Below are 288,358 nucleotides of genomic sequence, written 5' to 3'. Positions count from 1 at the left end.
ACCATACAAACTGCTTTCAAAAAACATATGGCCTGCTCCACAGACATCAGAACATTGGATTCCAGGGCCTAACCAGCAGCCTTCGAGTCAGCCTTAATGGATGACGGCTAACAAATGTAATCCAAATGGAATATGCTTCATGTACAGGCATATTTTATTCCATACTTTTACTATCTGGAAAAGGGGATGGGAAGGGAGGAAGCAGGATATGGCGGTGTGTTCCCAAGCTTATTTTTGACCCTATCTGTCCTAAATCCATTTGAGGGCCAGCAGGCAGGGTCAGAAAGCCTAGGCTGATGGGTACATCTCAGAATGAAAAACTGCAATTAAAAGAAAACCATAGCTTTATGGAAGAGACTCATGTGAAACATTAACTATTCCCTTCCAGATGCTGTGTATTTCCAGTATTTTGTGTATTTAATTGAATCCCAGCATTCACAATTCTTTGTCGTGTGGGGAACTTCCATTACGTTAACTGATCAAATAATCTCTCATCATATTTGAATGTCATTAACTGATGTCTGATAATTATATTTCAGATCTTAAAAGAACAAATACGAAATGAACTTTCAATTTTTCATTCTAACATTCAAAGCAAGGGGTTCAAAAACCAAGCACAAATTATAACATCATTTAGAATAGTTTGATGACTTTTAAAGCAGCCCCCTAGAGATACCAATTATTCAATAATGATAATGATATGTCATTTCTCTATGGGCCGGCAGTTCCCACAGGCATCATTAAAGACTGCAATTATTAATACCTCATAAGCTGGTGAGTTCACCTACCTGTTGTTGGCCCTTTAAGGCATTTCCATTTTCTGCATATGATCTCCTTTAAAAATAAAAAAATTTCCTTTTCAGAAAGTCAGTAGTTGAAAACCCATTGATAAGACTGAAATCCTAATAACATAGTTGAAACCCAATGCAAGGCTGAAAACCCAATGATAAATCGCAGCACTTCTTCCTTTTTGAAGTGGTTTCAGATAAGAACAAGACTGTGATGTTAGTGAAGTAAAAATCTTGGGAACCAACTTATCAAAAAAGTGTTACTGAAAGAAAAAAAGGCGTAGCCACCTGCAGGTTACTTGTGCTTGAAGCAGAAAGAGGAAAAGGCAAATTGGTGCAACCATATTTGTTGTCAGATAATATTTACCTGAAGGGATTATTCTTGGTTTTTATGCTAATGATAAGCTACAGGTTTCCAACGTATTCATTTGTTTCTGTAAGCTGTATATGAAGATTGAGCTTTTAAGGGAATCTTTTCAGTAATATTTGCTATCATCTAATCAGCAAAATAAACAAGATATGGAGGAAATAGGGGAGGCTCTGATCATCATTTTCCAATCCTCTCTGGCTACAGGCATGGTACTGGAGGGCCTGAGGGCTTTTAACATAGCACCACAGTTTAAAAAGGGAGGAACGGATAGACCGAGAGGCCAGTTAGTCTTGCCTCAGTGGCGGATAAATTATTGGAAAAATTCAAATGGACATTATTGTCATTCAAAAAGGTGCAGATTAATCATGAACAGTCAGCATAGATTTGTTACGGGAAGGTCTTGTCTAAATAACTTGACTGAATTTTTTGAGGAGGTAGCAAGAAGAACCAATGTGGGCAGTGTGTTTGATGCAGTCCACACGAATCTTAGCAAGGCTTTTGGCAAGGTCCCACATGGTAGTCTGGCCAGAAAAGTAAAAACCCATGAGATCCAATGGAAAGTGGCAAGTTGAATCCAAAATCAGCTTAGTGGCAAGAAGCAAAGTGTAATGGTCAATGGGTGTTTTTATGATCGGAACTCCATTTTCAGTGGGAATTCCACAGGGCTTATTACTAGGTCCCCTGCCTTTCACGGTATGCATCAATGATTTAAATGCATGGAGTATGATTAAGAAGTTTGCAGATTTAGCTGTGCGCTTGATAATAATATATATACCTAGTCAGGTGGGTAGAAAGAAAAAAATCCATTTGCCACTTGCTGCCCATCCGGAGAAATGAAGGAATGCATCTGGGGAGAGCAAACGAGGTAAGGAAATACACAGAGGCACCTTGGAGTGCGTGTCCACAGGTAGCAAGACAGATGAAAAAGATGGTTAAGAAAGTATGTGGGATATTTTCTTTATTAGGCGAGGCATAGATTATAAGACCATGGAGGTATGCTAGAACTGCACAAAACACTAGTTAGGCCACAGCTAAAGTACTATGTACAGTTCTGGTCATATCATTGGAAAGATGTGATCGCAATAGGGTTTGATGAGGGAAAGTTTATGCTGATGTTGCCAGCACAGGAGAATTTCCTGTTTTTGTCCTGAACTAGAAAATTTCATCAATTTAACATCCAACTTTCACCCTTCTTTCACAAATGAATAGGCCACAAGACAGCCCAATCCCCTATTTTATAAAATTCATAAGTAGCAGGTAAATGATTGTGAATTTAATTAACTCAACTCACAACATATGATCTATGGACTGTAATACAAAATGCAGAGTGCAAAACACCTTTAATTTTTATTCTGTAAATTAAGCAGACCTGCATTTTACAACATATTGTAATCATTTGTATATTGAAATGTTCATAATTGTGCAATTCTTTTATTTTATACTTTATTTTTATTTTAATGATTGTCGATAATGCAATGAATTATGCTTATTTGTTTTATTTGTATTGTTATCACAATTCGGCACCTGCGCCGTGATGATTTTTCAATAAACCAATTATCTATCTTTCTTCACATGGTCTGTCTCCACCTCTTCCTTTCCCTTTCTATGTTTCTCTGTCTCCATTTCGGATGGCAGATGTTCATGATTCTGCCATTCATACCTTCTCTAAACACATATTTTGTTCCTTTACTTGCCCCATTATCACTCCCTTTGCAATTTAGTCTCTCACCTTCCACCCTATCACAGAACTCCCCTTTTCTTATTCTCAACCTCTCCCCTTTCACTTGCTTAAAACCTATTATATCTCTTAACTTTTTCCAGTTCTGATGAAAAATCATCAGCCTGTAACATTGTTTCTCTCTCACAGACCTGCCGCACATTTCCAGCATATTCTGTTTTTATTCAAATAGGCTGGAGTTGTTTTATTGGAATAGAAGAGGCTGAGGGGGTTGAGGTATATAAAATGAGGAACCAAGAAAGAGCCGAAAGGAAGGACTCATTTCCCTAAGCAGAAGCGTCAATAACTGGGGAATTATATTTTTAAAGTATTGCTGAAGAAAAGAAACATGCTGTTGAAGCTTTCCGTCTTGCACTCATTCAGGACAGATCCAGAATCTCAAATTTCAAAGGGAACAACATACAAAATTACGAATTAGGAGCAGGAGTAGGTCACTCAGCTCCTCGAGTCTGCTCTGCCATTCATTAAGATCGTGACTGATCTGATAGTAACCTCAACTCTACATTCCCGCCTAGTCCCAAGAACCTTTCACCCCCTTGCTTATCAAGAATCTATCTGGCTCTGCCTTAAAAACATTCAAAGACTCGGTTTCTACTATCTTTTGAGGAAGAATTCCAAAGACTCACGACCCTCAGAGAAAAACTTTCTCTTCATCGCTGACTTAAATGAGCGACCCCATATTTTTAAACAGTGACCCTTAATTCTAGATTCTCCCACAAGAGGAAACATCCTCTCTACATCCACCCTGTCAAGACTCCTCAGGATCTAAAAGGTTTCAATCAAGTCACCTCTTACTTTTCTAAACTCCAGTGGATACAAGCCTAGCCTGTCCAACCTTTCCTCATTATTCAATCCACCCATTCCATATATTAATCTAGTAAACCTTCTCTGAATTGCTCTTAGCGCATTTACATGCTTCCTTAAATAAGGAGACCAACACTGTATACAGTACTCCAGATGTAGTCTCACCAATACTCTGTAAAACAGACACATAACCTCCCTACTTTTATATTCAATACCTCTCGCAACAAATAATAAGTCTATTAGCTTTCCTAATTACTTGCTGTACCTGCAAAATAGCCCTCTGTGATCCATGCACTAGAACACCCAGATCCCTCCGCATCTCAGAGCTCTGCAACCTTTCGCTATTTAGATGTTTGTTTTTTATTCTTTCTGCCAAAATGGACAATTTCATATATGCCCACATTATACTCCATTTGCCAGATCTTTGCCCACTCACTTCACCTATGTCTTTTTATAGCCTCCTTACGTCCAACTTACTTTCCTACCTTTCTTTGCGTCACCAGCAAATTTAGCAGCTATACCTTTGGTCCCTTCATTCAAGTCATTTTTATAAATTGTAAAAAGTTGAGGTCCCAGCACTGATCCCTGTGGCACACCACTCCTTACATCCTGCCAACCACAAAAAGGCCCATTTATGCCAACTCTGCTTCCTGTTAGCTAGCCAATCTTCTATCCATGCCAATGTTGCCCCCTACACCATGAGCTTTGATTTTCTAAAATAACCTTTGATGTGGCACTTTATCAAATGTCTTCTGAAAATCTAAGTACAGGACCTCCATCAGTTTCTTTTTATCCATAGCACGTGCTACTCCTTCAAAAAACCCCAATAAATTGGTGATACATGATTTTCCTTTCACAAAACCATGTTGACTTTGCATGATTTCCTTGAATTTTTCTAAGTGTCCTATTACATCATTAACAATAGCTTCTAACATTTTCCCTATGACAGATATTAATCTAACTGGTCTGCAGTTTCCTGCCTGCAGTTTCCTGCATTTATACTGCATGAAAGAAAGGGTGATGATTGGTTTGCAAGTCAGCTTTCATTGGTTGAGGTATTGCCATGGAGAATGCACCAGGGAGCTGTTGTCCCTATGCTTTTAATTCAAAAAAGGCACAATGCCTGGACAATTTTCTTTTGCCTGCAGAGGACAGGTTCCTGCATGTCAATTATTGTCTAGGCATTGTGCTTTTTTTGAATTAAACAAAAGCATGGGGGACAATAGCTCCCTGGTGCATTCTCCATGGCAACACCTCAGCCAATCAGAGCCAACCAATCAGCACCCTTTTCTCATGCAGTATGAATTGCTGCTCTCTTTGAAATTTATCATTCTTGCATCTGTCCTATTGAATACAAGATGAAAAGCTTTGACTACATGTCTTTTTCAGCAATACTCAAGTTCAGTAATACCAAGCAACTATTTTTCAAGTAATTGCTAAGGATTTGAGGGGAGCTGAAGAGGATAGTGAGGGTCTGGAACTCACTGCCTGAAAGGATTGTGGACAGGAGTCATCACATTAAAAAAAATACTTGGCTAGGCCCTTGAAAACTACAGGGCCACGGAAGGCCAGAAAGGGCGATTAGGCTGGACAGCTCTTTTGCAGTTGGCACTGATACAATGGGCCAAATGACCGCCTTCTGTGCCATAATTTTTTATAATTCTATAGTGATTTACTAGTGATGGTGAAACTGAAATGTACTAGTTTGGACAAAGTGTTGGACTCTGCACGGTTGGTTGGTAGAATCTAAACAGCTATCATACTCTAATTCAAGTATATAATCCTGTAACAAGTCAGCTGGATCAGATTTCTTTAAAATTGTTAACTAAGCTAGTTGTGCTTTCCAGCACATTAGATTCATATCAGTACTAGTGGCTCCACTGAAATAGACTTTCTTAGCCAATAACCTAAAGAAATCCCAAGAGTCATATGTTTGTTTGCAGAGTGAATTGGGACCTAGCTGTCCATGTACACAAATCACAAAGCTAGTGCTCAGATTAAAAAAGGCTAATGTAATGTTGGTCTTTATCTCAAAGGGGGTTGGAATGCAAAAATGAGCAAGTGATACTTTGGTTGTATATCTAGAGCAATGTTGAGTTTTCAGGTATTTGGCCTTGGGGGAGTTGATGCATGTTACTTTAAAGGGTTAAATTGAAGACACGGTGCATAAACTTAGCCTGTATTCCCTTGCATTTAAAAAGCTGAGGGTGATCCAATCAAGGTGCTTAAAATGATGGGATTTTATAGTGCATAGAAAAACTACTTCCTCGGATGGGAGTATCCAGACTGGGAGGTATGAAACTTAAAAATTAGAGAATTAGGCCATTAATAAGTCAAATCAAGAAGCAAGTTGACACAAAATGTAGTGGAATCCTTCCCCCAAAGCCAGAGTCAAATTATATTTCCAAGACTAAGATTAATAGATTTTTCTTCAGCAAGTGTTTCTCTGTCCACAGGTGCTGCCAGCCATGCTGAGTATTTCCAGCATTTTCTATTTTCATTTCAGGTTTCCCACAGTATTTTTCTATTGTTATAATCTAAATAGTGCTAGTGCTAGTGGGGGTGCAGGGCAGAGAAGCTGGGAATGCATATGCACAAATCTTTGAGGATGGCAAGGTAAATTTATAAGTCAGGGGAAGCATATGGGATACTTGGCTTTGTAAATAGGGGCATTAAAATAAACAAGGATACATGTTAACTTTGGTTAGATCTCAGTTGTAGTTCTGCGCACAATCCTAGACACCACATTTCCGGAAGGATGTCAAGGCCTGAGAGACGGTGGGTACAGAGCAACATTACCAAGATGACGCCAGGGATGAGGGACTAGTTATGTTCAGAGATTGCAGAAAATAAGATTGATCTCCTTAAATAGAGAAGTTTAAGGAGAGATCTAATAAATGTATTCAAAGCTATGACAAGGTTTGACAGGGCAAATAGGGAGTAATTGTTTCCTCTGGCAAATGGGTTGGCAACCAGAGGTTGAAGATTTAAAATGATTGTCAAAAGAATTGAGAGGAAATGGAGAATAATTATTTTGCACAGCTTGTAAAATCTGGAACACTTTACCTGAAAGTATAGTGGAAGAGGATTCCATAGCAACATTTAAAAGGTAATTGCAGATATGTACTTCAAGAGGACTCATTTGCAGGATTATGTTGAAGGTTGGATATGGGGCTCAACTGGACATCTCTTTCAGATACATACCAGGCCAAATGACCTCCTTCTGTGCTCAGAGATTCTGTTAGGATTAATGAATTGAAAATTTTCCATTTCCGATACCCAGTTAGAATTAAACACTCCCAGGTCAAGTACTGGACTTCTTAAGTAGAGTAAAGCTCTCACTAGGTTGCCCCAACAACATGCCTCAGCCAGAGAAGAGCATTCCTTACTGTCACATACAAAGCTAAACAGGCAACAGACAAGAGAAGGATGGATTAGATTCGAACCCAGGACACAAAGATGAAAGATCAGCAGCTAGCTTACTGTGTCACCTTGTTCAAGTATTTTAAAAAGGAACCTTAGCAAGAGCAGATGCATTCTATTAAATTATTTTGCATTGATAGAGGGTTAAAAATTAGCATTATCATGCCTTATGATGTCTAGCAGAACATTTCAAAGTGCTCCACATACAATGATTTGTAGAGTGAATTTTGTTGGTAAAATTGTTTTTTGTTAATACTGAAAAGACACAACACGAAAACAAGTAACAACCTTTTTTATTTCTGAACATTAGTGAGATGTTTTACAAAAAAGGTAAAACAAACATAGGAAAGAGACTTTCAAAGATTTCAAAATCCAACACAAAGACAGCACTTCGTGAAAATTAGGACTACAGATCGAGCCACTACACCCAGTGCATTTGAGAGGATCTTTACTTGAATCTTCATTAGTGAAAGGTGAGGTTTAATGCGTCAGAATTCAGTTCTCATAAAAATAGGCATTTGGTCCAGGATGAATGAATGCATTAAGTTGAAGCTGAATTCTTGTCTATGAGCGGGTGTACTTGCCCCAGATGTGCAGCATAAATACTGAAGCGATGAACAGTAGACTCATGACAAGCACTGGAACAGGCCCACTGAGGAGAGAAGGTTAAAAAAAAAAATCAATGGAAGCACATTTAACAGTACATTCACCACTGCTTGCTTTTATAGTTTCAATATCAATGCAATGATAGTAATACAAGGAACAAAAGGGACACCTAGTGGTACAGCAAGTGTACCCACACAATTATATTTATTATGCTTTTCCTCCAACAGTGCTGGTAAAACTAGCAGAGTTATTCCTACTTCATCTTAGCCACAATACTGTATCCACAGTTAGATAATATGCATAATTCTGCCCATTGTTCACTTTAAATATCTCTTGTTCTTAATAGATTTAGAAAAGTTAGATAATACAACATATGTAGAGATTTCAAACCCAAGGAAAGAATGTCAGAAAAAAATCTTGCACCCACAATTATAACTTTAGAGTGGAAACCTAAATCTCCTCACACCGTTTTCAATTCTCCCTCCACCAGTGAAGGTAAAGCTAAATGCACCAATCTACCTACATTGAACAATAGTCCTCAAAAGACATCAAAGCCCATATCAGTTCTTCAACTTAATTGTCAAGCTTTGACACAAGCTTTAGGCTAATCACATCAAAAAATTGCAGATCACAATGTAATAATCCAAGTCAGGACAGTTACCATAACATTGCATATTCTGAATTTTAGACACAAACAGAAAATCTTGTTCACATTCTAATCAAAGCAAATCTGTTCACAGTTGATTTGCATTGGTTTACGGGGGTATTGAATTTAAACAGAGATTGTGTCAATTGTGAAAATCCAGAACCTCCCTCTTTCACTGATTTCTAGTAGCACAACAGCTCAGAACCAGCACAGGTCTTAATATCTAGAAGAGTTCTCCATGGAGCGAAATTATTTCCTTTAAAAAACTGAAACAATCCCAACAGCAAACTTGAGGGTGTCAAGTACAATTTTAAGTCATGCTAGCTTCTGTTTTAGAACTTAAAAACTAAAATGCAATATCACGCACAGCATAGCCATATTTCCTTTTTATTATTCACTTACTTTGACCTTACCTCCTAGTGAGGGGCTCAACTCAGGCAGAAGACTTTTGTGCTAAGCCTTGAAACACAAAAAGGCCACTTTCTGTCCTAAAGTATCAAATACCTGAATCTAGAATCATAGAATTCTACAGCACAGGAGACCATTCAGCTCATTATCCTGCGAAAGAGCCAGCAAATTAGTCCCAATCCCCTACTCTTTCCCATAGCCCTGCCATTTTCTCCTTTTCTAGTAAATCTAATTCCCAATTTACCCAATCTAATTGGCTATTAATGCTGCACACAGCATAAATTGGACTGGGACAGAGGGCAGTGAAACAGATCACACCATCATCAACACAATATTACCTCTATTGATCGGGGCAAAAAATATTTGCAGGAGACGTTCTGAAGTTCTTGTCTTTCAGATAGTCAACTCAATTATTAAAAAAGAAATTAGCAAATGTATATAAAAAACACCTCATGTATCTTAAAACAAATAGCCTGTGTATTTAAATTCTGGATAAACAGCCAAAGAAAAATAGTTTAAAAAGTGGAATTCTTTGGTTTGCTTTTTACTTTCAAACAATTTACTCAAATTGAAGTTTCTTTTTTAAATAGAGTTAGAGACTAAAAATATTCTGGATCTTAAAATAAAGGCAGTCGCACACCAGCTTGACCATTAAATGATTTTTTAAAATCCTTAAAATCCTGAACTCATCTGTCTCATTGCAGTTATTGGATGAAGAATGGACTTTGACATGAAGCTCCTGTTTCATTTCCCATGTGTAAAACGAACACAAACTATTGAAAGCCTCAGATCAATGTGTGCACATACGTTGAAACACAGTCAAAGCTGATAAGCTCATCTACCACTGACATACATATCCAAGGTTCCATTTGACCTTCAAAGAATTATGAGCGAAAATACCTGAGAAACACCCACTATTCTAATTGTCAACTCATGCCATCTAACCAATTATTTAAAAGACAAAGTGCAGAAAGGAACAAGACTTGAGGATTAACACAAAAATTGTTACTCTTTAAAAGAGGAAAATTAATTTGGCAGTTAAGCACATGCTTAAAAACAGATGAAACTCCTACCTTCATTCATTTTAGTCAAAAAGATATAACTAAAAAGCGATGGACAACATATAATTTCCCCCCTATAACTGATGAATTTTGCCCCATCAGTTTCACAAAGATTTACTGCTGAAGATCATATATTTAAATAAGATTTTTAGAAGGTCTTCAATTTTCCTTACACAGAAATGGGGCACCACCCCAATTCCTGATGCAGTATTATGATAGGAAGTCTAATGAAGCAGGTACAAAGTCGCAGGGTATCATTCCTGTAATCTGCACAGCAGCCCTTGATAAAGGATATGAACAAACACACACATTTCTCAATATGGTACACAATGAAGCTTAGGTTTCATACAATAGGGTTAAGAAACCCCTAAACAAAAATACCTCGAAAAACTCAGCAGGTCTGACAGCATCTGCAGAGAGGAACACAGTTAACATTTCGAGTCCGTATGACTCTTCAACAGTACTAAGAAAAAATAGAAAGGAGGTGAAATATAAGCTGGTTTAAGCGGGGGTGGGACAGGTAAAGCTGGAAAGAGGGCCAGTGATCGGTGGAGATAACCAAAAGATGTCAGAGACAAAAGGACAAAGAGGTGTTGAAGATGGTGATATTATCTAAGGAATGTGATAATAGGTGACATTAAGGGTAGAAAGCTGTGGAGGTCAGGTCATTGAGTGTATTTAAGACCGAGATAGATAGGTTCTTGATTGGTAAGGGGATCAAAGTTACAGGATGAAGGCGGGAGAATGAGGTTGAGAAACTTATCAGCCATGATTGAATGGCGGAGCAGACTCGATGGGGCCGAATGGCCGAATTTCTGTTCCTATGTCTTATGATCTCCCTGGCCATTTGAGCATCTCTGATTTTAGGTGCTCCACCACAGGTGGCCGTGCTTCAGTTGCCTGGGCCCTAAACCCTGGAATTCGCTTCCCAAATCGATCCCTCTCTCTACCTTGCTTTCCTCATTTAGATGCTCCCTAAAATCACCTCTTTAACCAAGTTTTTGGCCAAATGCCCTGATCTCTCCTAACGTGGCTTGATATCAAATTTTGCTTTATAATGGTCCAGTGAAGTGCCTTTATTATGTTAAAGGTGCTATATACACTTCAAGTACAACAAATTGTATGAAATTTAATCAATTAAAATCTGATAGTAAGGTTGTATGCCATTCCCCCCACCCTTTCTAAACTATAAAATCAGAAAAGCCATATTTACCAAAGAGCTTCTTTCCTCCAACCTAACTCCTCAGTACCAACCTGTGATAACATGTGAAACTGAGTCAAGTTAAATAGAGCCAATAAATAAATACATTAACAATACACCCACTACCAGTCATTACTGTCAGAGAAATTTTGTGTAAAGTACAGTCATATCTTATGGTACAAATCAACAGTAGTGGCCTTGGTTTGATTCTGCAGAAGTTAAATTGAATTTTATCCAGTTAAAAGAGCTGATGGGTCACATGCCATTTAGTTTTCTTGATTGTCTTGAATTCTCACCTATGTAGCCCAACTCCTTAAAGAAATGGCGTGGGATGTGACTTATTCAGCTTATCGTAGTGCATCTTATCTCACTGTAGAGAATCTGAGGCAGGCATCACGTAGGAGATAATTTTTTAAAAGAAAGATAAAAAGACCAAATTTAAAAGGTCACTAAATGTGGGAGTTAGAGACAGTTGTCATTTTTTTCTGTTCATCAAAAAGACTGTGTTCTAAATTTCAGCTTGCAAAGCATCCTACTTTTCATCCTTTGAAACACTGGAGACTGCATTTAGCAGGTTACTGCCCCAATCATAACCTGCTGCATGGTTACAAAGTTCAAAATGCAAAGTAATAACTCAATTTATTTGTAATTATGTTGCAATTTAGTTGTCAAGCTAAAAAATGTAGGATGCTTATGCAACTCTACTTTGCATACATTTAAATCCTGCAATGCTGATCACTTAATTATAAGTTAATTCAACCAGTATAATATATCAATTTAGTATCCAGATTGGTAAACTTGCAACAATGCACTATGTTAATCAATGGGGCCAAGAGACTGTTAAAAGCAGGATCTTGACTGATTGGACTTCTAACCAGCTAACTGTTAAATATGCCCAGCCACATTAAACCATCTCAAAGAACTAGACATTCAACAAAAATCAATAGAATATTCAGTGCTCAAAGTAACTGCTTGGCACTGCTTTACACAGAGTAAAGGAGGAATTGCTCATCTAGTTTAAAACTATTTCTGCACAAGAGATGCAAGGAAATAATTAAAGTGGACAAGTCGTCCCGTGCTGACCACAATAACGTCTCACTCAAAAATAACAAAAACCTGAAACTACAATCTGTTCTTTTAAGCTGGTAATGACATGTGACGTGGAAGTATTCAATGTAGGAAAAAGATTGAATTGTATAGAAATACTTATGAAACTATTCAGCTAAAGCAGTGAAATGGGGACACTTATACTATTCTATATAAAAACCTAAAACAAGCTACTCAGAGAGCATGTATCAGAGAAAAATAATACAAAAGGAAAAACAAAACCAGAAATTCAAGTAAAGACAAACTGAGAGGTTGATCAACATTTGTAAAAAGAAAAACACAAACCTGCCTTTGCACCTTACAGATAACCTGCTGTGTTTTTCCAACATTTCCTGTTTTTATTTACGCCAGCAACCGTTAAGTCAAGAGCAGTTAAAGATCACAAAAATAGGACCAGAGTAGTTTAATATTTCCTTTTCAGCAATTCAGAGCATCACAAGATAAATGTTTCAAAGCAAAGTCTCATTCTAGGATTTCTTGCTTTACAGAAAATAAAGGCAAAAACTAAATACAGCTGTTTTTCTTCCTCTCTTTTTAAATAAGATTGTTTAAACAGTCAATCCTGAAGATATCAGGGTACTTAGCTTAAAATTGTACTCTTTCTGACTCTGCTAGGGAACTAAAGCAACTTATTAAAACAGCTCCAGAATTCTACCCAGGGGAATAATGCTACACCACTTCACATCACATTAAGTCGCTAACTTTCCTGTATACTGAACTATACTATAGGTTAGGGTTTAATTTCAAATAATGGGTGTGCAAATACAGCAGGCTTACTGTGAAGCTTTATTGTTCCCAGAACATCATAACACAAGGAATAGGAGCAGGAGTGGACCAAGCGGCCCCTCAATATGATCATAGCTGATCTTTTGCTTCAACTCCACTTTCCCACTCATTTCCCATATCCCTCAATTTCCAGGAGACCAAAAATCTGTCTACTTCAGCTTTAAATATCAACAATGGACTATCCACAACCGAAGATTCACAATATTCCAAGTGAAGAAATTTCTCCTCATCTCAGTCCTAAATGATCAGCCCCTTATCCCGAGACTGTGCCCCCATGTTCCAAATTCCTCAGCCGGGGGAAACAACCTTTTAATGTCTATACTGTTAAGCCCTTTCAATGCAGAGTAACTTAAAGGGGGTCAAAGATTCAAAATAAATTTGGGACAGATGCCAGAAAGTTGTTACTCATTTTTTAAAAAAGTGATCAATACATGGAATAGATTTCCAGGGTGGATAATGTAGGTAGAATCCTCGCTATCACTAGAACCACTGGATTCTGTGATTGGATAAGGATGACTGAAGGTTTTCTGATGTGGATGAGCTAAGAAGGCTGAATGTTCTCCTCATCCATAATTATTTTGTGATAAGTAGTATTAGTAGCTTGAGAGAACAGCCTTTGCAGCTTCAGATGCAACACCCTACAAGGTTACTTGCACAGCAAGATCATAAGATACTGTAGACAGCCAAAGAGTGGGTAGATTGAAAATGTTTTTCTGATTTTATAACATTTTTGTTTCTATTCCAATTACAAGCTCATAGTATAATTAGGTATTGTGGATTCTTGGTTGAAGGTTTAATGCTATAATTAGTTTATATGCGTATACAATGTACTGGCATTTAATACTCCTGCAGATTTTTGCTTGGTCTGACCTTTGCTACATTTTAATTATGGCACTCTTGCTTTGCAGCCTCCCATTGGGGGCTACTCTAGAGCAGTTATGAGTACATATCTAAAAGTCAAGGGTCCCCCTTGTCCTCACTTATCACCTCACCAGCCTCCGCATTCAAAGGATCATCCTCCGCCATTTCCACCAACTCCAGAATGATGCCACCAACAAATATATCTTCCCTTCACCCCCCCGCCCCCGTCAGCATTCCGTAGAGACCGTTCCCTCCAGGACACCCTGGTCCACTCCTCCATCATCCTCTACACCTCAACCCCCCTCCCACGACATCTTCCCATGCAACCGCAGAAGGTGCAACACCTGCCCGTTTACTTCACCCCTCCTCACTGTCCAAGGCCCAAACACTCCTTTCAAGTGAAGCAGCACTACACTTGCACTTCCCTCAATTTAGTCTGCTGCATTCGTGCTCCCAGTGTGGTCTCCTTTACATTGGAGAGACCAAATTCAGACTGGGTGACCGCTTTGCGGAACATCTTCGGTCTGTCCACAAGCATGACCCAGACCTCCATGTCCTGAGGACTCGAAACGTCAACTCTTTTCTTCTCCGCCGATGCTGCCAGACCTGCTGAGTTTTTCCAGGTAATTCTGTTTTTGTTTTGGAGGAATAGCACCTCATCTTCCAATTAGGCACTTTACACTTTCTGGACTGAATATTGAGTTCAACAACTTCAGATCATGAACTCTCTCCTCCATCCCCACCCCCTTTCCGATCCCCCTTTTTTCTAATAACTTATATATTTTTTAAATATATTTTTCTTTTCCCACCTATTTCTATTATTATTTTTAAATTTATTTCCATCCATTGTCTTATCTCCACCTCTTAGCCTATTTCGATCCCTTCCCCCTACCCCACCCCTACCAAGGCCATCTGTCACTCACTCGTCCTGCTTTCTACCCTTAATATCACCATTAGCGCATCCTTTAGCTTATATCACCACCGTCAACACCCCTTTGTCCTTTTGTCTTGGCATCTTTGGCAATCTCTTCTTTGCCTCCACCTATCACTGGCCCTCTATTCAGCTCTACATGTCCCACCCCCCTCAAACAACTTATATTTCACCTTATTTCTATTTTTCTTTAGTTCAGATGAAGATTCATATGGACTCAAAACGTTAACTGTCTTCCTCTCTGCAGATGCTGTCAGACCTGTTAAGTTTTTCCAGCTATTTTTGTTTTTGTTTCAGATTTCCAGCATCCGCAGTATTTTGCTTTTATCTAAAAGTCAGTCCTTTCACTAAGGACCATATTGCATCGTCATCTCATCAATATTTCCAATGGGACTCAAAAACTTCAATTCCCTCCCTCCGCCTTGTGCGCTGTAAAGTGCTATTGCATGTAAGAAAGCAAATATAATCAGCCATACTTTCCAAATGATGCATTTTACTAAGTGAATAAACTTCATACATCAATAACAGCAATCTTGAGCAATTCTTCCTCACAAAAAAGGAAACAAAAGAATCTGCACACAGGGTAGATCTGTTGGGAAGAGAGTTATCATAAAGAGCTAGTGATCATTATTAATAGTACATGCTACACTCTTTACTATCTTCTCACAATTATTTAAAAGAAAACAAAAGTAGTTTTATGCAACCATTACCAATGAAACCACATCTTGGCTACTTCCTACTATAAAGGCCTTTGACTTCACTTGGAACAAAAAGATCAAGCCCTGTTTTGATTCTGATCAGTAGAAAAACTACCACTTGGTTCTGGTGTTTTCACTAAAACATTGCAAATTGCCAAATATTTTGGACTTACTAGAAAAGTAGCTCATTTCCAGAATGATTTTTTTTTTAAAGGTAAAGTGAGGGAACTTCTTTTTCTCACAAAGGTAAAACTTCCCCAATAAATTGAAGAATTATTGTAAAATACATCATTAGCTCAAATCCAACAGAGTGAGGGATCTGAATCAACACCAGAAATTCACTCATTAACATGGATATCTTTAGCATCAACAGAGTATATTAATGTAGCTCTATCATATCATCAGGCTGAATAATTATTCGAAGGCAGTATACTCAATGATATCATCAGCTATCTTGACTTAGCAAACTAACAAAAATGAATTGGATAGTGAAACATGAAGAGTGCGTTACAGGGTTTAGGACATCAATAATAGACATTAGCTGATTTTACAACAATCCAATCTTGGGTAGCTACAAGAATGAAGGCTGTAATTCAAAGTTCATAGAAATACTTACACTTTAAGCCCAGGAGAATCCTCTGTGTAGAATCGCCACATACCCCCAGTGCCTGTTGAAGTGGTTCGCCCAGCACGGCTCACTGCACTGCTAGTAGCTTTCCTGTCAGAGAGGGGTAAAAGGAAAACAGACATTAGCTACACATTATACTATAAACCCCTAAACAGGCACTGCGATCAGGGACAGTCTTTGGTTAGCAGAAATCTACTTCCAGCCAAGATTTTGACAAGTTCAATTAAAATTATTTCTGACAGTAAACAATGGATTTTTTTTTTAAACTGGGTCTTCCAGAATCCTCATCTTCACAAACACTTTTTTTTTTGTTTGCTTCTTTCTTTAACCCAAAATGTACCATTGAAAATATTAAACACTATTCTAACAGAGATTTGTTATGAAAGTTCAAGTCTCTTAGTTTAAAGTTAAACATTTGCAAGGACAAAAAACAGATCGCAATGCTGAGCAGCAATGTTCTCACATTCAGGGTACAGGGAGGAAAGGAGAGAAGAGACACATATCTGGGGAGTTTTCATTCCCTCTCACCAAATAGGGGACATTGGGGAGCTGCAGTCCATCAGGCCAGCACTCAACTGCAGGTATTAGGTGAGGTTAACTAAGAAATGGAGATTAAAAATACACAAAAGGAACTGAGTGGGAATGCTACCCAAATACACTCATTAAAACACAGTTGCACATTGAAAAATAAAATTTATGGGAAGATTGATTGACAAGTTTGCTATTTTACAACAGTATTTAAACTACATGAAGATATTAGGGACCGAGATTTATTGATCTTTTACAGACAAAAATGAGGTAGCATATCAACAATATTACACAATTTAAGACCTAGGAAATTGACCACTGAGTATTGGGCATATATACAAGGCAATATTTTAATTGAAGGCTTCAGTGCTCTCATGGTTTATAACAATATTCTTATTGCAGAGGTTACCGCCTTGAAAACACTCTTCAGTTGTCCTAATTAGAAAATATTCTTAATACAGGAGAATCTATGCTTTGATTTGGATATTTTTTAAACCGTTTTTAAACTTGAATTCTCAACTAGGCAGATTCACACATTTTATAAAACTATATTTTCACAAACACATGGTGTGGCAGCCATTGTACATTTTGATTGTATAATGCTTTCAGAAGAACGACATTGACAGATCCAGATTTCTGTGACTGTTTATTCTGGGAGTAAAGGGGGTCACGGGCAGCCAGTTTTGGCTAGTCTCCAGAAGTTCATTAGGGCTGGGGACCAAGTGGAGGGGAAGGCCCTACCTAGGTCTGGTGGTCCTCCTGGTTGAAATCATTGCCCTACTTTTGGGTCACACAGATCAAAATCAATGTGATCTTGTCCCTAGCCTCCAAGTAATACTTATGGCTGGGAATGGGGATCAGGAGCTCCCCATAAACTACACTGTACAACAAACCATTCACATTCGACCAAAACAAACTTAAAACACCCCATTTCCACTGCAGCCCCCTCAATCTAGGGGTAGGTTTGTGCCTTCATGTAGGGCCCACTGAGTCTAACATCCATATGCTTAAGGAAGGTTTAGTGTGTTATTCACAGCCTGGCATCCGTAATGAATTAACAGATTGGGCAGAGCCTCTAGGAAGGGCTTTCCACCTCCCAGCTAACAAATACCAGCTGTCCCAGCATGACCGATGTCACCAATGACAAATGAAGCACCATCTCTAAAACCCTGCAGTACTTTGTAAGAATCAACCTCCTGGGACTCATCTCAGTTCTCTAACAATCACTTACATCGGGATTTGTTTCTGTTCAGTAATTTACACCAGGAATGACTGCAAGTGCATTGACTTAAACACAAGTAGAATACAACATATTTGAACTCTGTCTAAAGCAGCATGCAATTATCCAGCATGTAAAATTTCTATGAATAGCATGCCAAAATACACCTGCATTAATTGATTTGGCTATGTGTGTTTTAGCCAACATTGGAAGAAGAATGCAAAAAAGAACTCAGCAGACACAATGTGACACTCCCGGTAAAGTGACAGGCATTCCAAGAGTCCTTTGAATCTAAACTAATCTTACAGCAATATACTTCCTCCACACCATCTACTGGGATTCAATGACAAAATCCTTATTCAAGGTTCACCAGATAAAGAATAATATGCAGTCTGATTGTATTAATGTCATCTGGAGTTCAGTGTTTATTTAACATTCTAACGTGAGGGCTTTAGATCAACAAGTTATAAAAAAATGAAGCCCAATTTCTATCTATTTGTATATTGGAATAGTTACGTGGTGCAAAATTTATGATCAATTATCACACTGAAGACAGTTACAGAAAGCGCAATGCTCTTCTTTGCAGCACAACACAATGGAGTGCACAGATTTGATCAGTCTACTGAACTCCCACACACTGGCCAAGCATCTCAGTTTTTGGAAGGAGAGAGGGGGAAAAGTATAAAAAATAAGGAAAATAGGAGGCCAAGTCATCACCAAGACACTCAAGCACCTTCTAGTGGTGAAGAGCAGTATTGAAGGTGTTGCTGCTATATCAAGTGTTGCATCACCTCCCACCTCAGTCAGCAGTCAAGGCAGACTGTGGAGGAGGGGAAAGGGCCTAGAGTGGAATGAGGTTTGAGAGACTAAGTTTCTAAGTGGATGAATAAAAGAGCAAAAAAATGAAAGCCAGCTTCACATTTCCAGAGTTCAATACAAACTGTAGAACAGTGTTCACATTCTGCACCAAATTGAAAAAGGATAAGCTGTAGTCAAAGTTTTCAGAAGCTCTTTGGCCTTTTTATTAGATCATATGAATTAGCAGTAGTAGGCAGCCATTTGACCCCTAGAGCCTGTTCCGCCATTTGATAAGATCGTGGCTGATCTGATTGTGGTCTTAACTCCACATTCCTGCTATCCTATTTTCTGCAAACAACATTTCTCTAAGAACCCTACAGTTTCTGCCTAGCCTACTGTGAAACAGCCCCATCTCTACCACCAGCCCACAAGTCCTCCATCAATGGTACAGCCTTCATGATTATACTCTCCAGAATTATCTTCCGAAACTCTTGAATTTGTTCGATCCCTCCCACCATTAGTTCTACACTCCTCTCAAATCTCCCATGTTCCAAATGCCTTTTAGGCTGTTCCTCCCAAACAAATCCAGTGAAACTTCCTCATGGAGTGTTGTATAAAGTTCACTAGGTCCACCACTATTCTGTTAGCAAATGAGCAGTAAGGACTGAGACAGGGTGACAGTGATTTTCGCAGGCATATTCCTTCCTGCAGTATATTCTCCATCCCATCTCTAATGTCACTTGCCTAATCTTGCTATTTTTCTCACTAAAATATTACTTGCTATTACATTGCCAATATTTCACTGGCACATGTAGATTTTTCGCAACAGATTTGTGCATGTTGTGTAATAATATTTTACAGCATTAATGATATCCTACTTTTGAGTCATGTTTACATATTTGGAGACCGTCCACTGATAACAAGAATGTTCTTGCTTTACTGCATGAGATTTCCATTGATTATAGGGTCTTATCATTAAATCATGTTTTGCTTTGTCAATGTTTAGCCGTTTTAACCACAAATAGTTCATTCTATGGATGGATTAACAAGTTTAAATATTTACAATGTTAAGTGACTAGTGAGCTGCTTGAGAAGTGTTAAAGGACCATTAGTATTGTACTTTGTGATTGGCTGCTGCTTTTTTCATTGCTGTTAACATTGCATTGTCAAAAATTTATATTTCAAGGCTGCAGTTCATTAATTTTGTAGCAAAACAGACATTTTTCCGTAAGGTGAGGAATGTTGATCTTGGCTTGTAGATAACTCAATGTCAAAATAAGGCAACAAAAATAATTAACAGAAAAAAACACATTTTGGTCTGGTTAGACCTTGTTCCACACATTTTTAAATCAAAATACCTATTCAAAGTTGAATGAAACATATACTGATTTCTGGTTACAAGTCAAAACATTAGATTACATAAATTGGCCCATAGTATGTAATAAAGCCCTCCAACCTTGGGGTATTATAACTCTCGGTCATTTCTGACACAGTTGTATCTGTTGTGTGATCCTCCAATATAAACAGTGTAAACTCAGTGCATAGTAATGGAAAGTCATCTCAGGCTCACTTTATACATGGACACAGTTTCCATTCCTATTTGAAGTCACCAGGACCTGATAGTCTGCATCCTAGAGTCTTAAAAGAAGCAGCTGCAGAGATAGAGGATACATTGGTTGTAATCTTCCAAAATTCCCTAGAGTCTGGAAAGATCCTAGCAGATTGGAAAACCGCAAATGTAACACTTCTAATCAAGAAAGGTGGGAGAAAGAAAGCAGGAAACGATAGGGCAATTAGTCTAACATCTATAATAGGGAAAATGCTAGAATCCATTATTAAGAAGGTAGTAGCAGGACTTTTTTAGAAAATCATAATACAATCAAGCAGAGTCAACATGATCTTGTGATAGGGAAATTGTGTTTGACAAATTTATTAGAGGTCTTTGAGGATGTAATAAGCAGGGCGCATATAGGGAACCAATAGATGTTATATATTTGGATTTCATAAAGGCATTCGATAAGATGCCACATAAAAGATTACCGCGCAAGGTGTTGGGTGTGATATATTAGCATGGTTAGAGGATTGGCTAACCAACAGGAAACAGAAAGTTGGGATAAATGGGTCATTTTCAGGAATGTCACAGGAATCAGTGTTGGGGCCTCAACTATTTACAAAACGTATTAATGACCTGGATGAAGGGACAGACTGTATTGTAGCCAAATTAGCTGATGATACAAAGTAAGAAAGCAAGTTGTGAGGAGGATACGAAGAATCTGCAAAGAGATATAGACAGGTTACGTGAGTGGGCAAAAATTGGCAGAAGAAATATAATGTGGGAAAATGTGAAGTTATCCAGTTTGGTAGGAAGAATAGAAAAGTAGAATATATTTTAAATGGAGAGAGACTGCAGAATGCTGTGGTACAGAGGAATCTAGGCATCAATCACAAAACGTTAGCAGGTACAGCAAGTAATTAAGAATGTTGGGCCTTTATTGCAAGGGGATGGAGTATAAAAGTAGGGAAATCTTGTTACAACTGTACAGGGCATTGGTGAGATCACACCTAGAGTAGGCTGGAAATATAAACTTATATTTCACCTCTCTCCTATTTTTACTTAGTTCTGTTGAAGGGTCACGAGGACTCAAAATGTCAACTTTGTTCTTCTCAGCCGATGCTGCCAGACCTGCTGAGTTTTTCCAGGTTTTTGTTTTGGATTTCCAGCATCCGCAGTTTTTTGTTTTTATCTTTAGGTTCAGGGATAGGTCAGTAGAGATGCAGCTGCACAAATTTAAGGAGATATTTCATAACACTCAGCAAAGATATATCCCAATAAGAAAGAAAGACTCTAGGGGAAGGACACACCTGTGTGGCTAACTAAGAAAGTTAAAGGCAGCATCAAATTGAAAGAAAAGGAATACAATTCCACAAAGGTTAATAGGTCAGCAGATTGGACAGAATATAAAAAACAGCAAAAAATGACTAAAAGAATAATGAGGGAGAAATCAGAGTACAAGAGAAAGCTGGCTAGAAATATAAATACAGAGAGCAAGAGTTTCTACAGGTATTTAAAAAGGAAAAGAGTAACCAAGGTGAGCGTTGGTCCCTTAGGGAGAGAGTCTGGGAATTAATAATGGGAAATAAGGAAATGGCGGGTAAACTGAATAGAAAATTTGCACCTGTCTTCTCTATAGCGGGTACAAATAAACATCCCAGAAATAATGATGAATCAAGAGGTGAAAGGCAGGGAGGAACTTAAAACAATTACAATCGTCAGAGAAAGGGTACTGAGAAAATTATCATAACTAAAAGTGACAAGTCTCCAGGAACTGGAGTTCATCCTAGGGTCTTAAAAGAAGCGGCTGCTGAGAAAGTAGATACATTGGTTTTAATTTTCCAAAATTCCCTAGATTCTGGAAAGGTCCCATTAGATTGGAAAATAGTGAATGTACTCCACCATTCAAGAAAAAAGAGGAGACAGAAAGCAGGAAACTACAGGCCAGGTAGTTTAACATCTGTAACAGGGAAAATGCTGGAATATTTTATTAAGGAGGTTAGAAACTCTCAATGCAATCAGGTAGAGTCAGCATGGTTTTATGAACAGGAAATCGTGTTCAACTAATTTATTAGAATTCTTTGAGGAAGTAACATGCATCGTGGATAAAGAGGAACCAGTAGATGTGGTGTATTAGATTTCCAGGAGACATCTGACAATGTGCCACATCAAATGTTTTTCAAAATAAGAGCTCATGGTGTAGGGAGTAACATATTAGCATGGATAGAGGATTGGTGAGCTAACTGGAAACAGAGTAGGCATAAATGGGTCATTTTCAGGCTGGCAGAATGTAATGAGGTGGGGTGCCAACGGGATCAGTGCTAGGGTCTCAACTATTTACAATCTATATTAATGATTTGGATAAAGACCAAATGTATAGCTGCTAAATTTGCTGATGACACAAAGATAGTTAAGAAAGTAACTTGGTAAGAGGATGAAAGGAGTCTGCAAAGAGATATAGATAGTTTAAGTGAATAGACAAATATTTGACAAATGGAGTATAATATGGGTAAATGTGAACTTGTCCACTTTGGCAGGAAGAATAGAAAAGCAGCATTATCTAAATTAAGACAGATTGCAGAACTCTGAGGCACAGAGGGATCTGGGTTCCCTGGTACACAAAAAGTTAGTATGAAAGTGCAGCAAGTGATTAGGAAGGCAAATGGAATCTTATTGCAAGAGGAATGGAATATAAAACTAGGGATGGTTGGCTAGTTGTACAGGGCATTGGTGAGATCACATCAAGAGTACTATGTACAATTTTGGTCTGTTTATTTAAGAAAGGACATAACTGCATTAGAAGCAGTTCAAAGGAGGTTCACTCAACTGATTCCTGGGGTGAGAGGGTCATCTTATGAGGAAAGGTTGGTCAGGTTGGGCCTGTATCCACTGGAGTTTATAAGAATGAGAGGTCATCCCATTCAAACATATAAAGATCTTGAGGGGACTTGAGAGTGGATGCTGACAGGATGTTTTCCCTTGTGGGAGAACTAGAGGACACAGTTTAAAAATAAGGGGACTTCCATTTAAGAGGAGATGAGGAGAATTTTTTTCTCTCAGAGGGTCGAGAGCCTGTGGAGCTCTCTTCCTCAGAAAGCAGTGGAGGCAGGGTCATTGAATATCTTTAAGGCAGCGGCAGATGGATTTTTGAACAACAAGAGAATCAACAGGAATTGTGGTATAGATAGGAAAGTGGCATTGAGGCCACAATTAGATCAGCCATGGCCTTATTGAATTATGGAGCAGGGTGGAGGGGCTGCATGGCCTACCCCTGTTCCACTTTGTATGTTCATATGTACTGACATGGAAGCATTGAAGTTTAAAACACCCATGATACAGACAGGTTCATCTTCAATTTAATTGGAAAAGGTCAGACAACTATACATAGGGGCATCAAAAGCTAACAGATACCCAGCATTTTACTTTTACCCAACCAGTTAGACAGTATCATGAGGAAGTGCACGCTACCAGTTGTATCTTTGCAATAGAACAGGAGCAATCAAATAATATTTATATCAACAGAACTTCTGTGTCAACACAGACCCAATGACAACAAGCACCAGCTCAGAAATTCCTAAACCCACAAAAAATGAGCTATCTAGCATTGATGGACTTGTTATAGAGTTTATAACAAAAACAAAAATATCTGGAAAAACTTAGCAGGTCTGGCAGCATCTGCGGAGAGGAGTACAGTTAACGTTTCGAGTCCGAAGGACCCTTCAGTTTTTTTTACTTAGTTCTGTTGAAGGGTCATTCGGACTCGAAACGTTAACTGTGCTTCTCTCCGCAGCTGCTGCCATACCTGCTGAGTTTTTCCAGGTATTTTTGTTCTTGTTTTGATTTCCAGCATCCGCAGTTTTTTGCTTTTATCTATAGAGTTTATAGTTGGCCTGCTGTGTCCCCTTTTTTTTATTCACTCATGGGATGTGGGCATTGCTGGCTAGGCCAGCATTTATTGCTCATCCCTAATTGATCTTGCTCAGAGGGCTTTTAAGAGTCAACCACATTGCTGTGGGCCTGGAGTCACATGTAGGCCAGACCAGGTAAGGACAGCAAATTTCCTTCCCTAAAGGGCACTAGTGAACCAGATGGGTTTTTAATGACAATCGGCAATGGTTTCATGGTCATCATGGCCATCTAAGTGGATCACCAACTAGCTATACAGCCTTCCATTAGAAGCACTCCTCTAATTAGTACATTTAGGAGTGGCACACATCCACTAACAATACAGCATTGCTAGGGTTAACATGGCAGCAAGAAGCATTAATATTTAAATCACTAGCAATACACAACTGACTAAAATGAATTTGTTTGGTAAGAGTTGAAAATAAAGCATCTGCTATCAAAAAACTATATCTATAGAAATCTTTATGTCATATACTATATATGTGTGTGCTTCTAAGTATCTATACGAAAAAATGAACAGTCACCATGCTCCATTTATTTCCCTCACTGTTGACAATCCCTGTTTTCCCCCTCATTAAGTTAATTAATTGCAAGGTTGAGTTGAAGTAAAGTAACCACTTTCAATTTTACAGTACTTCAGAATGCTACAATAGTTTGATATTAATGACTTGTAACATGCAAAGTTTAGATATTTTCTCACTAGCCTCTTTTGCTCCAATCTGTGCTTAGAAACATGAATCACCAATTAACATTTTTCCCCATACATTACACCACAGTTTACTTACGTGGAATCTTTCACCAGAATTAGCAAAGCAAATTCAGGTCCACATTTTTAATTTTTGTGAGGGGCAGGAAACAATGAAAAGATGTGCAAAATATTTAATGGGTTCTAAAACTTGATTTTGCAATGTGTATTTTAACTAACTAATTGTAATAATAATAACTGCATAAAACGTTAGTTGGGCCACAGCTGGAGCACTGTGTGCACTTCTGGTTGCCACACTGTAGGAAGGATGTGATTGCACTAGAGAAGGTACAGAGGAGATTCACCAGGATGTTGCCTGGGCTAGAGTGTTTCAGCTATGAAGAGAGACTGGATAGGTTTGGGTTGTTTTCCTTAGAGCAGAGAAGGCTGAGAGGGGACCTGATTGAGGTGTACAAAAGCATGAGGGGCGAAGATAGGAAGATACTTTTCCCCTTAGTGTAGGGATCAATAACCAGGGAGCATAGACTTATGGTAAGGGGCAGGAAGTTTAGAGGGGATTGAGGAAATTTTTTTTCACCCAGAGGGTGGGGGGTATATGGAACTCACTGCCTGAAAGGGTGGCAGAGGTGGGAACCCTCACAACATTTAAGAATCATTTGGATGAACATTTGAAATGCCATAGCATAAAAGGCTACAGGCCAAGTGCTTGATAATGGGATTAGAGTAGATAGGGACTTGGTGACCGTTGCGGACACAATAGGCTGAAGGGCCTCTTTCCGTGCTGTAAATTCTATGACACTATTTATTAAATATCCCAACTACACAACTTTAGCATTCCAATAAAATGCAGTACTTTTAAATAAACAATACCAGCATTTCTTGATGTGTCAACATTTTCTCCATTTCACAGTATCACACTCTACAAGTGAATATGTTATATAAATTGATTTTCCTCAAAACCAAATACTTTAACACAACATATTAATGTTCACACTCATCTATTAAAGAACTGAGTTAGCTGTTCAGATTACTAATTGTCAAACAGTAATGTATTTAGTTACAATTGAATAACATTTCAGTAAACAAAGCCCTACACATTTGCCACAATTCACCAATTCTTCCAGAATCTGGTAACCAGTCTACCGAACAATTTGCCAGTCATATAACTGAAATAAGATCAGGGCACATTGCTGTGTCCAACCACCAGCCCTAAAGACCTGAAATATGCTTTGTACAAACTACAAATTTCAACATAGCAACTGCTTCCTAAATGACAAGAATGCAAAAATGTAACTTCTTTTGTTTCTCCTAAAGTTAACGGTTGTTTATACAGTTCAACAGGTACCAATAAACCTTCATCAAGTAGCACAAGTATCCATTCTTCATGAATGAGGCATGGTTATACTGTGTCAGCAGATTATGGAAGACATCATAACCAAAAGCAACCTTTTCCTCATCAAACATCTACATGCACAATTTCCATTATAGTCACAAGCATGAACCGAGCCCCTGGTTTTTAACCCCCTTCTCTAGTACACCAAACTGGACTGCTCCAACTGCTGAACTCCTTAACTCAGCACAGCCCAAGACTCAAACCACTGATCTTCTGCTCTGTGTGGCTTGTCACCATGTCAAACAATCAACTTATTCCTTATGTAATCAAGGACCTCAATACTTTCATATATAAAAGCATTTGGCCTACACATTTCACTCAACTAATAAAACATATTCCTCACTGGCACCAAATATATTCTTAATTTTCATAACTCCTACATTTCAGTGCCATGAGAGGAAATAGCAATTGCTCATTACAATAACGCTTATTCAAAGCAAATAATAAAACTACATGGGTCTGATGAGGAGTTATACCCAAAACATTAACTCTGCTCCTTTTGCCACAGATCCTATTTGTATTAGTTCCCACACTTTTCTGTTGTTACATAGTTAATACTTCATCACTAATTTTGTCTTGTAAAACCCTAAATAAAATCCCAACTTAGAAAATGAAATCAATATCATTAAAACAATTAAGTTACTAGCATGGAATTGAACCACTTTACAATACTCACACTTACAAATTCTTTAATTGCTCACATTTGCATGAAAATATATTAGTGGGAGAAATATAACTTATTCCAAGTGCAGGAGACTATGGAGATTATTTTCTACATGCTTATCTCAAACATAACTCTTGACCTTGAAAGGGTTTTTTAAAGTCTTCTTTTGTTGGCATTGGCTTGCTTAGAGAAGTGAGTAGTTCTTAGTTACTAAGAACAATCCAAGCAATATTACCAATAGTAATCAAATTATCATATATGAAGATCTAACTGTATCAAACTTGCAATCCACTGCCATGCTGGATATTACTGAGAACAAATGCCAGTCCAAATATACTGCATTATTTTGATGTTGTACCTGTCCCAAATTATTTACCTCTGCCTCACTGTGGATCCACCACCAGCAGCCCGGGGTGCTACAGCCTTGCTGGGCGATCGGCTAGAGGCACCGACATTTGTTGCACTTGCAGCAGGTCCAGGCTGAAAGGAGCAAAACAAAATGTCAGCACTGAGAAAATAAAATGCTTTTTCCACACAACATTTACAGAGATCCAAAGTATAAAGCACAACTTAGCAATAGAGTAGATAGAAGTGCTCAACCAAAGTACTAATTGGTATTTATCATTTTGTTTCCAAGTAGTACAGTGAATTTGTGCCATAGTTTACAAACATGATATCTGTACAGCAGTGGTGAATAAAATAGTTTCTTGATCTTGGGTTTCAAAGGAAAACAGCCCAGTAAATTGAAAGGAGGTAACTATCATCACCATAAAGTATATCGATCTATTCTTCGTTGCTACTCTGAATCCCCACAGTTTCCACGGTCAAAATTCCCAAACCCACTGAATTAGTTAAAGGGATTACTGTGGAGATGGTGTCACATTTAAGTGAGTGTGTTGGTTAGTGTCAAGATGTATGCATGGAACATGTCCACTAGCTGCCATTAATAACAATAGAAAATGCTGAAAATATTCAGCAAGTCTGGCAGCATCAATGGGGAGAGAAATAGGGCTAAATGTTTCTGGTCAATGACCTTTCATCAGAACCATCATCATTCTCTTTCCCAGGCAAACAAATAGTCATGTTTTACCTCCAGAAACTTTAAACAAGCATATGGGGCTTCAATATTTCAGAGAGGGCATGTCCAATAATGTAACACTTCTTCAGTACTGCCCTGAAAGTATCAGTCAAGATTTTGTGACTACAGTGGGTTTGCAATCCTCAATGTTATAAAACAGGTACATATAACACACGGATATGTCTCTCCCCTGTATGCTTTCATAAAATCTTCTAACTCATTAACAAACTTGGGATTCTATCGCACATGCAAGTTATGAAGCACAAAATAAGATTCAGAATGTTCCCCCCTCACCAATCTTTGCTCTATCAAACAAAATTGCATTTGCTGAATTCGAAAATCTGAGAATGAGAACCAAACCACTCACACGTTTATACCAGTTTACACTATATTTCATACGCTGTAAGCCCTTTTCATTTAGTGACTATTTCAATAAAAAATTCCCACTGCAGAATACACTACTGCAGACAGATGACTTATTTAAAGGAATCTGGGCTTTGATTACTGCTGACGTGGCGTCGTGAGTCATAAACCTTTTGATGGGTTCAAGTAAACAAATTGAAAAGCTACTGTTAGAGCATACACAATAAATGAAATTGGGGACAAAAGTCACTTCCTCCTAGTAGGGAGGCAATGCAGTTGAAAGATTGAGTTTGTGGCGGTCAAAGGACCTTGGTGAGGCTGCCAGGGTCCGCTGCTCTGTATCTGTCTCTTATCTGTCTCTAAGCTGTATCCCCCACCCCAACTTCGCGTTACCCTCTCTTGGAACTCTGACCCAGAGATGGAACATCTCCCTAGAGATGCTCGCGCGATGAAACACCGGACACAGTGGGTCATTACCATGTTGACGCCGCTCGTTCCGCTTCACTCAAGCCCCCAAGGTCCGCTCCGCTCGAGCCGCTGCTCTCAATGTGGCCACGACACACAACTCAGGACCCCTTCCACTGAGTTGGAGCCCTTACACCGCCTGACAATAAAACCCAATAAGATACGGTCAAATGAATATCAGCATATATTAAAAAAAACCGCGCCGCTTACATTACATTACTTTCTGGCCCTTAAGCTGATAATCAACCTTTCACTCGATAAGGGGGCTTTTTTTTCTGTATTCAGGCTTCGCTGAGGACAGCTAGACCTCGTGATGACGCGGCGGTGGGCCGGGTATCCGGTGACTGATACCGGGAGACGGTTGACCCGGGGAACGGCCTGAGCCTTGGTGGTGTGGGAGAGAGAGAGAGAGAGACTATGGTGAACGTGGTGTTCCTGCACCCGGACTTGGGGATCGGCGGTGCCGAGCGGCTGGTGGTGGACGCGGCGCTGGCACTGCGCAGGCGCGGTTGCCGGGTGCAGATCTGGACGGCTCACTTTGATCCTGCGCACTGCTTCTCGGAGTGCCGGCGACCGGCGCTCGGTGTTCACTGTGTGGGGGACTGGCTGCCCCGCACTTTGCTGGGTCGCTGCTCGGCCCTGTGCGCCTATCTGCGGATGCTGTACGTGGCCTTTTACCTGGTCTTTCTCAGCGGCGCCGAGTTCGATGTGGTTTTTTGCGACCAGGTGTCGGCCTGCATCCCCGTGCTCAGGTTGTGCCGGCGAGTCAAGCGGGTTCTCTTCTACTGCCACTTCCCCGACCAGTTACTGACCGGGAGACCCACACTATGTAAACGGCTCTACCGCTTCCCTATCGACCAGCTGGAGGAATACACCACAGGCCTGGCCGACCTGGTGCTGGTCAACAGCAAGTTCACGGCCGGAGTCTTCAAGCAGACTTTCCGCTCCCTGTCCCGGCTGGAGCCCGAGGTCCTCTACCCATCCCTCAACTTCTCCGCCTTGGACACGGAGCCGGCGGCCGATGACCAGGAGGAGGAGCCGCCGCTGCCCCCCGGCCGGGACCTGGTCTTCCTCTCCATCAACCGCTTCGAGAGGAAGAAGAACCTGGGCCTGGCCCTGGAGGCCCTGCACTCCCTCCGGGCCAGGTTAACCCAGGCGGACTGGCAGCGGGTTCACCTGGTCCTGGCCGGGGGCTACGACCAGCGGCTGCCGGAAAATGTCGAGCATTACCGGGAGCTGCAGGAGATGGCGAGCAGCCTGCAGCTGGCCGACAGGGTGACCTTCATCCGCTCCTTCTCAGACCAGCAGAAAGTCTCCCTCCTCCGCCGGAGTAGCTGCGTCTTGTACACTCCCAGCAACGAGCATTTCGGCATCGTCCCCCTGGAGGCTATGTACAGCCGGCGGCCGGTCATCGCCGTCAACTCAGGCGGACCCCTAGAGTCGGTGGTCGACCAAGTCACCGGCTTTCTTCGGCAGCCGTCACCCAGTTCTTTCGCTGAAGCCATGGAAAATCTTGTCAAGGCTCCCGATTTACGGACAAAAATGGGAGAAGCTGGAAGAAGTCGAGTGCTTCAAACCTTCTCTACAGATGCCTTTACAGAGCAGTTGTATCAACATATCTGCAAATTAACACTAGAAAAATGACTAATGTAGAATAACAGCGGGAATATTAAAAGTGAAGGGTTTTTTTTGTACTACGCAAGGTGAAATCTGACACTGGCTGCGATGTGGGGGGGTGGGAAACTTAGTTCTTATCTATTTGCGAATTTTGGTGCACAGTTTACTGTTTTGCATGATTGAAGAGTGGTGTGGGATGGGGTGAATGAATAGATGCAGCATTTCCAGCAGTTGCATGGGAAGGTGTCAGGAAAAAGGGTAGCTAAAGTTGGGAACAAAAACAGAAACAGAAATACCTAGATAACAGAACTGTTGAAGGGTCATGAAGACTCGAAACGTCAACTGTGCTCTTCTCCGCTCATGCTGCCAGACCTGCTGAGTTTTTCCAGGTATTTCTGTTTCTGTTTTGGATTTCCAGCATCCGCAGTTCTTTGCTATTGTAGCTAAAGTTGGGACTGGGAAGAATGAACCAGGGAATGTTCGCTCTGTGGAGAGGGGAGAGGAAGAGAGCTTGCTGGTTAGATCATGTTGTAAGTGACAAATGGAAAATAATCTGGCAACATGAAAAATTCTTCATGCAAATATTTGAGATTTCAGTACATGTAGCAAATAAATTTTACCTGAGGTGTTTTGTGAGCTAAAAAATACACTGATATGCTGGAATGTGTTATTTTTGTCGGTATTTGCCTTGAAATGAGTCAGCTGTATTATATAAACCCTGTCATTACAAAACAGGAGCAATCTCAAGTGATTCATTCCTTTCTTCAGCTTCAATTTTTATCTTACAATCCTGAGCTCAGTGACTTAAAAAATGGTTTCAGCCAGATGCCTGTTTGCTCTGGTTGATTTGCCTGTTAAAGAAATCTTTAACTGTAATGAATAACTGTAATGAATAGGAATAAGTTTTTAGAGGGGATACAGGAAAAGATTTACAAGAATTGTTCCAGGTTAAATTAAATGGGGTGGGAGCAAGCTCAGCTATACTGTACGTTTTATGTGATCAGTTTGTACTTAATACTATTACTTATAAAAACCCAAATGCTGTTGGTGTTAATTACTTTTATCTAACCTGTGACACATTAAATATTTGAACCCCAATTCATCCTTGTTAATCCATATTCTTCAGTGTCTTTCCATTAAATATAAACCCCAATTCCTTGATTTTTCTCCCACAATGTATTGCATCTCACTTATTCACCTTGTCTCATCTACCATGTGTGCGGATTCTGCTAAGCTGGCTAACATGGCTTTCTCGAAATCTTTTATAGTCATTATTTGCAATGACCACCGCTTTTATATCATCAGTAAATTTTAATGGTTTGATTTGTAGTCCAAATCATATACATATATTGGTAGTAAAGGGTGTGCTCTCGCATTAACAACCCTAACCCCAATCATTTACTTTTTAACTCTTCAATTTAAGCAATAGTCATTTACCTTGACTCTTCCAGTCCATCAATCAACTTTTATACCAGTGTTTCTCCAACTGGAGTCCATGGAGACTTTCCACAGGAAAGTCTGCAGAATAGTTGAGCAATGTGAGAATGGGAGGTATGGACCAGAAGTGAAAAGCAGTCACTGCGTGCCACGCTGAGTAAGCTGGCTATCTGACCCTGGAGGGGAAGTTGCATGGAAAATGGCAAGATAAATGCTAGTAGACCAGCTTACCAAAGCTGGTGTTTGGTGCCAGGTGAATTGAGACTTCTTCAAGGGAGGGAAGATTTTTAAATATTTAATAGTTAAGCTCAAAGAGCACCAAAGTGCAAGTTGGCCAGGTATTGAGTATTGTATAGTATTTTAATTTAGGTGAGGAGTGTCCATGATTACTAATCCATTTGAAAGGGACCCTTCAAACAAAAGCTTGAGAACACGTTTATGCATAATGTTACATTTCCTGTTTTACAATTTGTCTGAAATATGTGATCTAATTATGTCTGCAATGTTACTAACAACAGGACACATTGGGTAAATATATATGTTAATGTGATCATTATTACACCAAATAACATTAAGTAGGTCAAGTGTATTACATTGTCCTGATGTGAAGCTGTCTTAATTTTGCATTTTGGGGTGTGAAATCACTTGAAGCACTTATACAAGAAATGTGAGACCATCTCCAAGAGGTAGTCTCACATACTACAGCTTTGCAATAGCTACAGCAGAAATCCAGTTGTAAAGCAGAATTTAACAAGATCCAAGATAGCGATTTTTAAAACTTTGCTTTGAATCTTTTTTCCAATGCTGGCAAAGAGCAAATAATTAATTTTGCCTCTACCATATTAAAGTTTCACTGACTTTTCTGGGACAGTTGAGGATTGTGCAGGATTGGGAAGTATAACTCCCATCTGTAGGTTCAATTGCTCTAAGCAGGTAACGGTCTGACACCAATACCTAAAGTGAAATTGTTAAACAGGACTACACAAACAAGTCAATGCAGGAAATACTGTTGTACGCTTTTGTATTGATACTTTACAGAAAATAAATCAGATATTTGAAAATTTTGAATATTTTACATTTTTGATTTATACAAACAATAAAGACAGTCATAATAGAATAAGTCAGTATTTATTGGACTTCCATTTTCATTTTCTGATGAATTGTTTCCTTGTGTGTGTCTCAATATTTCCATGGGTCAATGTGTAGCTACATGCTTATGAGGAGTGAACTGATCAATATAATCTGAATCATAAGGTTCCAGGTTCAAGTTCCAATCCAGGGCTTGACCGCGTAAAAATAAGCGCTGACACTCCGGCACAGAATTGAGGACATGGTGCACTGTCAGAGGTGCCTCCTTTCAGGTGAGATGTTGAATCAAGGCCCTATCTGCCTCCTAAGGAGGATGTAAAAAATCACATGGTACTATTGCAAAGAATTGCAGCCAATAAAATACTTTTTGTAGTGTAGTCGCTGTTATGGAAAACATGGCAGTTAATTTGTGCTCAACAAACACTGACAAATGGCAGTGATAATGACCGGGTAATTTGTTCTTTGTGTTGAAGGATAAATACTGGCCAGAACACCAGGGATAAGTCCCCAGCTTTTTAAAATAGTGCCAAGGGATCTTTTATATCCACCTGAGTAGACAGATGGGGTCTCAGTTTAAACCTCATCTGAAAGAGGTATCTCCAACAGTGTAGTGCTTTATCAGTACTGCATTGAATTGTCGGCTTTGATTTTTGTGCTCAAGCTCTTGGATGGGAAGTGAACTCAAAACCTTGTGACTCAGAGGTGAGTGTGCTACCAACTTAAGCCATGGCTGAAACATCAAGTTTAAATCCTTTTTAAGGCTCTGCACTTGTTGCAATTATATTGCAGCTGATGAAATGCTGAATTGACATCCTTCCCTCGCTCATGTTTTGCAGTTGGGGCAGCAGGAAGAGGGCAGAAAATGCAAAAGTAGAACATTGGTGTCTTTACTTCTTCCCCATCCAGATCAGCTAACAAAAACATTTTGTTTAAAGTCTGCATTGTAAAATAAGTTAATAGATTAGAAGGTTGAAATTACACAATCTGAATCATAGAATTTAGATGATTCCAACGGGGGAGATGGAGTCAAAATTGGGCAGACCTTGGATCTATTGGGTTTTCACACCTTTTCAATAACAGTTTGAATTTATGTAGCATAGTGAAACATCTGTTATCAAATGAAATCCGACACCAAACCCCCACACACATTTAAACCAGTGGCCAAAAGCTTGATTAAAGAGAGAGATTTTAAGGAATCTCTTAAAAAGGGAGAGAAAGCAGCAAAGTGCAGGATTTTCCGGCCTCTCCCGCCGGTGGGATCTTCTAGTCCCGCTGAAGTCAATGGACTTTTGGCTGGCTTGCTGCATCCGCTTCAGCGGGAGCCGCAAAATCCCAGTCAAGGAGATTTTGGGGTGGGGTGCAGATAGGGATTTCCAAAGATTAGGACTCAGGTAGTTGAAAGCACAGCTGATCATGATCAAGTGATTAAAATCAAGATGCTCAAGAAGCCAGAGTTGGAGAAAAACCAAAATCTCAAAAGTTGTAGGGCTGGCGGAGATCACAGAGATAGGGAGGGGCCAAGCCATGGACGGTTTAAAAACAAGGATGAAAATTTAAATTCAAGGTGTTGCTAGGATGGAAGTCAATGTAGGTCAGCAAGCAAAGGGGTGGAGTGAATGGGACTTGCTGTGATTTAAGATACAGGTTTCAGAGTTATTTTAAATGAGCTTCAGATTATGGAGGGTGGAAGATGAGACGCCAGTATGGACAGCATTGGAGCACTTGAGTCTAGAGGTTAAAAAGGCATGAATGAGAGTTTCAGCAGCAGATGCACTGAAGCAGGACAAGAAAAGACAATATAATGGCAGTGGAGGTAGGCAGTTTTGTTGATGAAGTAGCTATGTGGTGGGAAACTCATATCAGGATCAAATAGGATGCTAAATTTGGGAACAGTCTAATATAAAAGCAAAATAATGCAGATGCCAGAAATACTCAGCAGGTCTGGCAGTATCGGTACAGAAAAAGACACAACCTTTCAAGTCAAATATGACTTCAAAACTCCAGTTGTCTCTGTTGAGGAGGTACGTCTGTTGTGAAGATAGGCACCACCAGAATACTCTGTCAGGTTCAGAACTTTATCATTAATTGCATAGATTATAGAAATGCTACTGTGAACTTCAAATTTGCTGGGTGTTGAGTTGACATCAGCTATCAATTAGCAACTCCATGTGGATTTTTCTTTAACCACAGATGTAAACTGGGGGCATCTAGTTCTGTGTCCCCTGCCCACACCCCCCAAATGTTATCTGGATTTGAGGAGATTGAAAACAGGGCCAGAGGAAAAGCAGTCAGGAGTGTGAAAACAGAATGAGAGGGGAGACAGTCGGGAGATTGAAAACAGTGTAAGGGGAGATTCAGCCAGGAATCTGAAAACATGGTGAGTGGAGAGGCAGTCAAGCGACTCAAAGCAGCGTGAGACGAGAGGTAGTCGGGAGATTGAAAACAGTGTGAGTGGAGAGGCAGTCGGGAGTGTGAAAACAGCGTGAGAGGAGATGCAGTCGGGATATTAAAAACAGCACAAGAGGAGAGGCAGTGGGGATTTAGAAAACAGCGCGAGTCCTAAACCACACTTGTATATTTAAGAAATGGATAACTTTTAGTTGCATTTGTGGGTGATAACTGCATCTAATAAGCACAGTAAATAGTATACATAGGAGTTATTCTAAATTAATTTAGAAAATATTTAAAATAAATTAGTAAATAAATACTATGGTAAATGCTTTTTATAAAGTTCAAGGTATATCAGTGCAGTCTGCCATATGGAATGTGCATCCTGTGGAATGTGGGAAGTCGTGCAGGCACAAATTGCCCTTAATGACTACACTTGCAGGAAGTATCACCAGCTGCAGAAATTTGAGCTCTGTCTTGCAGAGCTGGAGCAGCAGCTGGAGTCACTAGTGCATCCATAAGGCTGAGGATTATGTGGATAGCACATTTAGAGAAGTGGCCACATCATGGCTAAGAAGTACATAGGCAGAGAGGGAATAGGTGACCGCCAGAGTATCTAAAAGAAAGTGTGTAGAAATCCCTTGAGGCTATTTCGCTCTCTAACCACTTTTCCACTTTGGATACTGGTGAGTGAGATGGTTCCTCAGAGGACTGTAGCAAGAGCCAAGTTTGTAGCACCACAGGTGGTTCAGCTGCAGAGAAGAGGAGGAGGAAGATTGGAAGTGCTATAGTAGCCAGGGATTCCGTAGTTAGGAGAGCAGACAGGTGTTTCTATGCCCTTAGATGTGACTCCAGGATGGTATGTTGCCTCTCTGGTGCCAGGGTCAAGGATGTCACAGAGCGGCTGCAGGACATTCTTTTGGAGGAGGGTGAGCAGCCACATTGGGACCAAAGACAGAGGTAGGAAAAAGGATGAGGCCCTGAAAGCAAATTTTAGGGAGTTAGGAAGGGAATTACAAAGCAGATCCTCAAGAGCAGGATTACTCCCAGTGCTATGTGTTAGTGAGCATAGGAATAGAAAGAATGAACAGTTCAACACATGGCTGGGGAAATGGAGTAGGAGGGAGGGCTTTAGATTTCTGAGGCATTGGGACTGGTTCTGGGGCAGGTGGGACCTGTACAAGAAGGACGGGTTACACCTTAACAGGATCTGGACTAATGTCCTTATGGGGAGGTTTGCTGGTGCTGTTGGGAAGAATTTAAACTAGATTGGAAGGGGGATGGGAACCCGAGAGGAAATTCAGACTGAAGAGGAAAAAAACTGGCAGTGGGAAGTAGGGAATTATCAACTGATAAGGAGGCTATATCAGAGAGTAGTATCAAGGTAGCTAGAAAACAGAGAGCTTGATAGAATTAGAGTAGGCAATAGTAATTCATTAGATGGAGTCAGAATAAAGGGTAAAGTAAAAAAGCTTAAATCAGAGCTAATGTGCATGTATGTGAATGCATGGAGTGTGGTTAATAAGATTGGTGAACTACAGGCACAGGTTGACAAATGGAATGATATTATTGCCATAACAGACCTGGCTCAAAGAAGGGCAGGACTGGGCATTAAATATTCCTGGGTATAAGGTGTTTAGGAGAGACAGGAAAGGAAGAAAAAGTGGGTGGGGGTTGGGGTTGCGGGGGGGTGGAGGGAGTGGCAATATTGATTAAAGATGGCATTGCAGTACTGGGGAGACAGGGTGTTCCAGAGGGGTCAAGGATGAAATCTCTCTGGCTAGAGGTAAGGAATGAAAAAGATGCAATAACATTGATTGGTGTAGTATATATTCCACCAATGAGTGGATGGGATGTGGAGAAACATATTTGCCAAGAAGTTACAGAGAGTTGCAAGAATTATGGAGTAATCATAATGGGAAACTTCAATTATCCAAATATAGGCTGGGATAGAAATAGTACAAAAGGACATAAGGGATGAGAGTTCCTGGAATGTGTTCAAGTTAATTTTCTACAGCAGTATGTTTCCAGGCCGATGAGAGGACAAGCACTTTTGGACCTGGTTCTGAGGAATGAGTTGGCCCAAGTGGACCAAATATCAATGGGAGAGCCTCTAGGGGACAGTGATCATTGGATCATATGGTTTAGGTTGGTCATGGAAAAGGACAGGGCACAATCCAGAAAAGGAATAATTAATTGGCGGAAGGATAACTTCGATGGGATGAGAATGCATCTGAGTCAAGTGAGTTGGAATCAAATGTTGACAGAAAGAACGGTGGCTGAACAATGAGCCAACTTCAAAGAAAAGATATTGCGGGCAATGTCAAGGTTTTTTCTCTTGAAGGGGAAAGGTAGGATAAATAAATCCAGAGCAACCTGGATGACGAGAGAGATAGAGGTGAAGGTGAAAGGGAAGAAGTGTCCGTATGACAGATGTCAGGTAGAAAATGCAATGGAGAATCAGGCTGAGTATAGAAGGATTAGAATGGAAATTAAGAAACTAAAAAGAAAAGCAAGGAGGGAGCATGAGAAGAGGCTGGCAGTTAACATAAAAGGGAATCCCAAGGCCTTCTATAAGCATGTAAATAATAAAAAGGTGGTAAAAGAAAGATTAGGGCCAATTAGGGGCAAAAAAGGGGACTTGCAGGTGGAGGCTGGGAAAATAACGGAGGTATTGAATGAATACTTTGCATCTGTCTTTACAAAGGAAGAAGATGCTACCCAGGCTGAGGTGAGAGAGGAGGCAACTGGCACACTAGAAGAATTTATAATTGAGAAGAAGGAGGTGTTAGAAAGGCTATCTTTACTTAAAATAGATAAGGTAGCAGGACCCAATGAGATGAATCCCAGGGTACTGAGAGAACTGAGGGTGGAAATTGCAGAGGCACTAGTGATAATCTCTGTCTGAAAAGAACAAACGTGCAAGGTTACGGGGATAAGCCAAGGGAGTGGGACTAGGTGGAATGCAGGCTCGATGGACCGAATGACCTCTTTCTGCACTGTAAAGCTTTTGTGATTCTGTGATTTGCCCTTGAACTGTCCACTAATGGGAGAAAATGAATTAAACATGGCTGCAAAGTGATTTCTTGCCTGAAATGCCATTTCTCATACAGTATTATGTTAATATTACAAAAATGTGGCTGTACGGCTTGAAATGTTCATTCTTGGTTGGTTTAATTTTGAAATGGTCTTCGTATGCATAAACTTACAGAGTTTACAGCATAGAAATAAGCCATTCGGCCCAACTGGTTTGTGCTTGTTTTAAAGCTCCCCACAAACTTCCTTCCATTCTAGTTCATTGAAACCTATCTGCATATCCTTCTGTTCTTTTCCCCTTATTTACTTAAAAAACTTCCCCTTAAGCCAATCAATGCTATTCAGTTCAACTACTCCTTGTGGTAGCAAATTCTGTGTTCTCACCACTCACACATTAAATAAGTTTCTGCTGAATGGGTTGAAATTGGATTTATTAGTGACTATTGCTGCCAAAGAGAACTGGTGGTGCACTTACCACTGAAGTAGTTCCTCCCCCCCGGCACACCCCCTCCCCCTCAATAATGAGAAAGAAAGGCGGCTATTCTCCTCCTGGATTGTCATGAATGTCACTTCAGCTGTGCAAGAGTATTCCAAGTTGAATTGTTCTCTGACTTTCTCTTCCTCTACGCCTGGAAATGCTTGGCCTTCACTCACAACAATTGTCCAACAGCTAGATTCAGATCAGAATTGATTTTTTTTTTATTTCTAGGATGTGGGCATCATTGGTAAGGTCAGCATTTATTGCCCATCCCTAATTGCACTTGAGAACTGAAGAACCGCTGCAGATCATGTGGGTTAAAGGTTTTCATAGTGGTTTGGAGCAAAATGAGTGTCTTGCTGAGCCATTTCAGGGTCACAGTTATAAGAGCCAACCACATTGCTGTGGATCTGGAGTCACATATAGGCCAGGCCAGGGGCAGCATATTAAGTTGAGGAGGGGGTTAGGATGCAGGTGGGTGGGGGGCTCAGAAACAAACTCAGCATGGAGCCTACTTGCTGCACTCCAGCCCACCCCACAGCCATAACATGCTGCAGGCAGGCTAAATAGACAGTCAGTGGGAATTCCACCCCTCAGAAGCTGTCAAACAATCAGATTGGCCAGCACTCCAGGGGTCCTAGCAGTGCCAAGAGTGTATTTGTGGGTGCTGCAGGCCCAAGAAGAAGGGCTGTGGATCCCAGAGAAAGGTAAGTCTGGGGTATTGAGCAGTATGATGAAACCTAAAGAAAATAAAATCTTACCCTAAGTTGAGTCAGTAGTCGGAGGCTGGAAACTCCAGCCCCCAGCAGAGCTCAGGGTTTCTGCACATATGCTAGCCATGGAATGGCCACACATGCCCAGCTCATGTTTTTTTTATGTTTTTGGGTCTTCTGCACATGAGCCGGCCGCACATGCGCAGTTGTGGATTTCACTACCTTCAGGTTGGTAAGTAGCCCTGTGTACATGCGCAGTTCATTTTTTAAAAAAATCTTCAGCTGGGAAATGGTTCCTTGTGTCTGTGCAGAAGAAAAGGAGAAGGAAAAGTGAAACAGTGTGAAACTGGAGGTCAGATGACCGAAAGAGGAATACCATTGCAGAGAAGGTGTCCCACGGAGCAGGGCACAGGGAGGTAGTCCCAAACAAAGAAGATCCCAAATCAGGGATTAGGACAGAAAGAGATCTCAGAAAAAAGTCCAAGTTCAAGGACAAGGATAAGAATCTGAAACAGGTCCTGTTGTGTAAAGTTAAAAGTAAGGAGCAGAGCAATTGGCTCCAAGTTAAAGAGAAAAATCTGCAGGGCAGATTTGAAGCAAAGTGGGCTTGAGAGAAGTCAGAAGACTTGAGGACGCAGCCAAAGGTTGGTGACTCCTTACTGCGAACCTTTAGAACAGTGGTGCACTGCTTAGTATGGCCGAATATCTGAAAGTGTGCTTGGATGGAGATCCAAGGAAAAGGAACATCAGAAGAAGAGTTTGAAATCCTGGAGAGGGATCCTTGTTGAAGACGGAAGACATCTGAGTGAAAGTGATGTTTGGGACAGAATTCCAAAGCAAGTTCTTTGAGTGTGGAGATTGGAAGTCCTTGAGAGAAGGAAAGTGTCAGTGAGACCGGGTGTCTCATGGTATAACAAATGTCGGAGATGGGGATGTTGTTGATGAGAAATACATGGAATCTGCCTTGGTGGCATCTATCAATCTTTTTGGGGTGTGGTGTGTTCGACCACAGTTCGCCTATCAGTTTCCACATACTGCATACTTACCCTGAATAGTAGAGTATATGATAGATATTGTAAATTGTGTTATCTTTATGAAATTGTATGCATCTGTAAAGGTATAGTTGGGGTGATGGAATAGAGTAATTTGACTCATTTACGGGTACTTGTATTGAAACCATTCCAACCTTTTTCTCTAGTGCAATATTATTCATTTTTCTTATTTAATTAATGTTTTATTCTTTTGTTAAAAGTTCATCAGCAGATTCCTGTGAATCCATTCAGTTACTGCCCTCCTAAAAAATAAAAGTTAGGATTTATCAAGCCAGGTTTTGCTCTAGGATATGACTTGTCCAGTATTAACATCAGCTGGGATTGTAACAGCAGAGAGGGTTTGATCAGTTTAGGGAGGCAGAGTGGGGGTGGTGGGATTTACAGAGCAGGCAGGTGGGAAGAAAGGAAGGGACTATCTTTGGAGGGCTGACCCTGATACACAAAGGGCACGCCCTGAAGATAGTGCACCCCCTTCCTTCCCACCCTTAAAAGTTTTTTTAAAAAAATCATCTGCCCACTCCTACCCTACTGCCTATGCTAAGAGTATTATGATGTGGACAACGTATTATCAGGGTCAATTGGCTTGTTAATAAGCCCCTAATTATTTATCTACATATGAGGGTGAACTGCTGATCTTGGCACCTGCCCACCTCACTGTATCATGGGGGTGAGCTTGGGACTGGATGGGAAGGATGACACCCACCCTGTTTTTTGTGCCATCCTGCCAAAAACATACCTGATGGGGGCATGTAAAATGCAGTCCCAGGTATGAACACCAGGGGTCAGCAGCAAGCGGGATTGGCCAGAGAACGGGCCAGCGAACGCAATTGGCCCTAAACCACGATTTCATGCGAGCTGGCCGATTAGCGCTGAAATGCGCGCTGAGAAGCTCAGCACTGCCAGGGTGGGGGCAGGAGGAAGCCGCGCACTGACGTCAGTGCGGGCGTGGGCGAGCACTGACAGAAAACTCCCTGAAGGCAGAGAGCTGCCTCAGGGAGCTGAAGATCTGAAAAGCATTAAATAAAGTTTTGAAAATCAGGAAAAAATATGCAAGCATCACAATCAGTCACCTGAACATATACATGATAAAAATGCTGTCCATGGATTTTTATTTTTCTTTAATTTAATAAGGGAAACTTCATCCCACACTGGGATGAAGTTTCATGAAAAATGCAAAGTCTGCCTGGTTGATTCGCCCGTCCGCCAACTGTAAGGTTAGACAGACCATGAAAAATTGGAAACATCTGGGGATGACTATGTGGGAGGTAGGATTAGTAAGTTTGCGGATGACACAAAGATTGGCCAGGTGGTTAACAGTGAGGTTGAGTGTCTTAGACTACAGGAAGATATAGACGGGATGGTCAAATGGGCAGATAAGTGGCAGATGGAATTTAACCCAGAAAAGTGTGCGATGATACACTTTGGAAGGAGTAATTAGACAAGGAAGTATTCAATGAACAGCATGACACTAGGAAGTTCTGAGGAACAAAGGGACCTTGGCTTGTGTGTCCATAGATCTGTTAGTGGGGTGTTGAAAAAGGCATATGGGACACTTGCCTTTATCAATCGAGGCATAGATTACAAAAGTAGGGAGGTCATGTTGGAGCTGCATAGAACCTTGGTGAGGCCACAGCTGGGGTACGGTGTGCAGTTCTGGTCACCACATTATAGGAAGGATGTGATTGCACTGGAGGGGGTGCAGAGGAGATTCACCAGGATGTTGCCTGGGATGAAACATTTAAGTTATGAAGAGAGGTTGGATAGACTTGGGTTGTTTTTGTTGGAGCAGAGAAGACTGAGAGGCAACCTGATTGAGGTGTGCAAGATTATGAGGGGCATAGACAGGGTGGATAGGGAGCAGCTGTTCCCCTTAGTTGAAAGGTCAGTCACGAGGGGACATAAGTTCAAGGTGAGGGGCTGGAGGTTTAGGGGGGATGTGAGGAGAAACTTTTTTACCCAGAGGGTGGTGACGGTCTGGAAGGCGCTGCCTGGGAGGGTGGTGGAGGCGGGTTGCCTCACGTACTTTAAAAAGCACCTGAATGAGCACTTGGCACGTCATAACATTCAAGGCTATGGGCCAAGTGCTGGTAAATGTGGTTAGGTAGGGAGGTCAGGTGTTTCTCACGTGTCGGTGCAGAGTTGATGGGCTGAAGGGCCTCTTCTGCACTGTGATTCTGTGAATTGCACCTTTAATTACCTTAATTGGCCTCTTAGTTGCCAGCAGGCGCGCTTCCGACTGTTGCGTGTACCTGCCGACCGAAATATTGCGTAAGCGTGGGATGGCATTGGAATGCTCGCCTGACATCATTTCGCACGATTTCATGTCCTATCGGGTGGAGCACGTGCCCACCTGCCGACCTAAAAATTCTTCCCCAGGTTTCCTTCCTTAAATGAAATTGGTGAACCAGATGGTTTTTAATAAAAATTCAGTAATTTCATTGTCATCATATTGATAACAGTTTTTATTTAATTAACTGAAGGTTAGTATCTTCAGGGGGTACCCTCTGTGTATCGGGGCAGCCCTCCAAGAGAGGTCTGAATTCATTCCTCTGGATTAATAGTAGTCTAGGATTCTGGATTAGCGCAGTAATTTGACCACTATGTTACCCCTTCCTGTTGTGTAAAGAATTGTAGAATAGATTCCATCAGTCTCTACGCAGGTATTATGTCACCAGTTCATCCTGAAAAATTAGCACATTTAGGTCTTGCAAAGCCTAACTGTATTTTTAAACCCTTCTCCCCCGTGTTACGGACAAGAAGGGGTTTAATTTAGAACAGACTTGATTTCGCCACTCACTACCCATCCATAAACAGAAAGGTGTTCTCGATTTTTGATTTCCCCCTTTTATAATTGGTGGCATATGTTCCCCAACTCTTAAGTTTGGAGTGATCCACTCCTCTATTAATAACCGCACAGTAGACTCGAGATGAGGTAAAATAAGAGGGTTGGTTTATTTTACACACACACATAAAACACAGGAAAGGGGTTTCACACGTCGCTCATTTTTGCATTCATACAATAAAAGAAAGATAAGGGAAAGAAAAGGATTCAGGGCAGAGAACATGATAAAAATAAGAATTATGGTTTTATGTGAGTCTAGTTCAAATCAAAGTCCAATGAGGAATTCTTTCACAGAGTTCGGCTGGCTGAGAGCCGGTGGTGTAAGATTCAGTTTTCTGGGGGATTGATGTCCTGAGTTGAATTAGGCATGCAGTGATTGATTCAGTTCTGTAGGCAAAGTACAAAATCTTCCTAGCAGAGTCAGATTAGATGGGGGCTAATTGTGCAACCTGACCTGAGCTTGCTTCTGTGTGGCCTGCCAGTCAGATGTTAAGCAGCAGATTGTAGATGGAATCCAAAGCTGTATAATTGAAGCAATTCAAACAGCTCAATTCTCGGCCATGTGTCAGGGTGGTTGCGGGTCAAGCTATTCAGTTAATGAGACTCCTTGTTAAAACCCATTTTGTTTTGAGCAAGTAACTATAGAACCATCAGCACAACATTAGAGATGAGGAGTTGCAAATAACTCTGCCTTTGTCCGCTAGCTGGCTGATGCAGGGTGTCATCTACTATCCTTTGTGTTGGCTTGGCTGGAATGTTTATACAATGCAAGGAATATTACATTCCACAGGTTTGATTTGTTAGCCTTTGTCCACTTCGAAACTGCTCAGAAACTTTCAGAGCTACCATCATGTGGTCAGTGGTGGCCATTTTATCAGTCCGGTCATTTGTTCATTTTAAAAGAAAAATCATTATTTTATAAAGTAGCCAGGGTGACATATCTATTTTCCTTCATGTCTTCTGATCATGGCACTTGTCTCCTCCATCCTCAGCTGAAACATCAAGTTCAAGGAGCTCATGGGTTTCTTTGGCACCAAGATTGATACCATCCGATCAGATGCCTTTGCCGCTTCCCTCCTTTCTTCTAGCCCACTGGGCCAAACTTCATCTAAGGCTTTCTTCAGCCCTAGCCCTGAGCTTAGGGATCTTTTTCCATTTTCTCTCCTTTCTCACTCATGCTCCCTTTGAGCTCATCTTGCCCATGAAACCTACCTCCTGTTCCCCTAACCCTATTCTCATTAAACTACTGATCATCCAAATTCCCTTCCTGGCTCCCATGTTAGCTGATATTGTTGACAGTTCATTCTCCTCATGCTCCGTCCCTCTCTCACCTTCAAATCTGCTATCATCACTTCACTTTCAAAGGACCAGCCCTTGAGTCCTCTGTCTTTGCAAACTACCACCCTATCTCCAATTTCCCTCTCCTCTCCAAGGTCCTTGAACATGTTGTCACCTCCCAAATTTGTGCTCATCTTTTCCAGAACTCCATGTTTGAATCCCTTCAATCAGGTTTTCACTCCTGTTACGGTACCAAAATGGCTCTTATCAAAGTCACAAATGACATCCTCTGTCACTGTGACAAAAGTAAACCATCCCTTCTTGTCCTTCTCAACTTGTCTGCAATTTTGACACAGTTGCCCAAGCCATCCTCCTCCAACATCTCTCCACTGCCATTCAGCTGAACGGGACTGCACTTTCCTGGTTCCCTTCTTACCAATCTAATTGTAGCCAGAGAATCACTATCAGTGTTTTTTCTTCCCGCTCCTGTGATGTTAGTTCTGATGTCCCCCAAGGATCAATTCTTGTTCCCCATCTATTTCTCAACTCATGCTGCCCCCCCCATGACATCATCCAAAAACACTGACTCGAACTCAAGTTCTGTCGAAGGGTCATGAGGACTCGAAACGTCAACTCTTTTCTTCTCCGCCGATGCTGCCAGACCTGCTGAGTTTTTCCAGGTAATTCTGTTTTTGTTTTACATTCCATATGTATGCTGACAGCACCCAACTCTACCTCTCAATCACCTCTCCAGAAACCTCCACTGTCTCTAGATTATCAGACTGCTTATCCAACATCCAGTACCAGATGAGCAGAAATTTCCTCCAATTAAACATTGGGAAGTCTAAAGTCATTTTCTTTGGCTCCTGCCACAAACTCTGCTCCCGAGCTATCAGCTCCACTGCTCTCCCTGGAAACTCTCTGAGGCTGAACCAGAACGTAACTTATATGCCACATTGGACCCCTAGATGAGCTTTCAAACACTTATCCATTCAATCCCTAAGAATGTCTAAATCCACTTCTCTGCCCCTGCCTCAGCTCAGCATTCATGCCTTTATAACCTCCACACTTGACTATTCATATGCATTCCTGATTGGCCTCCCATATTCTACCCCCTGTAAACTTGTCATCCAAAACTTTGCTGTCCATGTCCTAACTCACAACAAATCCCATTCACCTACCACCACTGTGCTCAATGACTTACATTTGCTCCCAGTTAACCAATGCATTATGCATGTTTTGCAATCTTGCTATGGTCTTGTTTCTCCCTCTCTGTAGTCTCTTCTGGTCCCACAGCCCTCTGAGACACCATTGCTCCTGTAACTCTGGCCTCATGCGCATTCCCAATTTGAATCATCCCATCATTGGTGGCCATGTCTTCAACTGCCTGGGTCCTAAGCCCTGGAATTCATTCCCTAAACTTTTTCACCTTCCTACCTCACTTTCCTCCTTTAACACACTTAGTAAAACCTACCTCCTTGGCCAAGTTTTGGTCACCTGCCCTACTATTTCCTTTTGTGGCTTAGTGTCATTTTGTTTTGTAATGCCTCTGTGAAGTGCATCAGCACATGTTATAATGTTGAAGGCACTATATAAATAAAAGTTGTGAGAATTGGTTTTAAATAACTTGTACTTACAATAAAATGTTAAATTAATAATTTTCCTAATATGTAAGGCATATCCCTTCCAAATCTGTACAAACAGTGCATTTCATGTAGTGAATTACATTAGGATTAGAAATTGTATAACAAATACCAGAACAAGAATTGCTTTTGCTTTATTTAATTCATGCAAATGAGCCTCTTCTTATTCTATGGGTGATATGCTTACTGAATACAACCAGAGTCTTTTGTTTCTAATTCATGTAGATAAGGCGAAATGTATTCAACAGACAGTGTTTAGTTTTTTGTTGGAAATGAAATATTAGATCAAATTCTTCATTCATTTACAGCTCGTCTGCTGACTAGAAAAAAATGTGTCCTGTAGCCTCTGGAGATGTTGGTGTTCTATTAAAGATTTTTATATAAAAAGTAGATTTTGTCTGAGTGTTTTGGTATTTTTTTATTTAGTGCACCATGTGACAGGAGCAATGTTGCAACATGTAACTGAAATAATACCTATCATATGTACATTTTTATTAATTATCTTGGATACCTGGATATATGAATATTTGTCTGCTATTTGAAAAAAGGTTTTAATCTACTTAAAACATTGGACAGAGAAATGTTATCTGAACATGCTGAGCACTTGTATCAAAATATTACATAGCATATTTTCAAGGCAATAGGATCAATCTAATAAGATCTTGTTGCTGATCTGGAGTCCCAATTGGCATGAGTGTCATTCGGGAGGTCCAATTAGATGTGGCGATCAGCACACTGGATCCAGCTGTGACCTATTTCTGGAGACTCACAAAATGTTAGCAAAGTGGGGAGGCTAGGGCTGTGGTAGGCATGTCACAACTGAATGAGGAGGCAACCACCTCCTTTACTACAGAGCTGGTGAAGGTCCCTCCTTGCAGCCAGGCCAGAGGAATGACAATCCTCCCAACCAGATCAATGATCACTGTGGGATTACTATGACAACCACCTGTTGCTGAGGTGCCCCAAGGTTGAAATACATCAGGTGGTGGTTTTTGTGCTACACGTGTTAATAGATTTTGACCGGAATTTTATGGCCCCGTTGTGGTGGGGACATGGCCGTAAAATGTGACGAGCCATTCTAAACTCCATTGACTTAGGCAGGACCGTAAAATCCCACTTCCGTAAAATTCTGCCCATAATCTTTAAATGCATTTTTCAAAAAAGGTGTATAGTCCAAAGTCCCATCAGAACATCTATTATTCTGGTCCAAGCCCTTGGTTCTGTTCCTGTATACCTGTAGTCTGCGCAAACTGCATTACTAACCGTGGGCTGAGACATTAGTCATGGTCTCTCACAGGGGTTTGTTCCCTGGGTTTGATATTGGTGACTATTTATAAGAAGGAAAACCTGGGCGGTCTCTGGGCAGTGTTAGCTTTTCCCTCTGTCCCTCATCTGTGAATTCATTGTTCCTGACTGCCCAGAGCTGGTATCAGCTGTGCACTTTGCTACTTCAGGTGTTTGAGAGTTGAGCTTGTGCTGGCTGCTTTGCTCCTCCCAGTGGTTGGGAGGTGAGTGGGGGTGGGGCATTGGGGGTGCAGGGTCTTATTACCTCCTTTCCTTCTTTAGCTTTTTTGCCGTGTTGGTGGTGGTGGCTATTTCTTTCTCGCCCTTTGGCATCAGGCATGAAGCAGCCACTTTTGTCCACCTGGGATATGAGACGCTTCTTTTGGTGGTAGCTTTTACATCTTTTTGAGGCATTTTCTTTGCGTTTTTCCTTTTAACCACCTGTCAATCTCCTGGTTTTTCTCCTGTTGCCTCCTCTTCTATCAACTGCCTGCTGGGATAAAGGTTGAGGGCTGATTGTCAGGGGCTGGCAGTTTGTGGAAATATTTTTATTGTTCTTATCTCTCTCTGTGTCCTCTGTGTTTATAACATTTTCAATGAGTGCCTTGGTAGGGAGAGGGGGCTTGGTCACCTTGGTGGCCTTGTTTGCCCTTCCTTTTATTTTGTATGCATCGGTGATGCTGTGCTTTAGGAAGGCCTTTATAAATGTTGCCAGGCTTCCCGCACAGATTACAGCACTTGCATTCCTTGCAGTCCTTTGTCTGAATATAACATAAGAACATAAGAAATAGGAGCTGGAGTCAACCAGTTGGCCCTTCAGGCCTGCTCTGCCATTCAACAAGATTATCGTTGATCTTCTACTTCAATTCCACCTTCCCGCACTGTCCCCATACCCCTTAATTCTCTGAGTAACCAAAAAGTTTATCAACCTCTGGGATAGAGAATTCCAAAGATTCACAACCCTTTGAGTGAAGAAATTTCTCCTCATCTCAGTTCTAAAAGGCCAAATCCTTGGGCAGGATTTTCCCCCATGAGGGGCGAAGTTGAATTGTGGATGCAGCGCCATTTTACACAGTTGTATCAATTAAGGCCCACCCAGCATGATGTCCGCACGGAAGCGTTATGCACTCCCTGTGAGGGTGGGGGGATCCCTAAACCCGAGAGTGTGCTCTTTCGCACATGCGCATGAAAGAGTGCACTCATCCCCCTGAGGCTAAGTGCTGCCTCAGGGAGATCGGCTGTTCTGTCAAAAATATTAAAGATAGAAGAAAAAAATTCCTGACATGTCCTCTTATGTGACACTGTCACGTGAGTTGGGACATGTCCATAATTTAAAAAAAACTTTAATAAAATTTTTAAAAACCTACATCCTGCCGGTGGATGAGGTTTCATGCTTTTTCTAATTCCTGCCAGGGCTCCTGGCCTGCCCACCAACCTTAAGGTTGGATGGGCAGGTCCATTGATTAGTTTAATTACTCCGTCAATGGCCTCACTTGGCCATCGACAGGTCGGCGGGCGCACAGCTGATTTTTCTGCGCCCCCAACGCCCTGAAAATTCAAATGGGGCGGGGTGACATCAGGAGTTCCGCCCGACATCACCGCACATCATTTTATGCATTGGCGAGTGTACCCTGTCCCCCGCCCCCTGCTCGCCAACGGGAAAATCCTGCCCCATAATCTGAGACTGTGACTCAGTATTCTAGATTTCCCAGCCAAGGGAAACCCTGTCAACCACCTCAAGAATTTTAAGTTTTTCAATTAGATCACCTCTCATTCTTCTAAACTCCAGGGAATAAAGGCCTGGACTATTTAATCTCCCTTACCCCCCCCCGCCCCCCATATACCAATTCCCTCATCCCAGGAACCAGTCCAGTGAGCCCTTGTTATGTTCCTCCAGGGCAAGTAAGTCTTTCTTATGTAAGGAGACCAAAATCGCAGACAGTATTCCAGGTGTGGCCTCATCAATGTCCTCTATAATTCTAGTAAGACCTCTTTACTCTTATACTCCAATTCCCTTGTAACAAAAGCTAACATAACAAACATACGAACATAAAAGCAAAATACTGCAGATGCTGGAAATCTGAAACAAAAACAGAAAATGGTGGAAAAACTCAGCAGGTTTGATAGGATCTGTGGCAAGAAAACCAGAGTTAACATTTCGAGGCCGTACAAGTCTTCTTCAGAGCATATGAATTAGGAGCAGGAATAGGCCATTCAGCCCTTCGAGTCTGCTCCGCCATTCAATAAGATCATGGCTGATCTGATTGTGACCTCCAGATCACCTTTGCTTACCCCCGATAACCTTTGAATGCTGTTTATAATAAAAAACAGAAAATGCTAGAAATACTCATCAGGTCAGACAGCCTGTTGGAGGGACAAACAGGGTTAACATTTCTGATGAGTATTTCCAGCATATTTTGTTTTTATTTCATATTTCCTGCATCTGCAGCATTTTGCTCTAACATACCATTTGCCATCCAAATTGCCAACTGTACCCGCCTGCTAACTTTTTGTGATTATGTGCAAGAATACCCATGTCCCTCTGAATCCAAACATTTCACAGTCTCTCACCATTTTTTCCACAGATGCATGTGCTGCACTTGGCCACCATCTGCCCACATTAGTTGCAGGTTCGCTACATTCTGGGTTACCCTGCATCCACCATGTATCCTTAACTTCCTCCAGTTGCAAAGTTGGGGGGGGGGGGCGGGTGCGTGGGGGGTGGTGGCAGTTGGGGTTGGTTCCCTTAATATTTATACTTCAGAGTCACTTTGATTTTCTGCTTGCTGGCCTGGCACCACTTCACTCCCATTTTCTTTGAATGGCAACAGAAACATCAGGTAACCAGTGCAAAAGCAAAATATTGCGGATGCTGGAAATCAGAAATAAAAGCAGAAAATGCTGGAAATACTCAGCAGGTCTGGCAGCATCTGTGGAGAGAGAAACAGAGTTAATGTTTCAGGCCTTTGATCTTTCATCATACCTGATTGTCTGTTTATACCAACGATGTCGACACTTCAAAGATAATTCATTGACTGTGGAGAACATGACAGGGTGCCATATAAATGCAGTTTTTTTTTTCTTTTTTTTCTAATGGGGATGCAATTTAAACACAATTTGAGCTGATCCTTTGCCTCAGCTTGAACAGCCCATGAGCCCTTTACCAGACTTGGCCCTGATATTTATGGGGTGACTAAGATAATAGAAGTCTTACGGAACTTCATGGCAGGACCAGATTATCCGTTTTTGTTCCAAATTGACAGCCAAGCCAATGGCCAGGAAAACAATTGGCGATGGTCCCGATAATTGACAGAGGGGAGAGAATGCACGATGTGGAGGGAGAGAGGCCCGTAGGTCATGCCAGAGGGGGCCAAAGGCTTCCTTGAGGGGCTTTGTGGAGCGCTCCCACACCTTGTAGACTATAAGGAGTGTTGTGCTGAGGAAAGCACCAAACCTATGGAGCTGTCCGATCCCATCTCTCCTTCACTGCCAGATTACCGGACCCCACGGACACTCATCCAGCGGTAGTGAATTTTAAATTGGGCTCCCGAGTGTGAGAACTGATTTAAATATGTGAATAAAGATTTTACCTCTCCACAAAAGTATGTATATCCCAATAACTTCTGCCGTAAAAAAGGGGGCAGGTGCCTGTGCGACATGATGGGGGCACATTCCCCATTTTTAAGCCTTTAACTGTCATTCCTGACTCTATCTGCCTATTGATGGGATGTTAATATTGAGGCACAAGACCCATGAATCAGGAGTACAAGCAGAAAGGTAGAGGGTTGAAGAAAATTACAGACATTGGGAAGGGCAAGGTCATGGAGTGATTTGAGCACGAAGATGAGAACTTTAAAATCAAAGTGTTTTTGGACAAGAAGCCAAGGTAAGTCTCAGAGTACAGGGCTGATGGGTGAGTGAAACTTGGAGCCGAATTTTCATCTTTGAGTCGCGAAACGTAAGTCGGGCCATTTTGCAACTTGCAAACTGCACCCATGAACACTGTCCAACTTCAGTTGCCAGTTTTGTCAAATCGACAAGAGGTGGATTCTGGATGCAGATTGTGAGTCACGATTGGGTTTGGACTCGTGTTCGGGATTGGAACAGGTTCGAGGCATAGGTGGGTTCCCCCTGCCCTCTGTTCATAAATGGGCACTAAATGGCAAATCACTCACAGCTCAACCTGGATATAGCCCTGATGCTCTGCTGGAGCTAACCTATAACCCTTAGAGTGTAAGTACTAGGTACATTATTGATACATTACTGATACACTTTGTCCTGTGAGCTGGTCCATTAAATATATTCCCTTAGTTATTCACGTGTTCATTGTTTTATGCCAATGTTAACACTCTACCCTAGCATATCACCTCCCTGCTGCAGCCCCCAATCTTGTGATGCTTACCTCTTTTAGTCTCTGACCTTTGAACAGCCATCATGTAGCAGCTCACAAAGCTCTGCAAGTCACCACAGCAGCGCACTTCACCTGCTGCACCCCTTACTCCAATTCAGACCATCTCACACCCACAGTAATCATTTCAAAGCATTCCACCCTCAGTGGATGCAGAAAGCTGAGCACCCCTGGCCTACTCCCAGAGACACCACAAGGAAGGTACAAAATCTCCTCTATCTTGCTTGTGTCCTTACAATGTTGGCTGATGGAGGTGATGGTGTAGTGGTATTGTCGCTGGACATCCACAGACCCAGGGTAATGCTCTGGGGACCCTTTGAATCCAATAAAAAATATGGAATTATAAGTCTAATGATGAGCATGAAATCATTATCAATTGTTGTAAAAACCCATCTGGTTCACTAATGCCCTTTAGGGAATGAAATCTCATCCTTACCTGGTCTGGCCTACATGTGACTCCATGTGATTGACTCTTAAATGGCCTTAATGGTCATAAATGGCAAGCCAGTCAGTTGTATCAAAACTACTACAAAGTCACAAAAAAGGAATGAAACCGGACGGCCCATCCGGCATCGACCTAGGCACTGGAAACAACAATGGCAATCTCAGCCCTGTCAACCCTGCCAAATCCTCCTTACTAAATCTGGGGCTAGTGCCAAAATTGCGAGAGCTGTCTCACAGACTAGTCAAGCAACAGCATGACATAGTCATCCTCATGATATAATATCTTACAGATAATGTCCCAGACACCACCATCACCATCCCTGGGTATGTCCTGTCCCACCGGCAGGGCAGACCCAGCAGAGGTGGTGGCACAGTGGTATACAGTTGGGAGGGAGTTGCCCTGGGAGTCCTCAACATTGATTCTGGGCCGTATGAAGTCTCACGGCATCAGATCAAACATGGACAAGGAAACTTCCTGCTGATTACCACGTACCACCCTCCCTCAGCTGATGAATCAGTACTCCTCCATGTTGAACACCACTTGGAGGAAGCAGTGAGAATGGCAAGGGCACAGAATGTACTTTGGTAGGGGACTTCAATGTCCATCACCAAGCGTGGCTTGGTAGCACTATTACTGACCGTGCTGGTCGAGACCTAAAGGACATAGCTGCTAGACTGGTCTGCGGCAGGTGGTGAGGGAACCAACAAGAGGGGAAAACATACTTGACCTCATCCTCACCAACCTGCCTGCTGCAAATGCATCTGTCCATGACAGTATCGGTAGGAGTGACCACCACACAGTTGTTGTGGAGATGAAGTCTTCATATTGAGGATACCCTCCATCAGGTTGTGTGACACTACCACTGTGCTAAATGGGATAGATTTCAAACAGATCTAGCAACTCAAGACTGGGCACCCATGAGGCACCGTGGGCCATCAGCAGCAGCAGAATGGTACACAAGAACAATCTGTAACCTCATGGCCCGGCATATCCCCCACTCTACTGTTACCATAAAGCCACGGGATGAACCCTGGTTCAATGAAGACTGCAGAAGGGCTTGCCAGGAGCAGCACCAGACGTACCTAAAAATGAGGCGTCAACCTGGTGAAGCTATAACACAGGACTACTTGCATGCCAAGCAGCATAAGCAGCAAGTGATAGACAGAGCTAAGCGATCCCACAACCAACGGATCAGATCTAAGCTCTGCAGTACTGTCAAATCCAGTCGTGAATGGCGGTGGACAATTAAACAACTCACTGGAGGAGGAGGCTCCACAAATATCCCCATCTACAATGATGGAGGAGCCCAGCACAGCAGTGCAAAAGATAAGGCTGAAGTATTTGCTACAACATTCAGCTAGAAGTGCCGAGTGGATGATCCATCTTCAGCTGCTTCATCAATGACCTTCCTTCCAACATAAGGTCAGAAGGGCGAATGTTCGCTGATGATTCCACCATGTTCAGCGCAATTTGCGACTCCTCAGATACTGAAGCAGTCCATGTCCAAATGCAGAAAGACCTGGTCAGTATCCAGGCTCGTCTGACAAGTGGTAAGTAACATTCGCACCACACAAGTGCCAGGCAATGACCTTCTCCAACAAGAGAGAATCTAACCATCACCCCTTGATGTTCAATAGCATTACCATCACTGAATCCCTCACTAATAACATCCTGAGAGTTACCATTGGCCAGAAACTGAACTGGACTAACCATATAAATACTGTGGCTACAAAAGCAGGTCAAAGGCTAGGGATTGTGTGATGAGTAACTCACCTCCTGACTCCCCAAAGCCTGTCCACCATCTAAAAGGCACAAGTCAGGAGTGTGATGGAATAATCCCCACTTGCCTGGATGGGTGCAGCTCACACAACACTCAAGACGCTTGACACCATCCAGGAAAAAGCAGCCCACTTGATTGGCACCACATCCACAAACATTAACTCCCTCCACCACCGACGCACAGTAGCAGCAGTTTGTACCATCTACAAGGTGCACTGCAAGAATTCACCAAGGCTCCTTCAACAGCACATTCCAAACCCACAATCACTACCATTTAGAAGGACAAGGGCAGCAAACACATGGGAACACCACCACCTGGAGATTCCCCTCCATGTCACTCACCATCCTGACTTGGAAATATATCGCTATTCCTTCACTGTCACTGGATGAAAATCCTGGAACTCCCTTCCTAACAGCAGTTTGGGTGTACCTACACCACATGGACTGCAGCGATTCAAGTGGCCCAAAAAAACCTAGGACATGTTATGCCATCCTCCCACTAACCACACAATGATTAGGCGACCAAACCTTTGCCAGCCACACTTTTCCCTCCAATGCTACCAACAGAGTAACTGTGCCCCCTCAGGTGGGTGTGGGAAGAGGGATGGATGGTATTCAGGGATGGTAGGACGGCCCCTAAGGGTGATGCTTTACTGCAAGTTAGGTAGGTGCACAGGCTGGGAGGCATCGACTGGCAGCAATGTCATGTCAGAGGTGGTTGGGGAAGAAGGTCAACGGGAGGGGGGACGATGTGCAGAACATCAGCTCATGAAGGCCTTATATTTCTCTCACAGGCCCATCAGCTGTGAGCCAGCCCCCACCGCCCACCACACCCCACCCCACTCCCCACCCAGAGAGGAGTCCAACCTTCAGTAGGAGGAGGAGACTTGGTTGTCCCAGTGTGCAACATCAACACCTCATGAGGTACCTGTCACCAACCCAAAGACACTCTCTTTGTGGGTTTCAGCACAGAACCAGATTGGCAAGTGCTTGCTGAAGAGCACACCACCAGTGTGGTGGAGGAGGAGTTTGAGGCAGAGGTGTCACCCCAAAGGTGGGGAGGTGGGGGCAAATGGTAGGGTTGCTCTGTGGGCAAGTGAGGTAGGGCCTCAGGAGTCCCCCTTTGGGACTTAGTTTTGGAGCTGCAGCGGCAGTTAAATATTCATCCCGCTGAGTTTCCTGAAGTTTTGAGAGATCACGCAGTCCAAAAGCAGGAGTCTGTCATTGTCATGCGCTGCCATTGACAGCCCACGACCCCCCCTGGACTGGGGAGCACACGATCAGCACCGTGAGAGAGCGGTGAACCTCGTGGTGAGCCCCATGCTGCAGCATATCAAGTGTGTGCAGAAGTTGTGAGACCTCATGCAAGAGGTGTAAGATCTCCTGTGCAGTGGCAATGGCTCTATTGTAGTAGCGGGGAGTGAGCTACAGTCACTGAATAGAACCATCTCAAGGGCAGCAGATCGGCGGCTAGAGAGGAGGTAAAGCACCACTGCTCGTCCCACTATCGGGACATCACACCAAAGGCCCAGGATTCAGATAAAAAAGGTTGGGGTTCTTTTGGAGCAAATCTCACTGCCCTCTTATTCCTCAGCCCTCAGCCAGACGCTCCATCTGTTTGCTGGGTCCAAGCGAAGGCGGCTGCCCCTGCAGAGATGCTGCTAATGCAGCCTGAGGTAGGGCCAAAACAGGCCCTTGCACAACTAGACCAACTACCAGACCCTTACAGCTATATAGTCAGGGCCATGAGCAGTTTGCCTCCACCTCCTCCATGGCAACAAGGGCAGCACTACTTAGAAGACTTCATCGGTTAGAGTAATAGTGGGATCATTGTGGTGTGTAGATAAGTTTAATTGTGTTAAATAAGAAACTATAGCTTTGTACATAGAACAAACAAATAACTTTATCTGTGAAAAATAATACCAATGTATAATATATTTACAGATTTTTGGATGTATCCATACAATCCAAAGTCTTTATTATCTCACCCGACCTGGGCTATGCATTCACATATGATTCATCAATCCTCTATCAGGTTGGATCACAGGATCCTTCCAATAATCTTTTTTTGCTCCAGACAGCATTCTGGCCAGTATTCAACCTCATGGCAGGGTCCTCTCACATGTGAAGCATTTTTGTATGAGAAGGCCTTTGGCGATGTATGGACTCCTCATAGCAAACGCTTGGGCAACCGCTCCCTCATTTCTGGGGATCCTCCTGCTGGCCTTACACCTCACCCTCCTCATGGGCGCCTAATGCTTGCTCCTTTTCCTCCTCATCTTCCTTCTCAGTTAAGGAAAAGCCCCACTCCTCCTCATCTTCTGGGTCCGGAGCCAACTCTTTCCTCAGTGCCAGATGGTGGACCATGGAGCAGGCCACACTGATTCAGGAGATACTGTGAAGTTCATACTGTAGCGAGCCCTCAGGATGGTCCTGGCTCCTGAACCTCATCTTTAAAAGGCCAAAGGCCTGCTCAATGAGTATTCTCATGTGTGAAGGTGGCTCTCATTGTAGCTTCTCTGTTATTGGGTCAGGGGATGCCACAGAGGTGTGAAAAGCCACATTTTCAGGCATTAACCTTGAGCAACCTTGAAAACAGTGAGACTTCGAGGAAAGTGGGGCCAGAAGATAGGGAAACTTCGAGGAGAACTAGGCTGTAAATGGTGAGCCTTTGAGGAGAGAGGGGCTAAAAACAAGCAGAACAGGACTAGCCTGTGGAGCCTGTGGATCATCTGTAGGTTCAGAGCCTGTGGATTGTCTGTAGGGTCAGAGCCTGTGGACGGACTGTTGGTTCAGAGCTCACATTCAAAGTGAAAAATGAAGTGCAACATCACAGGGAAGCAGGTAAGAGATTGTTTGTGAGCATTCCCTATTTATCTTTTCTAAACTATGAAATTTCAATCTGGGGCGTAGAACATTAATTGAATTCATAAGAATATAAGCACAAGCAAGACTAGAGGCATTAATTAAAATTGAATTAAGAAATAATTAATTAATTAGTTAATTAAAACACAATAAAGATGGCTGGGCAGGTGATGTGTTGCAGCTGCTGGTGGACACCAGTATGATCCATGGCAAATGCCTCTGCAGTAAGTGTCTGCAGCTCAAGGAACTTTGCCTCAGAGTCAATGAGCGGTGGGCAAGTTACAGGCACTGCAATGCATAAGGAAGGGGAAAAGTTACCTGAACACTTTGTTCCAGAAGGCAGACATACCCCTTTCGTCTTTTGATTTGGTCCATGATCAGGGATAGGAGGATGTGACTACAAGTGAGGCAGGCGTGGGGATCTAGAATGTAGAATTGGAGGAGCCTCAGCCTTTGCAATTGTCCAACAGGTTCGAGGATCTTGCAGCTTGAGTGGATGAAAGCGGATGAGCAAACTGGCCATGGTGCTGTGGTACAGGGAGCTATTCAAGCGAGGGGAGTAAATAGCAATGTAGTGGTAATAACGGACGGTATAATGAGAGGAATAGACAGAGTTCTCAGTAGCCAAGAGTGAGACTTCACAAGACCATGAGATGCAGGGGCATAATTATGCCATTCGGCCCATCGAGTCTGCTCCACCATTCAATGAGATCATGGTTGATCTGATAATCCTCCACTCCACTTTCCTGCCTTTTCCTCACAACCTTTGATTCCCTTACTGATTAAGAATCTATCTATTTCAGTCTTGAATATACTTAACAGCCCAGCTTCTACAGCCCCCTGTTCCAAAGAATTCCACACATTAACTACCCTCTGAGAGAAGAAATTCCTTCTCATCTCTGATTTAAATGAATACTCTGAGATTATGCCCTCTGGTCCTAGACTTTCCCACAAAGGAAAACAACCTCTCAGCATCTACCCTGTCAAGCCCCCTAAGAATCTAGAAAGCTGTGTTGTCTGCCTGGTGCCAGGTGTCAGGTCATCTGCGTGGGGCTGGAGAGGAACTTACAGTGGGAGGGGGAGGATTGAGTTGTCATGGCCCAGGTAGGGACCAACACATTGATAGGGCTAGGAAAGAGATTCTGTATAGGGAGTATGAGCAGCTAGGCACTAAATTAAAAACCAGAACCCCGATCCACAAACAAACTGGTGTAGGGTAAATATTTTAGGGAGTTAAGTGCGTGTTTTTAAGATTGATGTGGGAGAAATAGATGTTAATTCATGGAGCACTGACACCAGTACTGGGTTAAGTCGGAGCTGTACCATTGGGATGGTCTGCACCTAAACCATTCTGGGACCAGTGTTCTGCTAGTCATATAACTTGGGAGGTAGAAAAGGCTTTAAACTAAATAGGGGGAATTACAATTAAAGGGAAAGGATAAGGCAAGAGAGCAAGGTAGCAATAAGGATAATGATAACCAGAGTGTGGCAGAAAGGGACAGAGCATACAAACTTAGGAGTGCACCAGCAGATAAGGCCAGAGTTTGCAAAAATAGTAAAAAGACAGAACTAGATGATCTGTATTGAAATACCCATGGCATTAATAACAAAACAGATTAATTGTCAGCTCAAACAGAAATAAATATACATGACCTGATAGCCATTACAGACAGGTGGCTACAAGGTGACCAAGGCTGGAACCTGAATATCCAGGATACTTGACATTCCAGAAGGCTAGAAAGCTAGATAAAGGTGGTGGGGTAACTCGATTAACTAAGGATGACATTTGTACAATAGTGAGGGATGACTTTTGTTCTAAAGATCAAGATGTAGAATCAATTTGGGTAGAGATATGAAATAGCAAAGGTGAGAAGTCATTTGTGGGAGTTATTTATAGGTCCCCTAACAAAACCACACTGCAGAACAGGGTATCCGGAATGAGGGCTTAAAGAAAAGGTAAGGCAATAATCATGGTGGTTTTACCTAAAGATAAATTAGATGAATCATATTGACAAAGGTAGACTGGAAGATGAATTCATAGCGTTTTTGGGACAATTTTTTAGAGCAACATGTTCTAGAGCCAGCCAGAGAGCAGGCTATTCTAGATCTGGTAGTGTACAATAAGGCAGGATTAATTAATGACCTCATAATAAATGACCTCCTAAGTAGAAGTGATCATAACACGATTGAATTTCGCATTCAGTTTAAGAGGGAGAAAAGTGAGTCTAAGACTGGTGTTTTAAACTTAAATAAAGGCAATTACAAGGATATAAGGACAGAGCTGGCTAAAGTGAACTGGGAAATTTGGTTAAAGGGTGGGGCTGTAGAGATGCAGTGGCAATCATTTAAGCAGATATTTCACAACACTCAGCAAAGATACATTCCAGTGAGAGAGACTATAGGAAAAGGATGCACCATCTATGGCTAACTAAGGGAGTTAAAGATAGAATGTTATGATGCGGCCGATGAAGTGTGCCAGATGGACCAAATCCACAAGGGAAACTTGGTCACGCTATCACAACGGTTTTGCAGTTTATATTTATTGTGAGATGTGTGCACTGAATTCAGAAGTAATGAGTCCACCAAGACATTTAGAGATTTTAAAGATTAAATTTAAATGTTTATTAACAAAACATGAAAGATTTCAAGCACATACATAAGACAACAATTACTTATTACAATAATAACTCCTAAATTCCTAATTAACCTAACCCCGAGTTACACTCCCCTTAAGGCAACAGTCCAGAATAGATTTTAGATTTAAAACAGAAGCAGCAAGTTAGCACAATGTCCACTTGATAGTGGAATTCCAAATGGCTTTTCCCCAACTTCAGTGTCATTATATAGCAGAATTATGCATAAATGCTGGAGGCTTCATTAAGGCTATTTCACACAGTCCTGTTAGATATTACATGGCCTTCTGACACAGGCCTGAATTTTTCCCTTGTCGGGTGCGCGCAATCAGTGGGCACAGGAGCGGTTCGGAAACAGGTCCCCGCCCGTGATTTCACACTGGCTGGCCAATTAATGGCCAGCTAGCATGAAACGCATGCTGAAAAGCTCAGTGCTGCTGAGTTGGGGGTGGGAAGAGGGTGGGCTACAACGTCACCACGGGTGTGGGTGAACGCTTTCAGAGAGCTCCCTTAAGGCAGACAGCTGCCTCAGGGAGCTGTAGCTCTGCAAGTAATAAAATAAAGCACAAAAAAGCTGCAAAATATGTCCATGCAACACAATCAAGTACCTGAAAGCATACCTCATAAAAATGATGTCCTCAGATATTTCTTCTTATTTTTTTCCTAACGGAGATTTCATCCCGCCCTTGGGTGAGGTTTCATCAAAAATGTAAAGGCTGCCTGGCCGATTCTCCCATCCACCAACTGCAATGTTGGACAGGCCACGAAAAGTTGCTGACAATTGCACCATTAATGGTCTCAATTACCCTCTTAATTGTTAGGGGGCATGCTTCCAACTGCTGCATGCTCCCGCCCAGTGAAATATCACGCAAGTGTGTGATGATGTCTGGACACTTGCCCAATGTCATCTCATGCGATTTTATGTCTGTTCGGATCAGGCATGCACCTGCCCGCAGAATGTAAAATTCTGCCTATAGCCTTTCATTCTCCTTTATGTATATTTCTCTCTTTTGAATATGTAAATTCTATTATTCCATATGTCTTTGAAGCTGTATCTTCCTCATAATATAAAAACTTTCATGTTGCCAATATATCTTTGGGAAAAATAAACACATTCCTTAGCCCTGCTTATCTGGCTAGTTGTACACAGACTAAAATCCCTTTGAAATCCAAATATCCCTTCATTTATCTAAAAATGCAAATTCCCTTCACACCTTACATGCTAAGCCAGCACCCATGTTTACTCATTAGCATGTCAAGAACCTAACTTCTTTTGAAAATTTCAAATTTGAGTCTACTTGACTCTAAATGTAATTAAATCACACACAGACCCAACTATACTTACCCCAATAAATCTACTTCAAAATAAAGCAGAAAAATATTGTGAAAATTATTATGCTTTCATCACATGTCAAATTGAAAAAAAGCTATTCTGCAAAAATTAGTTGTAGGTCAGAAGATTAGGCAGCTTTTTAAAACCTACAAAGAATAACCAAAAAAAATGAGGGAGGAATTGAGTCTGAGAGAAAGCTAGCTAGAAATACAAAAATGGATATTAAGAGTTTCTACATGCATTCAAAAAAGGAAAAGAGCAACTGAAGTGAATCTGGGTCCTCTAAAGCGAGATTCTGGGGAATTAATAATGGGAAATAAGGAAATGGCAGATGAATTGAACAGGTTTTTTGTGTCTGTCTTCACTGTAGAAGATGCAATAACATTCCTGAAAAACTTGTAAATCAAGAGAAAGGGAGGGAGCAACATAAAACAATTACAGTCACCAGGGAAAGGGTACAGAGAAAACTATTAGAACTAAAAACTGGTAAGTCCTCAGGATTTGATGGGCTTCATCCGTGGGTCTTAAAGAAAGTCGTTGTGGAGGTAGTTGATGCATTGGTTGTAATTTTCCAAAATTCTATAGATTCTGGATAGGTCCCATCAGATTGGAAAGCAGCAAATGTAACTGCTCTATTCAAGAAAGGAAGGAGACAGAAAGCAGGAAACTACAGGCCAGTTAGCCTAACATCTATCTTGGGGAAATGCCTGAATCTATTAGTAAGGAGATTATAGCAAGAGACTTAGAAAATCTTAATGCAATCATCCAAAATCAACATGGTTTTATGAAAGGGAAATCATGCTTTTCAATTTTATTAAAGTGATAAAGAGGAACCAGTAGATGTGTTGTACCTGGATTTACAAAAGATGTTTGATAAGGTACCACATCAAAGGTTACTACAGAAAATAAGAGCTCATGGTATAGGGAATAACATATTGGCATGAATTGAGGATTGGTTAGCTAAAAGGAAGCAGAGAGTAGGGGTAAATGAGTCCTTTTTGGTTGACAAGTTGTTACTAATGGAGTGCCACAGGGATCAGTGCTGGGACTTCAAATGATGACAATCTATATAAATGATTTGGATGAGTGAAATGAATGAATGGTTGCTAAATTTGCTGATGACATAAAGATAGGTAGGAGAATAAGCTGTGAGGAGGATATAAGGAGTTAGAAAAGAAATGTAGATAAGTTAATTGAGTGGGTAAAAATACTCAAGTAAAAATGTGAACTTGTCCACTTTGGAAGGAAGAATAGAAAAGCAGTATATCATTTACATGGAGAGAGATTGCAAAACAGGGGTTGGATGATGGTGCAGTGGTTAGTGCTGCTGCCTCACAGCTCCAGGGACCTGGGTTTGATTTTGACCTTGGGGGCAGAAATTTGTGCTTGGCAGGTGGGCATACCCCTGACCCACTTAAGCATGAAATGACATTGGCTGAGTATGATAGTTCAGTTGGTGAGTATGTGCTGGAAACTACAAGTGTTATTAAGGCCATTAAGTAATCAATTAATTTAAAGCTTTCACTACCCAATCCAGCTTAACAGTTGGCAGACAAAAAGGCCAAGCAGCCTTTGCATTTTTTGGAAATCTCATCCACGGGCGGGATGAGGTTTCCAAAAGCAAATAAAAATAAAATGAAAGTTCTAATTTTTCATTAATAACATGCCCCTGCCCTTGTGACAGACATGTTTCATTACATTTTTATTTTTTTTACTATTTTTTTTCATATCTCTTCATCTCCCTGAGGCAGCTCTGTGGCGCTTGCCCGGCTCGCATTCCTTCCCCCGCCCGCACAGGTAGAGCTGTGCTCTGCCGCTCGTGTTTCACATTGGTAGGCCTCAATTGGCCTGCCAGTGTGAAATCGCCTTCCGGCCACAATCACAGGTGGAGGTCAGCTTCCTGACAGCCCCCCGCCCGCCCCCCACCAACCCCACCTGACAAGGGTGAAATTCTGCCCTGGATGAAATTCTGCCCTGGGTGTCTATCAGTGTGTGTGGAGTTTGTGGGTTTCCCCCGTGTCCATGTGGGTTTCTGCTGGGTGCTCTGGTTCCCTCCCACCGTCCAAAGCCATGCTGGTTAGATGAATTGGCTATGGTTAAAATTGCCTGTGTGTGTATGTGTCCTGTGATGAACACCACAACATTGGTGAGACCACATCTGGAGTACCGTGAGCAGTTTTGATCTCCTTACTTAAGGAAGTATATAATTGTATTAGAAGTAGTTCAGAGAAGGCTCACTCGACTGATTTCTGGGATGAAGGGGTTATCTTATGAGGAAAGGTTGGACACATTGTATTTGTTGGGGTTTGGAAGAATAAAAGGTGATCTTATCGAAATATGTAAGTTCCTGAGAAGACTTGACTGGGGGAATGCTGAGAGGATATTTCCCCTTCTGAGAGAGACTAGAACTAGAGGACACAGTTTAAAAATAAGGGGTCTCCCATTTTAGAGAGAGATAAGGAGAAATTTTTTCTCTCAGGGGATTGTGAATCTGTGGAATTTCCTTGTCCAGAAAGCAGTGAAGACAGGGTCATTGAAGACTTATAAAGCTGAGTTAGATAGATTCTTGATTGACAAGGGAGTCAAAGGATATTGGGGGTAGGCAGCAAAGTGGAGTTGAGGTCACAATCAGATCAGCCATGAGCTTATCAAGTGGCTCGAGGGGCCAAATGGCTTACTCTTGCCCCTAATTCCTATGTCAGTATGTTCATTTGTTCATATCCCTGAGTACATAGCCGTGTACCTGAGGAGTGTGTCTAAACATTCTTGGCAGCCTAGACTCCCTGAGGATAAATGAATCATGGCAACTGCCAGCGTAGCAGGTGCAGACATGTAAAAGCCTTTTGCGGTGGCCACAGAGGAATTGCACAATCACAGAGTCTTAGCCCTTTCAGTTGGTGTGCCTCTCAGTATTCACATATGGTGCCCGTATTACCATGTGCATGCAGATGACCACACCCTGCAGCTGGGGAATCCTGAGACCAAGGCAAATCCTATCAACCTGTGTGTCTGCACTGCAGCATCTGTGCTGAAAGAGATGAAGTGCCTCACCCTGGCATAAAGGGGCATCAGCTACCTGATGGATGAACCTGTGTGCTGTGGACTGTGAGATCCCAAAGGGATCAGATGCGGAACTTTGGAAAAAGCCAGCTGTGAAGAAATTAAGGTTCACGGTTACCTTCAAGGCCATTGGGAGTGCATGCCTCTGGTTTCCCCTTGGCTGGAGATCTTTGCACAAAAGGTCACAAAGCTGATCCAGTGCATCTCAGGCCAGAAGCATCCACCTCCGACATTGCCTCTCGGTTATATCAAGGTACGTTACCCTGTTCCTGTGTAGCCTCTCAGGTGGGCAGTTCCTCAGCATTTTACACTTCTTTTCAAAGACACTTAGCATCATGATGTCTCCCTGTCTTAGAGCCGAGTAAGTGAGGCATTTGAGGCCGGTGGTCCTGCTGTTCCCTTGTACCTCTATGTACTGCAGATGGGATGGTGCTGCTCCTAGTGTTGACTGTGGATTTTAAAAGTGCTTTTCTTAATACTCAGGAGGCTGAGCTTGAAGGCACAGGGCTCCTTCTTACTGGTGTTCAGATGTGCTGGATATGGCTTTGGGAATCTTCCTTCCCTTTCCCCTTCCCTGCCAGACAGTTAACTTGCTTGCAGGCAGCATTTGGTGGCTTAAATGTTGTAGGAAAGCACTTAGGAAAGTTGCTGCACTTTACTCATGACCTCTTCCTGGCTTAGAGAATTTCTTCATGACTTGACAGAGGAGACCTATGTTAATTCATTCACTAAACATGCGGGTCCCGTGTAAATGGCAGGGGTTATGAAATGTGATTCTCATTCCTCTCTTATACTGATGTCAGCAGGTTGGATGTGCATTCTTCACAGGAGGGATCCTCGACCTGCAAAAAAGGTTCAGGAATAGGGAGAAAAATTGGATTTCCTCTGAAAAAAATTCTAAGTTTGACCTTTTGCAAACCAAAACACACCTCTACAGCCAGACAAAAAAATCAGTCCTTGGTGTGAATTGGATTAGCTGAAGTTTTCATGGACCCAAATATGGATTGGCTGTGTTACCATACATCATAATTTTGATCATTATTATAGGAATATTAATGATGCAGGAGATGCCAGTATGTTCCTGATATCCAACATTGCTTTAGAAGCAGAAGAAGTTTAAAAATGTAAAATATCTGTCGTAACCTGCTGAGAACAATGACAATTAGACTGACCGTGTAAAATCCATAAAGTTGTTAGTCGTGAAGTCAGCTGGATACAAACCTAACTTTACATTGAGTTTTGAAAATCCTGTCCAATATAGGGAAGGATTAACCTCACTCACACCGTGGTTGCTGTGCCCTTTAATCATGCAAGCAAACTTCCAACATATTAGTATTCTACTGTTAACATTTTACTAAAATAAAATTTTGATCAGTGATTTCAGAAAGTTGTGTACTGATTATATCCTGGCACAAGATCAGAAGATAGTTACAGATGAAGATGACTATTCAATCTTCTCAGTTCATCCATCTTGGTGTCATCATCAAGATGCCAGCCTTAGCCCACTTACTAGAACTCATGTTTCTGAATCAAAATGTTGTGGGTTCAAGCCCAATGCAGGAGATGTGAGCACATAAACTAGGCTGACACATTGGTGTAGTACCAAGGAAGTGTTACACTGTCACAGGTGCTGTAACTGACGGAGGCCAGCTCAGGAGGGGCCAGTCCAGAGTCAGCAGATTGAAAGGCATAATCCCGAACATAGGGCTTGAGTGCAAAGCTGTGGATTGATGAGCAAATAAGGATAGGATTTTGAATTCAATGTATTTGGGGTAGGGTGACTCAACTCAGGAAATTGCCCAACCACAAAACTAGGCCCCTTGCAACATTCCAAACATAATATATTTTACTTAGAGTCTGCTCCCTCGACTTTCTCAATGCTCTGTGCTGCTTCTCGACACTCCACGCTGATCCCTCCTCAAACACCCTGCTTGATGCTCTGTGCTGCTCAACACTCCACACTGCTCCCTCCTCAATGTTCCATGCTTCTCCCTGAACACACCGTGCTGCGCCTTCCTTGAAGCTCTGCACTGCTCAAAGACCTCACTGCTCCTTGAGCATCTCTCTCCCCATGGCTTCCAACAAGTTCCTCCCTTAAATTTTCCAAGACAGTAATGCCAGAAATCTGCTAAATGAGAGAGATTTCTCATCCCTGAAGATAGGCTCATTGCAAACATTTGGATTTGGCTAAACTGATACATTTGACTGTAACAGTTTTGAAAGGTCTAGACTGCTGTCTAACAGTGAAAACACTTCTTAAGATACTTTGCTTTTGATGCTACAGCTTTCAGCAGACCACAATTAGATCATGCAAAGGCTATAAGTTCACTTCATGACATTTTGTAATTACGTTTTACTTGCAATTCAGCCTTTATGAGATTAACTGCCACCTATTCCTACAACCAGCCCACCTCTGTCCCATCAATGAGAATGCTCACTCAACTTGTGCATTTGATGGGGATCTGCTCAAGACACATGACACCTGTTTGTACAGGTTTTTCAAATTCCTACATGATCTAGATACTGGATTCCATTTCTCTAGGATTGATTTCTCCTGATCAACATCCTTTAACAGTGACGTAGAAAAATAATGTCTGTCATGTAAACCATCTTGAAGCTGGAAACTTTCTGTGCGTTGAACTAGGGAGGCATTCAAGTTCAGATATCCCAGGAAAAACAGTCACAAGATTAAAAGGCTGAGGTTGGGGAGAAAAGCAGGTGGAGGAGATGGATTTGTTTGAAGACCTGCCCGAGCCCAGTAAGGACCAGTGGATGGGGAAGGTTTGAGGCTCCCCTGTACTATCTGGTGAGGCTGAGGTGGGTTTGAGGCTGTGGCTGTGGGGATGGGGCTAGGGGAGAGGAACATACGAACAAGGAGCATGAGTAGGCCATTCCGCCCATCAAGCCTGCTCCGCCATTCAATAAGATCATGGCTGATCTGATAGTAACCTCAAATCTGCATCCCACCTACCCCCAATAACCTATCACCCCCTTGCTTATCAAGAATCTATTCACCTCTACCTAAAAATATTCAAAGACTCTGCTTCCACTGCCTTTTCAGGAAGAGTTCCAAAGACTCAAAACACGCAAAGAAATTTTTTTTCCTCATCGCCGTTTTAAATGGGAAACCCCTTATTTTTAAAGAGTGACCCTAGATTCTCCTACAAGAGGTAACATCCTCGCCACATCAAGTCAAGTCCCCTCAGGATCTTACATGTTCAAACAAGTCACCCCTTACTCTTCTAAACTCCAGCGGATACAAGCCTAGTCTGACCATCCTTTCCTCATAAGACTTATTTCAGGTATTAGTCTGGTAAAGTTCTCTGAACTGCCTCCAATGCATCCTTTCTTAAATAAGGTTATCAATACTGTACACAGTACTCCGTATATGGTTTCACAAGTGCAGTGTATAACTGAAGCATAAACTCCCTACTTTTGTATTCAATTCCCCTTGCAATAAATAATAACATTCTATTAGCACTCCTAATTACTTTCTGTAGCTGTATATTAGCCTTTTGTGATTCATGCACTAGGACATTCAGATCCCTCTGTACCTCAGAGCTCTGCAATCTCTCACCATTTAGATAATATGCTTCTTTTTTATTCTTCCTGCCAAAATGGACAATTTCACATTTGCCCATGTTGTACTTCACTTGTCAGATCTTTGCCCACTCACTTAGCCTACCTATATCTTTTTGTAGCCTCCTTATGTACTCTTCACAACTTACTTTCCCACCTATCTTTGTGTCGCCAGCAAATTTGGCAATCGTCCCTTCATCCAAATAATTTATATAAATTGTAAATAGTTGAGGTCCCAGCACTGATCCCTGTGGCACACCACTCATTACATCTTGTCAACTTGAAAGGGAGCAATTTATGCCTACTCTCTGCTTCCTGTTAGCCAACCAATCTTCTATCCATGCCAATATATTACCCACTATACCGTGAGCTTTTACTTTCCGTGATAGCCTTTGATGTGGCACTTTATTAAATGCCATCTGGAAATCTAAGTACAGTACATCCACCAGTTCCCCGTTATCCACAGGTTACTTCCTCAAAGAACTCCAATAACTTGGTTAATTATGGGGCCGGAAATTCCAACTAGCATTGGAAAGTGCTGGCATGCAGAAATTAGAAGAAATAAATGCACTCTTACCTGGTGTCGAAAATTGTGTTGCCACTTCTGTTCACTGGAGCTGCTTGGGGTCTGTGTCGAATTGCTCCTTGCAGGTCCCAGCAAAGTTTAGATCAAACATATTCAAGGAGGCCACATCCCCTTTTTTAACAGCACTAGCTGCCAGGTAAGTTTAAAGGACCAGGGAAATCGAGAGGCCAGGGAAAGGTGAGTGTCTAAGGTAAGTAGATAGGATTTGGAGCTTTGGGGTATTTGGGGAGGGGGCGGTGGTGCTGGGCATAGAGGATGTCTCGAGGTCTGGGGGAGGAGGGGGCGGTGTGCCAAGGTCTGGCGGGGTGGGGTGGTCTCCTGAGTTCCAGGTCCGGAAGGAGGTGGGGGTGACCCAAGGTCCGGGGTGGGGGGGCGAGGCCCAGGGGGCCTCCTGAGGTCCGGCGGTGAGGGTGGTGTCCCAAAGTCCAGGGGGGGTGGGTGCCTCAAGGTGGGGGCTGGTGTCTGGTATCCCAAGGTCGGGGGGAGGGGGTGTCGAAAGGTCAGTGTGATCCGGAGGTCAGAGGGGGGATTCCGGAGGTCAGGGGAGGGGTCCGGAGGTCGGGTAGTGGGGGATCCCAGAGATCTGGTGGTTCTAGAGGTCGGAGGGTAAATGGGGGCATTCGGAGGTCGAGGGGTCCGAGGTTGTGGCGGGGTTCGGGGTCCAAGGTCAGTGGGGTTAGAGGGGGGAAGGAGGGATGGGGGGAGTCCTGTGGTGGGGGCGGGACATGGTGTGGGGGAGCTCCAAGGTGTTGGCCTGGGTCTTTACAATAGTTACCCAGAAGTTAGAAGAGGCTTTAATTCTTCTAACCTTTTCTTGGTAACTATTGGTATAACCACAGCGGAACCATTGAAGTTTACAATTTAAATCACATTTTTGGATGGTTCCCAGCATGGTGCAATTGTCCAGAGGAAGTTAGCATTTCCGGGTAATTGCCATGCAAACCCCTGTTTGGGAACTTGCCAGAGGGATTCCCCAGCGCATCTTTGGTGTACCCCCAAATCCAACACTGGGGAGCATGGAAGTTATGGACCATGATTTCCCTTTCACAAAACCGTGTTGACTCTGTCTGATTAACTTAAGGATTATCCAAAGCCCTGCTATAGCTTCTTTAATTATACTTTCTAATATTTTCCCTGTTACAGATGTTAAATGAACTGGTCTGTAGTTTGCTGTTTTCTGTCTCCCTCTCTTTTTGAATAATGGAGTTACATTTGGTATCTTCTAATCTAATGGAACATTCCCCAAATCTAGGGAGCTTTGGAAAATTAAAACCAACGCATCAACTATCTCACTAGCCATTTCTTTTAAGACCCTAGGATGAAGTCCATCAGGACCTGGCCACCTACCAGCTCACAGCTCCAACAATTTACTCAGTACCAATTCTCTGGTGACTGTAATTTTCCTGAGTTCCTCCATCCCTTCCATTTCCTGATTTATAGCTGCTTCTGGGATGTTATTTTTATCCTCTACAGTGAAGACTGATGTGAAATACCTGTTCAATTCATTTGCCGTTTCCTGGTTTTCCAGGAAAATTCTCTAGACTCCATTTCTATAGGACCAATGTTCACTTTGTTACCTCTTTTCTTCTTAAAATATTTATAGAAACTCTTACTATCTGTTTTTATATTTCTCGCTAGCTTTCTCTCGTACCAGATAGATGACCGCACCATAAACAATACACATTTCAAACACGTCTGCACCATAAACACACTTAAGTGGAAGCGGCTTGACAATGCATTTAATGATGGCACTAATCATGTAACGAATATCTCTGACCATGTACTCTCAGAAAGTGCGAAGTTTGTTCTTGCACATGGTTTCAATTTTCGTGTGCCTTCATCCCAGATCAAATGGAAAGAGGGATTTGCTGAATTCAAACTCCTCCATTCCCAACTATCCCGCCACAAACCAGCGTCCACTGAAGACGCTGAATCCTTGAAAGCGCGCCTAGCTGATCTAGTGCATGCGTATTGCAGGAAACTGAATGACCTGTCTGATTTTCACATGTTACACGAATGTCTTTCAGCATCGCAAGGCCTTAAGACCAACCCAGACATAAACATTAATAAAGACGACAAAGGGATGGGAATAGCCATCCTTACCAAGCATGTTTATATCAAAAAAATGCACGCCATTCTTAATGACAGGTCCAAATTCATATCCATTGGACTTGCCGCTCTACATAACCAGACAGCCTGGATTGAAAGTTAGCTTAAAAAAACGCTTGCTGGACTTGTGTAAGAGAGATGAGCTACCACCGTGATATTATATGACAGGACTTGTCCTCATGGTTTGCTACGTGCATGCATGCATGGGCTGCCCAAGCCACACAAAAGTCATGTCCCTTTACACCCTATCTTGTCCTTGACTGGTTCGGCACAACATGAATTGGCCAAATGGTTGGATGAATTGTTACAGCCAGTTTTGACCAAGTTTTCCACATACATGATGAAGGACTCCTTCACATTTGTGAAGGCCATACAGGACTTGCATGTCGATAACAAGGCTGTGCCTGGGCGAGGGTAGGGCTGAGGTAGAGGAGGAGGGGATGGGGCTGGGGAGAGGAGGAGGGGATGGGGCTGGGGGAGAGGAAGTGGAGATGGGGCTGAGGGAGTGGAGGTGGGGATGAGGCTGGGAGAGAGGAGGCAGGGATGGGTCTGGGGGAGAGGAGGAGGAGATGGGGCTGGGGGAGAGGAGAAGGGGATGGAGAGGGGGAGAGGAGGTGGAGATGGGACTGGGGGAGAGGAAGCGGGGATGGTTCTGGGGGAGAGGAGGAGATGGGGCTGGGGGAGAGGAGGAGGGGATTGGGCTCGGGGTGGGGAGGTGGGGATGGGGCGGGGGATGGTAGGTGGGGATGAGGCTTGGGATAATGGTACTCTCAGTCCAGGCTCCACAGAGTGCAGTTAAGCTGTAAAGTTCATGGATGAGGCAGGCGTGGCTCTTTTACATATGAACATAAGAATTAGGAGCAGCAGTAGGCCTTTCAGCCCTTTGAGCCTGCTCCAAAATTCAAATAAGATCATGGTTGGTCTAGTTGTGCCTCAACTTTGCTGCCTGCTGCCCATAACCCTGACTCCCTTGTCTATCAAAAATCTGTCTAACTCAGCCTTGAATAAATTCATTGTCGCTCCACTGCTTTCTGGGGAAGAGAATTTCACCTTTGAGAGAAAGAAAATTCTCCTCACCTCTATTTTAAACAGTAGACTTCTTATCTTAAACTCTGTCCAGTGGTTCTAGTCTCTCCTACAAATGGAAACATCCTTCTGGTGTCTATCCTAGCAAATCCCCTCAGGTCACCTCTTATTCTTCTAAACTCCAATGGGTATAGGCCCAACTTGTTCAAATTTTCTTCGTAAGAAAATCCCCTCATCCCAGGAATGAGTTAAGTCAACATTCTCTGAACTGCTTCTAAAGCAGTTATACTTTTTTTCAAATAAGGAGACCAAAACTGTACACAGTATTCCAGATATGATCTCACCGAGGCCCTGTACAGCTGCAGTAAAACATCCCTACTTTTATATTCCATCCCCCTTGCAATAAATGCCAACATTCCATTTGCCTTCTTAGTCACTTACTGTATCTGCATACTAATTTTTTGTGATTCATGTACCAGAACACCCAGGTCCCTCTGTATCTCAAGAGTCCTGCAATCTCTTTCCATTTAAATAGCATACTACTTTTCTATTCTTTCTGCCAAAGTGGACAAGTTCACATTTTCTCATATTATACATCATCTGCTAAATTTTTGCCCACTCACTTTACCTGTCTATATCTGCTTGCAGACTCTCTACTCCTCTTTTTGTGGAGGGGAGAGCAGACAGGACCTGGGGAGAAAGATCTTTCATCTGTTTATAGACTCTGGAAGTAAAAGTGTTTTTGGAAAAAGTTAATGTTTTTTTCAGATTGATTTCTCCGTTGCCGGTGACTTGATCTTTCCTTCTTCTCTTCTCTCCTCCGTTGGCTGAGTTGGCCAATGACATAACATATGCAAGAGGGTGTTGAACTTGCGCAAAAAACAAAAATACAAGGGCAGCAGCAACAGGAGACTCCCCAGTGGTCTCCTGTTCAGAAAAATATGTCACCCTATGGAGCCAAAGAACAGAGTGTGGGACGAAAGGTATAATTACAGGATAATTCCATAAAACGCGGGAGGGTTGGTCATCCTAGAGTAGGGGTGGTGGGGGGGTGGGGGGGGATGGTGTTGGTGGCGGGGGGGTGGGGTGAGCCAGAAGTGAGCAGTGAGGATAGACATGATTGTGCAAGGTCAGACTTAGGAGAACAATAAGGAGTGGACTGAAGTCAAATTTTGAGGTAACAAAATTTTGGATTCAGGTTTCAGAGGAGATGGTGACAACATAGGGTATGTGGTGCCAATGTCATAGAGATTGGCCTAAGAGGGCTTGGTGACAGGAAGGATATGGGGCTTGATGCACAGCTCAAGGCTGAACAAGTCACCGATATTGTCTAATAAATGCTGAGAACGCGCCAGGGTTGTGGAAGGGATTCAGGTACATAGAGAGCTGAATAAGATAGAGCAGCTTTCCATGTTCCGGTTTATCCATGGCCTAATGTCACATTGGTTGTCTGGCGGAAAGGGTTGATTGTTGAATCCAGGGGCTTGGTGGAGAGGTGAAGGGCAAAGAAACTCTTCTAGAAGACAAAAATGTGCTATTAATGCAGAACACAATCCACAGACAATGTACGATGTACGAGATACATCAAAACTGAAAAACAACCAGGGAACAAAGAATGCCACTGGGAATTGTTAAAGAAGGAATAAATAGACATAAACCTTATAAAAGAATATTTATTACAGTATCCATTACTGGTGCTTAGAGAGTTGATGGAAAGTTAAAGCAAATTATTCTGTCACTTATGTCCCTATTTTACTCTTATCATATCTGCACTGTTGTAGATCATTACTACACTGACCAGCCTTATTATACTGAATGAATGTAAACTTTTATGGCAACTATAAAGTATGTTCATTCTTTAGTGTGTTGTTAAATTTTATTATTCCCACAAAAAATTGAAACTAGTCACTAATAATTTGATTATAATTAAAACAATTCGTTAAGTTTTATTTTAATTCACCAAGAGATCAGATTAATTTTTTCTTAAATTGGTCAATCAATGATTGAAAATGAAAGCAGGAATTGTTAAAGGGATAATTTATTAGAGATAGCGGTTTTAAAAGAGTATTTATTATATTCTGTGATATGTTGATAGTGTATGCATTTATTTATAAAACAAGTTTCTTCCAATTACAAAGGAATGACATGAAATTATCAATTTACACAAGGAGAATTGCCTCAGCAGTGGTGTGATATCAAAATGAACAACAAGAACAGAGTAACATAGGAGCATGAGTTAGCCATTTAGAACCTCAAGCATGTTCCATCATTCAGCAAGATGGTATGCAAGCTTATTCCATATATCTACTTTTGCCTTCTATTGTTTAATATATTTGGATAATAAAAAGCAATCAATCTCAGATGTAAAATTAACAACTGATTCAGTATCAATTGCTGTCTACAGAAGATAGTTCCAAACTTCTACCACCTTTTGGATATAGAAGGGTTTCCTAATTTCACCCCTGAAAGCCTGGTTCTAATTTTAAGGCCATGTCCCTGAATTCTATATTCCCCAACCAATGGAAATAATTTCTATCCACTCCATCTGTTCCCCTTAATATCTTGAAAACTTTGATCAAATCACCTTTTAAACTTCCAGGAAATACAATCCTTGTTTGTGTAATCTCTCCTTGTAATTTAACCCTTGAAGTCCAGACCTCATTCTGGTGCTCCACTCCCTTCCCAACTTGTGCCCAGAACTGCTCACATTCTTGGTCTAATTAAGCCTCTGTAGAGCTGTAACATGACTTCTATCCCCTTGTACTCAGATCCTCTAGATATAAAGGCCAGAATTCCAAGAACACTGTGGGATCACAAATGCTATTTTTGCTCATTGCCATTAAACTCTCAAAAAAGCTCAAACATATAAACATATCATTAAGAACATTAAAGACAATAAAATCAAAATTGAAAATGATCCAGTCGTAGACTACATTTAAAACCATTCCCCGCTGTCATGAAACTATTAATATATATAATATTATTGGAAAATATTTTTCTTTTAAAGTAGAGGTTTAGTCTTTGGGTGTGTCTTAATTTTTAAAAATTCATTTCTGGGATGTGGGCATCACTGGCTAGACCAGCATTTACTGCCCATCCCCAATTGCCCTTGTTCAGAGGGCAGTTAAGAGTCAACCACATGGAATTGTAGGCCAGACCAGCCAGGTAAGGATGGCAGATTTCCTTCACGGGCATTGGTGAACCAGATGGGTTTTTACAACAATCAATAATGGTTTAATGGTCATCATTAGACCTTTAATTCCAGATTTTTATTTAATTCAAATTTCACTATGGTGGGATTTGAACGCAGGTCCCCAAAATATTACTCTGGGGTTACTGGTCTAGTGACAATACCACTATGCCACCACCTCCCAGCTAGTCTGGGTGCTTTGATGTGTACTAGTTTTGATATGTAAGAGAGACGGCATGCATTTGCAACTTTTGAATAGTGCATCCAAGAAGTGGGGTGAAAACTGATACCTATCTAGCAGATACCAAGCCATATGTTTATATTACTAATAAAATTGGTACCCTGAAAGGGGTTTTATTGTTAGAGAGGTTTAGTTCAGAGGTTGGTGATACAATGAGAATTTACGTTCAATGGGCGATGGTAGGTATAACTTCAGCAGTGTTGTGTGTGCAGGGCAGAGGCAAAGTGAGATAAAAAAGCAGCTGCAAGCCTCCAACTGGCTCCATAGGAACCAAAGTGAAAAGAACCTCATTTTAAATTTATAAGGTGAAAATGCTTTGCCTGGTGTTTGGTTAAGTCTATGGATTGCTGTTGCCTTAATGGAGATTAGTTTGGGAATTTGTTAAAAGTTATGGTAGTACTAATTTGAAGCCATGTGTATATATATTTTAACCTGTGTAAATTAATGAAATGTTTCACTTAGTTTAGTGTGAAACCTTGAGAACTGGTGGTCTGATTCCTGAATTTAGAGTTGCATCTCAAACATAACACTTAAAAATATAGGTTATGACAGTTGTTTAAAGTTTCCCTCTGGGATTTTTAAATAACTCAGCTTTACCAACTGCAATGGTCATAACATCCATAACTCCAATCCCACAAATCTGCATAATCACCAAATTCAAGTATCATCTTTCTCCTCTGTGATATACAATGGTGCTCCATTCTTTTGAGTTGTATTTGCACAAACAGACAATGTTATGTGGCTAGGCTTTCTTGATGTTTAAAAGTGGAGTCACAAAGGAACTTGTGGTATTGTTGTGCCATTATGAAATTCTTACTGATGGATAATTGCAACCACAATATATCAGAAAAAAAGGTTTTGTTGTTCTTTTCCTCATTAGTACAGGATGGAAACACTGCAGTAATTAACTTCGACCCCAGAACATTAAAATATAATCCCAACTGGTTAAATATAGACCCATATCTTTTTCTATTTTCCAAACTGACTTTGCTTCTACACCTCTCTAGTGGTTCCCTGAATCTCACTGGGAAAATGATAAACTTGTCCCAACATAAAAGGCTGCAGAGAACTGCTTGATGCCACTGTGCATGAACAACTGATTTATTTGGAAATGTCAAGCAACTTGAAATGAGCCAATGGTATAAATGATATAAATTGCAGTGGTGATTTAACTTCAGCAGGCAGGGCTGGTCCTGTGCTAATGTTGTCTGCAGGTCATGCAATGGGTAGCAGAAATCAAGGAAACTCTTCTTCTAAAAAGCTAGGTCAATTGAAAATTTCAAAATTGATTTTTATTATGCAAAGGATTAAGGCATATGGAACAAAGGGAATAGATGGAATTAAGTTACAGATCAGCGGTGATCTAATTCAGGCTTGCCCAACCCCCAGCTCGTGGGTCAGATCCAGTTCTCTGTTGAATGGTTTGTAGTCCTCCCAGTGCCTGTTTTATTTATTTGATGCAATAAAACTGGGAAATTCATCAATTGGGCTAATTCACGTTCATTCACAAAATTTTGCAGTGCTCTCACTCATAGTCCAGAATTATGACATGACAATTCTCCTATGGCAATTGGAGCTCAGTATTGAGTGTGCTGAGGTCTATCTTCCTGATTCCCCCAACTGGGCGTGCTGCTGGCTCAGAGCTGCTCTATAGAAACAACAGGGTCCACAAACAGCAACAGGCAGATGCACAAATACCAAAAAAAATTTTAAATTAACAGATTTTCTGATGACTGTTGGATCTACTGCCATGAAAGATGCTTCAGGGTATGGGATGGTTTGGGGGAGAAGTAATTTATTGCTGAAAATCACCTGAACTTCTAATAGTTTATCCTAATAACTCATTAGTCAATAATAACATTGGACAAATAAGGTAAATTCATTCATCAGCTGTTTGATGAATAACAAAAAGCTCAAAGCAATATTTGTCTATTTTGTGAGTGGATATTCACAGAATATCTTTCTGCTTAGTGCACCTGTAGTATTATTCACTGCATGTCACAAAACCTTTACATTCTTTTACAACCTTGTATTTTCAGAGTGAATTCAAATGTTGCACCTTTTCTTTCTCCAGGATCATTACACCAATATAATGATGTGAGTTCCCTGTTGGATAAGATGACAGGTAATTTACTTTCGATATAACGATCAGTCAAGGGCTTAGTTCATGCAGTTTGCAAGAGAATGGAATAGAGTTACCAGGTAAACTTTAATTCCTAGTTCCTAAGGTTCCTTGAGAAAATAATGTTGACGGGATGCCCAGATGCCACCAATGTGGCAAGCTTGCCCATAATCTCCTGTGGTTGCTGAGATAATGGGGACTGATTACCATCTCAGCAGAAACCATCTCCTGTTGATTTATATCTCAGACTGTGGACTTGCTCTGAATTGAAAGAAAGTAGATTCTGAGTGAAAGACATGTTTGTTTTTCCCTTCCAGGAATATTCAAGAAAAGGGGCTAAAAAGCCAGCTGCAAACCTGGTCTGTGTGTGCTAGTCCTGGTGTTCTAGTTCTGGTGTGCTATTGTGTGATGTGAAGGTCACAGCTGAAGAACATCAACTAGGCATCACTGCAGCTTGTGGGTAAAACAAGTCTTTCTCTGTTGTTGGAGGCAAGTCACATGTCAGCAAAGCCACAGTCAAAAATGAAACAGGACAACTACTTCAGCTGATCTGCAGAACCAAGAATCTTCAAACCAACTGCTCAATTGCCAAAGTCAGCTCCACCGGAATCACCCAATTTAACGGCCGTAATGTTTTGCCATCTACTCTTCACAGACAAGCCAAAAACTGATTTGTAGGTCTTTTTTAACTTTCATTTTTGGACTCAACTTCTCATCTCTGTGTATGTGTATTGCATTTTTATTATTTTTTCTCGGGTTTTAGCAATTAATAAACTTACTCTTTCTTTGACTCAAGGAAGCCTGGTTAAATTGGCTCCTTCTAAAACATAAATATATTTGGACTGGGAAAAGGGTATCCATGAGGGAAGGGATCCCTTTGAAATAAATCTCATTTCAATGAACCGAGGCAGGGGGCAGTGGGGGCGGGATTGAATAAAGAAGGGGAGCCAGCTCATTCCTCCTCACCTGGGACCATAACAAAATTGGGGTTCCATTCGGGAAGTTAACAATTTGGGTCTTCCTGTCTGGGATCATAACAAATTCGGGGAACCTCACCCTGGGGACCGGTTGTAACACTAAGTGCAGAAAATTCCACCCAGTGCATTTACAAATGAATTTAAATGCTCTCAGATTTGGTTGCAGAGGTTCAATTAATTTCCATCTGTCCTGTCCAGAAGACAGGAATGAAAATATATATCTTCATCAACCTGGCTACTTTATAAAATTATAATTTGATTTTAAAAATGGACAAAGGCTTTACCCTGACATGCCTGACTGGTCATGACTCATATCAGAGGAATTTCTCGCCTTCAGAGACCAACAGGGACTTCGTTACCTTTAAAGAAGCCCTAATGCCTTCTGTGACTGCAAAAAATCAAATTCCAAAGAAATGCACCACCACCCTTTATATTTCTAAGGCAGAGCTCTCACCAATGGAGACAGCAAGTTGGCAAGCTCAGAAGGGACCCTGACTCCTCCATTAAAAATCTCAAGATCCCATACCTGGGAAAATACATCCTTTGTCCAACACTCAGGAGAAGAAATGGAGGGCATATCACATGGCCTCCCCCAAGCTGCTAGAACCTGTAATATTGCCATGTGGATCTTAACCCAGGCAGTCTACCATTTTACCATCTAACAGGTAGAGGAAGAATGAGCTCTGCCCAGGGAAAGTGCCTGGCCCTAATCTACACTGTGAACTACTGGGACATCGGAACTCCAGTATCTGTGCCTGTAAGACTCATTAATCTCTACTTGCCTTCTTCCACCAGGGAAGTCATCACTTCTGGGAAGGCGGATTGCCCTAGATCACCCTACAACAGTTTCAGCCTGCTAACCTCTGAAGGAATACACCACTGAGCTTTTGATTCTGGACTCTGGACTTGCATGAAACCATAAGTCTTATTTTTTTCGTGGTCTTGCCTGTTCCCTATTCTTTCCCTTATCCCGCTTTTCTTGTATCAGTGCAAAAAGAGGCAGATTTTGCAAAACCCCTTCCCCCGTTTTGTGTTTGTGTAAAATAAACCAACCCTCTTAATTGACCTTATCTTGAGTTTGTTGTGGGGTTATTAATAGAGGATTGGATCACTCCAAGCTTAAGGGTTGGGGAAACTACACCACCACTTATAAAGGGAGAAACCAGAAATAAAAAACACCTTTTTGTTCTCAGTTGGGTAGTGGGAGGGGAAATCAGGGCTGTTTAAATTAACCACCATCCTGTCCGCAACACTTCCCATTCTTGATTAAAATTTGTGGTAATGGTAATGTGGCAAATGATGCATGAGGGTCTTCAAGATAATTTTACTCAACATTTTAAATGTTTGGAGTTGAAAAGGCTTCTGGTTAGATTTCTAGTCAACCTACTCAGTTTTGAGGCAAATGAGTTCCCATTGTTTATGGATGAAGTATCTTCTCAATTGGGAATGAGCATGTGCAGTGCATTGGACTTTCCAGTTTGTTTCAGTACTGTTCAGTAATTGAAATACTGGAATTTTTTTTGAGTTTTTAGTAGTTTCTGCTTAGTTGTTTATCAAATTATTTTGGGGCAAATCTCAAAAACTGCCAGATAAAGTTTATTGGATTTTTAATTTTTGTATCTGCTGAATTCCATTTTTAAACAGAGAGGATTTAACTGAGTGAAATGGAGAGATTGAGTGAAAAAAATGTACACCTTTTGTTTGATGCTCTCGAAACTTCATAAGGAGTATTGAGGTGAGAGAGAAACAGAAGTGTTTAAATTCTGGCTGTGCAGTAACGCCACTGAAAATATGACAGAGCAGGACCCCTGCCCACATCTGACTTCATCATGATCTTGTTCCAAATCATGGTTAGGGATCATTTAAAGATTAGGAGGAGGCACCCTTGTCTGTATCAGAGCTACTTGTAGACCCCCCCAGTAGACCCAGTTGGGATTCAGGGTAGCACATTGTTGGTCCATTGGAAACTGGCCAAAGATCTGTACATCCCAAATATTCATCACTGCTTCTTCTTCACAAGGTTGGACCCACGTTCAAATGGTGATCAAACTCTCTGGGACGATTGCCATTTCAATATGACATTGTTGGACACATAAATGGCTCCTCTAGCAAGTCTGCTCACTTTGTGCATGGCTTATTTACCACAGCCATAAAGGATGAGGATCAGAATCCTACCAGCTACAGTGACTTTAGGACAGAAGGATATTGGATGGAAGAAACATCCTTGACCCTTCATCAGAAACTCTTCCTGCAATGAGGAATAGGTGGAATCTAAGCAGAAATGGATTCCATCCCAATTTCTTTCCCACTGCACCATGTTCACTGGAGTTATGCCCCAGAAAGGAACAGATTTTGCAGGTCAAGTTGAGTTTGCTTATAGTAATTGAAATCATTTCCAAACAACTAACTCAAGTTGAATCAAATAGATAGTCTATAATTATCTCCCTATGTTTTGCTAATAGGCACAGAACCATATCACTTGCCACTCTAAAAGATAAAAGAAACACCTGTATACAGAGAAAAGCTATGATTTAAAAAATCTGAAATCTTGCCGTTCCATGTTATAAATAATTTTCTTATTCTGAAACATGAACATTACAAAGTTAACCACGCCTACTTGATATAGCTCATCATGATATATATTTCTGTACAGATTTTTAGTAAAGAAATGATAATTCATTCTTTGCATTACATTCCACTTAATCCTTTGCAGAATTTTGCCATTTTGTGGAGGGTGAGTCTGATCAGCCAGGTCACAGACTTCAGTCTAACATTCATTTATGCATTTGTGCTGTTCCATGATTAGCAGGCATCAGATTAAAATTCAAAGATGGCCAACAATGGCAGCTTTGTCCTTGCCTTGCATCACACAACCCAATTAAAATCTGACAAACTCGGAAGACTCGGAGGTAGGGGGATTAAGCAGTGACCTGCAACACAGTGTCACCACCCCTCCCCCCACCCCTCCCCAATCACCCCTGCCTTCTAACCCAGCCTCACCTATTGCCATAAGAATCCATTAACTTCACTTTGGACCTCATGCTGTCGATATTTGTGAAACAGAAGAATAAGTGCTTTGAGGAATACAAGATGCACAGACGGTTTGGAGGGAAATACTGCAGGATGCAAAGCAGCATAAGGTCTTCAGTCCATCAGATGTTGACAGATGTGACAGAGGCAACGTCATGCTTTTAAACGATTGAGGTGGCGGTCATAAAAATATACTGGGTCAAAAAACAATATAATAGGTCCAGAACACTAGTGCATTGTGGTTTGATCAAATATCAACTTTGACAGTGCGTCAGATTTATCTGCACATACAGCTTGCTTGTCAAAAATGATCGATGCTACAAGTAAATTTAACTGCTTAGTTTCTGGAAGAACCATTCTTATTTTAAGAGCATGGTTACATTGTCATCACATATTCTGCACACACCCATTCAGCTTTGATGTTGCCTCTTCTTGAATCAAGTATAACTCACTACTGTGTTTCTAATCAGGCTTGGCTTATGGGCAGCAATATTTTGTTTACCCTGAACGTCTATTGCAAGTCATAGTGTGCCATCGGTATTCCACTAGTTGTGAGGAAAGACTCACAAGAGAGTTCATGATCATTCCGCACATTTGTAAAAGCCCACATTGATCCTGTAACCAGTGAGGCTTTTTTTTCTAATTTTCTCCACTGTTCTCATGAAATATCCCCTCACCGCAACACTTCTCTGCGCACGTGTGACTCTACACAATGAATGTTATTTGACCGTTCACCTGTAGAGGAGGGTGGACCCTCAAGAGAAAAATGCTGCAGACGCTGGAAATCGGAAATAAAAACAAAATGTTGGAAATATCAGCAGGTCTGGCAGCATCTGACTTTGACAGTGAGTCAGTAAGACTGACACATGAGGAGAGGTTGAGTCGGTTAGGATTATATTCGTTGGAGTTCAGAAAAATGAGAGGGGATCGCATAGAAACCTATAAAATTGTAACAGGACTAGACAGGGTAGATGCAGGAAGGATGTTCCCAATGGTGGGGGAGTTCAGAACCAGGGGTCACAGCTTGAGGATATGGGGTAGACCATTTAGGACTGAGATTAGGAGAAATTTCTTCACCCAGAGAGTGGTGAACCTGTGGAATTTGCTACCACAGAAAGTAGTTGAGGCCAAAACATTGTATGTTTTCAAGAAGGAATTGGATATCGCTCTTGGGGCAAAAGGGATCAAAGGATATGGGGAGAAAGTGGGAGCAGGCTATTGAGTTGGATGATCAGCCATGATCATAATGAATGGTGAAGCAGGCTCGAAGGGCCAAATGGCCTACACCTGCTCCTATTTTCTCTGTATGTTTCTATGTATCTGTGGAGAGAGAAACAGAGTTAATGTTTTAAGTTGATGATCTTTAATTAGAACTAATCTAAACCGAAAGCAGATACAATGGATCCCAAATTAACAAAAGACCTAAATTACTGTCTAAGAATCTACAGTCAGAGGCAGCTGGCTATCATTGAAGGAATTAAGAGTTCACAGAAGGTTCAAACTCAACATGGTAGAACTCAGTGAAAGTTAAACTCAAATCATAAATTTATCTTTTGTTTTTAAATACTGATCTTTCTGCTGTACATTCCCATTCTTTAAAATTGGAGCACTTGACCGGTTTGAAGCTTCTACATAAACTTCTGATATTGCCACTTTGGTCAGAACCACATTCACTTAATATTCGCCCCTTGACTACTCATTTTTTGCTAAATACCCTGTGGCTGTTGTTAATTTTAGAGTTTAGGAGTACAGTAATGAATTGCAGGCTGAGAGCAGCTCATTATCATTTTATGGTCGGTGATATGCAAAACATGTCAGATGAAAGAACATCACATTGGTGACACTGCACTGCACATGTTCTACTGGTCTGGCAAACAATGACCATCAGCTTATTATGCCTGCAGTAATGATGAAAGAGCTCTCAAATAAAGTATTACAGTACTGCTGTTGCTGTTCTTGTACTTTCTCTGAAAATGAACATTCCCTGGAAATGTATCATAACAGCAGAATTCCAATAAATGAAAGAAAGAAAATAAAAAGTAAGGAAACAAAAAAATTGCAATTATTTAGTATCTTTGATAATCTCACGATGACTTACATCACTTTACAGTCAATTACTTTTTTGAATTGGAGCCATGGTTGTAATGTAGGAAATGCAGCAGTCAGTTACGCACACAGGAGACTCCCACAAACAGCAATGGGATAATGACCAGATTATCTGTATTTTGGTGTTGTTTGAGAAATAAATATAGATTGTATGTGAATAGACTGGTAATTGTTGTTGGTGTTTTTATATTTTTCTCTGCAGTGCGGTGAAGAAAATATCATCCTTCCCCATTTGTAATTTTATGGGGCAGAAATTCACTCAATGATGTCAGTGAAGAATGCCATAAGGCCATGTGGTTAGTGATCTGCAGCACTGTGTGCCCAAGGGAATCGACATAAATCTGCTTTGTGCCACCAGAAGCAGCAATACACAAATAAATCTCTCCCTCTATTCCCTTGCATGTATTTATTTGAAATAGTTTGTTACCCTGAAAAATTTGTTTTAGATGTTTGTTACTCCAAATGTAGAAATAATCAGATTAGATCAATAAACACATTGGAGTAGATTTTCAACCTACCAACCCTACATAAAACTAATGTTACTGATTAGCTGTCCTTCAAAAATAAACCAATCATGGTATCTCATGCTCTACATGGCACTGCATGAAAGAAATCATGGCAGATGATCATACCACCAGCCATATTTGCAGATACTGCTCCACCTACCTGGCAATGACTTCGCTGAAATGTTTTCACAGGGTCTGGATTAGAAAGCCAGATGCAGAGCTCTGTCATCTCTGTAAAGAGCGCCTGATTCTAACGTGTACCATAGAGCTGACACAGCCAGTGACAGAACCAGTTAGCCTTAGCCTCGAGCCTGCCTCCCCCTCTTTCAGGCATGCTGCCATTGGAATGCTGTAATGAAAGAACAAACTTATTATGAAGGTAATACAAACAAAAGTGCTAGACATACTCAGCAGGTCGATCAGCATTTATGGAAATAGAAACAAAGTTAATGTTTCAGATTGGTAACCTTTCATCCAAATGGGAAAATGATTAAATGACCTGGCTATCCTTAACCTCCTGCAGTGTTCCAACAAGGCTCAATGTAAATTCGAGGAACAGCATCTCATCTTTCAGTTAGACACTTTACAGCCTTCCAGATGTAACACTGAGTTCAACAATTTCAGATCATACCCACTGTTCACATTCTTTTCAGAGAGCAGCTATTGGTATAGATTCCATTATTATGATTCATACATTCTCTCGATCCACCATTTGTGTTTTTACTTGTTGCATTGTCACTGCCTTTTGACTTGGGCCATCAGCCCTTTTGCCATTTAACCCCTCCTGCCTTCTATCCTATCATGGATCTTTTCTATTGTCCTTTCCACCCTCTCTCCCCTTCCTCTGCCTTGGCATTGGCTTAAAAACTGTTACATCTGTAACATTAAGCTTTGATGATAGGTCACAGATCCGGTAAGTCAACTCTGTTTCTTTCTCCAATGATGTTGCCTAAACTGATGAGTATTTCCATTTTAAGTTTCTTTTTCAGATTTCCAGCATCCAAATATTTTGTTTTTGTATTGCAAGTGCCAGGAAAGTAGGCAGTGATGTCCATTTTCTTGTGCAGATGGGTGCAGCCTAGATAGAGTGCAAATCCTTGCACTCCAATATGGAGAGAAGAATGCAGAGCAATGTGTGTGCAACCTCTGATCTCCTGGACTTTGAAAAATTCCAGAATTTGTACAGACTCCTGAGCATGGTCCTGCTGATCCTGGATATCCATGGGAAAGATGAAGGTAGATGATTTTACCAATGGGGCATCATTCACCTGCTTGTTACTTATATGGACTGCAGTTACTGAAATTACTAATGTCCCCTGTGGCAGCCATGAACGAACTGAAGCCAAAATAAAACAATAGACCCAAGTGGTCTTTACTGTTACAACTGAGCATTGGTCACCGATTACTCTTCCCACCCTGGTTACCGATCCTTGCGCACCTGACATAGTGACGCTTCACTGCATCTCGCCACTCTATAGAAATGAAGCCCGAACCCCAATATTGGGAGCATCTTGCACATTATCATTCAGGTGCAGTAATTTTGTCCTGTGATCTCATGAACTCAAAATTGGACATGCCTGAATTTCTCAGCCGTTGAATGTCTTACAAACATATTGACACATAGGCCAAAATTTTATGTTCCATGGGTGGCACACACCTGACCTGAATGGGTGTGTAATAAAGCGAGATGATGTCGGGCAAGCATCCTGACGTCATTGTGCACTCGCACAGTATTTTGCTTGGTGGGCGTGTGCAGCAGCCAGAAGTATGCCCACCGGCAATTAAGCAGGCAATTAAGCCCATTAATGATGCAATCGACAGCAATTTCACCTGACCCACCCACATTTACAGTTGGCAGATGGGCCATTCTCCCAGGCGGCATTCGCATTTTTGCTCAAACCTTGATCTAGGGCGGGATGAAATCTCTATGGGGAAATTAAATAAAAGAGATACCTGGGGACTGAGGTGTGCTTTCAGGTGCTTGATTTTGCTGCATGGACATATTTTGACGTATTTTTGTCATGTCCTTTATTCTGTGGAGGTCTGCAGCTCCCTGGGGCAGCTGTCTGCCTTCAGGGAGCTCTCTCAGAGCACTCACCCACACCCTCAGTTATGTCGGCACCCGCCCTCTTCCTGTCCCCACCCCAGCAACACTGAGCTTTTCAACACGCATTTCACGCTGGTTGGCCATTAATTGGCCAGCCAGCATGAAATCGCAGTTGGGAGCCAATCGTGGCTGGTGGCCCATTTCCCGTCCGCTCCCAGGCCCGTCAACCGCATACACCCGATGAAAAATTCAGGCCATAGAAACCTATTGTTACTTGTCTAGTTCATTCATCATGTTATCCTGATGTAACCATGATAACAAAGTATCTAAGCTGGTCTGCTAGTATCAAGATATATTCCAGGAGCCATTGATTGAAAGTAAATGCCATGTCATGTCCTGACCATTTCAGCTCATGGGATCTAAGGACAAGTTGACGTGGCAGTCTACAGCTCAGTTAAAGAGACAGCAAGAAAGGCTGATACAGACACTCCATGCTATTGTATATTCTGGCAGACTCCATCATGTAACAAGTAGATCTTCAAGGGACAAGCTGAAAATTTATCAGCAGCACCTCAAGCATTGCTAATAACATTTAGAAATCCAAGAGAACTTTGAAAACCCACTGTACAGATATTTGCATTCAGCCAGCAAATTATTCCTGTGCCAACATATATCATGGGAAAAAAAAGAACCAGCAGAACAGATACATCAACTTTAATCTTTCTCATCAGTTCATGTGCCAACTAGTGATGTGTCATGCCAAACAACAGGAGAAAAAAATGTGCTTCAACAATTTAATAGTCATGGAAGTGTTTCAGTTTTCCTGTCAGGTACCACTAGCTATTCAGTTTATTGAACCCATGGCAATGATCACTGAGCTTAGATGAATAATGAGAGTCTTACAAATGAACAAATTTAATATTCACATTATGTGCAAAAGCATGAAGAAATAAATTCTGGAGTGGAGTGGGGGGAGGGAAAATTTAGAGCTCTTGCAACCATATGCAGATCAGAAAACAGAGGCAGAAGCCCAAATCAGAGGCCCAATTTCTTTAAGAGTATTAAAAACATGGCCAATGCAATATTGGTTTAAGCACTGTAGAGACCTTCCTGGTGGTCACCTAAAATGGATGTTTAGTCACTTAAGTTTGTAAATTAAGTGCGTGGCACCTGCTTTTGGGCTTCTCTCATAAAATGGCCAGCTCCAAGCCAATATGGTATTGGACGCAAGACTTTCATTGTTCACCTGCTCCAGGAATCTTCAGCAATGACTGTCTTTAAAAAAAAGCTACTTTTGTTAAACTTTGATGTGCAGGAATGCTGCTCCCAGATCCGCATCACTCCCAAGAGCTGTTGCTGGCCCATGATCGGCCAAATTTCTGTTGACATTTTCCAATGGACTTAACTGAGGGTTGCTGCTGGTAAAGCAAGTGGCTCGATGTTCATCCTTTTGAAATAGATAAGCTGCCTCTGAAATAAGACCAGGAGCTCAATTTTAGATGATCCTCGGAATCTTAAATACCTCCTGAAATGGCCTAGACAGCCATTCAGTTGTATCAAACCACTAGTTTGACCAGTTAAGCAACAGCCTGACATAGTCATACTTACCAAATCATACTTAAAAGACACCACCATCATGATCCCTGAGTATGACCTTTCCCACCAACAAGACAGACCCAATAGAAGTGGCTGTACAGTGATATACAGTCTGGGGTGAGTTGCCCTGGGAGTCCTCAGCACTGAAGTCTCATGGCATCAGGTCAAACATGGGCAAGGAAACCTCCTGCTGATTACCACCACCACCATCTCTCCCCCTACAACTCAGCTGATGAATCAGCGCTCCTCCATGTTGAACACCATTTGTAGGAAGCACTGAGGGTGGCAAGGGCACAGAATGTATTCTGGGTGAGGGACTTTAATGTCCATCACCAACAATGGCTCGGTAGCACCACTGACTGAGCTGGCCGAGCCCTAAAGGACATAGCTGCTAGACTGGGTCTGCGGCAAGTGGTAAGGGAGCCAACATGAGGGAAAAACATGACCTCATCCTCACCAAACTACCTGTTGCAGATGCATCTGTCCATGATGATATTGGTAGGAGTGACCATCTTTTGAAGACAAAGTCCTGAAGTCCTTGTGAAGTCCTCAGGAAGACCAAGTTCCGTCTTCACATTGAGGATACCCCCCTTTCCCGCTCACCGTTATGTTGTGTGGCGCTACCACCATGCTAAAGGGGGTAGATGTTGAACTGATCTAGCAACACAAAACTGAGTATCCATGAGGCACTGTGGGGCATTTGCGGCAGTAGAATTGTATATAACCACGATCAGTATTGTCATGGCCCAGCATATCCCCAACTCCACCATTACCATCAAGCTAGGGATCAACCCTGATCTAATGAAGAGTGCAGGTCAGCATGCCAGGAGCAGCAGCAGGCATACCTGAAAATGAGCTGTCAACTTGAGTGAAGCTACAACACTTATTGTATTGACACTTGTTGTAAGCTACTTGTGTGCCAAACAGTGGAAGTAGCATGCAATAGACTAAGCAATCCCACAAGCAATGGATCATATCTAAGCTCTGCAGTCCTGTAACATCATGTTGTCAGTCGTGGTGGACAATTAAACAACTAACCAGAGGAAATGGTTCACAAATATCTCCATCCTCAATGATGGGGGAGCCCAGCACATCAGTTGAAGCATATGCAACCACCTTCAGCCAAAGGTGCCGAGTGGATGATCCTTCTTGGCCTCCTCCTGAGGTCCCACGCATCACAGATGATGGTCTTCGGCCAAGTCAATTCACTCCCCATGATATCAAGAAATGGCTGAAGGCATGGCAAAAGCTATGGGACCTTATAATATTCCTGCAATAGTACTGAAATAGTGCTCCAGAACTAGCCGTGTGCTTTAGCCAAGCTGTTCCAGTACAATTACGACACTGGCATCTACCAACAATGTGGAAAATTGCCCAACTAAAAAGCAAGACAAATCCAACATCATCAGCAGTGTGCCGCAAGATGTCATCAACAATGCTATCAAGTGGCTCTTATACAGCAATAACCTTCTCTCTGATGCTCAGTTTGGGTTCCCTTGACTGCTTTGATTTACAGTGACTGCCCTTGATATCAAGGCAGACTGAGGTGCCCTCAGAAAACTGAAGTCATTGTGAATGAGGGGGAAAGCTGTCCACTAGTTGGAGTCATATCTAATATAAAGAACATTGTTGTGGTTGTTGGAGGTCAATCATTTCAATCCCAGGACATCATTGCAGGAGTTCCTCAGGGTAGTGTCCTAGGTGGAACCATCTTCAGCAGCTTCATCAATGACCTTTCTCCATCATAAGGTCAGAAGTGGGAATGCTCACAGATGATTGCACAATGTTCAGTACCATTCCCGAGACCTACAATACTGAAGCAGTCCATGTCCATATGCAGCAAGACTGAGGCAACTTTCAGACTTGGGCTGATAAGTGGTGAATAACATTCATACCAGGCAATAACCATCTCCAATGAGAGAGAATCTAATCATCTCCCGTCAACATTGCAGCATTACCAGCACTGAATCCCCCACCATCAGTGTCCAAAGGTTACCATTGGCCAGAAACTGAACTGGCCACAAGATCATGTTAGAGGCTGGGAATTCTGTGGTGAGTAACCCACTTCCTGACTCCCAAAGTCTATCCACCATCTACAAGGCACGAGGCAAGTGTGTGTTGGAATATTCTCTACTTGCCTGGATGAGTGCAGCTCCCACAACACTCAAGAAGCTCCACACCATCTAGGACAGGGCAGTCTGCTTGACTGGCACCACATTCGTCACCTTAAACATTCACTACCTCAACCATCAATGCACAGTGGCAGCATTTTGTACAATCTACAAAATTAAGCAACTTACCATGGTTCTTTCGACAGCACCTTCCAAACCTGTGACCTCTACCACCAAGGACAAGGGCAGCAGATGCACGGGTACACCATGACATGGAAGTTCCCCTCAGAGCCACACACCATCTTGAGTTGGAACTATATCGCCTTTCATTCACTGTCGCTGGGTCAAACTCCTGGAACTCCCATCCTAACCGCACTGTAGGTGTACCTATACCACATAGACTGCAGCGGTTCAAGAAGGCAGCTCACCTCCACCTTTTCAAGGGCAATTAGAAACGGACAATAAATGCTAGCCTTGCCAGCAATACCCACATTTCTGAAAGAAAGACATAAAGAAGTACATTAAAGGCAGTTACTAACTACCACTGTTTTTCATTGCAGCTCAGTGCATTTCTGATGTCAAATTCAATTTTAAAGACATAAAAGGTCTCCAACATATGGGCTGCTTTTTCATATTTTTATTGAGGTCTGCTCTCACAGCAGGTCTGGTAGGCATTTTGAAGCAGGTAATCTTTTGTTGAAGAAAGTAAATAAATGACAAATACAAATTGCTGGTATAAAAATGGAAAAGGCTGGAAATATTCAGCAGGTCAGGCAGCATCTCTGGAGAAAGAAACTGTTAACATTTCAGGTTGATGCCTTTTCGTCAGAACTTGCTTTGGCTTAGAAATGGGGATAGCACAGGAAAATAGCATCCAGATAGGTGATCAGCCATGATCTAGTTGACTGGCTGAGCAGGCTTGAGGTGCTAAATGCTCCTGTTCCTACGTTGCTAAATTGCTGTTGGAGATAGTGCAAGTTTGTCTGACAGTTAGCTGTTTTAACACAGACAGGAATTCCCTATAATGCAACAAGTGTTCACCTGCTAATATCACCAATGGTCATTTGTAGGGGTCAGATATCTTACTGGAGAGAGAAGGATGTGATGAGAAGGATCGTAGCTGAGGTCTTTTGGATCTAAGGGCAGAATTTTCTGTGCCTGCCAGCGTCGGGCATGCTCAGTGGCATGAGCGGACAATATGGCGCAATCAGTTTCATGACGGCATGAAACCCGTTAGTGATTCTCCATTCAGTCCACCGATGTCGGGCCGTGTTTCCCACTTTTGGACATTGGGAACCTTATTGAAGTACATCAGCGTATAATTATCAGGCCAGCCCACCGGAATCGTTCCCCCCACTGGATCGTCCATCGGGCAATTAGCAGCCTACATTTGAGCGGAGCTCAGAGGTGAGTATACAGTAACGTTGTGCAGTGCTCTCCAGGGTTGCCTGTTGGACTTCAAATTTGGGGGGGTTGGGGTTAAGGGCAGCCCAGCTGTTGAGGCGATCTGTTGAGGGGGGGGGGGGGTAGGGGGGGTGTGGTTAAGGGCAGCCCAGCTGTTGAATATAGTGCACAAGCATGCAAGATGGGGGGTAGGGTGGGTGAGGGAAGCGACCACGCATGAGGGAAACCTATAGAAAGTGACCATTCCTCTGCAACTGACAAAGTTCAAGCACAGCCACTTTGATATGATTGGAGTCGGGCTTCTACCTAATTTGCCCGCTCAACCAACGCAGAGGCATCAAAGTGCCATCACATGCTCCAAAGCTTTTTACTGCAACCACCCACCTTGACCCCCCCCCCACCCCATCACCAGCACAGGCTGCAAAGTCATGAGGGTTTTAGTGGACGGCAGAACAGTTAGACGATTGCACACGTTGTATACTCTCCTCACCAATGCTGGCCATGTAGCTGTCACTGCTCGAGGCACTCGCAGCCCCTTGCAATCTCAGCATCCCAGTTTGGCCCAGTCTCCCCCATGGTTCAATTGGTGGGGTTCCGGGCAGGTATGCAGTGCACTAAACTCTGGCCACCCAAGTGGTGGCCAGCACTCTCTGGAATTCATTAAGAGGCCTTCACACTTAACCAGGACAGGTCGTTAGTAAAGCCATGCTAACCACATGGTTCTGACTTTCATTCTGCAGGAGGAGTACACCAGGATCATGGAGCCTGGTGAACTAGCTGTATGCCTGATGGCAAGAGTGAAGACGACGGAGGAGAGAGCGACTGAGGTTCCTGGCTGTGCAGAGGCAGGAGCAGCAACATCAGGAAGAAGGGGCAGCAGGGGCTCCCGCACACGCCACTGAAGAGCCACAGTAAAATGCAGCTGTTTGGCACCTAGTGACACCCAGGGTCTGTAGATACCGCCTGCCATTCCTGCAGATGACTGAGAACCAGTGTCGTCAAAAACTGCGCATGCCTAGGAATCTGGTTGGTCACATCTGCCAGTCACTGCAGGATCTGGTGCCACGGGGACATAGAGGGCATCCACTGCCAGTGGCTGTGAGAGTGACTGTGGCACTCAATTTCTACATCAGTGGCTCCATTCAGGGCTCCACAGGTGACCCCTGTGGGATTTCACAATCTGTCACCCAAAAATGCATGCATGAGGTCACGGAAGCCAGCTTCGTGAGGGCACACAGCTATGTGCATTTCACGCGGGACCAGGACAGCCAGGATGCAAGAGTGATTGGATTCGCTCAGATCTCGGGTTTCCCACAGGTGCAGGGTGTGATTGACTGCACTTATGTTGCGCTCAGGTCTCCACTGCAACACACATGAACTATATTAACCACAAGGGCTCACTGAATGGGCAAATGGTATGCAACTACCAGAAACACATTCTGCAGGTGTGTGCACGGTTTCCAGGGACTGCGTATGACGCCTACATCCTCAGTCAGTCACAGATCCCTGTTGTCTTCCAGGATCCACAGAGGCTGCAGGGATGGCTCCTCGGGAACAAGGGCTACCTGCGGAGGCCGTGGCTGATGACACTCGTGTGGCGGACTCTGACTGCAGCAGAGTGACGCTATAATGAGGTTCATGCAGCAGCTCACACAACTTGGTGGAGCAGACCATTGGGATGCTGAAAATGAGGTTCCAGTCTGATGGAGGCCTGCAATATAGTCCACAGAGCGTGTCACGCATCATTGTTGCCTGCTGCGCCCTTTACAATCTGGTGCTGCAATGGGGAGAAGAGCTGGCTGAGGAGGAAATGGAGGAGCTGGCGGCGAAGAGGACAATGACGGGGATGAAGGTGAGGAGGTCCTTGAAGGTGACGATGACACGTAATTTACACCCATGCACAGGCTGCGCAACTATATCTTCTTAACTTCCCTAACCCTGCTGCTACGTCTGGTGCTCCCCGGACATCCACAGCAGAGGTGGAGGCAGCCTGTTGACTGCGATACCCTGTGTGTGATGACTTTGGCAGGTGTGCTTTGGAGGGCCGAGATTTGGCCTGCTTTCGGGGTCCTGCTGTGTGGCAGTGGCACTCTCCTCAGCCTGTGGAGCTGAAGCTGCTGAGGTCACAGGAAGAGGGGACTCGGATGGGCCGGTCACTCCCAGAGTCACCTTGGTGGATGGCCCCGGATGCACCTGCTGATCCTCCTCCCTTTGGGTGCCTGAGGGTCCCAGGCTGACTCCTTGAGGAGCAGGGGTAGCTGGAGTGAGATTGAGCTGCCTGGCACACCACCAATGTACAAACAGTTGGAAGCCAAATGCGACATCAGCGATGGAGTTAAACCCATGCAGCAATGCAGGAGCGACGTCCTGGACCAAGGTCTCCATGGCGGCTGCCATCCTACCAGTGTTGACCCTCAGGATATTGGCATGCCCGCGGTATCACCTCATTCTGAAGGCAGACGAACTCTTCCATCGTGCCTTGCGACCTGAGGAGTGCAGCAGACATCCCTTCCTGTTGTTCCCTAGCTTGCCTTTGCAACTTCAGCAACTGTGACATGACCGAGTCCAGAGGCTCGTCAACTGACTCAGACTCAGCAACGTTCTGGCCTCCAACAGTCCTCTGAATGCCGGGGACCTGGGAAGTCCCTGGCTCTGCCTGCTTTGGATCAGAGAGTGTGATGTACTCACCAGATTGTGATCCCAAGGCCATTCTAAAGCTAGGTTCCACTTAAGTGTGTGTCTCTGCACGAGTGGAGGGTGTGGTTGAGTGCTGTGATGGGACCTCAAGGAGGCTGCCCCCAGATTCCTCTTCAGAGGTTTCTTCAGGATTTGATTAGAGGCCCTGAGTCATGGACTCTGTCGGCTGTTTTCCTTGCAAAAGCAAGGAGAGGTAATTAGTCTATGGCAGTGGCCTGTGAAAGAGGACACATTACTCGCAGCATGGTTGTCTGACGGATGTTGCACCGCTGGACCCATACTTGGTAGAGCAGTGCCGACCTCACCGTCAGCACAGGACTGATCCTGCACAGGTCATCACCGGCCAGCTGGATGGCTCTGTTTTCAAAGTCCACGATGACCTTGATTTCAGGAATTCTTCCACTGGTCTGTGACCTCTCCCTCTTGTTGTGTGCTAGCTTGTCCTGCATGAATAGAGATGGAGAAAGTGTAAGCAGGACGCCTGCCAGCCCAGATGATAAGTATGCCTGGACTGTGTGGGTAGTGAGTGGTCCCATGGATGGAATGAGGACAATGATTGTGTGTGTGAGAGAGTGAATGGTGATGTCCCATGAGCTGGCAGTGAGTGAGGGCCCTGTGAAAGTGTGATGAGTTTGTGAGTGTGTAGTTGAGAGTGATGAGAAGAGTGACTCACCCTGGTGGAACGAAGGAGATCATTCATCCTTTTGTGGCACTTGTTGGCTGTCCTCTTTTGCAGGGTGTTGGCGCTGACCACCCCTGCCACCACCTCCCAAGTCAGATTAGTGAGGTTGTTGCCCATCCTGCTGCCAGGGCGGGAGTAGAGGACATCCCGGCGGGACTCTATGGCATCCAAAAGGCAATTCAGTGACCTGTCATTGAACCTGGGGGCTGCAGTCTTTTTGTCTTTCAGGGTCATGTCTTCTTTGCAGCAGTCCTGGGCTGGAAACATTGAGATGCGTGCCCATAGCTGGACTTTAAATATGGCACCTGGCGTGATGCAGCGGCGAGGTGATGGCAGGCGGGCGAATGAGAGCCTGCTTGCCATGGAAGCAGCGTGCTTCCCGGAGTGCATAAATATTGTGGCGGGTTTGGGGCAATACGGCGTGAAAGCCCGCCATCACGGCCGGCGTGTAAAATGTCATTTTACCTGCCCGCTACCACACTTAGTGCAAATCTGGGACAATTCCTCCCTAATTGTCTTTTTCTGCTCCTAAAGCTTCCTGGTCTTGGGTTTCTTATCATTTGTGTGATTTCTTCTCAGCATAAAATCACCCCAAATCAACAAAACCAATGCCAACGTTTGCAGCGTTTTAAGCACTAATTACATCCAATGCAAATCGAGTTTTCACAATCTTTTGTGCTAGTTTAAATAACATCACACTAGAAGCTAGCCCCGCTTACAAAACTAGCTACACGCCCAGGTCACTGGAATGTTTTGCTAATTGATCTGGTTTGCTGTTCTTCTAAAAATGAAGCTGGTACTTTTGGGCACAAGGAGACTAATTGGTACATTTTGAAAGATTGCTAATCTAATATTTTTTAAAAATTCAGTAAGAAACTGACTTCTGTAAAAGAAAGAAAGACTTTGATTTACATCGCACATTTCATCACCTCAGAATATACCAAAGAGATCCAAAGTGGACTAGGCACTCTGATTAAAATGCTTATTTTTCTTTGATTAAACCTATTTTCAGCTCTTAAATATTTCAAGGGATATTTTTTAAACCAAAGAATTTTTTTAAATATTACCTTCGAAAATTCTGCTTGATTGCACTTGTTCATAGCAAATTTTACATTTAACAATATGCACATAATGCGGGAACTTGAGAGGAGAAAACACATCTCAAAAATAGAGCAATTTTGGCTAGCTTGTGATAGTTCCCAAAGGGGAAACTCCACCACAGTTGTATTAATGGTTTAGCATCTTTTATTTACCATAACATTATTTTTAACCACGAGGACGTTCTTTTATGAGTAGGAAGGAAATGTTGTGCACTTGGTGGATGGCATTGCACCATAGAATGGTCAAACATTGATTGGTGTCCATAATTACACATGCTGTGTGTCTCCAAACTCAGTTATACTGTCAAGAGATGGTACACAGTGGATGGCAGATTTTTTTCCCTAGAGAGGAAGGAAAATATCAAGGGCTGTTACTCTGAATCCTCTCATCCATAAGTTAAGAGCTGAATACACAGCGACACTAGAAGTCGTCTCAAAAACTATTCACCTCACCCATCCTATTTACCACATAACAATGACAACTGGAGGCAAAATAAGGGATGGGACAAGAAAAACTGGAAAAAAATCACAAGGAAAACATTATGACCTTAGAAAGACTTTGAGGTATCACGGAGATATCGGCCTCTAGTGAATTAACAATAAAATTTTGTCAACTGCTAGTATGAGCATGTCAGTGTATGAACAGTTTATCAGCTTCACTAAAGGTGTGTCAGCAAGGCAGGATGGGGAAAGGCCAGAATCAGCTTCCTCTGAAAACATTCCTTTTAAGCAGTAACCAATTCTCCCTGTAGCAGGAACAAGGTTTGCTGCACGGCCTTTCAATGTGATTTCCATATCTTTAATCTTAGGTTTATTAAATCCAAAACCAAATGCCATGAAGGGCAACATTTTTTCAAAGAAGGGCATCAAAGTTTAGCAATTGGCGGAGCAGAAGTTAATGGGTGCACACTTAACATCTTGTATAGTACTTGCCACTTTGGCAGAGCTGTTAACCCATGTTAAATAAACCTGCGAAAGTCTGCATTGAGGAATGTCAAGTGAACATATCAGTGAGCATCTAATAAAATACCAGTATTTTCTTGAATAGAGGAGTAGAGAAAAATAACCCGCTATCCTGGCTCACCAGTAATTATTGTTAGCCAATCTGTACTAAGAGCGACCATGGAGAAATTCAAAAACACAACGATTTTAATCTTTCCAGGCAGTGGTAGATATGAAGTGGCAAGAGTCCCAAAAATAGAAAGGAAAACATGCCAAAAAGATCATTTACAAAATCTCTTCTAACTAGATCTGTTAATATACCAGACTAAATAGATGATCAACCTCCTCTGATGTTACAATAATCCCACTTGAAATCAAATCTCCAATTCCCTGCATCTCAGCAGCACTTGAAAAGTGAAAACGTATTTTTACTTTGAGATTCATAGCATCTTTCTTTTGAGTGCCAGTCTCAGTAATTGAAAGGAAGTCTCTATTGATTCCTGATAGGAGCTGTCACTGGCCCCTGGGATGAGCATCCAGGAACTCATCTGATTTCAGTCCAATAAACAGCTCAGTCCACCGCTGGCTATTGTCCAATTGCCATCGCTTAATAATCACCACATCTTCATTTAGCCCTAGACTGACATGCACGAAAGTCCTCAGAATATTCATCACACATCTGTGCAGACCAGATTACACATTAGCAAGTCAAATTTGCTCAAAATGCATGGCAGCCTCTGCAAAGGCGTCTATTTGGGTGAGTTGTATTGTTGGCTGTGATGGATAATAATGTAACTGAGCCCAATCAGGGAGAACAATCAGCTCATCTCTGGGAAGGTGAGGGACAAACGGCACCACTGCCCTGGCAGCACTAGAACAATGGGGCTGTAATACACTTGACACAGCTGGTAATGAAATCTACTTTTGATTAGCAGTATTGCTTTGTGCCAATCACTATGCGCTTTTCCATTATTCCCTGGTTCCCCAACACAGTTTATTTACAGGAAACAATGGTTTCCCCCCCGATGTGAATGCTACATAGAGATTGCAAATAGATTGAGCTGTCAGCTCCACAAAGTAGACGAAGATTAATGAGCAGCGCAGACAATAAATATAAAGTAACAATCATAAATATGCTAATAAGTCTTATCAATATACAGTATAATTGCTACCCAAAATTAGAGAGTAGTGTGGCAATGAAAGGCTGGTGAGGTGACAGATTGATTATCTACGTTGTCTGAGATACATAGCTGTGCAAGGTTCACAACAGGTTTAGACAGCAATTAAATACTAAACAGTTAATTGCTTCAAATTCACTTTCTACATCTCCCTTTTTTTCAAACAGGGAGTTTATCACAATAAAAGCCATTTATGGAGAGTATTATGGTAGTTTCAATTGAATAGTAATGAGTTAGAATAAAAATATGTGAAGTTGGTATGATAGTGAGTGTGATCAAACAACATGGCTCCAGATTCACTGTCGAATTAAACACAGTCAATTCCAATTCAGTGAGTGCATGATAAGTGGATATTTCTGGTTGCAAGAACTGAAAGGGAACATAGGAACGTAGGAACAGGAGTAGGCCATTAAGCCCCTCAAGTCTGTTCATTCAATGAGATCAAGGCAGATCTGCAACCTAATTCCATATGCAAGACTTTGCCCCATATACTCCTGGTTAACAAAAGTCTAACCATCTTATATTTAAAATTTCACTCCTGAAAGTTCTGCTCCAATTTTTAGACTATAGCTCTGACTCCTAGACTTCTCAGCCAGTGTAAAGAGTTTATTTCTGTCCTCACTGTCTATTCCCCCTAATGTCTTTAATCAGATCACCCCTTAAACTTTCTAAAGTCCAGGGAAACAACTCTAGTGTGTGGGATCTCGCTTCATAATTTAATCTTAGAGACCAAGGCTCATTCTGGTAAACCGAGGATGCACTACTGCCAATACAATATAGCCTTCCTAAGGTGTGATGTCCAGTTCTCCAGGTGTAGTCTAATCAGGGCTTTGTACAGCTGTAGCATGACTTCTACCCTCTTGTAGCCAAGTCCTCAAGATATAAAGGACAGCATTCTGCTTGCCTTTTTGATTATTGACTGCACCTGCACATTACATTTTAATGATCTACTTATCTGGATTCCAAGTTTCTTTGGACTGACAATGTTGCTAACTTTTCATCATTTAGTAAGTACCCTGTTCAATCCTTTTTAGGTCCAAAGTGGATGGCCTCTCATTTGTCTACGTTGAAATCTAACTGCCACAGTTCTCTTAATCTGTCAATACCTCCTTGCAGTTTTATGCTTTCATTTACATTGTTTACAATGCCGTCAGTACCTTTGTGTCATCGGTAAATTTGGATGTCTCCGTTCCAACACCTAGGTCATTAATGAATATGGTGAATAGTTGAGGCCCCAATACAGCTCCTTGCAGGACATCATTAGTCACATCCTGCCAATTAGAGTACCAATTATCCCTATCAGATCATCTTACTTGTCCCTACAACCACACCACCCCCCTCCACTTCTCTCCCCCCACCCAACACCCCGCACACCCCCCGCACCCCCCCCCCCCCCCCCCCCCACACACACACACACACACACCTTAAACCAGCTTATATTTCACCCCTTTCCTTGGATTCACCTAGTTCTGTTGAAGGGTCATGAGGACTCGAAACGTCAACTCTTTTCTTCTCTGCCGATGCTGCCAGACCTGCTGAGTTTTTCCAGGTAATTCTGTTTTTGTTTTGGATTTCCAGCATCCGCAGTTTTTTGTTATTATTATTATTTTTGTTTTTATACCAATTATCCCTATTGTCTGTCACCTGCTGCTCAGCCAACTTCCTAACTAGGTTACCTTCAGTTCCATGGTAAGGCCAGTTTGGGCCACATATTAGATCCTTGTAAGGAATGCTTTTAGCTGACATACTTTTGAGTGAAAACTCATTCTATGCAAAGTGCTTTGTAGAGCAAATTCCATGAGCTCGTGCTCTGCAATGTGTGTACATTGATACCAAGATAAAACACTTCTTAACTTTTTACTAAATACAGTCAGTGAAATATGTTGACTGATCAGATCTGAAAGGTACTCACTATGGCCCTAAGATTTTGCTTGTTCACTAGGCTTTATTTGTGCAATATCTGTCAGTATGGTGTAAAAAACCTAACACAATTTCCTCTGCAACTCCATCTTTATGATATCATCTGCACCACTGTTAAGATGGGCACACAGCTAGCAACTCAAAGCTGACCATCTTGCCACACACATAAGACAATGTGACAGGAGAACAGCAGCGTGCAGTAATCATTGCAGGAGATTGTTTACAAATGTTTACAAAATCTAAAAACAGGATGGAGCATTTCCCTTGAAACTTTCCTCCTTCACATTCTAGTTTCCAGCTCTTCTTCATTCATTCCGCACGGCTGTTGTCACCTACAATGAATATTTTATGCACAAGATAATCAGCCCTAGAATTACTATAAGGCAGTAATTGAATCAAAAACCTCAGATGATAACATAACCACATAAGTGGATATGAAGCGGTTTAGAGCATTTTGTCCTGAATCTTGAAGCCAGATTACAGCCTTGATGTCTCTCCCTAGTCTTGCTTTTAATGTGTGTGAGAGCAGAGGGATATTGAGTCTGGCCCACTTCTTGTGCCTGCAGCAGCTGTCAGTACCAATGCCAACTGTCAGTACTCTATAATCATGATGACATCCACACAAGCAGACAGAGTGACTGTGATGAAGGTACTGCAGGCTTAATGGGAAATAATAAGCAGTTGAATACTAGAACGTTCCATCTCTGGGATATATTCTAAATCCTTAACTGCAGCTACATTATGGCTTTATCTTGATTTAAATGATTTATACAGATAGCAATATTTGATTATATGTGGGTGAATAGAGCAGCAGCAGTTTGTAATTTTAAATTATGTGGACTGAAGCTTCCCAGTCAATTCCAGCTTTGAAAGTAAGGACTTGCATTTAGTGCCATATATTTTAATGTGCCTCAAATATAAGGACTTACTTTGGAGTGCATTGCCTGTTTTTAAAGTGGAATCCATTTTGTACATGGAAAAATTCTACAAATACCTGCTTAACCTTCTTTGCTGTGGTTTGGCTGAGAGGGTAACCTTGGCAAAGACACCAGGATAACTTCCATCCCTTTGAAAATGTGACATGGGATCTGTAATATTCCATAATATAAATGAGTAATATAGAAACAGATAGAGCCACTTTCTAAATTTCCATCCAAAGGACTAGACCTCCAACAATGAGTGTCAGCGAGGCTCATAAGTTTGAATGGAGCTTGACCCAGGCTGACATTATGCTTGATATGATATGAAATACATGTGCCAAAATAGGCATCAAATGGACATAGTAGCTTTTACATGTGTCCATTGACATTGGCAAGAGATTTGAGCCAAACTGGTGCTGATGCCTCATGATTATTGTTGGTGAGTTGACAGTGTTACTCGCACGGTTTGTTGGCAGCTCACTAATTGAGCAGTGGGAATCAGGCAACAATGATGCACTTAAAGGCAATCAATATTTCTTAAAGGGGAGGTGCATATTGACAGCTTTGAATCATTGTTCTGAGTCATTGCTGTAGAGTGAAGATGGTGGCCAGGTTAAGTTCTTAAAAAGTTCTTTTTTGGTTAAGGCAGCATTGACTAGACCAGCATTTATTGCCCATCCCTAATTGCCCTTGAGGAGGTGGTGCTGAGCAGCCTTCTTGAGCCACTGCAGTCCACCTGGGGCAACTACATCTGATGTTAGGAAGGGAGATCCAGGACTTTTACCCAGCGAAAGGGAAGGAATGGCGATATATTTCAAAGTGAGGAGGGTAAGTGGCTTGGAGGGAAGCTTGCAGGTGTGTCATTCTCATGTGTCTGCTGCCCTTTTCCTTCTAGATGGTAGCAGTCATGGGTTTGGAGGGTGCTGTCTAAGGAGCCTTGGTGAGTTCCAGTAGTGCATCTTGTAGATGGTACACACTGCTGCCACTGTGCGTCAGTGGTGTTGGGAGTGAAAGTTCAAGGTGGAAGATGTGGTGCCAATCAAGCTGGCGGCTTTGTCCTGATGGTGTCGAGCTTCTTGAGTGTTGTTGGAGCTGAGACGCACTTATCCAGGCAAATGGAGAGTATGCCATCAAATTCCTGATTTGCATCTTGTAGATGGTGGACAAGCTTTGGGGAGCCAGGAGGTAAGTTACTTGCACAGAATTTCCAGCATCTGATCTGCTCTTATAGCCACAGTATTTTTATTGCTGGTTCGTTCGGTTCATTTTCAATGGTAACCCCCAGGATGTTGATAGTGGGGGAATTCAGCGATGGTAATACCATTGAATCGCAAGGAGAGTGGTTGGATTCTCTCTTGCTGGAGATGGTCACTGCCAGGCACTTATATGACACAAATGTTACTTTCCAATTATCAGGCCAGGCCTGAATGTTGTCCAGGTCTTGCTGCATATGGGCATGAATTGAGGAGTCACGAATGGTGCTGAACGTTGTGCATTCAACAGCGAACATCCCACTTCTGACATTATGATGGAGGAAAGGTCATTTATGAAGCAGCTGAAGGTGGTTTGGCCTAGGACACTACCCTGAGGAACTCCTGCGGCAATGTCCTGGAGCTGAGATGATTGGCCTCCAACAACCACAGCCATTTTCCTTTGTGCTAGGTATGAGTCCAGCCAGTGGACAGTTGTCCCCCTGATTCCCATTGACTTCAATTTTACTAGGGCTCCTTGATGTTCTACAAGTATCCTTGATTTTCAGGCACCATTCTGGAGATCCTCATGGAAGTGGTGACTAAGAAGAAGGAGCTGCTTTTTTTAGTCATAAGAAGAAGAGTGACAAGGTAAATAACCCAGCAACAATGATCAGAGAAGTAAGTCAAATAGTCATTTTAGTACAGAACTGGAGTACTGGTGGAAAAAAAACACGTTGTTGAAGCTTTTTATCTTGTACCCCTTTGGACAAATCACAAAAATAAAAATATATTGCATGAGAAAAGAGTGCTGATTGGTTGGCAAGTGAACTCTGACTGGTACAGGCATTGCCACGGAGAATGCACCATTTAACTGACAAGTTAACTGTCAAGCTTCATTTAAATTCAATCCAGGCAGGTTGACTCTGATCAATCAGCATTCAACAAGCCTGGTTTGAATTTAAATGACATGAGACTCCTAATCCACAGTAATGTGGTTGACTCTTAACTGCCCTCTGAAATGGTCATGAAAGCCACTCAGTTCAAGGGCAATTAGGGAAGGACAACGAATGCTGGCCTTGCTAGCGACACCCAGGTCCCATGGAAGAATAGAATTATTGCCCTGGGGAATGAACCAGGGAATGGCTGTCACCTGTTTAGTTGAAAAAAGCGTCTTTTGTGTACATGTTCTTTCTGTCTGCCTTGTCCTCAGTGAACAATCCTAGCAGAGGCTTATGGTCCAAAATGATAGTAAAATGATGACGGTGTATGTACTGGTGAAAGTTTTTGACATCAAAGATGATTGACAAGCCTCCTTTTTCTATCTGTGAGTATCCCTTTTCTGCTGTGTTGAGCATTCTTGATACATATTCAATAGGTTGTTTTGAGCCATCGTCCATTCGATGGGAGAGCACTGTTCCCACTTCATAAGGAGATGTGTCACCTGTCAGATCTAAATCTTTTCTTTGGTCAAAATGTACTAATAGGGTGGATGAATGCAACAGCTGTTTCACTTTTGTGAAAGTTTCTTTCTGTGGTATCTACCAAGACCAATGTTGGTTTCTCTTGAGCAGCTAATACAAAGGTGCCAGTTCTGTCGACAAATTAGGCAAAAAGAGTCCGTAGTAATTGATCATCCCCAAGAATGATTTTAACTCGGAGGTGTTCCTTGGTGCTAGTGCCTCTCTAATGGCTCTCACTTGGAACACCTCAGTCCAATACAATTTAGTTTCTTTCAGCCAGTTTCATCCAAGGAGGCTTGACCCCTCACCTGCTACCACTATCAAGGGTAATTTTACTGATTGACTTCCGTACTGTACAGTAACCTGGCTTACGTCTTTGATTTTGATGTCTTCTCCTGTGTTAGCTTTCAATTTGGCATCCATTTCTTCCAAATTTAATTTACATTCCCCATGATTCAGATATTTAAAGGTATGCTCACCTATCACTGTAGAGGAAGCTCCTGTACCCATCTCCATTCTGATAGGCCTATCATTCACCCTCACAGTTACATAGATTGGTTCTGTACTTCCTTCTTTTAAATTATGCAATGAATGGATATTGGAATCTGTTACTTCAGGCTCTTATATGTTATGAATCTCAAGGGGTTTTTTCTTTTGATTGAAAGTCTGCCTGATTCTATCCTTGCAATGCCTCACGAGATGTCTGTGTTGATGACAGTAAAAACATGTAATTTTTTTAAAGTTCAATGCATTGCAAGGTTGTCTGTTTCCACCTCTGCCACTATTATTCCATGTTTTTGCTGCAAAGTCATTTCTTTTTATTTGTCTGTAAATTGTGGCTGCTTCCCGCTTCTCATTGGAGCTGTGCATTTTAGCACCTTTGTGGCTGGGGCTCCCTGCCCAACATGGAGGACGGCCCCATTTTGCACTCCCCATATGGCTTTTGAGTCCCTCACTGCACCTTCCATAGCCAGTGCTATTTCTAGCACCTATTGGAAATCCAAATTTGTTTCCGACAGTGATTTCTTCTGAATTGAATCTTCATTTATACCGCACCACCAAACGACATCTAAGCATGTCATTTATTGATATACCAAACTCACAATATTCTGACAGCTGTTTTAGACTTGCCACATAACAAGCAACTGTCTCCCCTGGGGCTCTATTTTTTGAATTAAATTTGAACTGTTGCATCATTACCGAGGGCCTGGGCTGGTAATGATTCTTCACAAGGTTCACTAAATCATCAAAAATTTTTAAATCAGGGGCACTGGGCACCATTAAACTTCGGATCAACCCATAATTCTTACTCCCACACATGGATAAGAGGATCGCACACCTCTTCTCCTCCCCTGCAATGTCATTAGCTTGGAAAAAGAATGCAAGGCGTTTAGCACAATGAGACCAATCATTCACCTCTGGGTCAAAAGGATCAACTCTTCCAAACTGCGGCATGCTTCAAGAGGACTGCTTCAACGATTAGGATGGAAATTCTACTTACAATTACTGTGCCCGATTTCGGTCCACTTGATCTCCTTCCTCCTTTTTCTTGCTTTTTTTCCCGTCCTTCCTTGCTTTTTCTTTCTTTTTCCTCATTGCCCGTTTGTTGGATCCTTGGTCACTAGCTTAACTGGACTAATGGATCTGGGTTGCATGCTTGTTTCGGGATGACCGAGTTGGTACCATAGACTGAGGAGATCAGTAGACAGGATGTCGGGCGTGCGTCCTGATGTCATCATGAAGTTGTGCGATATTTCGTTTGGCAGGTGGGCGCCGGAGTTGGCTGCGTGCCCACTGATAACTGAAGGGCCTATTAAGGCCACTTAGGACCTAATTAACCCAAATTTTATGCTGCCTGTCCAACTTTATGGTTGGCGGGCAGGCGAAAAGGCCAAGTGGCCTTCATGTTTTTTAGGAAACCTCTTCCACAAGCGGCATGAGGTTTCCTAAAACTGTTACAAATTAAATAAAAACATTCCTTTGAAATTAAAAACATGTCCCCAGGGGACATGTTTCATTGAATTTTTAATGTATTATAAAATTTATTAACTTTTTTGAAAAGCACTTCAATCTCCCTGAGGCAGCTCCGTGCCTCAGGGAGATTGAAACTCTCTTACTGCGCGCGAGGCCCGGCTCTCCTTCCTACCCCCACATGCACAGGTAGCGCTCAGTGCTAATGCCCATGGCCCACACAGGGTGGGCCTTAATTGGCCTGCCCATGTGAAACTGCGATGCGGAACTGATCGCAGGTGGCGGTCAGCTCCCCAACCGCCCCCGCCTGTTCCCACCGAGCTCACCCAATAAATGGGAAATCCTGGCTATAATCTTATTGAATGGCGGAGCAGGCTCGAGGGATCAAATAGCCTACTCTTGCTCCTCTTTCTTATGTTCTTATGAGCTAAATTAGATGTTCTTTGAAAAGAGAGATGGAGACACAAGCAAGAAATATAAATTACTTTATTGGGTCTTAGCACAATAATCACACTTGGTTGATACACACAACATCCACAATTTCCAGTTGGGTCAAAGAAAGAATGTTACGACAAACTTCGACGGTGTCTTCAATTGAAGATTGTTGTTGCAGTCAGTCAGTAAACCAGACCCAATACACTTGTTCAAATGATGGTCATTGGAGAATCAACAAGGGGGGAACCTCCAGCGCTACAGCAATGACAGGTTCAGCAAGAATCTCTGGATTTCCTTCTAGAAGAACCAATCATGGGAGAAGATGATTGAAAGCTGCAGCACCAGTCCACCACCACAGTCCGGGATGTGATGGATTCACTCTCAATGCATGGATTCAGGAGATTGAGAGGCAGCAGAATCCCAATGGGCTATCAGTGAAATCTACAGTTAGCCAGCATAGTTACTGTTTCCTCAAAGGAATCTTTGGAACTGCTCCAACTCTGCCACTGTAACTTTGCTAGAAATGAGCCAGAAACTCATCTTATACGCATGATCGAAGTGAAGGATCAGATGGGGGAGCATGAAGGTGTTAAAGTGGAGGAAGGTGCTTTGAGGGTAGTGCCAGGCAGTTGCTGTATGTTCAGGGAGCAATTTAGCCACTGTGAAGGATAGGAATGTATAGGTGGATCTTGACCAGAAAGCAGAGTGAGAGGTCAGATGTTGCTTTAAGAGTGTGTAGATTGTGCAGATGCTAAGAGCGTACAAGGAAGAAACCTGAGATGTGTACAGTATGTTATCATTGTTATGAACACTGGAGTTTATAAGAGGGTTATGTTTTAAACTGTCTCCTTTAATTCAACATAAAATGGAGTAGTTTGGAGAGAGGGGAGTGTGTGACCTCCGATGAAGCTTCCTGTAAGGACTCCATCTCATTCTCTCAGTTCCTTCACCTCCGTCGCATCTGTTTTGATGATGCTACCTTCCAAAACGGCACTTCTAACATGTCTTCCTTCTTCCTTAACCAAGGTTTCCCGCCCACTGTGGTTGACAGAGCCCTCAACCATGTCCGACCCATCTCCCGTGCCTCTGCCTCACACCTTCCCCTCCCTCCCAGAACCATGGTAGGGTCCCCCTTGTCCTCACTTGTCACCCCACCAGCCTCCACATTTAAAAGATCATCCTCTGCCATTTCCGCCAACTCCAGCATGATGCCACCACCAAAGACATCTTCTCCTCACCTCCCCATCAGCGTTCTGTGGAGACTGTTCCCTCCGGGACACCCTGGCCCACTCCTCCATCACCCCCAACACCTCATCCCCTTCCCACAGCACCTTCCCATGAATTGCAGGAGGTGAAACATCTGCCCCTTTACCTCCTTTCTCCTCATCGTCCAAGGCCCCAAACATTCCCTCCAGGCCTCACTTGAACCTCCTTCAATTTGATCAATTATATTTGCTGCTCCCAATGCGGTCTCCTCTACATTGGAGAGACTAAATGCAGACTGGGTGGCTGCTTTGTGGAACACCTTTGCTCAATCCACAAACATGACCCAGGCCTCCCTGTTGCTTGCCATTTCAACATGCCATTCTGCCCTCACGCCAACATGTCTGTCCTTGGCCTGCTGCAATGTTCCAGTGAAGCCCAAAGCAAACTGGAGGAACAGCACCTCATCTTCCGACTAGACACTGTACAGCCTTCCAGACTGAATATTGAGTTCAACAACTTCAGACCATCACTGCTTTTTCAAATCCATTAAAAAAATTCCAATTTTAATTTTAATTTTTATCCTTATTTATTTTAATTTTAATTTTCAATTTATTTATTTTTATTTATTCATTAATTTTTTAAAATCCTTTTTCCCAGTCCCCCACCACTAACCCCCCCCCCCCCCCCCCCCACCCCCACAGGGCCATGTGTCACTTGTCTCTATGTTGGGCTTTCACGGAGCTCTCACCCTTGTTCTGCTATTAACACATTCTGCCACTATTAGCACCTTCTTTAGCCCTTACCATTACCGTTAACACTCCCTTTATCCTTTGTCCATGACATCTTTGTCAATCTCTCCTTGGCTCCAACCTATCGCTGACCTTCTATCCTGTTTCGCCTGGCACACCCCGTCTTAAGCAGTATGAAATCCATCACATTTCTACTTCTCTTTAGCTCTGAAGAAGTCATATGGACTCGAAATGTTAACTCTGTTTCTCTCTCCACAGATGCTGCCACACCTGCTGAGTTTTTCCAGCATTTTATGTTTTTATTTCAGATTTCCAGCATCTGCAGCTTTTTGCTTTCATTTTAATGGGCAGAATTTTTCCTTCGTCAGGCTGGCTCATGTCCGAACCAAACAGGAGAAAGTTAGTGTGTGATGACGTTGGGTGAGTGTCCCGACGTCATCATGCACTCCCGTGATATTTTGCTCAGCGGGCGCGTGCAAGAGGTGGCAGTGCATCCACTGATAATTAAGGGCCCTATTACAGCCCTTAATCAATTAATTAAATAGAATTTTGCACTGCCTGTCCAACCATTTAGTTGGTGGGCAGGCAAAAAGGCCAAGTGGCCTTTGCATTTTTTTGTGAAACCTCATCCATGGGCGGGGTGAGGTTTCAACAAGTGATTTAAAAAAATAAAAATTTTTAAAAGTAATTTTTAACATGCCCCTGTTCATGTGACAGAGTCACATGAGTGGACATGTTTTCCTTATTTTTCAATTGTTTATTTTTAATGCTAAAAATCTTCAGCACCCTGAGGCAGCTCTGTGCCTTCAGGGAGGTTTCTGTGAGTGCACCCACGCGCATGCGCTGACTTCCACACTCGCCCTCTTCCCTCCTCCCCCACCCAGCCAGCCAGTGCACAATTCACACCATTAATTGGCCAGCCAGTGTGAAATCGCGGTCAGGGCCTGATCACAGGCAGCGGTTGGTTTCATGGCTGCTCCCAGGCCTGCCTGCTGCGCCTGCCCGGCGAGGTAAAAATCCTGCCCAACGTTTAATCGATGTTGATTTTAGTTTGGTTGTTATAGTAAATACCTTAAAATGTGAAATCTTGTGGGATTTATTGCATTGGTCACTGGGAAATATATATATATTTTTTTTAAATTATTGCTCTCTATAAGGAGAGCTGAGGGTATGGGTCTCTCCCGCACAGTGTAAATAGACACAATGGGGACTAATGTCTGCCTCTGCAACACTGCATCTCAGAAGAACCCCAGCCCCTTTGCTAGCTATCATTAAAATTCTGTCTACCTTGTCCTCTGTCTTTGTGGCCTCTCAAAGCACAGATATCCAAATTAGCACAAATTAGTAGAAGTGTAGTTTTGTAATCTGGAGTCACATATGTCAAGGAACCAGATTTTCCTGTGAAATTTTAAAGCTTTCAGGAAGAATTCACTTCTTTCTGCCCAGGCAAGATTTGGGTCAGGGCAGGTCCCAGAGGAGAGGGAATGCTATTCAACACAACCGCACTACCGCATCCAAGACCCTGCACTCTGTTCCTTGGTACTTTAATGTAATTTTTAAAAAAAAGCTTATCAGGTTATTTGATCTAATGGTTGTGTATTCACTGGTCTGACAACATAGGGACATGAAATTAGATATTCCATGAACATGCACCACCTTTACATAGGCAAGTCCTCTAACAATAAACTAATAATGTTTGCTATTTATTCAGATGATTGCCAGTTAATCTCGCAATGTGGGAATTATTTCTTAAAGTGTAGATTAACCTCTTTTAGACCAGAAGCACACAATAGTGACTCAATCCAAAATGACCAGGTACACATTCTCCCATAATAAAACTGCTTCCACACACAAAGCAGTCATTAAAAAAGCATAATTCTTTTATTAAAAGGAAAAAGCAAATGCTGAAACCCTGAAATAAAAATAGAATTCTGATTCCAGCGTTTTCCATTTTATGCATTAGTAATTTCAGCAGAAAATGGACTCAAGTCATGACAGACTTTTTTTTGGACAGCCATGAACTGAATTAGATACTAATCATGCTTATTTCATGAAAGTAACTAATAATAATAAATATTACTGTCAATAAAAGACATCTTGCTGACAATGATATCAAAACATACAAATTAATCTGATATTTGTAAATTTTAGAGAATATGATCAAATTAAATCTAGCTACAGAAAATTTGGCTGATTTGTTTTGTGCATCCAGGCTATGGATGTGCACCATGCAGCCAAGTGGATCTTCAACACACTGCAGGCAATTTCCACACCACCTGCAGAACAGCCTGGAGACTGTGACAGCATGGGAGATTTCTGCAGTAAGATGCTAGGAATAAATAATGAGTACACTGGTATTTTTCAGAGTAGCAACTAATTGCATATGAAATTCTTTCAGCACAGAAGGCCGTTCAGCCCATTGAGTTTGAGTCGGTGCCAGCTCTTTGCGAGAGCAACTTAGCTAGTCCCACTCCCACAACTAGTAACCCTGCAAGTCTTTCTCTTCAGATAATTATCCAATTCCATTTTGGAAACCATGATTGAATCTGCCTCTTCCTCACTCTCAGGCAGTGCATTCTTGAGTCTAACCACCTGCTGCATAAAAAACCCTTTCCTCATGGCACTTCTAGTTCTTTTGCCGATCACTTTAAATCGGTGTTCTCAGGTTCTCAACCCTTCCACCGCTGGGAACAGTTTTTCTCAATCTGCCCTGACCAGACCCTTCAGGATTTTAAACACCTCCATGAAATCTTCTCAAATTTCTCTTGAGGAGAATAGAGAACAGGCGTCACAATAAATAATTCTGAGGCCCAATGGAACCTATATGGTAAGGTTAACTTAGTGAAATGGACAGAAAAGTGGTAGATGGGAATTAAATGTCAGCAGGTGTGAGGTGGACCATTTTAGTAAGAAAATGTAATCATAATTATGTTTTGAATGGGGAAAAGATGGGGCATGTGGTTCAGCAGGGAGATCTGGGATTCAGGTTCAAAGACATTAAAAACATTGCCTTAAGTGGATAAGGCCATTAAAAAATGAATGAAATACTAGGAGTCGCATGGCGGGGAGCAGTCAGGGAGTGGGGGAGTCCGCTCGGGGGTCGGGAGTGTGGGGCGATTCCCGTGAGTGGGGTAGTCGGTACAATAGTAACCTAGGCATTAGAAGTGGTCTTAATTCTTCTAACTTTTTCTGGGTAGCTTTTGGTGTAACCCTGTTGGAACCATCCAATTTAAATCATGTTTCTGGATGGTTCCCAGTGCAGGGCAATTGCCTAGGGGATGTTTGCACTTCTGGGCAAATGCAGGGGGAACCTTACCTTTGAACTTCTGAAGGAGATTCCCCAGCACATCTTTGGGGTACCCCCCTAAAATCCCCCCCAACAGCCTCCCCACCCCTCCCACCCTGCCCCCCAACAATACAACACTGGGGAGCTCAGAAGTTACGGCACATTAGATCAGATGACCAAAAGCTTAAGATATGTCTTGAAGAAGGAAAGCAAGATAGAGAGACGGAGAGGGGTAGGGAGGGAATTCCAGAGCTTGAGGACCAGGCAGCTGAAGGCAGGGCTATCAATGGTGAGGAATTATGATTGGAAATGCACAAGAGGCCAGAATTATAGGAGAGTAGATATCTCAGAGGTGTTGGAGGAAGTTACAGAGATAAGGGAGGGGTGAGGCCATGGTGGAATTTGAAAACAAGGATGAGAATTTTAAAATCAAGACATTGCTTGGCTAGGAGCCAACGAAGGTCAATGAGCACAACGAGGGGAATGGGACTTACTGCAAGCTAAAACATGGGCAGCAGAGTTTTGGATGTCCTCAAGTTTGCAGAGGGTAGGATGTGGGAGACCAGTCAGGAGTGCTTTGGAATAGTCATATGGAGAGGTAATAAAGGCATGAATGAGAATTTCAGCAACAGATGAATTGAGATGGGGCTAAGTCTAGTGAAAATGAAAACAGAAGGTGCTGGCAAAACTCAGCAAGTCTGGCAGCATCTGTGGGGAGAGAAACAGTTAACATTTTGAGTCAAATATGACTCTTCTTTGGAACTATTTTGGTTTTATTTCAGATTTTCAGCATCCAAAGTATTTTGCTTTTATTTTGGCTAAGTCTAGTGAGATTACGGAGGTAGAAAAAGGTGGTCTAATTGATGGCACAAATATCAGGTCAGAAGATCATTTTAGGATGAAATGTGACACCAAGGCTGTGAACAGACTGGCTTAATCTCAGACTGTCGCCAGGGAGACGGATGGACTCAGTAGTTGGGGAATGGAGTTTGAAGTGGGGACCAAAAACAATGGCCGGAAAGTTGCAGTCTCTCAATCCGTCAGGATCTTCCGGTTCCACCAGTGTGAATGGAGATTTCAATGGCTTGCCAGCCCCGCCGCAGGGGAACCCACCGGGGTGGGGGGGGGGGGGGGCGGTGGCAGCTGTAAAATTCCGGCCACTGTCTTCAGTCTTCCCATTATTTAATTGGGGGATATTTCGGATAAGCAGTTTGATAATTTAGCAGTAGTGGAGGAATCGAGAGATGTGCTGAGGTGCAGCTCAATCAGAACAGAAAGCTGTGGAGCATGTTACCAAAAGTGATTGAAGGACTGTGCATGTTGTTAACATTTAGGAGCAAGTAGTTGAAGATAAAGAGATATGCAGGCACAAAAGATTAGGACTACTGCTTGTGCGCAGGATAAACACCAACATTTGGATGCCAAATGCCAGTTTCCGTTCTGTAATTTCTAAGCAATTCTAGTCAATTTCTCACACGTTTGTCTTTGCCACAATCACAGTAGTTGAACACATATGTGGTACTCTCAGTGTCGTGCATTGTTCCAAGTCCTAAAGGTTTGCGTCCTGTACATTTGGGCCTCTTTGGTCATTGTCCTCTGTTGTTCCTGTTGCTTCTCCTACAATATATCCAACAATAAACTTGATGCTGCATGCAGCTTGTCTAAGTCTCCAGTTGTCAATAGCTATTGTGCAATTTTGTTGACTGGCCAACTGCTGCTTTTTCCCTGCCTTGACCTCTGGTTGAAATGGGAGTAATCAATGCAATGTGAGAAAGGAGAAATTCTCTTGGAATTTTTCGCTTTTCTTTTTAGCTGATGTTTATCGAACAGTTAACAATAAAAACACAGTACCACTGTATGTGCATATGTACACCATTTTTCTCCAATTAAGCACGTTTGGAGCTCACTCTAGTTTTCGCACAACATTTTAATGTAAATCATACATTTGCTCTTCAAAATACAGTAATACATGTCCTATTGTTAACTCAAGTATACCACAAAGGAGTTAAACACAAGGGTGTAACTATAAACATGTGCAGTAAACATTGTAAAAGTATCTTAAGACCACTATGACAAACATTCCTAATAACTCCTCTACATTAGGGAGAGCTGCCATTTTTATTGCAGCTTTCCCAGGTCTAGTTATAAAAATTCCTTCCCCACCTGTTCAAATTTACCACTTGAAACAAAGCTCCTTTGTATTTAAAAATGAGGCAAAATGATTTTAGAAGTGCTGTGTTTATATTATTTTCAACATGCTTAGAAAATTCTACTTAATGTTTACAATCTACAAATTAACAAATGCGCAGTAACTGAAATAGAACTGGTGGTACAAAAACAACGACAGCTATCATTTGACAAGTCAACACGCATTCTGAGATTAAAAATATTTGCAGTTGTATCTGGAGATAACCATGTTTTCATGTGTTCATTTTAGATGCACAAACTGCGTGATAGAAGGAAAATATTTGTTTTGGTTTTTCTATTGCATGCTTTCAACATTATCTCAGTTCTATAATTCATGTTGTGAATTATCAAATCTCCCACACAGCTGCCTCCTGCTTAATCTACGAGGCCTCCTACTGGTTGCAAAGGAAATTGTGGCAGTGGACTTATTTAAAAAAAAATTCAACCACTTAATTATTGAAAGTCTGCAATTAGTCAGTGGGGAATGAAGACTGATATGTCCCAGGCGGTGATCAATAAACTTCTCCAATCAATCTTCACCCGGAGGCTGTACTGGAGCTTCATTATCTACATAGAATGTTAAGAAAACAACTATTGATAGATGCATAGGAGCCTCTCTGTTGAGTACAATATTTAGATATACCATAATAGTGGAAATTCGAGCAGCGGTCTACCGATTCCTGCAAAAACTACCTGCAGTTTTTCCACAGGAAATATTTCAGCAACAAACAGAGATCACTGGAGAACACTTCCTGATTCTGTCCTCTCTGGCTGGCTGGCGACCAACAGATTTTATTTGATCTGTAATCATGGCTTGCAATTAAATGTCATTTAACCACGCTAAGTATAGCCTTTTCAAAAATAAAAGTAAAAAAAATTACGCTCTGTTCTTTATTGCTCCAGCCTGTCCCCAGTTTAGAAACCTACTTTGTTTCCAGGTAAATATTGTGAGCAGCTCACACAATTGCTCATTAACCTCTTTTACACTACATTCTGGACTAAAATAAGCCATCAGACTCAATGTGGGATATTTAATTGACAGCGGCGCTTTGGGAATGAACCTATGAATCCTATTAGAGGCAAATTCATTATTTTAAGACCACCCTTAGGATGCAAAGCTCATAATCTGATCCTCAGGAGGATGCAGCTTAGGGGCTTCATAACATTGCAGGCTCTAAATCATCAGATTTGCTGTAATTAACCTGAACTAATTGTGTCAGGCATTAGGTCGGTCATCCAGGCCTGGTCTCCGGCTCTACTCCTGTCTTTGGGGTGGTATTAACTGAAAGTACTAATCACAATGTAGAACTTGACATTCCAGATGCTTTTCTCCATTTCAATAAGGTGGAATCTTGCTCATTGCACTTAATTTACCATGATTCTCTTAGGTTGAGTGTAATTAAAAATATTCAGTCTTCAAAATAAAACCCAGGAAAGGATCTGTAATTGTGATTTATTGCACCATCTAATAGGTTGGGAAGCATGGACTGAAATCGCAGCCTGGATTCACTGCTTCATTTCCCTCCTCTCTTATGTGGTTGCAATCTTGGTCAGGCCAATCCAGTTCCACCTTCTAGGAACTAAATAAAAAGAACATATAAAGAAAATGTTATGTGTTTGGTCAGAATATCATGGGCAACATAGGGCTGAACCTTGTGGAGGCGACAGGGGTCTCAGCTGCCAGCTGGAGAGCCAGCAGGAGCCCCGTGTCGCCTCTTTTCGGGGAGGCCACTACATCTTGTGCCACTTGACAGGCTAGTGCTAGACCTTCTCCTGGGATGAAGGACCCTGGGGGCGAAAGTCCCGCCCGCCGAGAGCTACTTGATAAACAGAGGCTGACAGCCTTACTGTACTCAGCAGCGCCATGGGAAGGCGGTGGCTGCTGCTGGTACTATACCTACTGGAGCCTTGGATCGAGGAAGAGCCCAGGCACTGTTGCGTTTTCTTCTCTTTGACGTAAACATACCCAACCATACACAAGGATTGGTGAAACAATAATGGGAATTCTTTATTTAAAGATAAGACTATACACAGATACTGGTTGACAGGGCCCTCAACCTTGTCCGGCCCATCTCCCACACAACCACCCTCACACCTTCCTCTCCCTCCCAGAACGATTATAGGGTCCCCCTTGTCCTCACTTATCACCCCACCAGCCTCCGCATTCAAAGGATTATCCTCCGCCATTTCTGCCAACTCCAGCATGATGCCACCACCAAACACATCTTCCCTTCACCCCCCCAGCGGCATTCCACAGGGACCGTTCACTCCGGGACACTCTGGTCCACTCCTCCATCACCCCCTACATCTCAACCCCCTCCCACGGCACCTTCCCATGCAACACAGAAGGTGCAACACCTGCTCCTTTACTTCCCCTCTCCTCACTGTCCAAGGGCCCAAACACTCCTTTCAAGTGAAGTAGCATTTCACTTGCACTTCCCTCAATTTAGTCTACTGCATTCGCTGCTCCCAATGTGGTTTCCTCTACATTGGAGAGACCAAACGCAGACTGGGTGACTGTTTTGCGGAACACCTTCGGTCTGTCCACAAGCATAACCCAGACCTCCCTGTCGCTTGCCATTTCAACACTCCACCCTGCTCTCATGCCCACATATCCGTCCTTGGCCTGCTGCAACGTTCCAGTGAAGCTCAACGCAAACTGGAGGAACAGTACCTCATCTTCCGACTAGACACTTTACAGCCTTCTGGACTGAATATTGAGTTCAACAATTTTAGATCATGAACTCACTCCTCCAACCCCACCCCCTTTCCGATCCCCCTTTTTTCCAATAATTTATGTAGATTTTTCTTTTTCCACCTATTTCTGTTATTTTTAAATGTATTTCCATCCATTGTTTTATCTCTACCTTTTAGCCTATTTTGATCCCTTCCTGCCACCCCACCCCCACTAGGGCTACCTGTACCTTGTTCATCCTGATTTCTACTCTTAATGTCACCTATTAGCACATTCCTTAGATAATATCACCACCTTCAACACCACTTTGTCCTTTTGTCTATGACCATCTTTTGGTTATCTCCACCTATCACTGGCCCTCTATCCAGCTCTACCTGTCCTACCCTCCCTTAAACCAGCCTATATTTCACCTCCTTTCTATTTTTCTTAGTTCTATTGAAGAGTCATACGGACTTGAAACATTAACTGTATTCCTCTCCGCAGATGCTGTCAGACCTGCTGAGTTTTTCTAGGTATTTTTATTTTTGTTTTGGATTTCCAGCATCTGCAGTTTTTTTGCTTTTATACACAGATACTGTTCACTAGGAGGCTAAGTATCATACATTTTATCTCTACTCTGCTGCTTTCCTGACTAATAGGTCGTGGGACTTGTACGTCACATTCTGTTGAGGTATGTAACATTGATAGCAGTTTAAGATATGTTCCTTTGAAGTTACATGCACACAGGTGAGTAATGGTGAGAAGGGGGTCATGAGATGGAATTTGCAAGGGAGGGGGTTTCAGCAGCAATGTCAGTGGCTCTCAGTGGCGCCCCTTCCCGATGCCGGTTCCCTCAATCAGACAGTGCATGCCTCTGAACAAGGACATGCTAGGGTTTACTTGTCGCGCTCCCTTCATGGCAAATCCCCCAAACCCCACCACCAACCATCCTGCCCCCACACCGCACCCCCCCACCCCCTCTCAGCGGCAGCAGGATGAGCCTTTAAACGGGCATTAATTGTCCACTTAAGGGCCTCAAATGACAGCAAGATGGGAGAGCCATCCAATGGGCCTTCCCTCCCTGGTTTTAACCAGGCTGGAGGTGGGAAGGTAGCAAGTTTCCTAATCTACAACCCTCCCTCATGATTAAATGCTCCCCACCACTAAACTCGCCAGAGGAGAGGGCACAAGATTCTACCAATGGACTTGAATTTTCAATTTAGGGTGGGCTCCTCACCAGTACCATGCATTCAAGATACTATCCCCTACTCCCAGTAACAGAAGCAAACCAATTCATCATCTTGGTCTGAAAGAGTCTTCTGACGGTAGGAAACAGGGTTGGGTGGAGATGTGGCAAAGAACAGAGAAGGAAATAAAAAGCACCCAAACAAAAATGACTGTAAAAATATTATACTTCTGAATCTGAAAAACAATCTTGAATGGAAAGTGACTATTCTGATCGTATTGAGTATAACTGCTAGATTCAAAATCTTGTCTCTTAGTTGTAAGGATATTGCACTTACTGAGATAGAAATAGCCCCAATCTGGTACCTTAGCATGGCAGTGCCTACAATTTAATGTAAATTGGCAGTACAATTCAGAGAGTCCTCAAAGCTTTAACAAAGATTCATGCTGGTGCAGTTGAAGCTGCTGTTCTAAGATTGGGACTAAAGCTGGAGTACAACAAAAGGGCAGACCAATGCACCCTAAAAATCCAGTTTGCACTGTGAGCAAAGGGGCTTCTCAGCCCCAGCAATATAGATTAGTAAAATTACCAAAAATATAGTACATATAAAATACACAGTAACCCCAAAAACAAAGTGTCTGAATTGAAATTTTACACATTGTTTTAATAAATTTGAATTTATACAAAAGAGGTTTGTAACACTTCCTAGATTTGTTTGTTAATGAACTCTGGTTATATGTTTCTGACCAACAACATTAATTTCACTGAACAGTGATGAAGTGTGCTTTGCTAGTTCCTAATTTTAGGTAGACCAACTCTGAATGCTGAGTCTGGGATTTAGATTTGGAGATCAGAAGCAACTTCACGCAGGAGAGTTGTTTGCTAAACCACAACCACCACCTCCTCCTGGTTAATCACAAGCAGATGATGACGTTTTAAAATTAAACCTTATTTTAAAAACCATTGCATGTTGATGCTTTGAATTTGCCCATGTATTTTGTCCTGCATTATCAGTGTGACATACTCACTTTGCAGTGAACAGCTATTAGAGACCAGTTCACTCTAGCAAACGTCTCAGTAAGGGAAAATCATTCACTTTAAAATAAGTGTTCCTCATAGAGATGAGATAAAAAGTGAATAACAATGAACTGTTTGAAATCAGCTATTCATGAATATTCTGTGTATTAAATAGGAGCTGTCAGAGCCTGGGCTTTACTTCATAATGATGTCATATCTATCAGTTTTTCAAGGGAAACCATTGATATTAAAAGGACAATGTAGTAATAGGAAGCTATTGATTAGTATTAAACTACTGCCAGAATAATTAGGGCTGGCAATGATCAAGTTGACTAGATATTAGGAAAAGTTAAAATATTAAATTTAATCAAAACGTCCATCAACAGTTTTAAGGTATTATCTATAAAAAAAATTTGTTGACGTTGGGGTCATTGATTATTGAGACTCCTTTCCAGTAACTTTACAATTCTGAATGATAAACATTTTGAAATGCAAAGATTGAATTTATATGATAAGTTTTCAGTCAAATTTATTGTGCTTAAATGCACAGGCTGTGTATAGGTTCAGTGGTTGACCAGTCTGACTGCTCTGTCTTAGGCTCCACCTTAAACTGGCTACAGATAAAGACAATACCTTACAGATCAATAACCATCCAGCACTTTCATTGCAAACTAATCCCTCAGGCAAACATTTCATCACAATCTGCCATTTGTTCAGAAAGCAGTCACATGAAGATTTAAGTAAGCTCTACTATATGAGCTTGCAAAACTGTTCAATGAAAGGGCACCAAAAGAGATAGAGGGAATTAGAGATCATCACACAAAGAAAATATCAGCAACAAATGTCCACTTTTCCCAATCTTTCTGTTTTACTTGGTACTTTCTGGTTTGTCCTTTGTTTGGTCTCACCACATTAGAACCATCGAAATTCTTGAACCCACTGGTGAGAATTGAGTACTGACTGTTGCCTTAGTCTGGATAGTGTGGTTTAAATTTAAGCAGGCAAAAGGCTTTCTCCCTGGAGCAGAAAATCCAACCAACCTATTTCAGAAACAAAGAAGCACCTTCAGAAATGGCATGCTCTAGAACTGGCCACTCGAGGGCCCTAACTGTTAAGAAAGCAACAAAGTCATCGGCCTCAATATTAAACCCTGCATGATGGGCAGGAGAGTCAGGTGGGGTTATAAAGTGCGATGCACAGAACATGACCCTTACCTACTGTGCCTGCCATTTTCCTGGTAGTGAGTATCAGGGTGTCCAAGTGTGGAAGTGGGAAGCTTCACTAACATATTTAAATTGGATAATTGGGAGTCGGGTTGAAATTTCCTGCTGCTACATGGATTTCCCCAGATTTGTAAATCCCAGCAGTGTAATAGAGGTGGGAGCTGCTGGCTGCTTGAAGTATGTGTTTGTTATGGCGCTTCTTCTGGGCAGAGAGGAGCCAAAGTTCTCCCCCTAGACACCGCCTCCTCTTCCAACCCCAATTGCAGGCCTCTCCCCTCCATCACAAGGCTGTACCATTAGCCCAAAACTTCAACCTCCACCCTCCAGTCCTAATCACAAACTTCCTCCCCACCCCAATCGTGAGCATTCCCCATCCCAATAGCAGGCCTCCCTTCTCCTAATTACAGGCCTCCACAGGCTTTCCTCCCAACCACTCCCCAGGGTGACCAACTGTCCCGTATTTTAAAGGATTGTCCCTTATTTTGACAATCTGACATCCATTAAGGGAAGACTTTTGTGCCTTATTTCTAGGACAGTCTGTGGGAGAGTGAGCCTGAGTCTTTTTTGCCTTTGCCTCTCTGTTTATTTTTGTGAGCATGCTCACTGCGGCTTATGGTCACCAGAATCGCAAATCCCAACCCCACCTGCTCTTATGGTCACCACCACCCCATCCCAGTCCCACGGTTGAGCTGTCCCTCATTTTATTTCATAAGAGTTGGTCACCCAGTTTCTGGCCATGTGCAGGATCCCTGCTTGTCCAGGCTTACCCAAACCCTACCCACATCACCACAAATATCAGTGCCATGATGTTGCTAAGGTTGTTTAATTGCTCCAATTAGACTTTAAAGATCTGTATTTGGAGGGAGAAGAGACAAACAGTGATGGTTGTCACATTGGCATGACATATATATTTGATTGCCTCTACCTCTTCCCCTCCAGTTGACTGAAGAAAAATGCCTTTCTGACAACAGCCCACTACTGTACAAGTCCCTAAACAATAATTAATCAGGTCATATGGAGCAGGCAAATAGAGTGAAGGCCAAACACTCCACACCAAAGACGGATTACAACCTGAATGGAAAGACAGTCAAGATGACTGCATGGTTGCTTCATATCTGTTTTCATTGATAAAGGCGATGCTAAATTACCTGAAATGACACATAGATGCAGTGCTATTGAATGCATGCCAGCTGATACAGAATTAGTTCTGGCTAGCATCAGGGCTCTTAAGGAAGATCTGGCTGCTGCTCCTTGCTGCTGCTGCTGGCTCACATTGATTCTGAAGGATTGAAGAAATAAGGGTTGTGTTATGCCAGGCCCTGGCTCACATATTTACCAGCTCATTGAGGATTGGAACTGTTTGCATGGTTTGGAGAGAGGCCAGTAATGTGTGCACATTTATGGAGGAAGCAATAAAATAAAAGTAAAATACTGCAGATTCTGAAAGTCTGAAAAAAAAACAGGAAGTGCTGGAAAAGCTCAGCAAGTCAACTGGCATCATCTGTGGAGAGAAACAGAATTAACGTTTCGAGTCCACTACTAGTGTTCTTTTGAACTTGGGAGTGCTTCCTCCATAAATGCTTCTCTCTCCAGATGCTGCCAGACCTGCTGAGTTCTTCCAATGCTTTCTGTTTTTATTTCAGGTTTCCAGAGTCCACAGTATTTTGATTTTATCTTAGTGTTTAATTCAATTGTCACTTCTCTTCCAGAAATGTTTACCTTGAAGAAATTCTGCTGTTCTCTCCGACAGGATTTCCGCTTGTCTCTTTCACCCAGTTCACCTTCATTACTTTCCATTTCCCTCCTGCTGTTTGATAAGGTGTTGACCAAAACTCACTTTCACAGCCACATCTCATTCCTCAATGACTATCTCCAGCTCTGACTTATTCCGTGCAGATCTCAACTGAAGTCCCATTATGTTTTGAATCCAACCAGGATTAGGTATCTCCGAGGCATACAACGTTCCTAGGACAACGGTTCTTGCTGCACCCTTCTGCTCCTATTTCGTGTCCACACTCAGGGTCATGCACCGTCACATGTACATGTTTGACTTCTCTCTCCAGCAGCATTGACTCGCTCTATTTCAAAGCTGTCCTTGTCCACAGTTTCAATTCATCCTTCATCTCATCCAGTTCCAAAGAAGAGTCTTATTGGATTTGAAACATTAACTCTGTTCCTCCTTCCACAGATGCTGCCAGACCTGCTGAGTATTTCCAGTACTTTCTGCTGGGGACCTATAGGCCAGTTAGTTTGACGACAGCTACAGGCAAACTCCTGGAAATGATTGTCAGTGAAATGCAGTGCAATCATTTCAAAATAGCAGAGGTTATTAGGAAATCTGAACATGGTTTTGGACATGGAGATTATGTCTTACCAGCTTTGCCAAACATTTGATGAGGTAAGAACAGATTGGTCAATGATGGGAGGCTAATAGATACTTGTATCTTGATTTTCAAAAGAAACCTACGATAAGGTACCATAACAATGACTTTTGGGCTAGATTACATCCTGCGTCAAATTTTAAGATGAATATGAAATTGGTTATTTAATGTAGGCAGGGGGTGGGGACTTGGATGAAGGCATTGGGAAAACAATCCTTAAGTTTGCTGAGGTTAGAGTAGAAACTGTGATTCTGATAAAATAGATTGCTGGATACAGTGGGGGATGACCCCATGTGTGGCATATAGTCTTTGATAAATGCAGCATGATGCATTTGGTTGGTGGTGATTATTCCAACGGCCTGCATTTCATGCAGGGTTATCCTAATAACGCTGAGAATCATGAGAGAAGTCATAGTTCAAGCAGTACTTATGGTCTATGATAACTGCACAAGATAAGACAAATAGATGCTAGGATAAATTGTTAGAATACTTAGATATAAGAATAAAAATACAAAATTAGAAATATGATACCTGCCTTATAAAAGACCCTGGTATGGCCAGATCCAGGAGACTGTGCCCAGTTTTGGTCCCTCACTGATGGGAGAGATTGAGGTCCTGGAAGAGCCAAAAACAAGAGCTTCAGCAAAAGTAAATCTCACTGGCTTCATCTGTGTCAAAGTGCACATATTGGGAAGCCTTGGCATACATGGGTGTCTGTGATTCAGCAATGGGCTTGTGGGCTGCAGATTGTGAAATCCTGCAGTTGTCCCTAGCAGATGCCTGAAAAGAGCTTGAGGTGAGGAAATTCAGGCTGTGATGACCTAGCTGCCCTTCAGCCTAGCAGAAAGGGCAGACAAGTGGCAGATGCAATTTAAGAGAGGAAGCATGAGGAGATGCACTTCAGCAGAAGGAATAGGGAGAGACAGTTTAGACTTAATGGCACAATTCTAAAAACAATTCTAAAAAAAAAAGACAGACTTGGAGGTTCATATGCATTGATCTTTGAATTTGGCAGGACATATGTGATTTTGGGCTTCATAAATAAAGGTATTGAGCACAAAAGCAGAGGAGTTATGCTGAACTATTACAAATCTCTGGTTAGACTACAACTAAAATATTGTGTCCAATTCTGGTTACCAAACTTCAGGAAGGATGTGAGGGTCCTTGAGAGGGTGCAGAGGGGATCTACCAGAATGGTTCCAGGGATGGGGGATTTTAGCTACAAGTTTAGGATGGAGAAACTGGGGTTGTTCTCCTTGGAGTAAAAAGGATTGAGGGGAGATTTGATAGAGGTGTACAAGGTTATGACAGGTTTAGTTAAGGTAAACAAAGAAAAGCTTTTCCCATTAAATGATGGTACAAGGCTGAGGGGGACACAGATTTAAAGTTTTGGGCAAGAGATGTAAGTGGAATGTGAGGGAGAGCTTTATTAAGCAGTGAGTGATAATGACCTGGAATTCGCTGTCTATGACGGTGCTGGAAGCAGAAACGATCAATGGTTTCAAAAGTAAATTGGATGGGCTATTAAGACAAATAAACTTATGGGACTACAGGGATAGAGTGGGGGAATGCGTCTGATTGGATTGCTCCACAGAGAACTAGCAGGGTCTCGATAGGCTGAATCACACCCTTCTATGCCGTTATCATTCTATGGTGGCCAGTGGCAGCATATGTGCACCAGGTTCTCTTGGAAGGAGGTCTTGGTCCAAGAAGCTGCAAATGATCCAGAAGCGACCCAGTCATGTAAGCCCATGATCTTGCTAGGACTGGGTTGGCGTGCCCCAAGGGGGTGGGGGAATATTAGACAGGAGTGGGGGGTGGAGGTGAACATGGGGAAGCAGGAGAGAGGCCGGGGGGGCGGGATACTGGGGGGACGGTCTCCGATTCACACAAGGGACTTGGGAAAGGGGCATGCCCACTTAAGGGCCTTAATTTGGCCACAGGCAGGCAGCCCACCTAATGCCTCCCCTGACAGCAGAGGTTGGTGGGCAGTGGTGGGCACTGTGCTGATGGTACAGCACCTTAATATTTGGGTCCAGCGCTGGTGGCCTGTAAAATTCAACCCATGATATTGACCTCTGAAGGGGGCAGTAGGACCAGTAGCATCGACACCAGCAGCAGGAACAGAAAAAACACCAACAGCAGCTGCCTTCTCCGCAGGTACAACCTACACAGGGCAGAGGGGAAGGATACAGAGCTGCAGCTCAAAGGAAACCTTGCAGGGGCCACTCCGCCAGTACTAGAACGCCAGAGGGGCTGCTAGATCACCTCTAATTGAGGACTTTTCAGCTTTGATGGTGTTTTGTCAGCTGTACCTCAGTGGACAGCACTCTCCCCTCTGAGTCACAAGTTCTGGATTCAAGTCCAACATCAGGATATGAGGACAAAAATCAAGGCTGACACTCCAATGCAGCACTGAGGGAGTACTGCACTTGTCAGAGGTGCCACCTTTCAGATGAGAGATTAAAATGTGGCCCTTCTGCCTGTTTGGAAAGATGTAAAATATCCCATTGTACTATTTTGAAGAAGAGTAGGGGGATAATCCCTGGTGTTCTGGCCAATATTTATTCCTCAAGCAACATCACAATAGATTATCTGGTCATTGTTATGGGAGTTTGCTATGCGCAAATTGGCTGCCATATTTCCTATATTACAACAGTGACAACACCTCAAAAATGCCTCATTGGCTGTAAATTGCTTTGTGATGTTGTGAAAATTATTATGGTGTAGAAGGAGGCCATTGTGTCTGCACCGGCTCTCTAAATATTTTAACTTAGTGCCAATCTCCTGCCTTTTCCCTGTAACCCTACATATTGTTTCTATTGAAATAATCATCCAATGCCCAATTAAGCCTGCCTCCACCACACTTCCAGGCAGCGCATTCCAAACCCTAACTACCGTTGTGTGAAATTGTTTTTTCTCACCTCGCATTTGCTTCTTTTGCAAAACACTTTAAAACTGTGCCCTCAGGTTCTCGATCCATTTATGAGCGGAAACAGTTTCTCCCTATCTACTCTGTCCAGACCTCTCATGATTTTGAAAACTTCTATCAAGTCTCCTCTTAACCTTCTCCTCTCTAAGGAAAACAGTCCCAACTTCTCCAATCTTTCCTCGTAACTGAAGTGTCTCATCCCTGAAACCATTCTCGTAAACCTCTTCTGCACTCTCTCCAATGCGTTCACATCCTTCCTGTAGTGTGGCATCTAGAACTGTACGCAATACTCCAGCTGAGGTCTAACCAGTGTCTAATATAAGTTCATCATAACCTCCCTGCTCTTGTACTCTATGCTCCTATTAATGAAGCCTAGAATACTATATGCTTTAGTAACAGCTCTCTCTACCTGTCCTGCCATCTTTAATGACTTATGTACATATATACCCAGGTCTTTCTGCTCCTGCACACCCTTTAGAATAGTATCCTTTATTTTATACTGTCCCTCCATGTTCTTTCTACCAAGGTGTATCACCTCACACTTCTCCACATTAAAGTTCATCTGCTGCCTACCTACCCACCAATGTGTCAATGTCCTTTTGAAGTTCCACACTGCCTTCCTCAAAGTTTACAATTCTTCAAAGTTTTGTGTTACCTGCAAACTTTGAAATTGTCCCCTGCACACCAAGATCTAGATCATTAATATATATCAGGAAAAGCAAGGATCCCAATATCGACCCCTGGGGAACTCCACTACAAACCTTCTTCCAGCCCAAAAAATACTCATTAACCATTACTCTCTGTTTCCTATTCTTCAGCCAATTTTGTATCCATGTTGCTACTGTCCCTTTTATTCTATAACCTATAACTTCCTTCACAGGTCTGTTGTGTGGCACTATATTGAATGCTTTTTGGAAGTCCATACACAGAACATCAATGGCCTCGCCCTCATCAACCATCTCTGTTACCTCTTCAAAAAACTCCAGCAAGTTAGTTAGACATGATTTTCCTTTAACAAATCCATGCTGACTCTTCCGAATCAATCCACATTTTTCCATGTGACTATTAATTCTATCCCAAATAATTGTTTCCAGAAGTTTCCCCACCACCGAAGTTAAACTGATTGGTCTGTAATTGCAGGGCAGATCTTTAAAACCTTTTTTGAACAAGGGCGTAATGTTTGCAATTCTCCTGTCCTCTGATACCTCCCCCAAATCCAGGGAACATTGAAAGATTATTTCCAGTGCCTCTGCAATTTCCACTCTCACTTCCTTCAATATTCTTGGACGCATCTCATCCGGTCCCGGTGCCTTATCAACTCTAAGTAAAGAAGCTTATCCAATACCTCCTCCAAATCAATTTTAAACCATTCTCGTGACTGAGTTTCTGCCATGACCTGGGCAGCACTTATCTTGTAGGTAAAGGCAGATACAAATTATTCATGTAACACCTCAACCATACCTTTTGCCTCTATGTGTAAATCCCTTTTATCGTCCCTAATCGGCCCTACTCATCCTTTTACACCCTTTTACTATTGATGTGCTTATAGAATACTTTGGGATTTCCTTTGCTGTTAGCTGCCAGTCTTTTTTCATGATTCCTCTTTGCTCCTCATATTTGCTTTTTCACATAACTTTTGAACTTCCTGTATTCAGCTTGGTTCTCAATTGTATTTGCATCCTGTCAATTCTCATAAGCGCACTTTTTCTTCTTTAACTTAATTTCTATCTTCTTTGTCATCCAGGGAGCTCTGATTCGTTTGTCCTACTCTTCCCTTTTGAGGGAACATACCTTGACTGTGCCCAAACCATCTCCTCTTTGAAGGTAGCCCATTGCTCAGATACTGTTTTTCCTGCCAACCTTTGGTTCCAGTTTATCCGGCCCAGCTCAAGTCTTGCCCATTAAAGTCTGTTCTCCGCAGGTTGATTATTCTTACTCTGGATTGACCAATGTAATTTTCCACCATCATCCTAAACCTTAAGATGCAATGATCACTGTGCCCTAAATGTTCCCCCACTGTCACTTGATTTCATTCTCAAGAACCAGGTCTAGCAGTGCCTCCTTTCTTGCTAAACACATACTGCGGTAGGAAATTCTCCTGAACACAATCTAGGAACATTTGTCCTCACTCCCCCTTACACTACCACTATCCCAATCTATATACAGGTAATTAAAGTCCCCCAGTATAACTACTCTATGATGTTTACGCCTGTCTGTAATTTCCTTGCAGGTTTGTTCCTCTATATCCTTCTCACTAGCTGGTGGTCTATATATTAAACCGAGCAATGTAATTGCACCCTTCTTATTCCTTAGCTCTAGCCAAAGCGATTCTGTCCTTGAATCATCTGACATATCCTCTTTTTCCAATACTGCAGTGGGGAGGTGTTGGTGTAGTGGTATTGTTGCTGGACTAGTAATCCAGAGACTCTGGGAACCTGGGCAGATGGTGGAATTTAAATTCAATAAAAATCTGGAACTAAAAGTCTAATGATGACCATGAAACCATTGCTGATTGTTGTAAAAACCCATCTGGTTCACTAATGCCCCTTTAGGGAAGGTAATCTGCTCAGTTTACTTGGTTTGGTCTACATGTGACTCCAGACCCACAGCAATGTGGCTGACTCTTAAATACCCTCTGAACAAAGGCAATCAGGGATGTGCAATAAATGCTGGCCTAGCTGGATAGACTGGAACCAAAAGTTGGTGGGAAAAACAGTAGGTGAAAGAATGAATATAAAAAAACTCTCCTTAACCGAGGATGCCACCCTTTTTCCCTTTCCTATCTTTTCCGATCACCATGTAACCACTTAACACCCAGATCTGCCCTTCCTTAACCAGGTCTCCGTTATCGCCACAACATCATAATCCCAAAAGGCAATCTGTGCCTATAACTCCCAAGTTTTATTACCTATGTTCCATGCATTCATATAATGCAGTGTAACCCTGATTTAAACTTCATTAGTTTCTCCCTTCAACTAGATCTATTAACTTACTATTCTCTATTTTAGTATTACCTGCCTCACCCAGCATTCCATGCACCCTTGTACGACTTTCTCTCCTGGTTCCCACACACCTACTTAGTCAGTTCAAACCCTCCCCAGCAGCACCAGCAAACCGCCCCTTAAGGCACTCAGTCCCGGCTCTGTTCAGATGCAACCCATCAGGCTTGTACAGGTGCCATCTCCCCCAGAGCCAGTCAGAGTGTCCCAGGAATCTAAAGCCCTCCCTCTTGCACCATATTTCCAGCCATGCAATCATCTATCTATCTATCTATTTCTGTACTCACTAACACGTGGTACTGGGAGTAATCCAGAGATTACTACTTTAGAGGTCCTGCTTGGTAATTTTCTGCCTAGCTCCCTAAATTCCGATTGCAGGACCACATCCCCCTTCCTACCTATGTTGTCAGTACCAATGTAAACCACGACCTCTGGCTGTTCGCCCTCCCCCACAAAAATGTCCTGCAGCAGCTCTGTGACATCCTTGATGCTAGCACTAGGGTGATGGCTGCAGAAATGCCTGTCTGTTCCCCTAACTAAAGAATCCCCTTATCAGTAGGGCCCTTCCACTCTTCTTGCATCCCTCCAGTACAGCTGGGCCACCCATGGTGCCACGAGCTTAGCTCTTGCTGCACTCTTCCAAGGATCCATCACCCTCACCAATATCCAAAATCGGGAAACTGGGTAATGAGCAGGACCTCTGGGGACACCAGCACTACCTGCCTTATATAAGCATTATATAAACGCAAAACATTCCTTAATTGGTAGGCTGCCATCATGGATCTTGCAGCTGATCCAATTCCCAGCTTGCTGGGAAAGTTCCCTGTCAGCGGGAATGTGTTGAGGAGCAACTGTTGCTTATCTTCCCAACCTCCCCTGCCTCTAAGCCTGCCACCACGGGGCTAGCAAAATTCAGCCCCAGGTTGCTGGGCATCGTCAACTGCCTGTACTGCTACCAAACTGCCGATCTCCAGGGCTTCTTCCTCCATCATGGGCAGGGTGGCTCCACCCCATGACTCTCTGCCTCTCATTGGGCTCTCTTACAATGAGCTGTGAGTGTGAGAATTAAAGTGAGTCCTGGGGGTGGGGGGTGGACATTTGTAGAGGGCGACTATGAGGAATAGGGACAAGAGGGCAGTAAGGTGAGGGCGAGTGTGAATGATGTCTGTTGAGGTGGAGATTTGAGGAGAATGCTGGGAGATGAAAGAGTGATGGCTGACAACTAAATGTTTCAGGATACTTACCTAGTCAGACCTCATGAGGTGATGAAAGCTTTTACACATCTGGATCTAGATCTGGGCACCACGCTCCTGCTGGTCACCTCTTCTGCAATCTGTAGCCCACCCTCTCGCAAGCCTCGCCGATCCTCTCCTGTGTTCTTGTCACGTGATGCTCCTGTCTCCAAGCCACAGTCTATCTGGCAGTGGTGATGATCAGTTATTTTAGGGTGCCAAAATAACACTGTGTTTCACTACACGCATGGCATTCTCGATATTTCTCATATCACAATCAGCTTTTAAAAAATTCTAAAGCAGCAAGTTATATAGTGTAAATAGATGAGAAAATGTTTGTAATCTGGGAAATACTGTATATCAAAGTTAAACTTTGTAATCAGAGTTTACTGACTGCCATTTGATTGTTTCTACTGGGGCTAACCCTAATCCAGAGAGACTTCCATCCAGATCTGCTGTATTTTAATAATTAGAGCTACTCAGTCGCTGGCTTTGAAGTCACAGGCAGTGCAGCCATATGTGCAGGAACTGCGCCCTCTACAGTTACGGTTTCATCAAACTCAGCCATTTGAGTTAGACAGGGAAGAGAGAGCAAGGAACATTCCACATAATATACAAAAACATTGAAACAAGGCAGGAAGTATTTCTTTCTGCAGAGTACTTAGCCTCTGGAACAGAACACCAGAATGTGTAGTCAATGTCTTGACAGTCCTTCAATTCACTGGATACTGAAAAGACCATGGGCCCGAACAACATTCTGGCGAGAGGATTGAAGACTTGTACTCCAGAAATAGCCGTGCCCCTAACCAACCTACAAGTACAGCTACAAACAACAGGCAGCAACCTGATCATGTGGAAAATTGCCTGGGTACGTCCTGTCCACAAAAATCAGGACAAATCCAACCTGGCCAATTACTGGCCAATCAGTTCATTCTCAATCATCAGCAAAGTGATGGAAGGGGGTGTCGACAGTGCTATCAAACAGCACTTAGTCAGCAATAACCTGCTCACTGATACACAGTTTGAGTTCTGCCAGGGCCACTCAAGTCCTGAACTCATTACAGCCTTGGTCTATAAATGGACAAAAGAGCTGAACTCCAGAGGTGGGGTGAGAGTGACTGCCCTTGACATCAAGGCAGCATTTGACCGAGTGTGGCATCAAGGAGCCCAAGCAAAACTGAAGTCAATGGGAATCGGGAAAAACTGTCCACTGGTTGGAATCATACTTAGCACGGAGGAAAATGGTTGTGGTTGTTGAAGTCCCAGGACATCACTGCAGGAGTTCCTCAGGGCCAACCATCTTCAGCTGCTTCATCAATGACCTTCCTTCCATCATAAGGTCAGAAGTGGGGATGTCCGTTGATGATTGCACAAAGTTCAGCACCATTCGCGACTCCTCAGATACTGAAACAGTCCATGTCCAAATGCAGCAAGACCAGGACAATATCCAGGCTTGGGCTGACAAGTGGCAAGTAACACACCAGAGAAGTGTCAGGCAATGACCATTTCCAACATGAGAGAATCTAACCATCTCCCGTTGATGTTCAAAGACAGGACCATGGCTGAATCCCCCAATATCAACATCCTGGGGTTTACCATTTGCCAGAAAGTGAACTGGACTAGCCTTTTAAATACTGCGGCTACAAGAGCAGGTCAGAGGCTGGGAATTCTGCGGCGAGTAATTCCCCTCCTGACTCCCCAAAGCCTATCCACCATCTACAAAGCGCAAGGCAGGAGTGTAATGGAATGAGTGCAGCCCCAACAACAATAAATTTGAAACCATCCAAGACAAAGCAGACCACTTATTTGGCACCCCATCCACCACCTTAAACTCAGCTGGCTGAGAAGAGGGCCCAGAGAAAACAGATGCCAGCAAATTGTATAGCTTCCCAGCCCACTGTCTTCCTCTGCAGAAAATGCGACAGAGACTGCCAGGCCAGTATGGGGCTTCTGAACCATGCTAGACAATACTCAACACAGGAAACAGGAGACTATAGGCCAGTTAGCTTAACATCTGTCATAGGGAAAATGTTAGAAGCTATTGTTAAAGATGGTTTAACAGGGCAGAGATAAATTCAAGGTAATCAGACAGAGTCAAAATGGTTTTGTGAAAGAGAAATTATGTTTAACCAAGTTATTGGAGTTCTTTGAGGAAGTGACATGTGCTGTAGATAAAGGGGAACTGGTGGATGTACTGTACTTAGATTTTTAGAAGACATTTGATAAGGTGCCACATCAAAGGCTATTGTGGAAAATAAAAGCTCATGGTGTAGGGGGTAACATATTGGCATGGATGGAAGATTGGCTAGCTAACAGGAAACAGAGAGTAGACATAGGTGAGTCACTTTCTGGCTGGCAAGATGTAATGAATGGTGTGCCACAGGGATCAGTGTTATAGCCTCAACTCTTTACAATTTATATAAATGAATTAGATGAAGGGACTGAAGGTATGGCTGCTAAATTTACTGATGACACAAAGATAAGCAAGAAAGTAACAAAAACAAAAATAGCTGGAAAAGCTCAGCAGGTCTGACAGCATCTGTGGAGGGGAATACAGTTAACCATAAGACCATAAGACATAGGAGCAGAAATTAGGCCATTCGGCCCATCTAATCTGCTCTGCCATTCAATCATGGCTGATAAGTTTCTCAACCCCATTCTTCCGCCTTGTCCCCGTAACCTTTGATCAAGAACCTATCTATCTTGGTCTTAAATACACTCAGTGACCTGGCCTCCACAACCTTCTGTGGCAATGACGTTTCGAGTCCATATGACTCTTCATCAGAACTAAGGAAATATAGGCATGTGGTGAAATATAAGCTGGTAGAGGGGGGTGGGACAGGTAGAGCTGGATAGAGGGCCAGTGATAGGTGGAGGCAAAGAAGAGATTGCCAAAGATGTCATAGACAAAAGGACAAAGGGGTGTTGACGGTGGTGATATTATCTAAGGAATGTGCTAATGGTGACATTAAGGGTAGAAAGCAGGACAAGCAAGTGACTGATGGCCCTATTGGGGGCGGGGTGGGGGGAAGGGATTGATAGGGGTTAAAAGGTGGAGATAAAACGATAGATCGAAATAAATTTAAAAATAGGTGGGAAAAGAAAAATATATTTAAAAAATTATTGGAAAAAGGGGGATTGGAAAGTGGGTGGGGATGGAGGAGAGAGTTCATGATCTGAAGTTGTTGAACTCAATGTTAAGTCCGGAAGGCTGTGGAGTGCATAGTTGGAAGATGAGGTGCTGTTCTTCCAGTTTGCGTTGAGCTTCACTGGAACATTGCAGCAGGCCAAGGATGGACATGTGGGCATGACAGCAGGGTGGTGTGTTGAAATGGCAAGCAACAGGGAGGTCTGGGTTATGATTGCGGACAGACCGAAGAAGTTCCGCAAAGCGGTCACCCAGTTTGCGTTTTGTCTCTCCAATGTAGAGGGAGCAGCGAATGCAGTAGACTAAATTGAGGAAAGTGCAAATGAAGTGCTGCTTCACTTGAAAGGCGTGTTTGGGCCCTTGGACGGTGAGGAGGGGGGAAGTAAAGGGGCAGATGTTACGCCTTCTGCGGTTGCATGGGAAGGTGCTGTGGAAGGAGGTTGGGGTGTAGGGGGTGATGGAGGAGTGGACCAGGGTGTCCCAGAGGGAACGATCCCTGCGTAATGCCACCAGGGGGTGTGAAGGGAAGATGTGTTTGGTGGTGGCATCATGCTGGAGTTGGCAGAAATGGCGGAGGATGATCCTTTGAATACGGAGGCTGGTGGGGTGATAAGTGAGGACAAGGGGAACCCTATCATGGTTCTGGGAGGGAGATGAAGGTGTGAGGGAGATGGGCCGGACACGTTGAGGGCCCTGTTAGCCACCGTGGGTGGAAAACCTCGGTTAAGGAAGAAGGAAGACATGTCAGAGGAACTGTTTTGGAAAGTGGCATTATCAGAACAGATGCGACAGAGGCGAAGGAACTGAGAGAATGGGATGGAATCCTTACAAGAAGTGGGGTGTGAGGAGCTGTAGTTGAGGTAGCTGTGGGAGTTGGTAGGCTTGTAATGAATTTTGGCGGACAAACTATCACCAGAAATTGAGACAGAGGGGTCAAGGAAGGGAAGGGAAGTGTCAGTGATGGACATGTGAAAATGATGAAGGGGTGGAAATTGGAAGCAAAATTAATAAATTTTTCCAGGTCCAGATGAAAGCATGATGAAGAGTTCTGATGAAGAGTCATACAGACTCAAAACGTTAACTGTGTTCCTCTCTGCAGATGCTGTCAGACCTGCTGAATTTTTCCAGCTATTTTTGTTTTTGTTTCAGATTTCCAGGATCCGCAGTATTTTGCTTTTAGGCAAGAAAGTAAGTTGTGAAGAGGGCATAAGGAGGCTATAAACAGACATAGATAGGTTAGGTGAGTGGGCAAAGATCTGGCAAATGGAGTATAGTGTAGAAAAATGTGAAATTGTCCATTTTGGCAGGAAGAATAAAAAAGAAGCATATTATCTCAATGGTGAGAGATTGCAGAGCTCTGAGATGCAGAAGGATCTGGGTGTGCTAGTGCATGAATTACGAAAGTTAATATACAGGTACAGCAAGTAAGTAGAAAAGCTAACAGAATGTTTTTTGTTTATTGCAAGGGGAATTGATTACAAAAGTAAGGAGATTATGCTTCAGTTATACAGGGCACTGGTGAGACCACACCTGGGGTACTGTGTGCAGTATTGGTCTCCTTATTTAAGGAACGATGTAACTGCATTGGAAGCAGTTCAGAGAAGGTTTACGAGGCTAATACCCGGAATGGACTTGTTGTCTAATGAGGAAAAGCTGGACAGGCTAGGCTTGTAATCACTGGAGTTTAGAAGAGTAAGAAGCGACTTGATTGAAACCTTTATGATCCTGAGAGGACTTGACAGGGTGGATGTGGGAAAGATGTCTCCTCTTGTGGAACAGTCTAGAACTAGGGGACACACCCATTTAAGACAGAGATGAGGAGAAATTTTTTCTCTCAGAGGGCTGGAAGTCTTTGGAACTCTCTTCCTCAAAAGCCGGTGGTGGCAGAATCTTTAAATATTTTGAAGGCAGAGGTAGATAGATTTTTGATAAGCAAGGGGATGAAAGGTTATTGAGGGTACGCAGGAATTTGGAGCTGAGGTTAAAATCAGATCAGCCATGATCATATTGACTGGCGGATCAGGCTTGAAGGGCTGAGTGGCCTACTCCTGAAGGCTGCCATCACCACAAATAGCATGTCAGTCAGGGACAGTTTAATTTGTACATTTGTTCACACTCCACTCTCACAGAAGAAAATTCATGTACACAAACCTGCACAACTGGTATAAATCACCAAACACATTTTATCATTGGGTTATGTTAGATACAAAGTATTCTATTTTTCCTCCTGTAACAAAACCTTTCCTGAAGTAATATTTATCAGGGATGATGATCTGGAGTGTTGATGTAACCACTATGGAAATACGTAATAATTATCCCTAGAGCTGTCACAAAATGTTTTCTGAAAAATGTCAGCCCATATTAAAACACACAATCAGTCTTCAATCTAATGTGGAAAAACTCTCACCTGTTGCCAGATCCAACACAATCTCTACCACAAACTTGTGAGACATTGAAGACTGATGAGAGAGCATGTCAGGCACAAAAGATGCTTAATAGCCATTATAATTTCTTCCCTCCCCCTCAGCGAATTCCAGAAATCGTACACAGCAGGCTCTGTGCCTGTTGAAGCAAGACATGGACAATGTCTTTGCAAATGTATGCTCCATCAATAACTAGATGCACACTGGTGTGATTCACTGTATAATATGCAATGATGTTGGCTGTAGTTAGCTGAGTAGATAAATTCTCTCCTGTCTTGCCACAAGCCAACAACTCCTCTGTGAATTGTTCAAGGCTGCATTTGCTTGCAAAAAAACTACTATTTGGTGACACAAAAAGACAAAATTGATACATTAGTCTCACAACACTCATGAATTCAAACTCCTCTGTCCATTATTTTTAATGGGTTATGGTTAAAGTATTCATGTTACATTCCTTTGTGCACTATTTTAGCAAGATTTAATGACTTTGTTAAAATGCTGGACACAGGAATTTGATACCAATGCATGAAACCAGTTTCTTAGACATACAACAACAACTTATATTTATATAGCACCATCAACATATTGAAACATCCTAAGGCATTTCACAGGAACATTATAAAACAAAGTATGACACTGAGCCACATAAGGAGATATTAGGCCCAATGACCAAAATCTTGGTCAAAAGGGTAGGTTTTCAGGAGTGTCCTAAAGAAGGAAAGCAAGGCAGGGAGGTGGAGAGCTTTAGGAAGGGATTTCCAGAGTTTAGGATCTGCGCAACTGAAGGCACAGCCACCAATGGGGGAATAATTAAAATTGGGGACACACAAAAAGACAGGAATTGGAGGAACGCAGAGCTCTCAGAAGGAGGGTTGTATGACTGGAGGAAGTTACAGAGCTAGGGAGGTACAAGGCCATGGAGGGAATCGAAAATAAGGACGGGAATTTTAAATTTGAGATATTGCCAGTATGGGACTCAATGTAGGAGAGCAAGCTCAGAGGTAATGGCTGTACAGGACAGGGTGACGAACTATCCCAAATTTCACAGGATTGTCCTGTAATTAGGCTAATTGTCTCATGTCCCGAGTAGTTTGAGGCTGGGATGACATTTTCCACACATTCATGATGTTTAAGCTTTGCACATGTGCAGTACACTCTCATCATTGATCTTCTCTCTGGTGGCCTGAAAGGCTCTGCCAACTCTCCATTCCCACAGTTCCACACCTCCCGCTATTCTCACACCTCTGGAAGCACTTCCAGTGCCCCTCCCCCAGCTTCCACAGCTCTGGTAGCACCTTCCGCCCCCACCCACCATTCTCACAGATCTGGGAGCACCCCCTCCCCCTGTTCTCACAGCTCTGGGATTACCCCCTCACCCTGTTCTCACAGCTCTGGGATTATCCCCTACCCCTGTTCTCACAGCTCTGGGAGCACCCCCTCCCCCTGTTCTTACAGCTCTGGGATTACCCCCACCCCCTGTTCTCACAACTCTGGGATTACCCCCTCACCCTGTTTTCACAGCTCTGGGATTACCCCCTCTCCCTGTTCTCACAGCTCTGGGAGCCCCCCTCCCCCTGTTCTCACAGCTCTGGGAGCCCCCCTCCCCCTGTTCTCACAGCTCTGGGAGCCCCCCTCACCCTGTTCTCACAGCTCTAGGAGACCCCCTCCCCCTGTTCTCACAGCTCTGGGAACAGCCCCTCCCCCTGTTCTCACAGCTCTGGGAACAGCCCCTCTCCCTGTTCTCACAGCTCTGGGAGCCCCCCTCCCCCTGTTCTCACAGCTCTGGGAGCCCCCCTCCCCCTGTTCTCACAGCTCTGGGAGCCCCCCTCACCCTGTTCTCACAGCTCTAGGAGACCCCCTCCCCCTGTTCTCACAGCTCTGGGAACAGCCCCTCCCCCTGTTCTCACAGCTCTGGGAACAGCCCCTCCCCCTGTTCTCACAGCTCTGGGATTACCCCCTCCCCCTGTTCTCACAGCTCTGGGAGCACCCCACCCCCTGTTCCCACAGCTCTTGGAGTACCCTTCTGCTATCTCTGCAACCCCCCCCACAACTACCTCTGCACCCCCCCCCCACCCCCTGGCAGCACCCCCCACCCCCTCATACCCTCTGTTCTGCCAGCACACCTTTCCTCCCCTCTCCTCAGTTCTTACAAATTCCCGTCGATGCCAAAGTCTCCCTTAAATTTTTTGCCAGGAGCTGGTCGCTCTGGAACAGGATTTAGTGCACCAAGAAATCTTATTTTAAAACTAATTTAAAAATCTTTTCCAAATGGACCTTTGAAAACAGATTAATGATATTACTGTGTAGTATGTAAAACAGAGATGAGCAATTAACATTTGCCTTTTAGCTAGAGGCACTAGATGAACTGTGTCCTCTCGCTTTGCAAAGCTGGAGAGTTAGCACCTGATGAGGGGGTTTTCACAGCTAAACAAAAGCACTTGTCATATTGATTGTCAAAAGTGTTTGAACCCTAGCACCTGGTGAAGTGAAAAAGCCTCGAATTGGTTACTAGGCAATTTTCACACTTTGAAAAAAAGGTTTAGCACATTGATTGGCAAAGAGGGCCTAACACATCAATTTTACTGAGGCACATAAATGGATAAATTCAGACTTTTGCAATTTATGTAAACTTGCCATTTGTTTAACAGGAACAACTGTCATTGGGAAAGACAGAAAGAGGGTTTGTGCATGAAGATTTTGTTCTCTTAAAATTTTATTCTTTTATCTCTTACTTGTTTAATTAATATTAACTTTATTGATTTGTCCAGGGCAGGAACAGCTTTGATTGAGGTAATATTGGTGAAGGGACACATGAGATTTTCTGAGGATGCAATGAGATTGCAGACAAGTCAACTCTTGGGAATTTATTGTGTGAGATACGATTTTTAAGTAAAGATAATCCTCATTCATGGCCAGGATTTTCCGTTTGGCGGGGAGTGGGAGTGGGTGCCGGCGGGCATGGGCCCGATTGCTGCCTGCGGTCGGGTCCGTGCCGCCATTTTACATGGGCCGGCCAATTAAGGCCCACCTAGCATATTTCTCAACTCCCGTGGATAGCGGGAGTGGGTGGGCGGCAGTGGGCGTGCACAGACCCCTGGGTCCCATGACAGCCCAGCAGCCTGTTTAAAAGAAGGCCTGGCAGCCTCCTGTAGGTTGCTCACAATGGCCAGTTCCAGGCTGCAGCAGGAGGGTTCGGGTGAACAGACCAGGCTGGAGGGTAGGCCAGAAGTGCAGGCCAGGCTGGAGGGTAGGCCAGTGGAGCAGGCCAGGCTGGAGGGTAGGCCAGAGGAGCAGGCCAGGCTGGAGGGTAGGCCAGAGATGCAGGCCAGGCTGGAGGGTAGGTCAGAGATGCAGGCCAGGCTGGAGGGTAGGCCAGAGGAGTAGGCCAGGCTGGAGGGAAGGCCAGAGATGCAGGCCAGGCTGGAGGGTAGGCCAGAAGAGCAGGCCAGGCTGGAGGGTAGGCCAGAAGTGCAGGCCAGGCTGGAGGGTAGGTCAGAGATGCAGGCCAGGCTGGAGGGTAGGCCAGCGGGGTGCCAATGCGCCCCTCGTTTTTCTGATAACTGCCTTGTTGCCCAGCATCTTTGTGTGAGTGCTCGGCAGCAGCGGGGTGAGGAGGCTCTGGAGCCCTGATATTTCCCACTCTGGTTGAGGTGGGCCATGCGTGAACAGAGTCCACTTGCAATTTACACTATCAATCAACGCTCTTCTCTCATGTTCAGGAGAGGAATGCTCATAACACGGCCGAGTGAGGGATGGAGGTGGCCCGGCACAGCTCTCCATATTGAGCTGCTTCGAGCAGGAGGCCCTTGAGCTGGCGAGGCACCATGCACCCAGGTCAACTGGTGTCGGTGAGGCTGGGGTGCCAAGGTCAGATATTTAAAGCCAACAGTGAGGTCAGCATTGTCCTCCTAACAACCATAGCACTGATGATTGTTACATTAGGATGAAACATTTAAGTTATAAAGAGAGGTTGGATAAACTTGGGTTGTTTTTGTTGGAGCAGAGAAGACTGAGGGGTGACCTGATCGAGGTGTACAAGATTATGAGGGGCATGGACAAGGTGGATAGGGAGCAGCTGTTCCCCTTAGTTGAAGGATCAGTCACAAGGGGGCATAAGTTCAAGGTGAGGGGCAGGAGGTTTAGGGGGAATTGAGGAAAAACCCTTTTACCCAGAGGGTGGTGACGGTCTGGAATGCACTGCCTGGGAGGGTGGTGGAGGTGGGTTGCCTCAATCCTTTAAAAATAACCTGGATGAGCACTTGGCATGTCATAACATTCAAGGCTATGGGCCAAATGCTGGTAAATGGGATTAGGTAGGTAGGTCAGGTGTTCTTCACGTGTCAGTGCAGACTCGATGTGCCGAAGGGCCTCTTCTGCACTGTGATTCTGTGATTAGTTATTGTTGCAACATTGCTGGGCCATTGGTTATGGAAGATTGAGCTGGGGGACAGGAATGAACTTTGTCATTGTCTCCATATTAACTGATCCACTGTCCTTGTTCTTCCTTTCAGCATCATCAAAGCATGGCCAGAAGGAGGAGTAGCAGAGGCCCCCTTTCACACCTGAGGGGCCTGAAGTCTCACCAGTGTCACACCATTTCTGCCAGGTAGGCACCAACACAGATACTAGTACCTCGGTGGGAGTTAGAACAACAGCTAGTGTCCCGGGGCACAGTGGTGAGGGCACTTCACAGTCGCTGGAGGAGCTGGCAGAGACAGAGAGTGCCCATGGTTCCAGCAGTCGGAGGAACCAGGGGACCAGGCACATGCTCAGTTGGTGCCTGATGATGTGCCTCTGGAGTCGTCCATGTTGCTGTAGGTGCAGGAAATGTGGCCGGGTGTGCGGGAGCAACTGGGTGAGATACATAGGCTGTGCTTGGCTTGGTGTCCGTGGTGGAGGAGTCTAGGCGGACGCTCGCTGAAGCAACGAGCCACATGTCTGAGCGCCATGCGTCCTCCATGGAGACAGTGGCGACTCTCGTGGAAAGACTCCTCTGGGAGACCTGCCAGGGCGTCCTGGGGATGTGCTCTGACCAGCAAGCCCACACATCAGCATTGACCTCAGCTGGTCAGTGCCAGTGTGGGAGATGGTGTGGGCATCAAGTTTCCCAGCTCAGTGCCCATCCATCCACAGTGAGCAGGGAGGTCAAAAGCGACCTCACATCAGCGTAGCAGCTGCCTGTCATCTCTGCGGGCTCCTCTCAGGGCACTCCAGATGAGGGCAGCAGCTCCTCCGCCCTTCAGCCAGTGACTGTATCATCTGGTGAAACTGCGACAGCTGGGGAGATGCCAGCTGTGGAACAGGCAGTTCCCTCTCAGGTGGGGCCAGCACAGGCTCCAGGGCCCAGCAGACGACCGCCAAGGTCATCGAGGCCAACAGAACAGCAGAGTCAGCAGGCTGTCTCAGATGCCACTCCAAGCAATGGGGCAGCACCAAGACATAGCACCCGGAAATGAAAACATAAGGCAGCTTAGGCACACCACAGGGTTATCACTAGTGCTTTGTGTTGGCCCGCAATGAGGTCTTTATGATTTCTTTTTGGATGTTTACACTATTGTTTTCTATTTGTGATAACTTCTGCTTCATACATTAAATGCCAGATGTGTGACCATGGCTGAGGATGCCTCATTTCTTCTGCAAGTGTATGTTTAACAGAAGTGTAATGAGTGATTTATTGAACATTCAACTTTATGTACAAGGCCCAAAGTTAATGTTGCTGACCAGGCAGATTTTGCACTTAGGTGTCAAGTATGGAGACTACAGCCCAGGCTTGTCCTGGAGGACCATCTGTGTTGGGCTAGCTGAAGGTTTGTTGGATTAAAGCCTCCCTGATGTCCCTGCCTCCCTGGAGTATGCCCGGTCAGTGTCTACCCCCTCAGCATTTCCCTGTGCACGCTCATCCTCTGAGCCACTGCTGGACTCATCGTGTGCAGCTGCAGCCACTGCGTCTACGCCTTCATCGTCCCCTGCATCCCCCCCAATCCAGCGCAAGATTGTGGAGACCGCAGCATGTAAACACTATCAGTGACACATGATCTGGGGGGTACTGGAGTGCACCCCCTGAACGGTCCAGGCATCGGAAGCGCATCTTGAGAAGACCGATGGTTCTCTCCACCACAGCCCTTGTGGAGGTATGGCTCCTACTGTACCACTGCTCAGCCTCTGTTCTTGGATGGAGGAGAGGGGTCATAAGCCACCTTCTGAGGGGATAGCCCTTGTCACCCAGCAGCCACCCATCCAGCCGAACTGGCGCACTGAAGAGCCCCGTCACCTGGGAGTGTCTGAGGATGTAGGTGTTGTGGGAGCTGCCTGGGTGCCCTGTGTAGGTTTGCAGGATCTGCATCCTGTGATCACACACTATCTGCACGTTCATGGAGTGGAAGCCCTTCCTATTGACAAAGGCACCGGGCTCAACCGCTGGTGCCTTGATGGCCACGTATGTACAGTCGATTGTACCCTGGATGAGGGGGAAGCCACCAACGGCAGCAAAGCCTCTGGCTCGCTGTGTCTGGCTTGCCTGATTGCGACAGAAGTGGATGAAGGTCAATGCACGTCTAAACAGAGCGTCTGTGACCTGCTTGACACAAGTGTGGACAGCTGATTGGGAGACACCACAAAGATCACCCACCGAGCCCTGGAAGGAGCCAGGGGCATAGAAATTGAGGGCAGCTGTGACCTTTAGAGCCACTGGCATGGGGTGTCTGCCCACACAGTTAGGGGAGATCTCAGGTCCAATCATCTGACAGATATAGTTGACTGTCTCCCTTGAGAGATGGAGCCTCCTTTGGCACTGCACCTCAGACATTTTGAGGTAGCTGCTTCGCTGCCTGTATACCCTGGCAGCAGGATAGTGGCGTCTTCTGCAGCCCCTTCCACCTTGGACTACCTCTTGGCCCTGCACCCCTTGTGCCTGCAACTGTACTCCCAAAGGTGGCTCCCCTGGAGGCTGGTTGTCCAGTCCTGGCCTTCTGCCCCTTCTAGCCCTCCCTTCCTCCTCAGAGGAGCAGCCTCCAGTGGACAGATCAGATCCCATACCCAGGCTAAAGGAAGGCTTTCTGAAACCTCTAGGCTTGGAAAAGATTCCTTGCTGCAGAGTGCTGCCCTGAAGGTTAAGAGTCCAGAAAATGCAGCTGGTATGCGTTCTGAAGTACTGCAGATCACACAGGCAAGTTTGAAAGACTTCCACCAATAAATACTTCACAGAGCAGATTCACGACCCCACTGAGCCCTCTTATCCCGCCCGTGGATGAGGTTAATACAAGTGTCTCCTACCTGCCTGCCCGTTGTGCCCGTGCGCCGACCCGATGATCACACGGGCGCCAAAAAATCAGCGTTGATTAAGTGGCCCCTTAATGTATGGTGGGCATGTATCAGACTTCATCACGCACCCGCTCAGCGAAATGTCACCACGCAGCATTTTACTCATGGACGTGTGCGGCCTGTACCCCCGCACGTCAAACGGAAAATTCTGCCCATGATCTTGCGATAGAAGAATCTCAGGATTTTTCACAGGCACTCTTGTAAACATTCATAGGCAGCCACATCCTTCTACTTCTTGGACTGCACGATAAAAGGTGGCTGTGAATCATGACAATTACTAATAAAATGGGTAGTCTGAGCTGGTTGAGTCCTAAAGGACACAGTTGTTACACTGGGCCTGCAGCAGGTGGTGAGGGAACCACCAAGAAGAAAAGATCTACATTACCTTGTCCTCACCAATCTACCTGTACCAGATGCATCTGTCTAAGACAGCAACGGTAGGAGTGATCACCGCACTGTCCTTGTGGGAACAAAGTCCCATCTTCACATTGAGGATACCCTCCATCGTGTTGTGTGGCACTACCACCGTGCTAAATGGGATAGATTTTGAACAGAGCTAGCAACTCCAAACAGGGCATCCATGAGGCGCTGTGGGCCAGCAGCAGCAGCAGAATTGTACTTGAACCCAATTTGTAACCTCATGGCCCAGCATATCCCCTACTTTACCATTACCATCAAGCTGGGGGTTCAATGAAGAGTGCAGGAGGGCATGCCAGGAGCAGCAACAGGCATACCTAAAAATGAGGTGTCAACCTGGTGAAGTGATGACATAGGACTACTTGCATACCAAACAAAGGAAGTAGCAAGCAATAGACAGCTAAGTGATCCCACAACCAACAGATCAGATCTAAGCTCTGCAGTCCTGCCACATCCAGTTGTGAATGATGGTGGTCAATTAAACAATTCACTGGAGAAGGAGGATCCACAAATATCCCCATCCTCAATGACGGAGGAGCCCAGCACAGCAGTGCAAAAGATAAGACTGATGCATTTGCAACAATCATCAGCCAGAAGTGCAGAGTGGATGATCCATCTCAACCTCCTCCTGAGGTCTCCAGCATCACAGGTGCCAGTCTTCAGCCAATTCGATTCACTCCATGTGTGATGTACAGTGGCCGCGTTGTACTATTAATGATAGAGTTGATCAGGAGACACTTCTTGGGTGGAAACATTAAATTTATTTACAATATACTGAGCTGCAGCTACACGTGTGCTTTCTACTCCAACTCTATCTCTACACTGACTGTTGAGGTAGACCATACCACTCTCATATTGGTTACTACAGATCATGTGATCTTCCTCGACAAGTATTATTCTTAAAGGTAGATTACACACTAAATAAAACCATAATTACTACAATGTGATATCAAGGAATGGCTGAAGGCGCTGGATATTGCAAAGGGCCTAACGACATTCCAGCCATAGTATGAAGACTTGTGCTCCAGGACTATTCACCCCACTAGCCAAGCTGTTCCAGTACAGCAATAACACTGGCATCTACTTGACAATGTGGAAAATTGCCCAGGTATGTCCTGTACACAAAACACAGGACAAAGCCTACGCTGCCAATTACCACCCCATCAGTCTACTTTCAACCATCAGTAAAGTGATGGAAGGGATCATCAACAGTGCTGTCAAGTAGTACTTACTCAGCCACAACCTGCTCATGGACACACAGGGTGAAATTTTCCCAAAATAAAACTAAGTGCTGTGATGGGCGGTTTCAGCGGTGCCCAACCCGCTGTCCGTAATGGTGGCAACTCACACCCGATCCCACTCTTGGATCCTCATTAATTATGCAGAGGCACGTTTCACTCTGAATCACCTGGCAGGTCAGGATCTGATTCGTCTGCCCCGCCGTCAGCTGGCGGGTTCAAAGGTCCGGGCCTCATATTTAAACACCAGTCCAAAAAACAATCTCAATCTCTCCAGCCCACCAGAGATGTCCACAACCCATAAGGGAAAGGCCAAAAGCCAATTCTGCACCCCACTTCACCCACCTGGCCCTCCAGGCCTTGGTCAGAGGGGTATGGGCACAACGGCACATGCTGTACCCCATAGATGGCTCTACCCCATAGGAGGCACAGCAGCCTCACCTCTCAGGCCTGGGACACCATTCCGAAGTGCCACCCAGTGCAGGAAGAGAATGAATGATCTCATTTGCTCCACAAGGGTAAGTCATCCTTCAACTCCCTCCAATAGCAAACTCTCATCATGGTATCATGCACTCAAACGGCTGCCCTCTTCAAGGGTTTCATGCAACCATTAGCGGGAGACACATGTCAACATTTGTTCTCTCATTGAGAATTTCACATTATCTCCATCCCATCTATCATGTTGCTCACACTCCATCCTCTGGCCCTTCAGGGGAGGGCTCACCACACACAGGGGACACGCATCTTACCCAGTCTCTGCTCCATCCTTTCTCATCACATGCCTTTCTTTCTTCGTCATACAGGCCAAGCTGGCGCACAACAGGCATGAGAGATTGCAGACCGGGAGAGGACAGGGATCGTTCCTGTGGGGAAGGGGAGATCGGCCTCTCCCACTAACCCAGTGTGGATCCCTTCATCAAATCCTGACATTCACAGTGAGTCACATGCAGTCTTGTCTAGCTTATGCTCATTAGCTGAAACTCTATTTTCTATTTTCTAGGCACCAACAGATTGAGGCCCCCAAGCCAGTCCAGCATCACCAGTGCAAGCCCCTGGATCTCATCCGAGGACAAAACTCCAGAATAACCATCACGGCACTCACACACACCCTCCACCAGCTCAGAGACACCCACATCGGTGGGGCACAGATGTAGATTAGGCTCAGGGTCACTTCTAGGGGAGCTCCTCACTGACATGACCCGCAGCAGTTGGAGGTAGGGACAGCCCAGGTCTCCGGCCTTCAGAGGGCTGCTGGAGACCAGCCATCCTCTTGGTCCAAGTCAGATGATGAGCCTCCGGAAGTGGCTGCCAAATCAATGATGGAGATGCAACGACAGGCGGCGGAACGTCAGGTAGAGATTGGCAGTCACTCAGCAGACTAGAGTGAACGATGGAGGAATCTGTCTGCATTCTGTCTGATGTCGTGGCTCCAACATGCGAGCGCCTTGAGGTGACCTTGGTCCAGCAGTTCTTGCCGGATTTGTGCTCAGCCCTGCATTCCATGGCCACACACCTTGGTGGGCACCATCAAAGGGAAGAGGCATCTTGATCTTCTTCTGGATACACTATCTCCTGCAGGAGTCAGGGGCCCTCAGGCACCCACAGGGAGGATGAGCGTCAGCCGGACACTCTGGGGGCCTCCTCTCAGGACACTCCAAGGGTGTACAGCAGCTCACAGCCCCCTCTGCCTCTGACCCTATCCACTCCAGCTTCTCAGGCCGCTGAAAGCGCTTCTGCCCCTGAGCAGGTGACCCTTTTCAGGCTGGGGTCCTCCAGGTCTCTGGCCACCAGAGGACATCCGCCAAGGTCATCACAGACATCAGGACGTAGCAGTCAGCAGGCTGCCTCCACCTCTGCTGCAGATGTCGGAGCTGCACCTAAATGTATCGCTAGAGTTAGGAATGTTAAAAAAAATTGATGTCACTTTTGGGTCACAGATGTACTATATATGTAACTAAATTACACTTCTGTGAATACATTTGATGATTATGTGAATGTTTTGGGCAACTGAAGATGTTGTGATTTTGTACTTTGGAATCATCTTATTTTGAGGTTAAGCCTTCCTCCCACTCAGTGATAGTGTCCCACTGAGAGATTCACATTCCTGTGATATCAACCTCAGTTGAACTAGTATCTACACTCCTTGTGTGATATCAGGGTTTAAAGCTTTATTGGAAATGTGTGATGTAAGCATTTCTAACCCTTCTTCCTCAAAGAATGCCACTGAGTGAGGGCAGCTCAACAGCATTGATATTTTGGTGGCATGTGTGTCTCTTCAGTGGTAGTGGCAGAAGAAAAGACATACACTGGAGGAGGAGATCCCTCAGCATTTCCACATCTTAGCCACAGCAGTGTTTGCATCGTTTGATGGTGGCGAAGGCTTCAAGTCTTCTCTCGCATCGCTCTTGTTCCTAAGTGGACTCCCAGTTCCCAGAGCTCACTCACTCACAGGGCCACATGGACCAAAATAAAGATCATGGCCTGGCGATTTTGAGGCAAGTGTGAATGTGGGGCTCGTTCTCGCTGCAAGTGGGTGGACATCCCCTGTGTTGAATGAAGATGACATTGAGTGCCAGGAGAGACGTGACCATATTCCCTCACTTGACTTTACTCTTCCTGGAACCTGTCAGCAATTAACGTATCACGGGCACATCTTCCTTTCTCCATGGCATGATTGCGCTCATACTCTCAGCAGCCTCCTGAGGTTTCTGGGCCTCCAGATCTTCATTCTCTGGTGAGCTCCCATCTTCCTCCAGGTCATCCTCTGGCAGGAGTTCACCTCTTTGCATAGCCAGATTGTGAAGGGTGCAACACACTGCGATGGTTTGAAAAACCCTGTTGGGAGTGTATAGTTGTGAGTCACCTGAGCAGTCCAAGCACCTGAAACACATCTTCAGAAGCCCTATGGTCTGCTCTATAAGGGAGCATGTGGAGCTGTGAGCAGTGTTGTACCTCTCCTTAGAATGACTCTGAGGGCGACGCACCAGTATCATCAGCCAGCGTTTCACAGGGTACCCCTTATCCCCAAGCAGCCATCCCTGCAGGCATAATAGTCCCTCGAAAATCTCAGGAACCTGGGAATGACTTAGAATGTAGGAGTCATGGCAACTCCAAGATCCCATGCAGTGTGTGCTTCCAGTGATCTCACACCAGTTGTACATCGATGGAATGATAGCCTTTGTGGTTTATGAACATTAGGGGCTGCTGCCATGGAGCCCAAACAGCCACATGGGTGCAGGCTATTGTTCCCTGCACTCTAGGGATGCCTGAGATGGTGGCAAAGGTGGTGAATCCCGCAGCTTGGCTGTCTTCATCCAGAGCAAACCTGACACAATGATGGGCCTTCCTGTAAAGGACATCTACGACCTCCTTTAAGCATCGATGAGTTGTGGATTGAGAGATGCCGCACAGGTCACATGTTGATCCTTGAAAAGAACCAGAGGCCAAGAAATTTACCGCTGTGGTTCAAAGCCAATGGCAGTGATACCCTCCAACTCCATGTGGCTTCAGGTCTTCATGAAAAACGTGGCATATGTGATGTACCAGAGCTTGGGACAAGTGCAGATGCGCACAGCACTGTCACTCACTCATTTGTAAATAGGAGACTCCTGGATGATAAACCCAGGGTCTGGGGAGATGCATCCATTGTCTGGATGTCTCCTCCTGACCCTCCTGTTCATGCTGTGGCTCCGCTTGACCATGTCCCGCCTGCTGGAGCTGCGTGTGGAGTTGCCTCTCCCTCCTTCACCTCCTCCATTGCATTAGGACCCTGACAAAGGCACTATTGAGCCCTGGATCCATATTTGCTTTTGCCTTCTCTATGAAAGGAAACAGTGAAGACTTTAGTGATTCAAGGAGCAAGGAAGTGAAGCTCAGAGGATGACAGGTTTGAAGACTGTAAGGGTCCATCGTTTTTCCTGCCCTACGTGCATGGCGGCTGATTCTGTCTTGTCCCTGAGACACTGACACACACACATCGAGGTGACCAAGATGGTATTGCAGATATAACATCTTGAGCCCTGCATGGGATGTTAAAGTGAGTTAAGTGACCCAGCTCCAATCTCTGATCTGGCATTTTAATGACCAATCAGTTGCTCATGGTTAATGAGTGGATACGCTTTGGCCCATTAAGAGTGTCACCTCTGGTGAACATGTGACACGTCTTCATTGATGGAATGCCATATATGATGCAGCTGTGTTTCCTTCACTATTATCTGCATTCCCAAATTCTACATTCCTATGTGTTACACTTGAGATGCAGCAACTGTGATGTGAAGCCACTGAGTTCTGAGTAGCCCTTTAACAGTACTAATGAAGCCATTAGCTTTCATTGTAAGGGATCTTCTTCCTTTCTTTCTAAGCAGACTCCTTCTCACTCCTATGGCAACAGGAGGTTAGAGGGCGACCCCAGAAAGGCCGCCCTCATGTTCACCCTTCCCCCTGAATGCCATTCCACAGCCTTAACCCTCTGTTGCCCCCCCTTGTTTTTGTCAGCCCAACCCCTCACCTCACAGCCCACACCCAGTTGATGTGCTAGTCTCTGAAACTGGGGAGGTGATGGCAAAGTGGTATTGTCACTGGACTGGTATTCCAGAGACCCAGGGTAATGCTCTAGGGACCTGGATTTGAATCCCACCACGGCAGATAATGAAATTTGAATCCAATAAAAGTCTGGAATTAAAAGTCTGATGACCATGAAACCATTGTCCATCTGGTTCACTAATGCCCTTTTAGGGAAGGAAATCTTTACCTGGTCTAGTTTACATGTGGCTCCAGGCCCACAGCAATGTGGTCGAATCTTAACTGCCCCCAGAACAAAGGCAATTAGGGATGGGCAATAAATGCTGGCCCAGCGACACCGACATCCCATGAATGAATAAATAAAAAAAAAATGGAGGCCTGCTTGAGTACCACAGCACAATGGTGTTCCTCAGGACAATGAAAGCAAAGAGAAGTAGCAGTCCAACCCTACAACCCCAGCAGAGTGGTGTTCATTGCAATAAGACCTGCACAGTGCTAAGGCCAGTATGTTCCACTCACCTTGAAGTTACCAGCAAACTTGAGCATGCTGCCCCTTTTTGCGGCTGATGTAAATTCCTGCTGGTGTGACGGAAGATTGGAAGGCGTGACAAGATTCTGACAAGCAGCTATTTTAATGAGCATTCATTACATGCTGATGAATACAAATGGTATTTGTACCACCAGTCGGCAGGATAATCCACCCGCCATGAAAACACCGTCAGGAGAATTGCGACCTGTTTTTATGACGGCATGTTTCTGATTTTTTGGCTTCCATTGGATTCTCCGCTCCTGCCCACCCCAAAACCTGCTGAGGATGGGATGGGAGAATTCTGGCCACAGTTTGGGTTCTGCCAGGGCCACTCAGCTCCTGACCTCATTGCAGCCTTGGTCCAAACATGGACAAAAGAGCTGAACTCCAGAGGCGAGGCGAGAGTGACTGCTCTTGACATCAAGGCCACGTTTGACCATCAAGGAGCCCTAGCAAAACTGGAGTCAATGGAAATCAGGTGAGAATACCGCACTGGTTGGACCCTCATCTAGCACAAAGGGAGAGGGTTGTGGTTTTTGGAGGCCAATCAGCTCAGTCTAAGAACATCATGGCATGAGTTCCTCAGGGTAGTGTCCTCGGCCCAACCATCTTCAGCTGCTTTGTCAATTACTTTCCCTCCATCATAAGATCAGAAATGAGGATGCTCACTGATAATTGCATTATGTTCAGCACCATTCACGACTCCTCAGATACTGATGCAGTCCATGTCCAAATGCAGCAAGACCTGGACAATATTCAGGCTTCGGCTGTGTTTCATCATGTTTTTGGGGTCCAGACAGGGTTCTTTGGGGGCTGTCTATTCCCCCAAAGTAAGCTGCTCAAGACTGTAGTTTGTTAAAACAATTACCCTGGAACTTCACCTCCTCCAGATCTGTTAGTCAATCATGGGGTGTAACATCATTATATCAGCATCATGTACTTCTGATATTCACCTTTCACTTTGCACCTCCTCCCAAGTCTTTATCCTAATTATATACACCCTTGTTTATCTCCCCCAAAGTCTCAGATCTCATAGGGTTAGTCTCTGAGGTGCCTTGACCAATCTCCCTAATCTTGCCCTGATCTCTTTGAGGTCGAGGACATTTTGCACTCTCCCTCCTGTCGGTGTGATATCCTTCTCCTGGGAGGCTGTAGAGCTTTGTCTTGTTTTGTTTTCGTCTTCTGCATCAGGATTTGAGTAGTGAGCCCAAGTTTCGGTTGGCTTTCTTTCCCAGGATGTTAAGATGTACTGCAGGAACTCACCAAGGCTCCTTCGACACCATCTTCCAAACCCATGACCACTACCATCTAGAAGGACAAGGGCAGTAAATAGATGGGAACACCACCACCTGGAAGTTCCCCTCCAAGTCACTCACCATCCTGACTTGGAAATATATCGCCGTTCCTTCATTGTCGCTGGGTCAAAATCCTGGAACTTCCTTCCTAACAGCACTGTGGGTGTACCTACACCACATGGACTACAGCGGTTCAAGAAGGCAGATCACCGCCAGCTTCTTAAGGGCAAATAAGGATGGACAATAAATGTTGGCCTAGCCAGTGAGGTGCACATCCCATGAATTAATAGAAAAAAAAGGTGCTGCGGTTTCTCCTTATATTTCCCTGGTCTGTCTCAATCCTGTACATCTTGGTTGGGGATCTCTTTCGATTATTGTATCTTCTTTCTGTTGGTCTTGAATCCATACTCTCTCCCCAGGCTTCAGCACTGATAAGTTTTGTGCTCTGTACCTTAAGTTAAAGTCACGAGAGCCTGATTGTTTCTCTGTTCTCCCTCACACTGCTTTACCCTCTCATGATCATTCGAGGTAATATTAGTTTTAATTTCTGTTGTGGAGCTGGAAGTTATGTTCTCAATCTCCTTCCCATTAATAACTCTGTTGGTGAGAAACCCTTTTGTAGCAGTGAAGTTCAGTAACTCAGAAGAGCTGAATTATGATCTTCGTTTTTCTTCATCAAGTCTTTGATCGTTCGTACACTTTTCTCAGCTTCTCCATTTGATTGAGGATAACGAGGTGAGCTGGTTACGTGAATGAATCAGTAATTCCTTCACAAAATTTTGGAATAATTCATTAACAAATTGTGGACTATTGTCTGACACCACAATGTCTGGAAGACCATGTTTTTTTTCTTAAGTTTTCTTCAGTAGTTGATTTACTGCTCCACTGTGATGCAGCACATTCTTTTTACTTCAATCCACCTTCAATATAATCAATGATAACAAAGGAATGTCTTGCCTTCAAAATCAAATAAATCCATTCCCAGGTACTCCCATGGCCTTGATGGAGAAGTAGGAGGTGATAGTGGCTCTTTTTGCTTTTGGCTGCACACGTAAGACAATTAGAAATCATTTCTTCTATAGAACCATGTAATGAATGCCCACCAGACTGAATTGCTATCCCTAAGTGACCTTGGTGAAATATTTGAAGAATATCAAGCTAAAGTGTTCTCAGAATGACTATTCTGTCATTAAAAGCTATGAGATTATGAATGATTTTGAGGTGCTTTCGCTGTTCGAAGCACTGCCGTGGTACTGGATTGTACAGTCTGAGTATAGACTGGCCATCCTTCCGGACAGCATTTTCTTATCTGGACACATTCTTCGTCTTGCTGCTGTATTTGTTTCATCTCCTGCAACTTCTTTGCAGTAGCTGGTAGGTGTTGATTAATGTTGAGACATATATACACTTCCACCTCCTCGATGAGATTAAAATCCTCTAGATTGGTTCCATCAACAGGTATCTTCAGTGGTGTATCTGCTGTTATCTGGTACTTCACTTGGCTGCACTCTTGTTATGGAGTCACACCTCATTAATCTTAATCTGAACTGTTGGATTCTAAGCAACATCTTCGCAATCTCTTTCATGTTCAGAAGAGTGATTAGTGGCTTATGGTCTGTTTCAATTTTGAACCACATCACATCATGTAGTTTGAGAATTTCTCGCATGCCAATGCTTCCTTTTCAATTGTAGCATATGTTTTCTCTGTGTCTGCGAATGACCTTGAGGCATAGTAAACCTGTCTATATTTACCGTCTCTCTTTACTTGAAATAATATTGCACACGACCTGTAGATGATGCATCTGCTGATACAATGATTGGTGGGTCTGGGTCATAATGTGCCAAAATTTCAGAGGAAGTTAAAAGATTTTTGATTTTCTCAAAAGCATTTTGCTGGTCCTCATTCCAGCACTACTGTTGACCCTGTCTCAACATCTGTCTCAAAGACTCATTGACCTCTGCCAAATTTGGCAGGAACTTGCCTACTTAGTTGACCACCCTGAGGAATCTCTGAAGCTCAGTAGTGTTCCTGGGTAGTGGAAACTCTCAGATCACCTTTGTTTTTAGTGGGTCAGCTGTTATTCCACAAGCTTGTACTATGTGACCTAGAAATTAAATTATAGGTTTGGCATTTTTAATTCAATGTTAGGCCTGCATCCTGTAAGACTTTCAGGACAACTCTAACTCTATGGTCATGCTTTTCACTCGTGGAGCCATGTATAAGAATGTTGTCCGTATGGCATATTACTCCTTCCAAGCCTTTAAGGCTTGGGTCATCGTTCTCTGGAAAAGTTCAGGAGCAGACACAATTCCGAATGGTAATCTATTAAAGCAATAATGACATTATAGAAGTGGTCAGCAATCAGGATTCCTTGCCTAGAGGGAACTGCCAAAATTTGCTGTTTGCATCTAATTTGGTGAAGAAATTACTCTTGGCTGGTTTGCCAAGACTGTCATCCACTGAGGCCATCTGGTGAATTTCACATTCCACTGATTTGTTCAGTTAAATTAAATCCACACAGATTCTTATAGAGTTGTTTGGCTTTGGGACTGTGAACATTTCTGAATGCCATTTTGTTGCCATGGTTACTGGTGAACTAACCCCTTGCTGCAGCATGTTCTCAATTTCACACTTGACTTTGTCCAAGGGTGGATGAGGAACTTTCCTCTGTCTGAAGAGGCAAATTGGTTTAGCATCTGCTCTTAGTGTAATATGGAACTCAATCTTCGGTCTTCAGTCTTCCCAAGCCTATAAATAATCTTGGCAATTCATTTCTGAATGTATTGCTGTTCATAATCAACATCATCAATTTTATGAATTAGCTTCATTTTCAAACATGCCTTCCTGCTTAGTAAAGAAAATTCTTGATTCTAGATAACGTACAGAAGTTTAACGATTTTGCTCTTTGTATTTCAATTTTGCCTAAGACTTTTAGTGAAGTCCCACCTGGACCCTGTAACTTGATAGATGAAGGCTGTAGTGTAAAGCATTTTACTTTGTCAGATAAGGCAGAAACTTTTACTTCCCCTAAGAAAGTTATTTCCTTCCTCTGTGGTTCATCCACTTCTTTTAACTGCTTTGGCTTTAATATTGTTTATTTCTTTTTGCAGGTTGTCAGCTTTTTAGATCGGCAGACAGTTTTAAAATGTCCTATTTTTCCAGAGTTGTGGTACTCTGCTCCCCCTACTGGACATTCTTCCCGCTTGTGCAAGTTTTTTCCCAGCACATTGGAAGCATTTCAAGATGGCGGTTGGCGCGCTTTTCCCCATCTTTGCAGGCTTCTGTTTTGGTGCAGTTTTCCCCTCTTTTCGCCGACATACTGCACGGCTCCACTCATCCCTTTCCATGGGACCTCGCCTTCTTCGCAAATAGACGCTCTATTGTCTACAGTTAAATTCTCTGTCATCTGCAAGAGACCCGATAGATCTTCATTTAAGACTCCAACTACTATTTGATCATGAATTAGGTCATCCATTAATATTCTGTGGTTGCAATTTTCTGTCAGCCTGTATAGATCGTGATGAGTTAATCCATGCTCTTGCTTGGTCTTTGCTTCCGCTTGTTAAATTTTTCCCTTTCCATAAGTAAATCTTGGTGAAGACTGAAATATGAATCAAATGCTTGCAGGGCTTCTTCGTAAGAAGTTGAAGTCATATCAATTTCCTGCCTCGCTATTACGCCATCAGCAAAGTTCCAACTTCATAGAATAAAGTACTGACCTTTGTTCTTTTTTGTGTAAACCAGAAGCAGTTCTATATCTGGAAAACTTCATTCCCCAGACGTCCCAGTGCTGAGTCTGCTGCGAGCCTTCAGAGATCCGGAATAGTTCTGGGAGTGGGAATGTGGATTCCATGTTTGTACGAAGCCCTGGAATTGTTGCGGCTTCACTGGCATTGCTTGTTGATTCTGTTCTGTGCTCACTGCTGTCCGGACTCTGGATCTGTGTGTCAGCTTGCATCTGCTGCACCCGCGATACTCTGACTTTTTGGTGAGATTTGAATCCTTCTTTCAAGGATCTCTCGACTTGCCAGGTCTGAAGCTGCTTCTTGGAGTTTTTTTCTGGGTCTTTTACTCCCTGTCCACTGCCACCATATTTCATCATGTGTTCATGGCCTAGACGGGGTTCTTTGTGCTTTGTGTATTCTTCCAAAGTAAGTTGCTGGAGATTGTAGTTTGTTAAAGCCATTACTCTATATATTTACAACAATTATATACATAATGGGAACTCTGCACGAGGAGCTTCTCCTCACTCCAGATCTCTGGTAACAATCATGTGATATTACCTCATCATTACATCAGCTTCATGCTATTGTTGTTAAACCATTACTCCACAGGCTGATAAGTGGCAAGTTACATTCATGACCCACAAGTGCCAGGCAATGACCATCTCCAAAAGGAGAGAATCTAACCAATTCCCCTTGACATTCAATGGCTTTTCCATCACTGTATCCCCCACTATCAACATCCTGGGGATTACCATTGACCAGAAGCTGAACTGGACTAGCCATACAATACCGTGGCTACAAAAACGGTCAGGGGCTGGGAATTCTGCAGTGAGTAACTCACCTCCTGACTCCCCAAAGCCTGTTCGCCATCTACAAGGCACAAGTGAGGAGTGTGAAGGAATACTCCCCACTTGCCTGGATGAGTGTAGCTCCCACAACACTGAAGAAGCTTGACACCATCCAGGACAAAGCAGCCTGCTTGATTGACACTCTATCCACCATATTAAACATTCATTCCCTCCACCATCGACGCACAGTGGCAGCAGTGTGTACACCATACAAGATGCACTGCAGCAATTCAACAGGGTTCCTTCATAAACACCTTCCAAACCCAGGACCTCCACCACCAAGAAGGACAAGGGCAGCAGATAGATGGGAACACCACCACCTGGAAGTTTCCCTCCAAATCACTCACCATCCTGACTTGGAAAAATATCAGCCTTCCTTCACTGTCGCTGGGTCAATATCCTGGAACTCCCTTCCTAACAGCGCCATGGGTGTACCTGCATCACATGGACTGCAGCAGTTCAAGAAGGCAGCCCACCACCACCTTCTCAAAAGCAATTATGGATGGGCAATAGATGCTTCCTAGTCAGCGATGTCCGTGTTCCATGAAAGAATAATAAAAAAAGAACTGGGACAGGGGTGGGTGTGTGTGTGTGTGTGTGTGTGTGGAGACAGGAGAGGATAAACACCTGTATCCTAAGACTCCAGTTAAAGGTGCTCAGGACTTGGAACCTACTGTTCAATACAGTGTAAGAATATCCAGGCCTTTATATACAGCTCCTCGGCAGATCAAGACATCAGAAACATTCAACAAATGAGATTTGCGTCATTCCCTCACCTCCCCCACCATTCTCTCTGGTATTGTCTTGGTATCACGTCGCCCTAAAGTTGATGAACCCTCTCCTCTCCCTGCCTCGCATCCAGCAGCTGTGATGCCCAATTTCTACATCTAGGGTCATGAGGACTCGAAACATCAACTCTTTTCTTCTCCGCCGATGCTGCCAGACCTGCTGAGTTTTTCCAGGTAATTCTGTTTTTGTTTTTGTTCTACATCTAGTGCCTATTGCTGCAGGCTCACTGGCTTATGAGAAAAGAATGTAGCATTTGACCCCTCGCCTTAAGTGGGGCCATGATCATACATGGCTATGAGGCTCTGTCCTACCCCTCACTGAAACATGAAGAAATATCACTCTTGAAGTGTTGGAGGGCTTTGAGTGGAATTCAATATGGGGAAAGTGTGAGATTATTGGCTTTGAATATGATTTTTCTCAATGATGAAAATCTTGGAACTGTGGAATAGCAAAGGGATTTGGATGTCCAAGTACAGAAATCACTAAAAGCTAGCACAGAAGGTACAGAAAGTAATCAAACATTTTAATAGAGGATTGGCTTTATCTCAAGGGTATCTGCTGCTTCATATGAATATATGAACATATGAATTAGGAGCAGGTGTAGACCATTGAGCCCCTCAAGCCTGCTCTGCCAATTGATAAGATCGTGACTGATATGATTGTGGCTTTACTTTCCTATTCACCCTTTAATACAACCTTAAAAATATTTAATTACCCAACTTCCACTGCTCTCTGGGGAAGAGAATTCCACAGACTAACACCCGTCTGAGAGAAAAAAATTTGCCTCATCTCAGTCTTAAATTGGATGACCCTTATTTTTAAACTGTGTCCCCTAGTTCTAATCTTTCCCATCAGGGGAAACATCCATTTGGCATCCACCCTGACAAGTCCCTTCAAGATCTTATATGCTTCAATAAGAATTCCTCTAAACTCCAGCAGATACAGGCCCCAGTCTGTCCAACCTTTCCTCATAAGATAACCTCTTCATCCTAGGAATGAGTCAAGTGATTTTCCCTGAACTGCTTCCAATGCAATTATATCCTTCCTTAAGTGAGCAGACCAAAACTTGTACTCAGCACCCCAGATGTGGTCTCACCAATACCCTATATAATTGCAGCAAAATTTCCTTACTTTTATATTCCATTCCCCTTGCAAAACACAATATTCCATTTGTCAGTTGTATAGTGCCTTGGTCAGACTCCATCTGGAGAACTGTGTTCTATTCTATGGACTACACCTCAGGAAGGATACACTTACTTGTATTTGTTTGGTTTGTTAAAGCGTCAATCTTCATCACACCTCCTATGACTAGGACACGTGGATTTGGTTTCATCTTATAAGAAGGCAGTTGTTGCAGCAAAGAGTGACTGTGATGGGAGGGCAGCATCTTCTTAAAAACATTTTTAGAAAGATTCTTGCAAAGCATTTTCAGATGCAGTCATATCGCTTTTGTAAAGAGCTCTGATTGTTTGAGATTAAATAAGCCACTAATGAGGTTTACAAACTAATATACAATTAACAATAATTAATAACAATATATATTGGTTTATTGTTTAAATAAATTGGAAGTCGTGATTTTTATACCTAATTTCATGATTTCTGAGTGTTTGTCTCTTAATTTATGAGATGGTGAAGGTGCCATGTCTGAGAATGTCAAGACAACAGTTTCTCAAAGCTGTCTTGTAGTGTGAATTGAAGGAAGGAAACACTCCTATTGTGGCCAATTAAAGCAACTTATATGCAGATGCTCTGACCAAATCTGTTTTGCTAAGATGAAGACCTAGTGAGACCTCTGACCAAAAACATATTGCAGTTACAGCATTCAGATAATTGTTGCTGATATACATGGGTGGAACTGCAAATACAACTGGGTTTGATGAGCCAACATTGTTATCACTAACTAATGACTAATCTGTTTTCTCACTGTCATTGTTTGCATGGTATTATCAGGCAAAAAAGATTTCCCCAAATGGTTGTCAAGTAAAGTCAAGTGAAGTCAGCAGGGGAACTATGGCATCCTGTAAAGTCCAGCCTGTTGTGAGTTGTATTTGGATTCTATAGTCTAAGGAAGTGCAGTGTACTGAACTTCCCAAGATACATCAATAGAAGTCAAAAACAAAAACAGAATTACCTGGAAAAACTCAGCAGGTCTGGCAGCATCGGCGGAGAAGAAAAGAGTTGACGTTTCGAGTCCTCATGACCCTTCGACAGAACTTCTGTCCAAGTTCTGTCGAAGGGTCATGAGGACTCGAAACGTCAACTCTTTTCTTCTCCGCCGATGCTGCCAGACCTGCTGAGTTTTTCCAGGTAATTCTGTTTTTGTTTTGGATTTCCAGCATCCGCAGTTTTTTTGTTTTTATCAATAGAAGTCAGTTGGACTAATGGAATATTTTAATGGGGCTGCTAAACATCACTGACTTAATTCTCCTTTTCGGGAGACCAGACTTTGGGAGACCAGACCTGCATCATGATTTGAACCCCAAGGTAGCTCCTATTTCCACCAGTTGGTAAGCAGTATGCTTGTTCTCAAGAGGCAGACCATCACCCAGTATACATCATGAACCTTTTACAGGAACTGTCAACGTAATGAGTCCCCACCCCTCACATGCCATTGGCCTTGTAAGGGGTAGACTGATGCTCGACCTCATGTCCAGCGCAGACACGATGGGCTGAATGGCCTCTTTCTGCGTCATAACTTTTCTAAGGCTCTATGAAAACTCTGACATTAAACTGGCACTCAACAAATCTAGGTCCCAGCCTAATATCCAGTCCATTGTATGCAAACTCAACGGCAGGACTGTACTGGAAGACAAAGGATTTCAGTCTTCATAAGTATTTGGACACTCCTCTTTTTCTTCTTTTTAGGCAGTCTTTCGGGATTGAGGATGACTTGCTTGCACTCCAGTTTGGTGGGTTTTTCCGAGATGGCTGATAAGTCCAATGCACAATCTGCAGACTCTGCCGCGGGGCAGATGGTGCCTGAAGGATTGAGTAGATGGGTTGTTTGGATGTTTGTACATTCCTTCGACTTCACCCCTGCACGTTCCTGATGAAGTATCTCAATGTGTTCAGTGCCTTCTTGGAGCCTTCTCCATTTTGGTTGGTCACAGGCTAGGGATTACCATGAGTCGGCGGGTATGTTTGACCTCTTCAGGAATGCTTTGAAGACATCCCTAAAGCGTTTCTGCTGTCCTCCTGGGAGTCTGCTGCCACGACCGAGTTCCAAGTTGAGCAGTTGCTTTGGGAATCTGGTGTCGGCCATAGGGACTACATGTCCTGCTTAGCGGAGCTGGTTTGGGTGATTAGCACCTCAATGCTGCTCCACCAATATCATGATTACACACCAGGCCACTGGTACACGTAACATGGACAATTTGTATGAAAAATTACATGACACGTTGTCCATGCTACAGGTACAATGGTCTGGTGAGTCACCAATCAAACAAAAGCCTTGAGGGCTGAAGTTTACAACGGGGATACAACCAGAATTAATGGTATATTTGTTCCTACACAGGAAGGGTAATTGCCATTGAATTCCAATAATCAGGATAATTACCATTACCTAACAAGCCTTTCAATTTATTAGAGTAACTTGAAAAGCAAGGGAACTGGAACATTGTAGAGAAAGACAGATTAATACACAATATCTGGATGAGTAGAATTTCTGCACTGGCATGAGGGAATTTGTAGGAGGAAGGAAAAGCTGAAGCTTTTTATGATCCTGGGAAATTGTGTATTTGAGGAGACTGTAAGATAAGTGTTTATTCAACACACCAGTGATACTGGGAAAAGAAAAGAATGTAGCACAACTTACTTGGAGCTTAGAAGGGTCAAGAGAGGGCAAGTTCCAAACCAAGATGTGAATAAATTCCAATTCAACTGAAGAAGTACTTAACCATTAAAAGAGAGAGAGAGAAAAGGGAAAATAAGGGGTTAGGAGAGAAGTTTAAAAAAACCCCATCAGGAAGGCAAAGAGAAATGACAGAAGCAAATTATCAAGGAATATAAAAAGAATGAATAAAGTGTTCTATAGATAAAGAGGTAAGAGAGGCAACAGATGTCACACAGAGAGTGGACCTGCATGAGAAGGGCAGCGGCGATGGGGGATAAAATCTGGTGGCAGAGAGGGTGACCCAGTACATGGACAGCGGGCCTGTGTGAGAAGGGCAGCGGAAGCGGGAGGTAAAAACTGGAGGTAGAGAGGTAGAGAGCCCCTTCAACCTGTTTCTACCTATCAAAGCCAGAGTTTGACGTCAAAGGAAAGCAGGTAGGTGATTGGTGGTATCTCTTCCGTGTCTCTTTTGATTGGCCAAGTGGTTTAAATCAGGAGACTTATTACAAAGGAAGAGTACAGTTAAGAAATTCACTTTTAGAATATGTAACATCCAAATTAATTAATTAAATAGAATGGAGATGGCTGGGGGGGGAAGTGGGGTGATGTGTTGCAGCTGTGGTGTGTGAGAACTGGCGGATGCCGGTGCAATCCATGGTGACCACATCTGCAGCAAGTGTTGGAGGCTCGAGGAGCTTCGGCTCAGAGTTGATGAGCTGGAGTTCAAGCTGCAGACGCTGCGACACATCAGGGAGGGGGAGAGTTACTTGGACACTGCGTTTCAGGAGACAGTCACACCCCTTAGATTAACTACATCAAATTTGGACCATGGTCAGGGACATGGGGGTGTGACTATGGGTGAGGCAGGTATGGGGATCCAGAATTTAGCTTTGGAGGAGCCTTAGCCGGTGTATGTGGTATGTGGTTCTTGCTCCCAGCAAAGACAGAAAGTCCCAAAGGATGTGTTGCCTTCCTGGTGCCAAGGTTAAGGACATCTCTTCTGAGCTGGAGAGGAACCTGGAGTGGGAGAGGAAGGATCCAGTTGTCATTGTCCACGTAGATACCAATGACATAGGCAGGACTGGGAAAGAGGTTCTGCTGAGGGACTACAAGCAGCTCGGGGATAAATTAAAAAGCAGAACCACAAAGGTAATCATCTCCAGCTTAATACCTGAACCATATGCAAATTGGCAAAGGGTAAATAAGATTAGAGAGGTAAATGCGTGGCTCAAAGATTGGTGTGAGAGAAATGGCTTCCAATTCATGGAGCACTGGTGCCAGTATTGGGGAAGGAGAGAGCTGTTCCACTAGGATGGGCTTCATTTGAACCTTGCTGGGACCAGTGTCCTGGCAAATCGTATAACTGGGGTTGTAGATAAGACTTTAAACTAATTAGTTGGGGGGGGGGGGGGTTCAATTGAAGGGAAATTTAAAAAATCAAAAAGAAATGAGAGAGCAGAAGTGCAGGGTAGTGAACAGGCAAACAATAATCAAAGTGTGACAGGAAGAGGCAGAAAATATAAACAAAAGAGTGCAGCAGAAATTGGAACCAGAATGAGTAATAATGGTAAAAAGTTGAAGCTTAAAGCTCTTTATCCGAATGCATGCAGCATTTGTAACAAGATAGATGAATTGACGGCACAAACAGAAATAAATGGATATGACTTGATAGCTATTACAGAGATGTGGTTGCAGGATGACAAAGACTGGGAACTCAATACTCAAGAGTATTCGATGTTCCGGAAAACAAGGCAAAAAGGAAAAGGAGATGGGGTAGCTTTGTTAATAAAGGAAGATATCAGTGTGGTGGTGAGTAGTGATATAGGTGCAATATATCGTGGTGTGGAATCAGTTTGGGTGGAAATAAGGAATAGCAAGGGGAAAAAGTCATGGTTGGGAGTCATCTTTAGGCACCAAACAATTGCCTCACTATAGGGCAAGCATAAATCATGAAATAACGGAGACATGTAAGAAGGGTGCTATAATTGTCGTGGGTGATTTTAATCTCCATATTGACCAGACAAATCAGACTGGCAGGGGTAACATGGAAGATGCATTTGTAGAGTGCATCAGGGATTGTTTCTTAGAGCAATACATTGCAGAACTTATCCGGGAACAGGCAATTTTAGATCTAGCAATGTGTAATGAGGTAGGATTAATAAGTGATCTCGTAGTTAAGGATCCTCTAGGGAGTAGCGATCACAACATGGTAGAATTTCAAATTCAGTTTGAGGGCGAGCAGCTCGGATCTCAAACCAGTGTCTCAACTTAAATAAGGGTAATTACAGAGGTATAAAGAAAGAGTTGTCTAAAGCGGGCTGGGAAAATAGATTTAAGGGCAGGTCAGTGGATGAGCAGTGGCAGACATTTACGCAGATATTTCATAACGCTCAACAAAAATTTCTCCCGGTCAAAAAGAAGGACTCGGTGAGAAGGATGAACCACCCATGGTTAACAAAGATGGCCAAGGAGAGGATCCAATCAAAAACTAAGGCATACAAAGCAGCAAAAACTAGTGTTAGGCCCACGGATTGGGAATGTTTTAGGAACCAGCAGCGGATGACTAAAAAGCTAATAAAGAGGGAGAAAACTGATTATGAGAGTAAATTGGCAAGAAATATAAAAATAAACAGCAAGAGCTTCAACGGGTCTATAAAAATACGGAGAGTAGCTAAAGTGAGGGTGGGACCTTGGAAGATGCGACTGAAGAATTGATAACAGGGAACAGGGAAATAGCAGATAATTTAAACCAATATTTTGCATCGGTCTTCACGGTGGAGGACACTATAAACATTCCAAAGATATCAGGTAAGCAAGGAGCTAATAGGAGGAAAAATCTTGTAACAGTCTCTATCATGAGGGACAAAGTATTTGACAAATTAATGGGACTAAAGGCAGACAAATCACTAGGGCCTGATAACCTGCATCCAAGGGTTTTGAAGGAAGTGGCTGCAGAGATAATGGATGCATTGGTCGAATTATTCCAGAACTCACTGGATTCCAGGAGGGACCCAGCAGATTGGAAAACTGCTAATGTGATGCCCCTGTTCAAGAAGGGAGGAAAACAAAAAGCAGGAAACCATTGGCCAGTCAGTCTAACATTTGTTTTTGGGAAAATGCTAGAGTTCATTATTTATGAAGAAATAACAAGACATCTAGTAGCACAACGCAATCAAACAGAGTCAACATAGTTTTGTGAAAGGGAAAGCAAGTTTGACAAATTTGCTAGAGTTCTTTGAGAATATAACAAGCAGAGTTGATAAAGGGGAACTGGTGGATGTAGTGTATTTAGATTTCCAGAAGGCATGCGATAAGGTGCCACATAAAAGGTTATTGCACAAGATAGAAGCTCATGGTATTGTGGATAATGTATTAGCATGGATTGAGGACTGGTTAACACACAGAAGACAGCGAGTTGGATTAATGGGTCCTTTTCAGGTTGGAAAGATGTAACTAGTGGAGTGCCATAAGGATCAGTCCTAGGGTCTCAATTATTTACTATCTATATTAATGGCTTGGAGGAGGGGGCAGAGTGTAATGTATCCAAATTTGCTGACAATACAAAAATAGGTGGGAGGGCATGTTGTGATGAGGACATAAGGAATCTGCAGGGGGATATAGAAAGGTTGAGTGAGTAGGCAAAAACTTGGCAGATGGAGTTTAATGTTGGAAAGTTTAAGGTCATGCACTTTGGTAGGAAGAATCAAAAGACAGAATATTATTTAAATGGAGAGAGACTCCAAAAAAGTGCAGCACAGAGGGATCTGGGTGTTCTTGTGCAAGAAACACAAAAAGTTAGCATGCAGGTGCAGCAAGTAATTAAGAAGGCAAATGGAATTTTGGCTTGTATTGCTAGGGGGTTGGAGTTTAAAAATAGGGAAGTCTTGTTACAACTGTACGGTGTGTTGGTGAGGCCGCACCTGGAGTAGTGAGTACAGTTTTGGTCCCCGTATTTAAGAAAGGATATACTGGCATTGGCGGCAGTTCAAAAGAGATTCACTAGGCTGATTCCTGGGATGAAGGGGTTAACTTATCAAGAACAGCTAAACAGGTTAGGCCTTTATTCATTAGAGTTTCGAAGAATGAGGAGTGATCTTATTGAAACATACAAAATTCTGAAGGGGCTTGACAGGGTAGATGTTTCCACTAGTGGGGGAATCTCAAACTAGGCAACATAGTTACAGAATAAGGGGACACTCATTTAAAACTGAGGTGAGAAGGAATTTTTTCTCTGAGATGGTTGTGAATGTCTAGAATTCTCTACCCCAAAGAGTTGTGGAGGCAGATAGATTTTTGAAATATCAGAGAGTTGAGGGCTATGAGGAACTGGCATGAAAGAGGAGTTAAGGCCATGATCTTATTGAATGGCAGGGCAGGCTTGAGGGGCCGAATGGCCTACTCCTGCCCCTATTTCTTATGTCTTGAATAACTTCACGTCAGGTTTCACTGAAGAAGGTAATGAAGATAATGAGAGCAGGAGCACAAAAAGAGAACTAATATAGTTGGGATAAATAATAAGAAAACAATTAACCAAACAGCAAAATTAAAGCACGATAAGATCCTAGGCCCAGATGATATGCATCCATACATACTGAAGGAAACTAGGGACAGAATATTGCCGTCGGCGTTGCAGGGGTAGGCCCGACACGCTGATGCGTAAAATGATGTTCGATGATGTCAGGCATGCATCCTGATGTAATCGCGCGTCATTTCAATATTTCATTCGGCAGATGCGCACCAGAGGTGAACTATCAATGGCCTATTAAGGCCAATAAAAAAGCAATTAAAGTTAGCAACCTTAAGGTTGGCAGGCAGGCGAAGAGCCCAAGCGGCCTTCATGTTTTTCAGGAAACATCATCCATGGGTGGGATGAGGTTCCCTGAAGGTTTTATAAAATAATTTATTAAATTTTGCAAAATTCACAAAAATGTGACAATGGGGCATGTTTAAATATTTTTTTACTTCCTTTATTAAAAAGTTTTATTATCAACTTCATCTCCCTGAGGCAGCTCCGTGCCTCAGGGAGATTCATGCGAAAGAGAGCAGGCCTCAACTCTCCCTCCTATCCCCGTTCGCACAGGTAGTGCTAAACACTACCAGCCGCGTGTTACGCTGGGCGGGCCTTAATTGGCCCACCTGCGTAAAATGGCAGCACACAGTCGATCGCGGGTGGCAATCAGCTCCACGCCTGCTCCTGCCCAGCCCACCCGACATAAGTAAGATTCTACCTTAGAAGGAGATAGCAGAGGTGCTAGATTTATACATAGCAGAGGAAATAGTGCCAGAGGACTGGCAGACAGCTAATATTGTTCCTATATACAGAGAGAAAGATAGAACAAACCTGGGAACTATCGACAAGTTGGCTTTATGTCAGTGATAGGAGCGACACTGGAATCTGTACTAAAAGAAATGATAAAAGAGCATCTGGAGACAGAAAATATAATCAAAATAATCAGCATGGGTTCCATAAGACTAAGTCTTGCTTAATTAACCAGATAAATTCTTTGAAGTTGTATCAGAATGAGTGCACAAGCCTAAAGCCATGGATGTCATATACTTTGATAAGGTGCCATACTCATAAGAAAGGTTAGGGTATGTGGGGTCAGGGGACCATGAAACCATAAGACCATAAGACATAGGAGCAGAAATTAGGCTATTCGGCCCACCGAATCTGCTCTGCCATTCAATCATGGCTGATAAGTTTCTCAACCCCATTCTCCAGCCTTCTCCCCATAATCTTTGATCCCCTTACCAATCAAGAACCTATCTATCTCGTTCTTAAGTACACTCAATTACCTGGCCTCCACAGCCTTCTGTGACAATGAATTCCATAGATTCACCACTCTCTGGCTAAAGAAGTTATTCCTCATCTCTGTTCTAAAAGGTCTTCCCTTTACTCTGAGGCTGTGCCCTCGGGTCCGAGTCTCTCCTACTAATGGAAACATCTTCCCCACTTCCACTCTATCCAGGCCTTTCAGTATTCTGTAAGTTTCAATCAGATTCCCCCTCATCCTTCTGAACTCCATTGAGTATAGACCCAGAGTCCTCAAACGTTCCTCATATGTTAAGGGACAAGTAGCTGAAAGGATAGAAAATTGCCAAAAAAAAAGAAAGCCAAGAGTAGGGATAAAGGGTGATTATTCATATTGGAGGTAGATAGAAAATGATGTTCCACAAGGATCAGTGTTGGGACCACTGTTTTTCATCGTCTGTATTAATGATTTGGATTTAGGAATAAGTAACTAAGTATCAAAATTTGCAGATCCATCAAACTGCAAGGTATAGCTAACACTGAGGAAGATTATGTAACATAATACAAGACAAATATTAGAAAACTGGCAGACTTGGCAATTAGGTGGCAAATGAAATTCAACATAGATAAATGAGAGGTAATGTACTTTGATAGAAAAAACAGAAACATCACCAACACTTTAAAAATTAGGAACCTTAACGGGGTAGAAGAATAAAGGGGTCTATGGATACAGGTGAGAAAATCATCAAAAGCAACATCACAGATCAGCAAAGCAATTAAAGAGATAACGAAGCACTGGGATTTATCTCTGGGGGAAATTCAAAGGTAGTGCAGATATATTACATTTGTATACGGTCCTGGTCAGGTTCTTCAAATCTGATGTCATCACTCCTCTCCTCAAAAAACCAACCTTCACCCCCTGTCCTTGCAAACTACCACTCCATCTCCAATCTCCCTTTCCTCTTTAACGTTCTCAAATGTGTTGTTGCTTCTCAAATCTCAGAATTCCATATTTGAATTCCACAAATCAGGTTTCCGCCCCTGCTCCAGTGCCAGAACGGCTCTTATCTAAGTCACTGTTGACATCCTATGTGGCTTTGGCTGTGGTGAACTATCGCTCCACATCATTTTTGGCCTGCTTGCAGCCTTTGATACAGTTGACTACACCATCCTCCTTCAATGTCTCTTCACCATTGTCCAGTTGGGTGGGACTGTGCTCATCTGGTTCCATTTGTATCTACCCAGTCATAGCCAGAGATCTACCTGTTATGGCTTCTCTTCCCGCTCCTACACTAGTATCTATGGTATCCAAGGAGCTATTATTGGTCCCTTCCTATTTCTCATCTACATGCTGACCCTCAGTGATATCACCCAAAAACATGATGTCAGGTTCCACATGTACGCTGACACCCAGCTCTATCTTACCACCACCTCTCTCAGCCCACGACTATGCTGTATCTGATTTGTCAGACTGCACATCCGACACCCACTACTGGATGAGCAGAAGTTTCCTCCAACTAAATATCTGGATGACCAAAGCCATTGTCTTCAGCCTCTACCACACTCATCAGGACAAAAATAAGAATCCAAAATTTCAAATGATCACAGCAATTTATGCTACAGGAGAAAAGGCTGCTGATTGATTGGCAAGTTGACGTTGGCTGATGTTTTGCCACAAAAAAAGCAACTGGGAACTATAGGCTCCTCAGGCTCCCAGGTAATTCAAAAAAGGAGCAAGGCTTGAACATATTCCTTTTGTTTGCAGAGAAGGGGTCCCTGCACATGAACATATGTCACTTCTAGCACGTGTAAATGAGCCACGTTACAAACTCGACTGATTATCTTAAAATGGTTGTTAGTGTAGTTATTAGCGCACTTAGGATTGTTCAGCAAGTGCTCCCTAATCATGGAATCACATCTAACAGTAGACATTTTGTTTTGGGTTTTGCAGGTGTGGACTGGTTGAGAATGGTCTGTACTCTGCCTATTAAGCACAACTGACGAACATTTTGTTTGATTCGATTCGCGAATAGTTAGGATATATATCCTACGTACCTGACATCGTAGTGGCACTGAAATTCATACATTATGTTGCTTGATTGTGCGGCAGGCAGAATGTATTTTTCGACTGATGGCAGCATCGTATTAGTGGAAAATACCACTTGCATAGCCACTGCATAGCAGCAGTGTGAAATGGCTTGTTTAACCTGTTCAAATTTTTGAGATAGTTTGCCTTTCTAGGGTAATAGACAAGGCACTTTTTGGTCCAAAAGTGGTAACTTTTGGCCCATTTGTAAATTTGCTTGATACACAGCAAGCAATGATCTGAACAGGATAGCCTGGATTGCTTTAATGTGCTCTATTTCTGTGCTGAGCTTGCAAGATGAGCAAATGGCTAGCACCCTATTTACAAGATTGCTGATAAGGCCAATCTACTAGGGCAGAATTTTGCTGTCGGCGAGCAGGGGGCGGGGCCCTCTCACCGATGCGTAAAATGATGCAGGATGACATTGGGCAGAACCCCCGAAGTCACCCTGCCCCATTTAAATTTTCAGGAAGGCGAGGGCGCAGCAAAATCAGCTGCATGCCCGCCGACCTGTCAAAACCACTTGAGGCTATTGACAGGATCATTTAACCAATTTAGTGACCTGCCCGTCCAACCTTAAGGTTGGTGAGCAGGCCAGGAACCCCGGCGGCAAATAGAGAAAACATGAAACCTCATCCAGTAGCGGGATGAGGTTTCATGCAGGGTTTTATAAATTGTAATAGAGTTATTCTGTGAATTATGAACATGTCCCAACTCATGTGACATTGTCACATGAGGGGGACATGTAAGGGATTTTTCTTTTGTCTATTTTTAATAGTTTTAAAACTTGAAGTGATCTCCCTGAGGCAGCACTTAGCCTCAGGGAGATGTGCGCTCTTTTGTGTGCAAGCGCGAAAGAGCGCACTCTCACTTTTAGGGATTTTCCTCCGCCCGCACAGGAAGCGCATAGCACCTCCCAGCGGACGACATGCTGGGCAGGCCTTAATTGGCCCGTCCACATAAAATGGCGGTGCGGCCCGCTTCGCTGGCAACAATCAGCTCCCCGCCCACCGGCGATTGGGTCAGGCCCGCTCGCCTGACAGGCAGAAAATTCTGCCCTAGTATGTTGAGCTACACAAATCCCAATGTGTGTATTGGCTGTTGAAGGTGGGGGCTGGGAGATTGAATACAAAAGCTGGTATGTAAGGATGGAACTGTATGAAACGCTGGTTAGGCCACAGCTGGAATTTTGTGCACAGTCCTGGTCACATTACAGGAAGGACATAATTGCCCTGGTGAGAGTACAGAGTAGATTTACAAGAATGTTGCCAGGGCTTGAAAATTGCAGCAATGAGAAGAGATTGGATAGGCTAGGGTTGTTTTCCTTAGAATAGAGGAGGCTAAGGGGTGACCTAATTGAGGAGTACAAAATTATGAGGGGTCCAGATAGGTTAGACAGGAAAGACTTGTTTCCCCTAGCTGGGGTCAATTACCAGGGGGCATAGATTTAAGGCGATTGGTAGAAGGATTAGAGGGGGCATGAGGAAAAGCTTTCTCACCTGGAGGGTGGTGGGCATCTGTAATTCACTGCCTAAATTGGTGGATGAGGCTGAAACGCTCAAATCATTTAAAAGGTAATTGGATATGCATTTGAAGTGCTGTTACCTGCAAGGCTACGGACCAGATGTTGAAAAGTGGGATTAAAATGAGCAGCTAAATTATTTTACCTCTTTTTGGCCAGTGCAGAAATGATGGGGTTGAATGGCCTCTTTCTGAACCATAACGTTTTTATGGTTTCTATGGTTCCATTTGTACAAACCCATTTCATCCTATAGGTGTATCTCCCATGTGCAATGTTGTTCGTATATCCGCTTATGAGGCTTATGAATAATTCATTGGCCACTAAGTCACTAATGAACTATGATCATGACCATTGGGATTTTGTGGCTGCTTTCTTTTTCACATTTTGGACCACCCACTGAAGTTTCTATATTCTATGCTCCTATTTAAAATAGATTATTGTTATACAGATATTTTGTACCCCTTCAAAGAGCAGTGAAACTAAACTGGCTTTAAAAGGAGATAAATAGTACTTAGCAGATCCATTATTACACACCCATTGCAATCCAGCCTTAAATTCAGGTGTCTGTACCTAAACAAATATTTATGTAATTGTTTGCAGAATGGAAACAGTTTGATCTTACCCTCCTTAGAGTAGATGGAATGAGGCCAATTATGGAACACTTCCAATTGGCATCACAAACTCAGCAAAGCTCATGAAGTAAAATTGCAGATTTTCCTATTCTGTGTTGCTGAGTGCAATACCATACCATAAATTTACTCAAGTAACAGGGAGCTTAGCAAAAACATTCAAGACAGGATTTTCAGCTTGGCATGCAGGCAAACATCTGACACGCCCGACCGTAAAATAGTGTATGATGATGTTGGGTGACCGCTCTGATGTCATCGCGCACTCGCGTGATATTTCGGTCGATGGGCACACTCGAGAGTCAGCAGCGCGTCCGCCAACAATTAAGAGGCCTATTAAGGCCCTTAAGCTAGGAATTAAGTTGAATTTTAAGTTTGAACCTTATGGTTGGCGAGTAGGCGAATAGGCCAAGTGGCTTTTGCACTTTTTGCAAAACCTCATCCATGGGCAGGATGAGGTTTCCAACAGTGAATAAAAAACACTAAAAAAAATTTTAACTCATTTTCAAGATGTCCTTGTTCATTTGGCATGTGGGGACTGGTTTCCCTTACTTTTCAATTTTTTATATTTCATTTTTAAATCCTTGAGCGCCCTGAGGCAGCTCTGTGCCTTCAGGGAGCTTGCAGTGAGTGCACCCCCATGCATGCGCAAGCTTCAGCGCTGGCGCTTCTCCCACCCCGGCAGCGCTGAGGCTCTTAGAACACATTTCATGCTGGCTGCCCATTAATTGGCCAGCCATTGTGAAATCGCGGTTGGGGTCTGAATGCGGGTGGTGGACCATTTCACAGCCACTCGCTGGCCCGCCCACCACGCTCACCAAGGGGAAAACCCTCCCCTCAATGTAAACGAAATCAAACCCCTTTGTTATAGATTTGAATATTTGACACTGAAGGAGACGGCTAAACAAACAACAGTAGGATAGCTGGATCGAAGGACACAAACTCGCAAAATTTTTATCTACCAGGAAGTCAAGGCTAATGAGGGTCAGGCACAAAAATGGAATTAAGTCACAATCAGATCAACCATGATCTTATTGAATGGTGGAGCAAGCTCAAGGGGTCAAATGAGCTATTCCTGCTCCTAATTGGTATGTTCTTATTTGCTAATATCTTTGTATAAGTAATATTCCATATTTCAATTAAAATATGAATTTTAATGATTTCTTCTGTCATCTTGTTTAGGCTGAGGAAGTCAACGTGTGATTCTGATTTGCATTTCTAACAGTATTTATTTCTTAGAAATTCTCTTTCTCAAAAAAAGTGAACATTCCTTGAACAACAAGTTTTTTCACATTAACTGTTAATTGGCTTGTTAACAGGCACTGACTATGCAGCACAGAAAAGTTCTGTGTGTTTATAACATGCATTGTATTCTTCTACCCACTGGATCAGGTTTACAAATACGCATTCGGCTATAATTTCTTCAATCCATATTTGGGCGCGATCTCTTAGTTAAAATAATCTGAACCAAAATCAGAAAATGCTAAAAACGCACAGCTACATCTTACAGGCGAGTAAGGCAGCCAGCACAAATTGGCAGAGACCTTTAGATAATTTCTGAGGGAGGAAGGAATGATTAGCATACACAACTCAAAAGCAATGTGCTACAAAGGCCTGAGGCCCAAAATGTGTGAGCCACAGGCCTTTGGCATCTGGTGTGCACTGTCAAAGTGGGTCTAAAAAAATTATTTTCACTTTTCTTTAACACTTTAAACATATGGTCACTCAATAGTCCAATATGGTATCAGTCACCTGTGCATTAAACTGTCTAGTTGGCCTACTGGATTCCTACCCAATCCAACTGCTGTCTGACAGGCCTTCCCTATGTAAACAGAAGCTTGGCTAAAGATCAGTGGCAGCAATAATACAAGGTCCACTGTTCTTCAATATAATCTTCAATGTTACTGGTAACAAGTACAGTTTTTTTTGGTGATGTTAATTGAGGGTTAAATATTGGTCAGGATATCAGGGATATCTCCCCATTTTTTTCTTTGAAATTGCACCATGGGATCTTTTACATTACCAACTGGACAGAATGGGCCTCAATTTAGCATTTCATCCAAAAATGAGCACCTCCAACAGTGCAGCACTCCGTCAGTACTGCATTGGATTGTCAGCCCTGGAGTGAAATTGAGGAATGCAGATTTAAACTGCTCCTTGAAGAAATACACAATTTCATGTTCAGTTATTGCAGGTGGCTTTCTGGGACATTTTGTTAAGACTTCACCAACAATTACATAAAATTTATTCCTCACATCCTCTGAAGTCTTCACCTAAAAAAAGTGCTATGTTTCTGCACCTTCATAAAAGTCGCCAGGAGAACAAGGGCATCTTGCTGGGGAACTCAGCAGGTCTGGCAACATCGGCGAAGAAGAAAAGAGTTGACGTTTCGAGTCCTCATGACCCTTCGACAGAACTTGAGTGAATCCAAGAAAGGGGTGAAATATAAGTTAGTTTAAGGTTGGGGGGGAGGGTGGGGGGGGTGTTTGGGTGGGCGGAGAGAAGTGGAGGGGGTTGGTGTGGTTGTAGGGACAAACAAGCAGTGATAGAAGCAGATCATCAAAAGATGTCACAGACAACAGAACAAAAGAACACATAGGTGTTAAAGTTGGTGATATTATCTAAACGAATGTGCTAATTAAGAATGGATGGTAGGGCACTCAAGTTATAGCTCTAGTGGGGGTGGGGGGAGCATAAAAGATTTAAAAATATTTAAAAATAATGGAAATAGGTGGGAAAAGAAAAATCTATATAATTTATTGGAAAAAACAAAAGGAAGGGGGAAACAGAAAGGGGGTGGGGATGGAGGAGGGAGCTCAAGAACTAAAGTTGTTGAATTCAATATTCAGTCCGGAAGGCTGTAAGGTGCCTAGTCGGAAGATGAGGTGCTGTTTCTCCAATTTGCGTTGGGCTTCACTGGAACAACGCAGCAAGCCAAGGACAGACATGTGGGCAAGAGAGCAGGGTGGAGTGTTAAAATGGCAAACGACAGGGAGGTATGTTCCACATACCCCATAAAGAGACAAGTGAAGCCCAACGCAAACTGGAGGAACAACACCTCATCTTCCGACTAGGCACTTTACAGCCTTCCGGACTGAATATTGAATTCAACAACTTTAGGTCTTGAGCTCCCTCCTCCATTCCCACCCCCTTTCTGTTTGCCCCTTCCTTTTGTTTTTTCCAATAAATTATATAGATTTTTCTTTTCCCACCTATTTCCATTATTTTTAAATATTTTTAAATCTTTTATGCTCCCCCCACTCCCACTAGAGCTATACCTTGAGTGCCCTACCATCCATTCTTAATTAGCACATTCGTTTAGATAATATCACCAACTTTAACTTTAACACCTATGTGTTCTTTTGTTCTGTTGTCTGTGACATCTTTTGATGATCTGCTTCTATCACTGCTTGTTTGTCCCTACAACCACACCAACCCCCTTCACTTCTCTCCCCACACCCAAACCCCCCCACAACACCACCCCCCCCCCACCCGCCCCCACCACCACCTTAAACCAGCTTATGTTTCACTCCTTTCTTGGATTCACTCAAGTTCTGTCGAAGGGTCATGAGGACTCGAAACGTCAACTCTTTTCTTCTCCGCCGCTGCTGCCAGACCTGCTGAGTTTTTCCAGGTAATTCTGTTTTTGTTTTGGATTTCCAGCATCCGCAGTTTTGTTGTTTTTATTTGCTGGGGAACTCCTTGGTCTGGACCAGGAATGGGAGGAGGACATGAGACCAAGCTGCTGCAGAAGGGACAGGAGGACGAGGAGAGCAAGGTGGCATCCTCCAGCTGTGACTCATGACCTTCAGTCCCATATCCATTAACCTGTGTGCCCTCCCCTCAATCCCCAAGTCATCTTGCAACCTGTCACTGTGTGCAGTCAGGATATTCCATACATTCAGTGGAAGTGGGTGCAAGGAGTCACTTATACTGACCCACAAAAATTACATCTAATCAGAACATGAGTGCTAACCTGCAGGATTCTGATTTAGCACCTCCAGGCAAGTTCAATTTATGGCAATCAGCAATCAGGACCAAACTTGTGTGCTAAATCCATACTTTAAACAGTGTCTTATTAATACTGCACCCATTTAGCACCTGTTTTCTCCCTTTGACCAAAATAACTCCTTTCCTCTCCTCTAATTTATTTGATTGATTTACTCCTGTTCCAATTTATACATTTAATTGTTTCTCCTTTGTTCAGGTTCCCAGTACCACATACTGATTGTTGGCTGAAAGACTGAAGAATTAACCAGTTCCCAGGCTTTTTCCAATGCCTCTCTCCTCTCCTTTCAGGCAGAGGACAGCAGATCTCAGATATCCACTAGCTTTCCTTTGCGCTCATGCTTCTTTCAAGGAACATTTGCGTCACACACACAATGTCAAGCAATGAACATCCCCAACAAGAGAGAATCTAACCACCTCCAATATATTCAAAGGCCCCTACTATCAACATCCTGGGGCTTTACCATTGACCAGAAATTGAACTGACATGGCCACATAAATGCTGTGGCTACAAAGGCAGCTCAGGGGCTGAGAATTCTGCTGTGAGTACTCACCTCCTGACATCCCAAAGCCTGTCTACCATTGAGAAGATACAAGTCAGGAGTGTGATGGAATAATCTCCACTTGCCTGGATAAATGATCCTCCAACACTCAAGAAGCACAACACCATCCAGGCCAACTTGATCTGCACCCCATCCACCATCTTAAACAAAGTCTCTTGTCAAGAAGATATAATAATGTCTGTAATGTTATTGGAAATTATTTTAAAATAGAGTTCTAGTGGTGTCTGTGTCTACGTGTGTGTATGCATATGTGTCTTAATTGGATTAAAGCCAGCTGGTCTAGAGGTTTTGATGTATAGAAGAGAAGTAGGTTTGAAATGTTAATTAGGTAAACATAGGAAGTTACATGGTGAAGTGTAAAATGGGAAATTTATATTTTTAAATAAACCATTCAAAAGAATGGGTGAAATATTACACCTAGCCAGAAGAAACCAAAGAACATGTTTACTTTTTCCAAAGCTTACTAATAAAATTTGTGTTATGAAAGGGTTTTATTGGTAGAAGAGGTAAAGTTCAAAAAAACCCAGTGATACAATGAGAATTTGCATTCAAAGAGGAAAATGTGTATAAAGAAAGAGAAGACTGTTGGTAAAAAGGAGAGGAATTCCAAAATCTAAAGACTCAAGCTGCAGTCTGCAAGGACCCAGAGCTGAAAGAAACTCATTTTGAATGTGACTGTCCAAAGTGTGTTATGCCAGGGGTCTATTTCAATCTATGTGTTTTACTGTTGTCTTAATGGAGGTGTAACTAGGAGTCAGATTAATTAGGGAATTTTTGTAGTTATTATAGTCGTAAGTTTGTAGGCATATGTATGTGCTTCAATCTTTCCTGTATTAATAAATGTTTAATTTAGTTTTATAAAAACTTCTTGAGACTCAGTAGTCTTATTACTGCTGAATTCAAAGCCTGCATTGCAAAACATATAAATTGTAAAATTGGTTATGACAGTTGTTTAAAGTTTCCCTCTGGGATTTGAACAACTCAGCCTTTACCATCAGCTGTGCCATAATACTCTCCATCAGTTGCAGCAGTGTGCACCACCTACAAGAAGCATTGCAATAATTCACCAAGGATCCTTCAACAGCACCTTCCAAATCCATGACCTCTACCACCCAGAAGGACAAAAGCAGCAGACACATGGGAATACCACCAACTACAAATTCCCCTCTTGGTAGTATACCATCCTGACTTGGAAATATATTGCTGTCCCTTCACTGTGACTGGGTCAATATCCTACCTAACCACAAAAACTGCAGTGATTCAAGAAGGTGGCTCACCGCCACCTTCATAAGGGCAGTTATGGATGGACACTAAATGTTGGCTTAACCAGTGGCGCTCATTCAATTCAATTTCAATTTCAATTATTGTCCATACATAAATTCATATCAGTTACGTTGCTCATTCATTTAAAAAACTATATATAAATAATAACAAGAAAAAGAAAGAAAATTACCCTATCATCAAACGTTGATTAAAATGTATGGTAAAAATGATTACAGTACATTGAAATACTCAGTCAATGAGCCCATGAATGAATAAGAAAAAAACACTTCTCACCACCAACCTTTATGACAAAGTACTAGTGCAGGAGTTCACTACATATTGAAATAATAATTTGGTAGTACAGAACTTGAGTATTGCTGAAAAAAAGAGACATGTCTAAGCTTTTCGTCTTGCTCTCATCAGGACACTTACAAGAATACCAGTATAAGGGGGATAACAACAATTTATACTGATTGTGAAGAGAGTGCTGATTGGTTGGCAAGTGGCATTGCCATGGAAAATGTACCACTGATGGTGACTGACAGTTAACTGCCAAGAATTGTTTGAAATTTAAACCAGGCAGCTTTACCCTGATTGATCAAGGCATTGTCCTCAGGAATGAGTCAGTAAATGGCTGTCACTTATTTTGTTTAGCTAAAACAGGCACAATGTAGGTACATCTTCTTTCTGTCAGTAAAGAACAGGGTCATGAGTATTAACATATGTAGCTTCCGGTTATACACAAATGCACTGCACTGAGAGCCCAACTGACAATCATAAATTGGTTGACAGTGTAATTCTTAGCACATTGAGGATCATTTAGCATATGTGGTCCAATCGCAGAACCACATTTAATGTTGGACACTGTGTTTTGAGTTTTGCAAGCACGGGCTGGTTGGGTATGGTCTGTACTTAGTCCATTGCGAACAGCAGTTAGGACATGCTATTTAATATGATCTGCCAGTGTTTGGAACATATGGCCTACATACCTAGCATCACACTGGCATTGAAATTCATATACCACATTACTCATTTGTGTGATAGGCAGAATGTCTTTTTGGCTTGAAGGCAGCGTCCTGTTAGTGGTGAATACCACTCGTGTTGCTACTGCATAATAGCAGCGTGAAACAGCTAACTTCACCTGTTGCTCAAATTTTTAGATACCTTGCCCTTCCAGGGTAACCTGAGGAGAAGTGGGAACTTTTTGGGGCTGTAAGTGATGGCCTTAGGCCCGTTCAGGAGTTTGTGTGATACAAAGTGCAAAATGATCTGATCAGTGTAGCCATTATCCTGTAGGATGCCTTTGATGCGCCTATTTCAACATCATGTTTGCATGGTGAGCAAATGGCTCAGATGCTGTTTACAAAGTTGCCGATAAGACCAATTTTATAGCGAGCGGAACTGTAAAAACCCCAACACATATATTGACCAGTGAAGGTAGGCTTGCGGTAAACCATGGTAGAGAACCCCCTGGTAGATTTCTCAACTAGTATGTCAAGGAAGGGGAGCTCATTTGACTGCTCCATTTCAAAGATGAATTTGATGGAGCCCATGAAGAAATGTAAGGAAATTATTACAGGCAGCTGCAGATTTAAATATAGCAAACTTAGGCTACCCTGATCACATCATTTTGTGCTGTATATCACGCAAACTCATGAACAGGCCTAAGGCCTTCAATTTTGACCCTGAAAAGTGCCCAGTCTACCTCAGATTACCCTGGCAGGAAAGGTATCTCAAAAATCAAAAAACCAGCAGATACACGGGAGCACCACCACCTGGGAGTTCCCCTCCAAGTCACTCACCATCCTGACTTGGAAATATATCACCGTTCCTTCGCTGTTGCTGGGTCAAAATCCTGGAACTCCCTTCCTAACAGCACTGTGGGTGTACCTACACCACATGGACTGCAGCAGTTCAAGAAGACAGCTCACCACCAGCTTCTCAAGGGCAACGAGGGACAAATGCTGGCCCAGCTAGCTAAGCCCACATCCTGTGAATGAATAATTTTTTTTTTAAATCACTTTATGTGTTAAATTTTGTTTGTTGACTTTCCTATGAAGTACCTTGGTACAGTTTACTACATAAAAAGTGATGTATAAATACAAGTTGTTGTTGTTATTGTGGTATTGAAAATATTTACACCTTTTCCATTTGAACATATAAACAATACATCTCAATTGCCACATGAATATCTATATTCGCTAAAAAGCTTTTTTGAAGATTCTGAGGTGTAAAAAGTTACTTGAGGCAACTCTAAAACCCATCTACCTTCACCAATGAAATAATAACTAAAACACAGCCCAATTACTGTTTAATGCTCTGAACAGGATTTTACCTTGAGACCTTTCTTTCTTAATTAAGTTGTTTCTTCTGTGGTTATTAAGTTTGTCAAACTATGTGCAAGAACCTTAATTACACAATTGCCAATTAGCACAGGCTTCACTTAGAGCTGTGTGTCCTGTTCAGATAATTGGATTAGACAATTAAAAGTAGCCTATCAAACAGAGCATAGATCTGAAGTTAATTGCTGGTTACTGTAGCCAGTCCGCTCCTGATTATGATGATTAATGGCCTCAGTGGAGAAAGCGAGGACATCAAGAAGGAAGGAAAGGTCACCCACTGCCTGCTTACCTTATCACTGGACTTCAAACACTTTCGAAGGTCTAATACTCCATAGTGCCTCTGGGAAGCAGCAGTGTTATCAGTGATCAATTCCAGTTGTAATGTGTCCCCACTGAGCAGTGCCAGGGATGGGGCCTATTCCTTGTGTGGTGGAGCCATCTATAGGCAGGCAGAAATGCAGCAGGTGGAACCATTTTGCAAAGAGCTCAATTTAAATTCTGCTGAAGAGCAGAAATTAAATGTGATGCTAAATCGTTTCAGAAAAAGAAATAAAAATGCAAGATGTCAGAAAGTTATTTGATATCAATTAACGTGGGTCATTTTTATGCATCAATTTCCTACTAATTACCTCATTTCAAGACAAAAATAAGGCCATTATTCGTATGTATTTAGCGCCCTCATCCAACTCATTCCCAACCAGCAGTAATTATTTCATGTAGACAGAAAGTTTATGTTGTAGTCACCCATCCTGATATTAAAACATAAAACATTTGTCTTCATTGCTGACAAAAAAGGAAGAAAAATACACAGTTATACTTTTCAGCAAGTTTCTCCTACATTCTCTCTTCCTTTCCTGAAGCTCCTAATAGTATTGCAGCTGAGATTCTCAAACTCAGCAGTGACCATGGATTGAACCTGGAATCTTCCAGTTGCATTCCAGGTTACAGGGCAAATTTAATAACCCAATTCATCAAAATAGTGACATTTCAATGTTTATGCTATTCATTATTTGACCTGTATACACCACATATTGGGGCCGATTTTAACTCTGCCCATCCTGCAGAAGCCAGGCAAGTGGGCAGTCAAAAACAATCAAGTTAGTTACCTGCCTGGATCCAGAACATATCTCAATTTTTAACCTGGAACCTTTCTCAGGAGATGAGGTGCCCACTCAGGCTTCTGGCTGGGTGGAAATTAAATTGCTGGAGGAATTTGTACCCACTCTGTGCCTTAATGAGCCACAAGTAGGTAGAAATAATAACTGAAAAATAACAATGGATGCAAAGCTTTAGCTAAATTTTGTTTTGCTATGCTGATGATGAAACTTCAATTCTATATCACTGCAGGATCTGTGTTAAATATTTGGCACAGTTACATCAAGCCAGATGTTGTCTGTTAGGCCTCAAGCATCAACCCTGTTAGCCTACTGCCTTGAGCAAATTGTTTGTGATATTTATTTAATTGCTCTTCAAGACTGGCAAAACCAAAACTATTCTCAGCTTTTCCAGTTTTAGAGATGTAACAATTTATGAACCTATACATCAACAATATCTTTCAGTTATTGAAGTCTTCCCTTGTGGTTTACGTAATACCTGTTTACAATATAAAGTTCTTCCTTTTAACTATTGAAGTTAATAACTGAACTGCTGACAAGTCAAAAAGTCATCTAATCGCAAGTGCCCTTTACAGTATGTATTTGTTTCAGTTTCCTAACAACTCTCACTCTTTCACTAGCCAAATCTTGATGATTTTTAAAATATAATTCAGTTTACAAAGATGTCAAGCAAATATTCAAGAAAGTGGCATTTGATCTATTTAACAGTGGCTATTGCTAATTGCATTGCATGAAAACAACATGAATTAACAACAAGAACCATAATCTATGTTAAACATGGATCAAATGAAATTTTGTAATGACACTCCAGCTAGACTGATGATTGACTTAATTTTAGTTTTAAGAACATGAAAATGGAGATCAAGAGAGAATTAACTTGCATTGATAGAGCACCTTTCAAACACTCAGCTTCTCCCAAAGTGCTTCATTGGGAATTCTGAGTTTTAACAGCTTTAAAAATAAATACAAGAATTATATTATGGGGCAAAATTATCTTTATTTATCAGAGATGTTACCATGGAACCTGGAGTCGCTAGCCTAATCTGCACCACCAGCACATTTTCATTAGTATTAAGTAAGAACAGGTCAAGGATAAACAGGTTATTGATGGGGTACGCTTATGTTTCCATCACTAAGTGATCTGAGATTAGAATCTATGTAGCACTCCACCAACGATGTCACACACCAGGCAGAAATCATCAGTAATACCTCTTGAACATCCTGTGGCCTGATTACATCTAAATAACCTTGTTTTTCATGAGAGGGCTTGTCTAATAGAGTCAAAAGCCTTACTAGAGTACAGTGGGTTTAAAATAATGCTCAAACAAAATTTAATGTGCATTAAGTTTCTACCTTCTCAACAATTTAACAATGAAGTAGATAGTAAACTCTGTTATCATTAGCTCTGAGCTAGTTCAGAAAGGGTAGAAATGGGACCTGGCATATTGGGAACCTACATAGTAACATAAAGACCACTGAGGCCGTTTTGTTTACCCCTTGTACAGGTTCTTATTCATGACCCACACACACTGATTTCATTTCCTCAAAGGAGCTTGCGAGGATTTTATTCATTGTTGGCTACAGCATTATTTGATATGAGGAATAACTCAAATCATTCTGAAACTGCCAACATAGAACCATTTTGATAATGTCTCAGCTTTACCTAATTGTCAAGACATTGGACTATACAGGCTGTAGATACCCCAGAGGGGCAGGATGTAGGAACATAGATTTCCACCTATCAGTGATGTGTGCTGCTGAACCTATTAGATTTAATTAGGTCAATTTATATAAATGTTGTATGGTAATCACGGAGTGCCAACTGCTGTAGAAAATGGGAGTAGTGTTGGACGTGGAGCAGGAAACTTATTACTGCAGAATTTAAAATGTTGTAGTAACTTCAAGTGGCAGCATCTTCCTGGAGGGACAGTGGGGCTTCTCATCAGCTTTTGTTACCATGTCCAATTGAAGTGGTTTCTTTAATGGGGATTTTTTGGAGACAACGAAGTTGGTTTCATTGTCAAGTGCTGGCTAAGGTGAGCTCAGAGTTTCAGTGATGCTGATGTACAGGTCCTGATGAGTGAACTGAGACTGAGGAAAGACTGTTTTCTGGGCAGACAGGGAAAGAAGCCACAGGAGGAATTTACCAGAGTTTTATGAAAGGGGAGTGGCACTGAGTACCACCTCTTCCACTGCCAAGACAGCAAAGCAGTATCAGGAAAAGTTCAATCACCAGACAAGGTAAGAGAACTGCAAATTACCCTTTCACTTTGGCCCTATGGGTCCCCCATATTGATCATCCCCACTTCTTGAATGGAGTGGAAGTCATCGTGCACAGCTTGCTTAGGACAAATGGTTTTTTATCTCTTCTGCCTAAAACCTTTTGGAAATCCCTTCACAAAACCTTCTCGCATGTAGACCCTCAGAACTCCAACCTCCAGCAGTTGTTAATCAGCCACCTGCTAAAACCTGTGAGATATCCTTCAGATGCTTCTTGTCAGCTAATGTTGTTAATATTCCTCCAGGAACATAATGCCCAGATGAGGTGTGTTAGCAATGGGGAGAACACTGAATATACGCAAGCTGACAGTTTGGGATTAGGTGTTGGAGTCACTGGGAGGCACCATTATGCATCTGCATTGAGAGATATCAACAGTCATGTCAATTGGCCTCCGCCAGCTGTGAGTGAGTGAAAAGCAGCATCTGCACCTGTTATAGATCTTTAAAGAGTCAAGCTGAAACTGAACTGCAGAATTTTCCCTATCACATCACCCTCTCTGGCTACCGCAGATACATTTATACTTCATTGTTTTTCTGGAGATTGCCATAGGGGCAGATGAGCAGAAGATAAAATGATGATAAGAAACATGAAAAAACTTAAATGCTTACTTTTTAGTCAACTAAATCAAAGGTAATTATGAAAACTTTGTCCAATCTGCCAATCACTGCCTTTCCCCATCATGTTCACCAGCATCTACAGACTTTTACTTGGGGGATTAAGTTAGTGAAAATGAGAATTTTGTTGTGGGTTATTACAGAGCACCGAGCCAAATGAAAACTTGGCAGTTCCCTGGTTGAGCCAAGGAGATAGTTACCTTTTGCTGAAGAGGCGGCAGACCCAGATCTCATTGGAACTGTTCTGTAGAAAAGGGTGCTTAAAGGTGACATCAGTAAATCATGTGACTGCTTCAACACAGCCGGTGAACATTTCTCACCTTCCCTACAGCAATTTAACAGGACAAGTTGGTACTTATACCTCAGAAGAAGCATGGACTGCGGCCTTGGAGGCCTTGGGTGAAGGCTTGACAGAGCCCTAAATTTCAGCCTTCAGATAGTTCAGGGTGGCTTACAAGAGACATTCCTTAAAGACTTCTAGGATTTGATGGGAAGCATTAGATCTTTCAGCCTGTGTTTCACTGGTTAGCCTGAACCTGAGACCAGTGCCAATGGCATGATTGAAGTTGACCAGTATGTTACCTAACAAGACTAGCCTCACAGAGGCCCTTTCAAAGGGCAGGACTAGGCTGCCCAGGAATTTGCATAAGTGATGTGGCCCAGCATTAGTCACAGAACAAGGTTCACCTCCACCCCAAGAACCACTTGTACAAAAGCAGAAACCAAAAAGCTCTCATAACACTAGTCATCAAATAGCAGCAGGAAGAAGCACCAGAACTAGTCACGGTGAAACTTGGATGGGGAAATGGAATAATGTAAGTTTTCAATGTGGAGAGCTTCTATTCAAAGAGTCTGTGTTAGCAATGATCTCCCTCACAGCTGCCATGAGGGAGGCAGATCCATGTCCTCAATCTCCACAGCAAGTGGGCCAGTTCCCTTTTTTATTTCTTTTCAAATAGTGAAATTGTGAAGCACAAATCAAACAGCTTCAGTGTGAGAGGCTCACATAAGATCATAAAGCAGAACACCTCCTGCTCTATCAAAGCTTCAGATGTATTCCTACAGCAATAACTTGGATTTATGTAGCGCCTTTATAGCTTCACAGGAGCATTATCAAACAAACTTGACATTGAGTCATATCAGAAGATAATAGGGCATATGACCAAAAGTTTGACCAAAGACATGGGTTTTAGCGAACATCTTAAAGGAGGGAAGAGAGGTAGAAAGGAGGGGAGGTTTAAGGTAAGGAATTTCGCAGCTTAGATTCTCAGCAGCTGAAGGCATGGCTGAAATGGTGAAGTGATTAAAATCAGTGATGAGAATTTTAAAATTCAGGCATGGCTCAATTTGGAGCACAGGAGTGATGGGTGAACGGGGCTTGGTGCAAGTTAAGACACAGGTTGGAGAGGTTTAAATGAGCTTAAGTTTATGGAGGGTGGAAGTTGGGAGACTGGCCAGGGGACCATTGGAATAGTCAAGTCTAGAGGTAACAAAGGCATTGATGATGGTTTCAACAGAATCACAGAGTGCAGAAGAGGCCCTTTGGCCCATCGAGTCTGCACCGACACGTGAGAAACACCTGACCTACCTACCTAATCCCATTTACCAGCGCTTGGCCCATAGCCTTGAAAGGAAGTGAACTGAGGCAGAGGTAGAATTGGGTGATGATATGGGGGCGTAGTGTTGCAGAAATGTGGTTGGAAGCTCATCTTGGAGTCAAATATATGATACCAAGGATGTGAACAGTCTGATTCAGTCTCATACAACTGTCACGGAGAGGGATGGAGTCGATGGTGAAGGAACAGAATTTATAACGGAATTTGAAAACCATGACTTCAGTCTTCCTGATATTTATTTGGGGGAAATTTCTGTTAATCCAGTACTGGATGTCTGATTAGCAGTGTGATAACTTCGAAACTTTAGTGGAGTTGAGAGTGTGGTGGTGAGGTAGAGCTGGGTGTCATCAGCGTACATGTGGAACGTGCAGTTTTTTTTCAGATGATGTCACCAAGGGGCGACATATAGTTGAGAAATAGGAGGGGCTAAGGGTAGATGGGGACTCCAGAGGTTAAGGTGTTAATGTGAACTTTCAATTATTATGAGATTAAACCTTTTTACAAATGAAAGTCTAAACAAGCCTTAATTCAGAGGTCCTCATTCATCAGCTTGTCAATCCATTTCTGCCTTAATAGGCAGAAATTTCCCCCCATTAGTGGGGTTGTGCGGGGTGGGCGGAGGTGGGTGCAAACCTGATTGGCGCCCCCAATTGGGGCGGCGTCTCCATTTTACGTGAGAGGTAGCTTTGGGAGTCGGTGGGCTTGTAATATCACTGCACAGTCTATCACCAGAAATGGAGACAGAGAGGTCAAGGAAGGGGAGGGAAGTGTCTGAGATGGACCATGTGAAGATGATGGAGGGGTGGAAATTGGAATCAAATTGATAGCTTTTTCCAGGTCTAGACAAGACCATGAACTGACACCTAAACAGCGTATCGAAAAAAGAATTGTGTGAGGGGGCCTGAGTAGAACTGGAACAAGGAATGTTCCACATACCCCATGAAGAGACAGGCATAACTGGGGCCCATGCGGGTACCCATAGCCACACCTTTTATTTGGAGGAAGTGAGACAAGTTTAAGGAGAAATTGTTGAGAGAGAGAATAAGTTCAGCCAGACAGATGGTGGATGGGGATTAGAGTCATAGAGTCATAGAGGTCTACAGCACAGAAAAAGGCCCTTTGGCCCATCGGGTTTGTGCCAGTCAAACAAGTACCTAACTATTCTAATCCCATTTTCCAGCACTAGGCCCAGAGACTTGTATGCCATGGCATTGCAAGCGCAAATCCAAAGACTTTTGGATGTGCACTTGCCCTTACCACTACCATTAAAATTGTTTCGGTCTCTGTTCAAAGAAGAAGTGGAGAGCCCTCAGATCATCCTGGTGGGAGATGGAAGTGTAGAGGGATTGGACATCCATGGTGAAGAGGAGGCAGTTAGGGCCAGAGAACTGGCAATTGTTGATATGATGTAGGGCATCAGGGGAATCGTGGATGTGGGTGTGAAAAGACTGGACATTGAAGAGACCAAACGCAGACTGGGTGACCACTTTGAAGAACACCTTTGGTCTGTCTGCAAGCATGACCCAGGCCTTCCTGTCGCTTTCCATTTCAACACAACATCCTGCTCTCATGCCCACATGTCTGTCCTTGGCCTGCTGTATTGTTCCAGAGAAGCTCAACACAAACTGGAGGAACAGCACCTCATCTTCCGACTAGGCACTTTACAGCCTTCCAGACTGAATATTGAGTCCAACAATTTCAGATCATGAATTCTCTCCTCTATACATGCTCCTTTTTTGTCCCTTTTTTCAAAATTAATTTTTATTTTTTATCCACTTATTTTTAATTTTATTGATTTTTATTTTCATTCATTTATTCATTGTTTTATATTCCTTTTTTATCCCCCTTTTTATCCCATTTTGATCCCTTTTCTTTCCCCCATTACTGTCCCCTCCCCCCACTCCACCCCCACAAGGGCCATCTGTCACTTGTTCATGTTGTTCTATTCTGAGTGCTTACCCTTGCCCTGCTATTATCACATACTGCTTTCTTACATTAATGCCACCATCAGCACCTTTTTTAGCCCTTATCACTACCGTTAACACCCCCTTTGTCCTTTTGTCCATGACATCTTTGGCAATCTTTCCTTTGCCCCCACCTATTGCCGTCCTTCTATCCAGCTTCACCTGCTTCACCCCCTTAGACAGTATAAATTTCTTCACAGTTCTACTTCTCTGTAGCTCTGAAAAAGAGTCATACGGACTCAAAGCGTTAACCCTGTTCCTCTCTCCACAGATGCTGTCAGACCTGCTAAGTTTTCCCAGCATTTCCTGTTTTTGTGTCGTAAAAACCCATCTGGTTCATTAAGTTAACTCAGGCAAATCAAAATATATTTTCTGTCATTGCAAAGTCCAGCTAAACATCATTCGGTCCTGCTGGTTGAAACAATACAGGGTTTTTCGTGGCAGACGTATCCACCAGATGAATATTATCATTTCTCATTGTAAGAGCAATTCTCCTGCTGTGGCACAGCAACAGCAGCTAGCTCCAAAGTTAATGAGGGCTTGAATGACCCTATTCCAGTGCAGGACTTAGTTACATAATTCCTTGAGTGTATTGTATTAATAATACATCCTTTGTGCCATTGTATTAGTAATCAGACTTCTTGGTTGCATTAGTTGATGGGAGGTAATGGCATTTCTCTGGTAGATTGCTCCCCACTAGCAGTTAGTCAATGTCCAAACCCTTTTGATGAGTCACTTTTTTTTTAAACTAAATCTCCGAATTAACCTCTTGCTGCCCAGCCCTGTACTGCTGACTGCAGCAAATTTTTTTGTAATTTATAGTTTCAATCATGAGACCAAAATATGTCTGTGGGTTTGAAATTATGTTCCATAAATTTCCTAGTTGGAGGGAATTCCAATCCTACAGACCGTGTCTGCTTTCTGGACAATATGTGACACCTTCTCCTGGCTACCTTATAAATGTTGTTTTTTATTCATTCATGGGATGTGGGCATCACTGTCTAGGCCAGCATTTATTGCCCATCCCTAATTGCCCTTGTTCAGAGGACGTTTAAGAGTCATTGCTGTAGGTCTGGAGTCACATGTAGGCCAGATCAGGTAACGAAGGCAGATTTCCAGGTTTGCAGTTGGAAGGAGGGTCGGGGCTGGTCACCCTGACTCAGGCCTACATTCCACACCGGACAGACCAGCCATGTTGTGGATTGTAAGTTTCAGTCAAACCATAGTGAGGTTTTGTGAAGGTTTGGGGCAAAAACTTGGTGTATTTTTGCTGGTACCTTGTAACTTGTTTCAGCCATGTCATGGTGATAATGGTCTGAGGGTTTTTCCTTAAAGTTTCAGGACAAGATGTGGGGTGGATTTGTCCCAGATTTGCATTAAGTGTGGTAGCGGGCAGGCAAAACGATGTTTACCCATTGGCCGCACTGGCAGATTTTTACACTGTATCATCCCAAAGCCACACATTACTTAAGCATTCCCAGGAAACACACTGTTTTGATGGCGGGCGGGCTGGTTCTTATTTGCTCGCCACACCATCACCTCGCTGCTTCATCATGCTGGGCACCATATTTATGCGTACACATCTCAGTGCTTTCAGCCCACGACTACTGCAGGGAAGATGTCCACAAAGGCCAAAAGACTGTAGCACCCCCCCCAGGTTTAGTGATGCATCACTGGAATATCTTTTGGATGATGTGGAAGCCTGCCTCCACATGTCCTTTGCCCCTGCTCTGGCTGCAGGATGGGCAGTGGCGTGACCAACCAAGCCTGGGAGTCAGTGGCAGTGGTGATTAGTGCCAATGCTGTCAGAAGAGGTTGGTCATCCAATGCAGAAAGAGGATGATAATCTCATCCATGGGGCAGGGAATGGCAACCATCCCATCACTCTAAACTCACTTACTCAAGCCTATCACACATTCACTGGCATCTCATTCACTGTCAGCTCAAGGGACACCACCACCCATGCTCACACACAGCCTCACATGTCCATCCAGCCTCATCTCCTCTGGAGACTGCCTCCTCAACCCTCACCCTCTTAAGGCCATTTGTACAGATCAACATGCGCTCCCATACACACCCCGTGAGACTCTCCATCCCCAATACAGCCCTGGCCCTGCAGCCTGTCCCCTTGCCTGAGATGATAATGATATGCAGATGTATTACAATGTATTATGTCCGACAGCAGAAAACACAGCCCGCCATTCACGGACTGAGCGGATGATCACAAACTGGTTTCACGCCGTCATAAAACCGATCGCGCCATATTGTCTGCTCACGCCACTGAACGCGCTCGACACCAGTGGGCACGGAAAAGCCTGGCCGTGGTGTTTTGCCTGTGTTTTTGTAAGTTTAAACCGGGTCCTGGGGACTTTGAGTGCGGTTAGCTTTGTAGTAAGTTTAAGCCCGAGCCATGGTGACTTCGTGTCAGGTACTGGGAACAGGTTGTTTTAAATTTTCGGGTTTTGTACTTTGGGATTGTGGGTGATTCAATAAAGCAATTGTGAAGTATCAGAAGAAACTTGTCTCGCTGGTCATTCTGTCCAAGCCATAGATTTGTGAATCTGGTGTCACGAACCTGAATGTGGGGAATGTCTCTGAGGGAAAAGGCGAACCCCCTACAGCTCCCCCCTCCCCCCACACACCCAATTTAGCATTTGGAGCCTAACAGTCTTTCAGGAGAAGAGGTCAATCTTCTATCGAATGGTGAATGGGAGTTTGGGGGTTGAACTATTGGATCTTGCAGGAACTCAACCCTGTTAGACAACAGATACAAAGGAAAACCAGAAATGCTGGAAAAAGTCAGCTGGTCTAACAGTATCTGTGGAGAGAAAAACAGAGTTAGTGTTTTGAGTCTGTATGACTCTTTTTCAAGTTGGATATAACGGGTTATTTTCAGCTCTTTAGTAGCAGAAATAACATTAAACCTGGAGGAAAACAAAGATATAACCTGGAACTTGTTTCTTTGTTCCCCTTTTCTGCCTTACTGTTTTCCACTTGAGAAGGCAATTCATATTGCTTTTGATATTTTTAAAATCAGTCTTTCCTTGTTGAGGTCTTTGTTAAATGTGCATTCAGTGAAAAATATAGCAATTTCTCATTTAAAGAAATTCAAATGGCCAGGTAGTAATTGGCTCACCCGCTTAGCTGGATCCAATTCAGCGATGGTGCAGTTAAGCTCTTTGGAAGAGTTTCTGTACAACTTACTCAAAAGAAAGAACTTGCATTTCTATCAACACCATGATCTCAGGACATCCCAAAACACTTTACAGCCAATTAAGTATTAGTGAAGTTTCTTCCCTGTTGTGAAATAGAAAATCTGACAGCCCAATTTGTGCACAGCATGGTCCCACAGATGTTATTTTACATTTTATTTTGCTTGCTCAGCAGACCCATTTCCCCTGAGTTTTTAACAGAGGTACTGAAAGCCAAGTTTTTAGTAATGATGCTCATTTGACTTTCGGTAAACATTCAAAACAACTGCTCTTTCCTTTAAATCTCATTTTAAGAACACCTACAGCATTGACAATGTGCACACCAGTTACAACTCTTTTTTTCAGCTTGCTTGGTTGTCGATATTCTCACCACTAGACTAAATGGTGCTGGGTTCAAGTCCCAGCCTAGGACTCACATTTGGTGCAGCTCTTTCAATGAGACTTTAAAGATTCTTTAGCATCGGTGAAGAAGAGCAGGGTGATCTCCTTCACAGCATACATTTTAAAACAGATCACTCATCTCACTACTCTTAGTCGGAGTTTTCTATGCAGTAAAATGGCTGGTGCGCTTGCCTATGTAACAGTAAAAACACTTCAAAGTAATTAATTGTATGTGAAGCACTTTGAGAAATTTCTGAGAGATTGGACAATCCAAATAGAAATCTTGCTGTCTTAAAACTTTTGAGCATGCAATTTTAATTCAAGGTTATTGAAGTTCATGGAACAAACCACCTGGGGGCGCTAATATTTCTCTTAAATACACAATAGCTCTCAAAGCTCTCAACAGGGCAGAGGAAAGACCAATTAATTCTGCACAAGAGGAAAAATAGAAAATGGAGTAATGAAGGATGGAACCAAGGGAGGTTTCCACACTCTATCGCACGCAGGCCCCGACACTCCCTCCTCCCCCCCTGGCCACACAGGTAACGCTGAGCACTTCTGGGTACGTGTCACGCTGGGCGAACCTTAATTGACCTACTCACGCAAAATGGCAGCGCACAGAGTGAAAGAGAAGGATTCCTAGGAGGCTTTTAAAAGAGGAGGTCCGATAGAGGGGTTGGCAAAATGAACTCCACAGGGCAGGAACATAATGGCTGAAAAAACACTTAGGGGAGAATTTTCTCCCCATCGAGCGGGTGGTCCGGGATCAGGTGCGGGCGGGCACGGGCGCGGAGCCAATTGTCACCCACGATTGGCTGTGCGCCGCCATTTTGCGTGAGTAGGTCAATTAAGGTTCGCCCAGCGTGACACGTACCCAGAAGTGCTCAGCGTTACCTGTGTGGCCAGGGGGGGAAGAGGGAGTGTCGGGGCCTGCGTGCGATAGAGTGTGGAAACCTCCCTGAGGCACAGAGCTGCCTCAGGGAGATTAATTTAAGAGCCAAACATTGAAAAAAAGAGAGAAAAAAATTACTCAGACAGTGTCACGTGAGCTGGGACATGTCAATGAATTTTAATAAAAAATTTTATCAAACTTATAAACCCTTCATGAAACCTCTTTCTGCCTGTGAATGAGGTTCCATGAAAAATGCGAAGGCTGCCTGGGCTCTTTGCCTGCCCACTAACCTTAAGGTTGGATGGGCAGCCCTGTTAATGAGTTCAATTGGTATTTAAATAGCCTTAACAGGCCTTTGACAGTTCAATGGGTCAGTTGGATTGGGTGAGGTCATTGAAGGATTTGGAAGCGAAGACAAAAACTTTGAAGTCAATCGAGGCACAAGGAGACACTGCAGATTGAAAAACATGGACATGATGGGTAGAAGCTAGCTAGGAAAACATTAGAGAAGGTGATAAAAGTGTTACTAAGTCAATGGCTGGAGTGTTCAGCAGGCATAGAAGTTAGAAAAAGTGAAGTAGCTTTAAAATTCTACCAGAAGTATTTTGAAGCAATTCTATGGTTACAGGATTTGTGTTCATGGGATCACAAGATACACGGAGATGAGGAAGACTATTCAGCGCAATAGTTCATCCATTCTCCATCACAAAATCCAACTGTTTCTTAAACAATTCCAGGATTTTCAGCTCCACAACTTGTATTTGCCTATAAAACAGTGAGCATACATCAAAAATAAATCAGTTTCTGAAAAGCACTTTGGAGTTCCCTAAGGACATATCAGTGCTCATTCTACGTGCTTTCTTAACCAAACCAGAAGTTTATTCTAGTTGTTGGCCATTCTTCGTGTGAAGAATAATTTTTTGGTATCAGTTTTGGATGTCTTTTACTGGTTTGACCCTTCGTTCTTTTACTGCTATAATTCAGTATGAGATACTACCCCAGGCTATCTTTTCTATATCATTTACCAACTTATTTACCTCTTTAATGTCACCTCCCACATCCTCAGCATCTTTTTTCAAGCTGAAAATCTTAAAGTTCTCCAGTCTTTCTTCATACCCCAGTTCTCTGAGTGTCGCACAATTCCAATCTCAATGGCGGGAATCAGATCAGATAAAAGGACACTTTTTCCTGGGAAAGAAGAAAACAACATGTACCCTCTACTGATCTTGGGAAGGAAGGATTCCATAGTTGGTCATGTCAGAATAGTGCAGAAGCCATTACGACACAGAAGGAGACCATTTGGCCCACTGAGTCCATGCTGATTCTCTACAATCCCATTCCCCCATTCTATCACTGTAGCCCTTTAAGTTTATCTCCTTCAAGTGCCCATCCAACTTCCTCTTGAAATCATTCGTCATCTCTGCTTCCACCATCCTCTCAGATAAGCTAAATGAAATAAGTTGGAAGTTAAGGGAGAGTCAGAATTTTCAAGATACAAATTAGCTCACACAGTTGAAACTTATATGTCATAATCCTAAGCATCTATATTGTGAAAATAGCAATAAAATTGTATTTTGTCTAGGATCCCATTCAGTTATTCATCACTTATGGCCGCTTTCTGCAGACTAACATTTCTAACTTACAGGCTGCAAATTTCCAACAGCACATCAATGTTTGAAAATATTTCAGTAGTAAAGCATGCACCTTTGAGCCATTTCACTGTCAGTGGTTGTCCCTCGATCCAAGTTGAGGTCTACTCATGGTTGCAAATTTCTGCCATGACCTCATGTGGCTGAACAAGCCTTTTCCCGACCAGGAAATCTTTGGGCACCTGGGGCAGGATGTCCCATGAGGTATGGGATCCAGAGTGCAGGATTTGCTTCCTTTTCCTTCTCTCCTGCTGCTTTGCCACATTAGTAAGATGTTATGATTCAAAGCATATGATGCAGTTTGATGGATAAATTTTCACCATTTTGAATGTAGTAGGCTCCACCCAGTCATTAATCTCAATGCTGCTGTGCCTCAGGGAGAGCTTCAGAGAGTCTTTGAAGCATTTTCTTTGTCCTCCTCTGGAATGCTGACCACTTGAGAGTTGAGAAAATAGGACCTGTTGGGGGAGACAATTTTCCATAAGGCCATAAGACATAGGAGCAGAAATTAGGCCATTCGGCCCATTGAGTCTGTTCCGCCATTCAATCATGGCTGATAAGTTTCTTAACCCCATTCTCCCGCCTTCTCCCCATAACCTTTGATCCCCTTCCCAATCAAGAACCTATCTATCTCGGTCTTAAATACACTCAATGACCTGGCCTCCACAGCCTTCTGTGGCAATAAATTCCATAGATTCACCACTCTCTGGCTAAAGAAGTTTCTCTTCATCTCTATTCTAAAAGGTCTTCCCTTTACGCTGAGGCTGTGCCCTTGTGTCCTAGTCTCTCCTACTATGGAAACATCGTCCCCACGTCCACTCTATCCAGGCCTTTCAGTATTCTGTAAGTTTCAATCAGATCCCCCCCTCATCCTTCTAAACTCCATTGAGTATAGACCCAGAGTCCTCAAACGTTCCTCATATGTTAAGTCTTTCATTCCTGGGATCATTCTCGTGAACCTCCTCTGGACCCTCTGAGATACGGGGCCCAAAATTGCTCACAATATTCTTTTATATTCTAGTCCTCTTGAAATAAATGCCAACATTGCATTTGCCTTCCTAACTACCTACTCAATCTGCAAGTTAACCTTAAAAGAATCTTGGACTAGGATTTCCAAGTCCCTTTGCACTCCAGATTTCTGAACTCTCTCCCTATTTAGAAAATAGTCTATGCCTCTATTCTTCCTACCAAAGTGCATGACCTCAAACTTCCCCACGTTTATTCCATCTGTCACTTCTTTGCCCATTCTCCTAACCTGTCCAAATCCTTCTGCAGCCTCCCCGCCTCCTCAATACTACCTGAGGGAGGATCTGATTGAAATTTACAGAATACTGAAAGGCCTGGATAGAGCAGACATGGGGAAGATGTTTCCATTAGTAGGAGAGACTAGGACACAAGGGCACAGCCTCAGAGTAAAGGGAAGACCTTTTAGAACAGAGATGAGGAGAAACTTCTTTAGCCAGAGAGTGGTCCCTCCACCTATCTTTGTATCATCTGCAAACTTAGCCAGGATGCCCTCGGTTCCTTCATCTAGATCGTTAATGTATAAAGTGAAAAGTTGTGGTCCTAACACTAACCCCTGCGGAACTTCACTAGTCACTGGACGCCATCCTGACAAGGACCCCATTATCCCCACTCTCTGCCTCCTGCCAGACAGCCAATCTTCTATCCATGCTAGTACCTTGCCTCTAACACCATGGGCTCTTATCTTACTGAGCAGCCTCCTGTGCAGCACCTTGTTAAAGGCCTTCTGGAAGTCCAAGTAAGTAACATCCATTGGCTCTCCTTTGTCTAACCTACTCGTTACCTCCTCAAAGAATTCTAACAGATTTGTCAGGCATGACCGCCCCTTGATGAAACCATGCTGACTTTGCCCTATTTTACCATGCACTTCCAAGTATTCTGAAATCTCATCCTTAATAATGGACTCTAAAATCTTACCAACGACTGAGGTGAGGCTAATCGGCCTGTAATTTCCCGTCGTTTGCCTCACTCCCTTCTTAAACAGGGGGGTTACATTTGTGATTTTCCAGTCCTCTGGGACCCTCCCTGACTCCAGTGATTCCTGAAAGATCACCACTAACACCTCCACTATCTCTTCAGCTATCTCCTTCAGAACTCTGGGGTGTAATCCATCTGGTCCAGGTGATTTATCCACCTTCAGACCTTTCAGTTTTCTTAGCACCTTCTCCTTGGTAATGGCCACCATACTCACCTCTGCCCCCGCCGACTCTCTTGAATTTTGGGGATGTTACTCGTGTCTTCCACTGTGAAGACTGACACAAAGTACCTAGTCAGTTCCTCCACCATTTCTTTGTTCCCCACTACTACTTCTCCAGCGGCATTTTCCAGCGGCCCAATGTCCACTTTTGCCTCTCTCTTACCCTTTATATATCTAAAAAAACTCTTGCAATCTTCTTTTATATTACTGGCTAGTTTACCCTCATATTTAATCTTCTCCCTCCTTATTTCTTTTTTAGTTGTCCTCTGTTGCTCTTTGTAGGCTTACCAATCCTCTGGTTTCCCACTGCTCTTCGCCGCATTGAATGCTTTCTCTTTAGCTTTTATGCTGTCCCTGACTTCCCTTGTCAGCCATGGTTGCCTCATCCTCCCTTTAGTATGCTTCTTCTTCCTAGGGATGAATTTTTGCTGTGTCTCCCAAATTACTCCCAGAAATTCCTGCCATTGCTGTTCCACTGTCTTTCCTGCTAGGCTCATCTCCCAATCAATTCTGGCCAGCTCCTCCTTCATGCCTCTGTGGTTGCCTTTATTCAACCGTAATACCATTACATCTGATTCCAGCTTTTTCCTCTCAAATTGCAGGGTGAATTCTATCATATTATGGTCACTTCCTCCTAAGGGTTCCTTCACCTTAAGCTCCCTTATCAAATCTGCCTCATTACACATCACTAAATCTAGAATTGCCTGTTCCCTAGTGGGCTTCACTACAAGCTGCTCCAAAAAGCCATCTCGTAGACATTCCACAAATTCCTTTTGTTGGGATCCACTACCAACCTGATTTTCCCAGTCTACCTGCATATTGAAATCCCCCATGATCACTGTAATCTTAAGATAAAAGCAAAAAACTGTGGATGCTGGAAATCCAAAGTAAAAATAAAAGGACCTGGAAAAACTCAGCAGGTCTGGCAGCATCTGCGGAGAGGAACACAGTTAACGTTTCGAGTCCGTATGACTCTTCAGCAGAACTAAGTAAAAATAGAAGAGAGGTGAAATATAAGCTGGTTTAAGGGTGGGGGGGCCGGGGGGTGCGGGGTGGTGGGGGTGGAACAAGTAGAGCTGGATGGAGGGCCAGTGGTAGGTGGAGATAACTAACCGATGTCATAGACAAAAGGACAAAGAGGTGTTGAAGGTGGTGATATTATCTAAGGAATGTGCTAATTAAGGGTAGAAAGCAGGACAAGCAAGGTACAGATAGCCCCAGTGGGGGTGGGGCAGGATGAAGGGAAGGGATCAAAATAGGCTAAAAGGTAGAAATAAAACAATGGATGGAAATACATTTAAAAATAATGGAAATATTTCACCTCTCTTCTATTTTTACTTAGTTCTGTTGAAGAATCATACGGACTCGAAACATTAACGATGTTCCTCTCCGCAGATGCTGCCAGACCTGCTGAGTTTTTCCAGGTATTTTTATTTTTGTTTTTTATCACTGTAACCTTGCTTTTCTTACATGCCTTTTCTATCTCCTGGTGTATCTTGTGCCCCACATCCTGACTACTGTTCGGAGGCTTGTACATAACTCCCATTATGGTTTTTTTACCTTTGCGGTTCCTCAAATCTACCCACACAGATTGTACATCATCTGACCCTACGACATTTCTTGCTATTGATTTAATTTCATTTCTTACTAACAAAGCAACCCCACTCCCTCTGCCAACCTGCCTATCTTTTTGATAGGATGTATATCCTTGGATATTTAGCCCCCAGTCCTGATCCCCTTGCAGCCATGTCTCTGTGATGCCCACCACATTATACCTGCCAATTTCAATCTGCGCCACAAGCTCATTTACCTTATTTCGTATACTGCGTGGATTCAGAAACAACACCTTCAGTCCTGTATTTCCCGTCCCCTTTCTCATTGTCGTCCCTTTATCTGATGTGCTTAAAGTTAGATTCCTAGCCCTTTCCAAACAGTCTGTCCTATTTTGTGTTCTGGAGACTTTAATAGCCTCTTCTGGGCTCTCCTTTCTTTTCAGTTTCTTCATAATTTTCCATGAAGTTGTATCCACCTCCCGACACATTAACCTGCTGCTTTGTTTCCCATTAGTTATACTTCTTGGAGTTTTACCCTTCCCTTCCCCCCAACTTTCTAGTTTAAAGTCCTGTTGACCACCCTATTTACCCTTTTTGCTAGAACATTGGTCCCAGATCGCTTCAGGTGGAGACAGTCCCAATGGTACAGATCCCTCCTGTTCCAATACTGATGCCAGTGCCCCACGAAATGAAACCCCTCTTTCCCAAACCACTCCTTTAGCCACGTGTTTACTTCCCTTATTCTCGCATCCCTATGCCAATTTGCACGTGGCTCGGGTAGTAATCCGGAGATTATAACACTTGAGGACGTGTTCTTTAATTTAGTTCTCAGTTCTTGATAATCCCTGAATAGGTCCTCTTTCCTAGTCTTACCTATGTTATTTGTTCCGGCGTGGACCACAACAACTGGATCCTCCCCCTCCCTCTCCAATATCCTTTCAAGCTGGTCAGAGATGTCCCTCACCCTGGCACCGGGCAGGCAACATACCATGTGGGACTCTCGATCCTGCTTACAAAGGATGCTATCAATTCCCCTAATTACAGAATCACCTACAACTACCACTTGTCTTTTTGCTCCCCCCTCTTGAATGGCCTCCTGTGCCACAGTGCCGTGGTCAGCTGGCTCATCCTCCCTACAGCCCTGTTCCTCATCCACACAGGGAGCAAGTACCTCATACCTGTTGGACAAGGTCAAGAGCTGAGGTTCCTCTGTTCCTGAACACAGGATCCCTCTACCTGCCTCACATGCAGTCATACCCTGCTGATCCTGACCACTGACCGAATTTGAGGTACTTAATCTAGCGGGTGTGACCGCCTCCTGAAACAAAGCGTTCAAGTAACTCTCCCCCTTCCGGATGTGCTGCAGCGTCTGGAGCTCGGACTCCAGCTCATCAATTCTGAGCCGGAGTTCCTCCAGCAACTAACACTTGCTATAGATGAGGTCACTGCGACTCGCAATGGGAGCTGCCAGCTCCCACATCATACAGCTACAGCACATCACCTGCCCAGCCATCTCGACTTAGGTAATTAATTTATTAATTAGCTTTGCAGTGTTTCTTTTTTCAAATTTGGTGCAGATTTCCTACCAACCAATCAGGTCACAGCTTTCCTGTGATGTCACTTTTTCAGTTTTGGTTTCAGATACTCTATGCCCCAAGGTCACTGCTCCAGTGCTCCTCCCTCTGAGTCTGCTTCCTGGAGATAAGGACACGAAGCCCTGAGGTAAGCTAGATTTATACTCACTGCTCCGATGCTCCTCCCTCCGAGTCTGCTTCCAGGATTTACTCACCAATCAGCTGCTTTTTCTTTAAAATCCACTTTCAGGAAAGTGTCCCTCGCAGGTCTGGTGCACTCCTGAAGGTACTGTCTCTTCCTCTCTCTCTCTCTTCTTTTTAGGTTTGAGGAGGAGGGAGGGATGGAAACACTACAGCAATGTAATGGTTGGGGCTATTCCGTTCTTTGACAGTGGGTCCTCCTCGATTTCTTCCTGAGTCGCGATGTCTGCGGTGACTTCTCCCAGAATGCATCAGTCACTTCTCACCAGCGTCCTCTGTTGGATGCTCTTCCTCCTGTTGAGTGCAAGAGTCCTTCTCCTCGATTCTCTCCTCCGTCGCAGTGTCTGCGGTGACTTCGCCCAGAATTTCTTTTTTGAAAAATATACTTTATTCATAAAATATCTGAAAGAACATTACAAACCATTTCAAAATCACCATCACATAAGTACAATCAGATTTAACTTTTACACATGTATCACAAGGTGCATCAATACAATCAATGAATGTTACACTCATTTCAATATGGTCAATGCATACAATCAGATAAAGGTATTGGATTTATCAACATACATCATGTTGCACTCTGAGGTGCTTCAATACATTTATAATACACTTAGTATTCACTAAATACATTCATTTTGAGCTGTACAGCCCGAGGGGCTCTCAACAGTTCCCAGCCCCTCAGTGCACTGTGGCAGAAAGGTCTTAGATAGCGACCTTTCCCCATTACGCCTTTGCAGTGGCTGCCCCAAGCTTTAGTGCATCCCTCAGCACGTAGTCCTGGACCTTGGAATATGCCAGTCTGCAACCTACAGTCGGGGACAAATCATTACGCTGGAAGACCAACAAGTTACAGGCAGACCAAAGAGCGTCTTTCACCGAGTTGATGATCCTCCAGCTGCAGTTGATGTTTATCTCGATGTGTGTCCCTGGGAACAGCCCATAGAGAACAGAGTCCTGTGTCACAGAACTGCTCGGGATGAACCTCGACAGAAACCACTGCATCTCTCTCCAGACCTTCTTTGCAAAGGCGCAATCCACAAGGAAGTGAACAACGGTCTCGTCCCCACCACAGCCACCTCGAGGGCAACGTGCAGAGGGGGTGAGACTCCTGGCATGTAGGAAGGATCTGACGGGGAGGGCCTTTCTCACCACCAGCCAAGCTACATCTTGGTGCTTGTTGATAAGTTCTGGCAATGAGGCATTCTGCCAAATGACTTTGACTGTCTGCTCGGGGAACCATCCCACAGGATCCACCCTCTCCTTTTCCCTCAGGGCCTTTAAGATGTTACATGCCGACCACTGCCTGATGGACTTGTGGTCAAAGCTGTTTCTCTGCATAAATTTTTCCACGAGGGACAGGTGGTACGGCACAGTCCAACTACTTGGAGCGTTCCGCGGCAGCGTGGCCAGATCCATCCTTCGTAACACTGGGGACAGGTAGAACCTCAGCATGTAGTGACACTTGGTGTTTGTGTACCGAGGATCTACGCACAGCTTGATGCAGCCGCACACAAAGGTGGCCATCAGTATGAGGGCGATGTTGGGCACGTTTTTTCCCCCTTTATCCAGAGGTTTATACATCGCGTCCCTGCGGACACGATCCATTTTCGACCTCCAGATAAAGTGAAAGATGGCTCAGGTGATTGCCACCACACAGGAGTGTGGAATGGGCCAGACCTACGCCACGTACAGCAACAGCGAGCGTGCCTCACACCTGATGACCAGGTTCTTAGCCGCTATGGAGAGGGAGCATCACTCCCACATGCCCAGTTTTCTTTTCACCATAGAAACTTGCTCCTTCCAGTTTCTAACACATGCCCTGATCCCTCCGAACCATATCCCCAGCACCTTTAGGCCGTCAGCCCTGATGGTGAAGGGGACAAAGGATCGGTCAACCTAGTTCCCAAAGAACATGGCCTCGCTCTGTCGGAGATTACTCACACCAAGGCATCATTAATACATAGAAACCCCATTTATTACTTGTGCACAAGGGAGAACAATACGAGAGCTATTGTGCCGTCTCCAAGCAGAATATACAAACACTTGCTTAAAAGCATTTTACAACCAATCAGTAAATTTTGCACATCTCAATCCATTTATTTGCATGCGTTAACTGACCAACCCATGTTTTAGTTAATTTCCATTCCTACACAACAGGTGCAGTGCCTACACACTTGGTTATCACGACTTTGATTACATTCGGCCCGAGAGAGATACACATGGGATGATTCAGGGCTCATCCTACAGTAGTCAGACAAGATGATATTGTTCTTCAAGGTTGCAGTATTTTTCTCTTAGGCCTAAGCATTTAATTCAATTTCTCCATTAACCCTTTCAGTACTAAGTGGGTTCCCTATTTGTCTAGGCCACCACAGTTCTTCCCACGATTTACCTTGTCTCCTGAGGCCAGTTCAAACTGTCGCAGATATGGATCAGTCTGCGCACCGACAGCGGATCCAAGCAGAAGACGGCCTCATCGTCCATGTACAGGGAGGCTTTGGCCTGATGCCTCCACTGCCTGGGATTGTCACTCCTCTTATCCCCAGATCCTTCCTGATGGACTCAGCAAAGGGTTCTATGCAACACGTAAAAAGGACAGGGGAGAGAGGGCAGCCCTGCCTGACTCCAGATTTAATCGGAAAGCTATCTGATTCCCACCCATTGATTGAGACTGTGCTACTGATGTTAGTGTAGAGCAGTTGGATCCAATTGCGAATTCCGTCCCCAAACCCCATTTTGGAGAGCACATCCACCATGTAGGTGTGCGATATTCTGTCAAAGGCCTTCTCCTGATCCAGGCCGATGAGGCAGGTGTCCACACCCCTGTCCTGCACATAGGCAACCGTATCCCTGAGCAGCATGAGGCTGTCAGAGATCTTGCTGCCCGGCACAGTGCAGGTCTGGTCAGGGTGGATCATCAATTCCAGAGTGGACTTGACCCGATTGGTGATGATCTTGGACAGAATCTTATAGTCCACATTCAACAGTGAAATGGGTCGCCAGTTTCTAATTTCCTCCCTTTCCCCCTTGTGCTTGTAGATGAGGGTGATTATGCCTTTCCTCATGGATTCTGACATACTGCAGGCCAGCAGCATACTCGCGTACACTTCTAGCAGGTCTGGGATGATCCATTCCGACAGAGCCGAATAGAACTCCGTCAACAAGCCGTCGCTTCCGGGAGTTTTACTCTTCTCGAAGGACTCAAGGGCCTTAGTCAGTTCGTCAGGAGTTAGCGGTTTGACCAGGCTCTCCCATGTACTGTCATCTAAGAACTCTGTGAAAGAGGACAGGAAAGACTGGGAGGCCGTGCTGTCTGTGGGCCCATTCCTAATTGCCCTTGGAGGTGAGCTGCCTTCTTGAATCGTTGCAGTCCATGTGGTGTAGATACACTAAAGTGCTTTTAGGGAGGGAGTTCCAGGGATTTGAACCAGCGACAGTGAAGGAGTGGTGATATATTTCCAAGTCAGGATGGTGAGTGGCTTGGAGGGGAACTTCCAGGTGGTGGTGTTCCCATGCATCTGCTGCCCTTGTCCTTCTAGATGGTAGAGGTTGTGAGTTTGGAAGTTGCTGTCGAAGGAACTTTGGCAAGTTGCTGCAGTGCATCTTGTGGATAGTACACACTTCTGCGACAATGCGCCATTGTAGGGGGAATGAATAATTAAGGTAGTGGATGGGGTGTCAATCAAGCATATATCACATTCTCTTTTGAGAGTTACTATTGGATCAGGCAGTGCATTCTAGATCATTACAACACCTGTTTAAAAAATAAATTCTCCTCATCTCCCCCAGTGCTTTTGTCAATTGTTTTAAACCTTCTTCTCAATGCTGATTCTATGCTGTCCCCTTGTTACTAAGCGATGTGGAATCTATGTCTAAGTTACCATTACACAAAACTTCACCAGCTCAGTATCCTGAGTGGGTGGAGGCCATGTGGGCGTGCAGGGTGTGATCGCAGTGTGAGGTTGAGAGATTCCGTTTGAGCTGAGTCAGGATTTAAAGAGAAGTTTCACAAGAAGGAAATGTTGAGTCAACATCAGACTGTCTGTTAACAAAATGCTGCACTGAAATGGCCATTCTTTTAAAGCTACTCATTTCAAGATGTTTTCAATGTTGCTGCCCATTACACTAACTTCAAGCCACTGAAGGACTATAAAAATAACAAATATCCCTTTACAAAATGGTTGAAGCTTCAGCTGATCTTAGCACGAGCACTGGAAGGATTATAGGAGCTGGGCTGTGGAGGGTAAATCAGATGGAGTTCACGTTCCCGCGGCTGAATTTTCCCAGGATTGCACTAAGTGCGGTAGCGGGTGGGTAAATTGGAGTCCTACCCGCCGATGAAAATGGCGGATTTTCACGCTGTATCTCCCTGAGCCCGCCTCATTATTTATGCATTCCCAGTAAACACGCTGTTTCCATGGCGGGCGGGCTGTCATTCGCCGGCTCAACGTCACCCGGCTGTTACATCACGCCGACCGCCATCTTAAAAGGCAGCCACCAGCAAAGCGCTCATCGCCACCAGCTCATCACCACTGTCCAGGAGACATGGTCAGCAAAGGAAAAAGACTGCAGCGCCCCGCTTCAACGACGGGTCCCTCAAGCGACAGCTGGATGCCGTGGAGGCCTGATGGGATTTGTTCTACCCCAGCTCTGGCCGCAGAATGGGTAGCAATGTCACCAACCCGGCTTGGGAGGCAGTGGCAGTGGAGGTCAGCGCAAACGCCCTGCAGAGGAGGACAGCCACCCAGTGCCGCAAAAGGATGAATGATCTCTTTCGTCAGTCACTCATTTCATCACTCCCAACTCACACACTCACACACCCACCACATATCCACAGGGCCCTCACTCATTGCCAGTGCAAGAGACATCACCATTCACTCTTTCACACACACCGTCATTGTCCTCATCCTATCCATGGGTCCACTCACCACCCACACAGGCCAGGCATACTTATCATCTGGCCCAGCAGGTGTTCTGATACACTCTCCCCATCTCTATCCATGCAGGACAAACTGGCTCACAACAGGAGGGAAAGATCACAGACAGGTGAAGGGATGCTGAAGATCAAAGTTCAGACAGAATTCGAAAACAGAGCCATCCAGCTGGCCAGCGATGACCGGGACCGGTCCTGTGCTGATGGTGAGGTCGGCGCTGCTCTACCAAGTGAGGATTCAGCAGTGCAACATCCATCAGACAACCATGAGCTGTGAGTGATGTGCCCTGTTTCACAGGCCACTGCCACGCACTAATTATCTTTCCTTGCTTCCGCAGGCACATCTGGGAAACAGTCGACAGACACCATGACACAGGGTGTTCAATCAAGCTCCGATAAAACCTCTGAAGAGGAATCTGAAGGCACCCTCCCTGAAATCCCGTCACAACGCTCACCCACACCCTCCACCAGTGCAGGGACACACACCTCGGTGGGGCCTAGCTTTAGAATAGCCTCAGGATCACAACCTTGTGAGCACATCACACTTTCTGATCCACAGCAGGTGCCCGGCACTTGGAAGCCAGAATGTTGCTGAGTCTGAGTCAGATGTTGAGCCTCTGCACTCGGTCATGTCACACAGCTGCTGCAAAGGCAAGCTCGGGAAAAATAGGGAAGGATGCCTGCTGCACTCCTCAGATTGCAAGGCATGATGGAGGAGTCTGTCCATCTTCAGGCTGATGTGATAGCGCCGGCATTGCAATGCACCGAGGTCAACACTGGCAGGATGGTGATTGCCATGGAGACCTGCACTGCTGCATGGGCTTAACTCCATCGCTGCTGTCATAGTTGGCCTCCAACAATGTGTATGCAAGTGGGGAGCTGGGCAGCTCGATTTCACTCCAGCTACACCTTCCCCTCATGGAGTCAGCCAGGGACCCTTGGGCACCCATAAGGAGGATGATCAGCAGGTGCACACTCCACACTCTGGGGCCATCCACCCAGGTAATACTGGGAGTGACCAGCCCATCTGAATCCTATCTTCCTGTGACTTCCTCAGCTCCAGCTTCACAGGCCAAGGAGGGTGCCACTGCCACACAGCAGGACCCTGAAAGCAGGCCGAGGCCCTCCAAGTCTTGGCCCTCCAGAGGACGCCTAACAAAGTCATCACAGACAGGGCTTCACGGTCAGCAGGCTGCCTTCACCCCAGCTGTGGATGTCTGGGGAGCACAATGCCTTGGTGGCAGGGTTAGGAAGGTTAAGAAAATGTAGTTGCACAGTCTGGGCATGGGTGTTAATCACTTGTACACACTTCTCACTACTGTCAATAAACTCCTAAGAATGTCTCCCTGCTTATGGCTCCTTGTTCTGGTGAGCAGTGTTCTTGTCACTCAGATGTGAAACCTTTCTGCACAAGATAAAGGCAGTTGTCTCAGTCCAGGGCCTCTTCCCTGTGCTCTGTGCAGCCTTCAGACCACAGTGATGGTCCAGCCTCACACTCCCTGGACACATTACTGATGCTGCACCTCGGCAGTGCTGGTCGTTGCTGCCAGAATGTAGTGGGCAGGCACAACAAAATTCTCTCATACTCTCTGTGTGCCCTCAGCACCTTTAAGGTGGGGCTGGCCCCAATCACACGAGCATCTGCAACCAGTGATGCTGTGCACCAGCTCCTGAAGGGCTGAAGTGCTGAAGGTGGACACAGCATCAGATGCGTCTAAAGTTTCATGGCTGCGTCTCTGAGATGACCCTGATCATGGAGCGCAAGCGAGCTGCCCTCAGCCAGGCAGGTATCAGACATTCTCAGAAGCTATGTGAAGATCAATGGATTGTCCTCACTGCATGTTGTCATCATCCTCCTGCAATTGAGCAACTATTAGGGCCTCTACTGCATCTCTATGACAGGAGCATTCTCAGAGAGGGTATTGGAGATGCCATAAGCCAGACTGAAGTCAAATATTCACAACTGCGATGTGAGGATCTATGGGGACACCTCACTGCATGTCGTCATCATCCTCCACAAATCTGGCAGTTATGAGGGTCTCCCGAGTGCGGCTGCCTCATCTCGCCAGTGCGAGGGCCTCATTCCCTCCGTCCTCACCACTGAGGACCCACCTCAGCCTCATTCCCATCGGCATCCTCCTCATCAGAGGAGACATGCAGCTCCTCCATCCCTTCTTCAGCCAACTCCTCACCCCCTTGCAGTACCAGGTTGTAAAGGGCACAGAGGATGATGTGATACCCTCTGTGGACTGTATTGCAGGGCTTAGCCAGACTAGTCCAGGCACCGGAATAGCATCTTCAGCATTCCAATGGTCTGCTTCACCAAGTTGTGAGCTGCTGCACGAGCCTCATTATAGCGTCGCTCTGCTGCAGTCTGAGGCCGCACGTCAGCCACAGCCTCTGCGTGTAGCTCTTGTTCCCAAGGATCCATCCTTGCCGCCTCTGTGGGACCTGGAAGACTGCAGGGATCTGCGAACAACTCAGGATGTTGGCTTTGTGGACAATCCCTGGAAACCGTGCGCATACCTGCAGGATGTGTATCTGGTGGATGCACATCGGTTGCACGTTCAGTGAGTGGAAGCCCTTGCGGTTGATGAAGTCCACTGAGTGCAGTAATGGAGACCAGAACACCACATGAGTGCAGTTAATCGCACCCTGCACCTGTGGGAATCCAGGGATCAGGGTGAATCCAATGGCCCTTGCACCCTGGCTGTCCCAGTCCCGGGCCAAATGCACAAAGTTGTGTGCCATGGAGAAGATGGCATCCGTGACCTCATGGATGCATTTGTGGGTGGCGGATTGTGAAATCCAACAAAGATCACCTGTAGAACCGTGAAAGGAGTCACTGGCATAGAAATTGAGCGCTGCAGTCACTTTCACAGCCACTAGCAGTGGATACCCTCCATGTCCCCTTGGCGCCGAGTCCTGCAGTAAGAGACAGGTGTGAGCCACCTAGACATGTGCATTCATCAGCACCACTGGTTCTCAGTCATCTGCAGGAATGGCGGGTGGCGTCTATAGACCCTGGGTGTTGCTAGGTGCCAACCAGCCACAGCTCGCTCTCGCTCCCGGGCAGCGTGTGCGGGAGCTCCTGCTGCCCCTTCTTCATGAGGTTGCCGCTCCTGCCTTTGCACGGCCAGGAGCCTCAGTCGCTCTCTCCTCCATCTTCTCCGCTCTCTGAAGGCCATCAGACATACAACTAGGTCACTGGGATCCATGATCCTGATGTTGTCCTCCTGCAGCATGAAAGGGAGAGACTGATGTGGTTATCATGGCTGTACTTAGCACCTTTCCTGACCCTGTGTGACCACCCCTTAATACTTCTCGGGGAGTGCTGGTCACCCCTCGAATGGCCAGTGATGAGTGCGCTGCATGGCTGCCCTGTCAACCTGTAACATGGGGTACACTGGTCCAAACCAGGATGCTGAGATTGCAAGGGGCTGTGAGCACCTCCAGCAGTGACTGCTACGTGGTCAGCATTGGCGAGGAGGTTGTACAACATGTGCTGTCCAACTGCTCCGTGTTCCAATAAAGTGGTGACGGACTCGAAGTCTGTGCCGGAGGGGTGGGGGAGGCAGGAGGGTGGGGTGTATGGTACGGAGTGCTTGGTGGCCCTTTGATGCCTCTGTGTTGCTTGCATGGGTGGGCAGGCTAGGAGCCTGACCCCAATCATATCACTGTGGCTGCGCCTGATCTGTCTTAGTTGCAGAGGCATGGTCAGTTTATACAGGTGTCCCTAATGCATGGCCACTTCCCTCGCTTACCCTGCCTCCCATCCCGATAGTCTGTGCGCGGGATGCAGCACCGGGCCAGCACTTAATCCACCCCATCCCCTCAGCAGTCGCCTCTGAGGCTGGCCAGCTCTTGCCCCTGGACACCATCCCCCCTCTCCTCAGCACTCGCCTCCAGGGCCAGACATCAGTTTCCCCTGCACCTCCCCCACCCGGCGCCCCTGAGGCCTGTGAATTATGGGCGAGCTGTGGCGAACGCTGCTGCTCGCTCACCTCAGTTCCCCCAAAGTGAAGGCCACCAAGTCACCTGTGAGCTGTTCTGAAACACTTCAGCGTGCTTTCCCGCTGATGTGGACAGACGATACGGCGGAGTTCCAAGAACCTGGCAGGATGGCCTTGTAATTATATGCTATTGTATTACAATTAGCTCCCTGCCGACTGATAGCGGGAAACGCGGCCCACCATCGGTGGGCTGAGCGGATGATTGCGACCTGCCTTCACCCCGTTGTGAAGTAGGTCGCCCCATATTTTCCACGCACGTCACCTATCACGCCAGCCACCAGCAGGCTCAGAAAATTCCACCCCTGAATGTTATCCAGCACCCTGAGAAGAGAAAGGGGGAAGATGTCAGAGCACAGTAAAGCTCTGCACCACCTTGACCATTTTCCCAAAAGAAACCAGTTAATTCTGACATTCTGTAAATGGTTTCTAGAGCCTGCAAAGAATTCTTGAAAGTCATTTTATCCACCATTAGCTACTGTATCTTTGTATTATAAACACAGACATGTTGTTAGAGCCTGCTCAAGTACTTACTGCAGACTGGGGATCTGAATCTCCAAGGGGAAATGTCTTGGTCCAGGACACAATGATGTCATTAGGGTTTAAAACGTCGAATGGGAGGGAACAGTAGGAGTTGTCCTCAGCCCTCACTGATTGCATTTTCCTATATACAACCCCAATCATATATAAAAGCAAAATACTGCAGATGCTGGAAATATAAAATAAAAACAGAAAATGCTGGAAAAACTCAGCAGGTCTGACTGCAACTGTGGAGAGAGAAACAGAGAGAGAAAAACAGAGTTAATGTTTTAAATCTGTATGACTCTTCTTTAGAGCTGCTCTGAAGAAGAGTTGTGCAGACTCGAAACATTAACTCTGTTTCTGGCGAAGTGTCGGGCGAGCGGCAATGCCTGTGTAGGCGGGGAAGGGAGGGTGAGCAAACCGAGCGCAACCTTTGCACATGTGCACGAGTGCGTGCTACATATTCTCCCTGAGACAGGGAGCTGCCTCAGGAAAGTGAAGCTATATGAAAAAACTTAACTAAAAATGTAACGAGACTTGTCCCCTCATGTGACTGTCACATGAGCAGGGACATGTTATTAATGAAAAAAATAAAGCTTTAATTTTATTTTTATTTATTTATGGAAACCTCATCCCGCCCATGGATAAGGTTTCCAAAAAGGTGCAAAGGACGCTTGTCCTTTACCCTTGCCCACCAACCGTAAAGTTGGACAGGCAGTGAAAATTTATTTTAATAACTTGTTAGTGGCCTTAATAGGCCTTTTACTTGTTGGCGGGCAGATGCTGTCAGACCTGCTGAGCTTTTCCAGCATTTTCAGTTTTTATTTTATATTTCCGGCATCCGGAGTATTTTGTTTTTATATTAATGTTTAGTCTTGTATATAGGACTCCATTGTGCGCCCACTGACCAAAATATCACACGTCATTTTACGCTCGGTCGGGTTGGGCATGCGCCTGCCTGCTGAACTAAACATTTTACCCATAAAGAAATCAGTCTCTACAGGCGGACGTAGATTTATTGGAAGAAAATTGGCCAGAAACAACATGGGCTGAATTTTCTTTAAGTCCAATTATCTGTCTTTGCTACACTTACCTAACTAAAGTCCATCAGCCTTAGCCTTGAAAATTTCAACTACCCCTGCACCCCCGTCTTTGAAGGGAGAGAATTCCAGATTTGCTTCTAAAATCCTCACGTGGCCCTGATTGGTTGAACCAAGAAATAGAATCAATAGATAACATTGCCATGGAACAAATCACAATGGATCGCAGCCGACACCAATGGTGCTGTGGAGAAACTCAAGCGGGCAAACTACTTTTTTTTAAATTGCTGATTTTTGATTTGCCAGGTTTTGTCAGTGCTACCAAAATAATCAATTACAGGACTCGGGACTAAACCCAGTCAAAATCATTGATTGTAATCAGAAGAAACCTTCTGCTTAGGAGAAAGTGAACTATAGCATCAAAAGCAAACTACTGAACCCTGGGGCTCAGTATGTGGGTCGGCCCGTATTTCCCAAATAGTAACTCAACCAAAATCTTAGGAATATTAAGAATTCACGTTATTTTCCACACATATGAATCAGCTTGATGTTTTTGGACACATTTATAGGAAGAGGCTGAAGTTCATTTTCCATATGGACTCTCTTTAGTTTTCAGTTGACAGATGTGCCGTGTATCTGAAATGGAACATTCACATTCTGGGATTTTACAAAGGAGAATATTTTCTCTGGCTCACTGTTTTTAAAAGTTATAACAGCAGAAAAGAAAATCCTGTGCTGGGATGGCTAAACAAATTTATACAAATATTTTTTTATTTCTGATTAGAATATTTTATCGCCCATCACAAGTTATCCTGAGATGCTGATGATGGTGGGCCACTTTGATCCTAGTGGTCATAATGCTCCCACATAGTTGTTAGGTAGGGGAGTTCAGCGTTCTGATCTGATGGCAATAAAGGAATAACAATATATTTCCAACTCAGCATGGCCTGTGATTTAAGGGTAACTTGGAATTCACAGTGTTCTGGTGTTCCCATGACATTGATGCTTGTCCCTCTGGATGGTAAAAGATTCATGTAATAGGGAGGTGTTGCAGAAGTAACTTGGTGATTTGCTGCAATGTATCCTGTCGGTCATAAATACTGTACTGTGCCAGTGGCTGGGGAGGGAAGAAGGGTAGATATTGAATCTAGAGCATGATTGCCAGTCTACTCTGTTTTAGATGGTTTGCGAGTGTTTTGGTAGCTGTACCCATCCATGCAAGGAAAATGGCTGTGATCCAATGCTGAAATGCCGGAACCAAGTTCCCAATGCTTTTCTGTCAGCCTCCTGCTGTAACTCTGGCTGAAGTCCATCAAAATAACTTGGGGGAAAAAACCTGAGACCGAGATGTGCTGGAGCCTGACGTTGGTATGGAGTTCTGATTTGGTCACAGAAGAGATGGAACCCACCACCTGTCCTTTGCAAGGTCAGATAGCCAGGAGGTGGGCCATGGGCAATTCTTCCTGCTCCCTCTGCCCAGAACACTGGATAGATCCAGTGAGATGGGGTGTATCAGATGGAAAAAGACATAATGGGGCCACACCAGGGAAGCATTCAGACTGCCAGAATTAATCTAAAAAAATGTTTAGCTCCTTTACTGGGGGCTTGACTGGGAAGCAAAGCATGAGGGCCCTAGGTGAAGAGTGGTAAGGGCAGGGGATCTTCAACAATAGTGAGCAGGTGTTGGATTTCCAAACCTAGGTCAAACAGGTGCCGGCAATGTCTCTCTAGTGGCATGGATACTCACTAACTCTGTGAAAGTGAAATAGCCTCCTGTTAACTCCACCAACTCGAGCTGGGGTTAGAGAGCAGCAGTGAGCACAGAACTAGTATAACTGCCAAGATCATGACCTGTGGATTTCCCGCTCCATTGTGTTTTGAACAGTGAACATTCTCAGCCCTTCCCTTTTTGTTTTTCAGATTTAATGTGTGTAACTGGTGATGTCATGCTCTAATTCATGGGAATTTATCATTATTTCTGCAGCTTTTGTAAGTTCCATTTAAAATACTTCCAGATTGATTGCATGTGTGCTAGAGAATGACAGCAGCAGAAATCCCTCGAGTCCAAAATTCCTGTAGAGACGGGTGCAGAGTAACTAGATCAGCTGTCTGCAGGTGGCGCTGGGGGAGAGCCTGTCTCTGCAGGGACTGCTACACCTTTGCACTCCAACCACCGTTCTAGTAATTTGATAGTTCAATGTGCAAAAATTCAGGCATAGATAACTATTGTGTTTTATTCAAAGACACAGGTACTATTTCTTTCTCTCCCTCCTCTCCTGTAGGTGCTGATTCACTCTGGAACACAGGTCAGTGGGCACTGTCCACTGGGGCAGCACAACTGAGTGTGATCGTGTCTTCATGCCATGTTCCCTATTCGAGTTTTCTGGTAGGAACTACTGAAAGAAGACACAGAGTTGGAATCATGCCTGGTTTTTTACCCTATGTAGCCCATAGGAACTAAGGTCAATTGTGTCATATCAGCTGAAATTAGCACAGCACAAAGATTACATCTGGGCTCTTCTTGTTTACGTATGTAGTCCATTTATTGTTTACTAGTTATCAGACTACACAGTTTCTCATCTGTTGTGATTCCTACCGTTTTTTTTTTGCTCAAGTTGGATTTTATATTTCTGTACTAATCTGTATTTGTATCCTTTATATAATTGGGTCACATTCATAAAATCAAAAATTGTTGGAAAAACTCAGCAGGTCTGACAGCATCTGTGGAGAGAAAGAGTTAACATTTCGAGTCCAGATGACTTATCTTCAGAACTAAAGAGAAGTAGAATTGTGGTGAAATATAAACTGATTAAGGGGGGTGTGGAACAGGTGAAGCTGAATAGAAGGCCAGTGATAGGTGGAGGCAAAGGAGAGATTGCAAAAGATGTCATAAACAAAAGGTCAAGGGAGTGTTAATGGTGGTGATACTGGCTAAAGGAGGTGCTAATGGTGACAGGCAGACGGGCCCGACCCAATCTCCAGCGGGCCCCCAGCGGGAAGTGCTATGCACTTACTGTGTGGGCGGTGGGGGGGGGCGGGGGGTGTGGGATTCCCTAAATGCAAGACTGCGCTCTTTTGCACATGCGCACGATAGAGCGCACATCTCCCTGAGGCTAAGTGCTGCCTCAGGAAGATCGCTGACAGTTGTACAAGCATTAAAAATAGAAAAAAAAAATCCTTAACATGTCCCCCTCATGTGACAATGTCACACGAGATGGGATATGTTAATAAATTTCATTAAAACTTTATTCAACTTTTTAAATCCCTGCATGAAACCTCATCCCACCGGTGGTTGAGGTTTCATGTTTTATCTATTTGCTGCTGGGGCTCCTGGTTTGCCGTCAATCTTAACGTTGGACCGACAGATCCTTTAATTGTTTTAATGATCCTGTCAATGGCCTCAATTGGCCATTGACAGGTCGGTGGGCAGGCAACTGATTTTGCTGCGGGCCCGCCTTCCTGAAAATTTAAATGGGGCGGGATGACGTCGGGGGTTCCGCCTGATGTCATCCCGCATCATGTTGCGCAGCGAGCGGGCCACACCCCCTGCTCGCCGACAGCAAAATTCAGCCCGATGTTCCAGGTCTGGCCTCACCAAGGCCCTGTATTATTGCAGCAAGACACTCCTGCTCCTGTACTCGAATCTTCTTGCTATGAAAGCCAACATACCATTTGGCTTCTTTACCGCCTGCTGCACCTGCATGCTTACCTTCAGCAACTGGTGTACAAGAACACCCAGATCTCGTTGCACATTCCCCTCTCTCAACTTATAGCCATTCAGATAATAAGCTGACTTCCTGTTTTTGCTACCAAAGTGGATAACCTCACATTTATCCACATTATACTGCATCTGCCATGCATTTGCCCACTCACTCAGCTTGTCCAAATCATACTGAAGCATCTCTGTATCCTTCTCACAGCTCACCCTCCCACCCAGCTTTGTGTCATCTGCCAATTTGGAGATATTACATTTAGTTCCCTCATCTAAATCATTAAGATATATTGTGAATAGCTGGGGTCCCAGCACCAATTCCTGCGGTACCCTGCTAGTCACTGCCTGCCATTCAGAAAAAATTTATTCCTACTCTTTGTTTCCTGTCTGCCAACCAGTTTTCTATCCATCTCAATACACTACCCCCAATCCAATGCACTTTTATTTTATACGCTAATCTCTTATGTGGGACTTTGTCAAAAGCCTTCTGAAAGTCCAAATAAACCAATCCACTGGCTCCCCCTCATCAACTCTATGAGTTACATCCTCGAAAAATTCCAGTAGATTTGTCAAGTATGATTTCCTTTTTGCAAATCCATGCTGACTCTGTCCAATTCTGCCACTGTTTTCCAAGTGCTCAGCTATTAAATCTTTTATAATGGACTCTCGAATTTTCCCCACTATCAACGTCAGTCTGACTGGTCTATAATTCCCTGTTTTCTCTCTATCTTCCTTTTTAAATAGTGGGGTAACATTAGCTACCCTCCAATCTGTAGGAACTATTCCAGAGTACATAGAATCTCAGAAGATGACCACCAATGCATCCACTATTTCTAGGGTCAAATCCTTAAGTACTCTGGGATGTAGATTATTAGGCCCTGGGGATTTATCGGCCTTCAATCCCATCAATTTCCCCAACACCATTTCCCTACTAATACTGATTTCTTTCAGTTATTCCGTCTCACTAAACCCTGTGTTCCCCAACATTTCTGGTATGTTATTAGTGTTCTCTTTTGTGAAGACAGAACCAAAATGTGTATTTAGTTTGTCAGCCGTTTCTTTGTTCCCCATTATAGATTCCCCTGTTTCTGACTGTAAGGGACCTACATTTGTCTTCACAATCTTTTTCTCTTCTCATAACTATAGAAATTTTTACAGTCAGTTTTTATATTCCCAGCAAGCTTACTCTTATACTCTATTTTCCCCTTCTTAATCAATGCCTTGGTCCTCCTTTGCTGAATTCTAAACTGCTCCCAATCCTCAGGTCTGTTGTTTTTTTTTATCCAATTTGTATGCCCCTTCCTTGGATCTAACAATTTCTCTAATTTCCCTTGTAACCCATAGTTTGGCCACCTTTCCTGTTTTACTTTTGCGCCAGACAGGAATAAACAATTGTTGCAGTTCACCCATGTGCTCTTTGAATGTTTGCCATTGCCTATCGACTGTCATCCCTTTAAGTAACGTTTTCCAATCCATCATAGCCAACTCGCACCTCCTACCATCGTAGTTTCCTTTATTAAGATTCAGGACCCTAGTCTCAGAATCAACTACATCACTCTCCATCTTGATGAAGAATTCTATCATATTATGGTTGCTTATCCCTAGAGGCCTCGCGCAACTAGATTGCCAATTATTCCTTTCTCATTACACAATACCCAGCCTAGGATGGCCTGTTCTCTAGTTGGTTCCTCAATGCATTGGTCCAGAAAACCATACATTCCAGGAATTCCTCCTCTACGGTATTGTTACTAATTTGATTTGCCCAATCTGTATGCAGATTAAAGTCACCCATAGTTACAGATGTTCCTTTATTGCATGTGTCTCTAACTTCCTGTTTAATGCCATTCCCAACATCACCACGACAGTTTGGGAGGTCTATATGTAACCCCCATTAACGTTTTTTGCCCCTTAGTGTTTCTCAGCTCTACTCATACAGATTCCACATCATTGGAGCTAATATCTTTCCTCACTATTGCGTTAATTTCATCTTTAACTAGCAATGTAACTCCACCGCCTTTTCCTTTTTGTCTGTCCTTCCTATATACGGAATACCCCTGGATGTTCAGTTCCTATCCCTGGTCACCCTGCAGCCATGTCTCCGTAATCCCAACTATATCATACCTATTTACATCTATTTGTGCGGTTGATTCATCCACTTTATTGTGAATGCTCCTCGTGTTAAGGCACAAAGCCTTAAGGCTTGTCCTTTTAACATTACTTGTCCTGTTCCGACTATTTTTCACTGAAGCTCTGTTTAATTCTTGCCCTTGATTTCTCTGCCTATCACCTTTCTTATTCCCCTTTCTGTATTTTGTCCTTGTCCTTGATTCCCCATCTTCTGACTCTTTGCATAGGTTCCCATCCCCCCACCATTTTAGTTTAAGCCCTCCCCAACTCCTCTGGCAAATATTCCCCCACGGATATCAGTCCCAGTCCTGCCCAGGTGTAACCCATCCAGTTTGTACTAGTCCCACCTCCACCAGAACAAGTCCCAATGTCCCAGGAATCTGAATCTGAAACCCTCCCCCTCACACCATCTCTTCAGCCACGTATTTATCTGATATATCCTGCTATTTCTACTCTGACTGGAATGTGGCACTGGTAGTAATCCTGAGATCACTACCTTTGAGATCCTACTTTTCAACTTACTTCCTAACTCCCTATATTCTGCTTTTAGGGCCTCATCCCTTTTTCACCTATGTCATTTGTACCAATGTGTATCACAACCACTGGCTGTTCACCCTCCCCGTTCAGAATGTCCTGTAGATGCTCTGAAACATCCTTGACCCTAGCACCAGGAAGGCAACATACCATCCTGGAGTCTCGATTGCGGCCACAGAAATGCCTATCTATTCCCCTTACAATTGAATCCCCTATAACTATTGCATTCCCACACTTTTTACTCCTCCCCAGTGCAGCAGAGCCAACAGTGGTGCAACGAATTTGGCTGTTGCTGCTTTCCCTGAGAGTCCATTCCCCCAACAATATCCAAAGCGGTATATCTGTTTTGCAGGGGAATAGCCACAGGAGATTCCTGCACTGTCTGCCTAGTCCTCTTGCTCTACCTGGTGGTCACTCATTCCCTTCCTACCTGTGGACTCTCAGCCTGCGGTGTGAACACCTCTCTATACATACTATCCACGATACTTTCTGCCTCGCGGATGCTCCACAATGTCCCCAGTCACCAGTTCTCCGAAACCCAAGCTTCCAGGAGCTGCAGCTGGAGACACTTCCTGACCACATGTTGGCCCCGGGAACTGGAAATGTTCCTGGCTTTCCACATAGAGCAGGAGGAGCACACCATAGCTTTGAACTCTCCTTTAAATTAAATTAAACCTTTAAAGATCATTAACACCGCTGCCCATCCAACCTTAAGAATAGCAGGCAGGCGAAGAGCCAAAGCGGGCTCCGCATTTTCTAGGAAACCTCATCGACAGGCGGGATGAGGTTTCCTGAAGGTTTCATAAAATAAATAAATAAATTTGGTGAAGTTGACAAACATGTCCCAGCTCATGTGACATTGTCACATGGCACTCCTCCAGCCTGCACCCAGGTGGAACTGGCACTTTCACATGAGGGGACATGTTTAAATAAATTTTCACTTAACTTATAACAAAATTTGTTTAACAACTTGATCTCCCTGAGGCAGCTCCGTGCCTCAGGGAGGTTGCTGCACTCTTTCGCGTGCTGCGCGAAAGAGCACAGGACCTGACTCTCCCTCCTCCCCCCACCCACACAGGTAGCGCTGAGTTCCACCGGCTGCACGTTATGCTGGGCAGGCCTTAATTGGCCTGCTCACATAAAATGGTGGTGCGCAGCCGATCATTGTCCACGATCAGCTCCGCGCCTGCCCCCACGCAGCCTGCCCAACATAGTTAAGATGCAGCCCCTAATTTCTAACTCTATAACCTAAACTCTACCCCCTCTTAAACCCCTATACACACATACAAGACACATAAGACACATAAAACATGGATTTTAGGGGTGAGATAAAACAGTTCAATAGAACCAATTCTGGAGTACAGGATTCAATGGGTTGATTTTGATCGGTGTCTCCCAAATTCCTTTCAGTTCTTTGCTGATGACATGAGGTGGTCTTCCTGCACTTTCAGTGTTTAGTTCAGTGGTTGTGCACTTGCCTTTCAATGTCTTTAATGGTGGTTTTCCCCTTTGCTTCTTGACAGGCGTTCTTAGAGAGGGAGCAGGTTATAGAGATATGAGGAGAAAAAGCCAGCTAGCTATTATTGTAGGATTACTGGAATCATACATACACAGGAGAGAGAGGTTTTAGGTCTTTTTTTCAGGCTAGGAGCTATTCTGCTGCACTGCTCTCACACAAACCCTGGTCACCTCTTCAGGAGCCATTTAAAATGTTGTTGCCAGGCAGTTCCCCGTTAGACCAGACTCCTCCTCAGTGCCATCTTTCTTTCATGGCACACTCTGTTCCAAGACAGCAACATGGTATACATCCCTTACACTGTTCCAGTGGACATATCTTTCAAACTGCAGCCATTGTAATTTTAATCCACAGTCCAACAGAAATAAAAAGATATGTTTTTTACAACAGTCCAACAGAAATAAAAAGATATGTTCTTTACATGCCTCCACCCTCAAAAGAGATGAAATGCCATTTCAAAAATGCATGTATATGACACATGGACAACAAAACACAAGACTTACTTTTATTCATCCTTCCTCCCCCTTATACAATCTTATACAATATTCAGCATTTCTTACCCCTTTAACTTATTTTAGTATTTTACACCCGGGATAACACATCCGCGATCACATTACCTTTGCCGGCAATGTGAACAATATTTACATTGAATGGTTGAAACAACAGACTCCATCCAAACAGTCTTGCATTTCGAGTTTTAAACTTTTCAATCAACACCAATGGATTATGGTCAGTGTAGATTAATGTTTCTTTGTTATCATGTAGGACATAAAGTGTTTAAAGTGTAGAGACAATAACAATCCTTGAGTTTCAATTTCCACCGTAGAGTACTTCCTCTGATATTGATTTAGTTTCTTGGAATAATACCCCACCAGCTTCTCTATCCCTAATTTATCAGCTTGTAAAAGTCACTAGCATCAATTACCATTTTAAAACGTTTGGTAAAGTCAGGGGTGGCCAACACTGGTTCATTTATTAAGATTTCCTACAGCTTTTCAAAGGCTGCTTGGCATTCTGCTGACCTTTTGCTTGTTTTCTTAACAAATTGGTGAGAGGTACAGCTATTGTGCCAAACTAAGGCACAAACTTCCTATAAAACCCACACAGTCCCAAAAACCTCATGATTGCTCATTTAGTCTTAGGAATGGGAATTCTATTAGAGCGATCACTTTTGCTGTTCTTGGCAACATTTACCCTTGTCCTACAATGTGACCTAGATAAGTTATCCTTGCTTTTGCAAATTTGTTTTTGGCCAAATTTATGACTAAGCCAGCCAACTGCAATTGCTTAAACAGGTCCTCTAATTGCTTTACATATTCTTCCCATGTGTTACTATATATTACAACATCGTCTAAATAAACCACACATTTATGTACTTCAGCTACAACTTGATTCATGATTCTCTGGAATGTAGCTGGGGCATATTTAAACCTAAATGGTATGACTCGACAGTGATACAACCCACTTGGTGTGACAAAGATGGACATTTCTTTAACCCTTGATGTTAATGGCACATTCTAGTACCCCTTCAATAGATCAATTTTACAAAGAAATGAGGCACTGCCAACCCTATCGATGCAATCTTCTAACCGAGGAATTGGATACAAATCTGTCCTCGTTACTACATTCACTTTCTGGTAGTCTATACAAAATCTAATTGATCCATCTGGCTTAGGAACCAATGTCATCTGTGAACTCCAGCTGCTTCGGCTGGGCTCAATCAATTATTTTCCAGCATATATTGGATCTTTGTTTCTACCTTGTTTCTCGAGGCTCAGCCGATAAGGATGTTGCTTTATTGGCACTGAGTTTCCAATGTTCACATCATGTCTAGCTAACGTAGTAAATCCAGGTGTATTCCTACAAATTCCCTTATGTTTCCTAAGTAACCTTATTCGATCTTCCCATGGTCCTTCCTCTAAATATGAGCCCACAGTGTCTAACTGCTCCAGTATTTTCATATTGGCTAGTCGAATTGTAGGAGGTTCACTCAGTGCACTATATACTTCTCCTTCTACCTTACTCTTACGGTCTCTGTCATCCTCCATCGTACCACCTGGCATACCTGCTCTTTCCATTCATCTTCCCTGCAGTGATGCTGCTTCAACATGTTTATGTGACATAGCCATTACTTCTTCCTACACTCAGGAGTATCTATCAGATAGGTCACTTCATTAACTCTCCTATCTTGTAGGGGCCCTGAAATTCGCTTTCAGGGGTTCACCCTGCAAAGGAAAGAATACCAAAAATTCATCTCCTGCTTGGAATATTCTAGTTGTAGCATGTTTTCTTGCATTTTAGTTGGGAAATTTTTAAATGCTCTCGTGCTACTTTACATGCTCCTGTGAGCCTTTCTAGAAACATGGACACATAATCCAACATGGAGGATTCACCTTTCTGCTTTAGAAACTTTTCCTGAATCACTTTTAATGGACCTCTTATTTCATGACCATAAATCAATTCAAATAGGCTAAATCCAGTAGATTTATTTGATGAATTTCTGGCAGCTAACAATTAGAAATCTAATCCTTTGTCCCAATCCTTTGGATATTCATGACAATAAGTCTTAATCATGGTTTTGAGAGTCTGATGGTATCTCTCTAAAGCTCCCTGTGTCTGTGGGTGATAGGCAGTAGACTTTAGTTGTTTGATACTCAAATTGCTGATTATGTCCTAGGAAATTTTAAATATGAAGTTAGAACCTTGGTCAGATTGTATTTCAATTGGTAGGCCATAAAGAGTGAAAAATTGAGTTAACTTTTCCACAACTTAGCTGTAATTGTCCTTAAAAGAATAGCTTCTGGAAATCGGGTTGTCATATCCACAATTGTAGGGATATACTGATGTCCTGCTTTCATTTTGGGTAATGGTCCTACACAATCTAGTAATACCCGACTAAACGGTTCTTCAAAATCTGATATGGGTATGAAAGGTGCTGGTTTGATTACATGTTGAGGTTTACCAACAACCTGACATATATGACACATTTTACAAAATTGCGCTATGCCTTTATGAAGTCTTGGCCAGGTAAAATGTCTATTTATCTATGCTTGGGTTTTCCATATTCCTACATGTCCTTCCATATGAATTTCATGTGCTACTCGCAATGTCTCTTCGCAATATTTGGGCGGTACCGCAACTGTCCATTTCTCATCCGTAGGTCTGTGAGGGCGTCTCCACTTCCTCACTTCCAGAGCTCCATTTTTACTGTAATACTGCACGCCGGAACTCCTTCCACTTCAGCTTCAGTGTGAGCTGATAGTGCTAACTTGTTTACTTCTGGGTCTGCTTTGTGAGCCTCAATAAAGGAGGACCTGCCAAACACTTCCTTTGAATGATCTCATCCTTAAATAAAGTTTCAGCTACTCTAACACCTGCTCGTGGCATTACTTTGATCTCTGGTGATGGACTTTGTTTAGCCATTGCTCTGGTCACCTCACATGATGGAAAAATACCAGCAATTTGTTCTTGTAACTGGTCCATCTCTTTAGCCTCTCTCAGGCTTTCCGTAATATGGACAAAGCTATAACCTTCACTTTAGTCAAATCATTCCCCAGGGTAAAGCAATTCCATTTAAGGGTAATTTCTTAACTACTCCTACAATCACCAATCCAGACAACAAATCACACTCCAATTGCACTTTGTACATTGGAGCCGGGATATACTCTCCACTTATCCCGTTTACCATTCATTGCTTTCATTGAACTCTGTGGAGGGAAAACTAGGTCCTTCTCCAGCAAAAGAGTTTGAATAGCACCTGTGTCCCTTAATATAGTTAAGGATTTATCTGTATCATTTGATGAAAAAGGAGTTATCTTTCTGTTAGTCAAAAACCCTTTATATCTCACATCTACCTCATTCACTTCACCTGCATTCACAACCATAGTTACCTCCAGTCCCTTATTTGTAGTTAAAGCTACAATTTGATCTGTGGCATTTTCTTTTTGAGTCCCCTTTGTGGATTCACTCTTATGAACTCCAATAAGTCCCATGGGCTTCCCTTGTAACTTCCAGCATTCTGAACGAATGTGTCCCACCTTATTACAATGGAAACACTTAGGCCTTCAAGTTTCACCTCCACGATCAGTACCTTCCTTTCTGATCAGGGGAGTGGATATCAAAGTATTCCAAGCTATCAATTCTTTACACTGGCTACTTGCCTTCCATTCACTCTTCCACTTTTGATCCTTTTCAAATTTATGGGGGTGATGGAAAAAAAAGTTTAGTTTTATGGATCAGCTCATAATCGTCAGCCATTACTGGTGCCTGTCTAGCAGTTGCAACCCTTTGGTATTCAACATGGATTCTTATTACAGAAGGTCGTGAGTTTTTAAATCCTTCCAAGAGAATGGTCTCTCTGAGAACTTCATAGAGGTAGTTTCAACTCCTAATGCTTGTATCCACGTGTCAAAACTACTTTGCTTAATCCTTTCAAATTCAATCTAAGTTTGCCCAGGCTGTTCCGTTAAATTTCAAAACTTTTGTCTATATGTTTCAGGGACCAACTCATATGCACTCAAAATGGCCTTTTTCACCACATGACAATCCCTGGAAATCTCCTCTGACAGTGAAGCATACATTTTCTGTGCTCTACCTGTCAATTTGCTCTGCATGGGCAATGTCCAGTTTTCCTTTGGCCAGTTCATCTGTTTAGCTAGCTTCTGAAATGAAATAAAGAATGCTTCAGCATCTCTTTCCCAAACTTTGGAAGAGCTTGTACAAATTTAAACATCTCCCCACTGGGTTTTAGGTTAAAGGTTTTCTCATATTGAGAACTTCCCACAGCATCTGATGTCTCCTTTTTAAAATTCAGCTTTTTAAGCTGATACTCTCTGTCTCTTTCCTTCATTCTCTCTGCCATTACTAACTTCTCCCTCTGGAGATCATGCATTTCTAATTCTTTTCCTTGTTTTCTTTCACTCTCCTGCCTTTGAAATGCACTCTTTTTCTTTCTCTGCCCTTTCCTTTTCTGCTGCCTCTACTTCCAATTGTTTTATTTGCATCTGAATTTGAGCCCATTCCAATGAGCCACCACTTGGAGAACTCAGTCTCTCAGGTATTCCTTCCAATTTCAAATGCTGTGCCATCTCTTCGATTATCTCTGCCTTCCTAGCTTTGGCAGGCAATCCTTCTCACAAGTTACTTGCCAATTTGATTAACCTGGCTTTTGGGATCCCTTGTAAAAGCAACAGAGACATCTCTTTCACTTGCAGGAAAGTTTTCGCAGTTTTCAGTGCCATCTTATTTTGATAGCACAAACCTGGTGTTTCCTTTTATCTTTTATTACTTACTAAATCTACGCCCAAATCATTGTTGTCTTTTGTTCCAAGATATCTTGGTCAAGCCCCCAAACTTTGTCACGGCTCACTGGGGATATTGCGCTGCAATATTAAGCCTCACTGCTCCCCGAGCTGTGACAAATGTGAAAAGGTTTGATCAACCCACCTAATTGTTTAATTTAGATTAACAGAATACGAGCACCAGGTTTGTAAACTTGCTAAGTAAATAACTGTTTATTAAACAGATTGTCTTTAACCAGTGGCAAAAGAAAGAAATATGAGTTGATAATTTCTAACTCTATAACATAAACTCTACCCATTTTTAAATCCCTATACACACACAGATACAAGACACACAAAAACATGGATTTTAAGGGTGGGATAAAACTGTTCAATAGCACCAATTCTGGAGTACAGGATTCAATGTGTTGATTTTGATCAATGTCTCCCAAATTCCTTTCAGTTCTTTGTTGATGACACGAGGTGGTCTCACCAGCATTTTCAGTCTTTAGTTCATTGGTTGAGCACTTACATTTCAATGTCTTTAATGGTGATTTTCTCCTTTTCCCCTTGACAGGGGTTCTCAGAGAGAGAGAGAGAGAGCATGTTATCGAGATATGAGGAGAAAAAGCCAGCTAGCTATTATTATAAGATTACTGGAATCTTACACACACAGGAGAGAGCAATCTTAGGTTGTTTTCCTTTCAGACTAGGAGCTATTCTGTTGCACTGCTCGCACACAAAACCTATTAACCTGATCAGGAGCTAATTATAAAGTTGTTGCTAGACAGTCCCCCATTGGACCAGACTCCTCCTCGGCACCATTCTGTCTTTCATGGCACATTCTGTTCCAGGACAGTAAAATTGTACATATCCCTCAGTGTTCCAGTGAACATGTCTTTCAAACTGTAGCCATTGTAATTTTAATCCACAGTCCAACAGAAATAAAAAGACATGCTCTTTACATTACCTTATGGCAGCTAGTGCTGTCCAAAAGTGGGTATGGCTTATCTTCCGCTGACAGAAATGCAGAGCACTGATGGGACACAGTGCGAAGCAGAGTAACAATCTTATGGTGATTGCCACTTCACAGAAGATTTGGGTCATTACAATGATTCCTTACATTCTGCTTCACTGAAGTGTGTTGCCACCTATTTCATTTGATATTGCCCCATTATTCCCCTCATGTCTAACTATAACATAGTTGGTTAGATTTTGATGAGTGAGGGCCAAATTGTGACATATCATGGCTATCAATATTTTGAGACAGTTCTTCTGCAGCATTTGATCATTTTCCTTTTCTTTTTTTTTCAAAGCCATGCTTTGTTTGCAATAATTTTTAAAATGGTTATAATTTATAACACCGGGGGACTGTTTTGTTTTGGATTCCTCCCTTTGCTTCATCAAGCTTGGGCATCTCAGGCAATGCCAGGGCTTTCTCTACAGTCAAACCCTCCTTTTATACCAGGGTCAGCTGAAGGTAGAACTTTATAATGCCAAGCATCTCTCTTGCAACAAACATCCTCCCCTACAGCCTCATTCCTTCCTTTCTTCCCCTCTGCAAAGAAAGTGCCTTCCCCTCCTACATTCCTTACCATTGAAGGATTTCTCTATCTGTTATCTTTGGCTCAGTGATAGCACCCTTACCTCGGAGTCAGAAGATTTTAAGTTGAAGTCCTAGTCCCGAGATTTGAACACTCCAATAAGGGAATGCTGCTTTGTCAGAGGTGCTGTCTTTCAGGAAAAATGTTAAAGCAAGGCCCGTCTGCCCTCTCAAGTGAAGGTAAAAGATCCCATTGCATTATTTTGAAAAGCAGGGGAGTTACCCTGATGTCCTGGCCAATATTTATCCCTGAATCAACATCACAAAAAAAAAATCGGTATTATTTGGTTATTATCACATTGCTGTTTGTGGGAGTTGCTGTGTGCAAAATGACTGTCAAGTATTCTATACTACAACAGTGCCTACACTTCAAAGCTACTTCATTGGCTGTAAAGTGCTTTAAGGCATTTGGTGGTCACCAAAAGCTATGTCTAAATGCAAATTTTTTTCTTTATTTCCCCCTCACCCACTCCCCCACCCCCACCGAGAAGAAAATGTTGAAAATATTAGAACTGTTTAAACTTCCAAAAAAAAAAAATCCTGAGTCTCAAAAAAGGGAATTGGAATGCTGGCTTTCATGGCCATTGTTTCACTTCCTAATATGAATCTTCTTGTGGTTTTTTCAAAGTAAAATCTTAAGGGGGAACCAGCAACAAAGACTGGTCTTGGGACTGTACAGAGCAGGATGGAAGCTGGTGCCTGAACGGAGTGTGAACCCAGGGAGAAGGTCATCAGACTGTAACCGGGGAGGCCACATGTCCAATACAAATGAGTTACCATTTTCTAAGGAACAAGATCAGGTTGATAATTCCTTTTACCTTAATTGGATCTGCTTGGGCATTGACAAAAATGAATGACAAAGCTAAAAGGCACATTCAAAGATGGTTAAAAACCCAATAAGACAATCCACATGAAACTGAAAAAGTTTCCATGGCACATATGAACTGAGGTTCACCATTTGCATTGGGGGTGCTCGAGACCAACACTTTGCTCATCATGTTCTCTCAGGTGCTACACAAAAATGCAGAGTAACCAACATAAATAGATTTTGAGTTGTCTGTACTCATTAATATTTAAACTAAAATACAGCCGGAAGAAACTTCAATAGTGTATAGATTGACAGATATGGTTTAATTTTAGGAGAAGTGCTGATATTCAAACCTGCTTATGTGTCAATCTTTCAAGTTAGGATGCCATACAATATATTTGTGATATGGTGGTTGAGATTCAGTGCTCATCTCCTCCTCACTGCATCTCAGCTGCAGGTTAATAACTAGACTTGCTGACTGTACTTGAGATTTTGCACCTGGAATCTGTTTCATGTTCAGTCTCTGCATCACAAATATAGATTCAAAGCCACAATTCTTTTGTCTAGGTTTACATTGCAGTATAAAACAAGCCCTGCTGCTCTCCATTTTCACTTTAGAATTATGCCTCTCTAATGCTGTACTGAGCCCGTACGTTCAAGTGTGTGGAAAGGAAAGCAGGTGAATTCAGAGTATTAAAATCCAAGAATCTCAGCTAATTTGTAAGTTGTGTTGTATTGAGAGACCAAATAATCTATTGAAAAGGTGCATAGACCTGTGAGCTGGCAGTAATTGCTGGAGGCATCACACTGCCCCTGAACCCAAACCCACTCTATAAATCATGAAAGCAATGTACAGAATCAATGCAAAGCCTGGAGATTGATTTTAGATATATTCCATTAAAACAAAGAGAAAGAGGCTCAAATTACATCTACTAATGAGAAGGACCAATTTCAGATTTACAGAAAAATTTTTAAAAAAATAATATATTCTACCTCCATGAGGTTCTTCAGCTATGCAGGCATTTACAGTTTTAAAAAAGCATGCAATTTTTGTAAGACTACTTAGTCTCCTGCACCATTGCTTACAGATAGTCTGAAGCTCACAGCACATCAATGCTCAGCTGTTAAAGGGTTAATGGCCACAGCTTGGTAAGACCCTGTGAGTTTAATTGCTGTTCAGTGAGGGAGTTTCACAGCAGGGAAAGAAAATCAGCATGAAATGTCTTTCCATTTATTTATCTATGTCGTCAAGATACTTTTTATGCATATATTATTCTTCTGCCAAGGCCAAAGTTTAATTGCTGGGCAAACAGAACTTCAGGTTAATCAGAGTTTGCTGCAAGCCAGCACTCGGGATGAATTGGTTTTTTTGTGCCATAGGCTACAGACATTTTGACTCCTGTGTTAATAAGGTGTTTTTTTGATAAGAAGGAATTCTAAATAATTGTCTTGCTTCCTTTATTTTTTTGGATTTTACAGTCCCTTCAGTGGCGGGTGTCGTTGTGGGCAGGACTGAAAAATCACATGGCACAAGGCATAATGGCCAGCAAATGTGCATAAATGTTGCATTTTTATCATATTAACTTGGCGGTGTTGCACACAAGGAGTCAAAGTCTAGTGTAGTCTCCAGGTAAGGGGGAGCTAGAAGGTTATGTAAAATTGGAACCGAGCATTCTATCCTTATTTTTATGCAATACATTGATTTATGATCACGGGCAGCTAAATTTTACCCCCTTTGGGTGGGGTTGTGCAGGAGCGGATGGGTTCTCGATCGGTGCTCCTGGTCAGGGGCGCAGTGCCATTTTACACGGCGGGCTGGGTGGGGGGATTCCCTGAGCAAGAGCGGGAAAGAGCGCACAGATCTCCCTGAGGTAAAGTGCTGCCTCAGGGAGATCAGCTTAAGATTCAAAATTTCATCAAAGGCCGAAATGAAGATGAGGTTTCATGTTTTTTCTGAAGGCCGCCTGGGCTCTTCGCCTGCCCACCAACCTTAAGGTTGGATGGGCAGGTCTATGAATCATTTTAATTATTTTTTAAATGGCCTTACTAGGCCTTTGACAGTTTGGCGGGTGCGCAGCCGACTCAGCTGTGCGCCCGACATCACCCCGTGCCATTTTACGTGTCGGCGAGCGGGCCCCGCCCTCCACTCGCTGACCAGAAGATGCCGCCTCATGTCTAGTTAAATAGCAAATTTGGGAAACAGATGGAGTTAGAGCATGGGAGCTTCCGCGACATGACAAGAGTTTCCTTGCAATCCAGGTAGGAACAAAGCATCAGGAGTAGGCCGTTCAGCCCATTGAGCCTACTTGCCATTCAATACGATCATGGATGGTCATCCACTTCAATGCCTTTTTCCATACTATCCCCATAACCCTTTATGTCATTGGAATTTAGAAACCTGTCAATTTCTGCTTTAAACATACTCAAAGATTGAGATTCCACAGTCCCCTGGGGTAGAGACTTGCAAAGCTTAACAACTGTCTGAGCAAAAAAAATTCTCCTCATCTGGCTACTAAGTGGCTTCCTCCTTATTTTGAAATTGTGTCTCCTGGTTCTAGACTCCATCCGGGGGGAACATCTAACCTGAATCTATTCCTTCAAGTTTTCTGTGGGTTTCAATGCAATCACCTCTCATTCTTCGAAACTCTAGAGAATACAGGCCCAATCTCTCTTCATAGGACAGTCCTGCCATCCCAGGAACAAGTCTGATGAACATTTGTTACACTCCCTTAATAGCAATAATACCCTTCTGAGGGGACCAAAACTGCACATTGTACTCCAGGTGCGGTCTAACCGAGGTTCTATACAATTGAAGCAAGACTTCGCTCCTCCTGTACTCAAACCCTCTTGTGATAAAGGCCAACATACCATTACCTTCCTAACTGCCTGCTGCACCTGCATGTTAGCCTTTAGTAAATTATTGACAAGGACATCCAGGCTCATTTGCATATCTACACTTTCTAATCTCTTACATTTAAGAAATAGCCGGCACATCTGTTCCTCCTACGAAACTGGATAACCTCACATTTTTCCACATTATATTCCCATCTGCCCTGTTCTTGCCCATTCACCAAGTCTGTCCAAATCACCTTGAAGCTACTTTGCATCTTCCCCCACAACACAAATTCCCACCTAGCTTTGTGCCATCTGCGAACCTAGAAATATTACATTTGGTTCCCACATCCAAATTATTGACGTATAGTGTTAATTTGTTCCATTATAGAAGAAGAAAGCATATAGCATTCAAGCTTCATAAAGACAGAAGTTATGGTTGTGGTGTTAAAGTAAATGTGGAACGACTTATACCAATTCCATTTCTTTTTTTCTTCTGTAATCCTATTATGTAAACAAAGCCTAACTGGAGAGCTAACACTTACAGAAATACAAAATGATGTAACTGCAATCAACCAACCAGTGGAGAAAGAAGTTTGGACAACTCATCAAAACCAAACCTTTCATCCATCATGAAGACTTAAAAACAACTGTACATCATTTTAAATGTAAATACAATTATAAAAATGAGCTGAATATTTTGTGACAGGTGTATTCAATGAATTTTCATTCCTTGATCTCTTTATCCATCATTGATTGCTGCAGTAGGATCAGTGATATTTAGTCCTAATCTTGAGTGAATCAGAGTGGTTTTGTAAATTGGCTTCTCTCCCAATTTCTTTCTTTCCTGCTGGTTAGGAAACCACGACATTTTATGCATGCTTTGGTTTTGAGAAATCAAGTCCCTAGTGGTTTAAGCAGTTGAATGCTGTACTCCTAACTGCAATATGGAGAGTTTCAAGTCACATCTCTACCAATCAAACTCCCTTATCCTGGTTGAGTGATTTTCATTGTTTCTTAACTGGATCAATGGAGTGCCACATGGAAATGAATCCTTCTGTAGGTAGTCTGCAGTAGAAGGAGGAAACCAAGTAATACATATTTAAGATATCCGCAGTTCACTTTAATTCCACTGCTTATTGACCAATCTTGAAGCATATTGTTGCTGGTCGTTAAGTGGCTAATGTTCAGGACAGTCCTGTTCTCTTTGTTGGAGAATATCACTGGCCACCCAGAAACACAATAGGTATCAAAAATATGAACGTAAAAATTTATGTGTATGTCTTTTCTCAAACCAAAATTAGGATGTGGTGGGAATATTGATTCTGTTACTTAACCTAACTGAAGGTTGAGAACATATTTCAACTTTCTTAAGAGATTATGGCAGGATTCTAAAGCTCTGCTGATCCTGCCTGCATTGCCACTTCAAGAGCCTGCACACATCTACAATACAATCATCCAATTCTCACTGAAAACAGTAAAATCTTTTTGACTTCTCATTCTTCGCAATGAGAAAACCTGTCAATGCCATTCCAATTCAGCCAATTTACATTGTAGAATTAACAAGGTCATAACTAAATTTTAAAAATTATTTAAAGACATTACTTAAAAATGGACTTGCCCCTCTTTGGCTCAATGAATTAGGCAGCAAGTAGCTGCAGTCTGAAACACAGGTTTGTGACGCTATATGGAGTAACCAGAGGGAACAAGGGAGAGATGGCACTAATGATGCTACATTTAACTTCACACGTCTGGATTAGGAAGATGAAGGATCAGCCATTCCTCATCATATCCTGTACTCCCAGATGGAGGTTAGGGTCTGTTGATGTGGGTGAGGTCAAGATTAGTCTAAGCAGTGATGCCTCTCCCCTCTTCCTTGGCTGGATACCCCCATTAATACTTAGTTTATAACGAAAATGTGAGTAATAGCTGCTTCAGTGAAATGCTCAGGGAGTGTCTGAATAATTACACAATGACTAAAGAGGGATGGATAAATGACTTACTGAACTATTAAAGGGAAATAAATTAATTACTAAAAGTAACTTGCAAGTTATGACAGCATGTGATCTTGGACAGATTTCAGAAGCGTCTTGTGCTCAGTGAAAAAGAGGCCCTAAAATACCATCCACTGCAGTAAGTTATTATTACACAAAGCACCTGCAGCAGAGTGGTTTGTATTGTGGACTGAATACTTGTGCAGCAGCAGGGAGTGTCATACAGCAGACTGGTGTTTATTTTGTGTCCATTTTCATATGGTTGGTTGGTTTTGTACTTCATAAACAAGGCACAACAGATGCATCAGCAACAGGTCCTTTTAAGCATTATATGAAGAAGTGTAACATGAAAACATTGTAGGACCTGATCACTGGATGATAAATCATGTAGCTGAATGTTCAAATCTTTCATTCTTCACCAATTCATGGTCCATTTCAAATTTTAGAAATTTATTTCTTTGGAGGCAGAACATTTTCCTCAAAATATCCCCGGTTCATGATGTTGCCAGCTGGAAAATATCTGGCTACTACGAATGTGGATCCATCTGTGGCTGAGGCTTTCCCAATGCCCAGCTTCTTGCTGCTTTTCCATATCATTGCTGTAAAGTGACCTAGAGGAGAAATAAAACGACAAGTTAATGGACAGGAGATTCCCCTGGGGACAGTATCTGAGATATACACTGCTTCTCCCACACAGCCCAATTACTCATCAGCTGGATGCTTCACAATCAATAGGCAAAATCCCTCACTCTTACACCACCTAGTCACATTCCAATTCAATGCACTGTATTAAACTACAATGAGCCATTGCTCAAAGAAATCTTAGCGCCCACCATAAAGAAAGAAAAATCTTTCAAAAACAATCTTAACTGTAATGAAGCAGGAGATGAAACACTAAACTAGAAAAACAAGGTTTTCATTCACAATGCCCCTCAAAACATTATCAATTCTGACTCCCCAGGTTGAGAGACAAATGTTAGGTCTATTTCCAGATCCTGAAACAGGCCCAGGGGAAAGAGTTGCTCATTGTGACTTAAGTGCATTCCCTTAATTGAGCTGGAGATGGATTTTCCATCCAATTAAAGGTGGTGAACAGGCTCTGAAAGCTGGAGGGCCAATCAGAGGCCTTCCAGCTTGAGAGAAGCAGCGGACTGTGATGAAAAGTGTTTCAATTATGAGACTTAGAAGGTTGTTATGTTTTGGGACTGTACCTTTAAATATAAAGTAAAAATGAAGGGGGTCATGTGACCTTTCCTGAAGTCTGCCTGACAGTGGTTAGACTTTGAGTCTCCAAAGATCCAAAAAGTGTTGCGAATACCAGGTTGTAAACAGTTGTGTTTTAAACTGTCCATTTACTTCCAAGCTGAAAGAGAGTTGTGCTCTCAAGGGTATCTAATTAGCATTTCTACCGAGATACAAGGCCCATGATTCACACTGGGGAAGGATGCAAAAGAAGCCTTTGCAAAGATCAGGTTACAGTTTTTCCTGGAATATCGATGAATATCACAGATAGTTTTTTTGGAGTCTGTCTGGATCTGGAAGAGAGGGAGCAGCGAGAAACCAAAACGTTTCCATGGCTTGCCAAACAGGAATGTGGGTAGGAGCTCACGATTGGGTGGAAAAGATCAAATTCATACAGAGTTAAGACGAGGCTGGAAAAGTCACCTAGCTTGGGCTACAGGGAGATTCACCAGGAAAAGAAAACCTCGCTGTGAAAGACAGTTTTAAGATTGAAAATTACCAGGCTAGAAAAGATAGTGTAGAAAATAAAATGTTTAGTTAATAGTGTTTTCAGTCAAGGTGAAATCTTAATGTGTCATTCTTTCAACTATTAACTGTAAATTCAAAATTTTTTTCACTGTAACTGCTGCTGCCAACCGAAAGGCATTGGCGCATGTGCAACTGCTCCCGATGTCTCTCTGGTCAGAGGCAAGAGTTTCGATCGGCACCAATTTCACTGTAGCACTTGGAGAAACACAATTTGCCAGCAACAATTCATTCCGGTTGCCAATAGGTGATGGGGTCTCAATCTCAACGAGATTTTATGTGAATGCTGCTCCTTAATTTTTTGCACAACTTATTTGATACATACTGGGACACTTAATCCCAAGGTCATCGTTCAAGTCCCACATTGGGTGATGAATTTTTCTTAAATATTTTAGTCAAAGTAGTTTTTTTAATTGACCACTTATTTATCAATAAGTTCTTTAAATTAAATATTAGTCAATTCTCTGTTTTGGAAATTGAAATTCCCATTTACTGAAATTTCCTGATTATATATCTTCATTGTTTACTGCATTGTCAGAGGCATATTTTGCAGTTTTGCAGAGGGAACAGTTGATAAATGTTAAATGGACTAGGTACAAGAACTTGCAATTGGTTAAGGGCTGCATGACCTAAAATGGGTAACGAACTTTATTTGTAGTCTGTGTCAAGTCAACTTATTTGTTTTAATGCATGCAGCTGGCACTCTGGCACTGAGGGCGGGATTTTCTGGCCCTGACACAGGCAGGCATTGTTGTGAGCAGGACAGGAAAATTTGGAGAACTGTTGACTTTTAATGGCTCTCCAAATTTTCCTGTCCTGCCCACGATGATGCCTGCCAGTGTCATGGCTGGAAAATTCCGCCCTGAGACTGCAACTGCGCATGTACAGGAAGTGCTCCCCCTGGCCTTGTGGCACAAATAAATGCAGCCACTTCTTTTTAAAGTTATCGATCTCTAAGGGGATCATAACAAAACTGGGGGCTCTTTGCTGGATTTCAAATCCATAGGCTGAGACGGGAACACTGGGTTTGGCCAGAGTTTAAACAAACAACGTTTCACAGTGACGTTTTCAGTATTTATTGAAAAATTATGAATGGTTTTTGCTGAAGCTTTCCTCGAAAGAGAGGGTTTGTCTTTGAGTGCTTGCAACAGTTAACAAGGGTTAATTTAACAGTAGCAGAAAAGTTGGAAATAGAGTTAAAAGTGAGCGCAACAAAAGCGGATGTAGTTGAGGTATTGGCTCATCATTTGAACTTTGAGGAAGAACAAAGCGATTTAGATTATGCACAGGTTGGAGTTGGTTAGGATTTACTTGCAATTGAATCAACGTAAATTGGAAAGACATAGAGAAAAGCAAAAATTTGAGCTCGAGAAGGAAAGAGAAATTTAAAAAATTTGAACCAGAGAAGAAAGGAGAATAAGAAATATGAAAACTTGAATTAAAATTTCAAGGAGTAAAAGAGGAAAGCCTTGAATTGCAAAGAGAAAAAAAAGCCAGAAATTAGAACTGGTCAGATTACATGGACAGGGAATAGCAGGCAGGCTTGACAATGGGTCATATATAGCTCCTGGTTATGACATGTTAAGGAATATTTGCCTAGTACCTGAATTCAATAAGGAGTTGAAATGCATTTCGTCTCATTTGAGAAAATTGCTATAAAGTTACAATGGCCACAAGAAATTTGGACAATTCTGTTACAAAGGGCAGAATTTTTCCATTGGCGAGCTGGGGCGGGGCCCACTTGCCGACGCAAAAATGACGTGGGGTGACATCATCCCGCCCAATTTAAATATTCAGGAAGGCGGGGGGGACAGCGCGATCAGCTATCCGCCCGCCAACTGTCAATGGCCAATTGAGGCCATTGACAAGGCAGTTAACACAATTAAAGGCCCTGCCCGGCCAACCTTAAGGTTTTCGGGCAGGCCAGGAGCCCCGGTGGGCTTCTGAAAAAATGTGAAATCTCATCCACCGGCAGGATGAGGTTTCATGTCTGTATTAAAAAAGTTTAATAAAGTTTTTGTGATATTTATTAACATGTCCCATCTCCTGTGACATTGTCACATGAGGGGGACCTGTTAATGATTTTTTTATTTTTCTATTTTTACAGTTTCAAAAACTTTCAGCGATCTCCCTGAGGCAGCTCTTAGTCTCAGGGAGATGTGCGCTCTTTTGTGCACATGCGCGAAAGAGTGCACTCTCGCATTTGGGGAATCCACCCCCCGCCTGCACAGACGTCACGCTGGGCGGGCCTTAATTGGCCCTCCCACTTAAAATGGTGGCGGGGCCCATTTCGGCGGCGGTGATCAGCTGGCCGCCCGCCGCAGACTCGGTCCGGCCTGCCCGCCCGCCCGTCAAGGGCAAAATTCTGCCCGAAGTGTTTTGGTAGGAAAAGTATTGAAGCTTTATTTGGCTCTTTTGGATGTACAGTGTGTGATACACTTAAGACTTCTGTTTTTAATGCTTTTGAGTTAGACCCAGGGCTGAATCATCCCAGATTTGCACAAAGTGTGGTAGCGGGCAGGAAAAAAGTTGTTTTAACCGCCGGCCGTAAAGGCAGGCTTTCGTGCCGTATCAACCTATTCCTGCCTCATTAATTATTCAGCCACAGGAAACATGCTGACTCGCTGGTGGATGGCTGCTGATTTGCCCGCCACACCATTACCTCGCCGCTTCCTCACGCAGGGAGCCATATTTAAACTGCAGCCACGCGCACACTTCCCAATGCTTGCAGCCCAGGACTGCTCTGGTGAACACACGGTCCCAAAAGCCAAGAAAATTGCAGCCCTCTGAGTCAGTGGCACATCCCTGGGATGCCGTCTGGACAACGTGGAGGCCCGCCACAATGTTCTCCACCTCTGCTCTGGTCGCAGGAGGCCCAACAGTCTCACCACTCTGGCTTGGGAGACGGTGGCAGAAGTGGTCAGTGCCAATACTGCACACAAGAGGTCGGCTACCCAGTGCAGAAAATGGATGAATGATCTCATCTGTGCTGCCAGGGTAAGGCAACTATCTCCTTACTCTAAACTAACACACTCACAAGCCCATCACACATTCAATGGTATCTCACTCATTGCCAGCTCAAGGGACATCACCACTCACTCTCCCACACACACCCTCACATCTCCATCTAGCCTCATCTCCTTTAAAGACTGCCTCCTCAGCCCTCATCATCTTGAGGCCACTTGCACAGATCAATTTGTGCCCCCCCCCCTCACCCCACACATACACCTTTCCCCAAGCAAGCCCTAGCCCTACAGCCATTGAAAAGCCACTCCCACCTTACGGCTGTTCTGGTAGGTAGAAACCTGCCTGTGAGCCCACTTAAAAGTGATGTAGTGCTGTCTGTGAAGCCTGCCGCTGATGACTCTGAGTGCTGCCCTAAGCAAGGTAGGCAAACAAACCTGGAACAAATTGCAGCCTGCCAGGTGCACATTGCTTATGTACAGTTGTGAAACAAGTTGAGGTGATGCCTGCATGATCCAGTGTGGCGGGTTCATTCTGGTGAGCAGGGCTTATGATGAGATGCTAAAGTATTGAAATTAGGTTCCCAATATGCGGCGGCAAGAAATGTGGCCCACCATGTGGAGCAGATGATCGCAAACTGGTTTCATAACAGCTGATTTTTGACCATCTCATCACATTGCTTCCCCCCCCTTCACCCCCACCCCCACCACCACCACCAACCCCCCCCCCCCACCCCCCGCCAACCCCCCCACCCACCCCCCCCCCCCCCCCCCCCCCCCCCCAACCCCCACCTGCCATTAAGCTCCTGTCAACGGGGCCAGGAAATTCCAGCCCTAGAAATTCATAGACAAAAGTTTAAAAATCTGAGGAAGAGACAGAATCAGACTTTCAAGGAATTTGCTACAGCAAAAGGAGGGGTGGAATTTTATGGCAAGCCATTCAAAAGTCTATTGACTTCGGCGGGACTGGAAAATCCTGATGGCAGGAGGGCCCGTAAAATTCCGCCCATAGTATTTGATTAATGGATTGGGCAAATGAAGTTGGAGCAAGAACTTGAAAACCTTAGAAAGTTGTTGTTACTTGAAGAATTTTTAAAAAGTATTCCTTTAAGGATCAGGTCCCACTTAGAAGACCATAAAGTTCCTAAAATGTGGAATGCTGCAGTTTTAGCTGACATTGTTTGCAAACCCACACAGAAATTAGAGAGAGAAGTAATAGTGAACAGAATACTAATTACGAAAGGAATGGCAAAACTGAAAGGATAGATGCTTTTCAGAGTAGTGAAAGAGATAATGTGGGAGATGAAAATGTTTCAAGGAGACCAACACATTACTTTTAAAAGTTATGGGTTCCTACGGGGATCGCACAAAGTTAAACATGGGAGATGACATTTCAAAATTGAGGTGCCGTCTCCTCTAGCTTTTTCAAAACTTTAATTAAAAAATAGACACAGTAGCCAGGCAACCACTGTGGTGAGAACTGCACCACTACGTTCCTGCCTGCAGTGCTGTCCCATTCCCTCACCCACCTCCAACCTGGGCCTTTTGCCAAGTGCCTGCTTCCAGTCACCTAAACTGGCCTCACTGATGCAGGAACCTGGAGTCTGTCTGCAAAATTCCAATCGGCCTCTTTTAACTGGCCTCAATTTAGCACTTAATAAGCCAGATCAGCTACCTGCGGTGTATGTTCATATACATGTGAACAAGGACACCCAGGTCCTTTTTGGACACCAACACTCCCCAATCTCTCATCATTTAACAAATACTATGCACCTCCGTTCCTCCTATGAAAGTGGATAACCTCACACTTATCCAGATTATATTCCGTCTGCCATGGTCTTACCCACTCACAAAGACTGTCCAAATTCCCTTGAAACGTCTTTGCATCCTCCTACAACTTTCATTCCCACCAGGTTTTGTGTCAGCAGCATGCACATCCAAATCAGTGGTATAGATTGTGAATAGCTGGGGCCCAAGCACAGATCCTTGTTGCAAAGCACTAGTCACAGGCTGCCAAGATAAGAATGTCCTGTGTGTTCCTACTCTCTGTTTTCTGCCCATTAGATGATCCTCAAACTATGCCAGTATATTACCCACAATCCCATGTGCTCTAATTTTACTCACTGACCTCATGTGGAACCTTTTCGAAAGCATTCTGAAAGTTCAAACACACCACATCTACTGATTCCCCTTTATCTATTCTGCCAGTAACAGTCTCAAAAATTTCTAATGGGTTTGTCAAACATGATTTGCCTTTCATAAATCCATTTGATTCTGCCCAATCCTATCATTGTGTTTTCAGTGTCCATTTATCACATCCTTTATAATGGATTCCAGCATTTTCCTTACTATTGATGTTAGGCTAACAAGCCTGTAGTTCCCTGTTTCTCTCTCCCTCCTTTCTTAAATAGTAGAGTTACATTTGCCACCTTCCGATTTGCAGGAACTGCTCCAGAATCTATGGAATTTTGGAAGATGATCACCAATGCATCCACTATCTGTGCAGCCACCTCTTTCAACACTCTGAGATGTAGATCATAAGGTCCAGGGGAGTTATCAACTTTCAGTCTCATTCATTTCTCCAGTACTCCTTTTTTACTGATACTAATTTCTTTCAGATCCTCAATCTCGGTAGTCCCTCGGTTCTCTAATATTTAAGGGAGTTTTTTTTGTATTTTCCTCCTTGAAGACAGACACATTGCCCGGTGTTTTCCAGTCCCGCCAGTGCCGGGAATCATCACGGGCGGGTCCAGAAAATCCTGTATGAAGCATTTGCTCAGTTACTTTACCATCTCCTTATTCCCTGTTATAAATTCTCCTGTCTGCCTGTGATAGGCCCACATTTGTCTTTGCAAATCTTTTCTTTTTTACACATCAACAGAAGATTTTACATTTTGTTTTTATGTTTCTCACTAGTTTCATATTCTATTTTCTCTTTCTTCATCAGTTTCTTGCTCCTTCTTTGCTAAATTCTAAAATGCTCCTATTCCTCAGGCTTACCACATTTTTTGGCAACTTTATAAGCCTTTTCATTTGACCTTATACAATCTTTAACTTCTCTTGCTAGCCATGGTTGGATCACTTTTGCTGCTGGTTTTTTTGTGCCTTAAAGGAATGTAAATTTGTTGTGAACCATATATTAATTCTTTAAATGCCAGCCATTGCCTGTCTACCATCATACCATAAGACATAGGAGCAGAAATTAGGCCATTCGGCCCATCGATCCTGCTCTGCCATTCAATCATGGCTGATAAGTTTCTCAACTCCATTCTCCCGCCTTCTCCACGTACCCTTTGATCCCCTTACCAATCAAGAGCCTATCTATCTCGGTCTAAATACACTCAATGACCTGGCCTCCACAGCCTTCTGTGGCAATGAATTCCATAGGTTCACCACTCTCCGGCTAAAGAAGTTTCTCCTCATCTCTGTTCTAAAAGGTCTTCCCTTTACTCTGAGGCTGTGCCCTCCGGTTCTAGTCTCTCCTACTAATGGAAACATCTTCCCTATGTCCACTCTATCCGGGCCTTTCAGTATTCTGTAAGTTTCAATCAGATCCCCCCTCATCCTTCTAAACTCCATCGAGTACCTTTCCATGTAGTTCCCCAATCTACGTCAGCCAATTTACTGATTAAACAACATCATTTTCAAACTTTATGTAAAATGCTACCGTATTCTGGTTACTCTTTCCTAAAGATTCCTTTACAATAAGATTATTAATTCACCCTTTCTCATTGCACAGTTCCCTATTTGGTTCCTCGCCATACTGTTCTAGAAACCATTTCATATACATTCCAGGAATTTGTCCCCTCCAGGATTAGTGCTCATTCAGTTTACCCAGTCTGTATGTAGATTGAAGTCCCCCATGATTACTGTGTTATCCTTGTGACAAGCACCTCTAAGCTCCTGATTTACACAGTGCTCTACATCATCGCTACTGTTTGGTGGCCTATAAACAACTTCTACCTGCTTCTTAGTGCTAGCCAAACTGATTCTACATCTTGATGTTCCAATCTAAAATCCTTGCTCACTAATGTACTGATCTCATCCTCCTTTTCCTCTTTGCCTATCCTTCTTAAATGTCGAATACCCTTCAATATTCAGTTCCCAGCCTTGGCCACCCTGCAGCCACATCTCCGTAATGACAGTTAGGTCATATCTGTTTACTTCTATTTGTGCTGTCAACTCATCCACCTTGTTTTGAGTGCTGTGTGCATTCAGATAGAGTGCCATTAATTCTGTCGTTTTATTATTTTCGCAACCTCTAGCCTTATCTGCTGGCACACTCTTAATTTTGTACACTCTGTCCCTTCCTGATTGCCAATTCCCTTATTGCTATCTTGCTTTCTCCTCTCTCTTTAATTATCACATCTTCCCTCACATGATCCCTCACCCCACAATTTACTTAAAATCGCTTCCTACCACCCTGGTTATATGACTCACCAGAAAACTGGTCCCAGAACGGTTCAGGTGAACAATATCTCAACGGTACAGCTCCCACTTTCCTCAGTACTGGTTCAAGTGTCTCAGAAAGCAAAACTCATTCCTCCCAAATCAATCTTTGAGCCACACATTTAACTCTCTAATCTTATGTATCCTAAACCAATTTGCTCATGGCTCAGGTAATAATCCAGAGATTATTACCTTTGAGGTTCAGCTTTTTAATTTAGCCCTAACTGCTCATACTCCCTTTCCTGATCCTACCTATGTCGTTGATACCTATGTGGATCACAACAACTGGATCCTCCCCCTTCCACTGCATGTTCCCTTCCAGACCAGATCACATGCTCCAAACCCAAGAAGGCCACACAGTCTTCTGGATCCTCGCTCCTGCCTGCAGAGAACTGTGCCTATCTCTCTGACTATACTGTCCCCTACTACCTACATTCATATAAACTCCCCCCATGGTGCCACGGTCAGTACGCTCAACCACCCTGCAGGAATCACTTTTGTCCATACAGACTCCAAGAACCTTGAATCTGTTGGATAATTGCAAAGACTGAGGCTCCTCCACTTCTATCTTCTTGATTCCCTTACCTGCCTCGCTCGCAATCACACCTTCCTGTCCCTGACCATGGACAAAAACAGACAACCTTATCCTAAGGATGTGACTGCCTCCTGGAACAAAATATGCAGGCATTTCTCCCCCTCCCTGAGGCGTCGTGGCGTCTCCAGCTCAGCCTCCAGCCCAATGACTCTGAGCCAGATTTCTTCAACCGCAGACGCTTACGGCAGGCCTGTTTGCCTTGGATCACACTGATGTCCACAAGCTTCTACATTCTGCAGCCGCCACATATCATCTGCCCTGCCACTTTTATAGTGTTTAATTAATTAATTAAAATTTAAAATAATTAATGTCCCTAGTCCTGCCTGTGCTTATATTCTTACTATTTCAATTAATGTTCTACTTACCCTGATTGAAATTCCCCAGTTACGATAAATAGGGAATAGCCACCAGCCAATCTAATAAGCTTTACTACTATTAGAAAACTTTATTACTACTAATCAAATCTTACAATTATTAAAATTACCCGAGTTTCGAAAGGTGCATGAGAAAAATGCTCACCAACCAATCAACCAGCTGTTTTTCTGTGACGTCACACAACTTTTTCAGAACTTGGTTGGTCTCCTCTGAAGTCACGACTAAGATCATAAGACCATAAGATATAGGAGCAGAAGTAGGCTATTTGACCCATCAGGTCTGCTCCGCCATTCAATGAGATCATGGCTGATCTGATAATCCTCAACTCCACTTTCCTGCCTTTCCCCATAACCCTTGATTCCCTTACTGATTAAAAATCTGTCTATCTCCGCCTTAAATATACTTAACGACCCAGCTTCTACAAACCTCTGCGGTAAAGAATTCCACAGATTGACTACCCTCTGAGAGAAGAAATTCCTCCTCATCTCTGTTTTAAATGGGCGACCTCTTACACTGAGATTATGCCCTCTGGTCCTAGACTCTCCCACAAGGGGAAACAACCTCTCAGCATCTACACTGTCAAGCCCCCTAAGAAGCTTATGTGTTTCAAAATGGTCACCCCTCATTTGATTAAGCTAGCTCTTTTGTGAAGTCGCCTGGCCTGCCACTCTTGTACTTTTTTATGAAGTTTTTTTATAAGGTAGTTGCTTAAGTGAACAGCAACTCCTCCCCCACTCCCCCCTCGCGCCCCCCCCCCCCCCCCCCCCCCCCCCGCCACATAGCACCAAATTCCCTCACTCACCAAATCCCCAAGCTCACACTTTGTGTCTATCTGCACTCAGTGACAAGCTGCTGTCTTCATGTTTGCTTCAAGCAATCCTGGGATGGACGGATTGTCCTATGAGGAGAGATTGAGCCTGTAGTCTCTTTTTAAAATTTAGAGTTTAGTAAAGAGTTTAAAAGAATGAGAGGTTATCTCATTGAAACATACAAAATTCTTACAGGGCCCAACAGGGTAGGTTCAGGAAAGATGTTGCTCCTGGCTGGGGGGGTCTAGATGCAGGGGACATGGTCTCAGAATAAGAGGTAGGCCATTTAGGACTAAAATGAAGCGGAATTTTTTCACTCAGAGGGTGGTGAATCTTTGGAATTCTCTACCCTAGAGAGCTGTGGAGGCTTAGCCAATGAGTATGTTCAATACAGAGATCAATAGATTTTTGGATATTAAAGATATCAAGGGATATGGGGATAGCGCAGGAAATGGTATTAAGGTTAGATCAGCTAGGATCTACTTGAATGGGGGAGCATGCTTAAGGGGCCAAATGGCCTACTCCTGCTTCTAAGTTCCTATGTAGTCCTGTATTATGATTCCCATGGAGACAAATAACTTTTAATAAGAAATTCAAACTTCCAGTTAATAGCCGAAAGAATGGCACATCAAGATGTCACATTTTAAGACATTCACTGTAACAAGTAGACTAAAAGCACTATCGACCAAATGCTACTTTTGTGGGCAACCTACATTTTAAAGTACAGAATGGCATATCGCCTTTCTTATTTTTATCTCAAGTGAAAAGGATACTATCAGGTATACTTTGTATTGTCGTTTAAGTAGACATGCAATTCTTCCAGAATTAGTCCAAAATGATTCTTAACTCCAGAGAGTTTGCTTCTGTTGTTTTTGTTTCTCAGCCTAGTCACCTTTAATCTCAGAACTGTCCTGTAATTCTGGAGATCCTTCCTCCTGCGCAAGCTAGGTGAATCTTCCAGCTTCATTTTAATTCCTCATGAATTTGGTTTTTTCAATCCAAGTGTGAGCTTCCACATTCCGCATTCTGTCACAGTGAACCAGGCCACCTTGGCCTCCAGGTGCTCTCACTTTCCTGGACCCTGGAAGACTAACTGTCTGTGAGTTTTCAGGGGTATTTTAGAAGTCCTTCCTCATTCAAGCCCATTTCCGTGCAACGTGAATCACATGGGCCTTGTATCCAGGTAGAAATGCTGATAAGCTATCCTTAAGAACCCAACTCTCTTTCAGCATGAAACTAAATTGACAGTTTAAAGCACAACTGTTGACAACTCAATATTCTCCACTATTTTCTGGGACTTTGGAGATGCACAGTCTATCCACTGTTAGCATATAGGCACTGCCATTTGCCCCAAGCGTAATCGCTGTGCACCTTCTTCCCACTAAAACAATCTGCCCCCCCCCATCCCCCAGATAATTTCTAACAATCAAACTACTCAGGCTTGCTGTCGGGCAGACTTCAGAACAGGTCACATGACCCCCTTCATTTTACCTGAAATTGAAAACACAGTCCTAAAACATAACAATCTTCTGAATCTCATAATTGTAACACCTGCCCGGTCCAAATCCCACCTCTGCAAAAATGTCCCAGAGACACAATGGAGCTGGTCAACTGGCTGGCAGGTCTAATTTTCAATCCCGCCCACCTCTGATCCAAGCCTCAACTGGGGCTGAAAATTTAGCTCTTAGTGTACACTGCAGATGAAAGCAATGTTAAGCTTTGAAAAGACCACTTGAGTTTGGAGGGTGTGTGGGGTGCTCTAGAATTGCTGCAGTAATAGTGTAGCAGGACATATCAAAGTTTGTCTCTCACTTTCACTTCCTGCTGTAATATATATTATCATCTTTGGTGGTCTCCCATCAACTTCCAGTCAATGTTAACCCAGCTAGAGTGGTTAAAAGACAAATTAGGGAATGTTTATATTGTGCAACAGTTTAAGGAGGATTAGTTGCTCAGTGGTTCTGTTTGTGACTGCTACAGAATGTATCCAAGACTAGTGAAGCACTAAAAAAAAACGTTGTTGGCCTCTGGCCAGAAAAAAATGTGGCATGTGGCGTTTAGTGCTTGGGCAGTCATGTTATGATGGGCATCTCAATGCCACTGCCAGCGATACCATTTCCAAATTGGGAAAGCCTCAGCCACTGACAGGTCCTGGATATTTTCCAGCTGGGAACCTTGTGAACTGCTGATATTTTGAGGGAAGTGTTCTGTCTCCTAAGATGTACATTTTTATGACGCCAGAGTTCCCTCAGGAGCTAACTTTACAATAGAACTTGTACAAGATACTAAAGATTATTGGTTTAGTTGTAAAATGTATATTGAAACCTCACCAGAAACCATTAATGGCTACAGTATACTTATGCAGAGAATGACTCATGATTCTGGCTCGGTGCCAGTGAACAATCCATTTTCCATCTGGCACAGAGCTTTGCTTTTGTTCTTTATTCCTCTCCCCCTCCTTTCCCTGCCTCTGTACTTGTTTAAAGCCAAATATGCCCCCAATTTTTGTCAATTCTGATGAGAAGTGAATGATCTGAAACGCTGGGCTGGATTGCCCCACGACAGTGGAGACAGGGTTGGAGGCAGCAGGAAAATAGCGGGGGAGCTGCACAGGGAAAGATCCATTTTGTAAGCTGAAAGCAAAATGCTGCAGATGCTAGAAATCTGACATAAGAACAAAAAAATACTGGAAAAACTCAGCAGGTATGGCAGCATCTGTGCAGAGAGAAACAGAATTAACGTTTTGAGTCCATATGACTCTTCTTCAGACTCTTTTTCATTTTGTAAGGTCTTCCTCATTCTTCAAGTGACATGACACTTGCAAAAAGAAATCGGACAAGTAATCAGACAGGAAAATTTTTAGGCCTACAGGAAAAGAGCAGTGAAATGGGCTTAATCTTTCAATGAGCTGACACAGGCACAATGGGCCAAGTGACCTCCTTTTGTGCTGTAAGATTCTATGCTTTAATGACAGATATGTTTTGGCCAGAGTGGACTGGGAGCAGCTACTTTTAGGTAAATCTGCGTCAGAGCAGTGGGACTCATTCAAGAAGGAAATAGGGAGAGCACAGGGCCAAAATATTCCGGTAAAGATAAAGAGTGGGACCAACAAATTCAAGGAACCCTGGATGTTGAGGGATATACAGGATTGGATAAAGAGAAAAAGGGAAGTTTATGGCAGATACCGATGGCTCAAAACAGCGGAAGCCCTAGAGGAGTATAGAATATGTAGGGGGGAACTTAAAAAGGAAATTAGGAGTTCAAAAAGGGGACATGAAAAAACATTGGCAGGTAAAATAAAGGAATATCCAAAGTTATTTTACAAGTACATTAAGAGTAAAAGGATATCTAGTGAGAGAGTAGGGCCCATTAAGGACCATAGTGGTAATTTGTGTGTGGAGCCAGAAGACATAGGTAGGGTTCTAAATGAATATTTTGTGTCGGTGTTCACAAGTGAGAAGGACGACATGGGTATGGAAACCAGGCAGAAGGACTGTGATATAATTAAGGAAACTAGCATAGAAAGGGAGGAGGTTCTAAGTGGTCTGACAGGCTTAAAAGTACATAAATCTCAAGACCCAGATGAAATGTATCCCAGACTGTTCAGTGAGGCAAGGGAGGAGATAGCAGGGGCGCTGGCAATAATTTACACTTGGAGAGGCAGGGATTAATCAAGGACAGTCAGCATAGTTTTGTTAAGGGGAGGTCATGTCTGACCAATTTGATTGAATTTTTCGAAGAGGTGACCAGGTGTGTAGATGAGGGCAATGCATTGGACTTCAGCAAGGCTTTTGATAAGATCCCGCATGGGAGACTGGTAATGAAGGTAAGAGCCCATGTGATCCAAGGCAAATTAGCAAATTGGGTCCAGAATTGGCTGAGTGGCAGGAAGTAGAGGGTGACGTTCGAGGGGTGTTTTTGTGACTGGATGCCTGTGTCCAGTGGGATTCCACAGGGATTGGTGTTGGGTCGCTTGCTGTTTGTGGTACATATAAACGATTTAGACTTGAATGTAGGAGGGTTGATCAGTAAGTTCGCGGATGACATGAAAATTGGTGGGGTGGTAAACAGTGAGGAGGATAGCCTTAGATTACAGGAGGATAAAGATGGACTGGTCAGATGGGCTGATCAGTGGCAAAAGGAATTTAATCCGGATAAGTGTGAGGTGATGCACTTGGGCACGGGAATACATGTTGAATGGCAGGACCCTGGGAAGTACCGAGGATCAGAGGGATCTTGGTGTGCATGTCCACCATTTGACCAGCACAGACTCGATGGGCCGAAGGGCCTCTTCTGTGCTGTAGACCTTTATGACTCTATGACATACACAGTGGTATAGCCTAACCCGATACGTTCTGGGAAACCCAGGCACTGAGCACACAGATAAGAATGATGTTTTGACACCATAGCGAGGGATGCCACTTGTGACTCTCTATTCCCAGGTTGCATAAAGCCCAGGAAATGCATCATTGCACCAGGTCTTTTGATTTGAAGCTCAGCTAAAACTGATCACTTGCCTCCCAAAAATAATATCCCACAGAACCCTTGGAATTGGGATTGGTGGGGAGGGGGCACACTGTGATGTGTGGAAGATGTTTATTATTACAAGAATGAAGATGCCCTTTCCAGGCAGATAATTCGCCTTTCTTCTCAAGTACACATTCTCATGCATCATGGTAACAAAGCAAATATTAGGAAAGAGATCACAGCATAGCTGTCATAAAAGAGACAGTATCATGCGCTGCAATTAAATTCACACAAACAGTAAATGTTTGAGGACTGCTCCATGCAGCAGCCTTGCATATGTCATCAATGTGGAACATGACTGAATAATCCGCAGTAAGTAACCTTTGTTGTCTGGTGTGCTCGGTGCCAACTCTCTGAATGTCTTCAAGAGGGACTTCAGATTCTTGACTGGGGTAGAGATCATATCATATAGAAGATAAGTGTCCATGCGAGGTTATACCTGTCAGAAAGCTTGGACAGGCTAGGGATCCTTTTTTTAGAAAAGAGAAGACTGAGGAGTGATTTTTGATAGAGTGGAACTAGGGAAAATGTTTTCACTTCTGTGGATGACCAAAACTAGGACCATAAATGTAAAAGTCACTAATAAATCCAAAAGCGAACTCAGGAGAAACCTCATTAACAGAGGGTAGTTAGAATGTGGAACTTACTACAAGGAGCAGATGAGGAAACTAGCATTTAAGAAGAAGCTAGATAAACAGATGAGGGAAAAAGGAAAAGAGGGGTATATTGATGGATTAGATGAAGAAGGGTAGGGGAGGTTCATAGAGTATAAACAATGGAATGGAGCCACTGGGTTGAATAGCCTGTTTCGGTGCTGTAATTACAATGTAATTCTCTTTAAAACAGGTTCAGAATACTAATGGAAAAGGACAATCATCAAAGTACTTGACTAGAGGAGGGCTAACTTCAGTGAGTTGAAAAGGAATCTGGCCCAGGTGGATTGGGAACAAATGCTGGACAAAATAATAAGTGAACACTGAGAAATTTTCATGGAGGAGCTGTTTCAGATATGGAGGAGACACATTGCTATGAGGGGGAAAGAACATAACAACGTAAGAAGTAGAAGCAGGAGTTGACCATACAGCCCCTCGAGCCCCTTCGATCATTCAATAGGATCATGGCAAATGCTCAAACTCAATTCACCTTCCCACTATCCCTTGATAATTAATGGACACTTAAAGGTCACTTCCCGCCCAGCCTCAATCTCAATGTTGGTGGGAGGAGTTTAGTGGTCGGGAAGCCTGGCAGGTCGCCCTACTCGGGCCTGGGGCAGGAAGGGGGAAGGTGCCTCCCTCAAGAGCCCCTTTCCACTTTAGGTATCCCCTCTCCCCAAGGGCTGCCTCACCCCTGGCCTCTCCATCAAGACCCCCAACTCCCTCTCCAGACTGCCACACTCCACCACCACCCCCCTCAGCCCCCAGCCTAAACTCCCATCCCCACTGATAGGTTCCTTTACCGTTACCTGGTCATGGATTCAGGACATAGAACCTGAGGACGGCTTGCAGTCCCATTCCTGACCATTGTTGCTACTGGTGCTGCAGGGACTACAATCACATTGGCGGCAGCTTTCGGAGGCATGACATCCACCCAAGGGAAGCACTGAAGTGCCCTCTCCAACCAATTAACGCTCCTTGAATCATTAAATGGCCAAGGAGCTCCTGTGATCAGCAAGGATGCATTTCCATCGATTCTTCAGATGGTGGAACGTGAAATCTGACAAATCCCATCCTATTTGGTACCATGTGAGCCGACACCCGGGAAAGAAATAGGAGCTCCATTTCCATATCCTGAAAAGAATGGTTCTGAGCAGAACCTCCTCACTGGCACTGATATCCATAGTTAATATGAAGATCATCAATGCTCCGTGGAAAGTTGTCCATAAAAGTTTATTCAGAGGCAGTGATTCTAACAGGACATTTCAGGCACATTCCTGTGTTCATGTGCAGCTTGAAACTACCAAACAGGCTTATTGCCTTCAGTATGCAGGATCGGGACGCAATGAGAAACAGTTCAGAATTTCTCCCCCCAGAATTCGCCCTGTTCCCATGACTCCAGGATTTAAAGAAACAACTTGGAAGAGAGAAAATGCCTTTTGCGCCCTCAAGATGTTTCAAAGAGTTTTCCCGCCAATTAATTCATTTTGTTGGTCATTAGTATTCCAAAAGAAAATTAACTGAATCAGGGCTATTTTCCAGGACTAGTGCACTCTAGATTTGGCACTGATACCAGTGAATCAGGTGGAGCTTGTTTCAAATTCACAAGAGTCCACAGTTCTAATGTTTCTGTTTTGTGTGTGAAGATGAGGGAGTGGGGGGAAGAATTAGTCATCGTGATCCCACTCAGATAGAATTGCCTGCATTCGTTTCAGAGCATCAAGGCCATAGCTCACAGCTTGCTGAGGTGATGTCGTATGTCATATCTGCAAGGATAGGCTTGTAGTTAATTTCTACAAACATTTCCTGCTGCACCATTTTGGATATTTCACTTTCAGGATTTCATTTGGAGTATTTTCTTTAAAATAGTAAACATTTCATTTTAATTCCACTTTCCAGACTGAATTCTGATGCTAACCAGCAGCTGGAGAACATCAAGTGATCGCAACATGACCTATTCAGCTCATCTGACTCGAATTTATGTCCATTTCATGGTGCTCTGATTGATAGCGAGGAGGGTACAGGCCATAGAATGAATGTGAATTATTTACAGTCAAAGCAAACACGGACAATCTGATACTGGAAATGCAGCAAGGAAAAAGGATAAATCTGGCCACAAAACTATACACCAAGATTAAATATTTTCCTCTAAAGATCAATGTATTGCTGAAATAGCTGAAGCGTTTGGCTTTGAGAAGGAGCCATTGCTGAACTGTATCTAACTGCTCCAATTTGTCTCCCCATGAGTCACTTTTGGGAGAGGCTGTGAAACAGGCAGCCTTGTGACGTGACAGTAAAGTTTGGCTGCAGGCCCAGGGAGATGAACCAGCAACTCCATTACAGTCATTCTGGAATCCTATTTTAAAATTATCACACTACTAATACATGGAAAGTGTAATTGCTATATAGACCTTGTGTCAACACTAACTGTCAAACATCATGCAATACAGCCATGTTGCAGTCATAAAAATTGTAATGTTGCAGTCATCCCAGTCATAGTCTAGGAAGCAGCAGTCAGATTCCTACATTTCCCACCTCTTCTCCTAAAGGCTTTCACTCATGCTGGCATATAATTCCAGGGGGCCCAGCAAACCTCCACCATTTAACCCAAGCAACCAGAGGCAAGGCTTTTCGGATGGCGGGGTTTCCAACCCTGCCACTCAAATGGTTGGTGGGGAATACATTCCCGTCAATCACAGCATTTGGCTGGATACAGGACTTCCACACCTCATTCAGGAGGAATTCCCATCTCAGAGAGTGGCCAGCGCAGCTCTGTAGTCCCAGCAGTGCCAGTGGCAGCAGTGGACAGGGCTGGGACTATGAGCAGTCCCCAGATTCAAAGTCCCGGGCCAAGATTCTTCCTTTGTCAGGTGGGTTCGGCAGGGGCGAAGGAGGGAGGAAGCGATTGGGAAGCCGACTGCCGCCCGTGATCGAGGCCGGACCGCAATTTCCCATTGGTGGGCCAATTAAGGCTGCCCGGCGCGAAACACGCGCGGCAGTGCTTAGCGCTGCCTGTGTGTGGGGGGGGGGAGAGGGGGAGAGGAGGGCGAGCGCTCAACTTTGCACAGAGCTGTCTCACGGAGAGGGAGAGTTTTGAAAATTAAAAATAAGGATTTTTGAAATGTTAAAAAACACGTCCCCTCGTATGGCTCCGTCACATGAGCAGGGACATGTTAGAAATTAGGATGAATTTTAACATTTTTTTTAATGTCAAATCGAAACCTCATTCCGCCCATGGATGAGGTCTCGCAAAAAACGTAAAGGCTGCGTGGCCTTTTCACCCACCCACCAACTGTAAGGTTAGGTGGGCAACGAAAAATTTAAATCAATTACATTGCTAATGGTCTTAGTAGGCCTTCTAATTGCTGGCGGGCATGCTGCCGATTCCCGTGGGCGCCCGCTGACCGAAATATTGCGCGTCATTTTACGCTCGAGTGGGTCGGGCACGCGCCTGCCTGTGCCTGGAGTCCAGGACCAGGAAGTGCAGGGAGTTTTACAGTGGGGAGGGGAGACAAGGCCAGAAGGGGGTGGGGGTCTTGATGATAAATGTTTAATCAATAACAAACAAAATAAATGATCAGGCATAGGACTGGCTGGGGGAGAGGGAGCATCTGCACAGGGTAGCCTCTTGGAGGGAGGGAGAGGCACTCAATGTGGGAAGTGACCCTTGATGAAGATGCCACCCCTCTTCCCACCCAAGGCCTGGGCAGGTGACCTGCTGGGCTTTCCCTTGCCCCTGAATTCCTACCGCCAACCTCAAAATTGAGGGCGGGAGAGAAGCAGCCCTTAAGTAGCAATAATTAGGCACTTAAGAGCCTCATTTGGAGCCTCCTTCCTCCCCACCCCCACGTAAAATTCTGGATAGGTTGGGGGCAGGCAGGATGACAGCAAGAAGGCCACCTAGGGAATTTTATGCCCCCACACCCCTCCGCCTGCAAAACCGCTGGCAGAGAACCATAACATTCTGGCCATTTTTCTTAAGTGAACTACGTACTGAATGTAGCCAGGCTATTCAACTGCCGGAGGCAGCACAATCAGGCTCATTCCTGTTCGCACAGAAAAATCATTCACGGGTTCCTAGGAAGGGCCAACAGAAATTGATTAGAAACCAGGCCTTGGATGATTTCTTTCCTCCTCCAACGGGCAATATTGAAGTCAACTCTGACATCGTGACCATCATCACCCTGACTGAGATCAGCAATATCACCAGAGAACGGGCATCATGCCATACCAGGTGATACCTTTACCCACTGAGCCTCTCTGGTCAGCTCTCCGCAAACATAATTGATGGAGACGAGCAGACAGGCCTATCTTCTGCTCTTAAATTAGAAGTATTATACGCATTATGTGAATTTTCCCGTTTAACATCTGCAGGAAATACAGCATGTGCAAAAACAAAGATTACAAATCACAGCCAAATCCTAATCTGTACAGACCACTTGCTTACAGGACACGGGGCACCCTATGATTCATTCGAGTGCAATGTCTCTCAGCTGTGCTCTCACAGGATATAAACTAAAAGCCAGGAATCAATCTAAATCACTTTAACTATTTGCTAAACCAGCCAATTTCCTTTCTAAGGTGACATTCTTTTATCTACTAACAAAGCAACTCATTTGTAGAATTAAGGGAAGGGGAGGCCAAGTCTGCAAACTTTATTTTTGAGCTCTTTCTTTTATTGGTGAGATTTATTTTCAGGTGTTGGTGCTGTTTTCTTAGGTCAGTTAATTGGTGGTGTGCTGATAACAGAAGCAAATGTGTTAGCTCACTGCTAAACCGATTTCATAAAGTCCACAGGTGTACTATTTGCCAAGGTTGCCTTAAGCCTTAAAAGAATTGCAGTCTCGGAATTAGATTCACGTTTTTACTCCTTATTATTGTTCTTTTACATCGACTTGTTTGAATGTCCCTTGATTCAACAATAATGTCTACTCGGGGTCACAAGTTTCTACCGTGGATCTTCATGTGATTGAACAGGCCAATTCTCGCCCCAGATCTTTGGGCACATGGGGCAGGATGTCCCATGAGATAGTAGGATCCGCAGTGCTGGATTTGTTTCCTTTTCTTTCCTTCTCTGCTGTTGCTCTGCCTCATCATTAAAGCGTTCGGCCTCAAAGCATGATGCAGCTTGAAGGGCAAGTTGTCACCATTTTGAACGATTGGTAGCAAGCTTCTCCCAAGCATTAATGTCAATGCTGCCACACTTCAGGGAGAGCCTCAGAGTGTCTTTGAAGCATTTTCTTTGCCCTTCTCTGGAATGCTGGCCATTTGAGAGCTGAGAAAATGGGACCTGGCGGGGGAGACACTTTTCAGCCATCTGGACACAGTGTCCAGTCCACTGAAGTTGATTTTGCAGGAGTTTTGCCCGAATACTTGTGGGGCTGACTTCATGAAGGACACTAGCATTTACTTGACAGTCCTCCCATTGAATCCGGAGGATGCAGTGGAGGCATTTCTGATGGAATTTCTCTAGCACTCTTATGTGTTACAATGGGAATGAAAGGTTAATTAGATACTGGAGAGATTCCATAGCAAGGGAGACTAAATTAGGCCCAGGTAACTTCAAGCCAAAAATGGGAATCCAATAGTGACTCACCAAGCCTAACATAAGAAAAATAATGGCAATGTGAAAAATAATGATGCTAAAGAGTGACAAATCTCCTGGACCAGATCCCTTCCATCCCAGGGTTTTAAAGGAAGTAGGTGGAAACATTGAAGATGCCGCAGCTAATTTTCTAAAGTCCCCTTGTTTTGGGAACTGCTTCTTTAGTTTGGAAAATTGTGCAGCTACTTCACTATTTGAGGAAGGTGAGAGGAATTATACAATTAGCTTAACATCTGTTGTCTGGAAATTATTAGAGTTTATAATTAAGATTAGGTTGACTGAAGATCTTGAAAATTCTCAGCTATCAGAGAAACCCAGTATAGATTTGTAAAGGATAGATCATGCCTGATGAACCCAATGAAATTTTTTTGAAAGAGGTGACTAAAGTACTGGACAGGGCAATGTCTATAGAGGTTATTTATATGAACTTCCCCAGAAGACATCTGATAAAGGCCTGCATTGGATACTGTAACTAAAATTGAAGACCATGGAATTGAAGGGAAGTTATTGATCCGGTTAGGAAATTGGCTGAGTGGCAGGAGATAGAATCAGGATAATAGTCAGATACTTTAATTGACAGGGTGTGACTAATGGCATCCTGTAGGAGGTGTTTTAGGGCCTACATAAGAACATAAGAACTAGGAGCAGGAGTAGGCAATTCAGCCCCTCGAGCCTGCCCCGCCATTCAATACAATCATGGCTGACCTCATTTCGGCCGCAACTCCAATTTCCTGCCCTCTCCCCATAACCTTTCAACCCAGAACTAATTAAATTTCCTCCTTAAATTTATTCAGCATCCCGGCATCCACTGCACTCTGAGGGAGTGAATTCCACAGATTCATGACCCTTTGAGAAAAGTAATTACTCTTCATCTCTGATTTAAATCTACTACCTCTTAGCTTAAAACTATGGCCTCTCATTCTAGAATGCCCCATAAGGGGAAACATCCTCTCTATGTCTACTTTGTCTATCCACTTTAGCATCTTATATACCTCAATTAAATCTCCTCTCATCCTCTAAATGCTAGCGAGTACAGGCCTAAACTGCTCAGTCTCTCCTCATAAGACAAGCCCTGCATCTCTGGAATCAATCTAGTGAACCTCCTCTGAACCGCCTCCAATGCAACTACATCCTTCCTCAAGTAAGGCGACCAAAACTGTGTACAGTACTCCACATGTGGTCTCACCAATGCCTTGTACAGTTGCAACAACACTTCCCTATTTTTATACTCTATTCCTTTAGCAATAAATGCCAAAATTCCATTCGCCTTCCTTATTACCTGCTGTCCCTGCATACTAGCTTTCAGCGATTCATGCACAAGGACACCCAGGTCCCTCTGCACTGAAGCATTCTGCAGTTTCTCTCCATTTAAATAACAAGTTGCCTTTTTATTCTTCCGGCCAAAATGGATAACCTCACACTTATCCACGTTAAACTCCATCTGCCAAATTCTGGCCCATTTATCTAACCTGTCCATATCCATTTGTAAATTTCTTATTTCTTCATTGCAACTTACTTTCCCACCTACTTTGGTGTCATCTGCAAATTTAGCTATAGTACCTTCTACCCCTGAATCCCAGTCATTAATATAGATTGAAATTAGTTGGGGCCCAAGGACCGAAACCTGTGGCACCCCACTAGTTACAGCTTGCCATCCAGAAAAAGACCCATTTATCCCGACTCTGCTTTCTGTTGGTTAATCAATTCTCTATCCAACTAATATATTACCCCTAACTTTGTGTGATTTTATCTTGTGTATTAATCTTTTGTGCGGCACCTTATCAAAGGCCTTCTGGAAGTCCAGATATACTACATCTACAGGATCCCCATTATCCACTTTGCTTGTCACATCTTCAAAGAACTCTAGCAGATTAGTCAAACACGACTTACTCTTCATAAAACCATGTTGACTCTGATGGATTGCACTTTGACTTTCCAAATGCCCCATTACTACTTCCTTAATAATGGATTCCAACAATTTCCCAACGACAATCGTTAAGCTAACTGGTCTATAGTTTCCTATTTTCTGCCCTTTTTGAATAAGGGCATTATATTAGCATTTTTCCAATCCACTGGAGCCTTTCCAGAATCCAGGGAATTTTGAAATATTACAGCCAATGCATCCATTATCTCTGCTGCCACTTCCTTTAAGACCCTGGGATGTAGGCCATCAGGCCCTGGGGAGTTGTCACCCTTTAATCCCAATAGTTTGCTCAGTACTTTTTCTCCAGAGATGGTGATTGTTCTAAGTTCCCCCTTCTCTATATCCTCTGCACTACCTGTTACTATTGGGGTGGTACTAGTGTCCTCCACCGTGAAAACAGGCAAAATATTGATTAAGCATCTCTGCCATTTCTGCGTTCCCCACTATTAACTCCCCAGTCTCGTCCTCCAAGGGACTAACGTTCACTTTAGCTACTCTCTTTCCTTTTATTTGCTTGTAGAAGCTTTTGCTATCAGTTCTAACATTTTGCGCTAGTTTTCTTTCATAATTTAACTTTGCTCTTCTTATTTTTTTTTATTTATCACACCTATTAGCAACTTAGATGATGGGATAGAAAGCCGCTTATCCAAGATGAGACAAAGATAGGCAGAATTGTAAGCAGTGTAGATGGAAATATTAAATTACAGAGATATTGACAGATTAAATGAATGGCAAAACTGTGGCAAATGGATTTCAACACAAGCAAATGTGAAGTCATGTACTTGGGACTTAGAAAGCATAGAACTGGGCACTTTCTAAATGGTGAGTTGCTAGAAACACTGGAGATTAAAGAGACTTGGGGGTGTCCAGGTACGTAGATCCTTAAAACATCATGAACAGGTACTGGAATAATCAAAAAGGCTAATGGAATACTGACCACTAGGGGCTAGAAGTTATGCTACAGCTACACAGAATCTTGTGAAGATCTCATCTGGAGTACTATGAGAAGTTCTAGGTGCCATACCTCAGGCGGGGAATAGTGGCCTCAAAGGGAATGCAGCATGGATTTACTGGAATGGACTCCAAGGGCAGGATTTTCCAGTCCCCCCAGCAGCAGGCATCGTCGTGGATGCGGTGGGAAAATTTGATGTGCGGCAAAGGTTAACTGACTTTTGGCCGCTCTCCAAATTGTCCCGCCCGTGATGATGCCCACCAGCAGGACCCAAAAATCCCAGCCCAAGAGTTTAGTTATGAGAGGAAATTGCACACACTAGGGTTATACACCCTGGAATTTAGGTGGTTATTAGGTGATTGGTGGAGAAGAAATTTAAAATAGAATTAGAAGCTTGCATTTTCTTAGCCCATCAAAAATTAAGAAGAACAGATAGGGTAGATAGCAAGAAGCCATTTCAGTTGGCGGTGGAGTCTAGGATTAGGGACATAATCTTAAACATCAGAGACCGACTTTTTAGTTATGAAGTTTGGAACTCTCTTCTGCAAACTAGATCAATTGTTAATTTTAAGTCTGAGATTGGTACATTTTTGCTATCGACAGGTATTAAGGGGAATAGGGCAAAGATATGGAGTTAAGTCAGAGGTCAGCCATGATCTCACTGAATGGTGGAACAGGCATGAAGAGCTGAATGGCCTAGCCCTGTTCCTATGTTCAACTGCTGTAAAAGGTGTTATAAATGACATTGATGGTGGAAGTTCCTAACCTAAGATGTATTTGGACTGTCTTCAACAAATGGCCCACACAAAAGACTAGCAATGAAGCTAAGATCAATAAGAATCCAGGGTACAATGTAAAACTGCTTAAAAAGTTAGATTAGAAATAAGAAACAGATAAGATTGGCGAGAAGCATAACATCAGACTGAGGGAGCTGCTGAACAAAGTACAGCTTGGACGTGATGAGGGTTTGGAATCTTGTCACTTCATATCTTCAAAAATGACTTGGATTCAGAAATGGTTGTTAAATTCCCAGACCACAGTAAAATAGAGCATTTAGTAAGAATAACAGATACATTTAAGGTTTTGCAAAAGGATTCAACTGGGGAGATGAAAGACAAATGGAACTTAATACTGACAACGCGCAGCGCATTGGCAGAAAGAATGAACATCACAGGTATACGTGAAGGGAACAGAATTAGCACAGGGAAAGTTTGAAAAGGACATGAGAATTAGAGTAAACACATCACTTTCAATGTTGGACAATGTAGAGAAGCAATTTAAAATGGAAATGGAAGCTTGGATATTCTAAGTCCAGCAACAATGTATTGTGGCCACCTAATTCCCAGGTTCCTTTGCGTGTGACACAATTTTCTGTAATTATTTCCTTTCCCCTAATTTGAATGTCATGGTTACACTTAAAGCTTGCTACACAGCTTGGCTGGGGATTGGAAAATTCAGCTTTTAAAGAGCTTAAGTTAGCTATTAAAAGCTAAGTTGGGATAGGGGCAGAAACATGCAGTCATTGCTCATAATGGTACAGTGGGGACTTGTGGGAACACTGCTTCCTTTGAGCTTGAAACTCTGGAGGTCCTACTATAGCAGGTGGACCACAGGAAGGTGGACCTACAGACCATTCTCCAGTAAAGGTATTGGTTCAGGTTGCATCAAAAGGTGTCACCAATCGAGTTCCTCCAGCCACCCAGCTCCCTGACATCTGGCTGCAAATGAGGAAGTTTGCTAGTGTAACGTGATGACAAATATGCTCCTCATTGTTACCCACATTTCTTTTGCTGCTAGTCAATTTATGGGGTCTATATGTTGGAGGCATGATTTCCAGCATAATCAAAACTCTACTGGTCACACTTCCAAATCCACACATACACTTCTTCTCTTGCCGGTGGGGATATCAATTATATGGCATTAATTTCACGCTTGGCCTGTGTGAAAGTCGGCAGGCCCAGAAGTGGACATGAAATGTGCTTCTGCCCGTGATTGGCCCCCTTATGCAATTTCACGCTGGCTGGCTGATTAATGGCCAGCCGACATGAAACGTGCGCTGAGAAAGAATTAGCGCTGCCGAGGGGGGTGGGTGCCAACAAAAGTGAGGGTGTGGGCGGTCGCTTCTAGAGAGCTCCCTGAAGGAAGACAGTTACTGCGGAGCTGCCTCAGGGAGAGGCAGAGCTGTACAGATTAAATGGCAAGAAAAAAATGCACCAAACTGTGTCTAAGCAGCACATTCAAGCACCTGACAGCAGAACTCAAAAAACATCAGTCTGCAGATATTTTACTATTTTTAATATATTTCACCCCAGATATTCCATCTCACCCTTGAATGAGATTTCGTTAAAAACAGCTGCCAGCCTGCCCATTTTGCTCATGCGACGAGCACAAAATCGCACGGGCAACGTAAAATTGTGGACAATAGGGTTTATAATGGCCTTAACTGGCACTTTAATTGTTGGCAGGCGCGGCTCCAACTCCCGCGCACACCCGCTGACCTCAATATTGCTCACATGCACGACAACGTCGGGATGCACGCCCGACATCATTTTATGTAATTTCACGTGCATTCAGGTTGGGTACGTGCCCACCTGACCAACGTAAGATTCTGGCCCATGTGTGAGGACAGACAATGTTTTCTGAATAAGTTAACATTAAAACTTTCCCCGCCGCAAGGTTACTGGATGAGGACAAAGGACAATTGGTGAGAAAGCAGGTCAAGTTTTTTGATCTGGAGTAATTGATATAATAAGGAGGCCTAAATTGTATCACTATTAGCTTTGGCTTGTCAACACAGGCACTAGACATCGCTGTTCATCAGCATTGGACGTTATCATTGTGTCTTTACTGATTGACAGTTCTATAGTTAGAAGATGTTTAAACCTTGGAATAAATATGACAGCTTCTGGTGATTACATTAGCTCCTGTGCTTCAGTCCTGTGTAAGAGCAGCATTTTAATACAGAATGAAGACAGAACAGTTCACGTGGAAATTATGGCAAAGCCATACGACAAATTAAATTTGGTTTTCTCCATATATCTTATATTTTTATCACAATAACAATGATAACATAGACAGCAAAGGTTGCTGAGATGAGGTAATAGGCTTTTGACCAGGATATGCCCCCATTTCCATTGGTGCCAAAGAACTCAACAAAGTTAGAATTCAGAAGTGAACAATCTACGATTGTTTTATCGCAGTCATACAAACCTTCACTGAGTCAAAATTTTAGTTACCACCAAGAGAGGTACCATGAACAGGTCTGGATAGGCATTGCTCACGATTCCTGCGATGTTCTTTACACTCATTTTTTAGATGTAGCACCGTGCGTGCTATTCTGTATATAGCTTTAAGGTGAATGTTTTGAAACAATTATAAATGTGGTTAATTGGCAGGCATATTAAAGTCTCAAGTTTTTTATTTCAAATGGGTAAAAGATTGTCCCAACACAGACCAGCTCCACAGTAAAGGGATCTACAACTGCATTTTGCTTATTGCCGGATTTTCCTCTTGCCCCAGTGGATGGAGAATATGGGATGTGTTTGAAGAGCAAAAATGGGACATGTGAAAACGGAGGGAGTACAGAACATGTAAGAGGAGAGGGAGGTTAGGACACTTGAGAGGAGAGCTAGAGTGGGACATATGAGGGAGAATTGAACATGTGAGAGTAAAGGGAGAATGGGACGTGCAAAAGGAGACTTAGATTAGGATGTGCAAGAGGTAAAATGGGATATGTGAAAAAAGAGGTAGATTGGAACTTGTATGAGGGGAGGTAGAATTGGATCAGTGAAAAAATAGTAATGTTTCCTCTAAGATGTATGGGTGAGCGGCTGCACAGCAACCTCAAACATAATGTACATTGAAATAAGGAGCTCACTCACAACATTGTGAAAGTTCCATTACTTTTAAAATGTAAGCTTTCCAAGGACAAGAAAGCAGTGCTCAGAGCAGCACTTTCAAGGTTTGTAGTTCTCCCAGTCCAAAGAAAAATTGAAGGGAACATTATTCAAGGTTTATTTTTTTGAAGACGGGAATGATCATGACAAATATGAATGAGCTGAGGGCAGTACCTAAAATGAGGGATCTGTAGAGTGGCCAGATGTTTGGTGTTATACTGGACGGTCTGGTTTTTAGCCAGTCTGACCACTGTCCATTACCAAATGGCTTTCATGTGCAGCATTTTGACCTTTAGTCCACTTACCCCAATGAAGCACCAGCAGGGGCCTGTGCTCATTCCTTTCCCCACCTGTGGCAGCCTTGGTGTGACGGGGTGCAGAAAACAATTTATTTTTCATACATTTTCCCACCAGACCACCACCGCCCATTATCTCTCAAACAGTGCTGAATCTCTGAATGTGAAGATGCAAATCTGTGCCAACATTACTGCGTAAGCGATGATGTCACCCTCCACATGTCACAACGGTGTCCGGTATTAATGGTCTTTGGCACTGGCCACCCTACAGAATTGTTAACAATATCAGCTAACATGAGAGGTAGGAGGAGAAGTTGGCTGGTCAATAGTTTAGCGGGAATAGGGTCGAGGGAGCAAGATGTAGGCCTCATGGATAAGATGAGTTCGGAGGGGACATGAGGGGAGATAGAAGAGATGCGAGCTCAAGGCTAGAATGGGGAGGGGGGGGGGGAGCTTTCGAGGAAGGACAAGGGTAAGGGAGGAAACTGATGGCTTTGATCTTAGTGACAAAGAAAGCCATGAACTTCTCACATTTGGCTCCGAAGATGAGGGTGAAGGAGACATGGGAGAGAGGTTTAAGAAAATGGCTTGCAGTCGAGAAAAGAAGTCAGGGTTATCTTTGTATTCTAGGATGATCGTGGAACAGTGAGCAGTTCTAGCAGACGAGTGAATGACCCAATAGTGTTTTCTGTGAATATTTGCCAATTTCTGCCATATTTACTGATGAATGGCTGAGCCAACTTACCACCATATTTGTTCCAGTCTACAACCTTTACCTTAAGGGAGTGGAGATGAGGGCCGTTCTGGGGGAATTGCCAGGGTGAGTGAGAGAACGATTTTATTGGGGACAAGAGCATCAAAAGGTGAAGGTGAGGGTGGGGTTGAGTAGATTGATTGTTACAGAAATGTTGTGGAGAATGGCGGGTCAAAGGCTTGATAGCTTGGATTTCAAAAGTGAAGTTGTAAGTGAATTGGGGGAAAATTTTCTCCAACTACAGGAGGAGGGTTGGGAGGTGGAAGGGGGTGGTTTGTGGAGAATGAGATAATGAGAATGAGGAAGTGATCAGAGACGGGTGCAAGGTCAAGGTGAGGGGTGGGGGAGTGTGTGGCTGTGAATATGGGTCAAGTAGTTTATATGGAGTGTGAGATTAAGGGAGGAGAGGAGGGCAGAGAACTCAGAGGAGAGCATGCTGAATTACCATGGAGGTTGAAAACACTGAGGACGAGACGCCACTTGGTGCAAAGGCTGAGGGAGGAAAGCAACGAAGATATCACTGTGAGAAGATGGGCATGGTACTTGGGTCGGCTGCAGAGAATGAGAATTGTTGTAGTCCAATAACCCAGCCACTTGTTGGTGAGTGAGCAAAGCAAGCACGCCAGACTTCAGCCCAATACTCACCATTGATACCAGCGGCTGGATTTTCCTGTAGGAAATGGGTAAAGGGATGTGGGCTTGAGTCCAGGTCGCAAACCCGTCTCCGATGTAAATCTGGTACCAGTAATGATTCTTCCTGAATTGGGGCCTTAATTAGATGGGTCTGCCATTCAATTAGGCTACAAGAATGTGAGAAAGGAGGACGACTGATTTCGGAGTGGGCAGGATAAAAAGCACCAGTGTTGTGCCTGAATCATCCTGTCAAGGGACCTTCAGGTAAGAGAAAAAACTGTTCTGAAGCCAAAGTGCATAAAATCAGTCACTAAAACTTTTGATGGGCCTATTGTTTTCAGCTTTCACTTTGCTACCTCAGAACCCATTTACAAATACAGTCACTGATGGCCCTTAAGCTCCTCTCTTCACTCCTGCCAGTGTGCGCAGACTGTAATGTGCAGCTACTGGAGGTGTCAGCAAAGTGGTGCAATTGAGCAGACCAGCCAATGTGAGGGGTCTCTCCACATATGACCCTGAATAAAAGAGCCTCTCCCAACAGCCCCATGTGATCACTGCAATGCCATGAGGCACTGAATAAACAATGCCTTGGGCACTCCTGACTTCACACGATCCCATGTGAGTGAGGATCTCAATGAGATCTACCACTTAATGATCTTGCCATACAGCAGGAAGCCATTCTGTGGTGGCCTGCATGCAGTCACAGTGATGCTCCGCTTGGCAGTGATGAAAGCCCTCAGGAGACACAGATTGGAGGTCGGTACCTGGTGAAGCAGGGAGCAGATGTGTTCCCATCTGCTGGAGTTCACGGAGGCTGTGTGGGCTCCTGGACTGCGAATGAAAGAGTCCATGCAGCAGATGAGCTCAACCACGTCCCAGGGCTTGGAGCACACGAACTTCTCCCATGAGAAGGTGGTAAATTCATAGGGAGTCATATGCGGCAGTACCTGAAGGACATGCAGGAGCAGCGCACTATCTGCACAGAATTCATGGTGCTTTCTGTAGCCTGGACCAGTCACTTCCACACTTGGGCACTGATGTCCATGGAATACATGAAATATTTTACAGCCTGGACAGGTCAGTTGCAAAGGTGGCAGTTGTGCCCCAGTGGCAGCCTCCCTCAAGGCACCAGGTATGCCAACCAAGGGCCGAGGATGTGCCTGAAGAGAATGAGGGTGTCACACCTCTCGCGGCACCCTCATCATCTTCAGCTTTGTTGGCTCCTCTGACAGAGGCTGCATCTGTGGAGCAGGGCCCAGTGATGGGGGCTGCTCCTGCATAGGTGCTGGCAGAGCAGTCCCAGGAGAAGCTCCAACCAGTCTCTCCAAGATGATGATGACCACCATAGTCATCACAGCCGTGGGATAAGAGATGTAAGCTGTCTGCCTCTACCTCTTCGGAGGCAACAGGAGGAGAACAATGCAGGAGGGTCTGAGGAGGGCACTGCGTCTGTCCGAGCACCAAGTGGGTCGCTGTGGTATTATGTAGATGTTGCACATTGTTAGTAAGGCTCACTCTTTAAATAAACTCAACTTTGTTATCGTGGGTTGTATAATTTAATTAACATCATATTGAACAGTAGTAAAAGTGTGTGAACAAAATATTAGCTTCTCATTGGTGACAGTGGAGACTCCAGGCAGTAGTCCATCTCTCTGTGACAGTAAGATTGCATAAGCTGGATGTACAGTTGTCCTTCCTGTGCCAGCACAGGTTTACTGCATTCACAGCCGTGTGGTTAGTCCCACAGGCCTCAGAATTCATCAGCTGAGCCTTTGCTGGGGGTCAGATTGTGCCTTGTCATCATGGCTTCCTGGAAAGACCTCGTTGTGACATCCCAGGCCCGGCCACCTCTACAGTCACTCGGCCCATCTTACACAGCAGAAGGTTCTCCTTCCATGTCCCCTGCCCCATCCTCTCCCAAGTCCTGTTCTCCCTCCTCTTCCAAAGACATCACACCTTCCTCTGTCTCCACCTCTTCAAGGGTCAGAACCATGCGAGATACCCTGGCAGTGTGTATTACACGGTGCCACCCATGTTGCCCAGGCAGTGAAAGCACATTTTTTGCAGGCCAATGGACTGTTCAGCAGGGGTTCCGGTGGACAGGTGGCTGTCACTGTAATGTCCTTGTGACTCTGCTCATGGCGCTCATAGAGGAATGATGAGCCATCTCCTCAGAGGTCTAGTTCCCTAGCATCCATCCACGGGCCTGCGGGGAAGATGGGATGGAACAGCTGCAGAAGGGTTGACTGTTAAAGAATGAAAATGCCACGGCAGCTTCTATGAAAGCGTGCACAGACATGCAGGAAATTCTTCCTGTAGTCCTAAACCAGCTCCCCATTTAGGAAGTGGTAAGCCTTTTTGTTGATGAACCTCTCTAGTCTGTCAGCAGGTGTCCTGATGGCAACATGGGTGCAGTCAATAATAACCTAGACTTGGGGGAAATCTGGAAATAGCAGCAAAACCCATGCCCTCTGAGCTTGGGAGGCCCCATGAGTGGGAAATGTGATGGAATCTTCAGCCTTGGTGAAGAAGGCGTCTGTGACCGTCGTGATGCAGCCGACTGTGAGGTACTGCAGAAATCTGCAGCTGAACCCTGAAATGATCCAGCAGCAAAGAAATTCAAGGCCATAGTGACTGATACTGGCAGATCCTGGCTGTGAGTGGAGCGAGATGTGAGTTTCTCACTGATGAGGGCACAGATGTCTATGAACATCTCCCTGGAGAGTGGCAATGTCCTTCAGCATTGGTTTACCATGACAGCCAGTTAGCTTTATCTGTTCCAGTAGATTCTGTGCTCTGTGTAGTAAGTATCTCCTTCTCCTTCATGGCCTTCATCTCTCTGCTGTGGCCTCCTGATGCCCAGGGTCCCTTTTTTGTTGTGTGTGCCTCTGCTGCACTATTCAATGGCTTCCATTTGTAATGGTGCAGCACCCATCTCCACTGTACCCTTCCTTTTGATCAGATGATGTCCAAAAATCAATGACCCGATGGCCAGTCTGCTTCCAATCATGCCTTCCCCACTGGAGGGTAATACATGAGGACTCCTGAATCCCTCATTGGGGGTAATCAGTGAGAACTCCTGAAATCCTCAGTGGGAGTAATCAGTGAGGACTCCTGAAACCCTCACTGGGGGTAATCAGTGTGAACTCCTGGATCCCCGTCATCTCCCATACAGTTCAGTTGGGGCTAAGGTCAAGCCTTTTATTGAGGCATTAACAAGTTCAGTTGGCTTCATAATAGGTGTGAGTCTGTTCCAAGGCTCGCGCTCTTTCTGTGTTGCTGAAAATGGCGGAGGGTGCAAATGGAGGTGACACTTCCGTCCACGCTACTTAGTGGTCACTTTTCCTCTCCATTCCACTTCTGTTTTGTCCTTATTTGGATGGAAAAATCTGGCCCCAGGGTCAGCATCTGGCAGTTGTGATTGAAGGCATACCTGGCAATGCAGCAAGATAGAGCTGGGGTCCCAAATGATAAATCTGTCAGAGTAGCCACATGTAAACTCTCCACCAACAAACCAGTGAGGAAGATAGTAGGGCAGGGGACTGTGTCCCTTAAAATGGGGCATGGAGTCGTGAGAGAATCTTACTTTCAATCTATGGACAACAATGCAGGATGTCACACAGATTTTAAAATAAATTCTGGATTTTTACAATTTCAATTCACAAGACATTATGATGTGTTATTTTGTGTTATTTAAAAATGACATATACATGAAAGTGGTTGTTTCTACACACATAAAGATCCAGCTTCTTAGAATGTTTGTCTGCTGGGGGCTTGGTCACATTGTCATAATTTAGCTGCACTCCTCAAAATGATGCTGAGGTACGCAAGTATTTACCTGAAAAAAAATGCTTCTGTTACTGTATAATCGGCAAGTATAAATACCCAATTACATTAATGCAGATGACTTTCACAAGTCGCTTCCAATGCTTGTCACTCATAGTCACAAGTTCATTCTCAAGCAATCAATTATAATCAAATATTTCATACCTTCTCATTATATATCTTCCAATAGTCTTTTAGCAAGAAGAAATGATGAAGAGAGTCTCAAAAGAGGTTTACACTTTGTCATATTGTGTACTATTTACTGAAGATTGAGCTGGCCCTATATTGAAATTACATTAATTTTCCCTCTTCTAAATATAAAGATTGCAATAGGTCCTAAATTGTAATGTGTATAATCATTCATGGGATTAGACAAATGGACAGAATCATTCAATTTAAGCAGATGAGTTAATTTTCCATTAAACAAGTAGGATTGCTGATTACTCAGTGGAGAAATATGGTGTGGCTTTGAGCTGTGCTGTTCCTCAAGGTTCTAGGGAGATGGTGGCGTGGTAGTAATGTCACTGGACTAGTAATCCAGAGACCCAGGCTAATGCTCTGGTGACATGGGCTCAAATCCCATCACAGGAGCTGTTAATAATTAATAAAATTTGGAATTAAAAAGCTAGTTTAATGGTGACCATGAAACTATCATTGATTGTCATAAAATCCCATCTGGTTCAATAATGCCCTGCAAGGAAGGAAATCTGTCATCGTTACCTGGTCTGGCCTACATGTGACTTCAGACCCACAGCAATGTAGTTAACTCTTAACTGTCTCTAATGGCCTAGCAAGCCACTCAGTTCAAGGGCAATTAGGGAAGGGCAACAAATGCTGGCCTTGTCAGTGACACACACACCATGAAAAGAAGAAATTAAAAATTATACAAATGAAAGTTAACTGAAAACATGCAGGGTTAGTCAGGAGAGAAAATGACATAACACGTTCAAAAGCAAAATACCGCAGATTGTTGGAAATCCAAAATAAAAACAGGAAATGCTCAGCAGAGTTCTGATGAAAGGTTGTTGATCTGAAACACTGGCTGGGCAAGCCAGCCAAAAGTCCATTGACTTCAGCGAGACTGGAAAATCCTGCCAATTAACTTTCTTTCCACAGGCTTGCTGAGTGTTGCCAGCGTTTTTTGGTTTTTATACGTTTTTAGGCAATCTTGTTCTCATATTTAAATCCAAAAACTGCTCAAAGTTACTGTTACTTTTCCAACAATCTTTCTATCTGATCCTTTTCACTCCCCTCAAAATGAAAACTACCATTATCTGCATTACCCAAGCTGCTTCCACTCAAACCCCCTCCCAACAGTGTACCATCAAGACCAAATCCTATCATTTGGTAAAAGCAAAATACTGTGGATGCTGGAAATCTGAAATAAAAACAGAAAATGCTGGAAAAACTGTCAGCAGGTCTGACAGCATCTGTAGAAAGAGAAACAGAGTTAACTTGGCTTGAAAAACTCAGCAGGTCTGGCAGCATCGGTGGAGAAGAAAAGAGTTGACGTTTCGAGTCCTCATGACCCTTCGACAGAACTTGAGTTCGAGTCCAAGAAAGAGTTGAAATATAAGCTGGTTTAAGGTGTGTGGGGGGGAGCGGAGAGAGAGAGAGAAAGAGAGAGAGAGAGAGAGAAGTGGAGGGGGGGTGTGGTTGTAGGGACAAACAAGCAGTGATAGAAGCAGATCATCAAAAGATGTCAATAACAATAGAACAAAAGAACACATAGGTGTTAAAGTTGGTGATATTATCTAAACGAATGTGCTAATTAAGAATGGATGGTAGGGCACTCAAAGTATAGCTCTAGTGGGGGTGGGGAGAGCATAAAAGATTTTAAGATATTTAAAAATAATGGAAATAGGTGGGAAAAGAAAAATCTATATAATTTATTGGAAAAAAAAGGAAGGGGGAAACAGAAAGGGGGTGGGGATGGGGGAGGGAGCTCACGACCTAAAGTTGTTGAATTCAATATTCAGTCCGGAAGGCTGTAAAGTGCCTAGTCGGAAGATGAGGTGTTGTTCCTCCAGTTTGTGTTGGGCTTCACTGGAACAATGCAGCAAGCCAAGGACAGACATGTGGGCAAGAGAGCAGGGTGGAGAGTTAAAATGGCAAGCGACAGGGAGGTTTGGCTCATTCTTGCGGACAGACCGCAGGTGTTCTGCAAAGCGGTCGCCCAGTTTACGTTTGGTCTCTCCAATGTAGAGGAGACCACATTGGGAGCAACGAATGCAGTAGACTAAGTTGGGGGAAATGCAAGTGAAATGCTGCTTCACTTGAAAGGAGTGTTTGGGCCCTTGGACGGTGAGGAGAGAGGAAGTGAAGGGGCAGATTTTTTTTAAATATCTTAAAATCTTTTATGCTCTCCCCACCCCCACTAGAGCTAAACCTTGAGTGCCCTACCATCCATTCTTAATTAGCACATTCGTTTAGATAATATCACCAACTTTAACACCTACGTGTTCTTTTGTTCTATTGTTGTTGACATCTTTTGATGATCTGCTTCTATCACTGCTTGTTTGTCCCTACAACCACACCCCCACTCCACTTCTCTCTCTCTTTCTCTCTCTCTCCGCACCCCACCCCCCCCCCACCTTAAACCAGCTTATATTTCAACTCTTTCTTGGACTCGAACTCAAGTTCTGTCGAAGGGTCATGAGGACTCGAAACGTCAACTCTGTTCTTCTCCGACGATGCTGCCAGACCTGCTGAGTTTTTCCAGGTAATTGTTTTTGTTTTGGATTTCCAGCATCCGCAGTTTTTTTGTTTTTAAACTTGGCTTGCTGCATTGTTCCAGTGAAGCCCAAAGCAAACTGGAGGAACAACACCTCATCTTCCGACTAGGCACTTTACAGCCTTCTGCACTGAATATTGAATTCAGCAACTTTAGGTCTTGAGCTCCCTCCTCCATCCCCACCCCCTTTCTGTTTCCCCCTTCCTTTTGTTTTTTTTGCCAATAAATTATATAGATTTTTCTTTTCCAACCTATTTCCATTATTTTTAAATATTTTTAAATCTTTTATGCTCTCCCCACCCCCACTAGAGCTATACCTTGAATGCCCTACCATCCATTCTTAATTAGCACATTCGTTTAGATAATATCACCAACTTTAACACCTATGTTTCTTTTGTTCTGTTGTTTGTGACATCTTTAGATGATCTGCTTCTATCACTGCTTGTTTGTCCCTACAACCACACCAACCCCCGTCCACTTTCTCTCTCTCTCTCTCCCCCCCACACACACCTTAAACCAGCTTATATTTCAACTCTTTCTTGGACTTGAACTCAAGTTCTGTTGAAGGGTCATGAGGACTCGAAACGTCAACTCTTTTCTTCTCCACCAAAGCTGCCAGACCTGCTGAGTTTTTCCAGGTAATTCTGTTTTTGTTAACGTTTCAAGTCCGTTTGATCTTTCTTCAGAGCTACTCTTCAGACCCTTCTTCAGACTGATTGTATGGTCACTACTGGTCTTCATCTAACATTGTTCAGTATCTTTCATTGATGCGACCACACCTAGAATGCTGTGTACCGTTCTGATCACTGCAGCGCAAAATGAAAATTGCAGCTATTTAAAGGATATAGAAGGGAGTGACCAGCAAGACTGAGGAGTTGGGAGATTGGGAAATGAGAAGCTTTTATGTAAATTGGGAACGTTCTCACTGAAAAAGGATGAGAAGTGGTAAGATTGCTGTTTTCAGAATTCTAAAGGGATGAGATAATGTAAACTATGACAAGCTGGTTCAGCTTTTCCGACAGGATGTAAATTCAAAACTACTCTTAGAGAAATATTTCAGTGAGAAAGTGGCCAACCTATGGACCAGGTTCATTAGGGAAATGATGGAAGCAGATAGTGCCGATTCATTCAAATGTTAATTAGATAATAGACTTCTGTCAGAAAATACTGTTTTGGGATCAAGGCCGGAATGGCAGGCAGGTGGGGGGCAATATGGTGAGAAGGCCAAAAATTGCCGTTGTGAAACCACTTTGCAATCGTCCGCTCCACCCGTCAATGGCAGGCCATATTTCCCACTGCCGCAGGTCAGGAACCTAATTTCAATTCATTAGCATCTCATTATAAACTCCGCTCACCGGAATCATCCCCCCATGTCAAATTTACCGCCTACCTCAGCGTGACTTGAGAACAGCGAGCTTCATGACTGCCTTTAAAAGGTGTGCACCTGGTGACCTGAACTTCGAGGGGAATTCGGATTGAGTGCACTCGCCCATATCAAGGAAGAGGGGCTGAGCATTCACGGAGCACACAGGCAAGTCGCTATTACCCGGCCAACTTTTAGTGCAGTGCCGGGGCAAGGGCTCTAGTGCGGGTCAGGCTGGGGTGGAGTGGGGGGGGGGCGGTGGCAAGGCAGCACAGACTGAAGGAAGCACACAAGCACATGCTGGAGTGGGGGTGGGGGGAGGTGGTGGGGGAAGCAGCCATGCACTTGGAAAAGCTGGTCAAAAGTGAACATTCTACTGCAGCTGAGACTGTTCAGCAGTAGCTCCATTGACATGCTTGGAGTCAGGCCTCTGAAACCTTTCTGCCCACTCAAGCAATGCGAAAGCATGGAAGTGCCACCAAATCCTCCAGAGCTTTTCACCCCTTGGGTGCAGACTGCAAATTAATGTGCATTTTAGGGGGCAGCAGAGCAATTGGCTGGCTGGGCAAGTTGTAGGATCCCCTTGTGAAAGCTGGCCATGGTGCAGTCACTGGTGGAGGTGCTCAGAGCTCCTTGGAATATCTTTATGAAGGTTTGGGCCAGAATCGATCATGGTTCAAGCTAACAGTGCAGCCTTGCAGTGTGGGTTAGGAGAATGACTGCACCTGAGCTGAGAGCACAGCATGCAGTCCAGTGGGTGAAGCTGCCGCCAATCGGTCAAGTGGAATGGGGCAGAGATGGGTGGCATTTTGGACAGCCAATGAGCACATTACACACTGGCCAACCAAGTGGTGGCCAGCACTCTCCTGCATGCGTGAAGGGGCCTTCAGACATAACCAAGAGAGGTTCTTAGGCCAAAAACAAAAATAGCTGGAAAAACTCAGCAGGTCTGACCGCATCTGCGCAGAGGAACACAGTTAACGTTTCGAGTCCATATGACTCTTCATCAGTTCTGGTGAAGTCAGACGGACTCGAATCGTTAACTGTGTTCCTCTCCGCAGATGCTGTCAGACCTGCTGAGTTTTTCCAGCTATTTTTGTTTTTGTTTCAGATTTCCAGCATCAGCAGTATTTTGCTTTTATCTGAGGTTCTTAGGACACATATGCTGACCCACATGTCCCTCTCTTTGATCCTGCAGGAGGAGAACATCAGAATTATGGAGCCTGGTGATTCAGCGGAATGCCTCATAGCTTACAGAGACCAGAACAAAAAGAGAGCAGCAGAGGCACCTGGCGCAGCAAAGGGAGGCACTGGTGAAGAGGCAGCAGGGGTTGCTGTGCACACAGCTTAAGATCCAGAGAGCCGTCGTTTGTAGACACCTCGCTAGACCCAAGGTCTATAGGCAGCATTTGTCATTCCTGCAGGCATCACTGATGTGTCCAGTGAGTGTGAGGCCGGACCATCACTTTGGTCTGAAGGTTACACACTGCACAGGGAAGAGGCTCTGGACTGAGACACCTACCTTTATCTTGTGCAGGAAACAAGGTTTCACATCTGATTGACACAAACACTGCTCATCATAACAAGGAGCCACAGGGAGCGAGACTTTATTAACAAAGTGAACATTATGTACAAGTGTTTAACACCAGCTCCCAGGCGGTGCAACTACTTGCTTCTTAACCTTTCTATCATCTTCTTACATCTTCCTAACCTTTCTAACTTTGCCTCTATGTCTTGGTGCTCGCCCAACATCCACAGGGGATATGGAGGCAGCCTGCAGACTGTTATGCCCTGTCCGTGATGACCTTTGTGGGCAACCTCTGGAGGTCCAAGACCTGGGGGGCCCTGGCCTGCTTTCGAGGGCCTGCTGTGTGGCAGTGGCAGTGGTACCCTCCTTGACCTGTGGGCTAGAGCTGTTGGAGTCACAGGAAGAGAGGATTTGGATGTACCGGACGCTCCCAGAGTCACCTGAGTGGACGGCCATGGGTTGTGCACCTGCTGATCCTCCTCCTAATGGGTGCCTGAGGGTCCCTGGCTGACTCTTTGAGAAGGGGGAGCTGGAGTGAGATCAAGCTGCCTGGCACCCTCCTTGTGTTGACACTGTTGGAGGCCAACTATGGCATCAGCAATGGAGTTCAGCCCACGCAGCAATGCAGGACTGATGTCCTGGACCAAGGTCTCCATGGCAGCCGTCATCCTACCAATGTTGACCTCAGTGAGTTGGCATGCCTGCGCTATCGCCTCAGACTGAAAGCGGATGGACTCCATTGTGTTTGCAATCTGAGGAATGCAGCAGACATCCCTTCCTGATGTTCCAGAGCTTGCCTTTACAGCTCCATTAACTGAGGTATGACTAAGTTCAGAGGTTCTTGTCTGACTCGGACTCAGCAGATTTCTGGGCTCGAACAGATCTCCGAGTGCCGGAAACCTGGGAAGTCCCTGCTGCCCCATGCTGTGCATCAGACAGTGCGATGTGCTCACCAGATTGTGATCCTAAAGCTACTCTAGAACTAGGTCCCACCGAGGTGTGTGTCTCTGCCCTTGTTGGAGGGTGTGGGTGAGCGCTGTGACAGGTCTTCAATTAGTGTGTCATCAGATTCTTCTTCTGTGGTGTCCTCGGGGCTTGAATCGAGGGCCTGGCTCGAGAACTCCCTCAGCTGATTCCCAGATGTGCCCGCGAAAGCAAGGAGAGATAATTAGCCCATAGCAGGGGAGTGCGGAACAGGAGAACTCACTCACAGTATGGTTGTCTGAGATGTTGCACTGCTGGACCACCGACCTCACCATCACAGAGCAGTCCACGACATCATGTGCCAGCCGGATGACTCTATTCTCAAAGTCTGAGGACCTTGATGTCAGGCATTCCTCCACCAGTCTGCCACCTTTTGTTGTGTGCCAGCTTGTCCTGCATGAATATAGATGGAGGGAGTGTAAGCAGGATGCCTGCAAGGCCAGATGAGAAGGATACCTGGCATGTGTGGGTGGTGAGTGGTGCCATGGGCATGATGAGGACACGATCCGCAAGGTAGATGAAGGTGAGTGTGTGAGAGTGAATGGTGATGTCCCTTGAACTGGCAGTGAGTGAGATCCCTGCGGATGTGTGATGGGTTTGAGAGTGTGTGAGTTGAGAGTGATGAGATGAGTGACTTACCCTGGCGGAATGGGGGAGATCATTCATCCTCTTTCGGCACTGGGTAGCTGTCCTCTTTTGCAGGGCATTGCAGTTGACCGCCGCTGCCACCGCCTCCCATGCTGGATTGGTGACCTTGCTTGCTGGTCTTCACCCTGAGCGGGGGTAGAGGACTTCACGGCAGGCCTACACTGCATCCAGTAGGTGCCTCAGGGAGGTGCTGCTAAATTTGAGGCCAGCATGTTTCCTCCCTTTGGCAGCAGCTTCCGATCCCTTAGAGTGCCAGCTCTATGCAGAGGTGCCTCTTAAACATGGCGCCTGGATTACTGAAGGCCCGAGGTGACAGTGGGGCGAGTGAATCAGAGGCCTCCCGCCAGTGATCCAGCATGTTTCCCAGGAATGCAATGTTAATGAGGCTGGACGCACCGGGGATGGAATGATGCAGCGCAAAAACTCACTTAGGCAGCCGTGGGTAAAAAGTATTTTTTCACGTCCAGTTTGTGCAAATCTGGGACAATTCCAATCTTAGTATGAGTAATCAGACATGACATATGGCAAGCTTGGGAGGAACAGGTAACCTTGACATTTTGGTTTCTAAACCTTCCTACTGCTGGGAGTTTTCCTCACCTTTGCCTTGGCGTAAACTAAACGATGAAGAAAGATTGCTATGAAAAGTCAATAACTCGATTGTTCTTGTATCATGTGACTACAAGGTTGGTTGATGGTGACCTGGGTGGACCATGCACATTATTCATCCAGCAAACCCTATGCGTATGTACTGCACGCAAATTAATTTTACCAAAGCCGTAATTTGACCACAAAATTAAACTATTTTCAGTAGCCAAATTACAAAGTTATCATAATAGTGCAAGACCGTTAGCTTGCTCAGGGATAAAATTATGCAATTTTTTCCCTATGAGTTTCAGAAAAGTGTAATATAGATTTTAACAGCTGATACAATTAATACCTAAGAAGATTGCATGGCCAACTGCATGTTCTGCTAATCATTTTATTTTTAACCTTCATTTTAATAAAGAAGTGTCTCAAGCAGTGCACAACTGTGTAGGACAGTGGTGCAGAAGAGTATTTGGAACAGATTCTTGCAGGAAACCGGCCTGACTAAAAATGCATCGACACCTAAAAATAACAATTTGGGAGAATAAAAAAAAGTTATTCTTTCTAGGACACTGATGTAATAACAATGATCTTTTCTGTTTCCTACTTCTGACAGTGATGTATCTATAGCCACATCAACTCGAGCTCTGTCTGCTTCAAAAACACTATTTCTATTTTAACATTTATGTCATGCCCAGTAAAGGCGTGTCATATTATGAACTTGCAGTCAAGCCGAGGCATAAAATGACGCGCAGTGACGTCAGGCGGGCGCCCGCCAAACTGTCAAAAGCCAATTAAGGCCGTTTAAATATCAATTAAAGTGATAAACTGAGCTACCCGTCCAACCTTAAGGTTGGCAGGCAGGCGAAGAGCCCAGGCGGTCTTCGCATTTCTCAAGAAACCTCATCCACGGGTGGGATGAGGTTTCATGAAGGGTTTATAAATTAAATACATTTTTTCATTACTGTTCATTGACATGTACCCCCCCCCCTCAAAAACCCCGCTCGCCGAGCCAAAAATTCTGGCCCTGGCCCCAAATGCCCAGAGGCATGTGAAAATGAGCAAAGCCTCACATTGTATATTTCTTTTTCAAAAAGGAAGAAAGGAAAACTGTCCTTCCAAAGTAAATCCCCACTCTTTCTCATGATTTCCTTGTGCCACTGATAATTCCCTAATATCATTCTCAGTCCAACTGCTAGGAAATCAGCCATTTCCGCCTCTCTCCGCCGTTCTTTCCTGTTGGAAAGTATCGAGCCCACTCTCTGCCTTCCACAATGACACTGGTGAGCTTGGCAACTCAGTTTAGAAAATTAGAATCCTGCCAGCCAACAAAGCAAACTTTTATCCCACCAAAGAGTTAGATTCAAATCCATGATCCAGGGGTGAACAGTAACATTGCTCAGTCTGCTGAATTATTAACTTACACATTTCCAAAGCCAATGCTACAAGTGGAAGCTACTGGGAAATCAATACTCCAATAGCAATGGAGAGGAAAGGTCATGTGAAGGGGACAGGGAAGGTGCGTTTTGCAAGTATAGTACACTATTAACTCAATCTTCTTGCTTTCTTCAAACACTGTATGCAATATTCTTGAATCAGAATATAGACACAGTTGTTTGCCAATCACTATCCTAGACAGCAGTTATTAAATATCTGCCCTCTGCAACGTCACAAAATGGAGGTTACACAACTCTAAATTAACATCTAATAAAATCTTCCACTGACTGCAAAATTATTTCTGCGTGGAGTGGATCTTCTGCTTCAGACACAGCAAATTTATCATCATTTGAAGCAAACAAAGTAAACAAAAATCCTCTACTCACCTGTACCAGAGGAAAATCCAGGACAATTAAAGTTGTAATTCTTTATCTCACTGTACCATCTTTCAGACACCTCCTTACCTGCAGGAAGGAAAAAGAAGAAATGTTTTATTGCTTTTCAATTGTGACTTGAGAAAGGCCTTTTGGAGAACAAAAATAGAATTAAAAAACATTGGCACATACAACTATTTTACAAAGCCATGTACCATAGGAATATCCATATAAAGGTGGCTTACATTGGTGTGCAAGTTCTACTTCCAGTTTGCACAAATAGACAAAAGTATAATTAATTTACTATGTTTAATATTTTTTTTTCTTTTTCAAGATTCACAGTTAAACTTTCAGAAAGAAACAGAAAAGTAGTCACAGATTTGAATATGTAGGTTCTCAACCTGAAACGTTGGCCCAGTTTTTTCTCCTGGATCCAGTACTAGGAGTCAGGAAATCTGCCGGCTGTTTGCACCTGCCTCAGGAGAAGCTCATCTGATAGCGAGAACTTCACTCTGGGGGGTGGGTGTGGGATGGAGTCAGACCCACCATCCTGGATCGGAGGCAACCACAGGGGCTGTCGAGTGCCGAGGCAGGCTGTTTAAAAGTCCTGCCTCAGTTCTCTAGGACTTTGTCCCAGTTGTTATCTTAAATATTAGGCCCTCTAACCCTCACCCTCCACTCACTCCCCAGGCATCCATGCCAACCCATGTCTCCCACCCACCCCCAATGGCCCCTTATAGCCCCCATGCCAACTTCATGCCAACTCAATGCCAACCCAGCCAGCACCCTTTTCCCTCACACCTTCCATGCCAACTCAGCCAGTATCCACCATGGAATCCTCATGAAATAAAATTCTACATGTCTATTACAGCTTTTACTATAAGAAATGCTCCCATTTATGAAAGTCCATTCAAAACATTTAAATACCCGCAAGTACCTAATTCCTTATAAAAACAAACAGGCTTGTACTCATAACCCCACATCAAAGACAGCTAATCCGTTAATAACCACTTTGAGCTGTCAATCAAGCTGTGAATTTATCCCTGCTCAGATGATAGGTTGTGGTAAGCAGCCAAACATTAATAATGACATAATGATAACCCTTGGGGTAATGTCAACAAACAGCTACTTTAACTGCTAGAACAGAGTTTTTTCAACTCTCACTGACACAGGCAGCCTTTAGCCTATTTTATTTTAAATCCTTAATGGGCTGAAGATTTCATAACTTCACGGTTTGAATTTCTATACATCTCACTAATACAGGTAGGCTGTTTTCTTTTAATTTTTAAAGAGCTTGGAATTTAAATAGCTTCACTGCTTGACATCTGCAGCCCTTATCTGCTTTTCAAGAGTATTTGCAACTACTTTAAAAATTCATGACTCCCACACTGCAGGTGAAGGTCCTCACTACAGTGAATAAGGGGTCTGTCTAAACTCAGCACTGAGTTCAAATGGCCCAGCTGAGTTTGGAATTCAAACCCAACCCCTTTCTCCTAATGGCAAACGTGGGATCTATTGGAAAGGGGGATGGGACTTCCAAATCCAGGGTCCGCCTTCCATTTTGAAGCTTCCGCACATTCTCCACAACTCCACAAAAATTGAGGCCATTAACTCTGTTTCTCTCTCCACAGATGCTGCCAGACCTGCTGAGTATTTACAGCATTTTCTGTTTTATTCTGGATGTGCAGGATTGGTTTTACCAGCATTGACTGTAAGGAACAGTAAGGGGTTTACTCAGTATTTCTATCAGAATTGCAACTTGCTATCAATTAGACTAAAATCGGTGTTTAGCATTTGAGGTACCAACCTCACAAAGCAGGGCTGACCAAAACAACAGGGCAGAGAATACTAACTGATCAGGATCAAAATGCAAATATTGTAGCTACTATTACAAAGAAAGAGAGTAACTGGGGTTGTTTTAAAAATCTGGAAAAGAAAAGAGAAAACACATGGCTCCTATAGAAAAGGTACTTCAATCACATTGTGAAAAAGTATCAGGACAAAATATGGCAAGCAAAATAATTCCAAAATGGAATGGAGTGAATGAACCATAGAACCTTAACAGCACAGAAAGAGGTTATTTGGCCCATTGTGTCTGTCCCGGCTGAAAAACGAGCCACCCAGCCCAATCCCACTTCCCAGAATTTGGTAATTCCCAGAATGTAGGTTATGGCATTTGAGGTGCATATCCAGACACTTTTAAATGAGTTGAGCAATTCTGCCTCTATCACCCTATCAGGCAGTGAGTTTCAGATCCTTACCACCCTTTAGGTGAAAAATATTGTTCCTCAACTCTTTCTTTCAATCATTCTAAATCTATGCCCCCGAGACACTGGTCTCTTTGCTACAATAAATACGCCGCTCCCATCCACTCTATCCAGGTCCTTCACAATTTTGTACATCTCAATCAAATCTCCCCTCAGCCTTCTCTGTTCCAAGGAGAACAGCCCCAGCCTATCCAATCTTTCCTCATAGCCACAATTTTCTAGTCCTGGCAGCATCCTCATAAATCTCCTTTGCACTCTCTCTGTAATCACATCCTTTTTTTAATGAGGCGACCAGAACTGCACACTCTACTGAAGTTGTGGCCTAACTAGTGCTTTATATAGTTCCAGCATAACCTCCCTGTTCTTATATTCTGTACCTTAGTTAATAAATGAAAGGATTCCATATGCCTCCTTAACCATCTTGTTAACCTGTCCTGCTACCTTCAGGGATATGTAGACATTCACTCCAAGGTACCTCACTTCCTCCCACACCTCTGGGCATCCTCCCAGCTATTATGTAGTTCTTCACCTTGTTTGACCTTTCCAAATGCATCACCTCACACTTCTCCAGGTTGAATTCCATTTGTCATTTTTCTGCCCAGCTGACCAGTCCCCACCAATGAATGGACCAGTTCTGCTCACCTGACCAATGAATGGACTAAAAGGGTTGGAAAATGAGACAGTTAACAGCTGAAACTACTGAAAGCAGTTTTCAGATCAAGGTGTTGCAGAGGGCTCGAGACACAAGTGACAAGAAGGTATTGTCCCTCACTGAGTTTGGCTAAAGCAATGCAAGAGATCGAGGATAGAAAGGTCAATGAGAAGGGATGAGGGCAGTGGCAAATTGACAAGCCACGAGGAAGTCAGAAACTAACCAAACAAATAAAACAAAATGGTAATAACTCCTGCATCACATGGACTGAATGAATCTTGGCAACACAGCAACATACTGGCGTTTGACAACATTAGCCTTTCCAACCTTGAGAACCACTCACCAAAGAGTAGCAGTATTAACTTAGATACTTGTGCATGTTTACAACAAGAGTGGGTTCAAGAAACAAGTGGATACATTTTTGAAGATGAAAAGGCCAGAGATATATAGCATTATGTAATTAGGCAGGACTGGGATCAGGAACTCAACATATAGAATATTTCACGTGCAAATTCACATCCTCCTATTCCAGAACAGCTTTAACAACAAGGCATGTTTGCACTTTATACCACCATTAACATAGTAAAATAGCCTAAGGTGCTTTATTAAAATAAAACTTGACACCAAGCCACATTAGGAGATATTAGGACAGACGATCAAAAGCTTGGTCACAGAGTTAAGTTTTAAGGAGTGTCTTAAAGGAGAAAAAGGTAGAGACACAGAGGCTTAGGGAGGGAATTCCAGAACTTAGGGCCTTCTGAAGGTACAACTGCCAATGCTGGAGCAATTAAAATCAGGGATGCACACATGCTGGAGTAGCGGAGAGATCGCAGAGGATTATCAGATTGGAGGAGGACACAGAGAGAAGGAGGGACAAGGCCATGGAAGGATTTAAAAGCACGGATGAGAATTTTAAAACAGAGGTACTGTCAGACTGGGAGGCAATGTAAGTCATAGAGTATAGTCGTGATAGGTGATCGGGACTTGGTGTGATTTATGATGCAGGCAGCAGAGTTTTAGATGAGCTTAAGTTTATGTGGGATGTAAAATGGGAGGCCAGCCAGGAGAGCATTAGAATTGTCAAATCTAGAGGAAACAAAGGCATGGATGAGGGTTTCAGCAGCCGATGAGCTGAGGCAGCAATTGGGTGACGTTACGAAGCTGAAAATAGGCGGAAATGTGGTCAGAAACTCAACTCAGGGTCAAATGCAATACCAAGGTTGTGAACAGTCTGGTTCAGCCTCAGACAGTTGCGAGGGAGAAGGATGGAGTGGGTGACTAAGGAATGGAGTTTGTGGCAGGGAACGAAAACAATGCCTCCTGTCTTCTCAAAATTTAGTTGGAAGAAATTTCAGCTCATCCAGTACTGGATGTTGGACAATATAACATATCAGAGACAATGAGGGGTCAAGAGAGCTGGTGCTGAGGTAGAGCTGAGTGTTGCTGGCATACACGTGGAACACGACATAGTGTTTCTTGATGATGTCACTGAGAGGCAGCATAGAGATTAGAAGTAGGAGGGGGCCAAGGATAAATCCTTGGGGTGGGGGAGGTACCTGAGGTAACAGTGTGTAAGTGGGTTTAGAAGACGCAAGTGATTCTGTGGCTACAAATGGATAGATAAAGAATGGAACTGCAGTGCTAGCCAGCTGGAACAGCATGAGAGGAGGATGGAGTGGTCAAGCATGTCAAAGGCTACAGACAAGTTGGGAACAACGAGGAGGGATAGCTCACCACAGCCAGTCACAAAGAGTCTCATGTGTGATTTTGATTAGGGCTGTTTCAGTGCGGTGACAGGGGTAGAAACCTGACTAGAGGGATTCAAACATGGAGTTGTGGCGAAAATGGGCACATCATAGTCAAGATGTACACTACCAGGGTGCCATGCAGAATTTATTAACTAGCACTTCAACCTTAAGAGGGATACAGAAAACAGAGTCAACTCATCAAAATAATGATCTCATCATTAGCTTAATAGAAACTAAAATTGGAAACCGCTCCTGAAACTTGGAACAACAATGAAAATTTGGCTGAAAAGTTTATCTGCCCAATCTCAACTGGCTACCCCAAAAATGAACTCTGGATGATAAATGGCCAAATCTTCTGGTCTCTGGATCATCGGAGACTGGACATTCAATTGAAGGTGTGCGTAAGGACCCTGTGGAAGTCCTAATGTGTAAACTACATGGGGATTGCCTGGGAACTTCAAACTTGCAATGGGCAATTTCCCTGCTACCCGGGACCCTTCGTGTAAGTGTCCGACTCTGAGCTAGAGTCAGAGGCTTCGGCCAGTTCTGTGGTACTTACCAGGGTAGTTACCCAGGAAATATTAGGCAAATTAAAACCTAGTCTAACACTTGGGTAACTACACAACCAGCCCCCCAATCACACCCCACCAACCACCCGACCACCCTTCGACCTGACCCGACTAACCCCCTGACCAAAACTGACTAACCCCCTGACCCAAACTGATTAACTCCCTGACCCAAACTGATTAACTCCCTGACCCAAACTGACTAACCCCCTGACCCAAACTGACTAACTCCCTGACCCAAACTGACTAACCCCCTGACCCAAACTGACTAACCCCCTGACCCAAACTGACTAACCCCCTGACCCAAACTGACTAACCCCCTGACCCAAACTGACTAACCCCCTGACCCAAACTGACTAACCCCCTGACCCAAACTGACTAACCCCCTGACCCAAACTAACTCCTGACCCAACTTCCAACCCAGAGTAGTTGACTCCATCCTCCTCTAATGCTGCCTGACTATCCCCCCAAACTCGACTACCCTGGCCCAGCTACCCCCCACCATCCCCGACCTGACTACCTGCACCAATGTTTGTGGTACAATGTTGCAGTATAATTCCAGCTCAGTGTTTGACATCCTGTTCACTATAACCCATCATTCCAGTCACATGCCCATTCTTCAGATAATGTGCTTTAATATGTTTTCACTTATAAATGTAACTGGCAGGGAACAACGACATGAGGTGACAGGGCTGGTTGGCAGATGCATGGTGAAGGCGGCTGGGACTCCAGGGTCACTCCCAGCGTGCAATTTTTACTCAGTGTGAAATCATCTCCGACATGAATTGGCACATTTCCTTTTGCTTAAAAAAAAACAGGCCTTATCGGTTAAGTTCCTGTTACTGTACTCACCGGGTTGGTCATACGATGCCCAAGCGAGGTTCTCTCCACACTGTCCCCGGCTGGATTCCGGGCTGTGTTTGAGGACCCGGGTACTGGCCAGAGCCTCAGCATATCTGCAGAGAGAGAGAGAGAGAGAGTCAGGACAAGCAGAGCATCCAAAACCAAACACTGCAGACATTAGCAAGGAGCTTACTTACTGTTGTGCTTCTTTGCAAAGTTTGCTGCATAGTTTCAATCCAGAGGCACCGTGTTTCTTCCTGTAATCGTTGTGAGTTTTTAAAACTTCACGGGAAAACTCCTTAGAAGCTGAAATAGTAAATTAAAATTCACAAATGTAAAATAAACAAAGGGGCAATGATCCAAATACATGTGAAAAGACTGACCTGATTTCCCCATTTTTGCTACTTGCTGCTGATCTTTAACAGTGAATGTTGAGGAAAGTTAGTGAACTGGCTGAGGTGGAAGGCACTGAGCTCACAGTCGCTTACCTCATTCAAGCCGCCATCGCCTTATAAGGAATCGGAAAAAACCTTTTCCGGGATGGAATCCAGAGAGGGAGACACCAACTCAGCGACTCGTCTTGCTAAGATGTAGCTTTGTCCGGGGTTCGCTCCCCGGGGTGCAGCTTTTTCCAGGGTTCACTCCTCGGGGTGCAGCTCTGTCCGGGATTCGCATCCTGGGGTGCAGCTTTGTCCGGGGTTCACTCCCTGGGGTGCAGCTCTGTCTGGGGTTTGCTCCCCGGGATGCATCTCTGTCCGGGGTTCATTCCCCGGGGTACATCTCTGTCCGGGGTTCGTTCCCCGGGGTACATCTCTGTCCGGGGTTCGTTCCCCGGGGTGCAGCTCTGTCCGGGGTTCGTTCCCCGGGATGCAGCTCTGTCCGGGGTTCGCTCCCCGGGGTGCAGCTCCGTCCGGGGTTCGTTCCCCGGGGTGCATCTCTGTCCGGGGTTCGCGCCCCGGGGTGCAGCTCTGTCCGGGGTTCGTTCCCCGGGGTGCAGTTTTGTCCGGGGTTCACTCCCTGGGGTGCAGCTCTGCCCGGGGTTCGCTCCCCGGGGTGCATCCCTGCCCGGGGTTCGCGCCCCGGGGTGCATCCCTGCCCGGGGTTCGCGCCCCGGGGTGCATCCCTGCCCGGGGTTCGCGCCCCGGGGTGCATCCCTGCCCGGGGTTCGCGCCCCGGGGTGCATCCCTGCCCGGGGTTCGCGCCCCGGGGTGCATCCCTGCCCGGGGTTCGCACCCCGGGGTGCATCCCTGCCCGGGGTTCGCTCCCCGGGGTGCATCCCTGCCCGGGGTTCGCTCCCCGGGGTGCATCCCTACCAGGGGTTCGCTGCCCGGGGTTCGCTCCCCGGGCTGCAGCCCTGCCCGGGGTTCGCTCCCCGGGGTGCAGCCCTGCCCGGGGTTCGCTCCCCGGGGTGCAGCCCTGCCCGGGGTTCGCTCCCCGGGGTGCAGCCCTGCCCGGGGTTCGCTCCCCGGGGTGCAGCCCTGCCCGGGGTTCGCTCCCCGGGGTGCAGCCCTGCCCGGGGTTCGCTCCCCGGGGTGCAGCCCTATCAAAGTTTCTCTTTAAGGGGTGCAGTTCTGTTTGGGTGTGTTAGAGTCCAGATGCAGCTCAGCCCAGGGTTCTTCATCCCCGAGTATTTCTCTGTCCAGGGCTCACTCCTCAGGGTGCAGCTCTGTCCACGTTTTGCTCCCCAGGGCACAGAGACCAGCAAAAAAAACCTCGTCCACAGAGTGACTCCAGGTAACTCACCGATCATGCTGAGCCCCTCAAGGTTCAGTTGAACAACCAGATTTTCACAATATACTTGTGGTCCAAAATTTAATGTGACAATAAGTGAGTTAAATGCACAGGCTAGTAAATAAATCAAGTCCAGAATCCATTTTGTTAGAGCTGAGAAACAAAGAAGGCATGATCATGCTACTGGGGATTTTATAGGCCTCCAAATAGTGAGAGGGAACGAGCTAGAGGAACAAATCTGCAGGGAAAACCACAGAGATGAACAAGAACTATAGAGCAGTGATGCTGGGGTACTTGAATTACACAACTATCAATAGCTGTAGTAATTATGCTTTTATTTAGTCTGTAATGTACCTTTAGGAATAATACTTGTTAGGCAAGGTCACATGATCAGTAGTAACCAATAGGAGAGTAGTGTGGGCTACCTCAGAGTCAATGTAGAAATAGAGTGGAGTTGAAAGCACGTGTAGTTGCTGCTGAGTATATTGTAAATAAACTTAAAAGTTTCCACCCGAGAAGTGTCTGCAGATCAACTCTATCATTACTAGCACAGCTCAGCCACCCTATAACAATAGTGTTAAAGGATAAGGAGAGGGAAGGATTTCTGAAATGTATTCAAGAGAATTTCCTTGATCAGTGTGTTCTTGGCCCAACTAGAAAGGAGGCATTGCTGGATCTGGTGCTGGGAAATGAGTTGGGTCAAGTGGGCCAAGGCAAATTCTTCAAGCAAGAGCCAGGCCAAATAAAATAGGTTGAGAGGAGAAGTGAAGAGAAAAATAACACTGGCAAAGAGGGAGTATGAGAATAGAATGGCAGTGAACCTGAAAAGGGAACACAAAGAATCTTCTACCAGCATTTAAATAGTAAGTGCGTAGTGAGAGATGAATATGCAAACATACGTGGAGTAGGTGCTATCAGGACAAAGAGGGTGAAAGTTGCTCAGAGGTGCAGGGCAAGGCTGGAATATTTAATGAGTACTTTGTATCAGTGTTTTCTGAGGAATTTTATAAAATATCAGTAGAAGTTTAGATAATAGAGGTAATAGGAGATGGGGTGAAAATTGAGAAGGAAGAGGTACTGGGAAGGCTGCCTATGATCAGAGCAGATAAGTCTCTACTGGCCTGCATCCCAAGTTGCTAAAGGGTGTAGAGATAGTGAAGGGCTTACAATAATCTTCCAATCTTCCTTCGATACAGGGGAGGTACCAGAGGATTAGAAAGTGGAAAATGTGAACATCCTTATTCAAGAAAGTGTGCAAGGACATTCCTAACAGCTAAACAGGCCAGTTAGTTTGATATCAGAAGCGGGCAAGATTTTAGAATCAAGAATCAGGGAAAAACTCAACAGGCATTTGGAGAGGTTTGAGTTAATTAAGCAAAGTCAGCACTGATTTGAAAAAGCAGACTGTGCTTGACTAATCCAATTGAATTTTTTGATGAAGTAACAGAGAAGGTTCATGAAGGAAATTCGGTTGTATGTTGTCTATATAGATTTTTAGGAAGTATTTGACAAAGTACCACATAAAAGGTTGGTTAACAAAATTGAAGCTCATGGAAAAGGAAGGACAGTATCAAATTGGATTTAAAAATTGGCTTGAGGACAGAAAACAGTGAGTCATGGTAGATGGTTGTTTTTCAGACTGGAAGGTTGGTAGACAGGAGTGTTTCCAAGGGTCAGTGCTAGGACCACTGCGGTTTTTTTTTGCTCTACAGAAACCACTTAGATATTGGAATACAGAGTAAAATTTCAAAATATGCCACCGGTACTAAACTTGGAACATAATGGGAATATTATAAGGAGATCACAGGCCAATGGAGCATGGAGACCAGCTTGACAGAGTACTGTTAGACAGAATACTGAACTCAGAAATTTGGTGAGTGAGGGAATTCAGTGCAATGAGGGTAGATGTGCTGCTCTGTCCATTTGCAGAATAAGGAGTGATTCAAGAGAGGGAGCAAGACACAACGAGACTAGAGACCTGAAATCCAGAGGCATTAATTTGGTAAGCAGGTAAGTGCGTTTTAAGGTTCCTTTTTTCTCTAAACTGGGGACACAGTTTAAAGTAGTACCAGGATGATACTGTATTAAATTTACAGTTTAACTAGTTAAATTACTTAATATAATTACAACTAATCATTGTGATATTTCTAAACTTGAAACCCCAATTAAATGAAATACAATAAAGATGACAAAAATGTGATGTGTTGCAACTGTAGCATGCAGGTGCTAGTAGACACCAGTGTGATCCATAGCAACCACATCTGCAGAAAGTGTCTGCAGCTCGAGGAACTTTGGCTCTATATTGATGAGCTAGAATTAGAGCTTCAGACATTGCGATGAATCAAAGAAGCAGAAAGTTACCTGGACAATTTGTTCACACCCCTTAGGATAGGTAACTCATATTCAGTCCCTGGTCAATGACAGGAGGATATGACTACAAGTGAGGTTGTTATAGGAATCCAGAAGGTAGCACAAGAAGAGCCTTAGCCCTTGTACTTGAAAAACAGGTTCAAGGTTCTTGCAGCCTGTGTGGATGAAACCTGGGATGGCAGGGAGGATGAGCAAACTGACCACAGCACTCTGGTGCAGGAAGCCATTCAAGTAAGAGGATTAAAAAGGATTATAGTCGTAATGGAGGACAGTATAGATAGGGGGACATATACTGTTCCTTGCAGCTAAGAGCATGAGTCCCAAAGCCTATGTTGCCTGCCTGGTGCTAGAGTTAAGGACATCCCCTCTGGGCTGGAGAGGAACTTGGAGTGGGAGGGGAAGGATCCAGTTGTCATGGTCCTAGTGGGTACCTACATCAGGGTACAACTAAGTAAGAGATTCTCCTAAGGGAGTATGAGTGCTACTGCACTGAAATCCTCTTGTGATAGAAGTCAGCGTACCACTTGCTTTCCTAATTGCTTGCTCCACCTGCATGTTAGTTTTTAATGATTCCTGAACAAGGACACCCAGGTTCCTTTGGACATCAACACTTCCCAATCTCTCACCAGTTAAGAAATCCCCTGTACCTCTGTTCCCCCACCAACGTGGATAACATCACACTTATCCGCATTATATTCCATCTGCCATGTTTTTGCTCACTCACTAAACCTGTCCAAATTCCCTTGAAGTTTCTTATCTAAGGAAAGACATACTGTCATTGGAGGCAGTCCAGAGAAGGTTCACTAGGTTGATCCTGGGTATGGAGGCATTTTCCTTATGAGGAGAGGTTGAGTAGGTTGGGCCTGTACTCATTGGAGTTTAGAAGAATGAGAGGCAACATTATTGAAATATATAAGATTCTTAGGGCGCTTGACAGGGTAGATGCTGAGTGGTTGTTTCCCCTTTTGGGAGAGTCTAGGACCACGGGGCATAATCTCAGAGTAAGGGAGTGCCCATTTAAGACAGAGATGAGAAGGAATTTCTTCTGTCAGAGGAAAGTATATCTGTGGAATTCTTTATGGCCGAGGGCTGTAGAGGCTGGGTCGTTAAGTATATTCAAGGCTGAGATAGACAGATTTTTAATCAGTAAGGGAATCAAGGGCTATGGGGAAAAGGCAGGAAAGTGGAGTTGAGGATTATCAGATCAGCCATGATCTCAATGAATGGCGGAGCTGACTCAATGGGCTGAATGGCCTACTTCTGCTCCTACATCTTATGGTCTTTGCAGCATTCACACAAACATGTTCCCACCCAGTTTTGTGTCATCTGCAAACTTGAAAATATTACATTTGATTCCCACATCTAAATTATTGATATGATTGTGAATAACCGGGGCCCAAGCACTGATCCTTACAGTACCCCACTAATCACCGCTTGCCAACCTGAGAATGATCTGGTTATTCCTACTCTTTTTTTCTGTCCATTAATCAATTCTCAATCCATGCCAGTATATTACCCCCTATCCCATATGCTCTGATTTTGTTTACTAACCACTTGTATGGGACCTTCTGAACATCCAAATATATCACATTCACTGGTTCCCCTTTATCTATTCTGCTAGTAACATCCTCAAAGAAACTGCAGCAGGTTTGTCAAACATGATTTCCCTTTCATAAATCCATATAATCTCTGCTGAATCGGCTCATTATTTTTTAAGTGTCCACTTATCACATCCTTTATAATAGGTACTGTTATTTTCCCTACTACTGATTTCAGGCTAACAGATCTATACTTCCTTGTTTTCGCTTTACCGCCTTTCTTCAATAGTGGGGTCACATTTGCTACCTTCCAATCTGTTGGAACCATTCCAGAATCAATGGGCAGGATTTTTCGTATGGTGGGCGGGCTCAGTGGGAGCAGGCGGGCGTGGAGCCGATCGCCACCTAGGTGGGCAGGCCAATTAAGGCCTGCCCAGTCTAAATCGTAGCTCCTGCGATCAGTGAGAAGGGACAGGCGGCGGCAGAAGGCCAATGACCACTGGGTCCAATGGCGATCAGGTGGCCTAAACAAAAATGGTGCAGGCAGCTGTCCTAAGGCTGCTGCTGATTTCGCTCAGCAGCATGATGGATAACATCCTCGGAGAGCAGGCCAGGTGGGAGCGCAGGTCGGTGGGGCAGTCGGTCTTAAGGTTCTCAGATGAGTGCCTTGCTGCCCTCCTCGAGGAGGTGGCAGCATGGAGAGAGATCCTGGTGCCAAGGAGCAGGAGGAGGAGGCCCCCCCCACCTAACAAAATGTGCCAGGGAGGAGGTGGCTTCACAGGTCAGCTCCCACGTTTTGGTAAGACGCACCTGGGTGCAGTGCTGCAAGTGGTTTAATGACCTCTTGTGATCGGGAGGGTGAGTACCATATTGGCATGGGTCACTTAGCACAGCAGTTAGTTTTCTCCCTCCACCCAAGCTCAGAATTTTTGTTTTTGTATTCATTCATTCGCAGGATGCGGTCTTTGCTGGCTGGGCCAGCATTTATTGCCCATCCCTAGTTGCCCGTGAGAGGGTGGTGATGAGCTGCCTTCTGGATTGGCTACATGTGATGCAGGAACACCCACAGTGCTGTTAGGGGTCGAGTTCCAGGATTTGGACCCAGCAAGTGAAGGAGCAACAAAACATTTCCAAGTCAGGATGCTGGGTGACTTGGAGGGGAACTTCCAGGTGCCGGTCTTCCCATCTGTCTGCTGCCCTTGTCCATCTAGGTAGTAGTGTTCGTGGGTTTGAAAGTTTTTAGAGTGTGAGTGGCAAATGTGATGGAGACAGCATCTTGGCAATGGGGTGAGCCCTGGCAGCTTGGAGTGAGTGTATGGCAGCCCCAGAGTCACAATCAGCTGAACCCTGTGAGGTGTTCCTCAGGTGGGATTGTCCAGGCTACAATGGCAATGCAGGTGCAGGGTGGACTAATCAATGCTCCTCTCTCCTTTCAGGAGAAGACATCCCATAACAATGCAGAGCAGCTGCGGACTGGCGGAGGGCAGCCCCGCCTTCTCATCATTACCAGCTACAAGCAGGGGGCACTGGAGCTGGAGAGGCACCATGTGCCCAGGTCAAGCGACCGTGGTGAGGTTGGGGTGTCACTGGGAGGTAAGACTGCCGTGCACTGTCTGTCAGTGCAAACTTTCCATTGTTGACTGTTTATTGATTTCAGCCTCCAACATGGGATCCCCACTGATAATGGAAGGAGGAGCGCATCCAGATCCTGGGGCCAGGCATGCACATTAACAGTGTAACGACTTCAACTAATCAAATATCCTTGTTCTTCCTTTCAGCCTCACCGGAGCACGCTCGGACTCAGGAGACTGAGGGACCCCTGAGGGCACAGAAGACATTAACGCACCAGCGTCACACTCCCTCAGCCAGGCAAGCACCAGCATAGGTACCAACACCTCGATGGGCATTAGATCGGCGGATAGTATCTCGGTGCACAGCGGTGAGGGCACTTCACACTCGCTTGAGGTGCTAGTGGAGTCAGAGATGCCCAGGGCGTCGGCAGTCAGAGGACTGCTGGGGACTAGGAACATGCTCAGTCGATGGCTGATGATGTGCCTCTGGAGTTGTCCCTGAGGCAGCAGATGTTGGAAGTCCAGCGGGGTGTGCGGGAAGATCTGGCGGAGACACATGAGGGAATGCGTGCCATGGTCTCCATTGTGGAGGAGTCCTTGTGGAGAATGAGCATTGCAATGACCCTCCTGGCCGAGCGCACTGCCTCCTGTATGGAGAGAGTGGCGACTCTCATGGAGAAGCTCCTCCAGGAGCTGAATCAGGGGTTCCTGGGGATGTGCTCGGACCTGCAAGCCCTCACAGCGGCATTGACCTCAGGTGGTCACTGTCAGTGTGGGAGATGGATTGGGCACCCAGTATCCCAGCTCAGTGATCAGTAGTGAGCAGGGAAGTCCAAGGTGACCTCACGTTGGCTCGTGAGCTGCCTGTCATCTCTGCGGGCTCCTCTCAGGGCGCTCCGGATGAAGGCAACAGCTCCTCTATCCCTCTGCAAGTGACCATGGCATCTGATTAGGCTGCAGCAACTGGTGATTCGGGGCCAGCACAGGCTCCACGAGCCAGAGGACGTCCGCCAAGGTTATCAAGGCCAACAGGACAGCAGAGTGAACAGGCTGTCTCCAATGCTGGTGCCAGCGAGCGGGCAGCACCTAGACGTAGCACCCACAAGCGTAAGCATCAATCGCTTTAGGCACAACACGGGCTTATCGCTAGTGGTTTTCTTTTGCCCCACTTTTAAGTTATTTTTAAGTAGGTGTGCTGTTCAACACCTTTTAATGTACTTTGATTTCTGTATGCCAAGTTGCCAATCATTAAATGTTTTGGTTCTCAACAAGCTTCTGGGTGCTTCATTAGATCTGCAGGTGAAGGGGAACCCCTGAGTGACTTGTTTGTCATTGAGCTTTATTGAAATGACACATAGCTCATAGGCAAAAATTTCCCCCCATTGGGGGGGGGGGGGTTAAGCGGGGGCAGATACAAACCCAATCGGTACCCCCAATTGGCGCCGTGCCGCCATTTTACATGGGCGAGCCAATGTGCCGCTCCCTGTGAGCGTAGGGGAATTCCCTGAATGGTTCCCTGCACAGAGATCTCCCTGAGGCACAGAGGTGTCTCAGGGAAATTTGTTCAAGTTATGGAAATTTGAATAAAGGCAGGAAAAAAATTTAAGGACATATCCCCTCATGTGAAACTGTCAAATTATTTATGTGACAAATATCCATTATTTATTTAAAATTTTTAAATTTAAATAATAAACTTTGGACAGGCAGCTCAGTTAATTACTTTTTAACAGGCCTTTGACAGTTCGCCAAACTGAATATCTGAATGACATGCGGTGATGTCGGGACACCCGCCCAATATCACCCCGCATCATTTTACACGTCAGTGAGCAGGCCCCGCCCCCCACTTAACGACAGGAAAATGCTGCCCCATGTTGTTGACCAAGCAGATGTTGCTCTCAGGTATCGAGTATGTAGCCCTGGTGGTGATTCATCTTTGGTAGGCTAGCTGAAGGAGCATTGGATCAAAGCCTCCCGGGTGTCCCTGCCTCCCTGGAGGTTGCCCAGGTCGGCATCTATCCCCTCAGTGTTCTCCTGACCATGCTCATCCTCGGAGTCATTACTGGACTCATCGTCTGCTGCTAGAGCAGCTGCATCAACATCTCCTTCCTCCACTGCGTCCCCCCTTTCCAGTGACAGATTGTGGAGAGCGCAGCATGCAACCACAATCACTGACACACAATCTGGGGGATACTGGAGTGCTCCCCATGAGCTGTCCAGGCATCGGAAACGCATCTTGAGAAGATTGATGGTTCTCTCCACCACAGCCCTTGTGGAGGTGTGGCTCCTATTGTATCGCTGCTCAGCCTCTGTTCTTGGATGGTGGAGAGAAGTCATGAGCCACCTTCTGAGGGGATAGCCCTTGTCACCCAGCAGCCATCCATCCAGCCGGGCTGGAGTAATGAAGTGCCCCGGCACCTGGGAGTGTCTGAGGATATAGGCATCGTGGGAGCTGCCTGGGTACCTTGCACAGGCTTGCAGAATCTGCATCTTGTGATCACACACTATCTGCACGTTCAAGGAATGGAAGCCCTTCCTGTTGATGAAGGCACCGGGCTCATCCACTGGCGCCTTGATGGCCACATGTGTGCAGTTAATTGCACCCTAGACGTGGGGGACCCCAGCTTGGCTCGCTCGCTCTGCCTGGCTGGCCTCTCCTGTGTGATAGTGAATGAAAGTCAATGCACACCTGAACAGCTCTTCTATCACCAGCTTGACATAACTGTGGACAGCTGATTAGGAGACTCCATAAAGATCACCCACTGACCCCTAGGAAGAATAGGAGGCATAGAAGTTGAGGACCACTGTGACCTTCAGCGCCTCTGGCATGTGGTGTCTACCCACACAGTTGGAGCTGGTCTCAGGGCCTATCATCTGACAGATGGAGGTCACTGTCTCACTGGAGTCTCAGAGCCTCCTTTAGCACTGCACCTTAGACACATTGAGGTAGCTACATCGCTGCCTGTAAACCCTGGCAGCAGGATAACGACGTCATCTGCGGCCCCTTCCGCCTTGGACTTCCTGTTGGCCCTGCGCCCCTTGTGCCTGGGCCTATCCTCCCACATGTGGCTCTCCTCTGAAAGCTGAATATGGACTCCTGGCCTCCTCCCCCTTCTGGCCCCCTCTTCCTCCTCAGGGGAAGTGCCTCCAGCAGAGACTACAATCCCCATTCCCAGGGTAAGGGAAGGCTGTCTGATACCTGGAAGGCCCCAAGTTTTATGATTCCCCCAGAGTCCTGAACTGAAGCCTGTTAATTCTGTCAAAGCAGCTCTGAAGCGTAATGAAGTTGTCCTGTTCACACAAGCAAGTAAAAGTAAGTAATAAATTAAAGTACAAACAACTCGCATTTTATCCCAAACGTGGTTGAGGTTTTAAAAAATGCGGCCTACCCACCTGCCCATTGCGCCTGTGCAACACACTGAAAATCGCACCGGCTGTGAAATATCATCTTCAATTGCTGCCTCTAGGGCCTTAATGGGCCCGTTAATTAATGGCGAATGCGCCTCGGCACTCATAGCACGCCCGGCTTCCGAAATATCCCAATGGTGTGTGGTGATGTCAGGATGCACGCCCGACGTCATCACGTGTCATTTTACGTGTCGGGCCCGCCTCCGCATGCCAACCAGAAAATTCTGCCCTCTAGAATTTTAAAAGATAATCACCAATGCACCCACTATCTCTACAGCCACATCTTTTACACTCTGGGATGTAGATCATTAGGTCCAGAGAATTTAACAACTATCAGCCTCATTCATTTCTCCAGCACTACTTATTCACGAATACTAATTTCTTTCAGTTCCTCATTCCTACTAGTCCTTTGGTTCTCCATTGTTTCTGGGAAGATTTTGTATCTTCCTCTGTGAAGACAGATAAAAAGGCCGGAATTCTCCCATCCCGCCTGTGGTGTGTTTCATGGTGGGAGCGAGCGGAGAATCCAGCAGGAGGCAAAAAGTCGCAAATCCACCGTCGTAAAAACGAGTTGCAATTCCCCTGACGGTGTGTTCGTGGCGGGTTGGTTAACCCACCGATTTGTGGCACAAAAACCATTTGCATTCATTAACATGTGATGAATGCTCATTAAAACAATTGCTCGCCAGAAGCTTGTCACACCTTCCAATCTTCCGTCATACCAGTGGGAAATTATGTCAGTCTCAAACCCATTTAAGAAAGGGCAGCATGCACAATTCAAACCTCAGTTCGCTGGTAACTTCGAGGTGAGTGGAACATACCTGCCGTAACGCTGCACCTTCTCTTTGCTTTCATTGTCCTGAGGAACACCACGTGCTGTGGTACTCATGCAGACCTCCACTTTCAGAGACTAGCACTTCAGCCAGGTGTGGGCTGTGAGGCAAGGATCAGGTTGACGAACACAATGGGGAAATGGGGAGGGAAGGCTGTGAAATGGCAGTGAGGGGGAAGGGTAAACACGATGGGGGCAACGGGGAGGGAAGGCGGTGAAATGGCAGTGAAGGGGGAAGAGCGAACACGAGGCGGGCAATTTGGAGGGAAGGTGGTGGAATGGCAGTGAGGGGGAAGGGCAAACACAATGTGGGCAGTTGGGGAGGGAAGGTTGTGGAATGGCAGTAAGAGGGCATGGCGCACACGAGGGAGCCTTTCTGGGGTCACCCTCTAACCTCCTGTTGCCACTAGAGTGAGC

General features: G+C 43.8%; 3 protein-coding genes and 3 long non-coding RNA genes across 8 annotated transcripts; 3 read left to right on the top strand and 3 right to left on the bottom strand.

Annotated features, from left to right (window-relative positions):
• Window positions 1-7,400: 7,400 nt before the first annotated feature.
• sec61b (SEC61 translocon subunit beta) lies at window positions 7,401-29,544 on the bottom strand. The gene is made up of 5 exons (XM_041184747.1): window positions 29,407-29,544; window positions 28,741-28,867; window positions 27,199-27,302; window positions 16,045-16,146; window positions 7,401-7,775 (listed from the first exon to the last, which is right to left on the bottom strand). Exons 2-5 carry the CDS (start codon window positions 28,741-28,743, stop codon window positions 7,688-7,690), a joined length of 297 nt encoding a protein of 98 aa, XP_041040681.1. The 5' UTR covers window positions 28,744-28,867; window positions 29,407-29,544; the 3' UTR covers window positions 7,401-7,687.
• Window positions 29,036-32,843, top strand: alg2 (ALG2 alpha-1,3/1,6-mannosyltransferase). Its single transcript, XM_041184745.1, has one exon. The coding sequence runs from the start codon at window positions 29,146-29,148 to the stop codon at window positions 30,370-30,372; it is 1,227 nt and encodes a 408-aa protein (XP_041040679.1). The 5' UTR covers window positions 29,036-29,145; the 3' UTR covers window positions 30,373-32,843.
• An 88,837-nt stretch (window positions 32,844-121,680) lies between these two features.
• On the bottom strand, window positions 121,681-195,878 carry LOC121276432. The gene is made up of 5 exons (XR_005942656.1): window positions 195,844-195,878; window positions 190,336-190,738; window positions 189,669-189,819; window positions 128,321-128,493; window positions 121,681-121,760 (listed from the first exon to the last, which is right to left on the bottom strand). It is a non-coding gene; the product is annotated as an uncharacterized LOC121276432 (long non-coding RNA).
• A 12,377-nt stretch (window positions 195,879-208,255) lies between these two features.
• On the top strand, window positions 208,256-225,449 carry LOC121276449. The gene is made up of 3 exons (XR_005942657.1): window positions 208,256-208,326; window positions 208,620-208,866; window positions 225,270-225,449. It is a non-coding gene; the product is annotated as an uncharacterized LOC121276449 (long non-coding RNA).
• Window positions 225,450-226,963: 1,514 nt separating this feature from the next.
• Window positions 226,964-278,380, bottom strand: glipr2l (GLI pathogenesis-related 2, like). 3 transcript variants are annotated; one of them, XM_041184864.1, is made up of 5 exons: window positions 278,238-278,380; window positions 276,692-276,800; window positions 276,504-276,607; window positions 270,431-270,508; window positions 226,964-227,353 (listed from the first exon to the last, which is right to left on the bottom strand). In XM_041184864.1, exons 1-5 carry the CDS (start codon window positions 278,242-278,244, stop codon window positions 227,193-227,195), a joined length of 459 nt encoding a protein of 152 aa, XP_041040798.1. In that variant the 5' UTR covers window positions 278,245-278,380; the 3' UTR covers window positions 226,964-227,192. The 3 variants fall into 3 exon arrangements, with proteins under 3 accessions (XP_041040798.1, XP_041040797.1, XP_041040799.1); XM_041184863.1 differs by lacking the exon at window positions 278,238-278,380 and adding an exon at window positions 276,878-276,997; XM_041184865.1 differs by lacking the exons at window positions 226,964-227,353; window positions 278,238-278,380 and adding exons at window positions 258,478-260,778; window positions 276,878-277,003.
• Window positions 278,381-280,037: 1,657 nt separating this feature from the next.
• LOC121276450 lies at window positions 280,038-284,443 on the top strand. The gene is made up of 3 exons (XR_005942658.1): window positions 280,038-280,235; window positions 283,570-283,726; window positions 283,912-284,443. It is a non-coding gene; the product is annotated as an uncharacterized LOC121276450 (long non-coding RNA).
• The last annotated feature ends 3,915 nt before the right edge of the window (window positions 284,444-288,358 follow it).

This window comes from Carcharodon carcharias, chromosome 3 (genome assembly GCF_017639515.1).
Source record: "Carcharodon carcharias isolate sCarCar2 chromosome 3, sCarCar2.pri, whole genome shotgun sequence".
NCBI classification, from domain to species: Eukaryota; Metazoa; Chordata; class Chondrichthyes; order Lamniformes; family Lamnidae; genus Carcharodon; species Carcharodon carcharias.
This window is presented reverse-complemented; position numbering and strand designations above follow the sequence as displayed.

Bases quoted from the DNA above. Each gene is read 5' to 3' on its own strand.
- sec61b (XM_041184747.1), bottom strand. The intron at 16,147-27,198 runs GTAAATAATTTG...CCTCTCTGACAG, and splicing joins GGATCCACAGTGAGGCAGAG to GAAAGCTACTAGCAGTGCAG. The intron at 7,776-16,044 runs GTAAGTATTTCT...TTCTCTCCTCAG, and splicing joins GATTCTCCTGGGCTTAAAGT to TGGGCCTGTTCCAGTGCTTG.
- alg2 (XM_041184745.1), top strand. From the start codon at position 29,146: ATGGTGAACGTGGTGTTCCTGCACCCGGACTTGGGGATCGGCGGTGCC.
- glipr2l (XM_041184863.1), bottom strand. The intron at 276,608-276,691 runs GTAAGTAAGCTC...CTCTCTCTGCAG, and splicing joins CTTTGCAAAGAAGCACAACA to ATATGCTGAGGCTCTGGCCA. The intron at 270,509-276,503 runs GTGAGTACAGTA...TCCTTCCTGCAG, and splicing joins GGCATCGTATGACCAACCCG to GTAAGGAGGTGTCTGAAAGA.